The sequence below is a fragment of the Lepus europaeus genome, chromosome 11 (genome assembly GCF_033115175.1).
Source record: "Lepus europaeus isolate LE1 chromosome 11, mLepTim1.pri, whole genome shotgun sequence".
Classification (NCBI taxonomy): Eukaryota; Metazoa; Chordata; class Mammalia; order Lagomorpha; family Leporidae; genus Lepus; species Lepus europaeus.
This window is the reverse complement of record NC_084837.1, coordinates 77,489,615-77,777,972: the sequence shown is the minus strand read 5'-3', so window position 1 is coordinate 77,777,972 and position 288,358 is coordinate 77,489,615. Positions and strand designations below refer to the sequence as shown.

At 40.2% G+C, this 288,358-nt stretch overlaps 1 protein-coding gene and 1 pseudogene across 1 annotated transcript; both read left to right on the top strand.

Moving 5' to 3' along the window:
- Positions 1–58,297: 58,297 nt before the first annotated feature.
- Positions 58,298–219,891, top strand: RFX7 (regulatory factor X7). The gene is made up of 9 exons (XM_062205970.1): positions 58,298–58,946; positions 140,919–140,952; positions 171,827–171,909; positions 173,373–173,495; positions 204,112–204,232; positions 205,551–205,631; positions 206,212–206,419; positions 210,819–211,114; positions 213,740–219,891. Exons 1-9 carry the CDS (start codon positions 58,786–58,788, stop codon positions 217,016–217,018), a joined length of 4,386 nt encoding a protein of 1,461 aa, XP_062061954.1. The 5' UTR covers positions 58,298–58,785; the 3' UTR covers positions 217,019–219,891.
- On the top strand, positions 87,527–88,713 carry LOC133769731 (nucleolysin TIAR-like; annotated as a pseudogene).
- Positions 219,892–288,358: the final 68,467 nt, after the last annotated feature.

Genomic DNA, 288,358 nt, shown 5'->3' with positions numbered 1-288,358 from the left:
GCTTTCCCCCATTTTACCTGGATCCCCATAGCCTACAATATGCAGAGGTATATTCTAAGCTAACATAATGCTTGGCCAGTTGTCCCTCAATGTTCCTTTTACAAATTTTCTACAGTATTTTTACATGATATAACCTACCTGTTCATTTCTTTCCTGAATTTCTTCGGTGGTTGTTATTTGATAGCTTATCCACACAACCCAATACAGATCTAAGAATCCTTATTTCAACAAGTTCTAAAATCTGCTATTTTTCCCAGACTCAGGATTTAACATCTTGGTTCAATACTTTAATATACCAAAGAGGTATGAATTTCAACTTCATTTGCTCCCTTCAACCTAGGAGAACAACTCAAAGCAAAAACAAAAAGAACAACAAAAACAAAAAAGAAAAAGTAACACAAATAGGAAGAAGAAACAGAATAATGGAACTCACTAGCTCCCTGATTTGAGATCTTTATAATATGGCTTCATTATTTTGACATGAATTCCCTTGATCTCAGACTCACTCATATTCAAACTCAAAGGCAAAAGCATCCCAAAGACAAGTATAAATTACTTTTGAATTACTTAATCTGTACTTCTTCCAATACCGACAATAGCACTGACATCACACTTTACACAGTGGAAAGTGATACCTTCAGCTAGCAATTAACTTTTTATAGAACTTTGAGGTACTGTAGCCCAAAGAGATAAAATACAGACATATTAATAATTCTTTTTTAATGTTACATTTAAAAATAACTTTAAAATTAGGTCATAATGAGTGATTCTTGAAAAATCCCAGCTAATTTTAAGGCTCTAGTTTGAAATAATGCTGATATACAATGGCTTCATCTTTAAAATTTGACAACCAAATTGATACTAATTAAAGCAACTTGAGCAATTTCCTAGGGCTCTAAAATAAAATGGAATTTGAAACTCTGTAACAAACTAGAATGATTGTCACAAAATTAGATAATTAGAAGATTTTAAAAGAAGCACATACATAATACAGTAGGAAGCAAGTAGTTCCATAGGGTATTATATGGAATATAATTTATGTGAATTTTTAAAGAGCTATAATACCTGGGTGAATTTAGTAGTGCTGATGCTTGTATGACCTTGGTCTTAGGATATACTGGGACCTGAATCCAGGTGGGATGGGAGGAGGAATGGATCCAGTTACAGAGTTGGGTCATGGGGTAATAAACTAGTGTTCAAATGAAAAATTCACTACTGATTCAGACTGGCATTGAAATTTGGCCAATTCAAGTGAGGAGGGGTACGGAGGTAGAAAATACAAAATCAGAAGAGGTAGCAGCTTGGGATTTCAGCAGTGGAAGTGGAACAAACTCTTGGGATTGGAGAGCATAGGATCCAGCCCCCACCTTAGCCTCCTCCAACCCTCACCAGAACAGGCTGTTAAAATCCTATTCACAGAGATTTGGTTAAATGCCACTGCCCAATGTGGAACTTGAATTCTGAAGAGTTAACTGGGGCAGAAACTCACTCAAATATTTAATGATAACCCAGAAGAACAAGAAGGCCACCTTAGCTTTATGATGCATGAGAAGCTAGGACTCTACCCCAGGCACATAAAACCCTGTTTAAAGCAGTAGAATTAATCCCATACAAATGGCTCTGGTTTGAATCTGGTGCAAAGGTAAAAGCAATGGCTGAAAGATGGAGAGGAACCCAGTGATGCTAAGGGTCAGGTTGAGGGTGCTGGTGCCAGTAGAGGGGCAGGACCAGTGAAAGCAGAAACCAGTAGGCAGCCCAATTCTCAAGAATGTACTAACAACACAGAAACAATGGACTCAAAATAGAATGATTTCTACTTGGACACCAGGGAAACTAAGATCAGAGAAGTACATTAAATGGTCCCCAGGCACTCGGTTAACAAAGTACAGAATAGTGTCCAGGCACTGTATTTGTTCCACCAAAGCAGAGATGAAAGAGGTACAACTTATGACTGGAATAAAATATATACAATTTTTTTACCAGTTAAGCAAAAAAAAAAAAAAAAGAAAGAAAGAAACAATGTGTATTTACACAGATAGTTAAGCCCACTTTAATATACAGCAAGATGAAGTGAAAGTACATGCTCACTACTACACTATTCTAATGGTAACTTGCCCTTTCTCACTCAGCTATTATTGAAATCTTTAGATAACATCCACCCTTGTCAATCTCTGCCTTAGTCCCTTACTCCCCCAAGAGGAGCATGTATTGCCCAGTTCCTAAAGTAATCCTCAGTGAAACAGAATTTGTGTTTGCTATCAGCCTGTATTCAATTTCCCACTTACATTTCCTTTGAATGTTTGGGTCACCCCCAAACATTTCCCTGGGTTCGTTCCCTCTAAGCTACTCTCAACACCTGGCATCAACCAACACCTGATGGCAGGGAAAGCTACAGAATCAGTTAATATTATTAGCTAGGATAATGAAAAGCTAGATGAAAATCACCAAAGACTCCTTTAGATAGTAAAGAAGTTGCTATGGATGCCAAACTTCTTCTATTAACAAAGACTCTTTGAAAAGGAGCATGTTAACATGAAAAGCCCAGTGGCCAGAGATAAAAATAGTGCAGAAGATGTAAATATGCGCACCAGTTAAGAAGCATGAAGTACTAATACATCACCAACTTCCGAGTAAAATAATATCAGTTGTGAAAATAAACAAAAATGCATGCACTGGGCATTGGAAGGAAGGGGGATCAAGTTTAGGCGTGCTCCTCCTTAATGACAGAAAAGAGGAAAAGAAGCAGACTTCTCTAAAATTTGTATTGTGTTTATTTTCATTGTATTTGAAAAGCACAGAGACAGAGAGATCTTCCATCTGATATTTCACTTCCCAAACACTGGAAGTAGCCAGAGCGTTCTAGGTTGAAGCCAGGAGCCTGAAACTCTGTCCAGGTCTCCCATGTGGGTAGTGGGAATCCAAGTATTTGAGCATCATCTGATGTCTCCCTGGATGTAGATTAGGTGGGGGCTGGATCAGAAGCAGAGGAGCCAGGACTTGAACAGGGACTCCAAGTTAGAATATGGGTGTCCCAAGGGATGGCTTAACTGTTGTGCCAAATCCCAGACTTGAAATCTCTTATATATTTTGAGCCATATTCCTTTGTAGATAGGCGGGCTCTCATACCATAACTCATTTCTCTGTGTTTAAAAGAAAACATATCTCTGATTTGGACAATCACATTTAGGATTCCAAAGCCAGACCAATCAAGATCCTGGTCTCTCTATTCAGAGAATCCAATCTCACATTATCTCTCAGGCCTTTGTTAGTCAAATTTAAGTGTGACGTAGTAGTACTTGCATTTGCTATTATTGTATTGCCTACCTTAACAGAAAAAATTTTCTTAGAGTTGGCATGTATATTCAGAAATCTATTTCTTTTCAAAGATTCTGCAAAAAATGTCAGAACTTAAGTTATCTGAACCTCTAACATTAATTTAAGATTGTGGTTGTCTTTATGTTTTTCACATGGAATCATGCAATCCCTAGAAATCTCATCTCCTTTAAAGCTATATACTCTTTTTCAAAGAAGAGTTTCTTTTTACCAGAAGTTTCACAACATTCTGTAATCAAACAATGGAAAATTCCAACCTGATCTTAATAATGTAGAAGGTCAGAGGTAGGACAAACAAGAAAGAACATGGCTTTGTAGTGAATGATTAAATCATGTTTAGGTTATAACTTCGCCATGATTGAGGATAGAAAGAAGAAACATTTCAAGAAAATAGCAGGGACTAGTGTAACACAGAATGTGTGCACAGCACAAGAGAACTCATTTGTTTTGGTGGGCTTGGAGGATGAGATGTAAGAGTTAAGTCTAGAATGAGATGTGGAGGGTTTACGGGCCAAGATAAACATTAGAATATTACTCTGGAATTAAAGGGAAGGCCTAGATGGTGTTTAGAGAGTGAACCAATATAAGCTTTATTTTAAGAAGATGTGTGGTGACAATAAGTAGAACTATTGGAAGGAGGACTGGAGGCAGTGAGGACATTTCAAAGTCATCCTTGCATGACAGCATCAACAGGAAGCCCTTTTCAAAACATGGAGCATGTTTGGCAGTTCTCCAAAAAGTTAAACAGAGCAACACTATGACTCAGCAATTCCATTCCTAGGTATATACTCAAAAGAATGGAAAGCAGGTGTTCAAACCAAAACTTGTACAACCATGTTCATAACATCACTATCATGACAGCCAAAAGACGGAAATAATCCAAATGCCCACCTTATGAATAGATGAACAAAATGTTATAAATCTATACAATGGAATGTCATTCCTCCATTAAAAGGAAAGGAGTGATACACCAAGTGAAATAGGTCAGCTACCAAAGGACAAACACTTGTGTTGTATGATTCCATTTATTTGAAATATCCAGGGGCCAGCACTGTGATGTAGTGTGTAAAGCCGCTGCCTACAGTGCTGGCATCCCATATGGGCACCAGTTTGTGTCTCGGCTGCTCCACTTCTGACCACTTCTCTGCTATGGCCTGGGAATGGGCCCATGCACACGCATGGGGTCACGGAAGAAGCTTCTGGCTCCTGGCTTTGGATTGGCACAGCTCCGGCCATTGTGGCCAGTTAGGGGAGTGAACCAGTAGATGAAAGACCTCTCTCTCTCTCTCTCTTTGTCTCTCTCTCTCTCTCTCTGTCTCTGACTCTCCTTCTCTCTGTGTGTATAACTCTGACTTTCAAATAAATAAATAAATCTTAAAAAAAAAAGAAATGTCCATACTAAGCAAATTCATAGGGACAGAAAGCAGATTACTGGTTGCCAAAGACTAGGGGAAGTGGATGATGGGGAGAAATGACTTAAGGGTTAGGAAGTTTTTTAAAAAAATGTGAAACTAGATAGTGGTAATATTGTCACACCGTGTGTGTATACTTAAAGCTACTGAATTAAACACTTTTAAATGGTTAAAATAGTCAGTTTTATGTTACTTGTATGCTATGGCCTAAATGTGTCCCCTCCCCTAAACTTTATACACTGAAACCTAATCTGCATTGTGATGCTATTTTTATACTGAGCCTTTGGGAGGTGATTAGGCCACGAGGTCTCCACACTTATAAATGGGATCAGTGCCCATATGAGGCCTGAGGGATCTTGTTCATCTCTTCCACCATACAAGAATCCGAAGAAAGCACCACCCATGAAGCCGGGAGTCCACACCCATCACTGAATCTGCTGGTGCCTTGATCTTAAACTTGACAGACTCCTGAACTGTGAGCAACACATTTCTACTGTTTATAAATCACCCAGTCTAAGATAATTTATTTTGGCAGCCTGAATAGACCGATATAGTGTATTTTACCCTAAAACAAAACAAGAATTGCAAGGCTAACTGCCAAGTGCTAATTGATTAGAAATGTTCAGGAGAAGATTATGATCAAGTGTGGTTAATCATGATACTAACAGTATCACTAATAGAAAGAAAGAAATTAATTAAATAACTTATTTAAGGGGAACCTATAAGGCAGTTGCTTCCTTTTGGCAAAGGGGAGGACACAGCAACCAATATTAGGTTTACGTTAGCTGCTTGTTTAATGTGGGTGGTTTAATTTGAAACCAAATAGCACATGATAAAGTAGAGCTAATGCCTATTGATAATCACGAGGAGGTGACATCTGCTAAATGTTTTGAGTACTGCCTTGCCCGCTGTGAGGACGCACTACACAGACCCCTTAGCAGAAGGACTTTTGCCCCAGCTGCTAGAAGTGCTGTCTATAGGTAGCTGTCAGCTGTGAGACCTTGTGGGTTCTGCTTCAGCTATAGAGAATGCTTATACCACGGTCATGCCCTTTCCAAAGCATCCCATAGCCAATGATTTGTTAACATCGGGTATAAATGCCCTGCCATTTGGGCTCAACATGGGAAAACTAGGACTGGCTATTTTCCTCTTTATGTGAGTTTTTCAGTGCTTTGATTAACATGTAATATTTGTACTCTAAAATGGAGCAGAGTGCAATGTTTCAACATATACCTACAATGTAAACTGATCAAATCAGACCATCAGCAACTGAACCTTTCCACCTTTCGCCCACGTTTGGTGCCTACCAGCTCCTTTGCTCTGGAATATATGCTACATGACTGTGAACTAGAATCATCCCACGGTGCTATGTAGCACTAGAACCCACTAATTCTAGATAACTGTGTTTTACTACATGTTATCCTGTCTGCCTTCCCCCTGCCCTTGCCAGCTTCCAGGAATCATTACTCTAATTTCAGATCAACATTTTATTTTAGTTTCTACATATGAGAGATAATATATGGTATTTCTCTTCTTGTGTCTGACTAATTTAACTTAACACAGTGATCTCCAGTTCTGTCCACTTTGCCGCAAACGTCAGGATTTTATTCTTTTCTGAAAATTATACTTTATTTTATTTTTTAAAAGATTTTATTTATTTATTTGAGAGGTAGAGTTACAGGCAGATGCAAGGAGAGAGAGGGAGAGAGAGAGAGGGAGGGAGGGAGGCAGGGAGAGAGAGAAAGGTCTTCCATCTGCTGGTTCACTCCCCAAATGGCCACAACAGCTGGAACCTGGAGCTTCTTCTGGGTCTCCTATGCAGGTGCATGGGCCCAGGCACTTGGGCCATCTTCTACAGCTTTCCCAGACCATAGCAGAGAGTTGGATCAGAAGAGCAGCAGCGGGACATGAACAGGCACCCATGTGGAATGTCGGTGCTGCAGGTAGAGGCTTAGCCTACTACACCACAGTACTGGCCCCAGGATTTCATTCTTTTTAATGAATAAATAATATTCTACTGTGTATATAAAACATCACTGTTTATTAATCTATCAATGGACATCTATGCTGATTTCATATTTCAGCTTTGTGAATAGTGCTGCAATGAACGTGGGAGTACAGTTGACTCTTTGATAACAGATTTCACTTCCTTTGGATAAATAACCAGACGCAGATAACAGGGTGATATGGTAGACCTAGTTCTAGTTTTTTGAAAAATCTCCATTTCACTGTCAGTAATGGCTATAATAATTTACATTCCCACCAACAGTATGCAAGTGTTCCCTTTTCTCCACCTTCTCATAAGCATTTATTTTTGTGTCCTTTTTATAATGTCTATTCTACCTGGAATGAGAATTTCCTATTATAGCTTTGGTTTGCATTTCCTTGATGTGTAGGAATACTGAACATTTTTTCATATATTTGATAGAATTTGTATTTCTTCTTTTGAGAAATGTCTATGCAGGTCCTTTGTCCATTTTTTAACTGAATTTTTTGTTTCTTGTTGTTAAGGATTTTGAGTCCCCCAAGTATTCTGGATGCTAATCATTTGTCAGACTTCAAAATTTACAAATATTTTCTTCCATGCGTCCAGTTGTCTCCTCACTCTGTTGACTGTTTGCTTCCTTTGCGGTGCGGAAGCTTCTTACTTTGATGTAATCCCATTCCTCTAGTTTTACTCATTTTGCATGTGATTTTGCAGTCATATCTAAAAAAATCATTGCTTATACTCATATCTTGTAGAGTTTCCCCTGTTTTCTTCTAGTAGTTTCATATCTTACATTTAGGCATTTGATTCATTTTTAGTTGACGTTTGCGGAGAGTGAAAGAATTCAATATCCATCTTTTGCATATGGGTATCCTAACCCTATTTATTGAAGATACTGTCATTTATCCAGTATACATTTTTATCATTTTTATTGAGGATCAATTGGGTGTATATGCTTGAATTAATTTCTGGGGTCTCTATTCTGTTCTATTGGTCTGTGTGCCTGTTTTTTTGTCACTACCGTGCTTTTTTGGTTGACATAGCTCTATAGTGTGTCTTAAAATCAGGTATTGTGATGCCTCCAGTTTTGTTCTTTGGCTCAAGATTGCTGTGGCTATTCACAGACTCCTGTGCTTCCATACAAATTTTAGAACTGTTCATTTACTCTAGTTCTGTGAAAAATGTCATTGGTATTTGGATTTGCCCTGAACCTATAAAACACGTTGGGTAGGATGGACATTTTAAAAATATTATTTCTTCTAAATCGTGAACATGGCCTGTCTTTCCATTGTGTGTGTGTGTGTTCTTCAATTTTTTCATCACTATTTTGTAATTTCACTCCAGAGTACTTTCACATCCTTGGCTAAATTTAGCCCTTAGTTTTTGTGCACATTGTTAATGGGATTGCTTTTCAATTTCTTTTACAACAAGTTTGTTATCAGGGTATAAAAATGTTATTCAGATTTTTATGTTGATTTTTGTATCCTGCAACATTGACAAATTCATTTATCAACTCTAATAGTCTTGGGGCCAGCGCTGTGGTGTAGTGAGTGAGGCTGCTGCCTGAGGTGCCTGCATCCCATATGGGTGCCGGTTCAGATCCTGGCTGCTCTACTTCCAATCAAGCTCTCTGCTATGGCCTGGGAAGGCAGTGGAGGATGACTCACATCCTTGGGCCCCTGCACCCACATGGGAGACCTGGAAGAGGCTCATGGCTCCTGGCTTCAAACCCGCCCAGCTGTAGCCATTGAAACCATTTGGGGAGTGAACCAGTGGATGGAAGAGTGCTCTCTCTCTCTCTCTCTCTAACTCTGCCTTTCAAATAATAAATAAATAAATCTTTTTAAAAATCTAATAGTCTTTTGGGGGTAATCACTAGGTATTTTTTGAAAGAATTATTTATTCATTTGAAAGAGACAGAGAGAAAGGGAGAGAGAGCACGTGCACGTGAGAAAGATCTTCCATCCACTGGTTCACTTCCCAAATGGTTGCAATGGCTGGGACTGGACCAGAATGAAGCCAGGAGCCAGGAGCTTTCTCTGGGTCCCCCACATGGGTGCAGGGGCCCAAGCACTTGGGCCATCTTCTGCTTCTTTCCCAGATGCAATAGCACGGAGCTAGATTGGGTGTGGAGCAGTTGGGACTCGAACCAGCACCCATATGGGATGCTGGTACTGCAGATGGTGGCATAACCCACTGTGCTACAGCACTGGCCCCTAGTCTCTACACATAGAATCATGTCATTTGAAAACAGGTAATTTGACTTCCTTCTTTTTTATTTGTTATATACCTTTTCTTTCTCCTGTCCAATTGTTCTGGCTAAGATTTTCAATACAGTATTAAGTACTGTATTGAATACAATATTGAATTAAAATATGTGAATACACACCCTTGTCTATTTCCAGATCTTTGAGGAAAAGTTTTCAGTCTTTATCCACTCAGTATAGCATCTGCAGTGGGTTGTTACAAATAGCTTGTATTATGTTGATTTATGAACCTTCTCTATGTAATTTAATTAGCACTTAAGACATGAATGAACATTGAATCTTATAAAATGCTATGTATGCATTTATTGAGATGATATAATTTTTACTTCATTTTGTTGATATGCTGTATTAAATTTATTGATTTGCTGATGTTGAACCCTGCACCCTTTGAACAAATCCAAGGATGATCTTTTCAGGTGGGTTTTTTTTTTTTTTACTCAGTTTGGTAGTATTTTGTTGAGAATGGCTGCTTCTATGTTAATCAAGAAGATTGGTCTATACTTTTCTTTCTTTTTCTTTTTTTTTTTTTTTTTTTTTGATTGTGGTTTTGTCTGTTTTTGGTACCAGGTTAATCCTAGCCTCATAAAATGAGTTTGGAAGGGTTCCCTCTTTTCAACTTTTTGGAATAGTTAGACTTCTGAGATAACATCAGAAGAGCAAATATTTGACTCATCTGGGAGTCAAAGAAGGAAAATAGACAAAGGACTATAAAGATTGTTTAAATAAATAGTAACAGATATCTTTCTAAATCTGGAGAAAGACAGAAATATCTAAGTTACAAGGAGTCAATAGTCTCCAAATAAAATTCAACCCAAAAAGAAATATCATAATCAAATGATCAAAAATCAAAGTCAGGGACTAAATGGCTTTTAAGATACTCACATCCCAACTGGAGTATACTGGGTTCAATTCCCAGCTCTGACTCCTGAATCTAGCTTCCTGCCAAAGCAAATCCTGGGAGGCAACACTGATGGCTCAAGAAATTGGGTTACCTACTTGAGAGACCTGTATTGCAGTCCTGGCTCCTTGTCCAGCCCTGGCTATTATGGACATTTGGAGGGTAAGACAGGGAATGGGAGCTCCTTTTTCTCTCTCCCTCTCTCTCTTCGCTGTCTTGCAATTAAGTAAGTAAAAAAATTTTAGGAAACCACAGACAAAGGGAAGATCCTGACAACATTGAAAAGAAAAGAAGGGAGTTGCAATAAGGTTAGCAAATTCCTCAGCAGAAACATTATAGGCCAGGAAAGTGGAACACAAAAACATGTCAAAGTTAAAAGCTCATAGATAAAAGTAAGCATTCAATGAAGTTCAGAATACTTTAATGGTGATGTGTAAATCACGAGTTAAAACATGTACGTATAAAAAAAAAGCTACAATAAAATTTTCAGGCACATGCAATATAAAAATGTAAATTGAGACATCAAAACATAAAATGAGGGATATGAAGCAAAAGTGAAGGGTTATTTTATGAAAAGTTAACTTGTTATCAGCTTTAAATAACCTGTTACAACTATAAGATGTTTTGTATAGGCCTCATGATAATCACAAAGCAGAAACCTATAGTAGATACGCAAAAGATCAAAGTAAGGAATCAAAGCATGTAATTAGATAAAATCATCTAATAAAATCATCTAATAAAAAAATGAAGAGATGATCAAGAGGGAAAGGAAGGAACAAAGGGTTTGTAAAACTACCAGAAGATGATTAACAAAATGCTACTAACAAGTCCTTGCCTATTAATAATTATCTTGCGGGGCCAGCGCTGTGGCGTGGCAGGTAAAACCACTGCCTACAGTGCCAACATCCCATGTGGATGCCAGTTCAAGACCCAGCTGTTCCATTTCCGATCCAGCTCTCTCCTAATGGCCTGGAAAAGCAGTAGAAGATGGCCAAGGTTGTTGGGCCCCTGCACCTATGTGGGAGACCTGGAGGAAGCTCCTGGCTCCTGGCTTCAGATAAGCACAGCTCCAGCCATTGCAGCTATTTGGGGAGTGAACAAGCAGATGGAAGACCTCTCTCTCTCTGTCTCTCCCTCTCTCTCGCTCTCTGTATCTACCCCTCTGTAAATCTGCCTTTCAAATAAATAAATGAATCTTGAAAAAAGTAATTACCTTGAATGTAAGTGGATGGAATCGTCCATTCAAAAGAGAGCAGCTGAATAGATTTTAAAAGCAAAGCAAAACAGGAGCCAAATATATTCTGCTACAAGAGACTCAACTGACCCCTAAGGACCCACACAGATTGAAAGTGAACATGTTAATATATTAGAGTTCTCCAGAAACACAGAACCAAAGAGAGAGAGAGAGAGAGAGAGAGAGAGAGAGAGAGAGAGAGAGAAAGGGAGGAGGAGGAGGACAAGGAGAGCGAGAGCGAGAGATAGAGTGAGAGAAAGAAGAGTAAGAGAGAGAGAGAGAGAAAGCGAGAAGGAGGAGGAGGACAGAGTATTTATTAGAATTGGCTCACATTATTCTGGAAGCTGAGACGTCCTGCAGTAAGGCTGTCTGCAAAATGAAGACTGCAAAATGCTGGTGCTGTGGCTCAATCCAAGCCCCAAAGCTCCAGGGAAGATGATGGTCTCATTTCTCAATTTGAGATGAAAAATCTGAGTACCTGAGGACTATTGGTGCAAGTCCTAGAGTCAGTCCAAAGGCCTCAGAGTCTGGAGTACTAACACCCAAAGGCAAGCTAATGAAGGTGACTTTAGACACCTTTAGAAAAGAGAGCATATGAATTTGCTGGGCCCCCAGCCACCTGGATGATGTCCGCCACATTAAGGGCAGACCTTCCCCACTCAATATACTCACATACGTACCAATATGCTCGGGAAACACCTCACAGACATGTCCAGAAATAATGTTTTACCAGCCATATAAATATCCCTTAATCCAATCGAGTTAACATCTAAAATTAATCATTACAGATGGAAAAAAAATTCCACACAAATAGGAATGAAAGGTGAAAAGGGAGAGCTATATTTATATTGGATAAAACAGACCTTTTCAAAACCTGTAGAACAAAAAATATCTTTAGATAATGGTAAGGAAACCAATTCATCAAGAAGATATAATGAAACAATTAATTTCTTAAATATATGACGCAAATATTAATAGTTGCGAAAAAGAGATAGGTAGAAATACAAAAAATAGTAGAGAATCACAATATGCCACTCTCAACAATAGATAGATCACTCGGACAGGAAATTAACAAGGAATGATTGGACTTGAAATATGTGTTTATATGCAATGGACCTAAAAGCCATGTACAGAACATTCCATGCAAAAGCTACAGAATGCACATTCTTCTTAAATAAACATACATTTTCTAGGATAAATCATATGTTGTACCATACAAAAGTCTTAATAAGTTTAAGAAAATTAAAATCATATAGAATATTTTTTCTGGCAAAATAGTGTGAAAACAAAAGTCAATAATAGGAAAAATTTTGGAAAACTCAAATATATGGAAATTAAGCAATTTGCTCCTAAACAACTAATGAATTAAAGAATAAATTAAAATGAAAATTTAAAAATACTTTAAGACAAAATATATTGGAAACACAACATGTCAAAACATATGAGATGGAACAAAAGAAGTTTCAAGAGTAAAATTTATAGCAATAAATACCTACATCAAAAAACAAGAAAAATGCCAGGGTTGTGATACAGTGGGTTAAACTGCCACCTCTAACACAGGTGAGCATCAGTTCAAATCCTGGCTGCTCCAATTCCAATCTAGCTCCCTGCTAATGTGCCTAAAAAAAGAAGCAAAATGCCTTAAAACAAGAAATATTATAGATACTCTAATGTTATACCTAAAGTAACCAGAAATTAAGAACAAACTAAGACCGGCGCCGCGGCTCACTAGGCTAATCCTCCGCCTGTGGCGCCAGCACACCGGGTTCTAGTCCCAGTCGGGGCACCGGATTCTGTCCCGGTTGCCCCTCTTCCAGGCCAGCTCTCTGCTGTGGCCAGGGAGTGCAGTGGAGGATGGCCCAAGTCCTTGGGCCCTGCACCCCATGGGAGACCAGGAGAAGCACCTGGCTCCTGGCTTCGGATCAGCGCAGTGCGCTGTAGCCAGGGAGTGCAGTGGAGGATGGCCCAAGTCCTTGGGCCCTGCACCCCATGGGAGACCAGGAGAAGCACCTGGCTCCTGGCTTCGGATCAGCGCAGTGCGCTGGTCGCAGCGCGCCAGCCACGGCAGCCACTGGAGGGTGAGCCAATGGCAAAAGGAAGACCTTTCTCTCTGTCTCTCTCTCTCACTGTCCACTCTGCCCGTCAATATATATATATATATATATATATATATATATATATATATATAATAAAACATCCATCTAGTGTGAAGTTTAATTTTCTTTAACACAATCCTTCTATACAAAAGATTTCTATTCCACAATTTGATAAAGTTTTTACTGATTGCCAAATGAGGCATTGTGTTAAATGGACACAGAGCATCCTCTTTGATCTGGACTGAATTACAAAGCATTCTGACATTAAGTAACAATAAAGGTCACTCTTCTTGAATTTATTTTCCTTATTACTGGCTTTCTCAGGTGCCATAGGAAGGATAATATAGAGGTAATTGTCTTTGCTGGCTCCGCTCAGCAAGATGTTAGCAGAATAGTCATAAATACACCAAATTTGAGGTTCCAGTAGTTATGTAACTAGAACTTTCTAGGAAGCACTTGGAAGGAACTTGGACAAGAAAGGAATGTTAGAACTAGAGATGAAGATGTGGTAATTTGAACATCACTCACAAGCTTGGATAAGATATATCACTTATTTTATTTCTCTATATTTCAAATTACTTTCTGACCAGGCCGATAGGAAATTGACCTTAGCCATTCTTGGGGATTCTTTCCTCCCTGGATTTTGCTGTAATTTCAGAGTCACCCAGTGTCAGAACCACGGGAGTCTATTTTTCTGCCCTTCAAACTGTCTGCTGATTTTATACCTCCATAGCACATGGAAATCTTTTTTAGACCACCTAGGTGCTATCTGCCTACTTGCTCCACAAGCCGTTTTTCTCTGGCCATTCTCCTTTAGCCTGCTGTCTTCCTGCTGGAACCAGCTGATGTGCCAATGTCTCAGCTCTGAACACCACAGAGCTCCTTTTCAGCTCCTACCCTGAGTCCAAGAGAATATCTTTTAATATCGCAGTAAGTCTTCCACCTCAATTTCTTTTGAAATCTGTCATTTATGCCTGGGAATTTTCTTTGCATTTTTAATTTAAACTTCACTATCAAGTGTTCCTAAGGGCTTATACTTCTGGAATGCAAAAGCCAAGAATTAGGGGTATTTCTCCTTTTCATACCGCTGCTTACCTCCTCTGAGATGGTGACCACAGAACTACATGCTTGTGTAGGAAGGCAGGACTGGGACGTGCAGTCACAAAGACCCCATGAATTTGTATCTCAAAATAGTTTCAGACTATTCAAGAGATAAATCCCAAACTGAATAACGGTAAAATCATGAAAATTAATGAAGCTTTTTTGCTCTAATACACCAAAATCCGTCGATCTATCTAACATTTTACTTTTCACATTTTAAGTTGATCCATAAAAATTTAACCTATTTATGGATTTCCATGTGATGTTTGGATACACATATACATTATATAAGCTCAAAGCAGGGGAAGCACATCCGTCTCCTTACATGTTTATCTTTTGTTTCTGTTGAAAACATTCAAAATCCTTTCTTCTAGCTTTTTTGACTTATGTATTATTTACAGTCACCCTACTGCACAATGAAAGAACAGAAGTTATTTCTCCTGTCTGGACATTAAATGGCACTCTACTTTTCAAACTGTTTCAACTCATGGTGATTTCATTTTATTCTCAACTCACAAGCACTAATTATCCCATTTTCTTTTTTAGTAATAATCATATGCCACTGCTGTGCTTTGAATATGATCTGGCCCCTGAACTCATGCAGGAGGTGAGTCCCCCAACTGTTAGGTTAATGGTACTGAGAGGTGGAAACTTATTTTAGTAAATGTGCTGCCGAAGTGAGCATGAAAGGTGGAAACTTAACGCAGTTATGGTGTTTCGAGGTGGGGCCTTTGCAAAGTGATTATATTGGATTAGATGACAGAAGTGGAGCCCATGACTGAATCCTGGTGTTTTTATAAGGAGAGAGAGAAGGAAACCAGATACATAAATACAGACAGACATGTGTGCTCCCCATCTCTTGCCCTGTGATGCTCTGTGCCAATGCAAGACTCTGCTGTCAGGAAAATAATCACCATAAAAGGCCCTTAGACCATGCATCTCTAGAACCATGAGCCAAAATAAACCCTTTTCTTTAGAAAGAAGCCTGCCTAAGGTACAGGAATGTAGTAGTAAAAAACTGATTAATATAAATTCCTTATATTCCTCATACAAATTATTTATGATGAGTACATAATAGTTTCATAATTTGTTAAGGGATTTAATTTTGTGTCATGGTAGGCAATTTATTTGAACTGAAAACACCGAAAAATACCGAATAAAATATATGTTTCATTTCCTTGAGGGCATCGAAGAATTGTCAAGATTGGAAGGAACTACCAAACCAAAATACAAGGAACAGCTGAAACCCTAGAAAAAAGCCACGACACCAAAGCCTGCGTTAGCCTGAAAGTTTTTGTCATTCCTGAAATTATTAAATTAATTAAATCCAAATTCCTGGATTTGCTTTTGACAAACCAGAAATTTGAGCCTGAAGTCAAATCCCAAGTGAAAAGTGGATAGGGTATGAAAAAATGTTCCCAAATTTAATTGAAGCCCTAAATGTTACCCCCTTTGGGTACAGATAAAACAAGAAAATCTACTTAAAGAGACTACAAAGAACATTGCTTTGGTGTTGAAAAGAAAAAAAAAAAGGAGGAACTAAAATTTTCTGGAATAATTTGTGATCACACACTGTATCCTTACATGGATACACAGCAGATAGCATTTTGTGTGGTGTTCCAGAGAACCTCAAGCTAGGAACTTGTTTTGACGTGGTCCTAACTGAAGCCTGAGAGAAGCCAACACAAGGTCTCTCTGGAGAAGGTACTGTGATGGGCTGAGTAATATCCTACCACCAAAAATGTGCTCATGTCCTAATCCCTAGCACCTGCAAATAAGCTACCTTATCTGGCAAAAGGGACATTGCAAGTGTGTTCAAATTACGAATATTGAGATGCGGTGATTATCCTGTATTATTCAGGTGGACCAAAGTATCCACAGGAGGCCTTCTATGGAAGCGGCAGGAGAACCAGAAACAGAAGGAGACGTGATGACGGAAGCACAGGTGGAGTGATACAAGTAGGGACTGTGAGCCAAAGAAAGCTGGCAGCCTCCAGACACTGAAAAAGGCAGAGGAACAGATTCCCCCTTCAACTTCCAGAAGGCACACAGTCCTGCCAACACCTTGACTGTAGACTTCAGAACAGTGACAGAATAAATTTGTATGATTTATGCTACTAAAATCATGACTTGTTATAGCAGCAATAGGCCTCAAAGAATCCACCCATTATAGGCCTCAAAGAATCCCCAGAAATATCTTTCACAATGAGCCATACATAGTTAAAATAGCAGGCACAGAAATACTCAAGGCACAAACTTAAAAGTCCTCTATACCTGGTATGTTTAAAGAAATGAGAGATAAATTAAAATTTCCTGTTGAGAACAGGTATAAAATAGACCTGAAATAACCAATGAAAAACCTATAGAGACAAAAATGCATAATAACCATAATTTAAGATACAACAGGATACATTTAGCAGCAGATTAGAACTAGCTGAAACCATAAATTAACTTAAAAAACTAGTTAGGAGAAATTACCCAGAAAGCAGATAGTTAGACAAAAAGACATAAAACATGAAAGAGAAGTTTAAAAAGCACAAAGATAGACAAGATCTAATAGACACACACACATATACACACATACAAATATCGTAATTCTAGGATAGTAAGAAGAGAATGGACAGACACAATATTTAAAGAAATGATAGTTAAGGATTATCCAGAACTAATAAAAAACACCAATTAACAGATTCAAACAGAATGAGGTAGTATTTTTTTAAAAAAAGCAAATCACATGGACAAGTGTTTAGCTTAGTAGTTAAGAGGCCATTTAGAACATTGCACATGGGAGTGCCTTGATTCAATTCCTGACTCCAGCTTACAACTAATGTAGTCCCTGGGAGGCAGCAAGACGGTACAAGCACTTGGGTCCTTACCAGACACATGGGAGGCTAATGTAGTTCTAGGCTCCTGACTTGAGTCTGGCCCAGTTCTGGCCTTTGTGGGTATTTAGGGAGTGAACCAGTGGATAGGAGTTCTCTCTGTCTCTCAAATTAAAAAAAAAAAAAAAATTTAGGCATATCACTGTAAAAATACAAAACATCAAAGATAAAGTTTTGAAAGCAGCCAATTGTGCCTTGGCAACTCATGACGACAGCCTAGGATGGTTACTGGCGCCATAAACTAGAGTGTCAATTTGTTGGGTCAACAACAGGAGCCACTGTGCACTTGCTCCTCATGTAGGATCTCTGTCCTTAATGTGCTGTACATTGTGACTTAATGCTATAACTAGTACTCAAACAGTATGTTTCACTTTGTGTTTCTATGTGGGTGCAAACTGTTGAAATCTTTATACTAAATTGATCTTCTGTATATAAAGAGAATTGAAAATGAATCTTGATGCAAATGGAAGGGGAGAGGGAGCGGGAGAGGGGAGGGTTGTGGGTGGGAGGAAAGTTATGGGAGGGGGAAGCCATTGTAATCCATAAGCTGTACACTGGAAATTTATATTCATTAAATAAAAGTTTAAAAAAATATAAAAAAAAAAGAAAGCAGCCAATTGTAAAATATCTTCAAAAGAACAACTGATAAACTTATAACTGATTTTTCAATAGTAACCATGGAAGCCAGAAGACAGTAAAATATCTTCAATTGTTCCTAAAGGAAATAATTGCCAACTCTGTACCAAGAGAAAACAATTTTGAGACTGAAGCAAAGCAAAAACTTTCAGAAACACAAAAACCAAGAGAGTGCAACAAGCAGTTCCACTCTAATGAAAATTCTAAAGAACATTTTTCAGGCAAAAGGAATAAAGAATAAGAAAGGTGCATTTAAAAGGGTGAATCTAGATGAACAATGACTTACAAGAGAAATAAGTTCTCGTGAGAAAAAGAAAATCACAACACAGAATGAAAATACTGAATATGACAGGGCTTCAAAAGTTTCGTGGCTGCTCCTCTTCCAATCCAGCTCTTTGCTGTGGTCTGGGAAAGCAGTAGAAGAAGGTCCAAGTGCTTGGGCCCCTGCACCCACATGGGAGACCAGGAAGAAGCACCTGGCTCCTGGCTTCACTTCAGAGCAGCTCCGGCTGTTTCGGCCATTTGGGGATGAACCAACGGAGGGAATTTTCTCTCTCTCTCTCCCTCTCACTGTAACTCTGCCTCTCAAGTAAATAAATCAAATCTTTAAAGAAAAGGGTTTTTTTTTTTTAATCTTTAAAAACTTTTTTTAAAGAAAAGATTTGATTTATTTATTTGAGAGGCAGAGTTACAAAGAGACACAGAGAGAGATCTTCCATCTTCTGGTTCACTCTCCAAATGGCTACAATGGCAAGGGCTGGGCCAGGCTGAATCAAGGAGCCTAGAACTCCATCCAGGTCTCCTACATGGGTGGCAGGCCCAAGCACCTGGGCCATCTTCCACTGCTTTCCCAGGCACGTCAACAGGGAGCTGGATAGGAACTGGAGCAGCCAGGACTCAAAACTGTTATTCATATGAGATGGTGGTGTCACAGGTACCAGCTTAATCCCGTTTGCCACACACAGACCCTAACTCCATTTCTCCATGAATTTTTTTTTTAAAGATTTATTTATTTACTTGAAAGTCAGAGTTACACAGAGAGAGAAGGAGAAAGAGAGAGAGACAGGTCCTCCATCCACTGGCTCATTCCCCAATTGGCTGCAATTGCTGGAGCCGCGTTAATCTGAAGCCAGCAGCCAGGAGCTTCTTCCGGGTCCCCCACGAAGGGGCAGGGGCCCAAGGACTTGCACCATCTTTTACTGCTTTCCCAGGCCATAGCAAAGAGCTGGATCAGAAGTGGAGCAGCTGGGACTTGAACCGGCACCCATATGGGATGCCGGCACTGCAGGCGGCAGCTTTACCTGCTATGCCAGTTTGGCCCTTCTGCATGAATATCTGAAGCCACCCAATGTAAGTAAAAGTGAGGGAAGTGATCTTAATGGGTTGTAGGAAATTTGTATTATGCTGGAGGACAGTAAAGGTAGTAATTAACTTTACACTTTGATAAATTAGATGTAAATGCTTAAATACCTAGTGTCACCACTAAGAAAGGAGAAATTACAAAGAAGTTTGTTCCAAACTACAAAAGAAGTACATAAGATAATAAAAAGAATATAAAAATATTCTTTAGGAGTTGATGTTTGGACTCATAGTTAAGACACCCACAGCCAATACTGTAGTGTCTGGGTTTGAGGTCTAGTTCTGGCTTCTGACTCCAGCTTCTTGCTAATACTGAACCTGGGACACAGTGGTGATGACTCAAGTAATTGAATTTCTGCAATCCACATAGGAGGCCAAATTGATTTCCTGGCTCCCATCTCTGGCTGGCCGTTGTGGGCATTTGAGGAGTGAATAAGCAGATGGAAGGTCTCTGTTTTTCAAGCCAGAAAAAAAAATTTTCAATAAAATTAAGAATAAAAATGTCAAAAAGAAAGCAAGCTTGAATTAAAAGGAAGAAAGAGAAAAGTGAATTACAAAAATTCAATTTTTGTAATTTTTACACTTTTTTGTGAATTTTACAAAAAAAAATTTACAAAAAAGTGAAATTACTTTCACTTTTTTGTAGATTTGTAATTTCTATAGAAATTACAAAATGAAATAATAGATTTAAACACCTGTATAAGTGTAATTACATTAATCTGGATTTAATGCTATAGAGAAAAGACATAGATTCAAGCTGGGAAAAATAACAAAATTCTCAGGGCCAGTGTTGTGGCATCTTGGGTAAAGTCACTGCCTCCCACACCAGTATCCCACATGGACACTGGTTTGAGTCCTGGCTGCTCCACTTGAGATCCAGCTTCCTGCTGATGGCCTGGGAACTCTTCGGAGAATGAGCCAAGTGCTTTGGCTCCTGCTACTCCTGTGGGAGACCTGGAAGAAGCTCCTGGCTCCTGGCTTTGGACCAGCCCAATGCCAACCATTGCTGCCATGTGTGGAGTGAAACAGCGGATGGAAGATCTCTCTCTCTCTCTCTCTCTCTCTCTAACTCTTTCAAATAAATAAATAAATCTTTTAAAAAAACCTCCTATAACTATGTAATGTTTACAGGAAACACACCTAAAATAATGAGAATAAAATAAAAGAATGGAAAAAGGTATAAGTGTCAGTAGTAACCTAACCCCCTAAAAAGCTAGTGTGGCTGCAATATTACTATCAAACAAATACAAAGACAGAAGCATTATTAGAGACAAAGAGGATGATTTCTTCATGAAAAAGCCAGGAAGACATAAGCACTTTAAATGTATATAACTCTAAGAAGTCTTTTTTTTTTTTTTTATTTCACAGGTAGAGTTACAGACAGTGAGAGAGACAGAGAGAAAGGCCTTCCTTCCATTGATTCACTCCCCAAATGGCCACTACGGCCAGAGCTACGCCAATCCGAAGCCAGGAGCCAGGAGCTTCCTCTGGATCTCCCATGCGGGTGCAGGGGCCCAAGGACTTGGGCCATCTTCTACTGCCCTCCCGAGCCATAGCAGAGAGCTGGACTGGAAGAGGAACAGCCGGGACTAGAACCTGGTGCCCATATGGGATGCCGGTGCCGCAGGCGGAGGATTAACCTAGTGCACCACCACACGGGCCCCTAAGAACAGTCTTAAAAATGTGTAAAACAAATTTTGCTAAATCTACAAACATAGTGGGATGTTTCTAATATACTTTTCAAAAATTTATAACAGACCAAAATAAAAAAAAAAAGAGCAATGAATATAAAAAAAAGACTTGAATAAAACTAACAAGCTTGACCTAAATAAAGGAATACTGCAGAACACACGTATTTTTTAGAGCACACATGGAACATTGCAGAAAATTGGGCTATAAAGAAATCTTGACAAATGTAACATGATTATAATCAGATAGAAAATGTTCTCTTGCCAGAGAAAAAATTAAGCTGGGAAATGAGCAACAACAACCAAAAAGTGTGAAAACAGGGAGAGCAAGTGGGGTTGTCGCTTAACTTCCTGTGAGAGATTAGAACTTGTAAAACAAAAAGTCAAGCCAGCAGCAGTGAGGATAAGCAGAAAATAAGAAAGTTCTATTTAGAAAGTGAAATAGGTACCAGAATGTTCATTCCTGATGCACACAGCAGTCAGAGTAGCCTTCAAATGAAACTGGATATATCAGTAACAGGCACCTATGGGGAGAAAATGGGTGTGGCTTGGCTGCAGGACCAGTCAAAATTCATATTTTTTCCATTTATTTCTTTATTGGAAACAATAATAATAATTATATAACTTTATATAAATATAGTTTATATTCCTTTTGACTTAGTATTTTATAACATGAGTACTTTTACATCTATCACATACTCCTGATAAAATGATAATGTAACTAATTCCATACAGATGATACCATATTTTACTTGGCCAGCCTTATATTGCTGGATATTTTTTTAAAAAGTATGATATTTTGATGGGTAAAGCTTTCTTCATACGTAGGACTACTTTCTCAGTATAGGTTCAAGAAGAGTAATTACTAGATATAATAATAATATAATATAATATAATATAAATATTATCAATGCATAATATTTTAGGGGACTTGACACATTAATAAAATGTCTTTTAAAATGTTTGTACTGATTTACATTTCTACTACCATTGAATGCAGGCACCTTAATACTATCCATTTTTAAAAATCTGTTAAATTTATAAGTTAAAAATGGAAAGATGTTTTAATTTATGTTTTTCTGATTGTGAATAAGATTAGACATTCCTCAGGTATGTCAAAGACATGTGTTTTCTCTGTGTTCATTTCCTTTGCATATGAATTTAATTGTGATACCTTTCTACTAGTTTATGTTTATCTCTTGATTTTAATTGTGGTTTCTCTTTTAAAAATTTTACGTATTTATTAGAAAAGCAGAGGGACAGGGAGAGAGAATTTTCCATCTAGTGGTTCACGCCCAAAATGCCTACAACAGTTGGAGTTGGGACAGACCAAACACTCCCTCTGGATCTCCCACATGGATAGCACAGATCCAAGAAGTTGGGCCAGCATCCACTGCCTTCCCAGGTGCATTAGCAGGGAGCTGGATTGGAAGTGGAACAGCAAGGACTCGAGCTGGCACTCAATATAGGACATCAACATTGCAAGTGGTGACTTAACCCACTGCACCACAATGCTGGCCCCAATTGTGGTTTGTCTTCTGGAATGAGCAGTTTTGAAAGTTTACACAGGTGAATATTTCCCTATTTGTTTTATTGCTTTTAAGCTATCTTCTTCCAAAATTTTGGTAAATATTCACTTTAGATTTCCTATGTTTTGACTTTTTTTATATACTTAACTTCAACCATCTAAAATTTGTTTTGATGTTTGATGAGAGGTGAGAATCTACAGAATTTTTTTTCAAACTGCTAAACAATCACTCCAACACAACTTATCAAATAATTCCCTTTCCCCATTGATTATGACATATCTTTGTTTACATTATTTAGATTCACGTAATTTATTTTTATGTAATGTAATTATTTATTATGTAATGTATTCATTTATTTCTGCATTCTCTTGTATCACTGATAGTCTCTCCCTGCCCATTTGAGAAAGATTAATATTAAAAGCCATAATATGCTTTTGTATCTAGCACTACCATTACTCACTAGATGATATTCAAAAATATTTGGTGGAGGGGTGGGGCTGGCATTGTGGTGCAGTGAGTTAAGCTGCTACTTGCAACACTAGCATCCATATCAGAGTGCTGATTCAAGTCCCAGCTGCCGTGCTTCTGACCCAGCTTCCTGTGAATGCACCTGTAAGGCAGTTGATGATGGCACCAGAGCTTGGGACCCTGCCACACATGTGGGAGACCCAAATGGAGTTCCTGTCTCCTCACTTCAGCCAGGCCCAATTCTGGCTGTTGCAACCATCTGGGGAATAAACCAGCAGGTGGAAGATCTCTCTCTCTTCTTCTTACTTTTATGCTAACAAAATATTTCAAATAAGTAAACCCCCTTTTAAAAAAAAGAAAATATCTTTGCTGTTTTTCTTCTAGAAATATCTCTAGTGAGGATTATTTGATGATTGCCTGTATTTTACAATACCAATACAAAGAACCTTAAATACTTATGACAATATAAGGTGGTCATGGAAATTATTCAAATGGTATTGAAGGATATAAAGTAAGAAGAACTATGTACCTTCAAACTCTCAATTCTTTCCCTTGGGGCCTAATGTTAACATTTTTATTGTATTCTTCCAGACACTGTTTCTCTCTCTCTCTCTCTCTCTCTCTATATATATATATATATATATATACACACACACATATATATACACACACACATATATATATACACACATATACATACACACACACACATATATATACATAGATAATGTCTATTTCCACCCCCATTTATTTTAAACAATAATCATAATACACATTCAATTCTCAGGGTTGTTTATTCCTTTCACTTTTCATAACAGTAGTTGGTTCCTTATCCAGAAAGAATTTTTAAATAACTTGTGAAGTCCCAAAATATCCCACTGAATTCTTCTCATCATATCCTTCACAAACTAACAGCCATACGGAACAACCTTCACTCTTCATAATCAACTCCTTCCTCTTGCTCCTAGGTCTTCCTTAAGGAATTTCCCACATCTACTTCAGTGCCCATTCCTCCCTTCTATCTCACTGATATTTAACCAGCTTAGAATTCCAGAAACATTTTTCTTGTATCTAGTGACTAAATAAAATCCAATTCTAGTAGTTTTTGTAAATGCTAATAAAATTTCTTGATCTCTAAGAATGTTATTTGCCAGTATTGTAATTTTGCAAATATTTGTGAGAGTTTATTTATGGTTCATATTTATTGCACTAACAGGAACTTTCTACACCATATTAAGTAATAATGGTGATAGTGGACTCTCTAGTATTGAATCTATTTTTAATGAACATGGCTTTTGGGTTTTACTTTAAAGTATTATGTCTACTGGTGGTTTGAAATATTTACTCTTGGTGCTGGTGCTGTGGTGAAGTGGGTGAAGCTGCTGCCTGCAGTGCCAGCATCCCATATGGGCACTGGTTCAAATCCTAGCTGCTCCACTTCCCTGCTGATGTGTCTGGGAAAGCAGCAGAACATGGATCAAGTCCTTGGGTCCCTGTACCCATATGGGAGACCTGGAAGAAGTTCCAGGCTCCTGGCTTTGAATGGGCCCATATCTAGCCCTTGTGGCCATTTAGGGAGTGAACCGGCAGATGGAAGACCTATTTTTCTCTCTGCCTCTCTGTAACTCTGCCTTTCAAATAAATAAACCTTAGAAAAAGAAATATACACTCTCCATATAAAGGAAGTAACTGTTTACTAATATTCTTTCAGAGAATATAATTAGGAATTATTTGATTTTAAGCAAATGCACTTTTAAAAGCTGTTGAGATGATTATGATATTTTATGTGACTTACATTTATTATATATCACAGAAAATAGTTCCTAACATTGAATTATTGATTAGTTCCTGGAATACAATCCCTTTGGTTATGATGAATCAAAAAATACACACTGTTTCTTTCTCACATTTTGTTTAAAAGGTTTACATGAATATTAATAAGAAGTGTTGCAAATATCTTCATTTTTATTTGAGATAAGTATAAGGAAAAATATCAACATTTTTTAAGGGTACACATTGTCTGCTAAGGCCAGAAACAGCTAATATTGTAAATGAAAACCAATTGACATTGTGGTTAATGAAAATAGTATCTTGTGAATTTGATTTGCATGAACCCATATATCTCATCATTCCTGGGTGAATCAAGTTCTTCACCATTTGTATCTTTGGTGTGGATTACTACAGTAGGGTAGAGATGTAAAGTACAAAAGCCATGAAAACTGACTGGAAATACTCACCCAAACCAATTTTCACTACAAATCCTGCATAATCTAGCCTTTATTTGTAGCAGCCACATTCATGTCATTTGGCTCATGTGATTTATTCTTGTGCACAGATATTATATCTATGATTACCCCCCTCTAATCTTTGCCTTTGGGCAGTAGGTTCAAAAGATAGGAGGAGGGTTATCCCTCTGCTAAAATCATTTCTGCATATTTTTCAAGGCTTGCACAATGGGAGGGTTTAACAACAAAATAAGTAACATCCTTGTTTCCCTAACACTAAAGGCCCTTCTCACAAGACAGTTTAAATGGTCATCACGGAGCATGGAGAGGCAGCAGTGAGTCTGCCAATTGGCTCTCAGTCCTCATAGTCTTCACATATTTCTTAATTTTCTGTATATAAATAATATTTTTGAGTAGTTTGCCTTACTGGGGTATAATTCTGCTAAGAGAAATTTCTGTATTTTGGAATAAAGCCAAAGTGTGCACCCGCAAATGATTGTTTAGCAAACCCTGCCCAAAAACTGTTTAATTATTTTGATGGTTTTGCTTCAAAAATTCAAGCAATATCCCCATCAAGATATTTTATAGGGAGCAGATGTTTAAAAAGGTAATCTCAAATTCTTTTAAGGAAAAAACGAATGCTCCATAGTCCTTAGGCTGAGGAGACAATCTCTTAGTCCAAACCATGGGATTATGCCGCTGTGGCCTTTTGGAGAGTGAACCAGCAGATTGAAGACTTCTCTCTGTCTCTCTCTGTCTGCAACTCTGTCTCTCAAATAAATTTTTAAAAAAAGAGCCATAGACATAATATGAACTTTTACTCATTCATGAGCTCTTCTCCCTGGGGCTCACCAGGTATTCTCTAAAGGAGTGGAAATAAAGCAAGAGACAGAGGAAACATCCATTGAAGATTACGGGCTTAGAAAGTGGTTGTGGTTAAGGTGTGGGAAAGCCACTATGATGGGCTTGATCCCATGCTCCACGAAGAACAAAACACTTGGGGTAGGCATTTGGTGCAGAAGATAAGATGCTGTTTGGGATATCTGCATCCCATAGTGTAGTGTTTGGGTTAGAACCCTGGCTCTACTTCCAATTACAGGTTTCTACTACTGTGCACGGTGAGAAACAGACTCAAGTGCTTTAGTCCCTGCCACCCATGTTCAAGATCTGGATTGAGTTCTGGGCTCCTGGTTTCAGTTTGGCCCATCCCTGTCTACTGGGGGAATTTGGGCAGTGAACCAGTGAATAAAAGATCTCTCTCTCTCTCTCTGTCATGTGTGTGTGTGTCTCTGTGTCTGTGTGTTTGTGTGTGTGTGTGTCTATCTGTCTGTCTTTCAAATAAATAAATTTTTTTAAAAGACGAAAGACTTAACCAGCCAGGGAGAAAACAGCAAATCATGTTATCCCTAGGATACAAGTAAACTGGGAGTAAGGGAGAGTGAGGGAGGAAAAAATTCTCAACCTCTGGAGGAGGAGCCAAAAACTCATCCTGGATCTATACCATTAGAGGTATTTTCACTGCTGGTGGAGAGAAGGGATGACTGAGAAAACACAACCCTTACACACAGGGGCATGGGATCTACTGAAGAATGGGCTAAACTAAAACAACAGAGAATTCCCCTGGCCCACGGACAGGGAACTCAAACACTAACTGCTTGCTGCTGATGCCGTGGAGGGTGATCTTCTCTAAGGCTCAGAAAAATAGTGAAGGCTTGAAACCTGAGGGTGGGCAGGAATGTTTAGAAAAACTTTCTGGAAAACTGACCCTCAACTTAAAGACAGGATAAACCAGAAGAATTTGAAAGCAGTGGTGCACTGAAGTCAAACATTGCAACAAGAAGTTAAGAAAATATGCTCCATTCTGGGGCCAGCACTGTGGCATAGTGGGTAAAGCTGCCACCTGCAGTGCCAGCACCCCATATGGGTGCCAGTTCTAGTCCCGGCTGCTCTACTTCCAATCCAGCTCTCTGCTATGGCCTGGAAAAGCAGTAGAAGATGGCCCAAGTCCTTGGGCCCCTGCACACATGTGGAATACCCGGAAGAAGCTCCTGGCTCCTAGCTTCAGATCAGCACAGCTCCGGCCATTGCAGCCAATTGGGGAGTGAACCAGCAGATGGAGGACCTCTTTCTCTCTCTCTGTCTGCCTCTCCTCTAGCTGTGTAACTCTGACTTTCAAATGAATAATAAAATCTTAAAAGAAAAAAAAGGAAACATGCTGTATCCTGACTCAACCCCTCTCACAGAGAAACTAACAGTAGAATAAACAATAGGCCTGTCCAGTGTCAGACGTAAATACCATTTTCCCAAGTCTTACTCTTGTTCACATTGTCTGGAAATTAACAGAACATCAGGAGAGACAGGGAGCTTAAAATATTACAGTTAACACGGTTCTAGTGGGAAAAAATGGGCAGTATGGATGAAAAAAGATATTTCAGCAGAGATAGAAATTATAAAAATTTGGGGGCCGATACCATGGCGCACTAGGTTAATCCTCTGCTTGCGGCGCTGGCATCCCATATGGGCACCCGGTTCCAGTCCCGGTTGCTCCTCTCTCAGTCCAGTTCTCTGCTGTGACCTGGGACAGCAGTGGAGGATGGCCCAAGTGCTTAGGCCCCTGCACCTGCATGGGAGACAGGGAAGAAACACCTGGCTCCTGACTTCAGATTGGTGTGGTTCCAGCCATTGCAGCCATTTGGAGAGCAAACCAACGGAAGGAAGACCTTTCTCTCTGTCTCTTTCACTGTCTGTAAACTCTACCTGTCAAATAAATAAATAAATCTAAAAAAAAAAAAAAGGAAAGTATAAGAATTTAATGGAAATACTAGAAATAAGAAAGTGATAAGAAAGGTAAAGATTACTTTCAATGGACTTCAAACAGCAAAGGAAAGAAATTACATGTAAGACAACGGGGGCCACTGTTGTGCTACAGCTGGTTAAGCTGCCACTTGGAGTCCCGGATCTTCGGCTTATGGTCTAACTCGTTGTTAATGCACCTGGAAGATGGTCCAAGGACATGGGCCCCTGCCATCCATGTGGGAGACCATCCTTGAGCTCCTGTCTTCTGGCTTCAGTCTGGCCCAGTCCAGTTTTTGTAGCCATTTGAAGAGTGAACCAGAAGATGGAAGACATATTTCTCTCTCTTCCTCTCCCTCTCTACCATTCTGCCTTTTAAATAAATAAAATAAATCTTTTTTAAAAGAATGTAGGACAACAGAAGCTATTCAAATTGAAAGACAAGAAGGAAAAACAATGAGGAAATGAAAACATCCAAGACCTGTAGGAAAATGTCAATTGGTTTACCAGATGTGTAATAGTAGTTCCAGAAGGAGAAGGGTAGGGATAAAGAGAGGACAAGGAAATCAAGAGGGAGTAAGACTGCAGAGATACTTGGAGAGCTAGTGGCTAATATTTTTCTAAAATAATGTAAGACATCAAACCACAGATCTGAGAAACTCAGAGAAGCCTAAGCAGGATAAAAAGAATAGCAAAAATAAAACGACCTGTACACATTATATTTTAATTGTTATAAAAGACAATCAACTGTTTAAAACAAAAAATATAAACATTGTACTTAGGGTTCATAGCACATGTAAATATGAAATATGCAAAAACAACAGAACAATAGATTGGAGGGAGGAACTGGGAGCATACTATCAAAAAGTTTGAATATTACAAATGAGGTGATATATTATTTTTTTAAGTGGGAGTTTTCTTTTCTTTTTTAATTTTTTTAAAAGATTTATTTTATTTATTTGAAAGATAGAGTTACAGAAAGAGGTAGAGCCAGAGAGAGAGGTCTTCCATCCACTGGTTCACTCCCAGATGGTTACAACGGCCGGAACTGCACCAATCTGAAGCCAGGAGCCAGGAACTTCTTCCAGGTCTCCCACATGGTGCAGGGGCCCAAGGACTTGGGCATCTTCTACTGATTTCCCAGGCCATAGCAGAAAGCTGGATCAAAAATGGAGCAACCAGGACTAGAACTGGCACCCATATGGAATGTGAGTGCAGCAGGCTGGGGCTTTAATCCACTGTGCCAGAGCATTGGCCATAAAAAAAAGTATAAATAAACCATAGCAGATATAAAATAGAATAACAAGAACTATTTGTTTAAATCAGAGAGCAAGCAGAAAAAAGAGGAAAAGGGAAATTAAACAAATAGCCAAACAACTAGCAAGATGGTAAATTCAAATATGATAATTTTTGTAATTTCATTTAATGTAAATGGTATAAACACACTAAACAAAAGATAAATATACTGTTATATATTTTGTTAACATCAAGACCCACTGAGAATGTAAAGTGGTATAGCCAATATGAAAAAACGTTTAGAAGTTCCTCACAAAGTTAAAAATAGAGTTACCACATGATCCAGTTCTTCTGCCCCAAGCTATGTACCCAAGACAAGTAAAAACATATGTTCATAGAAAAAGTTGTACATGAACACTCATTGCAATGCTACTCATAATAGCGAGAAAGTGAAAACAACCCAAATGCTTATCAACTGATTAACACAGTATGTCCATACAATAGAAGGTTACTTGGCCATAAAAAGGAATGACGTGGAAGTGCTGAAACATACTACAACATGAGTGACACCTCAGAACATGCTAAGTGAAAGAGCACAGGCACTGTATGCTATTTATTGCATATTTCATTTATTTGAACTATCCAGAATAGGCAAATCCATAAGCAAAGAGTAGGTTTAGTGGCTTCCGGGGGTGTTGGAGGGAAGGGAAAACTGGGACTGACTGTTAGCAGATATGGCTTTTCTTTGTGGAGTGATGGAAATGACCTGGGATTAATAGTTTTGATGCCTGCACAACACTATGAATAATCTAAAAACCACTAAATTATACATTTTAAAACATTTAAAATGGTGAGTTTTATTTTAAATGAATTTTTATCAATTTCAATAAAAAGATCTTACTACATTCTGTGTACAGGTAATTTACTGTAAATGAAAGACATAAAAAATATAAAGTAAATGGTAGAAAATCATATCCCATATAAAAACTAATAAAATGAAAGCTGGACTGTGAATATTAGTATCAGAAAATTGTGCTTCAGAACAAGAATATTTCCTGAGATAAAGAGGACAAGTATATAATGATAAAGGGATTGATTCACCAAGAACACTCAAAAAATCCTAAATATACATGTACCTAACAAAAAGTTTTCAGAATACAGGAAGCAAAACATGATAGAATTTAGAAAGACACGGATCAATAAAATTACAGTTGGAGATATCAACACTTATCTCTTTGTAATTAACAAAGCAAGTAGAATAAAACTCAATAAGAAATTAGAATACCTGGCTTATATAAAAATTTTTCAGTTAATTGATATTCAGAAAACACTCCAAATACACAGCTGAATACTCATTCTTTTCAAGAAAAAAAAAATGAAAATTCACCAAGATAGTTAATATTCCGTGCCATAAAATAAAAATAACATATTTAAAAACACTAAAATAATTCAAATTATCTTTTCAGGTCATAGAAAAATTAAAGTACAAACCAATATTTCTGGGAAATTTTGTAAATTTAAAATTTTTCCTCAGTGAGTCAAATAATCAATGAGTCAAAGAAGAAAATAAAAGAAACCCAGAAATATTCAAAATTAAATGAAAGTGAGATACAGATAAAGCTGTACATAGTGGGAAATTTTTAGCATTAATGTTCATATTAGAAAAGTAAATAAATGATTTCAGGTTTTCTTTTTTTTTAAAGGATTTATTTATTAACTTGAAAGCCAGAGTTACCAAGTGAGAGAGGCAGAGAGGGAGGGAGAGAGAACTTCCATTCGTTGGTTCACTCCTCAGATGGCCACAACAGCCAGGGCTAGGCCAGGCTGAAGCCAGGACCCAGGAGCTTCATCAGTGTCTCCCACATGGGTGCAGGGGTCCAAGCACTTGGGCCATCTTCTACTGCTTTCCCAGGCCATTAGCAAGGAGCTGGATCAGAAGTGAAGCAACCGGGACAAGAACCAGCACCCATATGGGACGCTAGTGTCACAAGTGGCTGCATAACCCACTACAACACCATGCTCACCCCTCAAGTTTTCTTAAGACAGTTTAAAATTTATATGTAGGGGTCAGAGCTGTGACAAAGTAGGTAAAGCCACCACCTGCAGTTCCGGCATTCCATATGGGTGTCATTTCAACTCCTGGCTGCTCCACTTCCAATCCAGCTCTCTGCTATGGCCTGGGAAAGCAGTAGAAGATGGCCCAAATCCTTGGGCCCCTGCCCCCGTGTGGGAGACCCTCCTGGCTTCAGATTGGCGCCTCTCTAGCCATTGCAGTGAACTGGGGAATGAACCATCAGATGGAGGACCTCTCTACCTCCCTCCCTCCCCCCCCATCTCTGTCTTTCAAATAAATAAACAATTTTTTTTAATGTCAATAGGAAGAAAACAAACAACACAGGTGTAGGAGGAACACTGTGTGTGGAAGATCCAAATAGGTACTTCATAAAAAAAAATATGGATTGGAACTGGCATTGTGGTGGAGTGGGTTATGAGTTCAAGTTTGAGTCCTGATTGCTCCACTTGTGATCCAGCTCCCTGCTAACACACCTGGGAAAACAGGTGGAAGATGGTTCATGTGCTTGGGCCCCTACCACCAAAACCTGCATGAAGTTCCAGGATCTTGGCTTCAGTCTGCCCAGCCTCAGCCACCACAGCCATTTGGGGCATGAACAAGAGGATAGAGATTCTCTCTCTCTCTTTCCCTCCCCTCCTCTCTCTCTCTCTCTCTCTCTCTCTCTCTCTCTCTCTCTGCTATCAAACAAATAGAAGTAAATTTTTACTATATATATATATATATATATATATATATATATATAATGATAGGTACATCAAAAGATGTTCTACATCTTGCATCTTGTATCCTTTGGTCTGCTTTAACAAAAACCAGGAGGAAGAGAAAGCTAGGCATCAGAAGCAATGTAAAGATAGGTGGCAGGCCAATTAATGGCTGCTTTACATAGTGACCTGCCATCAAAGAGACCCAACAGGCCAGTTGACTGCAGGGGCTTTCAAGGTGGTAAGCCTGGGCTTCAGCAGAGTCAGCTTATAAAGAGCCCTGGCAGCTCTGCCAGCCAAGTGTTGGGTCACTGGAAATGGACCTGCCCTGGAGTCGAAGGATGCCCAGGTCAGAGCCACAGATCTTATTGGCTCTAAGCTGAAAAGCCCTTCACTCAGCCCAGCTTCCAAAGTGACCACAGCTGCTGAGGGGACGGCTAAGTAGGATCAGCATCATTGCAGGCAGAACTGTAAATTTCCCGTTAGAGTTGCCACCTGCCTTTACCTGGCCAGCTCTCCTCCCAGGCCAGCTAGGTGATGAAAGTCAACAGGGTGCCTTCCCAAGGAGGTTCACATCTCCCTTAGGATGTACCCCATGTGGAGAGATAAATAGGTCTGGGTCTCGTAAGTGACAAGGCCTTAAAGCCCACCAGATTAGTATCAAGCCCCTTCTGTCAGTTTCTACTTGCCTCTCAGTCAGAAAACTTAGTTGTGGCTTAGCACCTTTCTTAGGTGCTAGTAATGACCCTGTCCTTTGTTCTAGATGCTGTTTAGCCCACTTGGGGCCTCATACCTTTGTAATCATAGCCTCTACTCTTACACCAATGGTTCTACTCCTGACCTATGTGTATTGATGGTCCTCTCCCCCACTTAATATTGTATGATTATTCAGGATTTTCTCCATAGACAAACTCCTCTACCTGCAAAAGATGAGTGGCTTTTCTCCTGGTCTTGGCTGGGATCAGCTTTAAATCACGTCCGTCAAACAGTCTTCACAAGGGTCCAGAGACCCCCACCCCCCATTTCCTCTCCTCTATGAAATCCTCTCATTACCTGGTCAATGCCACTCTTGGGATCATTGGTTGCTATTCTCACCCTGTCTTTTATACTACCGTGTATCTTTAAAGTGTTTACAGGAGTTGATAATGGAACGAACCAAGGCCTTCAGCAACCAAGTGTTCAACCAAATGCTGCTACAGGGATATACTCAGCTCTGCACCCAGGAGACAGCAGCGAGTACCTTGTTGCCCCATGTCAACAGGAAGTAGCTCTAAGGATAGATCATTGTCCCTCTACCCCTCCTAGACTTTTGGGACTAAGGTAATCCCATACAACTCCTGCTTTATAAAAAACAAAAGGGGAGAATGTTAGTAAAATGGGAGCAGTCTTATCTATGGCGCAATCTACACCCTGATACTATCCTAGGCTCAAGCCCCTGCCGCCATTGCTGGAAGCCAGGTAACCCATGGCTCAACCATCAGTGTCAGCTCCACCCCCATCCTAATGGGATTCGCTGCTCCTACTTCCCTGCCCGCCCCGGGGCAAACTTTTAAAAGGACCTGTTCCTGAACACGTGGCTCTCTCTTTCTCTCCATCTCCTGACCTCTCTCTCTCTCTTTCTAATGCTCTCCTTCCCCCTCTTTTCCTTCTTCACCCCTTCCCTCCAGTCTGTCAGGTTTACCCCAATAAACTCTTTCCCTTAAAAAATAAAAATAAATCAAATCTCAATGAAATTCTATTCACAATTATTAGAATGATAAAAAAATCTGACAACATCAAGAACTGATTAAGATGTGAAAGAAACTGGAATCCTTATACATTATTGGTGAGAATTCAAAATGGTGATTATTTTGAAAACAAGTTTTCAGTTTTTTAATTTAAATACCTACTTACCAGGGGCGGGTATTGTGGTTTAGGGTGCCTACATCCATATCCGAATGCTGGTTTGACTCCTCGCTCCTCCTCTTCCCATCCAGCTTCCTGCTAATGTGCCTAGGAAGCTGCTTATGATGGCCCAAGAACTTGGATTTCTGCAATCCATGTGAGAGTCCTAGATGGTGTTTGTGGTTTCTGGCTTTGGCCTGGCCCAGCCCTGGCTGTTACAGGCATCTGGGGAGTGAATCAGCTAATGGAAGATCAATATCTCTCTTTCTCTCTCTCTCTCTCTCTCTCTCTCTCTCACTCTCTCTCTCTCTCCTACTCTCTGTCACTCTTTCAAATAAATAATATTAAAAATATATATGTATATATGTTTATCATATGACACAGTCATCCAACTTCTGGGTATCTACCACGAAAAATGAAAATGTATAGTCATACAAAAACCTGCACTTGAATACTTAGATCAAATCTATTCAAAATCATCAAAAACTAGTAACAAACTAATTGTAGTAACTAACTAGTTGAAAAATGGCAAAGGTCTTTCAATTGGTAAATGGGTAAACAGATTGGTTCATGTAATGATACATGACTCGATAATAAAAAAGAACAAATGATTAATACAACAACATGAATGAACTAAAATGCACAGTGCAAAAAAAAAAGCCTACCCAAAATGCTATGTACTATATGATTCCACTTATATGACAATTTTTAAAAAGCTAAAACTAGAGAGACAGGAAACATATTGATGAATGTGAACATCCAGGTACACAGAGCAGCACAAGCAGATTTGGGGGGAATGAGGGAACTGTTCTATACCTTAACTCTGGTGGTGGTAGTGGTGGTGGTGGTGGTGGTGGTGGTGGTGGTGGTTAAATAATTATGAATTTGTCAAAACTCTTAGAACTTTGAGGTAAAAATACTATAAGAAAATTATTCTTCAATGAGCCTGAATTTAAGGAAATCTAATAAAGGAAGTAACATGGAATAATAAACTAATCCCAAGAAAGTTTGGAAAGAAGGAAAAAAAGAAAAAAATTTTTAAAAAATTAAAAAGATGAAAAACTTAAATTACATGAATAATTACATAAGTGCAAACGGACTCATCATTCCAATTAAAAGGCAAAGGTTTTCAGACTGGATCCCTTCTGGAGAGCCCACATTCCTTATTGGAGTGCCTGATTGGAGTTTTGGCTCTTCTTAAGTCCTGACTCCTCTGCTTCTGATACAGCTTCCTACAAATGCTCACCACGGGACACAGCAGATGATGGCTCAGGTACTTGGTTCCCTGTCACCCCTGTCAGAGACCTGGACTGAGTTTTGAACTGGGTTTGGCCTGGTCCAACCCCAGTTGTGTGGGCATTTAGGGGAGTTGTCCAGCAGATAGCGTATCTCTCTCTTTGTTTCTTTCTAAAAAAGGAAAAACTAACTTTCTCTCTCTTTATTTCTTTCATTCTTTCTTCCTTTCTCTCTCTCTCTCTTTCTTTCTTTCTTTGAAATAAAATAAGAATTAAATAAAAAGTCATAAAAGCATATCAAGGCTTACTGCGCCCTTCTTTAAAAAAAAGTTCATGGAAAAATGCATATTATGAAAAAATTATACACAAACTTCAAAATTTTTTGCACCAAAATAAATTTAGCCTTTAATTCCAATTTCCATAAAAATTCCTTTAAAATGTTTGTTTGTTTTATGTGAAAGGCAGAAAGATAAACAGAGATCTCTCCTCCACTAATTCACTCTCCAAATGCCCTCATCTACCAGGGCTGTGCCAGACCAAAACCAGGAGCCAGGAACTCAATCTGAGTCTCCCAGTTACTTGAGCCATCACCTTCTGCTTCTTAGTGCACATTTAGTAGGACACTGGACTCAAAAGTGAAGTTAGGACTGGAACCCAGGCACTCTGATAACGGGATGCTGGCATTCCAAGTGGCGTCTTAACCATTAAGCCAAATGTCTGCCTTCACAAACGTTTTGAGGCATCTGCATATTATCATATAAATGGTAACCTAAAGTATGTGTGTGTGATTATTTATGTCACACAAAGCAAAGTTCGAAAGAAGTATGAGAGATAAAGGATAGCATTTCATAAAGGTAAAAGGATCAATTCAATAGGAAGCTACAACCTTAAATTTCTATATCCAAAATAATATAGTTTCAAATTATATCAGCAAATATCAGTAGAAATAAAATGAGAATTAAAATACAATCATTGTTCCTCTTATTTGCCTGCTAACACACACAAGTAGATAACAAAAATCAAAATTATATAGGATATTTGAACAAAATTATTAACCAAATTTTCCCTATTTAATACATATACAGAACACTATACCTAACCACTGCAGTACAATTCTTTACAAGTATACATAACTTGTTTATCAAAACAGACTATATGCCAAGCATAAAACAAGACTAAACAAACTTCAAAAACCTGAAATCATCTAAGATGCATTTTCAGATCACAGGAGAATCACAGTAGAAATCAACTGATAGATGACTAGCAAAATCTGAAAATGTTTGGGAATGAAGCAAAGCTTTTTTTTTTTTTTTTTTTTTTTTTTTTTTTTTGACATGCAGGGTGGACAGTGAGAGAGAGAGACAGAGAAAGGTCTTCCTTTTGCCGTTGGTTCACCCTCCAATGGCCGCCGCAGTAGACGCGCTGCGGCCCGCGCACCGCGCTGTTCCTATGGCAGGAGCCAGGTGCTTATCCTGGTCTCCCATGGGGTTCAGGGCCCAAGCACTTGGGCCATCCTCCACTGCACTCCCTGGCCACAGCAGAGAGCTGGCCTGGAAGAGGGGCAACCGGGACAGGATTGGTGCCCCGACCGGGACTAGAACCCGGTGTGCCGGCACCGCAAGGCGGAGGATTAGCCTAGTGAGCCGCGGCGCCGGCCAAAGCAAAGCTTTTCTAAGTAACATCATCATCAGGAAATCACAACAGAAATTAGATAACGAAATGCAATGCATCAAAATGTATAGGATGTGGCTAAAGCACTATGTACTGGTTACTGACTTATTGGCTCTCCGTTCCAAATTCTTCTTGGTTCCTGCTCCATGAAAATAGGTTTTGGCCCTTTAAATATTTTTCCTTGCCAACTGGAAATTTGTCATTAGAGGGTACTGGAATTACTAGGCAGGAGGAAAAGGTTTTCGCTTCCTGGTTTCGGCGCGCTTGCTGGGCAAGCTCTCCAGGAAGCATGATTTCCCCCAGCACCAGGTTCCAGCCATGCCTGGTGGCCAGCAGCACCCAGCAGCCAGTAGCTTTCCCTGGCACCAACCCCAGGCAGTTCTGCAACAAAGTGCCTCCAGTGAGGCATCTCTTCATGAATACCATTGCTGGCAGCCCAGAGGGTAGATTTCCAGCACATTCCACCAGAATGTCTCCAATAGCAACGTCTCTGCCAATCCCTGAGCCAGAGCAGAGCCCTCTGCATGGTCTGGTCCTAGGCAAAGGCAGTCTCTCTCCTGGAGACTTTTGCTCTAGAGGGAATGGCTATTTCCTGTATCTACAAATCCTATATTCTTTAGAATTCTCTTTCCTTCTTGCTACATAATCCCTCATTACTCCGACATGCTGGTATAGTTAACAGTTCTTTATATTAAAAAAAAATTAAGGTCAAATTACTGTGTGGGTTCTCTCTCCTAATTAGATGTATTGACTCACAGTGCTTTATTCACATATACCTGTATTAGAAAAAAACTAAAAATCAATTTATAAGTTATTATCTCAAAAAGTTAGAAAAAAAACAGAGAAAAGAAGGAAATGTATAAAAATGGGGGAGGGAAGGCAATGCATGGAATACAAAGCTGACACAAAATAGATAACAGCGATGTCAAAAGCCTATTCTTTCAGGAGATCAGGAAATTTGATATACTCCTAGCAAGAATGATTAAATGTAAAAATATAAATTACTAATATTAGAATGAAAGAGAGATATTACTACAGAACCTACAGAGAGAAAGAATACAATGATATTATGAATAGTTTTAAATAAATAAATTTGATACCCTGCATAAAATGGGTGACTTTCTTTAAAATAAGTGTCTCAATTGATACAAGAAAATCAAGGTTTCAATAGTTGTTAAATATTTTCATGCTATAATTTAAAATTTTCCCTCAAAGAAAATTTCAAACCTAGATGTCTTTATTGGTGAATTCTCTGGAATATTAAAAGAAAACGTGGCTGGCAATGTGGTGTACAGGTTAAGCTGCTGCCTGTGATACCATAATCCCATACAGGCATCAATTTGAGTCCCAGCCACTTCACTTCCAATCCAGCTCCCTGTTAATGTGTCTGGGAAAGCAGTGGAAGATGATCCAGGTGCTTAGGCCAGTGGCAAACATGTGGAGGAAGTCCCAGGCTCCTGGCTTTGGCCTGGTACAGCCCCAGCTGTGGGGCCATTTGGGGAATAGAAGATTTTTTTTTTAAGATTTATTTATTTATTCGAAAGGCAGAGTCACCAAGAGGCAAAGGCAGAGAGAGAGAGAGAGAAAGGTCTTCCATCTGCTGGCTCAGTTCCCAAATGGCCACAATGGCCAGAGCTGAGCCTGGAGCTTCTTCCAGGTCTCCCAGATGGTTGCAGGGGACCAAGGACTTGGGCCATCTTCTACTGCTTTTCCAGGCTATAGCAGAGAGCTGGATCAGAAGTGGAGCAACCGGTACTTGAACCAGTGCCCATATGGAATGCCAGCAATACAGACAGTGGCTTTACCTGCTACACCACAGTGCCAGCCCCGGAAGATCTTTTTATCTCTCCCTCTAGCTCTGTAACTCTGCCTTTCAAATAAATAAAATAAAATCCTGAACAAAACAGTACCAATGCTACACAAACTCTTTTAAGGAATAAGACAGGACACTTCCTTCTAATTATTGTATGAGGCCAGCACAACCCTGGTACACAAATATGACAAGGATATTACAAGAAGAGCAAATTGCAGGCCAATACTTCTTATAAGTAGGCATAAAATATAATAAAGTATTAGGTACTCAAATCTAGAAATTAATTAAAAGGACAACATAGTAATAAATTGGGTTATTCCAAGAATTTTAAAGGTTGAATTAAATTCAGAAAGTTGGGGCAGGGATTGTGGTATAGCATATTAAAGTCACTGCTTGTGATGCCCACTTGCATATCAAAGTGCCAGTTTGAATACCAGTTGTTCCACTTAAAATCCAGCTTCTGGCTAAGGCATCGTGGGAGGCAGCAGATGATGGAGCAACTGCTTGGGCCCGTCACCATGTAGGAGACCTGGATGGAGTTCCAGGCTTCTGGCTTTAGCCTGGTGTTCGAGGAATGAACCAGAAAATAGAAAATAACCTGCCCCCACTTGCTCCCACACCGTCATTCTGTCTTTCAAGTACATTGAAAGTTAACATTTCCCCTCACTAACATAATACAAGTGAATAACATATCACCTCAACAAATACCAAAATACTTCCAACTAAATTAATCATTAATTCATGCTTTAAAAACTCCTTTAAATAATAGCATTTGTATATGAGTTTCTACTGCTAATATATTTCATGGTTAAACGTCAAGTGCTTTCTCCCTGTGTTCATAAAACACTCAAGTACATCTGTTTTTATTATTTCTATTAGGCCATCTTCAAAATGTTCATGAAAAAAAATGTTAAAGAAACTAGGCGTGGATTTCAATTTTTATTTACCAAAGTAAATTCAAACTAACTTGTTAGAGCGTGTTTGAACAGGATATAGTTTGAGGTACTAAGAAGGGTAAGAACCTTCTAACAGACCACCATAAATCCTGCTGAAATTGAAGCAAGCACAATCAGCATCAATGTAGCATAATTAGGGGTGAGTGTTGTGGCACAGAGGGTTAAGCCAACAGTTGGGATGTTAGCACCCTGTAACCAGAGTACCAATTTCAGACTCAGCTACTCTGCTTCTGATCCAACTTCCTGCTAATGTATTTGTGAAGGCAGCAGAGGATGGCTCAAGTACTTGGGTCCCTGCCACCCACATGGGAGACCTGGATGGAGGTCCTGGATCCTGGCTGTAGACTGACTCAGCCCTGCCTGCTACTGCTTTCAGGTCTCTCATGTGGGTGGCAGAGCCTAAGCACTTGGGCCATCTTCTGCTGTTTTCCCAGGCACATTAGCAGGCAGCCAGATAGGAAGTGGAGCAGCCAGGACTCAAATAGGGAACCATGTGGCTACACCACTGTACTGGCCCTCAATAAAATATATTTTAAATAGATGTTGAAAATATTTTCTCCTGATTTGCCAACTTTAACTTTTCTTTTCTTACAACATGGCTTTTGGCTAGGATTCTCAAAGTCAAACTTCAGTGGGAAAGCTTCTAATACTTACCATTTGTTATTATGCTTACATAAGGATCCGACTTTCATGAAAATAAGGAAGTTTATTTCTATTTCTATTTGAAAACAGGTATCAAAATGTATCTTTTTGGAAAAATCTTCCCTGCTCATGGATTGGAAGAATCAATATCATCAAAATGTCCATTCTCCCAAAAGCAATTTATAGATTCAATGCAATACCAATCAAAATACCGAAGGAACTCTTCTCAGATCTGGAAAAAATGATGCTGAAATTCATATGGAGACACAGGAGACCTCAAATAGCTAAAGCAATCTTGTACAACAAAAACAAAGCCGGAGGCATCACAATACCAGATTTCAGGACATACTACAGGGCAGTTGTTATCAAAACAGCATGGTACTGGTACAGAAACAGATGGATAGACCAATGGAACAGAATAGAAACACCAGATATCAATCCAAACATCTACAGCCAACTTATATTTGATCAAGGATATAAAACCAATCCCTGGAGTAAGGACAGTCTATTCAATAAATGGTGCTGGGAAAATTGGATTTCCACGTGCAGAATCATGAAGCAAGACCCCTACCTTTCACCTTAAACAAAAATTCACTCAACATGGATTAAAGACTTAAATCTACGACCCGACACTATCAAATTATTAGAGAGCATTGGAGAAACCCTGCAAAATATAGGTACTGGCAAAGACTTCTTGGAAAAGACCCCAGAAGCTCAGGCAGTCAAAGCAAAAATTAACATTTGGGATTGCATCAAATTGAGAAGTTTCTGTACTGCAAAAGAAACAGTCAGGAGAGTGAAGAGGCAACTGACAGAATGGGAAAAAAATATTTTCAAACTACATAACAGATAAAGGGTTGATAACCAGAATCTACAAAGAGATCGAGAAACTCCACAACATCAAAACAAACAACCCACTTAAGAGAGGGGCCAAGGACCTCAATAGACATTTTTCAAAAGAGGAAATCCAAATGGCCAACAGACACATGAAAAAATGTTCAAGATCACTAGCAATCAGGGAAATGCAAATCAAAACCACAATGAGGTTTCACCTCACCCCAGTGAGAATGGCTCACATTCAGAAATCTACCAACAGCAGATGCTGGAGAGGATGTGGGGAAAAAGGGACACTAACCCACTGTTGGTGGGAATGCAAACTGGCTAAGCCACTATGGAAGTCAGTCTGGAGATTCCTCAGAAACCTGAATATAACCTTACCATACAACCCAGCCATACCACTCCTTGGAATTTACCCAAAGGAAATTAAATTGGCAAACACAAAAGCTGTCTGCACATTAATGTTTATTGCAGCTCAATTCACAAAAGCTAAGACCTGGAACCAACCCAAATGCCCATCAACAGTAGACTGGATAAAGAAATTATGGGACATGTACTCTATAGAATACTATACAGCAGTCAAAAACAATGAAATCCAGAAATTTGCAACAAGATGGAGGAATCTGGAAAACACTGGCCTGGGAGTGCAGTGGAGGATGGCCCAGGTCCTTGGGCCCTGCACCCCATGGGAGACCAGGAGAAGCACCTGGCTCCTGGCTTCGGATCAGCGCAGTGCGCCAGCCGCAATGCGCTGCCTGCAGCGGCTTTTGGAGGGTGAACCAAAGGAAAAGGAAGACCTTTCTCTGTCTCTCTCTCTCACTGTCTAACTCTGCCTGTGCAAAAAAAAAAAAAAAATAGTATATGGATCATTTGTTACTTACTTGTAGAGCCATTTGTGTTTGGTGACTCCTATGGTCTGTTTGTGTCCCCCTACAATTCATACTTTGAAACTTAATTCCCAATATAACAGCATTAAGCAGCAGGGCCCTTGGGGAGGTGATTAAGTAATGTGAATGGAGCTCTCATCAACGTGATCAGCACCCTTACAGAAGAGGCCGAAGGCAGCTTGTTCATCCCTTCCACCCTGAGGATGCAGCTAACAGGTGCCAACTATGAAGCAGAGAGTTCTCACTAGACACAGAATATGCTGGAAATTTGATCTTGGAGTTCCTAGGCTCCAGAATGTGAGCAATAAAATTGGTGTTGTTCATAAATTTCCCAGTCTAAGGCATTTTGTTAGAGCTGCTCAGCTGAGGGCTCTAATGACATTTTCAGAGTCAGTGTGTTTTGTTTCTATCTTTTTATAAGGTTGATATTTCCTCTTTGATCACTTGTAGAAATACTAATTATTCAAATCTCAATTTTTTTTATTTTTTATTTTTATTTTTGACAGGCAGAGTGGACAGTGAGAGAGAGACAGAGAGAAAGGTCTTCCTTTTTGCCGTTGGTTCACCCTCCAATGGCCGCCGTGGTAGCGCGCTGTAGCGCGCTGCAGCCGGCGCACCGCGCTGTTCTGATGGCAGGAGCCAGGTGCTTATCCTGGTCTCCCATGGGTGCAGAGCCCAAGGACTTGGGCCATCCGCCACTGCACTTCCTGGCCACAGCAGAGAGCTGGCCTGGAAGAGGGGCATCCGGGACAGCATCGGTGCCCTGACCGGGACTAGAACCCGGTGTGCCGGCGCCGCAAGGCGGAGGATTAGCCTGTTGAGCCACGGCGCCGGCCTCAAATCTCAAATTTAAAAAATTATCTTAAATTTAGCATTCACTTTGGACTATCTGGTATCTACTCCCACATTTATATTTCCTTCTCATTTCTTTCTTTTAATTATAAATTTTCTTTTTTCCTTTATTATACTTATTTATTCTTATTTGACAGGCAGAAAGAAAACCAGGGATAGAGAATAAGACAGATCTTTCATCTGCTGGTTCATTCCCCACGTGCTTGGAACAGTCCGGACTTGGCCAGTTCAAAGCCAGGAGCCCAGAACTCCATTCAGGGATCTAAGTACTAGCGCCATCACCTGCTGCCTCATAGCATATGTGTCAGTAGGAAATGGAAATCAGGAGCAGAACTAGGTACCCCAACAAGGGATGCAGGTTTTCCTAGAAGCATCTTTATCACTGCACCAAACCCCTCCCCTCCTTTCTCACTTTATTGTTTTTTAAGATTTTATTTGAGAGGTAGAGTTAGAGACAGCAATATATGGCTGCAACAGCTGGAGCTGGGCCAATCTGAAGCCAGGAGCCAGAAGATTCTTCCAGGTCTCCCACATGGGTTCAGGGGCCCAAGCACTTGGGTCATCTTCCACTTCTTTCTCAGGCCATAACAGAGAGCTGGATTAGAAGAAGAGAAGCCAGGAGAGGAAGCGGTGCCCATGTAGGATGCTAGTAGTGCAGGTGGAGGCCTAGCCCACTGCACCACAGCGCTGGCTGGCCCCACCTTCTCATTTCTAACACTCATAACATTATCTATCTATCTATCTATCTATCTATCTATATCTATCGATCGATTGATGGATCGATCTATTTTTACTTTAGACTTTCCAGACTTAATGACATTGTTTTTGTTCTCTTCAAGGAACCAGCTTTTAAAATTGATCCCCTTCTCCCATTTCATTCATTTTCCTTTTTCTTTAGTAATTTCCTTCCTTCTACTTTCCTTATATATATATTTTTTCATTCTCCCACTTGCTTCTTGATCTATACATGATTTATTTCTTTTTTTTAAAGACTTATTTTATTTGAAAGTCAGAGTTACACAGAGAGAGGAGAGGCAGAGAGAGAGAAGTCTTCCATCCGATGGCTCATTCCCCAGATGGCCACAACAGCCAGAGCTGCGCCGATCCAAAGCCAGGAGCCAGGAGCTTCTTCTGGGTCTCCCACACAGGTGCAGGGGCCCAAGGACTTGAGCCATCTTTTACTGCTTTCCCAGGCCATAGCAGAGAGCTGGATTGGAAAAGGAGCAGCTGGGACTAGAACCAGCGCCCATATGGGATGCCAGTGCTTCAGGCCAGGGCATTAACCCACTGCGCCACATCGCCGGCCCCCGATTTATTTCTACTCTGTATTTTCTTGTTTTCTAATACATATGTTCCCAGTTACGCATTTTCTCTGAATACATGTAGATTTTTGTATTTGTTTCATGTTATTCTTGCTGTAATGGTTAAATATACTGCCTCTGGATTCCACTATCTATGTTCAAATCCCAACTCTGTGCCCTTGGGCAGGTTATTTAACAAGCTTTGTGTTTCAGTTCCTCATCTGTGAAATGAGATGATAATAAAATCAGCCTTTTAAGATTATTGTGAAAATAAAAAGACAATTCAAGTAGATCCCTTAGCACATGGCTGGTTGTATAGTAATGTTCAATCATTTTTAGGTGATGCCATTTCTAAACAATTGGTAACTTCATTTCAAATTTCTTTTTACCCATTACTTAAAGGAGTGGTTCTTATTTACAAGTATTTAAAAATTTTATCTATTTGCTTTTTAATCCCAAATTTTATTGTAGCATGATCAAAGAATATGACCTGAAGGATTTCTTATCTAGAAATTTATTAACATTTTCTTTGTGTTTTAGCAGCTGGTTAATGTTTTATGTGTGTTTGAAGAAATTGTGCACTCACTCTTTATTGCGTACAAAGTCCTTTATTCAATCAAGCTTCTTTATTGTTTTATTCAAATCTCTGTTCCCTTCCTTTTTTCTGCTTGTCAATTTCTGAGCTAGCTGTTAAGTATTCCAAAAATAGCTCTTTAGTCTTCATTCCTATTTTTCCTTCTATCAGTTGTTACTTTATATTATAAATACGACTTTTGGTATTGTCATATTTTTAAAAAGTTCATTATTAGTAGAGTTATGGATTGCATCTTTCAGCAGTATGAATATTCTTCATCTTGTCAAGTCCTTTTCACATTAAATTATTTTTTGTCTAACATTAATGCTACCACATTTATTATGTTTTCACTAGTACTTACCTGATGTATCTCTTTACATTCATTTTCAACCTTTTAGATGCATTTCTTCCAAATATCTTGTAGCTAGATATGTTGTTTTACCAGGTCTGAGATTTTCTTTATTGAACACATTTTACCCATTTGTCATGTATTATAGTTATTGATGGATTGATTTGCTTTCCCCATGCTATCTGGCTGTATGTGTGCATGTAAGTGTGGTATACATTTAGAACTTCCCTCCTCTCTAACCACCATTCCTTATCCTAGGTGTATTTATTTTGCAATCATCTTGAACAAGGGTTGGCCTACTCCCTCCTTTTGTAAATAAAGTTTTATTGGAACATAGTCGTGCCCATTCATTTATGTTTTACCTATGGCTGCTTTCATACTTCAAAAGCAGAGCTGAATAGGTGTGGAAGAGACTGCATGGACGCCCAGACTGAAAGTATTTACCATATGGCCTTTTACTGAAAAGGTTTGCCAACATCTAAGCGAGATTTTAATTTTGTTGTTAATTTTCAATATGTGTAATAGTTAAAAAACCACAAGTTAAACTAGTTTCCTAACTCTCCTCTGATTCTTGAATCCTATATTTTCATCTTCCTTGGATTATCTACATTGTTAACCTTTACCAGTAGTTAACATTTCAAAAAGATTCCATTAGTGAAGCACAACTACTGAGGCTTGTACCTCAAAAACCATGTTTTTAATGTCAAAGATCATTGCTTCATCTTCATAGGTAGACCAACATCCTGACTCTCACTGAGGATAACTTTTATATTCATAATACCTATACGTATACATTTTACTTATAATCATTACATTTTTCTTAATTATAACATTTATAAAATAAATGTATACTTACCCTTTTATTTGTTAAGTCTGCTTTATTATATATCATTTCTTCAGTTTACTGAGCTTGGTGCCTCCATAAACTTGTGTTACTCTTATATTTGATTATTCTTGAAGCCCTGTTAGCTCTCTGCTTGGGCCTCACATGTGCTGACAGGTGACAACACAAGAAGGGCAGGGCATACTGCTGGGCAGAATGGATTTTCAGAGGAGCCTCTCTGTCCTCCCTGGAGTCCATCGTTACCATCTGGGACCTGGGGGCTCACTACTTTAATGTGTGGACACTGGAAGCAGGAAAAGGGTTGGGGACCAGCAGTCCAGCCACTCCAAACATAACATCTCAGTAATCACTCTAGGCGTTATCCTAGCAGCCTCTCTCCACTGAGCATGCTATCCACGGATCTGGAGCCTCCCTGACATTCCCACTAGCTCCTCAGAGTCTGGAGTCTGGTTTCCTCTGGTGTGGTTGCTCTTGTATGTGTTTCCAGGTCTGATACCATCTCCTAAAAATTCCTGATACGTTGATGGCACTTTCTGTCCCTGGTTCTGTTACTAATCAGCCCTCACACATGCACATTTCTCTATTCCTCAGTTTCTTTTCTTCATTTCATAAGATTTGGTAGAGGTACATTTCTTTCTTTTTTTAAAAATGTAATTTATTTTTAACTTAATTTAAAATTTTGATTTATTTGAAGGTCAGAGAGACAAACAGAAAGAGGGGGGGAAAGATGTGCAGAGGTGTTCTATTTCCTAAATGCCCTACAACAGCCAAGGCTGGGCTAGGCTAGGAGTCTGGAACTCAATCCAGGTCCCCCATGTGGGTGGTAATATCCCAAGTACTTAAGCTATCTCCTGCTGTCTCCCAAAGGGCACAATTAACAGGAAGATGGAATTGGAAGTAGAGCCAAGACTAGAACCCTGGCAGTCTGATATGGGATTCAGTAGTCTCAAGAGACGTTTCAGGGGCCGGCACTGTGGCATAGCAGGTTGAACTGTCTCTTGCTGTACCAGCATCCCACACAGATGCTGGTTCAAGTCCTGCTTGCTTCACTTCCAATCCAGCTTCCTGTTAACGCACCTGGGAAAGCAGCGAAAGATGGTCCAAGTATGGGGGCCCCTGTAACCATGTGGAAGGCCCAGAAGAAGCTCCTGGTTTCTGGATTCAGCCTGTCCCAGCCCTGGCCCTTGCAGCTATTTGGGAAGTGAACCAGTGGATAGAAGATACCTCTCTGTCTCCCCACTCCCTCTCTTTGTAGCTCTGCCTTTCAAATAAATAAATCTTTAAAGAGAAACGTTTTAACCACTGAGCCAAATGCCTGCCCTATGGTATTTTCTGCAGTCTGACATCTTGATTTAATTTTCATGCTCAGGATTTTCCAATTACCTCTTTCAAAACACCATTAAATATAATTTATGGGTGGTAGCCTATGATCTTGCCATTTTTATTTCAAAACATTTAAATAGATATTCAGAGTCTTTGATAGAGAAAGCGAATTGAAGACCTACTCCAACAATACCTCTGAGGGGATTTGAAATAATAAAAATGACTATCATCAACTATGGTGGAAAGGGGCATAGAGTCTTGAGTCACTTGGATTTCAAAATAGGTTGGGTAGTCTATTCGATTTTGTTTAAAGTGTTCATAGGGGCAGCAGGCGTGGGTTGCAGAAGAGCTGTGAATTTTAACCACTTTTTCCATGTAATAACACTGGACAGGAGTCATGACATCTGTGACATTTTCAGTAAGAAAAATTTGGCTTCCATGCGCCTCCTGCTTTGGAAATCCACCCCATCCTGCCATACATTGAAGCCTGCCTGCTGAGTAGTCTGTTCAGAGCACAACCAGAGCTCACTTATAGCACTGGGGAAGGGAACTCTTCCTAGAGCAGCTAGAAACCATAGGCCCTGCCCCCTCCCTTCCTCGCATTATCTGGGCTTTGAAATCTCTGACAGGAGTACCTGGTCTCCTTTAGCTTTCCTTAGGGGCTTCAGGAAGGCTCTGTATTTGAAATTGTTTGAGTACTCTTTGAGATTTCCCAGCTGATTATGAACACCCTCCCTCTTTTCTCCTTTTCAGTGCTGGGTTGACTTTCGGAGAGGTTTGCTGTCAGGCTCCTCTGTACACCCCCAGAATTCTCTGAGACAGCTGTGGTTGAATCACTCAATTTTCTTTGCTTGCTTTGGCAAAACTTCTTTTTATTTGCTATCCAATGGAATCTATCTCATTATCTGCTGTGACAAAATTTTAAATTAACAGTATTTTTTGCTAGGTTGTTGGTTTTCATTATTGATTTAATTTACTTGGAAGCCAGAAAGACAAACAGAGAGATCTTCCATCTCTTGGTTCCCTCCCCAAGATGCCTGCAACACCCAAGGTTGGGCCAGGCCAAAGCCAGGAGCGGGGAATTCAATCTGGGTCTCCCATACGGATGGCAGGGACCTCCATCACCACTGCTTCCAGGGTGCACATTAGCAGGAAGCTGAACTGAGAGTGGAATCCAGACTTGAACGCAGCCACCCAGCATGGATTTCAGGCATCCCAAGCAGCATCTTAACCCTTCACCACACACTTGCAGTGTTTTAATGTTCTTCCACGCTCTGATCTGTGCACCTTTCAGTGCCCATGATCTGTGCTGTATCCTATTTTAAAGTGGTTGTCCCTAATAACTGGGCTGCTATCACTTTTAAGATTTTCAGCACTCTGGTCATTGTTAGAGCCCTAACCCTCTACTTAGTCCTCTAGCGTCAACCTCCACAGAAATAGAAAAGAAGGGAAAGCCATGTGCACGTGGCTCTATGTACAGAGCATTGTGCTTGGTATTTTCACCAACATTTTTCATTAAACCCTAAGTACCACTGTTTGAGAGAGGTATTATTATCCCCATGTTTTCTTTTCTTTTCTTTTCTTTCTTTCTTTTTTTTTTTTTTTTGACAGGCAGAGTGGATAGTGAGAGAGAGAGAGAGACAGAGAGAAAGGTCTTCCTTTTTGCCGTTGGTTCACCCTCCAATGGCTGCTGCGGCCGGCGCATTGCGCTGATCCGAAGCCAGGAGCCAGGTGCTTCTCCTGGTCTCCCATGCGGGTGCAGGCCCATGTTTTCCAAATAGAAAACTGAGTCTCAGAAAGGTGAAGAACTTGCCTTAGATCCTCAGCGTGGCAAGTTGTAGAGTTGGGGTTTGGATCATGGACCCTAAGCTCTGAGGCCCAGGGAATCTCCCTGAGACTGCACCTCAAGCCTGAGCTGCCCAAGAGTGCAAGTCTGAATTCAGATGAGAAACTAGAGGCATAAGGCAGAGTGCAGCCGACTCTTCTCCTTAAAAGGAACAGGGCTGGCGGAGTACCTTGAAAACTGGAAAATCATAGCACCAGATGTCAAGCTGAACGGACAAAATTGGCTGCTTGCAAAATCTTTATAGACATGAAGACATGAATTTTAAGTATGAATTAAATAAGTTCTCAGTCCCGTACTATTATTGTGGATAAGTTCTCAAGCCTTCTTCTTAGCCCACTCTGTTTTTTTCTGGCAAGCTGTGTTTTATTCCTTGGCGGGGACAAAAGGAGTTTTTTCTACCTCAATAACTCAATTCAACAAGCATATATTGTTTGGCTACTTTATGGTAGGGGCCACTTCATTTGTTGGAGATATAGAGAAGAATAAAATCCTACTTCTCAACCTTATATGTGGTATACAGAACTAGGAGTCTAGGATAGGGAGGGTAGACAATTACTACACAATAGGATAGTGTCTATCACATAAGGTTGTGCAAACTATTACAGAATCACAGAAAAAAGGCAGCTATAGTAAAAAGGGGGAAGTGCAGGGCATGCATAAGGAAAGACTTACTTCTTTCAATCTGCAATTTTTGATAGGTGAGTGAGCCAGACCGTCAGGTGATCAGGATTGTAACTTCATATACAAGACTCTTTGAGAGGAAGACAGATCCACTCAAAACTAAGTAAGAGAAGCCTGTTCCTAGGGTGCAAGAAGATAAATCAATCATTAGAACTGCTTTGGAACCTCGATGAGCTTTTTGTTCACCACTTTTCTTCAAGTTTATATGATGTCCCTGTAAGTCTGTTCTTGGGTTTCTCCTGGTGGTTATTCTGGGTTTCCCCAGTGTGTGGCCAATAATCTGTTCTTCTTCATTTGTGCTCCTTGGTCTAGTGCTCCATCAGGAAAAATCTATTCAATTCCATGCTCCATCAGAAAAATCTATTCAAGTACTGGCAATCCTAGGGACTACTGCTCCCACTACTACTAAGCAACTGTCTTATCTTCCATATGCTTCTTAGCTTTCCTCAAATTTCTGTTTACTTGGTGCTTCTGCTGGTTGCTCTAGTATAATAGTTTCTGAGGTCTACTTTCTCTTGTGTGTCTTTTAGCTACTGTCTTTATTGCCAAATGACCCTCTCTCTGTATCAAGTACATAATCTCCAAGAAATAAATCAATTTTTTAACTAATACTAACCTCTCTCTTGGGTAAAGCTCTTAATATTCAGCCACTGTCAAGGCAGGAGCCTGGTTGTCTCAGTGTCAGATGCCAAGCCCTGTTCCAGCCAGGTGGCCAGGGTTACAGGAGATGAGCAAGGAGGCTCACATTAGTAGGGCCAGCCTTAGTTATATCCATATCTCTGGATATGGCAGACAACCTGAGGCCTGTCTGTTTCAGAAGCATTATTCCACAGACACAACTGGAGGCACTGTAAGTGGAAAAAAACAAACAAAACATATTAACATCAAACACAGTACTACCCTGCTATAGCTTCAAGCCATGCTAAGGGATAAAACAATGAAGAAAAGTAGAAAGTTTCTGCGAATAAACACATTTATGTTCAACAAAGCACACAGAAAATGCATCTATCATAAGAAAGAAGATAGGTTGGCCAATGACATTGGATATGGCCTCTCCTGAGGTTCATATGAACAGATCTTCCCCTTCTAAAATACACTAACAGTGACATAAAGAGTGTGCTGAGGGTGCTGGCTATTTTTGTCAAACTGCCTTTATGTTGACACATATCCAGTTATTCAATTAAATACTAATCTAGAAGTCACCGTGGAGATATTATACAGATGTGGTTAACATCTACAGTTAACTTCAAGCAAAGGAGATAATCCTGAATATCTGGATGGGTCTCATCCAATCAGGCGAAAAGCCTTAAGAGCTAAACTGAGATTTTTCCTAGGCAACAAGAAATCCACCTGTGGACTACATCATCTACTCCTACCAAGAGTTTCTGGCCTTCTAGCTTGCCCTACAGATTTCAGATTTACAAGCCCCACATGCCAATTCATATAAGTACACACACATACAACATACATATATACATAAGTGCTATACAAAAAGTTCATGGGAAAATGGAACCAAAGGATAAGTTTACTTTGGTGCAAAAAAATCTTTGCATTCCATGCATAAGATTTTCATAATATGCATTTTCCATGACCTTTGTGAAGACCCCTCAAAAATCTCCTACAGGTTGTCCCCTGTAGAGCCCTGCCTTGTATAGCAAGTATAGAAGCACAAGCTCTTCAGACTAGCTCCAGGAAACTTGGAATTTGGCATCCCATTTAACCTATATCATCAGCCATTCATTGATGTCAGGCTGGTCCCCTGTGTGTCTCTCCGTATGCATGCTCATTTTCCTGCTTCTGTTCACACTGCTTTTCCCTCTGACTTATCTCTATTCATTCTTCTATCTTCCTAAGTTCCTTCCCTTTATTCACACTCTAGCTCTAGCCCATGAAGTCACCTTTCATGACTTTAGCTCCTGCTGCTCCAATCTTTGTCTGAAGTTCCTCAGCAGTTATAAACTCTTTTATGTTTTTAATCTTACATAGCTCACCTAACACTGTTTTGCATATAATATCCACCATTAGTAAGTATACATTTCCAAGTAGTAAATTTGGGTATACAAAGAAATCTCACATTAATTTATTTAAATCAAATTAAATTCACTCCAGACTTAAGGGACCCCAGGCTTCGTCCTGCTGGAGTGGTAGGAAATACAATCTCAGTTATTATTGGGCTTTCCATTCTTCATGGGATTGCATTGCAGTCTGGTAGACTCAACACTGAACCTGGAAAATGGGGGTAGATGGACTTGGATATCCTCACTGTACAAGGCCATGTAGCCCTTAGAAGCCAGGCCACTCCTCTGCTTATAGGCCAAGATGGGTAAGGGGGTCCAGCTCTCTATGGACACCACTTGAGGTATTATCTACCTGGGGCTTCTATGAAGCAAAGCTGATCTACCCACTGCTAGAATCTTTGTCTTTTCTCCAGCTGAGCAGTTTCACTTGCTCACAATCCCTTCTTCCTTCTTTCTCTTTCCTTCTCCCCCTAAATGTGCCCCCCTATTCAAAGCAAAATTTCTTCAAGAAGCAAGGAACTTGGAAGGTATAGCTGAACAGAACTCCAGAGATAACACTAGCACTGCATTCTAAGGGGTCCTGTTCCAAAAGGCTTCATTTACAATGAGAATGATGCCCCCTGGAGTTGTCTAAGGGGGAGTTCCAATCAGACAACTTTGCCTAGTAACATAAACTCTCTTGAAGTCTGACTGGAATGGGCGGGCAAGGAAAACATACGTACAAAAGCCAAATTAATAGGTTAATAAATTACCCTGTCACATGTTAATTTTTTTAGTTTCTTGCATTTTTATTTCACTTAAAAATATGTATGGGTTGGTATGTCTGGTGTTCAAATTAGACTATGAACTTCTTTTTGTATTTTTAAAGATTCATTTATTGAAAATCAGAGTTATAGAGAGATAGAGAGAGAGGGAGTGACAGAGGGAGAGAGAAAGATCTTCTATCAGTTGGCTCACTCCCAACATGGCCAAAACCGCCAGGGCTGGGCCAGACCAAAGCTAGGAGCCAGGAACTTCATCTGGGTCTCCCACATGGGTACAGAGGCTCAAGCACTTGTGCCACTCTCCGCTGCTTTCCCACGTACATTAGCAGGGAGCTGGATTGGAAGTGGGGTAGCCCAACTCCAACCAAAACCTATATGGGATGCCAGAACCCCAGAAGGCAGATTAATCTGCTATGCCACAGCACTAGCCCCTGAAAGTTTTTAAAATGAGAACAATATAATATTTATCACTTAATTTTAAATCTTTCTGGGGTTCTAAAATAATAATTTGTACATAGTAGGTACTTAAATGAGCCTTGAAATGAATGGAGGAATGAGAGAGCTTGTGAATTATTGGTTAAACCGCACCAATTCAGATCACACTGGCGCCGACTTCCTCATTGTAAGATTGGCTCTGGTGTCTTTTCATTGTCACTTATAGGGTTAGGTAAATATGCTTTTCCTTTACCTGCTTCTGTTCACAGCTGCTGCTGACCTAAATTTCTGAGATATCCAATTTCTACTTGGGATCTTTATGGCACCAAACTTCCTTTAAAATAAGACAGATTGTATTAACTTGAAAGTTCTTTAATTTAAGGGAATTACAGCTCACAATATATGTAGAAAGAATGGAAGATTTTTAAGGAAATCAAAGCAGGATCTGGCATTCATTGTCATCATAGGTTTCACTTGAACAGCCAAGTACATTATGTGAACTTTATCCCATTAATCCCTAGAGATAAGTAAAGGGACCTGGAAGAATGGCTTGTATAGATAGGGTCACATAGCCAGGTGGTGATAGCGTTGTTAACAGCCTGCTGCCTTGCCCAGTAATTGAACAGTCAGGCTATTTTGCCTTAACAGACCATTGTTTTAATGACATAATGGAATATTTGTGCTCTAACAGAACTCACATTTTCACATCATACTTTCATTAAGTACTCCTGGTATTGAGAACATTTAGCCAAATTTGCCTATATTCCCTTAGTTTGGAACATTCCCCGCCTCCAACTTCTCTCTTCTGTAATCTTGCTACTTCTTTTACTTCCCCTCTCCTCACTTCTTCCATATCCCTCTCTCTAATGCTATTAAAAGTAAGATTGGGGGCCAGTGCTGTGGCGTAGTGGGTAAAACCACCGCATGCAGTGCCAGCATCCCATATGGGCACCAGTTTGAGTTCCAGCTGCTCCACTACCAATCCAGCTCTCTGCTATGGCCTGGGAAAGCAGTAGAGGATGGTCCAAGTGCTTGGGATCCTGCATCTGTGTGGGAGACCTGGAAAAAGCTCCAGGCTCCTGGTTTTGGATCAGTGCAGTTCCAGCTGTTGTGGCCCTCTGAGGAGTGAACCAGGGGATGGAAACCTCTCTCTTTTTCTGCCTCTGCCTCTCTGTCACTCTGCCTTTCAAATAAATAAATCTTAAAAAAGTAAGATTGAAAACTCAATCATATTACAGCATCAGTACACCTAGGATTATGTGCATTTTGAAAGACAACAGCTTAATTCAAAGAAATTAGCCATCACTTTGTGATATCAAGTAGGAGTATTTCAGGGGGAATATTAGAAAAGCCTTCTTTTTTTCTTAAATAACAACATACGAGTGATTACATATTCTACTTTCATCTCCTAGAGGGAACAGTTTGCCAAGGAAGAAGGTAGAGGACGAGGGGAATACTTTGCTTTTAGGGGGGGAAGGGAGGAAAAGGTGGAACTTCATCTTTTCCATCTCAAGAAACCACCATAACTTGTGGTAATGAAATGTATTTGTGCACTTTCAGCACTTAACCAGCATTTACAAATGTTGAAACTTATGAGTATTCTAGGTTTCATTTTCTTTTGACAGAACAATCACAATTAAAAGCAGAGGGACATTTTGCAAATGTCTCCTATATTTCATTAAGAATCTGATCACAGAGCTAACACGTAGGGCTATGCACTCTTCTCTCCTGAAACACTGCCCGTTTGTGGCTTCTCATCATACTGCTCCCTTAACCTGAAGTCGTCTTCCTTCAGGGCTCTGCCTGTTGAACTCCTATTCCTTCCAGAAGACTCAGTTCAAATGTTAGTCAACAGGCCCCTCTCCAAACAGCTTCTTCATCCTGGGCAAATATTTCCTTCCATATGTCTCCACAGGTCCAGTGGACACACATTTTAGAACTTACAATCTTGCATAATTCATATAAGGCAACCAAAAAGTTCATGGAAAATGTGTATTGTGAAAAAAAAAAAACAATGCTTGGACTTTAACTTCTTTTGCAGTTAAATAAACATCTTTTAATTTCATTTTTCCATTTCCATGAGCCCATTGAAGACAGTATAACATACTGGGTTAAGAAAATTAAGGTTAGGTAACTACCGAATTCAACAAGTATCTACCAACCGTGGAGGAAACAGGAACTGCCTTCTGGGACTATGAGGTAAAGAGAACACAGTTCCTACTTTTCAGGTGCTCACACCCTGTCTTGGAGATTCTCTTTACATGTATACCAAACTTCTTCACTTACATGCTGTTTCTTATCATAACCCTCTGAGGTAGGTCATTATTTTCATTTTTATAGAGATGGAAACAGAAGATTTTAATTCCCAGGACTTCTGATTCTGAGATGAGAGTGTTTCTTTCCCAACCACACTAGTGTTCCTTAAAATTTTCCACTGGGGAAATTAACTTATACTCCCCAGGGCTGAGAAATACAAGCTCCAAATCTGGCCAGTTATCTTAAAAATACATGCTTCCTATAATGATTTACACTACCTCCCAGTGAGTCAAACTGAAGCTCTGAGAAAACAAGCCACGTTGATTTTGGGTGATTCTGGGTCCTCAGGGTTCCTTAGCACAGTGTTTACTGAGAGACGTTTACACACAATTTGAGGAGCACATGGCTACCCTCTTGCCCTTACAGAGGGTCTCTGGGTATGGCCTGAGGCCCTACCCAAAATTCTGGGTAACTTCATCCGGTTTTTGTTTGTTTGTTTTTTTTCTTCAGTTTTCTCAGTGGCATAATTTTATTCACAGTCTTCTCTGAAGACAGTAATAAAACATATATTTCACAAGTGGGCAGTGGGGGCTGACCTCCCCCTACCCCCAGGACAGGCAATAAGGTCTCTTCAGCCTGATACTATCTGCTACTCTCTCATTACTGGGTGACCCGGGAATTCTCATGTCTTCTTCAGGGGCACGTTAGGCCCTAAAGGCCCAAAGGCCTCCACACCCCTCTCATCAGCACCGTCGGTAGAGGGCGGCTTGGGGTTGCAGTTCTGCTGAGCCCTCTAGTGGTTGCTGGGGGAAACGTGGTTCTTTTATGCTAAAAAACTCAAAAAGTTGCACTCAGGAAGCCAGCCCATGTAATACCAGGTAGGGGACTGTAGAGTCTTGGTTGTCAGCTTCGTTTTTCTCAGGACCTAAGCAGATCTCAGTCAGCTTCCTTCCATGAGTTTCCCACTCCCTATCGGCCCTTCCTAGGATGTGGCCACATAGGGCCACCATTCTCTCTTGGCAAGTTAAGAAAGTAGAACCTAGGAAGTTGGCAACTTTTTACTTCCTCCATCTTCCCCATGGATACAGAGCTCATACATAAACATCCAAGGGTTTTCAATATAACCCCAGTTGTAGCATGGTTTGCAGGTTCTGAAATTAAACTTTCAGGATCAAATCCTGGCCCCTTGCACTAACTGAGTAACTTCAGAATATTATCTAGCCTCTGATCTTGTTTCATCTGTAAAACAGGGGGAATAATAATCTGTACATACAATTTTGGGGAGGAATTACCATGATAATGTATGGCAAGTGCTAGATGGACACACTGAATATGTTCAATGAATGGCAGTTACCTCTATGCTTCTTCAAAGCTTCTATACAGTGCACACCATTTCTGTCAGTTTGGTCCAGAAAAATCCTGTCTTTACAGAGGGCACCTAAGTGAAATGAATCCCCTTAATAACCTATAGTTTACTAAAGTGGTTAAGCTAATAGTGACCTCAGGTTATGGAAAAGGGGGTTCATTTGTGTGATGCAATCAGTGCAATGGGTATTTAGAGTACAAAAGAATCCCAGAGCCCTGGATCCTCACAGAGGAGCTGTGTGTGGTACACAGGTGTCCCTCTCCCACCCCACCCCCCACCATGTGCAAGTATTCAGGGTAAGTCTGGGCTTGAAGTCTGTGAACCAGGCCCGAGGGCACCGTGCACAAAAGCAAGAGGGTTTCAGGCCAAGCCAGGGAACTGAGCACTCAAAGGCCAAGCCACTCATGCCAATCAGATTCACCATCCACTGGGAATCTAAAGGGTGACAGGGCCTCACAGCCCAAAGTCCATGCACAACAGGAAAGTGGCCAGGAAATCTTACAGGTAGAAACCTGATAGAAACTCTTCAAGCTGAAGGGCTCCTAACACCCACAGGCCCAGGGAAAGGTCAGTGTGAGCTGAGCAGCTGTTGCATCTGGTGCCAGGGCCTTGGCTGTTGTCTTCTGCACCCAGGCGGCTTAGGCCTCCCAGACCAGCCCTACCTAGAACAGCCAATCCTTGTGCTCTTAAAGGGGACTGGCTCGTTTGTGGCAGAGGGCAAAGCTGTTCAGTATGAATGGAAAAGGGGGAGTGGTGCAGAGCCTGTGTGTGTGTGAGTGTGTGTCGGCGGGGAGGGAGGGGGTTTAACTGGCTCCAAAGGAAGGAGCTGCTGGCTGAAGCCTAAGCCTCCATGTTGTTGTGAGTATTGCACGCGTTTCTCTCAGAGCCAGGCAGGGGCCTTGGCTGCCAGGGACCCTGACAAGCCGCGACTTGAGCCTATGCCTGCCTTGGAGCCTGGGTTGAATTGGGAGCGGTATAAAGGAGGAGGGAGGGCATTCCTGGAAGGGGGGTGGGGTGGGGAGGTGCAGGGGAGCCGCATGAGCAAAGGCACGAAGGAAGAACGCATCTGCTGCCGCTGAGGATGGCATGGAGACTGGCCTGATTGGAGCCCGGAGTTCTTGCAGGGGGATGAAGGGAGCTATGATTGGATAGCTAAAGTGGGGCCAGATTTGGAGGGCTTTGAATGCCCGACCGAGGAGCACTCAGCCCAGCTCCTGTCTGGCGACTTCCGTTCAAGACCGAGTTACCTCAAGGGTGGTGGATTCCAACGGGCCCTCAGCGCTGGGGGCTTCTGCAAAGCCAGCTTGGCCCCTTACCTGCCTTCATTGGCGGAGGCAGGAAGTTATCCTCTCGGTCGAGGGGAGGGGGGCTCACGTTGATGAATGTCACTCGACCCGCTTCGAAGACACGTTCTCCCCCCACCCCACCCCTCAGAAAAAAATCCCATGTCCACGCCAAATATTATTAAACGTGGTTTCTCCACCTCCTCTTCCTCCTCGCGCAAGTTCTCTTTCTCTCGCCGGCGCCTCCCCCACGCTGTCCCGGCCTCCGCCACCAGCTGGGCCGGTCCCCTCTCTGCCCCCGGCGGCAGCGGCGCGCGCCCGCCCTCCGCACCCGTGTGCCCCCCTCCCAGCCCCCCGCGCCCGTACCCCGCACACCCGCGTCCACGCCCCCCCCACCCCCTCCCCGGGCGGAGCGGTAGGTGTTGTGCCGTCTGCGCCGGGCCGCAGTGCGGCTGCGCGCACTGGGCTGCCTCCGGGGCTGGCAGGGCAGCGGCGGCCGCGGCGGCGGCGGCGGCGGCGGCGGGGCCGGGAGCGAGCGGCGGCGGCGGCGGCGGCGGCGGCGTGGGGAGTGGCGTGGAGCAGAGCCTGGGGCTGCAGCGGCGCGGGGAACCCGGAGTAGAAAGCCCCGGGGCAAGGAAGGAAGGAAGGCTGGGCCGTGGAGTCCCTGATCAGCCGTTCTCGTTGGATTTTGGGGGCACACACACCTCGTCTTCAGACGCCCCCTCCTCAACGCCCCCCCTCAGCCCCGGCCGCTGACGGGAGAAGGCGGCGGCGGCGGGGGGCTGAGGGGCGCCGCCATGCCTCTCCCGCGGTGAAGCGCCCGGCCGCTCGCTCTCCCCGGTGATGTCCCCCGGGCGGCAGGCGAAAGCGACTCACTCGAGCTCTGGGGTATAGGCCTAGCTTATCCAGCTTCCTTCCTCCTCCTCCTCCTCCTCCTCCTCCTCCCCTCCCCCCCTCCTCTCCCCCCTTCGTCCTCCCCTCCCCTTCTCTTCCCTCACCCTTCCCCGCGCCCCCATCTTCCCTCCCTCCCTCCCACCCCTCCGGCAGCGATGGCAGAGGAACAACAACAGCCGCCACCACAGCAGCCTGATGCCCATCAGCAGCTTCCCCCCAGCGCCCCCAACTCGGGGGTGGCTCTGCCAGCCCTTGTGCCCGGGCTGCCAGGGACAGAGGCCAGCGCGCTGCAACACAAGATCAAGAACTCCATCTGGTAAGAGGATCCTCCATCGCCCAGGCACATTGCTGCTGCAAAGGGGGTGGGGGGCGGCGGGCGGGCAGCGCAGCCCGAAGCTGATGCCTTCATTCAAAGTGGGTTTCCAGAGTCGAGTGCGTATTTGCAGGACCTCGGGAGGCGTGGGGACTTTGCAGCAGCCTCTGGTCTCCGTAGCGCCAAAATGCTTTAACCCCCCTCCTCAAGTGGGAGTGCAGATACCCAAGTTATTTGTGTTTTTTCGCATGGTGTAACAGGAATATTAAGGCGTAGGGCATGATGGCAGCATGGATTTGGAACTGGGCATGTGAAATGTGTTTCCTCCTTTTGCAGTCATAGCGGGAGGAAGAAGTGTATTGTGAATTCTCACCAAACAGACATTGTGCGTAAGAATATTAATATGCAGCACAAAACCCAATGGGTCTCTTCCTTTCAGTTGGGTCGAGGCTGTTTCTGGATGTTTTTGCCTCCTTTATTCTGCTGCTTTGCATCGGTTGTGAGGAAAGTGCTTCTTTAGTATAAAATATTTGAAGGTGGTGCTTTACACCATAGAGTGATTTTTTTTTTTAATTTAAATGGGACGTGGGGGTCATAAATGTTTTGCCATTTCCTGTATTTTAAAAGAAGCAATATGTGAAATATTCTGTACTATTCTTGTACTTTCTTGTATGAGAATTTCCAGTATTTCAGAGTCAGATTTGAACTCTTCAAGACTGGTGGCAATCCTTTAATAATTAAATGCAGCGAGTTAAGTCATCTTCTGTTAGAGCTGTGGCAAATATGCTTTGAACATGAACTTGTATTGTTTTGTAGGATTCTCCATTAGCTGATATTTTTAATAAATGTAGCACTATTTTTAAAATGGAAAGCAGTATCTGGGATTTGGTCTAAGAGCATGCTTTTAATAGAAGCTTAAAAATAGAATTAAATGTGAGTAAGAAAAAAAAAAGCCTTGAATTTAAAAATGCAATCTTGCAGGTCTATCAGATATGACTATCAGAATATCAAAACGCCTTACATTTATATTGAAATATAACAGCATGTATCATAAAGCAACTGACCTGGCATGTATAGTATTTACACATTTAAAAACAGTGACGGTTTTTAAATACAAAATTAAGATTTGTTAGACAGTAATTTTCATTATTTTCCTGGCATGCATCCATGTTGTCATGATGCTAATATGAAGTAGGTCAGTGCAGGCTTTAATAATTTCATTCCACATAGTAGTTGGTAGTTAGATATTTTGCTTTCAATTTTAATTTTAAAATGATGTTTAAATATTTTAAAGGAGAATTTTTTTTTTGACGTTGACAATAGTCATGTGGCAATTTGAATAGATCAGATGTGTGTGTGTGTGTGTAAGAGAGAAAGCAGTCTTTATTCTTGAATGGATACCCTTACCCCCTTTTATAGCTATAATTTAAAAAAAGAAACAATGCGTTTCCTGCTCACCATCAAGGTTCCCACACACCTAGAGTGTTTTTCCCCCTGTTAACCTGATGTAAGTTAGTGTCTCTGAAATAATCATTAAATTGAACTGAGCACCTTGGTTTTACATTTATATGAGAGACATTCAAGTTAAAGGACTGAAATCTTTACAGAAAGGCAAATTTTAAAAGTTGAATTAGTATGATAAGTTGTATTTTAATATATTAAGGGTAAAAGAGAAAGGAATTTTCACCTCATACTTTTAAAGTAAGAGTGAGATGGACAGCCACCTGAGAGAAGTGTTTGAATAATGATGATGTGGAGTGCTTTCTTTAGTAAATCATATGATTTAATTATTCTTTCATTAATAATTGACATTTACACATCCATTACAACTTAACTGCGCTAATATTTGACTTGAGGAAAAACTTCTGATGAGAGTACACTTCAGTTTTTTATACTTGTTCTGAAAAGCTAATGGGCAACAAGCAATCCCAAAATGTGCAATTTTATGTCTTTGTTTTAAAATTGTGGTGGCCTACTTCCTAAGATTTTATTTTCAACTCTGGAAAACCTGTTTGCAAAAATGCTTTCTTTATATTATGTTCGAAACTTCAGAATAAATATAAGTAAATCATATACATTAGTGGCTGTATTTATTATAGTCTCATACTCCTCCACAGACTGGTTTTACATTATACGTCTTGACTATAAAAATATATTCAAAAATGGATACTACTTAACTACCATTTTCTCAGAAATAGTATACATGCATTAAATTTAAAACACTTTTAAGAGGTAAGATGCAATTCCTTACATACCTCACTTCCCATTTTTTAGGCAGTAATATCTTCTGGCCATTATTTTATCACCTGTTAATGTTCTGAGAGTACAGTTTTTGTACTACTTGCTGTATCATCTTTTGGTACTATTGTTAATAAAAATTTTAAAATTAATTCAAAATGAATATGGCAATTAAAATTTTATCAAATGGGTTTTACATTTAGGTTAATCATAGTTTCTAAATTACTGGGCTTGTAGATCACAACAAGTCTGTACTTGTCCTCCCACTCTACAGATATAAATATAGTATGTGATGTAGGCCTTTAGCTGGACAATGAGTTATTTATTATTGCAGTTCATAATTAATTTATTCTGTTTATTAAATGAAAATGCTGTTTGATAAAAGTATTCCATTGTAATTTCAAGTATTAAATGAGTCTTTGAAAAAAAGATTAACTATTCAAAGTTGAAACCATGGGCCTTAATGAGATTAGAAACTATATTTCTTTCTTTTTTTTTTTTTTTTAAGATTGATTTATTTACTTGAAAGGCAGAGTATCAGAGAAGCAGAGGTAGAGAGAATGAGAGAGAGAGAGGGAGAAAGAGAGAGGTCTTCCATCTACTGGTTCACTCCCCAGGTGGCCACAATGGCCGGAACTGTGCCAATCCGAATCCAGGAGCTAGGAGCTTCTTCCAGGTCCCCCACGTGGGTGCAGGAGTCCAAGGACTTGGGCCATTTTGTATTGCTTTCCCAGGCCATAGCAGAGAGCTCGATTGGAAGTGGAGTAGCCGGGGCCGAGCTGGTGCCCATGTGGGATGCCGATACTGCAAGTGGCTGCTTTACCCGCCATGCCACAGCACCAGCCCCAAAACTACTAACTAAGAGTTAGAAATGTAATGTATGTAAAAGGCAATTCTAGAAAAAAAAAGATACTGCTAACTGGATAGTGTTTTTGTAATGTTTGCATAATATGTGTATGAATGCCTTCAAGTGAAGTTCAGGTCAACAGACATGTGTATTTCTTGACCTTCCTCATCCCACTCCATAAACAAAAGGTCCACGTCACTGAAACTTGAAAAGAGATTTATTTGTAGAGGTCTTTTTTATATTATTTTTATTTATTTAATATATTTATATGAGAGCGTGCGCTCTCATCCGCTGGTTCATTGCCCAAATGCTGACAATAGCTGGGATTGGTGTGAGCTGAAGAGACTAGCTGGGAATTCAGTCCAGTTCTCCAATGTGGGAGGCAGAAATCCATTTACTTGGGCCGGCTTCACTGCCTTCATGATCTGCATCAGTGGGAGTCATAGGCCAGAGTCAGGTATCTCACCCAGGTACTCTGATAGAGGAGGTAGGCATCTTAACTGCTAGCCTGAACATCTGCCTCTGAGGTGTGTTTTATTACTAAATATGCTGTCAGAATGTTATTTGTGTCTTCTAAACAGTAGAGTTCTAAGACTTTTTTTTTTTTTTTTCATTTAAAAAAAAAGGAAAGCTAGTAACCCGTGTCTCTTTTTCTAAACAAAGTCTTGTACTGGTGACCTAAAACAAGGCTATGACCCAACCTAACTGTATACTTCTTCAACTTACGTTGTACCCCTTTTTGATTGCTTAAAAAAGAATGCCAAAGCAAATTTTTCTGTTTCTCTTGTCTCCCAGTGTCTTCATAATTGAAAAAAGAAAATTTATATTTAAACAGAAAAAATTTGCCAAATGCTTTGCTTTTTCTATTTAAAGAAACTCTGATAGAATAAAATTGCTATGGAAAAAATAGAGTGGAAAAAAATACATTTGGGATCTTTTCTACCTATTTGTGATTGTTTTAAGAATAGATCATACTTACATGGGTGGGAATGATTACTGTATTTTCAGTTAGCTTATAACATCGATAATAACTCTTCCTAAAAATTTAAAAGAAGCCCTGATGTTTTATTGAAGAAAATATTCTAATACTGTATTTACTTGAAAAATTTAGGGATTTTAGGTTTTTGAAATGTTTGCAGGTAAGATCTTATAAAAACCAGTCCTTATGAGAAGCATCACTGTTGCACCCATTTTATGGAAATAATAAACTGAATGACAGGGAAGCTATAGAATTCCTCTAATTCCAGACCCTGGAAGGCAGTGTTTGGGTCAGAGTTCCTTATCTTTATTCGGTCTTGCAGGGTATACAAAATTCTGAATCTGGTACATTTGAGAGAATTATAACCAAAGCAGAATTTATATGGTTCATTTTTGTATTTTCTAAATTCAAATGTAAACCCAAGTTGAGTGGTGTTGTTTTACTTTCTAATTAAGATGACGGTAAACAGCTACATATTAAGTGATCAGTCTCTTGTTTCCAGTGGTGTTACTGTGAGCAAAATATGTTGAGCTATAAGGTTTACATAGTAATGCCATATTAGTCCCGATTTCTGTCTCCTGTCCAGTAACTCAGTAGTCTAGTTTTGTTCTTGGTTCTGGGTCAGGCATTTTATTAGCACTGTTTGAGGAATAGTTATTGTTCCTTCAACTGCAGTGAAATGCATTTACTATAAAGCTTATAACTTTAGAGTTTACTTTAGCCATAATTCCATGATCTTCCTTTTGGCTTTCAAAATAAAGACTGACCAGTGCATCAGCTGACCTTCATATGTGTTTGACTAGTTGGTTGACATGCCACCAACCCAGCATTCCACCTGTCTTTTATACTAAGTAAGTGAAAGACTTGTATGTAACAAGGCCAGCTGTGATGGCTGTGTCTCAGCCCTAAGTGGTTCTGATTCCATAAAGAAGGCACCTCTTTGCTCTCTCATGATTTGAAAATGCTGAAATATCCTTCCATATTGTCCAGATAGGCAAGTTAAGCAATTCCAAGCCTGTTGATTTTCTGGTCTTATTTGGTTTAGGTAATGGATATATATGCACAAAAATAATTGATCAATTTGCTCCCTCTCTTGGATGGTGTCTTGAATGTTGGGTATGCACAGAACTAATTTGGTTTTCATCTCACTATTAGTTTTTGTGTTATTGAGGAAAATGAGCTTCCCAGTGGTAGAAAATACAGAAGTATTTTACTTCTTATGAGAGCTCTTGAAAAAAATATGCTTTGAATAAAAACTCACATGAATTTACTTTGTTTATATTACAAAAATAATGTTGCACACTAATATTGTACAAGTGAATAGTAAAATAAGCACTGTCATTTATTGAAATTTGAACATGTTAAGTAAGAGCAGTTTGTAAGCACCCATCTGAATATCTGCTGTATACTTGTACAAAGTACTGTGTACTAGAGACTGGCATTTAAGGAATGCTCATTCACTTGTTAATAATATTAACCTGGCAAAATTAACCTAAGCAAAAATGTGCAATAAAAGTTCTCTCTTACTCAGTTAGGGCACCAGAGAAGGAAATGACACATATGAATGTCAAAATAGGAATTCTGGGAAAAGTAGGCCTTAATTTTCTCATGTACAAAATGAGAGGGTTATACTAGATGACCTTGCAGATTTCTTTAGCTTAAATTTATGTGGTCCTATTACTGAATATTAAGAACAATAATAAAATATAAGCACAGTGAAATACTAACATAATTAACTTGTCACAAGCATTTGGAGCATTTTCACTTGTCAGCTTACTAGGATTTATCAGTGTTTCGTTGGGTGTTAGCCCAGGAGGACTATCTGAAGGTGTTACTTATTGTTTCCTTGTGCAAGGGTTCTGTTATGTGAGAGTAAGCCTACAAATATTTATTGACCTTGTATTACATTTAAAGTGTTCTGGGAGCTGATGTTTATTATGCAAAAATATGCAAGATTGCAGTAATCCAGGCTTTTGGGGAGTTTACTGGCTGCTAGTTGAGAGAGTGCAGCAAGAGGGTTATCTGTGTGCTGCTTATTTTCTGTTTTCCTTATAAAGAGATGGTAATACTTTTTAAAAATTATTTATATACTTGAGATAGAGGATATGAATGAGACAGGTAGATGGAGAGAGCTCCTGTCCTTTTTCCAAATGCCTGCAGTGGCAGGGGCTGGCCCAGATTGAAGCCAGGGACTGGAAACACACTCCAGGTTTCCCATAGGTGTCAAGAACCCAGTTACTTGAGTCCTCACCTCTGCCTCCCAAGGTCTGCTTTAGCAGGAAATGAGTCAGGAGCTGGAGCTGGATTTTGGGTGCAAGCACTGCTAAATGGAATATGGGCATCTTAACTGCTAGGCTCAGTGCCCTCCCTAAGGTGGTAATATTTATACCCACTTCACATAGGAACCTTTTCCTATACTAATAATGTAGTATTTTAAGGCAGTAATGAATGTCCTACCATAAATGTGATTATGTAAATAAGAAAGGTTTATTCATTTCGCAATAATGTTTAGTTTAGAGTTTCAGGACTATTTCTCTTCTTCTAGGGTAGACATTTTAATGAATAATTGTGACAGAATGTCTTTGTTAGTTACAAAGAACCGAGACAGAAAGATGGCTACCCCACAGCTCTGACCAAAATAGACCATTCTTGTCCTCTGTGTCCATTTCCACCACTCTGTATGTTAGTCTTTTAGTTGTTTTTCTTCTGCTTTCTGGAGGATTCTAACAGTTGAGGTTAAAGGTGAACAGCATGGGCCAGTAGGAACAAGATTTCTACTGTTGTTGGCTGGATATTAAAATAAGGCCTTAATGTACTTGGTTGCTGAATGTGAGATTAAGATAGCCCTCAACCTTAATCCACATGAATTAAAACTTTAAAGCATGATTTAATTTTCCTTTTTTTGAGACCATAAATGGGCATTTTCTATCTCTTATTTATAAAAATAAATAGAAACATAATGAGATTTGGTTAATTATGTATAATACCTCTATCAGGCATCTATTACAGTAGCTCCTATCTTTATTACAGAGAGTTGTGTGGGAGGCAAGGTTTTTTATTTCCTCATGTCTGAGAACAAACTGAAAACATGCAGATATTCCTTGCTATTGAAATCTATTTTGGTTCTTAAGTTCAGAAAGTGAGAGGTCAGAGAATGACAGATTCCAATCTGTTGTATCTTGGGGTTTTGGAAGAAGAGTCCATATGGTGTGAAATATAATCTCCAAATAGCCCTACCATGAAGAAAAATTATTTCAATCTATTTGTTGTCTGTATTTGTATAGCAAGAGTTCAGAAAGCAAAGGATAGTAAGCTCATTCCAATACAAGATTAGCAAATTTATTTGAACTTGCATGCTAAGTCTCATTGATTAGTTGTGGCTGCCAAAGACATGGGAATAGGAAGTGGCAATGTGCACGCCCTGTGATTGCCTCCCTTTTCCTTTCTGAAACCAGTGATTTTTAGAATTTGATCTCTGTTATTCACAAAGTAGTAGAACAGTTGGTGCTCTTGGAAGGTAAGAGTTACTAGGGCTATTGTGTTGCCATTGTTATAATGCCCAGTTTTAAGACACAAGTTAAGCATGGAGTCACTTGGGCTTGGGCTTGCCTTTCTGTTTTTCTGTGGCTTTCCAATTTTGAGCATTAGTACTGTCAGGTGGCTACAAGATGAGACTAGGTTTGCAGCTTCCATTATCCCTTTTTTCTCCTTCCACATCTTATTTCTCTGCCTATGCCTTTGCTACTACCTTACCAATCTTTCTTATTTTTCTGCTGATAAAGTGTTTGATTTTAATAGCACTAAGTATTATCTAATGGACCTTTCTTCAACTCCCTGGGAACAATGATCTGAGTGGTGTAATTTAATTTTTATATTAATTTAGATTGGCCTTATCTGAGATTAGTCCATATTAGTTTTTATTGGATTTAAGTGAATATATTCTCATTTTCTAGTTTGTAAATTTCATAGGATTTCAGAAACAGAATATCCCTGAACAAATTGCTGCTTAATCAATAATTTATAGTATGATAGCAAATTATGTTATTTGCATATTGGGAAACTAAAAAGTGGCCATTAGTTTTTGAGATCTATTTGAAATTTTAAAATTTAATTGGTGGGGGCCAGCACTGTGTCACAGTAGGTTACTCCTTCACCTGCCACCTGCAGCGCCGACAGTCCATATGGATGTCAGTTCTAGTCCCGTCTGCTCCTCTTCCAATCCAGCTCTCTGCTGTGGCCTGGGAAAGCAGTAGAAGTGGCCCAAGTCCTTGGGCCCCTACACCTGTAGGGGATACCTGGAAGAAGCTCCTGGCTCCTGGCTCCTGGCTCTGGATCAGCTCTGCTCGGGCCATTGCAGCCATCTGGAGAGTGAACCAGTGGATGGAAGACCTTTCTCTCTGGCTCTCCCTCTCACTGTCTGTAACTCTACCTCTCAAATAAATAAAATCTTTTAAAAAATGTAATTGGTGATGGAGTTGGGTTAAGCCTGTTGGTGAAGATGCTGGTTAGGATGCCCACATCCCACATCAGCACCTGGGTTTGACTCTTGACTCTTGCTCCAAATTCTAACTTCCTGCTAATGCAGACCCTTGGAGGCAGCATGATGGCATAAGTAGTTGGATCTCTGCCAGTCCTGTGGGAGACCTAGATTGGCCTCCAGGATGCCAGCTTTAGCCACCCATTCTGACTGCTGTGGGCATTTGAGAAATGAAACAGTGGATGGGATATGTTTCTTGCCCTCTCCCTCTCTCACATGAACAAGTACAAATTTTAAATAAATTTAATTGGATAGGACTTAGAGTAAAGTTGGTGCTTCTGGGAACCTGGGAAATGTATTCCAACAAGTTGCTTCAATTAATGAACATGAATCACTTTCCAATTTGACTGCAGTCATTAGATCTATTAATAGCAATTTTGTATAAGTAATCTAACCTAAAATTTAATAGTTTATTTAATGCATAATCCTCTTTCTGAAGCAGGAGCTTTTGTTAAGTAGCATGTAGGCAGATTCGACACACACAAATTTCCAGAAAGTAAGAAGGTCAAAGATAAATCCTGAATTTCTAGAATCAAATGATCAGGGAAAACTGAATTCAACACACATTTATTTTAATATCTATTTCATGAAAGATAGTTAGCCAAACACTATCCCAACCTTTTTTTTTTTTTTTTTTTTTTTTTTTTTGGACAGGCAGAGTTGACAGTGAAAGAGAGAGAGAAAGGTCTTCGTTTGCCATTGGTTTACCCTCCAATGGCCGTCGCAGCCAATGCGCTGTGGCCGGCACACCGCACTGATCCGAAGCCAGGAGCCAGGTGTTTATCCTGGTCTCCCATGGGGTGCAGGGCCCAAGCACTTGGGCCATCCTCCACTGCATTCCCTGGCCACAGCAGAGAGCTGGCCTGGAAGAGGGGCAACTGGGACAGAATCCGGTGTCCCGACCGGGACTAGAACCCGGTGTGCCGGCGCCGCAAGGCGGAGGATTAGCCTAATGAGCCGCGGCACCGGCCCAGGATAGTCATCTTAAGGAAAAATCAAAGGATAGGCTATGAATCCAAACAAACCTAACAGTACACTTACCTGGGACATCTTCAGAGTTTTTGTAGGAAATATGTTCAGAGTTCTTGATGACAATGAGGCTAGCCAATAATGTCTATAATTAGAGGAAAATAACTTGGGAAAAAAAAATTTGTTTGACCAAAGCGTGATGTTTCCAAAACCAATCACAGTCCTCTCTAAATTTTTATTTATAAATACAGAAGAAAGAATATGAAATACCATGGAGAGAAAAAGATAGGAGGGGACGGAAACTGCATAGAGGACTAGAGTACAGGTATCCCACACTATAACCTTTAGCAGAATTTTTACAATAACTTCTCCTGTGTATTGATACCTCATCTATCTCAATTTGCTTCCAAATTTCTAGTTATTATATTTATTTTGATAGTAGATATAACTATTCTATCAGTCTGGTGATATTGGTTTCAACTTTGATTTTTCTCTCTTGTGTCCCTGCCCATTGTTTTAACAAGTTGCTTAGTTTGCAGTGTATCTTAAATCTCTTCAATTTCTTCCTGTTCCATTGCCAGAATCCTAGTTAAGTGCTTCACCATTTTATTCCTGTTACAGCAAGAATGTAACTGCTCTTTGCCATTGATCTTTCCCCACAACTGTGCTATGTATTGCTGTCCAAATAAGTCTTCTAAATCATCCTTTTCTTTTTTAATGTAGTTCCCTTCTAAAAACCTACAGTAATTTCTTCCTGCACACTATGTTTCTAAAGTTTTCTTTTAGGTTTCAAAGGCCTTTATAATCTAGCCTCATAAGGTCAATCCTAGTCTATTTCTTACTGTTTATCAGCATTCAACATCTCCCGCAGTCTAGCAGGTGCCTCCCTGTTTGCCTTATCCAAGTGTTGTGTGGTCCTACTTATGTTCATGTTTTGTTCTGCTTTGTATCTTTCTGAAATCCCCACTTCCCTGTCTCCAAATCCCATGTAATTATGTCTTAAACATTTCTGAAGTCTTAGCTCAAGTCGTTGTACTCTGAAATAGTCTTTATTTACTCTTGTTCTTATTGGCCGTTTCTTAACCTGCTGTTATTTAGGGAATCGTGTACTATAAGCACTTAATCATTCTAAATTTTTTCCTGTGCTGTTCTAATCAATTCTTTGAAGCTAGGTACACCTTTTGTATTTTTTTTTACTTCTCTTTTAGTAGTAAGTACTAGTGCAGATCTTCTTTTGCTTACTACATGTTTAGAGGCACTTTTTTCCCTACATATTAGAGTATTTCAAAACCTTCACAGAAAATAAATTTATTCTGGTGCAAAAATTTTTCAAAACTCATACATAGGGTAGTTGGTAAAGTCGCCGTCTGTGATGTTGTGGTATAGTAGGTAAAGCTGCCATATGCAGCACCTGCATCCCACAAGGGCACCAAGGAGTTTGAGTTCCAGCTGTTCTACTTGCGGATTCGTCTTCCTGCTACTGTGCCTGGGAAAGCAGCGGAAGATGGCTGAGTGCTTGGGCCCCTGTACCCACATGGGACACTCGGATGAAGTTCCTGACTCCTGGCTTCAGCCTGACCCAGCCCTGGCCTTGCAACCGTTTTGGGAGTGAACCAGTGGATAGAAGAGATCTCTGTCTCTCTCTGTCTCACCCTCACCCTCACCTTCTCTCTGTCTCGCCCTCACCCTCCGCCCCCGTAACTCTGCCTTTCAATTAAATAAATCTTAAAAAAAAAAAAAAAAAAAAACTCACAGTTTTTTTGTAACATGTTTTCCATGAATGTTTTGAAATACCTTTGTGTTAATATTTCTGTATTTGATTTATTTAATGTGGTAATTTTCTCCACAAGCAAGCTTTTAACTTATGGTACACTTTACAGAATAGAGGACTAAACTGATTTTATAATGCAAACTGGGCAACTTGTTAAACATGAGCATGGACACAAGAGAGAAAAATCAAAGATGAAACTAATATTACTAGACTGATGGAAAGAAGGAATAGTGATATCTACTATCGAAATAAGTAGAATAATTGGAAATAGAATCATATCAGTGATTTTTAAAATTACATTGGTAAAGCCAAATTAATCATTTAGTAAGAGTTTCAGTTCTACTAATCTTGTATCTTTCTCTCTCTCTCTCTCTATATATATATATATAATATATAAATACATATACATATATATATAAATAATATGTGGCCGGCACTGTGGCTCACTTGGCTAATCCTCTGCCTGCAGCGCCAGCACCCCAGGTTCTAGTCCCGGTTGGGGCACTGGATTTTGTCCTGGTTGCTCCTTTTCCAGTCCAGCTCTCTGCTGTGGCCCGGGAGGGCAGTGGAGGATGGCCCAAGTGCTTGGGCCCTGCACCCGCATGGGAGACCAGGAGGAAGCACCTGGCTCCTGGCTTCAGATAGGCGCAGCGCACCGGCCGCGGTGGCCATTTTGGGGATGAACCAACGGAAGGAAGACCTTTCTCTCTGTCTCTCTCTCTCACTGTCTAACTCTGCCTGTCAAAAAAATATTAATAATAATTTGTGCCCTAGTGAGAGGCTTTGTGTCCCTCATTTGAAAAATGATGAAGCAGGCAACTCTTACAGAGTTCAGCTACTTCTCTTCACTCATTATTCAACAGTATTTTGTTAGTTTTGTTGGCTGAATAGTTATTCTGTGGAATTTTAAAGATCCATTAACATTGAATTGGAGATAATTTTCTTACAGTTTGGTCCTGGTGAGAGGTGTGAGCTAATTTTTTGGAAAACAAGATCCAAAGCTAAGGTAATTTGTTGAACTATGACCAAAGTCTGAAGATAGCAGAGAAAAATCTGTGAGTGAGGATAGTTGATGAAAGTGGGAGATTTACCGGGGAGGTTAGGAGGGAATGACTAAAATAAGAAAACAACTCTGTGGGCCTGACCTGTTTCAATTTCAAAATCTTACTACCTAGTGTGCTAAACCTTCCTATTTGTCTGAAGGAATACTTTTTTTCTATAGGGGAAGGTGAATGTTTAATAATGTTTATGTTAAAAGATGCTTTCCATTTAAAATGGTATTTTATATTATGCCACTTGGTTTGTGAGAGTATTGGTTCTCAAATTATTGTTATATTAATATCACCTAGGAACTTGTTAGAAATGTAAATTTTGAGGCTTAACCTCAGATTTATTATAGCAGAAATTCTGGGAATATAGTCAACAGTGTTTAGTTTAACTGTACTACAGGTGATTCTAATTCTCAAAATGACGATTGAAACCCCCTGGATTAGAGGATTCATCTTCTCATAAAAAATGTTAAACAGAAGTCCTATGTGACAAAATTTTAGTATTCTCAGTCATTCTTGACTACCCCAGGTTGAGTTAATAATTTCTTTATTTTAACTTACATGCTATTTGAATATCATTCTGCTGTATCTTCATTTACACTGTAGTATAAATAAGTAACTTTTTTACTAAACAAATCTTTACAATCTGTGTATTCAGTGGACTGATGAATAAAACAGAAGCACATAGTTCATAGTCATCATTATACTTAGTCCTAACCAACAATTAAAGACACACAGTTTGGTTAATCCTACACCTTGCGGCGCCGGCATCCCATATGGGCACCGGGTTCTAGTCCTGGTTGCTCCTCTTCCAGTCCAGCTCTCTGCTGTGGCCCGGGAGAGCAGTGCAGAATGGCCCAAGAGCTTGGGCCCCTGCACCCGCATGGGAGACCAGGAGGAAGCACCTGGCTCCTGGCTTTGGATCAGTGCAGCGCCGGACATGGAGGCCATTAGGGGAGTGAACCAACGGAGGGAAGACCTTTCTCTCTGTCTCTCTCACTGTCTATAACTCTACCTGTCAAATAAAAAAAAGACACACACTAACAAAATACCAGTGATGCATGTGAAAGAAAATATGAGATGTATAACCCAAGAACCAGTATAGTAACTATTTTTGACTTTATAGGGCGTGGAGTCTGTGTTACAACTACTTTATTTACTATGCCACTGTATCAGGAAAGTAGCCATATAAATGAATGGATATGACTGGATTTGACACTTGGTAACCTATTGCCATGCTAGGCAAATAAAGAATAAAGAGTTCTCAATCTTCTCTCTCTTTTATTGACAAACAGTGGATGATGGTCATTCACCTGCTTGGTATTAATCATTCTGTAATTCTCCCATATGCAAATGCAAGATGATATGCATTGTTTATTAGAATGAAAATGTGAGATGGTTATATTTCAGGGATAATCCCTAATTATCTTCCACTATTTTATAATAATTCCATTTTATAATAGTAATAGTCTATTGACTTTGGTTTTGATCCAAGGCATCAAGCACTCAGAAGTTCTCATTCCTGTCTTCAAAGCAAAAAAGAAACTGAACAAACTGAAAATCACCAATTCTTATAGATTCCTTAGAAAATTGAAGTCACAGGGCAAAGTGCTACCCTAAAAAACAGAGAGATGGGCAATACAGACAATCCTAGTTTACCCAGAGGATGATCCCAAGAGTTGAAGCCAACTGCTGAAGCAAATACGGTTCAGAGCACTTTAAACTGGAAGCTAAGTACAAACTACCTTGAGAGTTAAAACTAAGTGAGGCCAGCCTTCATGGGGAGGGAGGTGTAGTTTTCTGAATTATGCCTCAGGGATCCGAATCAGGTTCTTTGTGTGAAAATCAGAGGAAAAATACCCTTGTGCTTCCTGAGGAAGGAGGAAAAAAAGTTGCCATTTTGAAATACATTCCCAGCTCTGTTTTCTCTTTCACAAGGCTTGCCCGCAAAGGAAACTGTTTTACTAGAGTCTAATCTATGGGAGCTTTACCAAAGCCTTACTCTCCTGGAAATGGAAAATGGCCAATTCCAGTCCCTTCAGCCTTTGATGTAGGGGAAAGGAAATACTCATCTCAGGCTCTCTAAAAGGCTGAGACTTCATCAAACACTGTAGAATGTTTCCCCTCCCACTATACTTTTCTACCACATGAGATGGGATCCTGTATAATCATAAGGGATTGGGTGTAAAAGAATTGTAAGCCTCAGACCCTATTTAAGGAGTCTCAAAGGATACTCAAATGCAACAGGGAGACAAAAACAGGGATACCTGGAAAAAATTCTTAGCCTCTGACACAATGGCTGTAACACAGTAAACACAACCCAACACCTTACTAGATAAACAAAACCTCACAGGAGGTTATACCTGAGGTTATACTGGAGTTTATACCTCAGTTCCTTATCATACCAGGCTTTCAACAGGAAATTACAAGGCATGCTAAAAGGCAAAAAAAAGAGACCCCCCCCCCCAAAAAAAACCAGCCCAACTCCTACAATACAAAGAGGCAAATCAGGCATCAGAATCAGATATCACAGATTTTTGGAAATAACAGACTGAGAATTTTAACTGGTGAATACCCTAGAGCTCTAAAGGAAAAGATGTATATTATGCAAAAACAGATGAGTAAGATAAACAGAAAAGTGGAGAGTTTAAGGAAAAATCCAGAGAAAAGGCTAGAAATGAAAAACAGTAACAGAAATGAAGAATGTTTTTGATGGGACTTAGCAGTATTCTAGGCATGAGTGAGGACGGAACCAGTGAATATGGAGATGTCATTGGAAACTTTCAATACTGACATGAAAAGAATGGGAAAGCTGGAATAGAGTATTTGAGATGTACAGGACAGTTAAACAGGTGCATACATAATAGGAATATCAGAAAAAGAAAAAAAGGAATGGAAGGAGTATTTGTAGTAATAGTTTGAGAATTTTTCAAAATTAATAACCAACAACAAATGACAAATTAAGTTCACTGAACACTAAGTGGTATAAATACAGAAAAGAAAGATCTACACTATCACATTTTGTTTATAGAAACTCGAAGAGAAAAATCTTGAAGGAAGCCAGTGGAAAGATGACTTTTCCTATAGAGGAATAAGGTAAGAAGTACATCAGACCCTCAGATACCAACAAGCAAGAAAAGAGTGGGTTGAAAGTACACACAAATCTAGACTGCTGTGTGCAGCAAAAAATATTCTTCAGACAAATAAGAATTGAGGGAATTTGTCCTGCCTTTCATGAAATATGAAAAGTTCTTCAGATTGAAGAAAATAGTGTTGGATCAAAAATTCACAATAGAAGAAATAAATGAAGGTAAAACAAAATTTTATTTTTCTTATGTAATTTACCTAATAGGTAACTTCGTTCAAATAATAATTGCAGTGTATTGTTAGCATAGCTCTTGAGTAACTGAAGTGAATGAGAGCAGTGTTAGAATAAGTAGGTTAGAAGAATTGGGATTACTCTTAAGACACTTGCACTAACTGAAGCTGTGTATGTGTTATTTGAAATTGGACTTGGATTAGTCATATATGCACATTGCAGACTTTAGGAAACCACTGCAAAAATTAAAAGGGAATGTAATTGATAGGCTTTAAGAGAGCAGAGAAATAGAATCATCTAAAATACTCAAAATCAGAGACGCAGAAATAGAGTAGAAGAGAAAAAAAAAGGTGAAACAAAGAAAAAGGACAACAAATACTAACATGTTACAAATATGGTACATATTAATCCAACTATATCAATAATCACTTTAAATGTGAATGTTTTAGATAACATCAATTAAAAGATTATCTATGTAGATTTAAAAAACAGGACCCATTATAGGTATCTACAAGTATATCTTTTACAGACTTTGGTACTTGATTATTTAGTAACCAATTTCTTTTAACAAATTTCATGAATGTGTTTTAACTGAGAATTTGAGAACATTTGCTATACAAGTTGCAAGCAAATGGCAGGGTGCTTAAATTGGAAAGTTCAAGGAAAATGGCCATACTTTTGTGCTCAGTTTTGTGCATGAGACCATTTCCTCCACTTATAATTAATTTTAAAATTATTGAGCACCTCTTATGTGGATTATGATTTTTTATTAAATAGTTTTGATGAGATAATTTATATCCCATTAAATTCACCTGTTTTAAGCATATGGTTAAAATGATGTTTAGCATTTTCATTTTTTTTACATCACTGTGCACATAATTATCCTGATCTGATTTTAAAACATTTTGATTTTTGAAGCAGTTGAAAAGTGAATTATATTGACTGACTTATAGTGATCTAGTTAATAAATCTAGAGAGTCAGCGACATGGGAGCACTTGAGGTCCTGTTGTTTTGCACATCTGTGAGACTCAACAGTAGGGCATGGATTTCTAGTAACTCGAAAGATGAAGTTGCACTTGGCTCTGTTTCTCAGTGACCTTTCCTTTCTCCTCTATATATTACTTTTTTAAAATTACACACTCAGATAAGAGTAATACACTCTAGTGTTAGGGCAGTGGGAGTGACTGTACTTCTCAATAATGTGTTATACGCCATATAAAGAACTGGAACAGAGGAGCCAGACATAAAGATAAGGAAATGGAATGGCCATTTGCTTAGTTTGATGAATTTATGCTTTCTATATGTGTTGAAATATTAACAGAATACCCCATAAATATACACATGTATTACATGTTAATCAAACATTTTTAAAATAATTATTTTAAAATAGGAAATTTCTTCCAAGTATAAAGTGTATAAAATAGAGAAACTTTTATATATTAAAAAGGTTTAGGAGAGGGGGAGGGCCCCGCCCCCGCCCTGTGGCATAGCGATAAACAGTTGCCTGCAGTGCCGGCATCCCCTGTGGGTGCCTTTTCAACTCCCAGCTGCTCGACTTCTGATCCAGCTCTCTACTATGGTCTGGGAAAGAAGTAGATCACCCAGATCCTTGGGCCACTTGCTCCCACATGGGAGACCTGGAAGAAGCTCCAGGCTCCTGGCTTTGGCTCTGCCCAGCTCCAACCATTGGCAGCCATGTGGAGAGTGAACCAGGGGATGGAAGACCTCTCTGTCTCTGCCTCTCTCTCTCTCTTTTTCTCTGTCTCTGCCTCTGTAGCTTTGCCCTTCAAATAAATAAATGAATCTTTAAAAAAAAAAAAAAAAGGTTGAGGGGGCGCCGGCGCTGTGGCACAGTGGGTAAAGCTGCCACCTACAGTAGGATTTGCAGGTCTTGTAAGTGCTAGGATGTGTGTTCTCATTGTGAGGGAAAGGCTGAGCAGAGGAGTGACAAGACCAACTGATGCTTTAAAAGGCTTGCTGGCCTGCTGTGCTGAGGAGGCTGTGTGGACTACAGAGCAAGAGCATAAACAGGGAGACCAGACTGGACTGAGTGACTGACACTGTACTGGGTGCATGTAGAAGATAATGGCGGTATATCAGAATATTCAGTGGTAGTCTCAAGGTTTTGCAGTTAACTTTGAATAATCTTATTTGTACTTCTCTCTACCTTCTAAGTATTATGTGACATATTAGGCTCTAATTGGAGGGATGTGTTTACATATTAGGTACAGTTTTATAGAGACTATTGCCAAAATTTGAAAGATAGGGCTGCAGAGAGACTAAATGTTTATAATCCATCTACTGGAGTATTTTGAAGCATTAACAATTTGGAATAAACGAGTTAAGTAATTTAGTGAAAAGTGATAATTAGGAAATAAAAAATTTTACAAATCAGTCAATGATTTTAAATAACTAGCATAACACTAAACTAAAACATTTTAACAGGAGAGGTACTATTTTAAAGAAGGTGCAAGCTAGCAACTTTACTACTCTTGGTTTCCTCTTGCAGTGGAATATTGTAAATCACTTTTGAAACCTCAAACCCTATTTAAAGAATGACATTTAGTTATTGATCTTAATAGAGCACTGTAATTAACCTTGTTCCTTTTTTTATCATCTACTGTCCTTTTGCCTGATCCAGTGAATTTCTCCTGTTCTTCAGAGCTCAGATCAACTAACTACAAATAGAGACCTTCATGAGCCCCTTTAATTAAATCCTGCTTATTCCCTCCATCTCTGTTCTAATTTTTTTTTTTACTTTGAAGATTTATGTATTTATTAGAAGAGTTAGAGAGAGGCCAGGAGAGACAGAAAGACATCTTCCATTGCTGATTTCACTCTCCACATGGCCACAATGGCCAGAGCTGGATCAGGCCAAAGACAGGAGCCAGGAACTCCATCTGGGTCTCCCTTGTGGATAGCAGGGGCCCAAGCACTTGGGCCATCTTCCACTGCTTTTCCAGACACATAAGCAGGGAGCTGGATCAGAAGTGTAGCAGGGTGGCATGTGTTGTGGTCTAGCAGGTTAAGCTGCCAACTGCGACATTGGCATCCCATATGAGTGCTGGTTTGAATCCCAGCTGCTCTGCTTACATCCAGCTCCCTGCTAAAGGCCTGGAAAAAAGAAAATGGCCCAAGTGTTTCGGCCCCCTGCCACCCACATGGCAGACCCGGATGAAGCTCCTGGCCCCTGGTTTCAGCCTGGCCCAGCGCTGGCCATTGTGGCCATCTGGGAAGTGAAGCAGCAGATGGAAGATTCTCTATTTCTCTCTCTCTCTCCCTCTCTCTCTCTCTCTCTAACTCTGGTTTTCAAAATAAATAAACTTTTAAAAAGAGAAAAAAAAGGAAGACCTTTTCTCTCTGTCTCTCTCTCTCACTGTCCACTCTGCCTGTAAAAAAAAAAAAAAGAGAGAGAGAGAGAGAGAGAAAGAGAGACTGGCGCCGTGACTCAACAGGCTAATCCTCCGCCTTGCGGCGCCTGCACACCGGGTTCTAGACCCGGTCCAGGCACCGGATTCTGTCCCGGTTGCCCCTCTTCCAGGCCAGCTCTCTGCTATGGCCAAGGAGTGCAGTGGAGGATGGCCCAAGTCCTTGGGCCCTGCACCCCATGGGAGACCAGGAGAAGCACCTGGCTCCTGCCATCGGATCAGCGCGGTACGCCGGCTGCAGCGCACCTACCACAGCGGCCATTGGAGGGTGAACCAAAGGCAAAAGGAAGACCTTTCTCTCTGTCTCTCTCTCTCACTGTCCACTCTGCCTGTCAAAAATAAATAAATAAATAAATAAATAAAAAGAGAAAGAAAGAGAAGTGGAGCAGCTGGGACTTGAACCATCGTTCATATAGGATGTCGACATCACAGTTAGTGGCTCACCCTGCTGCACCACAACACCAACCCACCAGTTCTGATCTTGTTACTGTGCATTACAACTGTACTAAAATAATAGTGTAATAGTATAGTTTCCTTTATTAGAGTGTCAGTACAGTAAGGTGAGTTGTCTCTCTCTTACATATAGCCATTCCCAGTACAGAATGAATGCATGAGCTAACAGTGTAAATGCTTGACTGAGTTGGGGATCTGGTGTAATTTTCCTGCCATTCCTCTTCCCCCTCCCCGTTCATATGCTGTTTTGAATTCTTGAGTAAGTATGATTGAAGCTTTAAGCCAAAACAGCAAATTTTGGTGTTTTTACCAGTACAAATGTGACATTTTCTGACTAAGTTGTATGCATTTTCAACAGCATGAAAGCATAGCTTATTGTATTTTTCTGTTTACAGATGATCCTTTTGAATGTATAATTTAGTGTTAATACAGGTAGCATTACCAAACTAAATTATTTTATAATAATATGTCACCTGACGATGGAATATGTTCTGAGAAACATGTCAGCAGATGATGTTCATTGTATGAACAACATAAATGTGTACTTTGAAACTTTGACATCTAGAGCATCACTAGGCAATCCAATTTTATGGGATCACCTTCATGTGTTGACCAAAATCTAATGGAGCACATGACTGTATTAGAATTATACTAAGTATGTGTAATCTCACATGTGGGGTTCTTTTGGGCTTAAAGTTTGAAACATTTTTCTAAAACTCCTCTGTTTATACTCCCTTTCTTAGAAAGGTGGATTTTACTGGTATATATTGTTTACTTATATTGCTTTATTATAGGTATTTAAGTGCTGTTAATAAAATTCTGTTTTTTTTTTTTTAATGATTTCTCATTGGAGATATAGGGAAAGAGATAAATTCAACTCTGGTAGCACTGCCACACTTAAACATTTTTTATTCATTAGAAATTATGACATATTAATATAGTGTGTTGAAAATAAACTATGCAGGAAATCTGGCATAGTGACAGAACATTTAGCTATGATCCTTAAGGCTTTACTTCAAGAAGCGGGCAAAGCAGAATTTTTTTTCTTGAAGGTCATTTTCAAAAAAGTTCAAGACTAACTGAGCACTTATTTTGTAAATTTACTTTTATGTTTAAATAATAATGGAATATATTTATGGGATAAATATAAAATAATATTTTATAATGTATATAAATAAAATATATAATAAATTAAAATGTGATATATATGCATTGTGGAATGAACAGATCAGACGAATGAACATACCCCTCACTTCACATACTTATTTCCTTATGATTAGAACATTTTAAAACCCACTTACAATTTTGAAATATAAAATACATCATTATTAGCTGTAGACACCTTGCAGAACTTATTCCTACTAACTGAAACTTTATCTTTCTGATCACATTTTTACTTACAGAATAACTCGGGTTTTTTTTTTTTTTTTTTTTTTTTGACAGGCAGAGTGGACAGTGAGAGAGAGAGACAGAGAGAAAGGGTCTTCCTTTGCCGTTGGTTCACCCTCCAATGGCCGCTGTGGCTGGCGTGCTGCGGCCAGCATACTGCGCTGATCCGTTGGCAGGAGCCAGGTGCTTATCCTGGTCTCCCATGGGGTGCAGGGCCCAAGGACTTGGGCCATCCTCCACTGCACTCCCTGGCCACAGCAGAGAGCTGGCCTGGAAGAGGGGCAACCGGGACAGGATTGGTGCCCCGACCGGGACTAGAACCCGGTGTGCCGGCACCGCAAGGCGGAGGATTAGCCTAGTGAGCCACAGCGCCGGCTGAGAATAACTGTTTTTATTTATTATTTCTTGCTCCCAAAGATAATTTAGGGTTTTTAGAAGCAAAATAAAGAGAACTCCAAAGACTATTTCCTATATAAAACAGATCTGAAGAACCACCAAACAGACAGAAGGCTCCCTTTTGTCCTTGAGTGTCAGCCTCACCCCAGTGTTGGGTGCCACTTTTTCTGGTGCTGCAGTCTTGCTTTTATGCCCTTCCTCTGTGGAGGTTTCATGCAGCATATGCACAGCTGTTTACACCTCTCATCCTGTTCATGATGATAGGGAAATTTCTGAGTTACAGACTTGAGTACTGGGGGGGATTCTACATCAGGAGCAAAGTTCTGTTTTGTTAAGTAGCAGGCCTTCACATAATGCTTCAGTGTGTACATTTTTCTTTCTGTGTTACTTTCTTGCTCCACTTTGGTTTCCAGCCCTTTTAAGCTTTGGTTTTCTTTTTCAGTTTCTTTCATCATTTTCTTTTCCTTTTTTTCCTGCAGTTCTGCCTCTGAAATTGGGTTTCAGTCTTTGGCTCTTTGAAAATAGTGATGAGGGTTTCTCACCCAGCTGTTTCTGAGCTCCTGCATAGGAAGTGTAATATCTCCCTTCCCAAAGCGATTCCTGGTTTTAATCCTTCTCCAGTAGACATCCCTCTGGATAGCTAACGTACTGCTGTTGGGTATCTACACACACACTTCCTTTATAATTGATCACTATTTACGCACCTCTTCTGTTCACTACCTAGGTAGAATCTGTGGCCTCCCAAATACATGCATTGGTCTCTTAGTACATATACTTCTTACAACTTGTATTTTAAATAGGGAATCACGTTTTCATCTAGTCTGAAACAAGACATGAGATAATTTGCTGTAAATTGTGAAATAAGTATTTCTCACAGTGCTCAAATTTATATGGTGCAAGTGTTTGTAGTGGAAAACTACCGAGCCTCCTACTCGATCTCTTAACCTTTTGATGCTCTCTGAATTTTTTTCTATTCACTTTTGTCCTCGTTCTTTTCTTGTTCTTACTTATTTCTCTTCCTCTTTCACCTTTTTTTCTCTCCCACCTTCCTTTATATATAATAAAAGGAAAAATACATAGTATATAATAGCTTCACATTATCTTCTTTTTTCTTATGTTTATAAGGTTTGAGAAGTTAAGAGCTTTAGATTTCTTTACTACGTTGTTTCAAAATATAATCAGGTTGTTTAAGATTTGAGGGTCCGACACTGTGGCCCTTGTGGTGTAGTGGGTTGACAGAGGCATGCTGTATGGGCGCCAGTTTATGTCCTAGCTGCTTCACATCTGACCAGCTCCCTGCTAATGTGTCTGAGAAAGCATGGTTTTCTCCCCTTCTTCCTCTCCTCCCTCTCCATCTCCCTCTCCCTCTCTCCCTCAAAAAAAAAAAAAAAAAAAAAAAAAGATGAGGCTTTGATTAATAAAAAAAAGATTAGACAGACTCACTTATCAATGTACTGTAGAGGAGATGTGAGTCAGCTGCAGGTTTACAGAAGGTGTGTTGTGCTGGGCTGCTTGCTTGCTTGCTGTAGAACTCAGATATAAGGCTTTCAAATCCCAGCCTATTGAACATACCTGTTGAGGGCAGAGAGGAATTAAGATAGGACTGTACGGGATCCTGATTCCTAAAATGAGCTGTGAAATGTTGTGAATTCTCTGTATTTTCAGTCTGTTTGGATAGAAGTACATCTTGCTTTAAAGACTAGAATAAGTCTTTATACTTGTCTAAAATCAGTTTTCTAAGTCAGTTGGACTCTGTCATCCAGCACTGTCACTGAAGTATGAACAACTGAGAAGTTGCTCAGACAACTGTTCTCGTTGAAGACAATGACCTATAAGGAACTGTAACTGAAACCCAGCAAGAGAAATCCAGTTTTATAGGAAACTGTCTTGTGCTGTCAGTGGCCGCTGGTTTGTATAGCTGAGATTATGTATGTTTAATTTTTGCAGTGACTTAAAGAGATAAGTGGGCTCTGAAATGAATATAACTTTTGTTTTGGATTGCAGTTGTTCATCTCTTGAGTTCAAAGTATAAAACTGTTACCATTCAGTAAAATTTAGTGATGAAATATTTTTATTACTGCCATTCACATGCCTTTGTTTCTTTAGACTGATAATCTACTTATATTTCACTTGTGATACAAACAAATGATAAAAGAAGCATTACAAATTATCATCAGGATTAATTATTTAAGAAATAGTATTAGCATGATTGGTTAGCAGTTTCAAGGAGGGATGGAATAAATTTAGATCCTCAACTCATACTCATCAATTTCAGATGAATATATAGTTAAAGAGAGGGCGGAGTAGGATGATTTTTTTTAAAACTGGAACAAAACAGCAGTATTCTGATACAGTGCATGAGATTTTTAAACTGTTGGGAGTAGAAGACAGAAATAAAGCAATTTTTTACTATTTAAAATAAAAAAGTTTAGGTATTTTTTTCACTTACACCTAATCTGAACACAATAAAATAGGAGTATTATATGGCCTTTACAGTGTTTAAGGAGAATATGCTATTATATGAAAAAAGCAGTAGTAGGTTAAAAAATTCAGAACATATGTATAATTTAATAGCCATAGTTACATACATACACACACCCCTAAGCTGAGAAAAAGAGAATGGAAAGAAATCATATCAAAATCTTAATTTTCAGTAATGTCAGGGAAATAGTGAGAAGGGTGGTTTCAATTTTTTTTTTGTATTTTTAAGGCTTTCTGAAATGAGTAACTTACTTTAAAATATTTCTTTTGAAACTGCTCACAGATTCAAGTCTGTATACTTGCTTTTTACTTTCTAGCTTACCCTTCTTGACTTCCCAGCTTACCTTCCTCATCTTCCTTCCTCTTGCACAGGGTCAGAATCTTACAACAAGTGTGATGTGAGTGCCTTCCACGTGTTCCATTTTACCACATGGTCTCCCACACTTTGTGCTGGGTCCATTTTCATCATGTGTTTAACTGATTTGCAGAGCAGTGAATGATATCCTTGTGTTGCACCTTTGCCTGACAGTACTGGAGTAACTTGCAGTACTTGATGTTCTTTTAAAAGTGTCCTGTAGGCCGGCACCGCGGCTCACTAGGCTAATCCTCTGCCTGCGGCGCCGGCACAGCGGGTTCTAGTCCCAGTCGGGGCACCGGATTCTGTCCTGGTTGCTCCTCTTCCAGTCCAGCTCTCTGCTGTGGCCCGGGAGGGCAGTGGAGCATGGCCCAAGTGCTTGGGCCCTGCACCTGCGTGGGAGACCAGGAGAAGCTCCTGGCTCCTGGCTTCGGATCAGCGCAATGCGCTGGCCGCGGCAGCCATTGGAGGGTGAACCAATGGCAAAGGAAGACCTTTCTCTCTGTCTCTCTCTCTCACTGTCCACTCTGCCTGTCAAAAAAAAAAAAAAAAAAAGTGTCCTGTAGTCTTCCATCTCATTTCCTTGGCTTTGACTGTACCCGTTAGAGATAGTGCTTCTCTTTTCTCTCTATTGAGGGAGAGCTTTCAGGGCCATCATAAAGTCACCCCAGTTTACCTTCTTTTTTTTTTTTTTTTTTAAGATTTATTTATTTATTTGAAAGGCAAAGGCAAAGAGAGAGAGGTCTTCTGTCTGCTGGTTCACTCCCCAAATGGCTGCAGTGGCTGAAGCTGGGCCAAACCGAAGCCAGGAGCCAGGAGCTTCTTCTGGGCCATCTTCCACTGCTTTCCCAGGCCATAGCAGAGAGCTGGATTGGAAGTAGAGCAGTCAGGACTCAAACCAGTGCCCACATGGGTTGCTGGCACTGCAGGCAGTAGTTTTACCCGCTACGCCACAGCACCAGCCCCTACCTTCTACTTTACACTGATTTCTTCTTGTTTAATATGTAATTGCTTGTTTGTTTTTTAAGAACATTTGGGGCAGACATTGTGGCACAGTGGGTTAAGCCACCGCTTAGGACTCCTGCATCCCATATCTGGCACACCAGACCAGGTTCCAGCTCCTCCTTTAAAGATCCAGCTTCCTGCTAATGTATCCTGGGAGGCAGCAGATGATGGCTCAAGTACTTGGGTTCCTGCCACCCACCTGGGAAACATGGAAGGAGTTCCAGGCTTCTGACTTCAGTCTGTCTCAGCTCTGACTGTTGTAGGTATTTGAGGAGAGAACCAGATATCAATCTGTCTGCCTGTCTCGCTGTCTCTGCCTTTTTTTTAAAAAAAAAAAAAAAGAAAAAGATTCATTTTATTTATTTGAAAGAGTTAGAGAGAGAGGTATAGACCAGAGAGAGAGGTCTTTCATCTGTTGGTTCACTCAACAGCTGCTTTCTGAGGTGTAGTAGCAGGGAGCTGAATTGGAACTGGAGCTGCCGGGACTAGAACCGGCACCCATATGGGATGCCTAGTGTTGCAGGCTGGGACTTTAACCTTCTATGCCACAGCACTGGCCCCTCTCTCTGCCTTTTAAGAAAATAAATAGGGGCCTGTGCTGTGGCATAACAGGTAAAGCCACTGTCTGCAGTGCCGGCATCCCATAGGAGCCGGATCCAGTCTGGCTGCTCCACATCCAGTCCAGCTCCTGCTATGGCCTGGGAAAGCAGTAGAAGATGGCCTAAGTTCTTGGGCCCTTGCACTCTTGTGGGAGACTCGGAAGAAGCTCCTGGCTCCTGGCTTTGGATCTGTGCAGCTCCTGCCATTGCGGTCATCTAGGGAGTGAACCAGCAGATGGAATATTCTCTCTCTCTCTCTCTCTCTCTCTCTCTCTCTCTCTCTGTGCCTCTGCCTCTGCCTCTGCCTCTATATAACTTGCCTTTCAAATAAATAAATAAAAATCTTTTAAAAAAGTAATAAAAATTTTAAAAAATTTAGCTTTCATCTAAAAAGCAAAATTATAGAAAAACACAATTTATTTCTACCATAACACATTTTTTTTCTTTTGACTCCTTTATTTCTATAGGTAATGGGTTTTTTTTTTTTTTTGTCTTATCTAAATCATGTTGCATATCTTTACTTAATAGTAATAGTAATAGTCATTTTTTGGGGCTGGCACTGTGGCGCACTAGGTTAATCCTCTGCCTATAGCGCCGGCATTCTATATGGGTGCTGGGTTCTAGTCCCAACTGCTCCTCTTCCAGTCCAGCTCTCTGCTGTGGCCCAGGGGGGCAGTGGAGGATGGCCCAAGTGCTTGGGGCGCTGCACCAGCATGGGAGACCAGGAGGAGGCACCTGGCTCCTGGCTTTGGATCAGCATAGTTCCAGCCATAGTGACCATTTGGGGAGTGAACCAACAGAAGGAAGACCTTTCTCTCTGTCTCTCTCTCTCTCACTGTCTGTAACTCTACCTGTCAAGTAAATAAATAAAAATCTAAAAGAAAATAGTAATAGTCATTTTTCAATGCAACAAACATTAAATGCCTATCAGGAAGGTATATTTTGAGAACTCTGAAGTTATAGTAGTCAGCAAAATAGTCAAAAATGTCTTTCATAAAGTCTATATTATAAAAGAGGGATACTTAATATATATATATGTATATATGTGGCATATATATCATATATATATATATATATGATAAATTACCTGGAGAAAAAATAAAGAAGTTGAATAGAATCTGTGTATCAGTCAGAAAATTAGTATTTTAAATTGCTTGTTCAGGGAACTTTAACCAAGATAATATTTAAGTGAGAAAAGATATAAAACTGATTTAATCCTAATTTTTAAAAAGATTTCATATACATGTATGTGTACAAATATGTGAAAATAAGTGGAAGAAACCAGAAGCTAGCAGATATTCTTTGTGAAGTCTATTCTTGGTTTAAAATTTTTTCTTTTGCATTTTTATTTATCCACTTTCTTATTAAATATTTATTAATATTATCCTAATATTTATATATTTTATATATATAAATTTATATAAATATTTATAATATATCCTACATATTATCCTAAAATTTAATTTTGATGTATCATAAGACCAGGTCCTATCTTAATAGATAGATATTAAACTTACCTGTCTATAATCTATAATACTGGGTAAAATGAAGCAGCTTGATATTATTTAGCATTAGATGGCAAAGCATAGGGGTTGATTGCTTAGAGAAGGGAATCCCAAGAGATGAACTCACCCTGGCTATACAAATGGTTGTTTAGGGAAGTAAAGTCCTGACAGAAACCAGATGTCTGGTGAGATAGAGGAATCTGTGACTGGAGTGTATGCCTGCTGAAGTAGCTAGAATTTGTGAGGCTGGGTACCGGGAAGAGCTGAATTGTTTGTAGGTGTCCTCCTTGCTCTTTACCTGTAATGAAGGACGCCATATATGCAGGGCCTATTCGCCAAGAGGAAATTCTGGAGGCCGCCCATGCTGACAGAATTTTCATTCAGGCTAATTGGAGAGACTTTGCTGAGCAACTTGGGCATCAGTTGAAACCTCAAAATCTATGCCATAGAACCAGGGCTACTCTACCTATTGAGTAAGAGCAGTTCTAGACCATTTCTAGCAAAGTGAAAAGCTAATCTTCATGTGTATCATATTGAGCTACCAGTAAATTCATTTGATGCCCAAACAAAGCATGTTTTGGAGGAACTGAATATTGTTAACAACTTAGCACCTGCAGTGTCCACCTATTAAAAAAAAAATACCAGACAGGAAGCAAGAAAACGTCTATAAGAGAGAAAGCAGTAGAAGTGCAAAGATGACAAAAATATGGAATTCACAGATGATTATTTTAAATAGTCTTTGATGAATATGCCCAAGAATTTAAAGAAAAACATGGGCATGATCCATGCAGAGGAAAGAAATCACAACAGAAGCAGAAATCTAAGTAATCAGATGGAAAATGTAGAACAGAAAACGAAATATCTGAAATGAAAAGATTCACTGGATATGTTAAATGGCAGATTGGAAGCTATAAAAGTTCAGTGAGATTAATTACAGAGAGGGAAAAAAGATGAATAAGGTTCGTATGAATGAGCCCATGTTGAGTTAGAATATATGAGTGAATGAAGTCCTAGAAGGAGACAAGACATTGGAGCAGAATAATAATTTGGATATATGAGCATTGAAAGATTTGGATCCACTTCTTCCTCCTGCTCCTCCTGGTTGGAGCACAGTGTCTGCAGTAGGCTAGGATAAGCAGCCCAGGATCTGGATTCAGTGCCTTTTCCTCTGTCCCCAGCTGGTCCTTGGAGGCCCTCTCTACTCCCCCCTGTTCCCAACCCTGACCTCCTCCTTGTCCTGGGACCCCTCCATTGCACCCACCATGATGGAATATGATAGGCAGCCCTGGACTCTACACATAGGTAACCTCTGTAAAGATGTAACAGAAGTTCTTATACTTCAGCTGCTCAGTCAAATTGAACCCTGTAAAACCTATAAAATGATAACAGAGCACCCTGATAGAAGGCTCACTCTTCTGTTGCATTTTCTGTTTTGCAGCTTACAAGCAATGACCCATATTGTTTTGTGGAATTTTAAAAACAGAGATGCAGCTGCTGCATTAGCTGTTAGGAATGGGAGGAAAATTTTGGGAAAGGTCAAAGTAAGCTGGGCACCAACACCAAGTAACCAGAGAAAAGACACCTCCAATCACTTGCACGTGTTTGTTGCATTTGAGTCTATAAATTACAACAGAAGATATTAAATCAGCATTTGCCCCCTTTGGTAAAATATTAGATGTCTGGGGTTAAAGACATGGCAGTGGGAAAATCCAAACGCTGTGGTTTTGTGTCTTTTTACAATGAAGTAGATACAGAAAATGCAATTGTACATATGGGAGGTCAGTGGTTGGGCGGTAGTCAAATCAGAGCTAACTGGACCACATGTAAACCACTTGCAACTGAAAGCACACAAGAAAACAACACTAAGCAGTTGGTATTTGAAGATGTAGTAAACCAGTCAAGTCCAAAAAACGGTGCTTGTACTGTGGAGGAATTGCTTCTGGGTTAACAGATCAACTTAGAAGATAGATGTTCTCTCCATTTGGGCAAGTTATGGAAAAAAGTTTTTCCAGAGAAGGGCTATTCATTTGTCAGATTATCAGCCCATGAAAGTGCTGCCCATGCCATTGTTTCAGTGAATGGGACTATGATTGAAGGACGTGTGGTTAAATGCTATTGGGGTAAAGAATCTCCTGGTTTGACTAAAAACTTCCAACAGGTCAACTAGCAGTAGGGCCATTGGAGCCAAGGATGTGGAAACCTACAACAGTATGGACAGTATATGGCAAATAGGTGACAAGTACTGCCTTAAAGAGTACGTGGGCAACCATGGAATCAATAAGGAAGAGAAGATCAGTCACCTTCTGCTGCTTGGATGGGTGGATTCAGTGCTCAGCCTCTCCAAAGACAAGCTCCGCCCCCTGTAGTACCTCCTCTGAACCAAGCTGGATATGGTGTGGTAGGTTACCAAACAGCGAACTGGGACTCTACGCAGAGTTGTAATTTATGATAGGCTTCAGTTTCCTGCGACACTGTGAAGACATCAAAGTAGACATTGGAAAATGAAAATATTTATTTTAAGAATGGAAATGTTTGGAACCTTTAGCACAGCTTTGCTTTGGTGAAGGACACATGTCTTCTAGTTTTGCCTTTTAAGTTTTTGTTCATGATAGATATGAATATGGTTTTTCAAAAAACTGAAATAAAGGCAATAAAGACAAAAAAGGGATTTGGAAATTGAAGAAAATCCACAGACCACAGAAGTCAACAAACTCTGAGCACAATAAACAGAGTAAAAATCATACTAGCAAAGGCCGGCGCCGTGGCTTAACAGGCTAATCCTCCGCCTTGTGGCGCCGGCACACCGGGTTCTAGTCCTGGTTGGGGCGCCGGATTCTATCCTGGTTGCCCCTCTTCCAGGCCAGCTCTCTGCTATGGCGCGGGAAGGCAGTGGAGGATGGCCCAAGTGCTTGGGCCCTGCACCCCATAGGAGACCAGGAGAAGCACCTGGCTCCTGGCTTCGGATCAGCGAGATGCGCCGGCCACAGCGGCCATTGGAGGGTGAACCAATGGCAAAAAGGAAGACCTTTCTCTCTGTCTATGTCTCTCTCACTATCCACTCTGCCTGTCAAAAAAAAAAATCATACTAGCACATTACATTGCTGAAAATCAAAGAGAACATATTTTCTTCCCCCGTAATATTTGTTTATTTATTTATCTGAAAAGCAGAGAGGCAGAGATAGAGAGGTCTTTTAATTGTTGGTGTGCTTCCCAAATGTCTGCAACAGCCAGGTCTGGGCCAAGCTGATGGTGGAAGTCAGGAACTCCATCTTGATCTCCCACATAAGTAACAAGGGTCAAAGAACATAGGCCGTCTTCTTCTTTATTCCCAGGTACATTACCAGGAAGCTACATCAGAAGCAGAGTAGCCTGGACTTGAACTAGTATGCTAATATGGGATGCCAATGTCGCAAGTAGCAGCTTAACACTCTGCGCTACACCACTTGTCCTAAGAACTTTTTTTTTTTTTTTTAGATTTATTTATGTGAAAGGCAGAGAAACAGAGAGAGAAGAAGAGAAAGAGAGGGATCTTCCATCCACTGGTTCACTGCCCAAATGGCCATACGGCTGGTGCTGGGCTAGGTAGAAGCCAGGAGCCAGGAGCTTCTTTTGGGTCTCCCACATGAGTGCAGGGGCCCAAGCCCTTGGGCCATCCTCTGCTGCTTTCCGAGGTGCATTAGCAGGGAGCTGGATTGGAAGTGGAGCAGCGAGGATTTGAACCGGTGCCAATATGGGATGTTGACACTGCAGACAGAGGCTTAACCTTCTACACCACAGCACTGGCTCCAAGGGAAACATCTTCAAAACAGCTAAGGGGATGTGGGGAAGGCACATTATATTACACATCAGGGAACAATAATAGGGTTAAACACTGATTTCTCATCAGAGATAATGGAGGCTACAAGACAATGTAATTATCTCTTCTAGATTCTGAAGAAAAGGAAAATAACCAGGAATCCTAAATCCACCAAAAATGTTGGCATTATAGACATTTACAGGTGAAATACCTACCACAGAGAATTTCACCTACTCTGATTTCTGAGTCTGGGTTCATTTACATTTAAAGTCTGCTATCAGACTTTAACTATAAATGATGCTAAAAACAGTCCTTCAGGCTAAAGGAAATCTATTCCAGTCAGAAACTCAGATCAAAATGAAGGAATGACAGGGACCAGAACTGATCTTTCTGTAGATAAATATAAATGACATTAACCTCTTTTTCGTGCTTTTTTTTGGTAAAAGATAGTTTCTTGTTAAAAATGTTTACAGTGGGGAGCAGGCATTTAGCCTTGTGATTCAGACACCCATGGCCCACATCAGAGTACTTGGGTTCAATTCCTGGCTGCGGTGACCATTGGAGGGTGAACCAACGGCAAAAGAAGACCTTTCTCTCTGTCTCTCTCTCTCACTGTCCACTCTGCCTGTCAAAAAAATAAAAATAAATAAATAAAAATAAAATAAAAATTGATGAGTCAAGCTTTCAATATAAGATGAAAATGAACAACAGAATTAACCCAACGGAAATAGAAGGTAAGAGTAGAAATTTATTAAATGAAAAATTATGGTAGAATCAATAACATATGATTTGTTTTCTTTACAAATTCCTATTAAATGTTCAAGGCTCAGAAATGATAGATTAGGTAAAAAGTAGATGCAAATAATATTAAAAGTAAAAATGAGACATAAGTATGGATATAGCAGAACTTAAGGGAACAGTATAAGCAACTGGATGCTAGTAAATTCTAAAAATTGAAAGCAGTGATTTAATTATAATAATGTTTTACATTTCATTAATAGTAGAAAACCTTGTTGCCTTTTATCCATTACAGGAATGGAATTGGTCCCTTAAAAACCGTGCAGACAAGATATTGAATTCCAGTAGTTTTCTAAGTTAAATCTACCAAGCATTCAGGCAACAAATGAACCCAGACTCAGAAATCAGAGTAGGTGAAGTTCTCTGTGGTAGGTAAAAAAAAATATGTTTACAGACTCCTTTGATAATTTTCAAAATGAAGAGCCTGATTTCTACTCCCTTGAGGATGGGCTAAACCTAACAATGCAGTTCTAACAGAAAAAGCAGGAGTGATGGTATGGGACTTAGAATAGTTCATAAAAGATCTGGCTCCTTTTTTCTCATCCTCTTGAATTATTCCTTCTGGAAGAAGGTAGCTATGATACCATGAGGTCATTTAAGAAGCCTATAGAGGTTCCCGTGGTGAGCAGCTGAGGCTTCCTGCCAACAGTTAAGTGAGGAGGCCCTAATGGAAGTGGATACCACAGGCCCTGCTGACATCCTAACAAACCTCATGAGAAACCCTTAGAACCCACCCAGTTCAACTACACCTGAGTTCCTGTCACACATAAACTTAGAAAACAAATGTTTGTTAGTTTAAATCACTGTTCTTTAGGATAATTTATTACCCAGTAATAGATTACTAATGTATATACCCTCCTACTCACATTCAAATCCAATTTAATTCTGGCACACAGACAGAATATAAAAATGTGATTTTACTAACTTGCTATTAAATGCAGGAACAGAAAATCCAAAGCAAAAACTCACAGATTGAAGCGGAAAATGCGTAAAAAAGAAAAATATCTTCTCCAGCCTGAGCCTATTACAGGAGTACAAAGTTGGCTTATTAGAAACTCTGTTCATGTAATTTACTATGTTAACAGATGAGGGAAAATAAATTATTTGATTATCTGAATTGATGCAGGAAAATAATTTAGTAAAATTCAATTTCTGTTTATTATAAAGCTTTTGGCAAATCAATAGAAGGTAACTTCCTTAATTTAGTGAAGGATTAGCCATAAAGTAATATATCCTTACTAGTGAAAAAGATTTTAAGCACCTGTTTAAAAATTAGAAACAAGAAATATACAAAATTCTTAGTATATTCAGAAGTAAAGAAACAAAATAAGCAAAACTTATGAATAATTAGAAGGAACAAACAAATTTACCATGGGTTAATCTATATAATAAATTCTTTCTACTCTAAAATTGTTGACATTAAGATAGTCTAGTAAAGATAATTTGCATTTCTGCATACAAGAAAAAAATAGAAAATGTAATATACTCTTTTTCAGTAATGTAGATGTATGGAGATAAATCTAGTTTAGATGTGAAAGACTTTTTATTTTAGATTTAAAAAAGTTATTGAGAGATTTTAAATAATTCAGACCTAAATGAAGATATAGTCATAGAAATAAAGACAACAAAAAACATTTTTCCTTTCTTGCCAAACATGTCTACATAATATAATTTTAATCAAAGAAATATTTTTTAAAAGACCAGACAATCTGACTTTAAGCTTTTTATGGGCAAGAAAATGGCCTGGAACAGCCAAGATGCTCCGCAAGGACAAGTTAAGAACACACCCTATCAGATGCCAAGATCAGACAGTATTTTTGTTAGCTTAGTATTTGCACAGGGCAAAACATGAGAGGAGAGGGAAAAGAATTGAGCCTAGAAAAAGACCCATGCATATGTAGATACTAAGACAGAGGGGAACTTTGAGATAATGGGAAAAAAATGTTATTTAATAAAAGATGCTGGGAGCATTGATTATACCAAAGAAATAAATGACCTATATTTTACTCCTTGATTCTTAGTCAACTGTAGGTGAATACTGTAAGAGAACTATTATAAAATGCAGAGTTTTTAAAGGACAAAGCATCCCCAGGTAGAAGAGGACACAGATGTACATATCAGGAAGGAATTAATCAATACATTTGATTATGTTTAAATTTTTAAATTAAACTTTTATTTTGAGGTCACTCTTGATTCACATGCAGTTGTAAGAAATAACATAGAGGGAGCTTGTGTATTGTTTACCCAGTGGAACCATCTTGCAAATCTATAGTACAGTATCACAATCAAGATCTTGACCTTGATCAAAACCGAGCATTTCTATCACCACAAGGATTTCTTATGGTGTCCTTTTCAAGACACACCCTTTTCCTTCTCCTCCTTCACCCTCTCAACTCTTGGCAATAACTAATCTGTTCTCCATTTTAAAAAATTTAGCCATTTAAAGAATATCATATAGATTGGATTGTAGAATACCTAATCTTCTGGAGATGGGCTTTTTGCACCCAGCATAATTCTCTGGGTGTTTGTGTTGTTCCAGGTAGCAGTAACTTATTCTTTTCTGTTGCTGAATTATATTCTTTAATATGGACATACCACAGTTTAACCATTCATCCATTGCGAGATATCAGGCTAATTCCAGTTTTTGTTTCTTATGAATAATGCTGCTGTAAACATTCATATACAGATTTTATTTTTAAAGATTTATATATTCATCTATTTGAAAGGCAAAGCAACAGAGAGCGAGAGCGAGAGCGAGAGCGAGAGCGAGAGAGAGAGAGAGAGAGAGAGATGGAGAGAGAAAGCTGTGTGCTGGTTCAGTCCCCAAATGGCTGCAGCAGACAGGGCTGGGCCTGACTGAAGCCAGGATCCAAGAACTCCATCCAGATCCCCCACATGGGTGGCAGGGGCCCAAGCACTTGGACCATCCACTGCTTTCCCAGGGCCATCAGCAGCAATCTGGATTGGAAGCAGAGCAGCAGAGATTGGAACTGGAACTCCAATATAGGATGCCACTTCTCAAGTGGCAGCTTAATCCTCTGCACCACAACACCACCCCTTCATATATAGATTTTTCTATCAGTGTAATTTTCATTCTCTGAAATAAATTCCCAAAGTGCAGTTGCTGGGTAATAGAATAGTTTTTTGAAATTGCAAAACTTTTACAGAGTGTGTCTGCCATTTTACATTTCCACCAGAGATGTCTAAGCAATCTGTTTTTTCCATATCCTTACTAGTATTAGATGTTGACACTCTTTGATCGTAGCTGTTGCTACAGGTTTCTGCTGACATTGTGGCTTTTGCTTGCATTTCCCTAATGGCTAATGATGTTGCATATATTTTCATTTGCTGCTTGTCATTTGTAGATAGCCTCTGGTGATATGTTTCTTGAATTTTTTGCATATATTTTGGCTGTAATTATTGCTTTTTGACTCTGAGTTTTTGAGAGCTCTTTATATATTCTAAATATTAGTCCTTTTTTGAGGGGCAAAAGGTCAGGCAGACAGAGACAGACAGTTCCTATCACTGGTTTATTCTCCAGATGCCCAGAATATGCACTAAGAAGGCCTGAGCCAGGAACTCAATCCGGACCTAACAGGTAGCAGGGGCCAACTATGTGAGCCATCACCTGCTGCCTCCTAGAGTATGGGTTAGCAGGAAGCATGAATTGTGCCAGGACCCTATCCCCGGCACTCCAGTATGGGATATGGGCATCTCAACCAGCAACCTACCCACTAGACCAAATTGCCTAACCTCTAATTTTGTCAGATCTCACCCTGATTCATGTAGGTTTTTTTTTTTTAACTACTTTAATAAATTTTGTTTTTAGAGAAGTTTTAGGATCACAGCAACATTGAGGGGAAAGTACAGGGATTTCCCATATACTCCCTGCACATGTGGGGGACTTATGCACTCCCCCATTATACCATAGTAGTACATTTGTTGAAATTGATGAACCCACACTGACACATTATCATCCCTAGTCCATAGATTGCATTAGTTTTTTTCTTTTACACTGTGTAGTTTTGGATAAATGTATATGAAAATAACATGTATCCACCATTATAGCAATTACAGCAGCTCCCTCACTACTTACAGGGCATGTGTTCCAAGACCCTCAGTGCATGCCTGAACCTGTAGATAGTACCTAACTCTCTATATAAGCTTACCAATGTTTTTACCTACACATGCACATCAATGAAGTTTAATTTACTAAGTTAGACACAGTATGAGATTGACAACAATAACGATACTCATAAAATGGAACAATTATAACAGTAAGTGGTAATAAAAGTTATTTTAAAATTGTGATTTTTTTTTTGACAGGCAGAGTTAGACAGTGAGAGTGAGAGACAGAGAGAAAGGTCTTCCTTTCTGTTGGTTCACCCCCCAAATGGCTGTTATGGCCGGCGCACCGTGCCGATCCAAAGCCAGGAGCCAGGTGCTTCTCCTGGTCTCCCATGCAGGGCTCAAGCACCTAGGCTATCCTCCACTGCCCTCCAGGGCCACAGCAGAGAGCTGAACTGGAAGAGGAGCAACCGGGACAGAATCTGGCGCCCCAACCGGGACTAGAACCCCGGGTGCAGCACCGCAGGTGGAGGATTAGCCTAGTGAGCCGCGGCGCCGGCCAAAATTGTGATTCTTTAATTCTGAATTTTTCTTTTAATGTTTTCAGACTGTAATTGACCACAGGTAATTGAAATTGTGGAAAGGGAAACCGTAGATCTGGGGAGATTAAATAGATTTACTCCTGCATTCTTTAGATTAATGTTAGCATAGCACATCTTTCTTCATCTACATACTTTTAATCTGCCTGTTTTTAAAGTCTGTTTCTTGTAGATGACAGTCTGGTCTATTTTTCTTGATCTATTCTGACAAACTTTTATTTATTTTTAAAAGATTTATTTATTTATATGTAAGGCAGAGTGACAGAGACAGAGATAGGAGAGACAGAGATCCACTGGTTCACCTCCCAAATGTCCACAATAGCTGGGCCTGGGCCTGACTGAAGTCAGGAGTCTAGAACTCCATCTGTGTCTCCCATGAGGGTGGCAGGGACCCAGGTACTTGGGCTTTCATCCACTGCTTCTCCAGGCACATTAGCAGGGAGCTGGAACATAAGCTGTGGGACTCAACTGGCAGGAAGATATGGATGCTGATGTTATAAGAAGCAGCTTAGCGCTGCACCACAACGCTGGCCTCAGTGTCTTTTAACTGGTGCATTGAAACCATTGGTATTCAGCATGATTGATATAGTTAGATTATTATTTACCATATATGTTACTGTCTTCCTCTTGTTGCCCTTATTCTTTTTTCTTACATTTTTCCCCATTCTTTTTGGGTCTTATGTGATGTTAATTGAGCATTTTTTATGATTCCATTTTGTTTTCCTTATGGACATATTAGTTATACTTCTTTTTTTCCCCATTTGTGCTGGAGTTTGCAATATACACTTATAACTTATAACCTTACTTTCAAATACCTTTATACTACTGTATGGGTTATGTAAGTATTTTATAATAACAAAATAATCCTAATTGTCTTTAGTTCTTTCTGTTATTGTTCATTCATTTCACTCATATGAGGGAACTCTAAAAAGTTCATTGGAGATGGAATTAAAGATAAACTTATTTTTATTTTAAAAATGAAATTTTGGGCTGGCACCGCGGCTCAATAGGCTAATCCTCCGCCTGCGGTGCCAGCACCCCAGGTTCTAGTCCTGGTTGGGGTGCCAAATTCTATCCTGGTTGCTCATCTTCCAGTCCAGCTCTCTGCTGTGGCCCAGGAGGGCAGTGGAGGATGGCCCAAGTGCTTGGGCCCTGTACCCCATGGGAGACCAGGAGGAGGCACCTGGCTCCTGGCTTCAGATCAGCGTGGTGCACTGGCCGCAGCACGCTGGCCACAGCGGCCATTGGGGGGTGAACCAACGGAAAAGAAAGACCTTTCTCTCTGTCTCTCTCTCTCTCTCTCACTGTCCACTCTGCCTTTCAAAGAAAAAATGAAATTTTGTATAGTTTTTTCATAATATACAGTTCGTAAGAACTTTTTGAAGCCCCCTCTAATAGAAGTGTACACACACAGGAGGTTGTGTATATGTAAAGGCATGCATAATTGAATACATTGTCCTTTTCTTTTTAGTAACTATTATCTGTTGGCTCAATTAAAAATAAAGGAGGGGCCAGCATTGTGGCACAGTTGTTTAAGCCGCCCCCTGCAGTGCCAGTTTTGAGTCCTGGCTGTTCCACTTCTGATCCAACTCCCTGTTGGTTTACCTGGGAGAGGAGCAGAGGATGCCCCAAGTGCTTGGGCCCTGTACCCACATGGGAGACCTGGAGGAAGCTCCTTGTTCCTGGCTTTGGTTCAGCCCAGCCCTAGACATTGTGACCCTGTGGGGAGTCAATCAGTGGATGGAAGATCACTCTCTTGCTCTGTCTTTCCCTCTCTCCTCTCTCTCTGTAACTCTGCAACTCTGCCTTTCAAATAGATAAATCTTTAAAAACATATATAGGTGTCACAGAAATTTTAATTTTAATTTTCCATTTGCATTTTTGTCTAGTGCTCTTTATATAGATCCAATTTCTGACTTTTATACTTTTCCTTCCCTATGAAGAATTTTTCTGAACAGTTTTTTGTAAGGTAGGTCTACTGGCAACAAATTCCCTCTTTGTGTGTGTTTGTGAAAAAAAAAAAAAGTATTTCTCCTATGTTTTTGAAGGATACTTTTGCAGGTTTTTGTATTTTAGATTGATGATTTTTTTTTCTCTCAATATTTTAAATTAATTCACTCTTGTTACATGGTTTCTGAGGTGTAGCCAGATGTAATTCTTATTTTTGCTTCTGTGTAGGTAAGGTATTTTTACCCTTTGGCCTCTTTTAGGATTTGTCTTTCTTTGATTTCCTATAGTTTGAGAATATGTACCTAGGTGGTTTGCTTGTTGCTTTATTTTATTTTGGTTTGCCTTTTTATCATTTATCTTGGTGAATATTCTCTGAGCTTTCTGGGTCTGTGGTTCCAGGTCTGAAATTAATTGGGGGAAATTCTTTGTCATTGTTTAAAAAATTTTCTTTGTTGTCTTTCCAATTGTGTTGGAATTTATTTACATTACATGTATATTACATACCTTTTGTAGTTGTCCCATAGTTCTTGGATAGTCTGCTTTGATTTTTTTGATTGTTGTTTGGTTTGGTTTTTTTTTTTTTTTTTAGTCTATCTCTTTGCTCCTCAATTTTGCTCCTATTTAGATATCCTGAACCTCAGGACCTTTCCTTAGCTGTGTCCAGAGTACCAGTAAGGCCATCAGAGTCATGCTTCATTTCTATTACAGAATTTTGATCTCTGCCATTTCTTTTTAGTTATTTTTTAAAAAAGATTGATTGATTTGAAAGGCAGGATTACAGAGAGAGATCTTCCATCCTCTGATTCACTCCCCAAATGGCCACAATGACCAGAGCTGGGCCAATCCAAAGCCAGGATCCAGGAGCGTTTTCCAGGTCTCCGATGTGGGTACAGAGGCCCAAGCACTTGGGCCATCTTCTACTGCTTTCTCAGGTGCATTAGCAGGGAACTGGATTGGAAGTGGAACAGCTGGGACTCAAACCATTGCCCACATGGGATACCTTCAACACGGGCGGCAGCTTAACCCACTTTACCACAGTGCCAACTCCTCTTTTTAGTTAGTTCTTAAATTCTCATCCCTTTACTTAAATTGCCCATCTGTCTTTACAGGCTGTCTATTTTTTCATTGGACCCTTTAGCATCTTAATCATAGTCATTTTACATTTTGGTTCTGTTAATTCCAACCTCCCTGCCATATTGGAGTCTACTTTTAGTATTTGCTGTGTGCTCTTGAATCTGGACCTTGCCTTCGACTTTCTTGTAGCTTTCTATTGGCAGTCAGCCATGATGTTCTGGGTAAAAAGAACTGTTGTAAATAGACCTTTAGAAATGTTGGTGGTAAGGCATAAGGGAAATGTTCTATTATCCTATTACTAAGTTTGTCTTTTAGTGAGTCTGTTCCTCTGGACTGTAAGTGCTTCTCAGTTCCCTCAACACTGTTCCCCACCCACTTCTTTGGGATATAATGGCTAGAGTGGGGTGGGTAGAATTGGATATTTCCTTTTTCCCAGGTCTGTTAGGCTTTGGTAAAGCCTCAACAGGTTAGGCTCTGTTTAACTAGTTTCTCTTGAGAGTAGACCTTGTGAAGACCACTGTGCTTTGATGTATTGCAAAGTGGTTCCCTTTCCCCTTTACCTACCTGACACAGTGGGGAACTTTTCTAAAGTATTCACTGTGAAAACCTGGTAGAGCTACTAAAGGTAGATTTCAAAGAGGCAGGGATGCTTCCAGTTACTGGTTCCTGCTGGACTTAATGTCTCTTCCTTGTCCACACTGAGCCTGAGCCACGTCCTCAGTTGTAGTTCAAGTTTCCCTACCTTGGTAGCAGTTCTTGCAGAGGCTTGTGCTCGTGGGTTTCTGTTCTAGCAAGTGGCACTTCTCTGCACGTGACTGTCAGTCACTCCAATTTGGAGGACTGTGATTTGTCCTGTGATGTCATCACTGTGATGGATCTAAGAAGACTTGGTGATTTTTCAGTTTATTCAACTTTTCTCTTGCATGGCATTTAGTGGCAACTTTTAGTTTTCTTAAGTGGTTCGCCAGAATTCAGAAGTCATAGCTTTTTTGAAAATCCTGTTAACATTCTTTTGCAAAACAGATGTATGATTTATCAATTTTTCCTTTTATAGATAAAGCTTTTGATTTAAAGCCTAAGAAGTCTGTCTTGTCCTACATATGAAAGATTTTTTTTTTCTTTTACCTATGAGTTCTGTGGCTTTGTCTTATCTAAGCCTGTGATCCATTTTGTGTTAATTTCTGTATATAGTATGAGATTAGCTTGAAGTTTATTTTTAAAATTTGTTTTAATTTTAGTGAAGTACACAAAAAATTATCCTTTTAAAAATTTTTAAGAACATAGTTAAGTGGCATTAAGTTAATTCATACAGCTATGCAGACATCAACACTATCCATCTCCAGGATTCTCTTCATTTTGCAAAATTGAAACTGTACTCATTAAATGACACCTCATCCCCCTCCTTCCAGTCCTGTTCTATTTCCTGTCTGTGTGAATTTGACTACTGAGGGTACTTTGTATGTGGATTGTATGTGTATGTAAGTTTTAATCCATTCATTCATGGAAGACACTTGGGTTGCTTCTACCTTTTGCCTGATATGAATAATGCTGCTATGAATATGGGTATACACATACCTGTTTGAGTCCCTACTTTAATTCTTGGTAAATATCTGGAAGTGGAACAGCTGGATCATTTGGTAATTTTATTGTTAATATTTTGAGGTGTCACCCTACTGTTTTCCATAATCGCTGTAGCATTTTACATCCCTACCAGCAGCAGGGATTCCATTTTCTCTACATTCTTACCAGCACTTGTTGTTTTCTATCTTTCCATTTCATCTTGTTTTTAATTTTTTAAATTTATTTGACAGAGTTATAGACAGTGAGAGAGAAAGACAGAGAGAAAAATCTAACTTCCGTTGGTTCACTCCCCAAATGGCCGCCATGGCTGGCACTGCACCAATCTGAAGCCAGGTGCTTCTTCCTGGTCTCCCATGCAGGGGCCCAAGCTCTTGGGCCATCCTCCACTGCCCTCCCAGGCCACAGCAGAGAGCTGGACTGGAAGAAGAGCAACCAGGACTAGAACCCAGTGCCCATATGGGATGATGGTGCCGCAGGTGGAGGAATAACCAAGTGAGCCATGGTGCCGGCCCCCTTTATCTTGTTTTTAAATAGTAGTCCTACTAATAGTTATGGGGTGATATCTCTGTTTTTCACCTAAGGAAGTTTGTTAATCAAACTTGTGTCAGTAATGAGAGCAAAGGGATAAATCACAAACTGGGAGAAGATGGTTGCAGTACAACTGAAAGATTAGTATTTGAAATATATAAAGCTATCCTACAGGTTTTTTTTTTTAAGAGTTATTTATTATTTAGTTGAAAGAGTTACACAGAGAGAGAAAGAGAGGCAGAGGGAGAGAGAGAGAGTCTTCCATCCTCTGGTTCACGCCCCAGATAGCTGCAACAGCCAGAGCTGCGCCAATCCGGAGCCAGGAGCCAGGAGCTTCTTCCAGGTCTCCCGTGCAGGTGCAGGGGCCCAAGGACTTGGGCCATCTTCTATTGCTTTCCCTGGCCATATCAGAGAGCTGAATAGGAAGTGGAGCAGCCTGGACTCAAACCGGCGCCAATATGGGATGCTGGCACTGCAGGCAGTGGCTTTACCCACTATGCCACAGCGTCGGCCCCAGTCCTACAGTTTAATAAACAAGCAAGGCCATCTGGGGAGTGAACCAGTGGATGGAAGACCTCTCTCTCTCTCTCTCTCTCTCTCTCTCTCTCTGCCTCTTCCCTCTCTGTGTAACTCTGACTTTCAAATAAATAAATCTTTTTTTAAAAAAAACAAGCAAATAGAAATCCAAGTGAAAAGTGTAACTACACATTTCATAGAAAAGATATAAGGTCAAAAAACTACTAAAAACTTGCTCAGACTTGCTAGTTCTCAGGGAAAGACAAATTAAGAGAACTTTTTGCCGGCGCCTCGGCTCAATAGGCTAATCCTCCACCTCTGGCGCTGGCACACCGAGTTCTAGTCCCGGTCGGGGCGCCGGATTCTGTCCCGGTTGCCCCTCTTCCAGTCCAGCTCTCTGCTGAGGCCAGGGAGTGCAGTGGAGGGTGGCCCAAGTGCTTGGGCCCTGCACCCCATGGGAGACCAGGAGAAGCACCTGGCTCCTGGCTTCGGATCAGCGCGGTGAGCTGGCCGCAGCGCGCCGGCCGCGGCAGCCATTGGGGGATGAACCAATGGCAAAGGAAGACCTTTCTCTCTGTCTCTCTCTCTCACTGTCCACTCTGCCTGTCAAAAAAAAAAAAAAAAAGAAAAGAAAAAAGACAACTTTTCATACTGACTAGAATTGGCAAAAGTTGAAAGTCTCCTGCTGCTGGCAATTATAACTCTCTTTCCTAAAGACTGAAGTGTTACCTCTACTTGCAGCTTCATTTTGTGTTCTCTCTCCTTTGATTCTGTAGAAAGAACATCTAATCCAGACTAGGAATTTGGAGAGATCAGAGAATTTTTTTTTTTGGAGTATATATTTTGGGATACCTTCCACAAGCCATAGAAAAATCTCCCTCCTTAGAGGAAGTAACTGCTTTTTGTCTCTATCATCTTACTTGATACTATTTGAAATATTTTATGTCTCTTTTGGTTCTAGAAGATATGGTTGTTGGGTTGTTATTGGTTTTTTGTGGTTTTTTTTTTTTTTTGGTGGTGTTTTTGTGTATCTGTATATATATGTGTGTGTGTGTGTGTGTGTTTTAAGATTTGTTCCTTTATTTGAAAGGTAGAGCAAACAGAAAGGGAGAGATGTATCTTTCATCCTCTGGTTCATTCCACCAAATGCCCCATCAACCAGGTCTAGATCAGGCCTAGACCAGGCCAGAGCCAGACGTCTGGAACTCCATCCAGGTCTCCCATATGGGTGGTAAAACCCAAGTACTGCTGCCTCCCAGACACCATAGCAGGAAGCTGGATTGAAAGCCCTGTAAAGCAGATCTCAAACCAGCATTCCAGTAGGGCAGGCATCTAGAATGGCAGCTGAATCTGCTTTGCCGAAGTACAGGCTTCTGTACACCTTCTTAGGTGTTTCTATGTATGTTACTCTTCTGACTGGCTGTTTACTGCTTAAAACTTTATGTTGTGGCCGGCGCCGCGGCTCACTAGGCTAATCCTCCGCCTAGCGGCGCCGGCACACCGGGTTCTAGTCCTGGCTGGGGCGCCGGATTCTATCCCGGTTGCCCCTCTTCCAGTCCAGCTCTCTGCTGTGGCCAGGGAGTGCAGTGGAGGATGGCCCAAGTCCTTGGGCCCTGCACCCCATGGGAGACCAGGAGAAGCACCTGGCTCCTGCCATCGGATCAGCGCGGTGCGCCGGCCACAGCGCGCTACCGTGGCGGCCATTGGAGGGTGAACCAACGGCAAAGGAAGACCTTTCTCTCTGCCTCTCTCTCACACTGTCCACTCTGCCTGTCAAAAAAAAAAAAAACCAAAAAACAAAAAACTTTATGTTGTCAGATTCACAAAACTCTTTCCATGCCTTGCTTCAGTCATAGCTAGCAGCTTTAGAGTTAAACAAGTTTGTGATCATCACTCCCATTTGATATTTCGGTGTGCAGGAGCATAAGACTAAATAAATTCCCCCTATATTCCGTAGCCATTATTACTTGAATTTGAGCATGGGGATAGATAAAGCTCTATAGACAGATCATTGCCTTTTGTTCTTGATTTAGTCAAAAAGGTATTTCTAAAAATTTAGTCCTTAGAGTTTATATTAGAATATTGTTGGCAATTAGACCCTCAGAGCTTTAGTCCAACAATAACCTTTTTCTCAAAGCCCTCACTAATAAGTTAGCATTGATTCTCTCTGGAGTTGTAGGAGCAGCATCTTACCTGTTTCTGTATCAGTATATCCCAACTTGGGGTATTAGCTCCTCAAGATGATCTGTGAAATTTTTTTCATTAAATTAGTTTTGGAAATGCTGCATAGGATAGCTCTTTAACCCACTCTCAAATGAATATGGCACATGGTAAAATACAAAGGCCTCCTAGGTATCCTGTATTACAATGATAGAAGAACTTAATCCTTAAGATAATTAAAATCCCATTTTAAACAAAATTAAAGTCCTATCCAATCTTGTTTAACTCAGCAATTTCTAAATTTACTGGTACATTATCTACTTCTTACATGGGTTACCTGTGTACATTGGAACAAACAATTTTCACAAAATGCATTTCAAGAATACTGGCACTATGTCACTAAAATGTACTAAGCCTGCAGTTCTTTTTCTGTTCCATATGGTCATATGGCTAGCTTCACAACTGTCTTATGTTCTGTCATAATCCCTTACTGAGTAAGACAACTGTAAAACACTTTATTATCTTTTTCTGTGCTTCTTGATTTTGAGAAAATAGGATATTAGCTTAGTATTTGAGGGGCAGATACTGGGATAATGATCATTTTACTTGATTACTCCTAGAAAGCAATGATTCTGTGTCTGTCATGAGTAATGGTAGTCTACCTAATAGACTGGGAATGTTATATACTTTTTAGGACTAAATCCCTGTAATTTAAAAATAACACATGGTCCCTTTTTTCTCTGCATGCTCCCCTCTGAAGCAGTCATCAGACTTTTCTTACATTATCTAGTCCACCAAGCATGTTGTGCTGTAGACCTGTGCTGCCTAATACACTAGCGCTTACACATGGGTATTGAACACTTTGGTAAGTGGTCTGATTGAGACACATTGTTAAGTATAAAATACAAGATTTCAAACAAAAAAGGACTTAACTATCCCAATAATTTTTATTGACTATTAAAATATAACTTTTTTATATTTATCAATGAATTTAATACTTGTATATATAAATACTAAAAATATCTTACTGAAGGTAATATCTGTTTTTACTTCTTTTTAATAACACAATTATGTAATTTAGATTACCTGTGTGTCTTGTATTATACTTCTAATGGACAATGGGAATATAGGCACTTTTCCAGTGAACTGATAGGCCAGAGAGGGGACCCCTTTCGTTATCCAGGTTTTAATAAAGCTTTTTGGCCTGAGAACAAATAGTCCTTGATCCCATACCTCTTCCTTAAGTCTCCCAGGAAGGAATTACTCTCAGACATTCCTTCGTGTAATCACGCCTTAGACACGATTAGGGAGAAAGATGGAAAAGCTAGACCTTTCCAACTATATAACTAATAAAATATTTACATATTTCTATTCATAACTGTATATATATCTTGGTATCTTCCTAAGACATCATTTGAACACTGTGGAGATTAACTTAGAGTTCTTTGCTGTCTTTTGATGGCCTTCTAGCTAATAAATTGAAGTGTGTTTAGGTCAAACTTTTTCTTTTTTTTTTTTTTTTGACAGAGTGGACAGTGAGACAGAGACAGAGAGAAAGGTCTTCCTTTGCCGTTGGCTCACCCTCCAATGGCCGCCGCAGCGCGCTGATCCATGGCAGGAGCCAGGTGCTTCTCCTGGTCTCCCATGGGGTGCAGGGCCCAAGCACTTGGGCCACCCTCCACTGTACTCCCGGGCCACAGCAGAGAGCTGGCCTGGAAGAGGGGCAACCGGGACAGAATCCGGTGCCCCGACCGGGGCCTAGAACTTGGTGTGCTGCCGCCGCTAGGCGGAGGATTAGCCTGTTGAGCCACGGCGCCGGCAGGTCAAACTTTCCATCATTGGTTCTCTTACTGTTTTGTAGGAGACATTTCTAGTATTAACAATCAAATGGTTTTTATGTTTTTGACATTTCATAATGAGAAGAATTTTGTGATTCGTGGGTTTAAGTGGAAGATAGTAGGACATTGAACTTAGTGACTCAATTTTAGATTAGATGTTGGGGCACTGAACCCTTTACTGCCCTAATAAATTGTTGAAAAGAGTAATGTATCTTGTCTCATAAGTATACCCAAAGCAGATTTCAGCTACTATTTTTTTTTTTTTTTGACAGGCAGAGTTAGACAGTGAGAGAGAGAGACAGAGATAAAGGTCTTCCTTCCATTGGTTCACCCCCCAAATGGCCGTGAGGCTGGCGCGCTGTGCCGATCCAAAGCCAGGAGCCAGGTGCTTCTCCTGGTCTCCCATGCCGGTGCAGGGCCCAAGCACTGGGCCATCCTCCACTGCCTTCCCAGGCCACAGCAGAGAGCTGGACTGAAAGAGGAGCAACTGGGACTAGAACCTGGAGTGCTAGCGCCGCAGGCGGAAGATTAGCCTAGTGAGTGCGGTGCTGGCCAACTACTATTTTTCTGCCTGTCAAAAAAAATTTTTTTTTAAATATTTACTTATTTAAAAGGCAGAGTGACAAATAGAGAGGGAGAGACAGAGAAAAAGATCTTCTGTCTCGTAGTTCACTCCCCGAATGCCCACAACAGGCAGGGCTAGTCCAGGCCAAAACCATGAGAAAGGAACTCCATCTTGGTCTCCCATGTGGGTGGCAGAAACCCAGATATTTGGGCCATCATCTGGTGCCTTACCAGGTGTTATCAAGAAACTGGATTGGAAGTGGATCCCAGGCACTCAGAAGTAGGTACTAGACATAAGCTTCCCAAGCAGTAGCTTAATCCACTGTACCACTCCGCTCATCTCATATAACATTGTTGCTGTTCCATTTTCTTATCTGTGAATGAAAGAATTAGAGTAGATTTAATTTCACATTGAATTTATTGAGTACTTATACAAGCTTGTTACTGTAATATGGTGTATTACTCCTTAGGGGCAAAAATGTTTCATCTAAGTTACCAGCATATATATACAAGAGCACTTAGAAAGTTCATGGAAGATGAAATTAAAACACAAGTTCATTTTGATGCAAAAACAATTTTGAAATCCGTGTTATGAGGAATCTTCACAAAGTTTGTAAAAAAATTTTGAATTATAAAAAAACTGTGCATGGGTTTTAAAAAATTTTACCCAGATAAACTTATCTTTTAATTCTAATTTTCCATGAACTCTTTGAACTGTCCTAATGGTTGCAGAATCAAATTCTTCCTTTCAATGACCATATATTTTTCTTGGCTATGTACACTATGGTGTTTACTACTATATAAATTTGTTTAAAGGGTTTTTTTTTTTTTTACTACTTTAAAATATGTATTATCTGAGCAAATGCTTACTATTATGTTTGACCACACATTTGAATCCTGTTGACTCTTTAAGCTTTCATTATCATTCTGAAAATCTGTTTACATAGCATAAAAATCTAGAGAAGTGTATAGATTGGTACAAACAGCAGCAAAAAATGTTCAAAACACTGCCTCCTCAAAACACAGAATTTTTTTTTAAAGATTTATTTGGAAGTCTGAGTTACATAGAGAGAGAAGGAAAGGCAGGGAGAGAGAGAGAGAGAGAGAGAGAGAGAGAGAGTCGTCTTCCATCCGCTGATTGACTCCCCAGTTCGCTGCAACTGCTGGAGCTGCGCTGATCCAATGCCAGGAGCCAGGAGTTTCTTCTGGGTCTCTCATGAGGGTGCAGGGGCCCAAGGAGTTGGGCCATCTTCTACTGTTTTCCCAGGCCACAGCAGAGAGCTGGTCCGGAGGTGGAGCAGCTAGGACTTGAACCAGTGCCCATATGGGATGCTGGCACCACAGGCGGCAGCTTTACCCGCTATGCCATAGCACCAGCCCCAAAAACATATTTTTACAACTGTTTAGAGTTAATTATTTATAATATTCCATGGTAAAATTCAGCATTTAGAGCAACGGCAATCATAAAATGAAAAGTTGCCCATACAGAAGAAAGAAAAATAACTCAGTAGAAAGTTAAAAATGAGTTTCTATACTCTGAACTTTTGTATACTAATGTACTCTTCCAGTATCACTTCTTGTCTGCTAAATAAATATTAATTAACAATCACCCCATAGACACTGATTATGGCGGCTAAATCTGCATTTCTTAGATTTCCGTGTGATCTTTGTTAAGTTTGTTGCATCTTTTACATCAATCTCAGAAGGTTTTGAGGTCTCAACTAGCATCTGTGTGGTTGCTGTACTTTCCTTTAAGATTTTGTTAATATACTTCCCCCTTTTGAAACTTCCATTGTAAAAATTTGAAATATATTTGAAAAGAAGGAACATACAGTGAGCCTTTATATCTTTATCATTCAACTTTAATAGTTTCACAGCTAACTATATATAATCCTATTTGTATAATTTATATTGTGTATATATATATACATATATAATTCATATTAACACTAGTTATTTTGAAGAGACTCTGAGATATAATCATTTTATCGGTATATAAATATAGCTATATGATTAACATACCAAAATAATAATTGCTTAATATCAGCAAGCATACAGTGCTCGAATTTCTACAGTTTTCTCTTTTTGAAATTTTTATAATTTGTTTGAATCAATATCTTACATTTCTGTTGGTTGACATATATCTATAGGTCCCCTTCCTGAATTTTTCTTAGACTTTTTTTTTTTTTAAGAAATTGGGTCATTTGTTCTATGGAGTTTCCCACAACCTGGATTTTTGTGATTTCATCCTCATAGTGGTATTTATCATATTCCTTTACTTCCTATAAATCAATAAATATTTCTCTTTTTTTGTTTAGCATATAGAATCTTTTTTTAACTTTTATTTAATAAATATAAATTTCCAAAGTACAGCTTATGGATTACAGTGCCTTTTCCCCCCCATAACTTCCCTCCCACCTGCAACCTCCCCTCTCCCGCTCCCTCTCCCATTCCATTCACATCAAGATTTATTTTCAATTCTCTTTATATACAGAAGATCAATTTAGTATATATTAAGTAAAGATTTCAACAGTTTGCACCCACACAGAAACACAAAGTGTAAAGTACTATTTGAGTACTAGTTATAGCATTAATTCACACTGTACAACACATTAAGGACAGAGATCCTACATGAGGAGTAAGTGCACAGTGACTCCTGTTGTTGACTTATCAAATTGACACTCTTGTTTATTGTGTCAGTAATCACCGTAGGCTCTTGTCATGAGTTGCCAAGGCTATGGAAGCTGACTCTGATCTTACTTAGACAAGGTCATAGTCAAAGTGGAAGTTCTCTCCTCCCTTCAGAGAAAGGTACCTCCTTCTTTGATGGCCCGTTCTTTCCACTGGGATCTCACTCACAGAGATCTTTCATTTAGGTGGGTTTTTTATGTTTTTTTTGTTTTGTTTTTTTGCCAGAGTCTCTTGGCTTTCCATGCCTAAAATACTCTCATGGGCTCTTCAGCCAGATCCGAATGCCTTAAGGGCTGATTCTGAAGCCAGAGTGCTGTTTAGGACATCTGCCATTCTACGAGTCTGCTGTGTATCCCACTTCCCAAATTGATAAATATTTCAGCAATACTGCTTTGTAGTTTTTGGTATATACTTCCACCAGGAGGCCAGGACATTCTAATTTTTTTTTTTTTTTACAGAGTTATAGACAGTGAGAGAGAGAAAGACAGAGAGAAAGGTCTTCCTTCCATTGGTTCAATCCCCAAATGGTTGCTACAGCTGGCACGTGACATCAATCCGAAGCCAGGAGCCAGATGCTTCCTCCTGGTCTCCCATGCGGGTGCAGGGCCCAAGCACTTGGGCCATCCTCCACTGCCCTCCTGGGCCACAGCAGAGAGCTGGACTGGAAGAGGAGCAACTGGGACTAGAACCCGGCGCCCATATGGAATGCCAGCGCCACGTGGCCAAGTGAGCCACGGCGCCAGCCCCAGGACATTCTAATTCTAAAAACATACTTTGGGTATACTGAAGTATATAATGCATAGTGTTGCTTTAGGGAGCTGTTTTTCTGTCAAGGGCCATAGAGACAAAAGCCATTCTAGGTCCTATGCTTATTTTTCTTTGTTTTCAACCTATCCTCACTTGAACTTTATGCTATAAACTTTGGGGAAGAGGGGCCGGTGCTGTGGTGCAGTAGGTTAATCCTCCACCTGTGGTGCCAGCATCCCATATGGGCGCCAGTTCTAGTCCTGGCTGCTCCTCTTCCCATCCAGCTTTCTGCTATGGCCTGGGAAAGCAGTGGAAGATGGCCCAGGTCCTTGGGCCCCTGCAAAAACCTGCATGGGAGACCAGAAAGAAGCACCTGGTCCTGGCTTTGGATTGGTGCAGCTCCCGCCATTGCTGCCATTTGAGGAGTGAACCAGCAGAAGGAAGACCTTTCTCCCTCTCTCTCTCTCACTGTCTTAACTCTACCTCTCAAATAAATAAATAAAATATTTTTTAAAAATTGGGGGGAAGAGACTGTTATTATTACCTACCAATTTTTGTTCCCAGATCATTAAAAATAAGAATTTAGAAACCTAATGATGATTCTGAATAAGAGCAAGTATCTATAACTGCTTTTCCCACATCTGGGTTTTCTGTGGTATACATACACCTTCCCTGCAAAAATAAGTCCAGCTAGAGTTACTGTATCAAATTCTTGATGTTCCATTACCCTTTTGTACCTAGGCTTTCATTCTGCAAAGACTTAAAATAATAAGTGGTATTTTTAGTACATCCCAGTTTTCTGTATTTTTTTTAAGATTTATTTATTTATTTGAAAGGCAGAGTTACACAGAGAAAAGATAGGCAGCTAGAAAGAGAGAGGTCTTCCATCCTATGGTTCACTCCCCAGTTGGCCGCAATGGCTGGAGCTACACGTATCCGAAGCCAGGAGCCAGGAGCTTCCTCTAGGCCTACCATGCGGGTGCAGGAGCCAAGCACTTGGGCCATCCTCCACTGCCTTCCCGGGCCACAGCAGAGAGCTGGATCAAAAGAGGAGCAGCTGGGACTCTAACTGGCGCCCATATGGGACGCCAGCGCTCCAGGCCAGGGCATTAACCCACTGCACCACAGCGCTGGCCCCATTTTCTGTGTTTTGAACCAGTTCAGCACCAGCTTGGCCATATTCACGGCCTGAGTAAGAGAAAACAGAATTAGTGACCAGTTGCACATCAATCGTATTTTACCTCCAGCACTCTAGAATTCTGGAAAGCCCGTCTTTCTGCAGGCTCTACTCCATGAATCTGTTTTAATGCTCTTTGACTTGTATGGTTTTGATACTTAGTTTGCACCCAGGACAATATTCTAAATACTCTCGTCCACAGTCTCATTCCTACTTTGCCTCTTTTTCTCTCCCTTCTCTTCTGTCCATCCCTCCTCTTGTTAAATACATATATATAATTGCCCAATGTGTATCATACAAAGTGCTAGCTCAGCATACAAGTTAACAAGACTCAGGGCTTATCTGTAAGACAAAGGGTAGAGTACTGGTACCTTTAGCTATTTACATGGAAAAAAAAACACAAAAATGCCACGTTATATACAGAATTCAGGAAAATGCAACCTCTAGATGTGAATAGAAAACTTTGAGAAAAAAGTGTATTTATGACAATAAGGAAGATAAACAAGATACTGGGGGCGGGTAAAGCTGCTGCCTGCAGTGCTGGCATTCCAGTTGGACGCCGGTGCAAGTCCTAACTGCTCCACTTCCAATCTAGTTCTCTGCTGTGGCCTGAGAAAGCTTTAGAAGATGACCCAACTCCTTGGGCCCCTGCACCCACATGGGAGACTCGGAGGAAGCTCCTGGCTCCTGGCTTCCAATCAATGCAGCTCCGACCACTGCGGCCAATTGGGGAGTGAACCAGTAGATGGAAGAGCTCTTTCTCTCTCTCCTTCCTTGCCTCTCCTCTCTCTCTGTGTAGCTAACTTTCAAATAAATAAATCTTTTTAAAAAAGATATTAAAAGTATTTCTTGTGAGGAAAAAAATTGTCATTCACTGCATAACAACATTTTAGCCAGTGATGGACTGCATAAGATGGTCTCACAAGATGATAATGGAGCTGAAAAATTCCTCTCACCTAAGTGATATAACCATGCTAATATCTTACCATAATGCATTATTCACATGTTTGGGATGATGCTGGTCTAAACCTATTCCACTGCCAGTGTGCACATGCAATTATGTATAGCAATACATTTATGTATGATATGTAGAACTTTACAATAAATGCCTTGGCTACTGGTTTATGTGTTTCCCATTCTTGTTACTGTCACTTTAGAGTGTACCCTTCTGCTTATATAAAAAGGTATATAGTACTCCATGTTACTCCAACAGCCGCCTCATACATCTTGTTTTGATTGAGTCTCTTGATTTTATTAAGAGGCCATGGAAATGATTAGCCTGTAACATCTATGTTTGTGTTGATTACATTCTTTGATGTTCACACAATGATGAAATCACCGAATGACACATTTGTTGAGAAACACTTTCATTAAGCAGTCCATGGCTATATTAATAAATTGGATTAAATTAAAATAAAAGCTTTTTGTGCAATAATAAACACCATGAAAAAGAACAAACTGCAGATAAGGAGAAGTTATTTGTAACTCAAATAATTGCCAACAGTTTAATAACTAAAGTATGAAAAGGACCCCTGTAAGTAAATAAAATCATGATAAACAAGGCAAACACCAAAATAAATAAATAAATAAAGGGGAAAGGATATGGGTAAGCCATTCATAGTATACATGTAAAGATTCTCAACCTTGCTAAATGAATATTAAAACAACAAAATATTTTACACCTATCAGATTGTCAGAAAGTCTGTAACTGGCAGATTTTGCAGAGGGTGGAAAGAATCATTCTCATACAAAATTGGTGGACTGTAAATTGACTAAAGCTACCTTGGAGGACAATATGACAATAATTAGAATGTTGAAGGTCAGCATACTCTGGCATATGTCTGTGTTTCTGTCTCTGTGTCTGAGAAAAATTTCTATGTATGTGTCAGTTGTTTCTTGAAGTATTATGTAGAGGTGGAAATACTATAAGAGTCCATCAGTCAATGAGTAAGTAAAAGTACTGTGTTCAAACAGTGGAGTATGTTAGTTTGCTAGGGCTACTATAGTATCTGTGTCCAAATTTCCCCTTTTTATAAGGAAACAAGTCATACTGGATTAGAGCCTACCATAATGATTACATGTTAGGATGTTTTATACTTCAATAAAGATGCTATCACCAAATAAGATCACAATCTCAGGTACTGAGAGTTAAGAATTCAACATAAGAATTGGGAAGATAAGGGAAGGGATACATAATTCAGTTCATAATACTAAAAACATTAAATTTAAACAATATGAAATATTAAAAAATATTAAAAAGGATGAGCTAAAGGGGCTGGCATTAACAGCATTGGCATCCCATGTCAGTGTGAAGGTTCAAGTTATAGTTAGTCAGCTTCTGATCTAGCTTCCTGCTGATGCACCTGGGAAGGTAACAGAAGATGGCCCAAATATTTGGGCTTCTGCTGCCCATTTGGGAGAACAGGGTGGAATTCTTGGCGCCTGGCTTCGTCCTTGCCCAGCCCTGGTTGTTGCAGCCATTTTGGAAGTCAACCTGTGGATGGAAAATGTCTCTCTCAGTCTCTCCGCCCTCCTACCTCCCTTCCCTTTCATTCTCCATCTCTCTCTCCCTGTCACTCTTCTTCCTTTACTTCTTTTTTTTTTTTTTTTTTTTTGACAGGCAGAGTGAACAGTGAGAGAGAGAGACAGAGAGAAAGGTCTTCCCTTACTGTTGGCTCACCCACAATGGCTGCTGCAGCCAGCGCACCGCGCTGATCCGAAGCCAGGAACTAGGTGCTTCTTCCTGGTCTCCCATGGGGTGCAGGGCCCAGGGACCTGGGCCATCCTCCACTGCACTCCCGGGCTACAGCAGAGAGCTGGACTGGAAGAGGGGCAACAAGGACAGAATCCGGCACCCCAACCGGGACTAGAACCTGGGGTGCCGGTGCCACAGGCGGAGGATTAGCCTAGTGAGCTGCGTCGCCAGCCTCCCTTTACTTCTTATAGCTCTTTCTTTTTTTTTTTCCTCCTCATTTTATTTTATTTTTTTCATTTATTAAACTTTTATTTAATGAATACAAATTTCCAAAGTACAGCTTATGAGTTACAATGGCTTCCCCCCTCCCATAACTTCCCTCCCGCCCGCAACCCTCCCCTTTCCCGCTCCCTCTCCCCTTCCATTCACATCAAGATTCATTTTCAATTCTCTTTATATACAGAAGATCAGTTTAGTATATATTAGGTAAAGATTTCAACAGTTTGCCCCATATAGCAACACAAAGTGAAAAAACTACCGTTGGAGTACTAGTTATAGCATTAAATAACAGTGTACAGCACATTAAAGACAGAGATCCTACATAATATTTTTTTAAAATTAATTAATTTTCTATGCCATTTCCAATTTTACACCAGGTTGATTTTTTTTCATTTCCAATTATCTTTATATACAGAAGATTGATTCAGTATATAATTAGTAAAGATCTCATCAGTTTGTACCCACACAGAAACACAAAGTGTAAAAATACTGTTTCAGTACTAGTTATAGCATCACTTCACATTAGACAACACATTAAGGACAGATCCCACATGGGGTGTAAGTACACAGTGACTCCTGTTGCTGACTTAACAATTTGACACTCTTGTTTATGGTGTCAGTAATCTCCCTAGGCTCTAGTCATGGCTATGGAAGCCTTTAGAGTTCGCTGACTTTGATGTTATTCCGATAGGGTCATGGTCAAAGTGGAAGTTCTCTCCTCCCTTCAGAGAAAGGTACCTCCTTCTTTGATGGCCCCGTTCTTTCCACTGGGATCTCACAGAGATCTTTCATTTAGGTCTTTTTTTTTCCATGGTATCTTGGCTTTCCATGCCTACAATACTCTCATGGGCTCTTCCGCCAGATCCGAATGCCTTAAGGGCTGATTCTGAGGCCAGAGTGTTGTTTAGGGCATCTGCCATTCTATGAGTCTGCTGTGTATCCCGCTTCCCATGTTGGATCCTTCTCTCCCTTTTTGATTCTATCAGTTAATATTAGCAGACACTTGTCTTGTTTGTGGATCCCTTTGACTCTTAGACCTATCAGAGCCATCAATTGTGAGCTGAAATTGATCACTTGGACTAGTGAGATGGCATTGGTACATGCCACCTTGATGGGATTGTATTGGAATCCCCTGGCACATTTCTAACTCCACCATTTGGGGCAAGTCCGATTGAGCATGTCCCAAATTGTACATCTCCTCCCTCTCTTTTTCCACTCTTAAATTTAACAGGGATCACTTTTCAGTTAAAATTTAAACACCTAAGAATAATTGTGTGTTAATTACAGAGTTCAACCACTAGTACTAGAACAACAACAACAACAACAAATACTAAAAAGGATAAAGTATTACACTGTACATCTAGAGTCAGGACAAGAGCTGATCAGGTCATTGTTTTTTTTTTTTTTTTTTTTAAACTTTTATTTAATGAATATAAATTTCCAGTGTACAGCTTATGGATTACAGTGGCTTTCCCCTCCCATAACTTCCCTCCCACCCGCAACCCTCCCCTCTCCCGCTCCCTCTCCCCTTCCATTTGCATCAAGATTCATTTTCAATTCTCTTTATATACAGAAGATCAATTTAGTATAAAGGTTTCAACAGTTTGCACCCACATAGACACACAAAGTGAAACATACTGTTTGAGTACTAGTTATAGCATCAAATCCAAATGTACAGCACATTAAGGACAGAGATCCCACATGAGGAGCAAGTGCACAGTGGCTCCTGTTGTTGACCCAACAAATTGACACTCTAGTTTATGGCACCAGTAACCACCCTAGGCTGTCGTCATGAGTTGCCAAGGCTATGGAAGCCTTCCAAGTTTGCCGACTCTGATCATATTTAGACAAGGTCATAAAAGACAGAGTGAGAATAGTAACCAATGATCCTAAGAGTGGCATTAACCAGGTTTGAACAATTATACAGCATTAAGTGGGGAAGAGGACCATCAGTACACACATGTTGGGAGTAGAGCCATTGGTGGTAGAGTAGAGGTTATGATTACAAAGGAATGAGGCCCAAGTACGCTAGACAGGGTCTAGAACAAAGGACAGAGTCATTCTTAGAGGAGCTAAGAAAGGTGCTGTCTAAGCTACAATTAAGTTTTCTGATTGAGAGGCAAATAGAACCTGATAGAAGGGGCTTGATAATAATCTGGTGGGCTTTAGGCCTTGTAAGTTAAGAGGCCCAGACCTATCTATCTCTTCACATGGGGTATATCCTAAGGGAGGTGTGAACCTCCTAGGGGAAGGCACTCTGTTGACTTTCATTACTTGGCTGGCCTGGGAGGAGAGCTGGCCAGGTAAAGGCAGGGGGCATCTCTAACAAGAAATTTACAGTTCTGCCTGCAATGTTGCTGACCCTACTTGACCTCACCCTCAGCTGCAGTGGTCACTTTGGAAGTTGGGCTGAGTGAAGGGCTTTTCAGCTTAGAGCCAATAAGATCTGTGGCTCTGACCTGGGCATCCTTCGACTCCAGGGCAGGTCCATTTCCAGTGATCCAACTCTTGGCAGAGCTGCCAGGGCTCTTCACAAGCTGACTTCTGCTGAAGCCCAGGCTTACCTCATTGAAAGCCACTGCAGTGGACTGGCCTGTTGGGTCTCCTTGAGGGCAGATCACTGTATAGATCAGCCATTAATAGGCCTGCCACCCATTGCTTCTGATGCCTAGCTTTCTTTTCCTCCTGGTTTGTGTTAAAGCAGACCAGAGGATGCAAGTCAAGGGAGTGCCCGTGTCCCATCTCTAATCTTCGGTGGCCTGAACTACAAGTCTATAGTCACAGGCATGTTCTGTAGTAGTTTTTCTAAGGTAGACAATGCCCATGAGGAAAATTATATTCTCACTTTAAAACTTTCTTTCCCTTTGGTCTGAAAGGGAGGTTTTTTCTACTTACTGTATACTTTGCTGATGGCGAAGTGAATCTAGCTATGAGATTATTATTTAAGTTCTTATTTTGGCTATGCTATTACAGAAAAATGTTAGCCATCTCTTTTATAAGGTCTAAAGATTAAATTGTGCGTCCTACAGATTCCTTCATAATAGATTTAGTTTCCTATCTTGAAGAGAATAGAGAAATGAAAGAACAAGTTGGGCTTAGAATAGAGAAATGAGGGAGCAAGTCCTAGATCGCTTGCTGACAATAGCAATATCACATGAATACTTAGCAAACAGTTTCAACCATTAGATAACAACTTAAGAAAACATTTACCAGAAGGTCCAATGCCTTCTATAAATTTTAAGAATCATGTATTTGAAAATACCTCTTAAATATCTAACATGGTGTAGTTTGTTTAACCAGCAAACTTAAGCACAACCATATAAAATGTTTTTAGTTTCTTTCTACCTACAAGTTTAAAACATATGATACATAGATTCAGGTCACTCAAATTAAAATGTATCTTTGATTGATTTTAGCAGCTTAAATTTATGGACAATCTTATCTATAAGCCATTTAAAATAAGACTCTTAATAAAATTTCCCCATGTGGACATACAATATGTACACACATTTAACATAGCATAATAGACCAATATAGCGTTTTTAATAATAGCTTTTAAAATCTTTAACTCTTTTTGTAGATTGCCAATTGATTTGAATTGCTTTTTTAGTAACCTCAGTTAACCATACTTTCTCTCAGTTGGTACTGTTAATACATTATTGGCTTCATCTGTTTACAGAGCCATCCCAAAGTACTGAATACAATGGAAGTGGCTGGAAAAAGTCCATAGGAACCCATAGGAGGACAGCTACACACAGAACCAACAACGCTTTAGTTTTATGAGCAGCAAATCATATATAACTGTGGATGACAAAAGACTTTAAGTCGCCATGTTTAAAATTATAAACTCATAGACCAAATTTGATCTTGTTACAAGGTGATTATTCAAATCTTTGAAAATAAGCACATATTTACATAACCCATAGATCTTAATAAAAATTCAGCTGTTTTTGAACAATTAGAATTTAACAGACATCAAGAGAACACAATAGATTACTTTAACACATTGCTTTAACAGAGCATTAGAGTTTAATTCTATGTCAAAGATAAATTGAGCTTCCTGTGATCTTTTGCTGTGAGGTTTCCTTCCTTTACCTTCTTTCATATTGGTGACCATGTTTCTGTGTTTCTGTGTGTAACACATCTTTAAGCATCTTTTGCAGGGCAGGATGAGTGGCAACAAATTCTTTCAGTTTCTGTTTGCTATGAAAAGTCTTAATTTCACCTTCATTCACAAATGAGAGCTTTGCAGGATATAGTATTCTGGGCTGGCAGTTGTTCTCTCTTAGTACCTGGGCTATGTCTCGCCATTCCCTTCTAGCTTGTAGGGTTTCTGATGAGAAGTCTGCTGTGAGTCTAATTGGAGATCCTCTGAGAGTAATCTGACGTTTCTCTCTTGCATCTTTTAGGATCTTTTCTTTGTGTTTCACTGTGGTGAGTTTGATTACAACATGTCGTGGTGAGGATCTCTTTTGGTCATGTTTATTAGGGGTTCTATAAGCTTCCTGTACTAAGATGCCTCTGTCCTTCTCCAAACCTGGGAAATTTTCTGCTAGTATCTCACTGAAAATGCCTTCTAATCCTTTCTCCCTCTCCATGCCTTCAGGAACTCCTAGAACTCGAATGTTGGGTTTTTTAATAGTATCCTGTAGATTCCCGACAATATTTTTTAGATTTCTGATTTCTTCTTCTTTTCTTTGGTTTGCCTGTTTCCTTTCCTGTTCTCTGTCTTCTAAGTCCGATATTCTCTCTTCTGCTTCGCCCATTCTGTTTTTAAGGCTCTCTAATGTGTTTGTCATTTGATCTATTGAATTCTTCATTTCATTATGATTTCTCGTCACTATCAGAGTTTCTTGTTCCACTAGTTGTTTCATTTCATTTTGATTCCTCCTTAATATTTCATTTTCACGAGAGAGATTTTCTATCTTGTCCATGAAGGATTTCTGTAGTTCAAGAATTTGTTTTTGAGAAGTTCTTAATGTTCTTAGCAATTTTTTGAGATCCGCTTCTTGCATTTCTTCGATCTCATCATCTTCATAATCTTGAATTGGGGTGTCTTTTTCATTTGGGGGCGTCATAGTGTCTTCCTTGTTCTTGTTAGCTTGGTTTTTGCGTTTGTTGTTTGGCATGTTGGAGATATTTGGTTTCTTCACTGTGGTGTTTTTTCTTGTTACACTATGGCTCCTTATTAAGTGGACTGTCTGCTTTCGGTGGAGCCTTAGAGGCTTGAGATGAGTGTGGACTGAGAGCTGTGTTTGGTTCCTCAGGGCTGAGGGTGTGTCAAAGATGACACTCCCAGGTTAGGCGTGGTAAATCTCTCTTTCTTTTTTTGATTCAAAAGGGAAGTAATTCCGCACAGCTGAACGTAATTGGAGGTAGTAATTAGCAGGCAAATGATATACCCACAGGAGCCAGAGATCGGAAGCTCTTTCCCAAGGACCATACAGGGAATCTCTGCTGCCCTCAGTGTGGGCTCCAATTCTCCTGCAGTCTCCCACTGGGTTGCCAAGTTAGATGCTAATCTCCAGTTATTTCACCCCTCCCCCCAGAGTCAGGTTTTTCTGCTAGGCTCAGGGCCGGTGCAGACCTGAGGTCGCCCTGCTTATGACGTTTGTCTAAAATGGCGCCTGCTCTTTGTCTTGCTCGCCTTTGAGAGGTGAGCGGAGAGAGAGAGACTCGTGTCCGTATCGGTCACTTTTTTTTTTCCTCTCTCTCTTCTAGTTAGCCTGGTGAACTTTTCCCCACGGAGTTTCAAGCCTCGTTCCCTCTGGCCTCCTCTTTCCTTTTGCCCGCTGGTGTCTCGGGCTATTGAGGTTCGGCTCACCTCGCGTTCCAGCGCTGGTGCATTGAGTCTGCCGCTGCTGTCCCGAACTTGGGCTCCCACGCTCTCCACGCAGGTCCACTGTGAATCACTAGTTCCGGAAGAGTTTCCTCTGCTGTTTCTTCCCCTACTTTTCCTTGACCCTGCAGTATCTCCACTTATATTAACGTGTGTCTTGACGAACTATCAATGTGCTTCCTTCCTATTCCGCCATCTTGCCGCTCTCCCCAGGTCATTGTTTCTTATAGTGTCCATTTCACTTTACAGGTTTCCCCTTTGGTGCTCAGTTGTCACCGATCAGGGAAATCAAATGATATTTGTCTCTTTGGGACTGGCTTAATTCACTCAGCATGATGTTTTCCAGATTGCTCCATCTTGTTGCAAATGACCGGGTTTCGTTGTTTCTTACTGCTGTATAGTATTCTATGGAGTACATGTCCCATAATTTCTTTATCCAGTCTACTGTTGATGGGCATTTGGGTTGGTTCCAGGTCTTAGCTATTGTGAATTGAGCTGCAATAAACATTAATGTGCAGATGGCTTTTTTATTTGCCAAATTAATTTCCTTTGGGTAAATTCCAAGGAGTGGGATGGCTGGGTTGTATGGTAGGGTTATGATCAGGTTTTTGAGGAATCTCCAGACAGACTTCCATAGTGGCTTAACCAGTTTGCATTCCCACCAACAGTGGGTTAGTGTCCCTTTTTCCCCACATCCTCTCCAGCATCTATTGTTGGTAGATTTCTGAATGTGAGCCATTCTCACCAGGGTGAGATGGAACCTCATTGTGGTTTTGATTTGCATTTCTCTGATTGCTAGTGATCTTGAACATTTTTTCATGTGTCTGTTGGCCATTTGGATTTCCTCTTTTGAAAAATGTCGATTGAGGTCCTTGGCCCCTCTCTTAAGTGGGTTGTTTGTTTTGTTGTTGTGGATTTTCTTGATTTCTTTGTAGATTCTGGTTATCAACCCTTTATCTGTAGTATAGTTTGCAAATATTTTTTCCCATTCTGTTGGTTGCTTCTTCACTCTCCTGACTGTTTCTTTTGCAGTACAGAAACTTCTCAATTTGATGCAATCCCAAATGTTAATTTTGGTTTTGACTGCCTGTGCTGCTGGAGTATTTTCCAAGAAGTCTTTGCCTGTGCCTATATGTTGCAGGGTTTCTCCAATGCTCTCTAATACTTTGATGGTTTCAGGTCCTAGATTTAAGTCTTTAATCCATGTTGAGTGAATTTTTGTGTAAGGTGAAAGGTATGGGTCTTGCTTCAAGCTTCTGCACGTGGAAATCCAATTTTCCCAGCACCATTTATTGAATAGACTGTCCTTATTCCAGGGATTAGATTTGGATCTTTGGTCAAATATAAGTTGGCTGTAGATGTTTGGATTGATTTCTGGTGTTTCTATTCTGTTCCATTGGTCTATCCATCTGTTTCTGTACCAGTACCATGCTGTTTTGATAATAAGTGCCCTGTAGTATGTCCTGAAATCTGGTATTGTGATGCCTCCGGCTTTGTTTTTGTTGTACAAGATTGCTTTGGCTGTTCGAGGTCTTCTGTGTCTCCATATGAATTTCAGCATCATTTTTTCCAGATCTAAGAAGAAGGTCTTCGGGATCTTGATGGGTATTGCATTGAATGTATAAATTGCTTTTGGGAGAATAGACATTTTGATGATATTGATTCTTCCAATCCATGAGCATGGAAGATTTCTCCATTTTTTGGTATCCTCTTCTATGTCTTTCTTTAAGGTTTTGTAGTTTTCATCGTAGAGATCTTTAACGTCTTTGGTTAAGTTTATTCCAAGGTATTTGATTGTTTTTGTAGCCATTGTGAATGGGATTGATCTTAGAAGTTCTTCCTCAGCGGTGGCATTGCCTGTGTATACAAAGGCTGTTGATTTTTGTGCATTGATTTTATATCCTGCTACTTTGCCAAACTCTTCAATGAGTTCCAGCAGTCTCTTAGTAGAGTTCTTTGGGTCCCCTAAATAAAGAATCATATCATCTGCAAAGAGGGATAGTTTGAGTTCTTCCTTCCCGATTTGTATCCCTTTAATTTCTTTTTCTTGCCTAATACCTCTGGCCAAAACTTCCAGAACTATATTGAATAGCAGTGGTGAGAGTGGGCATCCCTGTCTGGTACCAGATCTCAGCGGAAATGCTTCCAACTTTTCCCCATTTAATAGGATGTTGGCTGTGGGTTTTTCATATATTGCTTTGATTGTATTGAGGAATGTTCCTTCCATACCCAGCTTGCTTAGAGTTTTCATCATGAAAGGGTGTTGTTTTTTATCAAATGCTTTCTCTGCATCTATTGAGAGAATCATACGATTTTTCTTCTGCAGTCTGTTAATGTAGTGTATTACATTGATTGTTTTGCGAATGTTGAACCATCCCTGCATACCAGGGATAAATCCCACTTGGTCTGGGTGGATGATCTTTCTGATGTGTTGTTGCATTCTATTGGCCAGAATTTTATTGAGTATTTTTGCATCTATGTTCATCAGGGATATTGGTCTGTAATTCTCTTTCAATGTTGCATCTTTTTCTGGCTTAGGAATTAAGGTTATGGTGGCTTCATAGAAAGAATTTGGGTGGATTCCTCTTTTTCGATTGTTTTGAATAGTTTGAGAAGAATTGGAGTTAGTTCTTCTCTAAATGTCTGGTAGAACTCAGCAGTGAATCCATCTGGTCCTGGGCTTTTCTTTGTTGGGAGGGCCTTTATTACTGTTTCAATTTCTGTGTCAGTTATGGGTATGTTTAGGTTTTCTATGTCTTCCTGGCTCAATTTAGGTAGGTTATATGTGTCCAAGAATCTGTCCATTTCTGATAGATTTCCCTGTTTGCTGGCATACAAGTCCTTGTAGTAATTTCTGATGATTCTTTTTATTTCTGTGGTGTCTGTTGTTATGTTTCCCTTTTCATCTCTGATCCTATTGATTTGGGTCTTTTCTCTTCCTTTTTAGTGAGTTGGGCCAATGGGGTGTCAATTTTGTTTATTTTTTCAAAAAACCAGCTCCTCGTTTGGCTGATTTTTTGTAATGTTTTTTTGGATTCAATCCTGTTGATTTCTTCTTTGATTTTAATTATTTCTCTTCTACTGGGTTTGGGTTTGGTTTGCTGCAGATTTTCTAGATCCTTGAGATGACTTGAAAGCTCATCTATTTGGTGCCTTTCCAATTTCTTGATGTAGGCCCCTATTGATATAAACTTTCCTCTTAACACTGCTTTTGTTGTATCCCATAGGTTTTGGTATGTTGTGCTGTTATCCTCATTTACTTCCAGAAAATTTTTGATTTCTCTTTTAATTTCTTCTATGACCCATTGTTCATTCAGGAGCATGTTGTTCAATCTCCATGTGTTTGCACGTGCTCTAGGGATTCCCGAGTTGCTAATATCCAATTTCATTTCTTTGTGGTCTGAGAAGCTGCATGGTATGATTCTAATTCTTTTGAATTTGCTGAGACTTGCTTTATGGCCTAGTATGTGGTCAATCCTAGAGAAGCTTCCATGTACTGCTGAGAAGAATGTAAAGTCTTTAGATGTAGGATGAAATGTTTTGTAGATACCTGTTAGATCCATTTGGGCTATAGTGTCATTTAAATCTACTGTCTCCTTGTTGATCTTCTGTCCTGTTGATCTGTCTATCTCTGAGAGTGGAGTATTGAATTCCCCCAGTACTATTGTATTGGTGTCTAAGTCTCCCTTTAAGTCCCTTAACAAGTCTTTTAAATAGCTGGTGCCCTGTAATTAGGTGCATATACATTGATAATCATTATATCTTCCTGTTGAATGGATCCCTTAATCATTAAATAGTGCCCCTCTTTGTCTCTCCTAACAGTTTTTGTGGTAAAGTTTATGTTGTCCGATATTAAGATGGCTACGCCCACTCTTTTTTCATTTCTGTTGGCATGGTATATATTTTTCCAGCCTTTCACTTTCAGCCTGTATGCATCATTGTTGGAAAGATGAGTTTCTTGTAAGCAGCAAAAAGATGGGTTTTGTTCCTTAACCCAATCAGCCAATCGGTGTCTTTTAACTGGACAGTTCAAGCCATTAACATTCAATGTGACTATTGAGAAGGAGTAACTTTGCCCTGCCATTTGCCAAAGATATTTTCTAATATATGGTTTGAGATTCTTGTGATTTTTTGCTGTGAGGTTTCCTTCCTTTACCTTCTTTCATATTGGTGACCGTGTTTCTGTGTTTCTGTATATAACACATCTTTAAGCATCTTTTGCAGGGCTGGACGAGTGGCGACAAATTCTTTCAATTTCTGTTTGCTGTGAAAGGTCTTTATTTCACCTTCATTCATAAATGAGAGCTTTGCAGGATATAATATTCTGGGCTGGCAGTTTTTCTCTCTTAGCACCTGGGCTATGTCTCGCCATTCTCTTCTAGCTTGTAGGGTTTCTGAAGAGAAGTCAGCTGTGAGTCTAATTGGAGATCCTCTGAGAGTAATCTGGCGTTTCTCTCTTGCACATTTTAGGATCTTTGTGTTTCACTGTGGTGAGTTTGATTACAACATGTCGTGGTGAGGATCTCTTTGGTCATGTTTATTAGGGGTTCTGTGAGCTTCCTGTACTAGAGTGTCTCTGTCCTTCTCCAAACCTGGGAAATTTTCTGCTAGTATCTCACTAAAAAGGCCTTCTAATCCTTTCTCCCTCTCCATGCCTCCAGGAACTCCTAGAACCCGAATGTTGGGTTTTTTAATAGCATCCTGTAGATTCCTGAAAGTATTTTTTAGATTTCTGATTTCTTCTTCTTTTCTTTGATTTGACTGTTTCCTTTCCTGTTCTCTGTCTTCTAATTCCGATATTCTCTCTTCTGCTTCACCCATTCTGTTTTTAAGGCTCTCTAATGCGTTTGTCATTTGATCTATTGAGTTCTTCATTTCATTATGGTTTCTTGTCACTATCACAGTTTCATGTTCTACTAGTTGTTTCATTTCATTTTGATTCCTCCTTAATATTTCATTTTCACGAGAGAGATTTTCTATCTTGTCCATGAAGGATTTCTGTAGTTCAAGAATTTGTTTTTGAGAACTTCTTAATGTTCTTATCAGTTTTTTGAGATCCGCTTCTTGCATTTCCTCTATCTCTTCATCTTCATAATCTTGGATTGGGGTGTCTTGTTCATTTGGGGGCATCATAGTGTCTTCCTTGCTCTTGTTACCTCGGCTTCTATGTTTGTTGTTTGGCATGTTGGAGATCATTTATGTTTTTTTTGTTTTTTTTTGTTTTTTTTTTGCTGTGGTGTTTTTTTCTCGTTATACTATGCCTCTAAGTGGGCTGTCTGCTTTGATGGATCCTTAGAGGCTGTGATGGTTGTGGCCAGAGAGCTCTGCTTGATTCTTCAGGTTTAAGGCTGTGCAAAAAGTGACTCACCTTGCTCCTTGCTGGATCTCTCTCTCTCTCTCTCTCTTTTTTTTTTTTTTTTTTTTTTTTGACTCAGTTGGGAAGTAATTCCGAATGGCTGAGTGGAATTGAGGGTAGTTGAAATCTGGCCTCTGTGAGTATTTGTTTGATCTACCCCTGGGACCACACAAAGAGTTTATGCAGCCCTCAATGTGTTCTAAAGTTTCACCATAGACCCAAAGTTACTGAGTTTGTGTACTCATTGCCGCTTTACATATGTAAAATGGTGCCTGCTCTTTGTTTTGCTGAAGTGGAGGGAGGGGCCTCTGCCTTTCCCCACTAATGTCTCGCATTTCTGAGGCTTTTGTCTTACCTCCCGTTCATTCCAGCACTGGGGAGATTCTGTGGCTCGGCTCCCGCGGTTGGGTTTCCACGCGGTGGGCTCCTTGTAGGTCCTCTGTGTCACATCCACTAGATCCGGAAGCGTTTCCTCTGCAGTTTTTTTCTTGAATCTTTTCCTGAGGCTACAGTAATTCCACTTTTATGAAACTTTATTTTCCAGACTATCGGCGCACGTCCTCACTATCCGCCATCTTGGCTCCGCCCACCTCTTATAGCTCTTTCAAATGAATAAAATTTTTAATAAACATTATTAAATTTTATTAACAAAACTCTGTACATTTTCTCTTAATACACATGAAATACAATTAGGTAAAATAACATAGTCAAAGTTTACCATTTATACAAGTTTTTACAGAATAACAACCATTGGGTTAAATAAGCAAAATAAACCACATGGTTTTTAAAATTATTTACAAAAGATTTGACTTTCTTTAAAATTCCCCAGAACATATAAAAATAAACTAGAATACATTAAAATAGATAAATCTAATGCCTGTCAGTAAAAAACACTTAATAGAGGGAGTTACACCATAACTCCATGCCTATAAAGTAAATTAAACTGCAGTATATTGTTTATGGATATATATGACATTTGTAATGAAAATATACACTTACATGGGAATGATAAACAAGTTCTGCATGTGACCACCACTGAGAAAGAACTGATGGAATCACAGTGGGTGGTGTCCAGCAAGGGACCTTTTAGTTTTATCTGTAAAGTTTTTTTCTTAAAGGACAAAAGAAAAGGGAAAACAATAAGATGTTTTCAAATGGTTGACAAGTCTATGAGTGTTACATTATTCCATTATTCTTTGTAATTTTCCTATGTATTTGGAACTTGGTAATATAAAAAAAAACAAAGAAAATATTAAATCAGTGAATAAAATTATGCCATTAAGAAACCGAAACTTCAGTTTTATTAATGTCATTAATTAAATTGTAGGCAACAGTTACCTGGCGATTAAATAAAGTTCATTCTTCTGATTGCAATTAGTTTTTTTGTTGTTGTTGTTCAGTACAATAAAATAGAGGTTACAATTAAATTAAACTTTTATAACATTGTGTCAGAAGCAAGGAGTGCACTTTCTGTGCCTAAAGAAGTTTGGGCTTTTACAAGTAACTCATTTATAGAACTATGTGTTGTATCTGTTAAGGAACTTAAATCTGACTCAGTAAGCAGCATGTGAGCTGATTTTGTTTCCTGCAGTCCAGAGCAGTGGCTCCCAACTAGCAGCACAGGAAATATGCAGAGGCAGTTTTGGTTGCCAGTGTCTAGGAAGCACTACTGGCATTTGGTGAACACCATCAAGTGATGCCAAACATCCTGGAATGCATAGGACAAACCTGTAAAGAAAACAAAAGTACTGGCTAAAGTGTTGGTGCCTTGTTGAGAAACACTGGTAGGTTAATTTGCGTTCAAAGTACAGTCATGCATCACTTAATAACCAGGACATGTTTTGGGAAATGTGTCAGGTGATTTAGTCATTGTAGGAATCTCAATACAGTGTCCTTAGACAAAACAAGTGATATAATTTTACAGGACCACCCCTGTACATGCAGTCTGCTGTTGACCAAACTGTCATTATGTGGTATATAGTTGTAGATTCCCCAAAAGTTCATAAATATAGCCAAGAATTGTGAACAGTAAGTATTCTAAAAGCATTTGGGTTATAAAAAGAAACAGATTTGGTACTTTGGATTTTTTTGTTGTTGTTCTTTTTGGGCAGTAGCAGTATCCAAATGGGATCTTCCTTAGTTTTATGATCCTAATGATTCCAGTTTTTTTTTTTTTTAACTGAAGTAGGATTTATGTAAGATAGTAAATTAACTACTGAAAGTGTACTGTTTGGTGGCATTTGATATATTTAGTGTTGTGGAACCATCGCCTGTGTCTAGTTCTAAAACATTTTTATCATCTTAGAAGGAAAACACACATGCATTAAGCAGGCATTCCCCATTTTTCCTTCCCCCCAAGTCCCTGCTTTATATATAATCTGCTTTATATCTAGGTTGTAGCTATTTTGTATATTTCGTAAGTATGGAATCATGTATGTGACTTTTCATTTCTGTCTGCTTAGCATATTTTTGAAATAAATACATTATTGTGAATAATGCTGCTATGAACATTTATATGCAAGTTTTTGTGCATATATGCCTAAGAGTAGAATTGTTGAATGTAATGCTGTTTCTACCATTTTGAGGAAATGCCAAACTTTCTTCCAGAGCAGCTATGCAGGTTGAACATCCCTAGCCCACAAATATGAAACTCAAAATGCCCTAGAATCTAATTTTTTTTTTAATGACGATACTCAGAGTGTTTCAGATTTCAGAGCTTCTAAGGTTTCAGATTTTAAGATTATGCATTAACAACTGGTAAAGTCAATACAAATTTTGCAGCATCCAACAAAACTACAAAATCTGAAACACTTCTGTTTTCATGTGCTTCAGATACAGTATACTCAACTGGTACTTCACGTTCCTAGTGAGCAAGTATAAAAACATGTTTTACTATAATGGGCTGTGAGCTCAGTCACAGATCCCTACAAAAGGGACCTAAAGTCAGTGTATGTTTAAGGAATTGATTACTTTATAGGAGTGAAGGCTAAGCATTTGTTTTATTTGTCCTGGCAAGGCTACATTGTAAGAGCTTCTTACAGTTGGTATACTTCAGACTTTGCTTGGGTGAGATCTAACAGAAGAACTTTTAATCAAATATATAGGAAGTCACTCTGACTTCAGACTTGAGTACTCCAAATAAATGTAAAAATACTATTGAATTTCAGGATGGAGGCCATGCTTGGTGTTGGAAGGGACAGTGGGAACCTCTTACAATGATATAATCTGCGATAAAAAATAGATTATAAACAATTTGTTGAAACTGGGGAAATAGATTCTGAAATGTTTCTAGCAAGCAAGGTATCAAAATGCTCTTTCAGACATTCTTTTTTTTTTTCTTTTTTTTTTTTTTAATTTTTTGACAGGCAGAGTGGACAGTGAGAGAGAGAGATAGAGAGAAAGGTCTTCCTTTTTGCCGTTGGTTCACCCTCCAATGGCCGCCGCGGTAGGCGCGCTGCGGCCCCGGCGCACCACGCTGATCCGAAGCCAGGAGCCAGGTTCTTCTCCTGGTCTCCCATGGGGTGCAGGGCCCAAGGACTTGGGCCATCCTCCACTGCACTCCCGGGCCACAGCAGAGAGCTGGCCTGGAAGAGGGGCAACCGGGACAGGATCGGTGCCCCGACCGGGACTAGAACCCGGTGTGCTGGCGCCGCAAGGCGGAGGATTAGCCTAGTGAGCCGCGGCGCCGGCCTTCAGACATTATTAATAATGTATTATATTCTTTGTATGTTTGGTTCATGACTGATTTATATATGGTGTCATAGTAAAGTGTAAAGAAAAGGGAGAAATGTGATTTTAAGTATTTGCATGAAATAAAGTAGGCTTAGACTAAGTTTTTTATCTTGAAACACATGCTTCTTAAAATTTACCGTCTCTTCTGTGCTGCCCTGCTAAGTAAGAAAGCTTTACCCAGTTTCACTCTTTGGTTTCAGTTAGACAGAGCAAAATTTGTTTCTCAAGTATCTTTCTTGCTTAACTTTTTATGCGCTCTACTTGCTGGTGTTTACCTTCCTCCCACTTTGCTTTCCCGTTGCTCTAAGATTAAGATTTACTTCGTGAAATTCTGGTAATCTGACTTGCCATGCAAAATTTAACTTGAAAGATTGAGGAGATGAGTAGTTTGCATGCTCCATGAACACAGCAAACACCACAGCAAAATTATGGTGCTTAATGATTTGTTGTTGATTGTGTCTTATATCAGAATGCCAGTTTGATACTGTTAACATTTTTATAAACTTTTTAAAAATCAATAAAACTGGGGCAGGCGTTGTAGCACAATGTGTTAAGCCGTCACCTGGGATGCCACGTCCCATATTGGAGTGTCAGTTCCCATTCAGGCTTCTCTGCTTCCAATTCAGCTTCCTGTTAATGCATCCTGGGAGGCGGAACATGATAGCTCAAGAACTTGAGTCCTTGTCACCCGTGCGGGAGACAAGGTGGAATTCTTGCAGGCATTTTGGAGTGAACCAGTGGATGGGAGATCTCCCTTTCTATATGTCTGCTTGCCTGTCAAATAAATAAATAAATAAATAAATAAATAAACATTTTTATAACAAATCAGTAAAACCAAAATTTTAATGCATTTCCACTATAATCAATTATGAACAATTTAGAAAGCATAAAATAATTAGAAATATATTAACTTATCATTTGGACAGTAATTATTTGCAGATACAATTAGTAAAGTTGTAGTCAAAAATAATAATGAAGAACATTTAAATTATGAAATATTAAAAAGCCAAATGGCTATCTTTTAAATTGCAGGCTCAAATATACATCATTGAATCATTATTGAATGGTAAACTACTTTTGTGCATATTTTGATAACTGCTAGAAAATTTTTCTTAACCTTAACTAGTTGCAGAAATGATTTAAAAAAAAAAGAGGTAAGCCAACTATATTCCTCTGAGTTCAGTTCCACTTCTTGCTTGATAATTTATTTTTTTTTAAGATTTTTTTTTTCTTTATTTATTTGAAAGTCAGAGTTACACAGAGAGAGAAGGAGAGGCAAAGAGAGAGATCCTCCATCCGCTGATTCACTCCCCAGTTGGCCGCAATGGCAGGAGCTGTGCCAATCCGAAGCCAGGAGCAGGAGCTTCTTCCGGGTCTCCCACACAGGCACAGGAGCCCAAGGACTTGGGCCATCTTCTACTGCTTTCCCAAGACATAGCAGAGAGCTGGATTGGAAGTGGAGCAGCTGGGACTTGAACTAGTGCCCATATGTGATGTGGCACTGCAGGCGGTGGTTTTACCCACTATGCCACAGCGCTGGCCTCCTTGTTTGGTAATTTAGTGTATTTTAAAAATTAATTTATTTAAATTTTCATGTGTTTCATTTTTTATTTATAATCAAAGTTTTCATTTTTTAAAATTAATTAGTGAAAAGGTTTTATAGTTCTTGCTGAGAAAAAACACAGTTGTTCAACCACTACCTCATTGCCTGCCAAATAGAGCCAGGTGGAATAAATACCTCCTGCTTTTGCTCCTTCATCTCCTTGCAGTGGCACCTATTGGCCTGCTGGCAAAGAAAGGAAGGGAACCCTACTCATGCATGCAGAAGGCCAGCTTCCTGGGGAGAGGGGCGTGGGTTTGGAAGGACAAACAGAAAATGTCCAGCCCAATCATTTCGATTTTTCTAAAATCTCTCTTTCTGACTCTGAATGTTCTTTTAAATACATAGGTATATGGTATTTAGTTTTTATTTCTTAAATGCATTGTCTTCTCCTTGTGAAGATTACAAGATTGTTGTTTTTTTTTTCTCTTCTTGAATGGTCTTACTTCTTGCTACTAGGGTTTTCGCCCTCTTTTTTAAAGGGAGTTCATTCTTTCATTTTAGAGATTCTTCCCTATTAAGAACCACTATAAAAAAAATCACATGTATGGAAAGGAGTGGGCAGGAAGGAAACCGTTTGGGTAGAGGGAAAGTTGAACTGCAATTCTGGAGAGTTCTGAAGCTGGAAGCATCCATCAGAGTTGTCCCAAGTTGGGGCCAGGGCCTGACCTTTATACCTCTGTGTTGACCAGTCTCTGGATAGGTCTGTCCCCTAGGACAAAGTGTGCCCTAGAGGACTGAAATTTTCTTTGCTGTAGGCAATCACCATATTGATAGGAGTCAGACACTGAGAGCTTTCTGCTACAAACACTCACAGCATCTGGGACAGAGTCTTAGTTCTTGCAAGAGAAATGGGACAGCACATTACAATATCCGTGCATGCTCCTTCCCAGTCAGCCAGTTTCTGTCCTGTTGAGAAACAACTACTTCTATTAATTTTCTTTCACTATATAAATTGATTTTGCCTTTTGTAGAACTTCATAAAAATGGAGTCCCACAAAACTTTTCTGAGTGGTTTATCTCAGTGTAATATCCATTAGATTTATCCATGCTCTTCTATATGTCAGAAGTTTGTACCTTTTCATGCTGAGTACTATTTCTTTGTGTGACTGTGCCACCAAGTGTTTATCCATTTTTATGTTGATGCTAGTTGGATTGTTAGCAGTTTTGACCTATTATGAATAAAGATGCTTTGAACATTGTTATTCCTGTGTGTTTGCTTTGTGGAAATACAGTTTTGTTTTTCTTGGATAGATTTATGTTTAGCTAAGCTTTTCCATGGTGGTTTTACCTTTCACACTGCTACAAATCCTTGTCAACATTTGGTGTTTTCAGTGTTTTTAATGTTAGCCATTTTATTGATATACTGAATAGTATATCACTAGGATTTCATTTTGCATTTCTTTGGTGACTGATAATGTTGAATATGATTTCATGTATTTATTGGACTTTTGTGTATCCTTTCTTTGTGAAGTATCTTTATTTTATTTACTGAATTATCTATCTTTACTGTTGAGTTGTAAGAGTCCTTTATCTTGGGATAAGCCTCTTGTTAGATATGTTTTACAAAGATTTTCTTTCAGTTAGTGGCTTGTTTATTTTCTTCACTTGATGTCTTTAAGCAGATAGGAGATGCTTTTCATTTTGATGAAATCTGATTTAATTTTAAAGATTTATTGATTTAATTGTTAGTTGCAAGATAGAGAGAGGAAGAGAGAGAAATCTTCTGTCTGCTGATTCCCTCCCCATATGGCCACAACAACTGGGACTAGGCCAGACTGAAGCCAGGAGCCAGGAATCCATCTGGGTCTCCCACATAGGTAGCAGGGACTCAAGTATTTGAGCCATCATCTGCCACTTCCAGGCACATTACCAGGGAGCTGGGTTGAAAGCAGAATAGCTGAGACTTGAACCAGCAGCACTCTGTTATGAGTAGCAGACATCACAAGCAGCAGATTAACATACTGTGCCACAATGCCTGCTCGTAACTTCCTGCCCCTAGTTTATTTTTAAAAAATGACTATTGCTTCTCTATCCTTAGAAATCTTTGATGGCTCTCAAATCATATATTCCTGTATAATTTCCTACAGATAACTTGATAGTTTAAAGTTTTACAGTTATGATCCAGCTCAAATTCTTCTACAGGATAAGGTATGTTTATTTGTTTACAGATTTATCCACTTAGTCCATCAGCTTCTGTTGAAAGAATTTTCCTTTCTCCTTTGAATTGCTTTGGCTCCTCTGTTGCAAATCACTTGACAGTTGTCATTCATATCACTTCGTCAGTGTATGTAATATTACTTTCCTCTGGCTGCTTTCATAATGTGCTCAATGTGTGTTCATCCTTTTGACTGTGGTGTGTTTGTGTGTGTTTTCTTTTTATAACTGTCCTTCTTGGAGTTTGCTGAGCTTCACTGATCTCTGCATTTCATAAAAATTGGGGAACTTAGACCATTTATTAAATATTTTTCTGTCTCATTTTTTCTCTTTTGCTCATAATTAGACTACTTCGTATTGTACTACACATTTCTGAGGCATTGTTTATTTTAAAAAGGCTTTTTTCCTTTTAGACTCAATAAAATTTATTCATTTTCTAGTTCAGCGGCCCCTTTCCTCCATATTTTCTCCTGTTTTAAGGTCATCCAATGAATTTCTCAGTTCAGATATCTTTTAAATTCTATATTTTACATTTGGTTCTTTTCCACAGGTTCCATTTACCAGCTAAGATTCCCTCATGTGTACATTTATTATGATCATTCTACCTTTTCTACCAATGCTCACATCTCCATCATTCAGGGTTTGGTTTCTGTGATCTAACTTTTCTCATGATTCTAGGCCTGTTTTTAATCCTGTTTCTTTACTCTAGTAAATTTTATTTGTATAATAGGTGTTGTGGGTAATACGTTGTAGACTTTGGATTCGGTTGTCTTTCTGTGGTGAGTGTTGAATTTTTTACCTTACTAGATGTCTAATTCAATGTGGCTGGATTCAAACTCCAGCTTTTATCTCATCTGCGACAGGTAGCAGCAGAAATCTTGGCTGAGAGCTTTCCCCCTTCTAGCTTTTATTATTATTATTATTTTTTTTTTTTTTTTTTTTTTTTTTTTTTTTTTTTTGCTGGGAACCATGGAGGCATTCCCCAACAAGGATCATCCAAATATATGGGCGTAGTTTATACAGAAATTTTGCAGTACCTTCTTTTCTGGGATTTCATTATTTCCTTTCCAGCTGCCCTGACAACCCAAAACTTTGTTCTCCTTCAGCTGGCAAGACAATAGTTCTAGTTGATTGTTGCCATTTAGTTTGGTAAGTAGCACTTCCAGGTGTCAGCCTTATAAAAATTTTGCTCAGTGCAGTTCCTTCACTTAACAGTGATTTCCCTCCAGTTATTACCTGCTTTTGGTCAATCTCTTTTGCCTTCATGTTTGTTTTTATTTTTTGTCTAGAGTACATAATTGTTATGTGTGGCAGGGCCACTGTAATATAAATTACCTCAACATCTGCATCAAAATATCGAAGTAGAGTTTTATTCAAAAAAATCAAAACATTCGGGGAATATTTTAGGGAATACCATCAAATGTAATTTTATAAATGTACTTTTGCAACAAAATGGATGCAATTGGAGACCATGATGTTTAGTGAAATAAACCAGTCCCAAAAAGACAAATGTGTTTTCCCTGTACAAAAATATGTAATATATATGAATGAAATTGGCATTTTGAGATTTGATTATTGTTTATAGCCCTTATATATACACTTGAAAAACAGGTGTTTTTCTCTTACTATTTCTATATTTAGTGGAGCATTAAGCTTGTGAATATAAAGTAAATTCAAAGTATGTCACTGTAACAATTAAAAGGAAAATAAGAAAGAAAGTATAAGGAAGGGGGTGGGATGCTAGGGTGAGAAGTATAATTATGCTCTTAACTTGTATATTTTAAATACATGAAATTTGTTACCTTTATATAAAGTTTTAAAAAGAAAATAAATAAAAATTTGAAGACTCATTAAAATGCTTTTATGGCAATAAAAAAGGTGGTTTAGTGATATTAATATGAGACAAAATAGAGTTTAAGGCAAATGACATTATTGAAGATAAAGGACTGTAGATCATGATTTTTAAAAAAACCACTCTAGAAGAAAATATAAAACTCATAGCCCTACATAAACCCAGCAACATAATCTTGACATGAAAGCAATAATTAACAATGCAAAAAGAAATTAATAAATGCCTAGTTATAGTTGAATATTTAACATAGCTCATAAAGTGGTAGACAAAGCAGAAAAACAGGCAGTGGAAGATTTGAACACTAATTAATACACTTGCTTATAGAAAGTATTATAGCAAATAAACTTGAAAGATGAACATAAAGAATTCATGGATTCTGTCTTGCATTTTTTTTTTTTTTTTACAGGCAGAGTTAGACAGTGAGAGAGAGAGACAGAGAGAAAGGTCTTCCTTCTGTTGGTTCACCCCTCAAGTCGTCTCTACGGCAGGCATGCTGTGCCAATCCGAGGCCAGGAGCCAGGTGCCTCCTCCTGGTTGCCCATGCAGGTGCAGGGCCCAAGCACTTAGGCCATCCTCCACTGCCCCCCCGGCCACAGCAGAGAGCTGGACTGGAAGAGGAGCAACCAGGACAGAATTCAGCACCACAACCGGGACTAGAACCCAGAGTGCCAGCGCCACAGGCGGAGGATGATGAGCCGCGGTGCCGGCCTCTGTCTTGCATTTTTAAGATTTATTTTTAACATTTCACCATATTCTTTTCATATGTACTTATTATATATAAGTATATATATATATATGTACTTTTTAATTAAAAATGGACTGTTTTAAAAAGTAAGCTAGTGGCTTTTGTCTCAAAGGAAGTTTTATCATGAAAACCATATTCCTTGGTTGAAATGGAAAAAATGATTGATTAGTAGTTTGTAGTTTGAAAAATAGAAAATATACCTATATGAATACATGGGTACTTCAAAAACATTCTGGGTAATGGAATTAAAATATAAGTTTATTTCACTGCCAATGAATTTGAAATCTATGCATCACAAGGGGTCTTCAAAAAGTTCATGGGAAATACATACTATGAAAAACCTATGCATAGATTTAAACATTTTTGTACACCAAGACAAACACTTAATTCCATTTTTCATGAAGTTTTTCAGTCACCATTGTATGGAACACTAAATTACAAATTATTTGCCATTAATTGATAAAAGACAATAAATAGCAATATTTGTAGAGTGAAGTTAATAGAAGGAAAATTTTCAGTAATAGGAAGTTATAAACTTATTAAAAATGAAAGCTTGGGGCCGGCACTGCAGCTCACTAGGCAAATCCTCTGCCTGCGGCGCCGGCACCCCAGGGTGCTAGTCCCTGTCGGGGCGCTGGATTCTGTCCCGGCTGCCCTTCTTCCAGGCCAGCTCTCTGCTGTGGCCCAGGAGTGCAGTGGAGGATGGCCCAAGTCCTTGGGCCCTGCACCCACATGGGAGACCAGGATAAGCACCTGGCTCCTGGCTTCGGATCAGCGTGGTGCGCCAGCTGCAAGCACCGGCCGCAGCAGCCATTGGAGGGTGAACCAACGGTAAAGGAAGACCTTTCTCTCTGTCTCTCTCTCTCTCACTGTCCACTCTGCCTGTCAAAAAAAAAAAAAAAAAAATGAAGGCTTAGGAAAATGTGTTTTGTATTCAACCTTAAAGTAATAACATAAATACAAATAACATAGAAGAAAAAATAAATGAGATGCAAAGCAGAAGCAAAAAGAAACCCTGGAGCTAGTTTTTGTTTGTTTGTTCATTTGTTTTTGCAAAGATAGGCCTCTGCCTAGTAGTGTTCTGAGTGCTGGGAATATGGCATTAAGCAAACTCTACCAACTTCTTGATCTATAAGGCTCACATGTGGATGGGGGAGACAAACAGCTAAATACAAGTGGCACTAATTGCAATAAAGATAAATGAAGCAGCAGAGATAAGAACAACAAGAAGTGTTATTTTAGATATGGTCAAGAAACGTCTCTGAGCAGATAGCATTTGAACCACAAACATACAAAGTGAGGGAGCAAGCCAGGCAGATGTCATTTTGGAATGTTGCTCCTGGCAGAGAGAACAGAAGAGCAAAAACTCTATCATACCAAACTTGGATTAAAAGAGAAGTGCCTTAAAATGATACAACTCATTTACCAAAAAACCTGTCACCAGCATTATTCTTGATTGCAAAATGTATACACATAAACACTTTAACATGGAAACTAAACAAGGATGTCTGCTGCCCATGCTACTCTTCATCATGCTGGAGTTTTTAACCAACATCATTAGAAGAGGAGAAAAGAGGTATAAAGATTGGAAAGGAGGAAAAACATTATCGTTAATCATAAATGAAGTGATTATCTGCAGAAGAATCTATATACTCTTAAAAAATTAGTAAGAGTTGAGGAAGGTTGCTGGAGATAGGTTAGCATATAAAAATAGTTTGCCTGTACATCAGCAGAAATCAATCAGAAAACATGATAGCCAAAAAAAGATACAGATTACTACAGAATCTATTTGAACTCTGCTCATTCAATTCCCTGCTGCTCTACTTCTGATCCAGCTCTCTGCTTTGGCCTGGTAAAGCAATGGAAGATGGCCCAAGTGCTTGGGCCCCTGCACCCACATGGGAGCCCCGGAAGAAGCTCCTGGCTCCTGGCGCAGCTCCAGCCGTTGCAGCCAATTGGGGAGTGAACCAGCAGATGGAGGACTTTCTCTCTCTCTCTCTCTCTCTCTCTCTCTCTCTCTCTCTTTCTGCCTCTCCTTCTCTCTCTGTGTAACTCTGATTTTCAAATAAATAAATAAGTCATTTAAAAAAAATTCTAGAACTTGTAATTTTAATGAGACAAAAGACATTTAAAATGTTAAATACATATAATGAGGAATACTCTCCAGGATATATAACAAACTGCTATAATAAGAAATAGTCAACTCCGCTTAAGAATAGGCTAAAGATACATGAATCAGCAACTTAAAAGGAGAAAACCCTGGTTTGTCCAATAAGCAGGGAGAAAGGTATACAACATTGTTAGTAATTGGGAAAATGACAGGTTTTTTTAAAAAAGAAATAAAATTTCATATCCATTGGAATGGTAATTTTTTAATATGTTATATATATGTCATATATAAATGACATATATTGAAAGGTAATAGAAAAGTAAACTATCATCCTGCTGATGGAAGTATAAACGGACATAAGTACTGTAGACAAGATATTGGTAATACATAGTAAAGTTGAAAACATGCATTCACACACCCCTGAAAATCAACTTACAGATTTCTACCTGAGAAATGTTTGCATATGTATACCAGGAAACATGTATGGCAGCATTGTTTATAGAATCATTTGGAACTACATAAGTACCTTTCAGTAGAGGAATAGATGAGTACACTTGATAGTAAAATGAATGAACTTCATCTAAGTGGACCAAAATGGATGGAGAGCAAATGCTGCACATTACAGTGTAATGGCATTCATATAAACATTATAAAATTTCACAGAACTGTATATGTTGCTTAGACCTATTTATATGGCTAGTGCAAATGTTGAAATAACTAGTAAAAGTACACATCAGATTAATGATGGTTACCTTTCAATAGGTAAGTAATCGTATCAAACTGGACAGAAGAGCAAAGGGGACTTAAACTTCACCTAAATCGTTCTATTGTGTTTGTGTTACTTATGAAGTAAAATAGTCAAGAGGCTAGATTAACCTATTTCCAAGGTACTTATCTAGTTCAGAACTGTTTATTTCACTTTATAATTATATGCTTTAGAAAAGGCTGTTATTGACATGTATGTTTTACAGATTTACCAAACTGTTTGTGAAAGGTAGACATAGCCATCCTCTTTAGATAATCCAATAGAGTAGTTACTAACAGAATGAGAATATATTGAGATCCCGGGTTAATAAAATAATTGCATTGGGGTGGATATGTGCCACAGGGTCAGATCACCACTTGGGATGCCTACAACCTATGTCAGAGTGCCTTGTTTAAGCCCCAGCTCTACTTCCAGTTCGGCTTCCAGCTGGTACACACCCTGGGATGCAGCCGTTGCTTGGATCCCTCCCACACATGTGGGAGACCCAAATTGAGTTCTGTGTCCTGGCTACAGCTTGGCTGCAGCCTGGCCCAGCCCCGGCTATCACAGGCATTTGGGGAATCAGGCAGCATAGGAGGGTCTTTGTTTTTCTGTTTCACCCCGTCTCTCTGCCTTTCAAAGAAAATAAAATAATTTAAGAAAAAAAGCTTATGAGAGTATACATTTGCGAACTGCTTAAAAACAACAATAAAAATACATTTTCAGTTTCACTTTAATTTCTCATAAATGGTCCCAGTATTTTCAAAGATTTTTATTCATATGGGAACTGGACTTGGACTTTGCCATTTATTTATTCAACAGATTTTATTGAACACAACTAACAAAACAGACAGAGGCTGCTCTCAGGGAGTTTGATAATCAAGGAAGATAGCCACTAAACAGATAAATTAATTAGAAATGTGTTATATCTGGTGATACATGCAGTGATGCAAAACAAAGTAGAGTAAGTGCAATAGAGAATGATTGGAAGTTTCTATATGAGGAAGAAAAGGAAGAACTGTCTGTAAAAGATAACATAAAGCAAAGTCCCAAAGATGGTTAGGGGCGAGTTATTTGGGGGAGGAGTCTTAGAAGCTGACAGAAAAAGCCAGGGCAGGTCCCTGCTCCTAGCCTTAAGAGCTAGCGTGGACTTCCTGGCCCACATGCTCCTCCATATGGCTGGCTCCTGAGGTTCAGTATGAATCCAGGTTTCCCTCTCTCTTAGATAGGGCCCTCACTCTCCTATGCATTTCTTCCACTGAATAAAAAGCTTAAAACTTTAAAAAAAAAAAAAAACTAACATGGAGGCCCATCTGGCTGGATCAGAATGAACTGAGTGTGAACCAGTAGGAGATGAGATCAGAAGGACATCAGAGGGCTGGATTATCCAGGGCCCTTGGCCTTGATAAAGACTTTGGAGCAAAGCACTAATGTGTCTTGTACAAAGAATCTACCTAGCTACTTTGTTGAGACTAGCCCATAGGGTGTGGTGGTTGGTGGAAGCATAAAGATAAAAGCAGAGAAACTATTTATAAGCTTGTTAACTCTGCAGACAAGACAGGATGGTGGTTTAGGCCACGGGGGTGGGAGATGATTGGATTCTGAAAATATTACTTTTTGGCAATAATTCTTAATATATAGATTACAATATCTGATCTCAGGAAAGAACTCTTGGTCTAATTGAGAAGAGAGAAATATAGTACATGTTAATTGCCAACAAATGATACTGTACAAGCATAGCTGTACAAGCGACCCCAAAAGAGTATTTTTAAAACCTTTAAAAATCTTTTGTAGGATTATGGGAATAGGATTTCAGTCTCCTTTACCTAGAGGTATCTTTTACACTACTTAACTCTTTTTGGAAGTTGTTCTGAACTTTGCGCTATGTTTAATCCAGCCATACTTTGTTGGTTAAAAAGTGAAAATTGAGGAATATGAGTACTGAATGTAAGATTTTGCTGTTAATGACTGCATTAGTTGAAAAGAGATCTTAATGCTGATTTTTACTTTGTAGCTTAGATACATAACTGTATATAAAGGCAAATAACCAGTTTTTGTCTACATTCATTTGGCTCTAGAACCTTTTATGGAAGATGACTTCGTAAAGATTATATATAAATTTATGTGAACACTTTGCATGATTTCTTTGCATTTGCACTTTAGGTGTTTTATATCAAAATGCACATGACAGTTAAATTATTTTATAAGGCTTCTATCGGGTTATACATTAACCCAGATATTAACAGTGAACATATTCAGTAGTTCAGTTAAATTGCTGTTTGGTGGCTTTATTTGTACTGTTGATTTATTTTTGTATTAATTAATTTTTAGTGTTACTTTTGTGTCTAGGGATTCCTGTTACTGGGAGTATGTGTAGGTGTCTATCTGTGTATATGGTGGTAGAGAAGAGAGAGGGAGAATCTGCTTCATAAATATTTCATATTTAGAGCTACAGATCATTCTACATCATTATGTCTCTTAGATGCTGAACAAATCATTGTCAAGAGTGGCAGGCATGGGCTAGCATTGTGGCACAGCAGGTTAAGCTGCAGCATGTAACACAGGCATCCCATATCAAAGCACTGATTCAAGTACCAACTGCAGTGCTTTCAATCCAACTCCCTGCTAATGCTCCTGAGAAGGCATCAAAAGATGGCCCAAGTACTTGGGTCCCTGCCACCCATGTGGGAGACCCAGATGGAGTTCCAGGCTCCTGGCTTTGGCCTGGCTCAGCCCTGTCCATTGAGTCCATTTGGGAGGATCTTCCTCTCCATGTGTCTCCCTCTCTTTGTTTCACTCTGCTTTTAAAATAAATAAAATAAATCTTTTAAAAATTTTAAAAGAGTAGCAAGCAAACAGTAAAAATAATAATTTATAATGAACTCTGCTTGTTTGTTTGGAAGGCAGAATGAGAGAAAGAAATCCTCCAATTGCTGATTTACTCCCCAAGTAGGTACAACAGCCAGGTCTGAGTCAAGCCAAAGCCAGGAGCCAAGTTACTCCATCCTGTTCTCCCACATGGGTGGCAGGACCCCAAGTACTTCAGCTGCCTTCCCAAACACAGTAGCAGGAAGCTGTATCAGCAGAGCATCGCTCCGATATGGGATATTGATATTACAAGTGGCAGCCTAAATCACTTTATTTTTTAAGTATAGTATTATGTATGTACTTATGTACCATTAAAAACTGTTTATTCAGAGCATCTATAACAACAATAGGCTAATTGTCTCAGTAAACTGAGAAAATATTTGGTTTATGTTTCAGGATTGAATTTATTAGTGACTGGAAAATAGATTTTTGTGTTGCTTTGTGAAGGATGCAGTTTGAGATTGCAGTGCCTTAATACAAGGAGCTGTAATTTCTTTCAAAATAGGTAATACTAATTATAATAACAGTTTAAGGATATTTCAAACATTTAACAAGCTTTCTTTCTAACTAAACTTTCTTTTTCTTTTAGCAAAACTGTACAATCTAAAGTGGACTGCATTTTGGTAAGTAAACTAATCTTAAAGTTCTTTTGCAATAAGGCATTAACACTATATAAAATAAACATATCATTCTTAAGTAAATACTCATTTTTAAATGTAGCTCAACTTTAGTGAATAAAATTTCACATTTAATTATAACCCTATGCATGAATTCATTATAAGGTATCTAGGTACTTCTATTTCATTAATACTGAAATCACAATCTGAGGTAATTACATTTTTTAATTTTGTTGGACTTTACTCAAAATTGCTTAAACACACATTCAATTAAAGTGCATATTTACTTTTCTGTTCTAATAGACCTGTGTGAATTTGTTTAAGTAAAAATTTTTGAGAAATTTGATGGATTTGTTGTGTTGTGATAGTGGCTGCCAGTCTTTAAGAATTAAGACATGATAGTTTAAATTAGGTTGTACTCATAGAACTCTAAGAAAATTGTTTAAAGAAAAGCTTTTAACATGCTTGATGGGTTAGTTTTTGTTACCATAATATACTTTTCATGTTTGGGTTGCTAGCTTTTAAGATTGAAATACACAATAGCTTAAATTTAGATTGCATTTGTAGTTCTTTAGTGCTTAACTTCAACATGTGAGGGAAGAAGTATGCAGCCACTGGGAGAGCTAGAATACTACTGACTTCTTTAATAACATTTCTGTGATGGGATACCCCTCAGCTCTAGAACATTCAGTAGCTCTGATCTGTTAGATTCCTCAAAGTATCAGTCTGTGACTTCAGAACTTTCTTATCCAATTTGGGGTCCTTATAAGATGCACTAACTGTGGGGAGACGAGGATCTGCTTTAATGTCTGGTTCCGAAATAGATCTTATTGGCTTGTTATGTTATTATTAGCTTTTTAGTCTCAAGTTAGGTGAATAGCTAGAAGTCATTCATAGAAGAGGTAATTTGTTGAGTTCTCTTGTACTTTTCTAAGCTAATAGCTGAAAGAAGACTTTTTACAGGGCATTTTTTCTTGGTTTCTTGTTTCTGTTTTGTTTTTTAGCTCACAGTAACCCTCTGAAGTAGGTAATGTTGTTAGCTCTCTTTCACAACAAAGAAACTAGTATCCTTATATTTTCTTAATTTTTCTTGAGTACAAAATACAAAAAGACATACTCCCTGCCTTCAAGAAATGCAGTCTGTTGTTTGATGTCTTCAAGAGTATTCTTAAGATTTAGGGAAGTGGTGATTGGGGGTGAAGGGCATGACATTGTCCCTAATCCCAAAAGCATTTCTAATCTCTCCCCACTCTTAAGGCATCTCATTGCTTATATGTCACTCAATTATTGTTCATATTTACTCAGTGCTGAACCCAGTTCTTGGCTCCCGCATTCAATGGTAAAGAAGGCAGATAGTTTTTCTATCTATCTAAGGTTATGTTTTCTTAGAAGGACTTGAGGAGGTAACTTTAGAGAATTATTCCTTTTTTCTCATCCTTGAGAAGACAGAAGCAGAAGACTGGTATTAAATATAAAATATTTATTAAATATTAATAAAATATGACACTTGTAAATACTAAATAAGATCGAAAGGAACTTTAAAATCTTTGAAAAATTTTGAACTGTTTATATTTTAGTGTAAGGTTTTAAATAAATAAATATATATGTTAAAAAGTTTTAGTCCATTTTTTAAATACTGGTTTAGACCTTGCATGTACAATGACAAATAAGATATTAAGATCGCTACACCTCATGATCCATATATTTTATTGGGTGAGAGACAATAAACAAGCAAATGAGTAAGAATAGTAACTTCAGATGATGATAAATGCCATTATAAAATTTTTTTTTTTTAATTTTATTTTTGACATGCAGAGTGGACAGTGAGAGAGAGACAGAGAGAAAGGTCTTCCTTTTGCCGTTGGTTCACCCTCCAATGGCCGCCGCGGTAGCGCGCTGCGGCCGGTGCACCGCACTGTTCCGATGGCAGGAGCCAGGTGCTTATCCTGGTCTCCCATGGGGTGCAGAGCCCAAACACTTGGGCCATCCTCCACTGCACTCCCTGGCCACAGCAGAGAGCTGGCCTGGAAGAGGGGCAACCGGGACAGGATCGGTGCCCCGACCGGGACTAGAACCCGGTGTGCCGGCGCCGCAAGGCGGAGGATTAGCCTGTTGAGCCACGGCGCCGGCCTGCCATTATAAAATTTTTAAAATCAAAAGGAGGCAAGTGATGGTGGCTGGGGTAATCTTAAAGGGGTAATCAGAAAAAGTCTGCTTGAGATGATGGCATTAAAGCAGAGACCTGAATACTAAGGAGCCAGTCTGTGTGTTCATCTGCCACTGATGTGTACTAGGCAGAGGGAACGGTGAGAACAAAACGCCAAAGTAGGAATGAGTTTGGAATATTTGAAGGCTACAAGGCAGGGCTGGGGGCCGTGGGAGCAAGATGGCAGCTGAGTAAGATGCTGCAGTGGCGCCACGGCTCAATAGGCTAATCCTCCACCTGTGGCGCCGGCACCCCGGTTCTAGTCCCGTTCGGGGCACCGGAATCTATCCCGGTTGCCCCTGTTCCAGTCCAGCTCTCTGCTGTGGCCTGGGAGTGCAGTGGAGGATGGCCCAGGTCCTTGGGCCTTACACCCGAATGGGAGACCAGCAGAAGCAAAAAAACTGGCTCCTGCCTTCAGATCAGCGCGGTGCGCCAGCCATAGCGTGCCGGCCGCAGTGGCCATTGGAGGGTGAACCAACGATAAAGGAAGCAGACATGGGACAAACTCTGCTTAGAGTTTTATCTAGTACTGAAATACCAGAAGTGTCCATAGGCTCAGAGAAAATTAACAAACTGCTTAGAACTTCTAGCACAGCCACAGCAAGATTACTGTAGGTAATCCTTCAGTGCACAGATGAAGGCATAAACCAATAAGTATCAAAAACTTTTAAAGACCCATAACTTCACCTAAAGAGCAATAAGGTGCCATAAATTATCCATCTAGGAATTTAAATTTTCAAATGCTCAAAAGATTTCTGAATAGCTGTGCGAAATGCAATGAACCTCAAGAAAATACAGAGAAATATTTTATATTCTAACAATTGATAGAGATGGAAGTAATTCAACAAAATCACACAAATTTTTCAACTGAAAAGTACACTTAGTGAAATTTAAAATGCATTAGAATACATCAGTAACAGAATAGAGCAAGCAAAAGAAAGATTCAGTGAGCTTGAAGACAAACTATTTGAAAAGACACAATTAGAGATGGTAAAAGGACCAAAAAGAGTGGCGTAGCAGGTAAAGCCACTGCCTGCAGTGCCAGCATCCCATATGTGTGCTGGTTCAAGTCCCAGCTGCTCCACTTCTGATCCAGCTTTCTGCTATTGCGTGGGAAAGCAGTAGAAGATGGCCCATGTCCTTGGGCCCCTGCACCCATGTGGGTGACCTAGAAAAAGCTCCTGGATCCTGGCTTCAGATCGGTACTGCTCCAGCCATTGCAGCCGATTGGGGAGTGAACCAGAGGATGGAAGACTTCTCTCTCTCTGCCTCTCCTTCTCTCTTTGTTTTAACTCTTCCAAATAAATAAATAAATCTTTTTAAAAAAGAGCAAGTATCTGAGTTGTTGGGATTCAAGGGGGACTTGAGAGTGCCAAAGGGGTAGAAAGCATATTCAAGTAGATAATAACAATAAACTTTCTAAACCCAGAGAATGATAGCCATCCAGGTGTGAGAATGTGAAAGGTCAGCAGTCAAATCAACCCAAGACATATTGGAGTCAAACTCTCCAAGGTAAAAGATAAAGAGGATTCTCAAAGCTGCAAGAGCAAAGGAGCAAATAACACACAACTGGGTTCCAATTCTCATGACTCTGCAGACTTCCCAGCAGAAACCTTACAGGCCAGGAGGGAGTGGGAATAGACCTTTTTAGTATTGAAAGAAAAAAATTTACCTGCCAGGATTGTCATACCTCAACAACTCTATCCTGCAGATACTAGAAGAGATAAAGACATTCCCAAATACCAGCTGAGGGGGTTTATTACCACCAAACCTGTGTTACAAGAATTGTTAAAGGGAGTTTTTCAAACTGCAAGAAAGAGATGCTAACGAGCAAGAAGAAAATTTCAGAATTAGAAATTTCACCACTGCAGAATACAACAGCACATAAATCTTTGTCCTGGATAGATCACACATTAGGTCACAAAACAAGTCTCAACAAATTCAAAAGAATGCAAATCATATAAGTGTCTTTTCTGACCACAATGCTCATTAACTGGGATTTGTTAACAAGGAAAACTTTGTAAACCCCCTAGGTAAATGGAAATTAAATAACTTAGTCCTGAATAACCACTGAATTGAGGAGGAAATAAATTTCCTGAAATGAATGAATATGGGAATACAACATAGGAGATACAGCCAAAGCAATACTAAGAGAAAAGATTATAGCAATAAATGCCTATATCAAAAAAACAAAAAACAAAAAAAAAAGAGGCAGAAAAATCTCAAATATACAACTTACTGTGGCACCTCAAGGAACTAGAAAAACTTGAACAAATCAAATCCAAAATTATAGAAGGAAAAATAATAAAACTGAGAAAGTAACAGATCTTTAAAAATACAAAAAACATGACTGAAACAAAAAGGTAGTTCTTTGACAAGATAAACAAAATTGAGAAACCCTTAGCTAGACTAAGAAAGAAAGGTGATTCAAATATGTAAAATCAGGAAAAATAGAGACATTATGAGTGACACCACAGACATATAAAGGATTGTTAGAGGTTGCTATAAATGTGACAACAAATTTGATAGCTTAAAAGAAATGGACAAATTCCTAGACACATACACCTTACCAAGATGGAATCATAAAGAAATTGAATACTGAACAAACCAACAAAGAGAATGAGATTGAATCAGTAATAACAAGTGTCCATCAGAGATTCTGTCCGGGTTGCTTCTCTTCCAGTCCAGCTCTCTGCTGTGGCCCGGGAGGGCAGTGGAGGATGGCCCAAGTGCTTGGGTCCTGCACCCGCATGGGAGACCAGGAGAAGCACCTGGCTCCTGGCTTTGGATCAGCGTGGTGTGCCGGCCGCAGCGGCCACTGAGGGGTGAACCAATGGAAGGAAGACCTTTCTCTCTGTCTCTCTCTCTCTCTCTCTCTCTCACTGTCTACTCTGCCTGTCAAAAAAATACCAAAACCAGATAAGGACACAAGCATACAGACACACAAGCTTACGCACACACACACACACACAAGCTACTGACCAACACAAATGCAAAGGTACTTAACAGAATACTAGTAAATAGAATCCAAAAGCACATTAAAAAGATTATTTACCTTGATCAAAGGGATTCATCACAGGGATGCAAAGTTCAACATACACAAATCAATAAACGTGACATACCACATCAACAGAATGAAGGACAAAAATCATATGATCATCTCAATAATTGCAGAAAAGACACTTGATAAAATTCAGTATCCCTTCACAATAAAAATTGAACAGATTAGGTCGATTAGCAATGTACCTCCACATAATAAAGGCCATGTATAAAAGTCAATAACTAACACTGGCTGGGGAAAGGCTGAAGGATTTTTTCTAAGATCTGGAATAAGGAACAGATGTCTTCTTTCATTAGTGAGAGCAATTAGGCAGGAGAAGGAAATAAAGGATATCTAAATTGGAAAGAAGGAAATCAAACTGTCTGTGTTTGTAGATGACAAAATCTTATGTATAGAAAACCTCAAAGACCCCACCAGTAAGCTGTAAGAATTAGTAAACAAATTCAGCAGAGTTGCAGGATATAAAGTTAGTATGCAAAAGCCAGTAGTGTTGCTATACACAAATAGCAAGTCATCTGGAAGAGAAATCAAGTAAGTAATCCCACTTCCAGTAGCTACAGAAAAAAATAAAATACCAGGGATAAATTCACCAAAGAGGTGAAATGTTCCTACAGTGAAAACTACAGATCATTGATGAAAGAAATTGAAGAGGACACAAAGAAATGAAAAGGCAGCTGATGTTCATAGTTGGAAGAGTCAATATTGTTAAAATTTGCATATGACCCAGAGTGATTTACAGATTCAATGCAATCCCTATCAAAACACCAATGACATTTTTTTCAGAATTAGAAAAATCACTAATAAAATTTGTATAGAAATCACAAAAGGTATGAAATACCAAAGCAAATTTGAGCAAAAAGGAGTAAAAAGCACGAGACATTACACTGACTTAAAATATATTACAAAGCTATGGTATTGTATTGGCAAAAAAAAGACCCATACTCCAATAGTGCAGGAAACCTTTCCATAAAGATTTTATCACATATTTTCTTGTAGATCTTTTGAAGACTTAGCTTTTTTCATTTAAAATTTTTAAATTATGGGCCATTTCTATTTAAATTTGACTTAAGTTGAGCTTCAAGGGGTTTTTATTTGTTTTGTTTCCATATAGATAGATATCCAGTTGTTCCAGCACTGTAAATTCTTTACTTCCACATTCACTTCCTGTGCCAAAAAGCTTTATGTACAGTCTTTTGTGGACTCTTTTTTTTCCCATCAAGTACGATGTCTATCCTTTTTGATACCACCACATTGTCTAATCTGTTGTAGCTTTATGCATAGTTTCAACATTACCTAATGTAATTGGTTCAAATTATTTTTTACATTTATCTACAAATTTCATAATTATCTTGTTAATTTCAAATCTTAAAAAAGCAGTTCTAACATTTTGTTTATGACTACGTGGAATATACAGACCAACTTGGGGTTAACTGACATTTTACTAATTAGGTCTTAATCTATGAGATTTATATATCTACATGTAGTTGAATATTCTATAATTTCGGTCAGTAATGTTTTCTAGTTTTCTGTGTATATGTTTTGTACATACTTTGTTAAAATTATGCCTATGCATTTAACTTAAAATATTTTTTTGGATGCTATTATGAATAGCATGTAAAAGGCTTGCTTAAACTGTTGTTAAAACCAATGTTTGACCATTAATACTTTTCTTGACTTTGTACTTGCAAACTTACACATTCAAAAAGCAAATTTAGTAGATTTATGTAAAGTACTTGAGATTTTCAATTATGTTATCTATGAATAAAGAAAATTTTAATTTTCTTTCAATTTATATGTCTATTTTTTTCTTAACTTATTCTAGGTGGAACCTATAGGAAAGGTTAAATAGAAATGGTGAAAATGAATTTCCTTGTGTTGTTCACACTCTTAGGAGAAAAATCATTCACTCACCATATAATAGGATATTAACTTTAGCACTGTAATGGATGCACTCAGGGTGAACGTGTTCTCTTCTGTTACTGTTTTCCTAAGAGGTTTTTCTTTTATATTTAATAGTATTTACATATTAGTGGTTTTTAAAATTATTTATTTTACTTGAAAGTCAGAGTCACAGAGAGAGAGGAGAGGAGAAGTGAGAGATTGGTCTTCCATCCGCTGGTTCACTCCCCAGTTGGCCGCAACTGCCGGAGCTGCACCAATCCAAAGCCAAGAGCCAGGAGCTTTTTCCGGGTCTCCCATGCAGGTGCAGGGGCCCAGGGACTTGGGCCACCTTCTATTACTTTCCCAGGTCATAGCAGAGAGCTGGATAGGAAGTGGAGCAGCCTAGACTTGAACCAGTGCCCATATGGGATGCTGGCACTGCAGGCAGTGGCTTTACCTGCTACACCACAACACCAACCCACATACTAGTTTTTGTCAAATTATTTTAGAACATTTATTGATAGCTTTTATTTCTGTATTACCACATCCACAGATCTGTATCTTTTCCACTGATCAACAGGTGTTAATCTATTCTGCTATAAATGTCATTTTCTGTTTTAGACCTTCTTTTTTTGTTCCAGAAACTCTACCTTTTACAGACTTTTTTTAAAAAAATCAGTTTTTATATACATATCTTACTTTAAATTCCTTAGGATATTTATAATGCCCTGTTTTAAAATCCGTGTTTCTTAATTACATTATCTCTGTCATGTCTGAGTCTTTTGTTTTCTGATTTCCATTGCAATCATAGGTCACGCTTTTTTCTTTACATATTAGGAATTGTTGATTCAGTTTTAGACATGGTTCTTGGTTTTGATTTTGAGCATCTAAATTTGTTCTCTTCCATTAAATTGTATTCATATGTGTTGTGGTGGACAGCTAAATTTCTTGTAGATTAGTTTAATCCTTTTGAAACTTGTGTAAAAGCTTTGATAAGGCAAGTGACATCTACAATAGAGCTAGTTTAACTCTTACTAAGATGTTACCCCTCTAGTTTCAATACAGTCATGTTTGTCTTAATGATTGGGATACATTCTGAGAAATGTGTGATTAGTAAGTTTCATTGTTGTGCAACGTCACAGATCGTACTTATACAGTATCACTCAGCCATATAATTTTGTAGAACAGTGTCATACATGCAGATACCTCTGATTGAAATGTCATCATGTAGCTCATTACTGTATTGTTTTTCTCAGGTATTCACTGAGATCTCTGAGCTGTGTGGTCAAAAATGGAGCATGTGTTAGCTATTTCTACAGTCCTGATAGTTTTTGCCCAGCATCTATACATTCATAGTTTAGTTTACAGCAATAGATTCCAGATCTTCATAGAGATCTGTGCAGATTTTGAAGAGCTTTTTTTTCTTCTTTCCATGTGGAACATTGCCTCCTCAAGCACCAATCTCTATCCCTTTAGCTCAGCAGTACTGTCTGGCTCTGCTGGATTGCTCCTCTAAGCACCACAGTCTAGAAGTCATCTTCAGATGGCATCATCTCATTTTTTTTTCTCTCAGGTCTAACAGTTCTATACTTTTTGTTGTCTAATTTCTAAAAACATTTGTTCTTTTTGTTTGATTTTTGTTTTTCATGTTTTGAGTTGGTAGAAGTGGAAGAGTTGCTCCTGGTATCCAATACTGCAACACGACCACATGCAGAACAATGATTAACAACTGCTTTAAGATATTGATAAAATATATATGCCCTATCCTATACTCTTTTTTTCTAAGTCATATATTTTCCACTCTTCTCCACTAAAGCTATTTCAACTCTCTTTTCCTCAGACTACAAAACCCATCTCCTCTTCCCTCACGTCAGCAAATGATCTCGCCTTCTACTTGTTTGAGAAAAATAGGAAGTTACAGTGTCGGTCCTCCACCAAATTAACACTATTTCTTGTCTCTAAGTTGGTAATTGCTCAATTCTAAACTGTTTTTGTCTTCATTCTGTTTCCTCCGAACAGAAGAGGTGTCCTGCCTGTCTGTGTAAAAGCTGTTCTCTCTCTGCCTAGACTATGGATCCGATCCATTTCCTCTCTCAGAATTCACTATGGGTCCGATCCATTTCCTCTCTCAGAATTCACTTCTTAGTTTATTCTCTTTCGCCTTTTTCTTTATTCTCTCATTTTCTACTGGTCTTTTACCATACATGGTTAAATGCTTAATTTTTTTCCATCTTTAAAAAAAATCCTTTCTAATATCCATCACCCTTGTCTATCTGGGACCTTAAGTTTGGTGAAAGTGTTGATTGAACTGCCTCATACCTCATCTTCAATTCAGTTTTCAACCCTAGTAACAAGTCTTCTACTACTAACACTCCTGTGAAACTTGTATTTATCAAGGATACCTTGACTTCTTATTGTAATATAGTAGATAACCTCAATCTTAATAAGCATCCCTCCAGTTTGATGCATTCTCATTTTTTAATTCTTTACATAGTAAAGTATCCTGGTTTTCCAGTTATATCTTGTTCCTTCTCACTTTCCTTCAGGGCCTGTATTCCTCAGCATTCTGTCTGTATTTGCCACTAATGATCTATTTGAGGGTTTCAAACAACCCCAATATATTGACAACTCCTAGTTGCAGGTTCCCAGCCTAAGCTCCAAATTCTTAAATCCAGCTATTTGTCAGTGACTCAGTTTAACTTGCATGTTCCATAGGCACTTTGCCAGAGCCAAACTCCTTGTGTCATACCCCAAACTCTGCACCTATTTGTATTAGTTTATTCTTGCTGCTTTAATAAACTACAGTAAATTTAGTGGCTTAAACAATACAAATTTATTATTTTTGAGTTCTTTAGGTTAACAGTCTGACCTGGATCTCACTAGAATAACAAAACGATCAGCCGTCATATATTCCTTTTGGAGACTTAAAAGAGAATTTGTTTCCTTGCCTTGTCTACCTTCTAATAGCCACATCTTCAAAACCAGCTGCTTGAGTCCTTCTTACCCTGCATCACTCTGACACTTTTTTTTAATAGTAAAATCTCCCTCACTCAGAACACTTGAGTGTCCATTGGGCCTGTCCATGTAATTCAGTGTCATCCCACACATTGCAGGCCCTTAATTTAACCATTTGTGCAAACTCCCTTTTATTACATAAGGCAACACATTTACAGGTTCCAGAGAACTGGGACATGAACATTTAGGGAGAGCCATTATTTTACATATGAGTGAATGGTAATCATTCATCTAACCTAAAAATCCACAAGTCAGTCTTGACTCTTCTTCATCCTGTCTTACAACTAGTCGTTCACCAAGTCTCATGAATTTGGAACCTTGGTTGCCCTCTGTTTCTTTATCCCTACAGCTACCAAACTGATCCAGATGATTATACTTGATTGAATTACTACAACTATTTTACTGCTTCTAGTTTCTTCATGGTCATTCTGTCTCCACAATACCATCATAGTCATCTTTATACATTTCTGTTTTACACCCTTGTTTAAAATTTTTCATGGTCACTCCATTGCTCTATCTCTATCATTTTTTTTTTCTTTTTTTGACGGGCAGAGTGGACAGTGAGAGAAAGAGACAGAGAGAAAGGTCTTTCTTTGCCGTTGGTTCACCCTACCCTCCAATGGCCGCCGCGGCGGGCGTGCTGCAGCCAGCGCACCGCACTGATCCGAAGGCAGGAGCCAGGTGCTTCTCCTGGTCTCCCATGGGGTGCAGGGCCCAAGCACTTGGGCCATCCTCCACTGCATTCCCTGGCCACAGCAGAGAGCTTGCCTGGAAGAGGAGCAACCGGGACAGAATCCGGTGCCCCGACTGGGACTAGAACCCGGTGTGCCGGCGCCGCTAGGCGGAGGATTAGCCTGTGGAGCCACGGCGCCAGCCATTGCTCTATCTTAAACCATGGAACACTACCCGCCACCACGCTCATATGCCACCACCATCAAGGTCATCTCTCCATTCTGTCCATAGGCTATCAGTAAGCTGTAGTGGAATAGTGGTGGGGTAAAAGATTTACTCCGTTAATCTATAATTGCATGGTCCATCAGAACTTTCTATAGTAATAGAAATGTTCAATGCATGTGGTTTTTGAGCACTCCAAATGTGACTAGGGGACTAAATTTAATTTTATGTAATTTTAGTTAATTTAAAGGTAAATAGCCATTTCTGGCTAGTGGAAACCATATTGAACAGCACAGGTATAGAACTTGGTTCTCAACTAGAGAAGATTTTTGCCTGTCTTCCCCCGCCTCCCGCCTAGGGGACTTTAATCGTATCTGGTGATGTTTTTGGTTTTCATACTTAGAAAGTACTACCAGCATCGAGTGGGTAGAGGCAAAACACTGTAAAACACAGGATGGCCCTCCATAACAGCTGTCCATATCTAAAATGTCAGAGTGTGAATATTGACAAGCTCTGGGCTAGACTGTCCCTTCACTTTTTAATGTATTTACTTATATTTTAGGATTCACTCTAGATATTACCCCTTCTAGGAAACCTGTGATTCCTCAGGTCTGCATTTAATACATCTTCTGTGCTTACCTTTATATCTATAATGTAGTCACCTCTGTCATTATTATAATTAACACTTTATTTGTTCTTGGCTTCTTAAGTGTAGGAGTATGTTTGTTGGAATGTACCCAGAGGCACATGAACATAATCAATAATTGCTGAATGTATGAATGAGAATAAGTTAATCAGTTATTAACATGTTATAATTTAAAATATAAGGAAGTATTGACAGCTCCAGTTTACACATTTTAGAGAATATGAACTTACTAAAATATTTGGAAGTATTTTGGGGGATTACTGATAGCTTTCCGGTAAGAAAAGAAAACTTGATTCATTCCTTTAGAAGGGATGTGACTTTTCTGTCATTCTCCCGTTTATTCCTGCCCCACTAAGGTTAGATAGGCCCCTTTCTTCCAGACTCTCTTGGTAAGAGAGAACCAGCCTGGACTACAGCCACTGTCATCCTCAGAATCTTGATGGGAAACAAACTGGCATGCAGTTTTAAGCAGGTAAAGTGTGACAAACAGGCCACAGTCTACAGGGAGCTGGAGAGCAATATACAGGGTCTCAGAGCTGAGGCTACAGAATGAAACAATCCTGAATTTGAGTTGTTGCCATTGTTGTTTGACTTCACATAGCTTTAACGTAACTTAGCTTTGTAAAAAAGGAGGTGGTGGTAGTAACGCACTCTACCAAGTTGTCATGAATGTTATTGAAATAATTAGTGTAAATACAGTGAGTGCCTAGCGTGTGGCAAGCACACACAGCAGCTGTAAGTGAAGGTGTAATATGTGTAAACTGATAATGTGGAACTAATTGATTGCATTTTCATAAAATGTATATTTCTGGGCTACTCAACATTACCAAGGGTTTCATTTTTATATTCATTATCACAGAATTTAATTGTTGAAGAATGAATGTTCACCATATGGAACCACTGTGGGCAGAATATTTAATTCTTCAAACATAGGAAGAAGATGGAAAAGGTTGGGAATAACCTGGGCTAAAGCCATAGGAAGAAGATGGAAAAGATTGGGAATAACCTGGGCTAAAGCCATCCAAGAAGCTGAATGGTACATATTGTAGAGCAGATACCATTCTGAACACTCCATGCTCTTTCCCCTCTGGTCTTTGTTTATTTTCCTGACAACTGTGCCTTTTTTGGGTTTCTTCCCTTAAATAAGCCTTACTCCTTTTGGGCTCAGCTCAAAAGATACCTTTTTTCATAAAACTTTATCTATTAGGAATACATCAAGCAACAGATAACAGAAAATGATTGGTGGCTTAAAGGAAAATCCGTGTCACCAAATAAGAAGTCCAGAGTTACTCATGTAAGAGTTTTACAGTAACTAAGCAATGCCACCAGAGTCCTACCCTCTCTCTTACTTCTGCCATATCATCTTTTTTCTGTCTTGTCACACCCTTTTAGTCCAAATGAAAAGCAGGAAGAAGGGGGGAAGGACAAGAGCTTACTTATAGGGAAGTTGTCTTCTTATTCATGACTCCTACTTGCTTTTGGGAAACCTATTTCAAGTACTTTAACCTCCAGAATCATATCATTTGGCTATTCCTAGCTGCAAGAGAATCAAGAATATGCAGTATTTTGGTTTCAGCCTCTATGTCAGAAAAGGACAAAGAAGTTGATTATCAGTATACACTTACATACCATGAACCCATTGAGCAATAATTTTATTTTCATGGAAAAGAGTTCAGAATCCATGCAGTTTTTCCATCATATGCGTTTTCCATGAACTTTGCAAAGACCCTTCATATTAGTCATTTTGTTCCATGTTAAGGGTCCCTGCTTTTCATGCAGCCTTTGTATACTATCAAGGCTCTTGCCATATATGCTGTGCTAATCAGTAGCTTTATTTTCTTCTCCAGATATAAACTTTTTTGAAGTAAGGACTGTTTCAAAAGTATGTGTAATTTGCGTATAACATCACCTGAACAGAGAGTTTCTTTGTACTTTGGTTGTTGCTGGTGGTATTTACTAAGTACTTAACATGTGCCAGGCTAAGTTTTTCATACATGTTTTATCATTCATACCTCATAATTTGCCCATGTGGCTAATGTTTTCATCCTCATTTTACAGAGGAAGAAACTGGCTCAGAGAAGCTAAGAAACTTACCCAAGATGTTAACACTTACTTATTGATAGAATTGGGCTTTTAATACAAGTAGTCTGGCTTCAGAGTCCAGACTTTAAAAACTGTGATATACTATATCGTTCTTTATAAATTTCTCATATAAGCTTTACATGGAATTTTTTGAAATTCTACTGAATCTGAAATAAAAATTTTGAAGCTGGATTCATTGTTTTACTGAATCAGTAATTCTAAATGCAATCTGTTTTTTGCATGCAAATTGGTTGATTGCCATTTTTAAAATATAATAAGCTCACTAAAACAGAGTAGCTAAAATGTTATTTAATTGGTTATAATTTGAAAACTGTGGCAATACGGAATTAAGCTATAAAATTATACTTTTTATTTTCAAAATTATAAAGAAATTATACCTGCTTCTTAGTAAAGAAATGAAAATATTTATAATAGCATAATTATGAATAAATTTTTGTTAATGTTTTAATGCTTTTGCAATAAAAATATAATTGATTTTTACTTTAGTAAAAACACATATCTTTTTTTTAGTTTTTTTGTTTTGTTTTTTTTTTTTGACAGGCAGAGTGGATAGTGAGAGAGAGAGAGACAGAGAGAAAGGTCTTCCTTTTTGCCGTTGGTTCACCCTCCAATGGCTGCTGCGGCCGGCGCATCTCGCTGATCCTAAGCCAGGAACCAGGTGCTTCTCCTGGTCTCCCTTGCGGGTGCAGGGCCCAAGGACTTGGGCCATCCTCCACTGCCTTCCCGGGCCATAGCAGAGAGCTGGCCTGGAAGAGGGGCAACCGGGATAGAATCTGGTGCCCCAATCGGGACTAGAACCTGGTGTGCCGGTGCCGCAAGGCGGAGGATTAGCCTGTTAAGCCACGGCACCGGCCTTTTTTTTTAGTTTTTAGAATATCTAAAATGCTCTAATTTATTTTTTCTTTTCTTTACCAGTTTGTTTTTTAGTTTTCCCCTTTTACAGTTTTTTAAATTTTTTTATTTAATGAATCCATTTTTTCATTGATAAACTTTAGGAATACACTGGTTCTTTCCCCCATACTCACCTTCCCCACCCCCAGCTCCCATCCCGCCTCCCTCTCCCTCTCCCATTTCCTTCTTCATTATGGTTCATTTTTAGTTTGACTTTATATACAGAGGACCAACTCCATGCTTAGCATAGACTTCGACAATTTGCACCAATGCACACACAACTTATAGAGTACAGTTTGGGACCAAAATTTACAGTTGATTCTCAAAGTACAACTCATTAGGAACAGAGGTCCTATATGGGGAGTAAGTGCACAGTGACTTCTGTTGTTCCTTATTTTTTTTTAAGATTTATTTATTTTATTTGAAAGTCAGAGTTACAGAGAGAGAGGAGAGGCAGAGAGAGAGAGAGAGAGAGAGAGAGGTCCTCCATCCAGTGGTTCACTCTCCAGATGACCTCAATGGCCGGAGCTGCATCGATCCGAAGCCAGGAACCAGGAGCGTCTTCTGGGTCTCCCATGTGGGTGCAGGGGCTCAAGGACTTGGGCCATCCTCCACTGCCCTCCCGGGCCATAGCAGAGAGCTGGACTGGAAGTGGGGCAGCCAGGTCTCAAACCAACGCCCACATGGGATGCCGGCGCTTCAGGCCATGGCGTTAACCCACTGCGCCACAGTGCCAGCCCCTAACCCTCTTATTTGTGATGTCAGTGATCACCCAAGGCTCTTGCCATGGGCTGCCAAGGCTATGGAAGCCTTTTTTGACCATAGACTCCATCGGTATTTGGACAGGGCCATGAGCAAAGTGGATGTTCTCTCCTCCCCTCAGAAAAGAGTGTATCCTTCTTTGACCCTTTCTTTCCACTGAGGTCTCACAGGGATCTTCCGTGTAGGATATTTTTTGCCACAGAGTCTTGGCTTTCCATGCCTGAAATGCTCTCACAGGCCTTTCAGCCAGACCAGGAAGCCTCAAGGGTTGATTCTGAGGTCAGAGTGTTATTTACAGCAAATGTCATTCTAGGAGTCTGCTGTGTGGACTGCTTCCCATACTGGACTTTCCTTCCTTTTTAATTCCATTATTATTACCAGGCACTTGATGTTATTTATATGATCACTTTTACACTTAAACCATCTATATGTTGATTTTGACATTTAATATGATCACTTTAACAGTTAAGGTGGCATTTAAACCACCAATTTTTATGGGTTTGGAGACCAATGACATGTTTTTAGGCTGTACCCTTAGAAGTAAGTCTGTATGGCGTGTATGCAGAACTGTACGGCTTTACCGTTATAGACTACGCCCTTCATCTCTTATTCCCCCTCTTATTTTTAACTGGGATCTTTTTCCAATTGACTTAAAATATATATGGTTAACTCTGTTACATGAGAAGTTCAGCGTATAGTATGAAGAAGAGAAAAGAAAAGGAAGAAAAGAAAAGAGCCAAAAAATAAAACAAAGCAAAAAGAATATACTAAATAAAAAGTAACAATGATAAACTGTCCCTCGACAGTCAGGTCAAGGACTATTCCAGTCATTGATTCTAGAAGTCAATTTTGCTTCTATAACTTTCATTTTAGGAGCACTATTAATTCTCCCAAATCAGGGAGAACATATGGTATTTGTCTTTTTGAGACTGGGTTATTTCACTAAGTATGAAGTTTTCCAGCTTGCTGCATTTTATTGCAAATGACCAGATTTCATTCTTTTTTTACTGCCGTGTTGTATTCCATAGTGTACATATCCCACAATTTCTTTTTCCAGTCTTCAGCTAACGGGCATTTAAGTTGATTCCATGTCTTAGCTATTGTGAATTGAGCTACAATAAACATGGAGGTGCAAATAGCTCTTTTGTTTACTGAGTTCATTTCCCTTGGGTAAATTCCCAGGAGTGGGGTGGCTGGATCATATCGTAGGTCTATGTTCAGATTTTTGAGGTATCTCCAAACTATTATCCATAGTGGCTTTACCAGTTTACATTCCCACCAACAGTGGGTTAGGGTGCCCTTTTCCCCACATCCTCTCCAGCATTTGTTGTTTGTTGATTTCTGTATTAGGGCCACTTTAACTGGGGTGAGGTGAAATCTCATTGTGATTTTGATTTCATTTACCTGATGGCTAGAGATCCTGAGCGTTTTTTCCTGTGTCTGTTGGCCATTTGAAAAATGCCTATTAAAGCCCTTACAACCCATATATCTGAAACTGAATTTCTTATTTGAGTTGTAACACTTTAAGATCTTTAATGTTATTGTATACTGATCAAATTATGTTTTCGGAATCAGTTCAAAGTCAAGGCAAAATCTTACCCTGGATAAATGCAGCACCCAAGTGCTAGCTAGACACAGCAGGGTTTTGAAAGCTTCTTAATCCATATTACTTAGTCCCCTTACCTTATTTCAGTTAGCGGTAGACAGGCCTAAAATGCAGGGGAAATAATTAATATTTGTTGTACAGAAGGTTTAGTCTGCTAATCATCAACCACAGGAGTATAGGAGATAACATTTAGTGTTCCCCAAAATATGGACTTGAAATAGTAATTCCATAAAATGATAAATGAGAGTAGAGTACTTCAAAAAGTTCATGGCAAATGAAATTAGAAGATGTTTATTTTGGGGCAAATAATTTTGAAAGCTGTGTATAACTTTTTCTTTTTCTTTTTTTTTAAACTTTTATTTAATGAATGTAAATTTCCAAAGTACAGCTTATGGATTACAATGGCTCCCCCAGCCCATAACTTCCCTCCCATCTCCAACCCTCCCCTTTCCCGCTCCTTCTCCCCTTCCATTCACATCAAGATTCATTTTCAATTCTCTTTATATACAGAAGATCAGTTTAGTATATATTAAGTGAAGATTTCAACAGTTTGCCCCCATATAGCAACACAAAATGAAAAAAATACTGTTGGAGTACTAGTTATAGCATTAAATCACAATGTACAGCACATTAAGGACAGAGATCCCACGTGATATTTTTTTTTAATTGATTAATTTTCTATGCAATGTCCAATTTAAAACAAAGTTTTTTCATAGTATGCATTTTCCATGAACTTTTTCAAATCTCCATATATGTTGTATGAAAAAAAGGTTCTGTTTTTAAATATTCATGTTTAATGAGCTCTGGATTGAGAGTTGCCTTAGAAGCTGTATTGGCTGCTGTATATCATGATTCTTAAGTATTCATTGTGTTCCAAAGTTGTTTCCCTCTGAAGTCCTCTTCCATTTCTTGCTCATGAAAGTAGCACTCTGGGACATACTCCCTGGGTAAAGGTTGGTGAAGCCTGTAGGGCAAGTTTCTAGAATAGAAAGAGGAATTTTTTTCTCATAGGTTACCTTTGAGACCTGTCCATATTAACTGCCTTCTAGATGTGTGTGCCACCAGGAAGCAGTCTTTCCTCTAGTTTTAATGTCTGGTCCCCTAAATTGCCTAGTTGTGTTTTGGAGCTACTAGAATAAATAAAAGTTATATTTTGGTTCCCTTTAGCAAAGTCTGTTGTAAATATTAAAACAAATAACATTCAGCTTGCCCGGAACTCAGTTTAAAGCAAGAGAAAAAGATTTCTCTCTTGTGGATTACGTAATTCAACAGTAGCCCTAGTAAAAATGTAGACATAAAAATAAACAACCTTTGTTTATTTTTTGCCTATCTATTGTACAGATAAATGGCTTAAAGCCAGGAATAAGAATGGCTGAGCATTTTAAGTCTATCTAAGTCTATATTTTATACTGTTCAGGAAGAATATACTGTTTTACTTCTAGGGCTGTCTAACTGGCCAGTGTTAAGAGAAGACGAAGTATTAGAACTTTATATTGTGTTGTACTGTGTTATACCTTAGCACATGTAACTAGCCTTTCTGGTGACTTAGCATAGCTTACTCAAGCATCTGCTTTAGAGCATGCCATGTTCAGCACCTAGAAGGTGAAGTACACCATCTGGTCTCTGACTGAACAGGTTTAATGAATTCCCTGCCACATGAGTCTACAGACTTTTTGATTTAAGTCAGCTCTTCTTGGGTAGGGTTTAGTCCTGAGAGTTGACCAAGGGTGGATCTTTAGGTCATTAGGAGAGAGAACTGAAAACGATGTGGGGTTGCCAGAATCTCTGTTCCTTCTGGAAGGCTATAGAATGTCTCACTCCTAAAACTCTGACAGATGCCATCATTTACATAACTGACTAGTGAGGCCAGTTCCCTCTAGGGGAGAACCCTCACTGAGGTTCTATTTAAGGGAGTATAAGAAAACTTGACACTGTGTTATTGTACCTTAGACTCTGAATACTGACTAAGTAATCCTTTAGGGACTCTGCTCTTTACCTTCCACCCCCACTGGCATGGTATTTGTCCTCCCTAGAAAAATGAAAAAAAATTAACAGACTAAGTATGTTCCCCCAAATCTGTTCTACTTTAGTGGGCACCAAAGCCCCATAATATAAACCTTAAGGAACAACTTTCTGAGCACACATGAGTTGTCCATTACAAAATCTAAACCTAATAAGAGAATAACAGCAGAGATACTAACTACACTCATAAACACGCCATTTACTGAAGCATAAGTTCATTAGAAACAGGTAAGATAAGGCAGTTCAGGCGTAAGAATTCTGTTCGTTTGTCATGGTTATCAGTGTGGAATTCAGTACTACCTGAGTTCTCACCAGGGTCATATTTGCAACATTGTGATAGAGAATATTTCCCTGCATATAACATGCCTTGTATAATTTCATCTTGTCTTGTAGCATCTTATTGTTATGAATTGCTCCATATCTAAGTACTGTACATTCTAGAGATCCTGGATTTTAAAATATGTGACTGCTCAGAGATGGACTGTATGGTAATAACAAAACAAAGCTAATCCAGCAAAGCAAGCACCTTGGTACTTACGGCCCTGGAAGGAATCAGCTCTTTAAAAAAAAAATGTATTTATATGAAAGAGTTACACAGAGAAAGAAGGAGAGGCAGAAAGAGAGAGAGAGAGAGGTCCTCCATCCGCTGGTTCACTCCCCAATTGACCGCAGTGGCTGGAGCTGCACAGATCCGAAGCCAAGAGCCAGAAACTTCCCTGGTCTTCCACGCGGGTGCAGGGGCCCAAGAACTTGAGCCATCTTCTACTGCTTTCCCATACCATAGTACAGAGCTGGATGGGAAGTGGAACAGCCAGGACACAAACTGGCACCCATATGGGATGCCAGCACTGCAGGCAGCAGCTTTACCTGCTACGCCACAGTGCCGGCCCCAGGAATCAGCTCTTGACTGTGAAGATAGTTCAGCGTAGTTAATCTGGAAGTTCACAGGCTAGGTCTTTGCCACAAAGCTGTTTTCTTTGGCTCGGGGTGACGTTTTAAAGTTTTGAATTGGTTCCCATACTTCATAACTGAGAGTACACACACACACACAGAAACAATTAGGAGTATCTGGGTTCTCTTGAAAACAAAACATTGAACCCTATTTCTACATGACAGGTGGACCCTAAGTGAACTTCCCACTTTCAGATATAACATGCACTCTCCAGTCGCAGTCCACATCATAGATTTACTATTTTTTTTTTTTTTTAATGTTCTGTACTCCTTTGCATTACCTGTCTGGTATTTGAGGTTGTAACCTCTGTGTTGTATGGCTTGAGGGTCAGGTTTTTCCAAGAGCCATTTTTTAAATAGGGTTGGTAGAGCTGTAATAGTATATATGAGTTACATATAAGGATAGATAGTAAGAAGAAAGCCTCCATTTTTTTCTATAGTAATAAAGACTCTTTATTGTCTATTCTTATCCTGGCTAGCCATTACAGCAGCCAGTTAATAGAAAGCAAAAGTAGAATGTAACAAAGAATGATTGCTCTTTTGTGAGTCTATTATAGGTCAGCCACTGTGCAAAATATTTTGCCTTCTCACTTTCCAATGAGATATTCCCTGGCCATTCTATTTTAAATTGTGCCCCCTCCCAACACTTTTTCTTCATAGCATTTATTCTCATCATGTAAAATCTTGTACTTCTAAATTTTGTTTATTGTGTGTGTCCCTATTCCAAACATATAAAGCAGTGTCCACAGCATAGTAAACACTCATCCTGGATGTATCAAGAATAATCTTTCTTAATTTTTAAAATTTTTCCATTCTCTCCCATGTTAATTTTTTTTTTTTTTTTTTTTTTTTTGACAGGCAGAGTGGACAGTGAGAGAGAGACAGAGAGAAAGGTCTTCCTTTTGCCGTTGGTTCACCCTCCAATGCCCGCCGCGATAGCGCGCTGCGGCCGGCGCACCGCGCTGTTCCGATGGCAGGAGCCAGGTGCTTATCCTGGTCTCCCATGGGGTGCAGAGCCCAAACACTTGGGCCATCCTCCACTGCACTCCCTGGCCACAGCAGAGAGCTGGCCTGGAAGAGGGGCAACCGGGACAGGATCGGTGCCCCGACCGGGACTAGAACCCGGTGTGCCGGCGCCGCAAGGCGGAGGATTAGCCTGTTGAGCCACGGCGCCGGCCTGTTAATGTTTTAAAATCAGAAGCCTATTCTCTTAATGTGCTTACTGCTGAAGTGATTGAACGGGAACTAAAATCTGCCTGGGACATTAAGATTTGGGGTATCTGCTTCCTGAAATCCAAACTGATATTAGAATGGGGCCTTCTGAGAAAGATGACATACTCCTAGCAATTAATCACTCAAGAAGTAATTCTTAACCAGAGGCACACCTTGTCTCCTGCCTCCAGAGATAGATACTGTATCATTTAGGGAATAGGTGTGAGGTGTGTGGAATTGGAAAAGACTCCCCCTCTTCCTTTTGTTCCTTTACAGGAGAAAGTATGCTTTCTTACCTCACAGACTGGCCATAATGGATGCTGATGGCCAACATACTGACCCACACTTGAGTAAAACTAAAAATTCTCTCAATTAAAATATATCATGGCTTGAAAAAGATTCATGGTTAGAAAAATCAGGTTTTTCTTGTGATATGGCCTTGGGGATAACTGTTAGTAAAGACTTAACAGAGAATCTGACTTTTTCATCTGAATCATCTGCTGAAGAAGAAATGGAGAATTTCTAAAATCAGGAGCATGTTTGTAGAGAATTTATTTGGGTGGGGAAAACTTGGCCAAAGGTCCAAATTTAAGTAGCAGGTTTTGTTTTGTTTTTGAATAGCACAAAATGAACTAATCTATGCAAGGCTGTGTCATTCAAAGGTTTTTGAGCCTTTTACTCTTGACCTCTTATATTAAGCACTTCAGTTATTTTATTCTCCCATACTATGGGAGGAAAGTACAGTTATTAATGTTTTGTTTTTCTCCTGTTAGGGACTCAAATGAACAAATTGCCACTATGGCCCAAATCATGAGTTGTGGTAACTTTTCTCTTTTGTATGCATAAGGAATGTCCTAACCATTATCAGCTTGCTTTCAAATCTGCTTTATTGTCTCAAAAAGGAATAGGAAAAAATAAAGTGGTTATCTCTTATTATTGCCTGAAAGAAACTTGGTTTTCATCAGTATGTGTATATGCAAAAATGGCATAACACACAAAAGTGTACTGTGATTCACAAATGAACTCACACAGTATTCTGAACATTCTTTCATTTCAAGTTGTTTTGAATATAGAGAAAAGTAAACTGTAGGGAAGAAGGAAAGATTACCAGATGCAGAAAGGAATTAAAGAACTTTTCATTCTCCCTGGGCTACATCTTACATGTTAAAGCTGTGGCTTTATAATCTAGAAGAATCAGGTAGAAATCCAGTTTGGAGAAGTATAATGGCAACTGGGTTGTCAGGTACCATCGTTTCTTTCCATGCTGGAAAACTTAAAAACACAGTGACTAGAAACAACTAAATCTTATTTATCCTTCTTAATACCTTCATCCCCAGCCCCCAAAACTATGTGGTCTTGTCACATATCACACAGAAACATCAGTAAGAACCTTTGCCGCACCTGAATGATCCAGAGAGACATTACCTGATGGTCCCTTTTTGTAGAATTTAATTAGGGAAGAAGTGTTCTCCCTAGAGAAGGCTCTTATGTGGATCCAATTTCAGATGGACTCACATCTTTGGCTTGTGTACTCTTTACCTGTTTCAACCCTAGTACCTACTATATGAGTGTTTTGGCAATACGCCACTGTCTTAGCAATTATTTGATCTTTAGTGACAGGCACTTACATAGCTATGATACTTCCTTCCTTGTCATTCATTATTTCAGTTTCAGTGATTCAGCTTAATTTTTTTATCATTAAGTCCTAAAAATTCCTTGTACTTTGAATTTATTTAATGGATTTATTCTTTGATTTATTCTCATGAACTTATGACTCAATTTTTTAATCAGGCAAATAAAATACATTTTAGAGCACGTCTCAAAAAATCTCTTTAACTTCTCTCATAATTACATGTTTCCTTAATTTCATGTATAGAACCTACCCAGTATTTTCACAATCTGCTCAGAATTATCTTACATATCTATTTTTCAAGTGTGAATTTGTGAGTGTTAATAATATGGTACGTCCCCTAAGGCTTCTTTAATATCAGAATTGCTCCAGGCCTGATTATACTTTAGGCAAGTTCAAAGGGATTTTTTGTTTGTTTGTTTTAAGAAAGCCATCAATTCTCTTTAGGTTGTCCAGAAAGAATTAGAAAGAAAAAAGTGAGAAGCAAATCTGGAGTTTTCCTGAGGTCTGCTTTTCAGCCTTGATTTGCCTTTCCTTCAGTGTCCCCTGGTAACTGATGGGTTTCAGGTCAACTTGGATCACATTGCTCATCTCAGAGCAGAGTATTCTGAACAGAAAATTAGACTGTTTTCGTTTTATACCTAATTCAACAGGGTTATAAATAGAAAAGGAAATCCTCACAATAATACAGTCAAAATTACTCTCTTCATTTGACATATGTTGTCTAGAAGTAGAAATAGAAAAACAGTTTCCTCTCCTGTTGTTGGTGGAAGATAGCCCTCCAACAACATGCCCGAGTCAGCCCCTGTGGTTCTCATAACAAGTCAGAAAGCTAAAAGTTAAGATTCTAAGCAAAAAGCATGGAAAACAAAGTCCTCATACCTTGACCTTTTTCTCTATCTTCCTTATTCAACCCTGTGGAACTGCTGAGGCCTAAGAGAATATAATATCAGGTATGTTGATTGTTTCTGTAAATTCAAAATGGCTACAGATTGAAGTTTCTACTTTCTCTTTTGGTGCTTTTGTCAATGATGCTGGTGAAGAGAAGAGTCCTTCCAGTAACTGTGCTAACTCAGTCAGTGTCACCTGAGGGCAAAAAATGAGAATTTTCTCGAGTTTTGTTTTGCAAGTTTACCAAATAGAGGGCAGACAGATTCAAACATGATTGTACTATTTTCACTCCACACATGATAAATTAACTGAACAAACAGTTAAACTGGGAAATTTAGACTTCTGGATTTTAAGCCAACTATTCTAAATAGAAAAGTAAGTTAAAACATACCCCTTCCATCAGAACGCAATCATTGTCAACCTGGCCAGTACTTTGAAAGGTGTTCATAAGTCTCACCATGAGTTTCTGCTGTTCTGGGAATACAGATAATGATCCTCAGATGTAATTTCATCATCAAGATTTTCATAAAAGATACTGAGTTATGGCTTTGTTATGGTCTTTATAATCATCAGCTCTTCCCTACTTTGTGACCTTGGTTGCAGGGGTCAGGACGTGAATAAAACTTGAGAGAAAAGAGTCTCAGAACAAGAAGCATGTCAATACAGAGAAATTTTGCAAACAGCATAAGTCACTTTTTACTATTAACATTTAAGAAGTCGTAGCTTAAGCCTGAGGCTTCTCTTTTTCAAGATAGCCCCCCAGGGGCCGGTGCCGTGGTGCAGAGGGTTAATCCTCTGCCTGTGGTGTCAACATCCCATATGGGCTCCGGTTCTAGTCCCTGCTGCTCCTCTTCCAATCCTGCTCTCTGCTATCGCCTGGGAAAGCAGTAAAGGATGACCGGCCCAGGTGCTTGGGCCCGTGCACCTACGTGGGAGACCAGGAAGAAGCACCTGGCTCCTGGCTTCCAATCGACAGACACAGCTCCGGCCGTTGCAGCCATTTGCAGAGTGAACCAACAAAAGAAAGACCTTTCTCTCTGTCTCTCCCTCTCACTGTCTTAACTCTACCTCTCAAATAAATAAATATCTAATCTTAAAAAAAAGATAGCCCCCCCCCCAAAGCAGATCTTTCTGTTTAGACATTTTCAACTGTATTCTGTGCCAGTAAATGGGAACATACTTCCTTACCATCTGCTTGAAGGTCTTTTAAGTTCTAGTGATAAGACATCCAGAATTCTACCTGTTCTCTACAGTCCATCTGGTCTGTATTGACAGTTCAGAAGCAGATGTTCTGAGCAGGCAATTAACTCAGTGTTTGAAAAGTAAAGTGTTGCTTCTGGTATTTCTTTATGACAGTTGGAATATTAAGTTTTTAATTTCTGACCTATTCTGCTCAGATTAATTTCTTTCTCTCTACTAGCATAACTGCTGTCAGAAATGTTTTCTAACCTCAATTGTATATTGATGGCTTGGAGAAGATTCTAGCACCTTTTGTAACCACTAGCGGATTTAATATACAAACAGCACAGTAAATATCCCTAATTTCAAATGCACAACAGATAAGCACAAGTAGTTGGCTCTTCAAGTGTGATCTTTCTGACTAGCAGCCACAGAGTCATCTGGGAACTTGTCAGAAATCTAGGTTCCCAGGCTCCCGCCCAGTTCTATGCAATGAGAAACTCTGCAGGTGAAGCCAGTTAAGGAGACCATGTGATTCCAAAGTAACCTGGAATTTGGAGGCACTATATTAAACTCAGATGGTAATATGAAAATATACTCAGTGACATCATCAGTCAGAGAAATAAAACAATGTGACTTTTTTCACAATAATACAATTAGCTAGAATTTGATACTTTTAACAAAGATAGGGAGAAATTGTTGCTGTTGGGAATATAAATTGGCATAACAGTTTTAGCTAGCAGCTTAAAATATGCAAATGAGGCTAAACGTGAGGTTTTATGACCAAATGTTTCCACTTTTCATTACATACCTTAATTTTTTTTTTCACACAAGATTAACAAATAAGGATTTTCATTGCATCACTATTTTTAGTAGTGAAGCTTTGCAATAACTGTCAGGGAAATGAACAAACTGCTTTTGTTCTATCTAATATTGTCTATGCTGTTAAAGAAATAAAGAGTGAGAAAAATATGACAAAAAGTTAGCCTCTATTTTGAAATGGTTTATAGTTTTAAATTTTAAAAAATGAAGTAGGGTATTAAATATATTTAAAAGGTTTCCCATCTGGCCCTATTGTAGCTTTGAAGGGGGATTGAGATTGAGGATCTTCAGTGCAGTTGAAGGAGAGATATAACTCCAGTTAGGCACTGGAGAACACCTTTGTATACAATTAATATATACAAATTAATTATAAGCTGAACACTTTCCTGAGGAAATACTGTGGCTCGTCATAGAGGAACAAATAGTTATATAGTAGAATTATCTGTATAAAGGTTATCAGTGTTGAGATTTTACCCAGTATTTTTTAGTGGAAGAGAACATGAAGGCTATTATTTGTTGTTGTTGTTGTTATTATTATTATTATTATTTCACTTGATCTTAGCCAAAAGGCCGAGAAGCGATTATTATTATTATTTATTAGAAAGCTTCCATCCCGTGGTTCAGTACCAGTTACTAACCAGGTCCTGGATCTGGGAATGTAATGTAGGTCTCCCATGTAGGTGGCAGGGACTCAATTACTTGAGCCAGAAGGCTGAATATTCTAAATGGTGCTTCTCAACCTCTTTGCAGCATATGTCACATGTTGATAAATGTAAATATACTCTTAGTTAATATTATTTGAAATTTTAAAGTAACTTAAATACTATATTCTCAACCGAATCAAAAATTTTGTGTTCTCAGGGAGGAGCCCTTTTCCTGTTTCCACATTCTTGTCTGCTTATATAAAAGGGATCTTCAGTTTGTACTAGAGGAAAGAGGTCTAGATTTCTGCATTAATCAAGATGGGCCAGGCTATGCTGCTGTAACATAGTAAGCCTGAAATAACTAGAATCATTTATTCTCATTGTATAAGTTCCATTATATATATAGCAGAAATCATTGGAGGCTACTGTGCAGGTTCCCACATCAACAGGGACACTGACCTGTAGCCTAACACATGCTTCCAAGGTGCCATAAACGGGAACAGTCGGAATATTTTATGAGCACTGTCTCTGTCTCATCTCTTCTTCTCCACTTGACCTGGACCTCATAGAACAAAGATGGTTCCTTGCTGCTACTAGTGCCTTGTGTCAGGATTTTTATTGTTTGTTTTGTTTTGTTTTGTTGTTGGTTTTGTTTTGTTTTGGTCAACCAAAGCTTCAGAAAGGAAGGAGATTGAATAATAAGATTCAAACACCAAAGTCCACCTTGAGCCTCCAAAAGAAATCTCTTGCTGCCTGTCTTGCATTATATCTTTAGTTGTCCCTCAGTCACATCACGTCAGTGTGATTGTTTGCTATAAGATTTTCTGTCCAGAATGTGAAAGATCAAAGCACCTCTTAGGTTATTTGCAACATTAAATCTGTAGCATTGCATTGTTTTTTATAAGCTAAGGCATAAATGTATTGGTAATTTATTTTCATAAAAATGGTATAATAGCAAAGTCTGCTCACTAATTTGGGAATCAACAATGAGATTTTACCAAAAATTCTCCAAAATTGTTTCCTAGAATATCTTTAACATTGAAAAAAATCAGATTACTTTTTAGTATCTTCATGAAAAGATTGAAATGATAAAGAGGTTCACATGAGTTTTCAGGCAAGATCTTCAACAGTGATAGCATGACATTTTCACCTAGTTCATTCAACAGACTGGGTAATATTCAAGCTTCTCCCTAAAGTTCGAAGTACTTTTATAAGTTTGCATTTAGAACTTCTTCAATCAAGAAAATGAAGTCTTTTAAGCCCTGGGCATAGGGATACTGGTGTTTGTCCTTGGAACTATTGAGCCAGATCTTCAGAGATGTCAGCTAAATAGGCAAGATCTGTTAAAACTGTTTTTTTTTAATTATAATAAATATACATAATATAAAATTTACCATTAGTGGTAATTTGTACACATAGTATTGTGCAACTACCACCTCAGTCTAGTTCTAAAGCATTTTCTTCACTCCAGAAAGAAATTGTGTACATTAAGCAAACAGCGGATCATATTCACCTCCCTTAAAACCTCTGGCATCCAGTGATCTGCTTTCTCTCTCTGTAGATTTGCCTGTTTTGGATATTCCAAATAAATAGAATCAGACAATATGTGACTTTTTGAGTCTGGCTTCTTCTACTTGGTGTAATGTTTTCAGGATTCATCCATGTTGTAGCCTGTATTAAAAATTATTGTTTTTAAAAGTCTATATAGTTGGTCTTTCTCTGGTGCTATAAAAACAGAGCACTACTGTCCTTCATTTCATAAGTCTAGCCAAATATATTTATTTTTGACCACCAATGAATGTCAACATGGGGCAGAAAATTTTATTCTTGACACTTAAATATTCACAAAGCATATTCAGTAATCTAGTGATTAACATACTTACCACATGACACGAGGGTTTTCACTTAGACTAGTGAGTTTTGTCTTGGAAACCTGTGATTCATGGTGAATGAATGACAAATATATAAAAAACCAGAAATCTTCATGATGAACTCAGCATTGCTGGACTAGAATGCCATCATACACTCAGGTCATTTTGTTTGCATTTTCGTCTTAGAATTTTAATGTTAGTTTCAGTGATAGTCTCTGAATTATTTCTTGTATGTTAAAACCCATGTAGCAATATCACCTTTATAAATTTTAATTTAAGTGGTAAGAAATAAATATGGTGCTGAGTTTGATCTTTTTCAAACTAATTTTTTATATCCTCTCTTCAGTCAGTCATTGCTTTCATACTTTATCCTAATTTGGAATTTCTTCTGAAATGTCTTCCCTATTCTGGAATTTCTTCTGCATTCCTTTCCTTAGTGTATATGAAATTTGAAAACTATAGATGCCAAGCTTTCTCCAGTATTATGAGTTTTTTTTTATTCTTAGACATTTAGACATTGAAAATGTTCTTTATTACACTTCCTCAAACTTTGCCATAATAATACATATGCGTGATTATATAAAAAACGTTCCTGGATTTAGTATGATAGGCATTGTTGGGATTAACAGGATGATGTGAATATTTGACAAAGAGCATTTTAGGAGCCATATTGAAACAGTTTACAGTGGAGGAGAGGTTGGATCAGGGAAACCAGCTCCAGCTACTTAGGCATTCTAGTAATTTAAGAATTATTATGAGTTCTTAAGAGCAAGTGATGTATTGTTGTGTTGTGTTATGTTATTCAACCTTATATATTTGTGATATGATCATAGTCAGCATATATCATTCATTTGTGGGACATGAGAGAAAACAAACTGAATAAGCAAATAAGTAAGTGAATTCTTTATTGTTGAAAAAAACACAGCTTAGACTAATGTGTGGCAGTGAAAATAAAGAGACTAGAAGAATATGAGGCAGAGAGTTACAGGGCTAACTAAGGATTAATGTGGAATGCACCACAAAGAGCAGAATTAAGCAGAATGCAAAACTATAGGTTCTGGAAACTAGAGCACAGAAGATGATGATAAGTGACAGTTGAGAAGGGAATGTCTCTGGTGTGTTTGTTTTTACTCTTTGAGAGGACTCTATAAAGGATGTAATTGGTAAATCTATTGGAGCAAGACCTAATTGGAAAATACACATTGACAATGGAATTTTTAAAGTAGATGTGTGAGCTATTTGCGTGTAACTGATAGGTTAAGTCATTCTGTGGATGAGTTCTAATATTAAACTTTTGTGAATGAATTCCAGCAAAAATAAGAATAGGCTGAATTGTATCCTTTTAAACATTTTCAAAAATTGAACCTAACTTTCACCTGAGCTTTTTGAAGAATAAATTCTGCCACCAGGAATTCCAGTAATCTGTCCATGTTTTCCACTGCAGTGGAGTTTTGCTTGAATTAGACTACCAAAATTTTACTACAGATATTTTTATTATAATAGGATTTATGACACATTAGAAGCTGTTATGTGGTAACCTCCGCAGGAAAAAAAAAATAGCTACAAAGAGGAATGCAGAAATTATTTTAAAGGTTTTGTTTGTAGAAAAAAAGATATAGTTGCAAACAATAACAATAGAGAGTATTACAGATAGGTTCTCTAAATAACAGTCACTGTTCCAAGTCAAAAGTTATTATATTTGCGTAGTCCAGAAAGGGCTGTTGGTTTTATTTCAGTATTTTTAACCTAAGTTCCATCCATAAGTAAAAGTTACATCATCAGTCGTATATCCTAGGTATCTGAGAACCAGAACAGGATCCTAGAAATCCTAGAAATCATCTCATCCATTTTATAGCTGTAAGGAAATTTTGCCAGTGCTATAGTAAGTTAAGTTAATGATCAGGCTAATACTAATAAATGTTTCTTGACTCTTGGTACAGTGCTTGTCCTATAATCCTTTATGACCTTCCTTTGTTGGCCAGCGCCACGGCTCACTTGGCTAATCCTCCGCCTGTGGCGCCGGCACCCCAGGTTCTAGTCCCAGTTGGGGTGCCGGATTCTGGAAGAGGTTGCTCCTTTTCCAGTCCAGCTCTCTGCTGTGGCCCGGGAAGGCAGTGGAAGATGGCCCAAGTCCTTGGGCCCTGCACCTGCATGGGAGACCAGGAGGAAGCACCTGGCTACTGGCTTCCAAACGGCACAGAGTGCCATTGTGGGGGGGGGGGGTGAACCAACAGAAAGGAAGACCTTTCTCTCTGTCTCTCTCTCACTAACTCTGCCTGTCAAAAAAAAAAATTTTTTTTTAAAAAAAGACCTTCCTTTGTGTTAGCATTCTCTGATTTCATTTCTCTCCATTGGAATTAAAAGGGAAGTACCATTTTCTGGTAACTTGCTTTGTGCATGCACTGAATGTAGCAAACTACTTAATCATATTATTTTAGTGGTTAAAAACTACATTTCTTTATTTGACAGGTGGTTTATTTCATCTGGTTTAAATGATACAATCAATTTCTTTTAGGGAGATGCTAGTAAATTTTGTTGGGAAGAAAACAAGTGTTTTTAAAAATGATCTTCTCTTTTAATCCTTTGTAAACAGCAAGAAGTTGAGAAGTTTACAGACCTAGAGAAACTCTACCTCTACCTTCAGCTGCCTTCTGGTCTCAGCAATGGAGAGAAAAGGTATCTGTCTTGTCATTGCTGCATTTGTATTGTTTATAGGACATCCGTAGGATGTTTGTGTGTATGTGTTGTGGTTCTTACTGTTCTCTAATATTATTAAGTTGTTACCATTTTATAATATTCCTAGAATCATTAGAAAACAAAATAGCTAAACAATAGATCATTTTAGTTTTTAATGATATTTATTTAGGTAAGCACTTACCTGCAGTTTTTGCTAATTGATTGGTGTATTTGGGTAAATGCTGTACAATGCAATTTGGGTTATGTTTTATAGACATATGGATATGTGTATACATAATAACAGGTTGGAAAACTGAACAGAAAACCAAAGAATAGACAGTTAAGTATGTGAAGATTAAAGTACAAGAGTTTTATGATGCTATCAGGTAAGCGTATCACAGAATATATACCGGGAAAAAGTGAAATTACTGAAATATAGAACATAACTTCATGATAAAACTTGTTTTAAATATTTAGGGAATTACCTCATTTCATCATTATTTAAAGCTCATCAAGAAAATGTAGAAAGAAGTTGTTCATTTAGTCATTCCATTCTTAAGAGTTTCCTTACTCTTTTAAGTATTTCTCAAGATTCATTTCATTCAAGTAAGTTATCCTTAACATTCTATTGTTTTAAAATTGTGCATAAAAAGAAGTGGAATTAAAATTCTATTGTTTTACCATTCTTCTGTTACCCTTGATCAGATTTTATCTCTATTTTTAATTATTTTATATCCTCAAAACTTTCTCAATATCTTCCTTAGAATTAAATAAATAGGTAGCTAAGATGTATGTTAAAGTCAGTAGTGCAGCATCCTTCATGCTCTCTGGAGATCAGTTTATAAATGACACATGTATGTAATGAAATGTTAGGATGTTTAGTGGACATGTTAGCTTGGGGCAAGGGTCTTGATTGCAAGAAGCATTTTAATGGGAGGAGTTATACCTTCAAAATCTCTATGATGTGAACTCTGTTCTGGAGATAGAATGCTTCATTGATATTTCAGGATAGTTAATTCTGGGTAATATATTCTTTTTCTCAGAAGATTGGAATCAAATGGTTTTTTTATGATTTTTGTTCCAAATATATGATAATTTCCCAAGTGTAAACAAATGAATAGGCAAGTAATAAATAGATATCCGTGTAGAAGTTATTTTGGCCAAAACCATTACCTTTTGTGGTTAATGCACCATCATCTATGCCACTTAAGAAGTCCTGGGGAGAGATGGAAGAGGGCAGTAACTTCAGATGGACACTAGCTGTAGAAAATGGCTCCTAACCATAGGTGGACAATTTGTATATAGATTTCTGGGCATCTACTATTGTATGTCCTAAGTTTAATCTGCTCATTTATACTGTGTTTGCATACAGGTTTTTTTAGTGGAATATTTAAGCTTGGCTCGAAAATTATCAATGAGTTTCTGTCTACTTTAGCTAAGACATGTTTTTATTTTATGATTAGTGATCAGAATGCCATGTCATCTAGTCGGGCACAGCAAATGCATGCCTTTTCCTGGATTCGGAATACCCTAGAGGAACATCCTGAGACTTCACTGCCCAAACAGGAAGTCTATGATGAGTACAAGTAAGTATTATTTGTATAAGACATGCTTATATATCAAAGAGGTTAAGTACCATCCTTGGCCACAATTATATGTTTTATCATTGGTGGGTGTCAAGCTGTTATGTGGGAGCTGCATTTAGAAATCCTAAGATTCCTTCCAGTTTTAAGTTCTATGGTAGCATATGTAAAACAAGAGCAGAATTATTGAATAAAAGAAGTTTTCTTGAAGGGGCCATCAAAGAAGGATGTACTTTGCTCTGAAGGAAGGAGAGAACTTCCGCTTTGCCTATGGCCTTGCCTAAATACTGATGGAGAGTATGGACTCAGAAGGCTTCTATAGCCTTGGCAGCTTAAGGCAAGAGCCTCAGGTGATCACTGATGTCATACATAAGTGTTAATTGTTAAATTAACAATAGGAGTCACTGTGCACTTACTCCCCATGCAGTCCCTCTGTCCTAAATGAATTGTACTATGAGATTTAACTGTAAAACTTGTTCTTAAACAATTTTTTATATTTTTGTGTGTGTATGTGCAAATAGTTGCAAGCTTTACTTACTATAGAGTTGGTCTTCTGTGTGTAAAGTTAACTGAAAATAAATCTTAATGGAGGAGAATGGGACTGGGAAGGAGAGAGGGAGAATGAAATGAGGAGGGAGTAAGCATGGTTGGGTAGGTATGGGAAGAAGAAACACTGTATTCCTAAAGATGTACTTATGAAATTTATACTCATTAAATAAAAGGTTTCTTTAAAAAAAAAAAAAGTATTCTTAGCTCAATATATACCAAGCTCAGAAGCTTCTGCACTGCAAATGAAGCACTCAACAAAGTGAAGAGGCAACTGACAGAATGGGAGAAAATATGTGCAAACTATACATCTGGTAAAGGACTAATATCCAGAATATATAAGGAGCTCAAGGAACTCAACAACAACAAAACAAACAAGCCAGTTAAGAAATGGGCTGAGGATATGAAAAGGTATTTTTCAAAGTATGAAATACAAATGGCCAACAGACAGATGAAAAGATGCTCAGGATCACTAACCATCAAGGAAATGCAACCAAAAACTACAATGAGATTTTACCTCATCCCAGTTAGAATGGCTGTCATCCAAAAATCAAAAATTAATAAATGCTGGTGATGATGCAGAGAAAAAGATACCCTAATGCACTGTTGGTGGAAATGTCAATTAGTACAATCATTAGGGAAGACATTATGGGGATTCCTCAAGAATCTGAAAATAGGTCTATCATATGACCCAGCAATTAAACTTCTGGGAATTTACCCAAAAGAAATGAAATCAGCATATGAAAACAGTCATCTATATCCCCATATTTATAGCAGCTCAATTCACAACAGCTAAGATATGGAATCAACCCAGATGTCCTTCAACTGATAGCTGGATAAAGAAAATGTGGTATATATAACATGATGGAATACTACTCTGCCATTAAAAAGAGTGAAATCTTGTCTTTTGCAATCCAGTGTAGGCAAGTGGATACCATTACGCTTAGTGAAATAAATCAGTCTCAAAAAGACAAATATATGTTTTCTTTGATTTGTTATAACTACTGTGTAGAGTACAAAAAAAAATATATATGAGTAAAATTGACATCTTGAAATTTATAGTCTTTGAGTTTATAACCTTTGTCCATACTCGTGAGGAACAGTGGTCTTTCTACTTACTACTTTGTTGAATTCTTTATTTAGTGGATGATTAAGAAAGTAAATTGATAGTATGTCATCAGAAAAATTAAAAGTAAAATAAAGGAGGAAGGAGGATAGAAGAGTGGGAAGTTATTGTGTTCTTAAAATTGTATGTATAAAATATTTGAAATCTGTTCCCTTTATATAAATCAATAAATAATTTTTCTAGAGTCCATCATCATGACAAAAGGGATGTCTGAGAATAGAAGGACAATTATCTAGGATTTCACAATAAAAGGATTTTGGTAAAATTATTAAGGATTATAGGAAAGATATGTATGGAGTGAGAGGGACAGTGAAGGACTATAAGTCAATGCATGTGGAAAATCTAAAACATGCTTTTTATTTGAGCTTTTGCAAGTGTCTTTTCATGAATCCCAAACCTAATCCTCTATACCAACCAAAAATAAAGGAGTTCAATGGCTTGTACATATTAGACACTCAAATAAGTTTGATTATATAGATAATTTATTCCTATGTAAGAAATGAAATTATGGAAGCTAATGGACTGTCCTGGATAGAGTAAGAAAGAGTAATAGGTACTAAATCTAGTCTCATTTAACATTTTTATAATTTTTGTGGAAGGGAAAATTTATTGTGTAAGAATAAATAAAATCAAGAATTTCTGATTATTTAAATCCCAGTCCAACAGCATTCATATTATACTTACACAATTTAGGAGAAAACTATTGAATAAATGTTGTTGTTAGCCAATGTAAGATAATGCAAAAGAATTACACTTATGAAAAGATTTTGCTATTTAAAAGGAAAACTTCCTAACCTCATTCGAAACTCTTACTACCTTATCGAAAGAACTATAATGGAGTTGGAGAGAAACCTAAAGAAAAATATCTGAAATAATTAAGTGAATAAAGTTAAAGTAAAGGACTTAGGTTTTATTATCTTTAGAAAGTTACAAACTGGCCGGCGCCGCGGCTCACTAGGCTAATCCTCCGCCTGTGGCACCGGCACTCCATGTTCTAGTCCCGGTCGGGGTGCCGGTTCTGTCCCGGTTGCTCCTCTTCCAGGCCAGCTCTCTGCTGTGGCCTGGGAAGGCAGTGGAGGATGGCCTAAGTGCTTGGGCCCTGCACCCCCAATGGGAGACCATGAGGAAGCACCTGGCTCCTGGCTTCGGATCAGCGCAGGGCACCGGCCGTAGCAGCCATTGAGGGGGTGAACCAACGGAAGGAAGACCTTTCTCTCTGTCTCTCTCTCTCTCGCTGTCTAACTCTGCCTGTCAAAAAAAAAAAAAGGAAAAAGGAAAAAAAAAGAAAGTTACAAACAAAGAATGCTATGGTCCATATCATTCATTCATCCTAGAACAGTCTACTGAGTATCTTCTGTGTGCTAGACTCTGATAAGTTCTGATGATAGAATGAATAAGGCAAACACAATCCCTGTACTCATCAAGAATGTGTATATTTATAGTAAGCATGAATTCTTCTTTAAATTCATATTAATTAAGATAGAGTTTGCCCTCTGAAATTTCAAAGAAACAAATTAGAATTCAGTAAATATCAGGCAAATGTGTAATATGTTGAGAATACATTGAGAAGAGAATAGATAATGTCATTAAACTTGTGTGACCTACGTGTTATAGCCACTCTTTGTCAGTTGGCTTACTCACAAAATGAGTCAACTGAAGATCTATGAAGTTTGATTTAGCTCTCAAATTCTAAGTTTGTCTGAAGTATAAAATGTTGAGAACCTAAGTTTGTCTGAAGTAGAAAAAGTTGAGTTACCTAACTAGTTTCCCAAAAGGTAAATTGGGCAAATAAATGTATGACATTTCCATTATGGAAATGTAAGGGGACCCAGCATATTTGTGTTTTTTGAAGTGGTGTTCTTCCATTACACAACCATTTGTATCATGTTGGTGACAGCAGTCTATTTGCAGAGTGTGACGCTGGCCCAAGAAAAGAATCCTTTCTGAACATTTCGTGCCTTGACCAAGGCATGGTTATATTTTTCTACAACATTTTTCTTAAGTTTTCCTTGAAATCTTTTCCTAAGGTTCCCATAAATCCTCATAATTTTTTTCCTTTGAAAAATAAAAGGCTTCCCCTAAACAAGAGACTGAAAATACCACTTTGGAGGAAGTAGTAAGAGCTCTTATTTTGAACAATTAATTTATAAATCAGTATAGGTAACACAGATTTTAAAAAGGGAGTGATTTAGAGATACTGGAGTTTAGAAAGGAATTAGTAGATAGGAAAATTATTGGTAATAGAATATCAGGAAAGCAATAACAGTTTTGTTGATGGAATTGAAAAGAGGCTAACTTCTAATCAGTGTAATCCTATCCACAAAGTATCTGAATCTGGATATTTTAGTTCATAAAAATATTTCACTGGCCAGTGCCACAGCTCACTAGGCTAATCCTCCGCCTGCGGCACCGGCACACTGGGTTCTAGTCCCTCGGGGCGCTGGATTCTGTCCCGGTTGCCCCTCTTCCAGGCCAGCTCTCTGCTGTGGCCTGGGAGTGCAGTGGAGGATGGCCCATGTGCTTGGGCCCTGCACCCCATGGGAGACCAGGATAAGCACCTGGCTCCTGCCATCGGATCAGTGTGGTGCGCTGGCCGCGCGGCCATTGAAGGTTGAACCAATGGCAAAGGAAGACCTTTCTCTCTGTCTCTCTCACTGTCCACTCTGCCTGTCAAAAAAAAAAAATATTTCACTAACAGTATGCCTTATTTACTGTTTTATTCCCTACAGTGCCTACACATGGTAGATACTAATTTAAAACTATGAATGGTTAGAACAGAATCAGATCCCTGACATTGATAATAAAATTTGAGTATTATAGAAGACTCCAGAAGTCTTCTGGTATGCTCCTCATTTTATAGATAAGAACATTGAAACCAAGAGAAGTTAATTGACTCTCCCATTGTCACAAAACCAGTTAAAGGCAAATCCACCTTGCGGCGCCGGCACACCGGGTTCTAGTCCCGGTCGGGGCACCGATCCTGTCCCGGTTGCCCCTCTTCCAGGCCAGCTCTCTGCTGTGGCCAGGGAGTGCAGTGGAGGATGGCCCAAGTGCTTGGGCCCTGCACCCCATGGGAGACCAGGAGAAGCACCTGGCTCCTGCCATCGGATCAGCGCGGTGCGCCGGCCGCAGCGTGCTACCGCAGCGGCCATTGGAGGGTGAACCAACGGCAAAAGGAAGACCTTTCTCTCTGTCTCTCTTTCACTGTCCACTCTGCCTGTCAAAAATAAATAAATAAAAAATAAATAAATAAATAAATAAAGGCAAATCCAAGACTGAAACTCAGATTTCTTGAGTAATTCATAAAAGATGAAGAAGCAAACATATTCAGTTTGAGTGATGTCAGATTGAGTTAGTAGAAAACAATGGGCCAGTAATTAGAAATATTAATTATATTATTTGGTTAGAACTTGTACTTAGTGAGGATGAATTAGGTACTCAAAGTATGAATTGGTTTACGTACAATTAGTATATACATGCACACAAATAATATGGATAGTTTAAGAGATATGTCTTAGTAACAGAACAAAGAAATTATGTTGGTATTTCCACAGAATGGTAGGATATGGAAGCTTCAAGTTATTTTCTCATTTTAATGCAGATTTCCTAAAACCATAATTTGCTGCATACGTTTAAATAATTTGAGAGATGAAAAATGTAAAAAGAGTATAGAAAGACAAAAAGTAGATCAAAGTACTAGGAAATAGATGGTTAAAGATTATAAGTTATATTGTCTAAAGGGGACAAAATGGAACATAGCAATATTTTTTTAAAAAATTATAATTAACAGAAGAGATTTCCTTTTGACACAATATAACACTTGCTGTCAATAAAGATTCTTAGAGCAGTTTTTAGAGAATCATGTCTTTTCCTGGAGGCCATTTTAGACAGCTCATTTTTTAATGTAGAATAGTTTCCTGAATAAACTCTTTAAATGGCTAATTTTAAATTGATTTTCTAAATAGTCACAGAAAAGATGTTATTAATATTAAATATACCTGTATTTTAAGCTAGTCCTATTGTATACAGACCTTTTTATAATGCCTTGCAGTAATGTTGAAATGTACTTATATGAAAATCAATCCCTTTAATGGTCATTAAAATCAAAATCCCTCTGGGGGCAAATCATGAAGATGCAATCTAGTAATGACTAGCTTTTTTTTAACTCTCTTTTCATGCTACATTAAGATATCAATAGAACTAAAAAGGCTTTAAGGGGCTTTGTATGCAATGAAAGCTTACTTTACAAACCATTATGAGTTTTTATTTATTTATTAAATCCTTAATTCTGATATGCACATATATTTATGAAAATGGTTATTAATATGTTCGCATTTATCAGATTACAGAAGTAGTGTGTATTCATCATGAAAGTTTTGGCAGATAGCTATAAATGTATAAGGAAGAAAAGTAGTATTAATGATTTTATTACCTAAAAACAACCACTTTGGTTTATTTCCTTTTAGGTACTCTAATGTCTTTTCTTCTTGCATATATTTTTAGTATTGCTTAACCAAATTTGGCCCATTGTTCATACAGTTCTTAGGGTGGCAGGTGGCAATTGCAAATAACAATGCAGTGAAAATCTTTTGACTATATATAATTTAGTGTAGGCTATCAGAATTGGAATCATTGGCTAAACATTATATAATTATTTCTTCCTTATCCACTAAATACGTGTCTTACCATATCCATTCTTTGTTTGGGAGGTTAAGAGTTACAGATGGAGAGAGAGACAGAGAGAAAGGTCTTCCATCTGCTGATTCACTCCCCAAATGGCCGCAATGGCCACAGCTGGGCAAACCTGAAGCCAGGAGCTGGGAGCTTCTTCTGGGTCTTCAAGTGGGTACAGGGGCCCAAGTACTTGGGCCAACTTCCACTGCCTTTCCCAGCCCATAGCAGAGAGCTGGATCGGAACAGGAGCAGCTGGACACGGGCCAGCGCCCATATGGGATGCTGGTGCTGCTGGCAGAGGGTTAGCCCACTATGCTGCTGCGCCAGCCCCCATTCTTGTCTTATATATCTGTTTCTTAATGATTATGAACTTTTATGTACTAAGAATATTAATGTTAAAATATAAATGGTTTTCTAAGACTGCTGTTGATTTTGGTTCATTTTTCATTAGTCTAATCTGTCCATTTTCTTTATAGCTTGTGACATTGCTATTATGTTTAGAAAGAACTTTCCCATGCCACTAACTGAACATTCACCTGTATTTTTCCTAGGTATTTTTATTCCATTTTTCATATATAACCCTCTAGTCCATATGCTATTTATTTTGGTAAATACCATTAAAGAGTCACTAACTTTAGTTTTTTCTGAGTGTTAACTAATTATCTCAGCCATTTTATTGAGTACTTTTTCTCTCCTAACATTAATCTGTAAGGTATTAACATTACCTTACATATTAATAATTAACATCTCTTAATATTAATCTGTAAGTCTTCTGAACTCAATTTTCTTCTTTTATATTCTCTGTCCTTATGCCAGTGACATACCATACAAATATTTTTTCTGTTGAATGTTGTAAGTCTTTGGTAGAAGCAGTCTTTCTTTTTTTAATCCCTCTTTTTCACATTTTTCCATGTTTTTATTTTCTCACCAGTTAATTTTTTCATATAAAGTTGTGAATCACTTTTCTAATTTTAAAAGAAACCCTAAAAGGAATTTGATTCAAAGTGTGTTAACTGTGAAAATTTATTTTAGAAAAGTTTACTTTAGGCTAAAAGCATGCTTCTTAATTTAGAAGTTTTACTTTTTTCCTTCAATTAAGTCCACTTATTTTTCTTGCTAAGTTTATTTGGTAATCATTTATTGTGTTATTTATTTTAAGAAAAATGTATTTTCCAATCGCTTCATTTTGGTTTATAGGAATCCCATAGATTTCTATTGTATATTTTACATTTAATGAATTTTATTTAGTCCCTCATTTCCATGTGTTACCTTTAATTTTTCTGGATTGTTTATCCTGGTATCTTCCTCATTTTCTTTATTTCTTATTCTATTTAGTAGACTTTGCTTCCAATTTCACATGTAGCAATTATAGTCATCATTTCCTGTTACAGTAAACCCCCTAATATTAGGAACACACCATTTATCCTTGACCAAGACTTTATTTTCCTTTTTATGAGAAATAAGTATTGAACTTAATTAATAGCTTTTTTGCATCTGTTGAGATTATTTTGTGGTGCTCCTTCTTTGTACTGTGGATTTGTTATATTTTACCTAATGTACATTCTTTTACTCCTAGAATGAATGTCCTCCTCCCCATGTCAAGATGTGTAATCTTGTAGTGTACCACATTCAGTTCTGTTTTCAAGTATATTATTTAGGATCTTTGCATCTCTATTCCTAAGTGAATTTGGTCTATAATTTTCTTTTCTGTGCTATGTTTGTCAGGTTTTGATATCATAGGCCCGCTACATAAAATGAATTGGAACTCTTTCCCTAATTTATCTGTGCTCTGGAACACTTTATGTAGCATGGGACTTAGCAGGTGCTCTTGAAAGTTTTAAAAAACAACTGTAAAACCATCTAGGCCTAGAGCCTTTTTTGGAGGTAATTGACAGTTTTTTGTGCATTATTGGTTTTTTCTTATGTCATTTGGGATAATTTGCTTTTCCTAGACTTCATTCATATTTTCATATGTGTTAACATTGGATTACATATACTATTTTTTTGGACATTTGTATTGTCATCCCTTTTTTTAAAAAACATTTCACTTAGCAATAGCTTACTTTTATTGATTTGTAAGGAACAAACAGATTGATACCAGTTTTATTCTTTTTTCATTTATTAGGTATATTATTTTTGTTCCTTCTGATATCCTTGTTTTTTCTTTCCACTCTTGTTGGAATGCTTTCTTTTCATTTATTCATCTTTAATACATGAACATCCATATCTATGAATTTGATATAGTTTTTACTATCCCAGCATGAACTGTTACAATTTCCATTTTGAAATTGTATGAAATTACAGTTTTTATTTCTTTTTTGACTCAAGCTAGTTAGAATTGGTTTGAATTTTTATTTTTATTATTTTTTTTTTAACTTTTCATCTGCTTGAGAGTTTCTTTCACTTTGGTTTGTTTTGTTTTACACTTTCTTAACAATCTATGGTTAGAGAATGTGACTTAATTATTGATTTTTTTGTATTGAAGTTTTTTTTTTCTTTTTTTTTTCCATTTATTAAACTTTTATTTAATGAATACAAATTTCCAAAATACAGCTTATGGGTTACAGTGGCTTCCGCCCTCCCATAACTTCTCTCCCACCCGCAACCCTCCCCTTTCCCGCTCCCTCTCCCCTTCCATTCACATCAAGATTCATTTTCAGTTCTCTTTATATACAGAAGATCAGTTTAGTATATATTAGGTAAAGATTTCAACAGTTTGCCCCCATATAGCAACACAAAATGAAAAAAATACTGTTGGAGTACTAGTTATAGCATTAAATAACAGTGTACAGCACATTAAAGACAGAGATACTACATAATATTTTTTTAAAAATTAATTAATTTTCTATGCTGTTTCCAATTTAACACCAGGTTTTTTTTTTCATTTTCAATTCTCTTTATATACAGAAGATTGATTCAGTATATAATTAGTAAAGATCTCATCAGTTTGTACCCACACAGAAACACAAAGTGTAAAAATACTGTTTCAGTACTAGTTATAGCATCACTGCACATTAGACAACACATTAAGGACAGATCCCACATGGGATGTAAGTACACAGTGACTCCTGTTGCTGACTTAACAATTTGACACTTCTGTTCATGGCGTCAGTAATCTCCCTAGGCTCTAGTCATGAGTTGCCAGGGCTATGGAAGCCTTTAGAGTTCGTTGACTTTGGTCTTATTCCGATAGGGTCATAGTCAAAGTGGAAGTTCTCTCCTCCCTTCGGAGAAAGGTACCTCCTTCCTTGATGGCCCCGTTCTTTCCACTAGGATCTCACTCACAGAGATCTTTCATTTAGGTCTTCTTTTTTTTCTTTTCCATGGTATCTTGGCTTTCCATGCCTACAATACTCTCATGAGCTCTTCAACCAGATCCGAATGCCTTAAGGGCTGATTCTGAGGCCAGAGTGTTATTTAGGACATCTGCCATTCTATGAGTCTGCTGTGTATCCCGCTTCCCATGTTGGATCATTCTCTCCCTTTTTGATTCTATCAGTTAGTATTAGCAGACACTTGTCTTGTTTGTGTGATCCCTTTGACTCTTAGACCTATCAGAGCCATCAATTGTGAACTGAAATTGATCACTTGGACTAGTGAGATGGCATTGGTACATGCCACCTTGATGGGATTGTATTGGAATCCCCTGGCACATTTCTAACTCCACCATTTGCAGCAAGTCCGATTGAGCATGTCCCAAATTGTACATCTCCTCCCTCTCTTTTTCCACTCTTAAATTTAACAGGGATCACTTTTCAGTTAAAATTTAAACACCTAAGAATAATTGTGTGTTAATTACAGAGTTAAGCCACTAGTACTAGAACAACAACTACAACAACAACAAAAAATAGTAAAAAGGATATCCTTTTTACTAGAACAACAACTACAACAACAAAGGATATCCTTTTTAGTAATTGTTGTTGTTGTAGTTGTTGTTCTAGTACTAGTGAAGTTTTTTTTTGTTTTTTGTTTGTTTTTTTAAAGATTTATCTATTTACCTGAAAGTCAGAATTACACAGAGTAGGAGAAGCAGAGAGAGAGAGAGGTCTTCCATCCTCTGGTTCACTCCCCAGTTGGTCGTAATGGACGGAGCTGTGCCAATCTGAAACCAGGAGCCAGGAGCCTCCCCTGGATCTCCCAGGTGGGTGTTGGGACCCAAGGACTTAGGCCATCCTCCACTGCTTTCTCAGGCCACAACAGAGAGCTGGATTGGAAGTGGAGCAGCCAGGACTCAAACCGGCGCCCACATGGGATGCTGGCACTGCAGGCAATGGCTTTACCTGCTATGCCACTGTGCTGGCCCCATGTATTGAAATTTTAATCCAACTGATTATCAGTTTTTATAAATATTTCTTAACATTTTCTGTATATCACATAGGTATTCCATTAATACCTACTAATTCTGCTGTCTTAGGTTTTTCAAATCCTCTGAGCTCTACAAAAAAATTAAAAATTGAGTTTTGCTTTGTAGATTTCAGGGCTTCTTGATTCTTAAAAAGCTTCATGATTTTATATCCTTATTATAGTTTTTGCCTATTTTCATAAAAATGCTTGTGCCATATTTAAGGTATTTTGTCTTGAATTCTATTTTGATATCATTATTTGTGAGCCATGCTAAATTTCTTTCTGGTAAATACTCATCCATGTCAGTCCCTTTCTTTTTATCATCTCTGTGACACTGGGTTTCGGCGGTATGTCTGAAGTTTTCATCTAAAATTGTCTCTGGTCTTGGAATCTGACCAATGAAAGAAAGTGGTGGAATGATCCAGTGCAGAAACTCAGGTGTTTAGAGACATATAGGAAGAGACAGCAACAACCACAGCTCCTGCTGCCTTTCCCCGTGTATGATAGAGAAACCAGGTGTTAATTTCAAATGGGTGTGTTAGTAAATAACACGCGGCCTATTTTGGCAGTCTTCAAGATCTCTTTGCTTTTATTTTGGTAGACTCATCAGCATTCAGATTATAAACCTGACAACTTTGGCTGCAGCATTTACCGGTACACAAGTAGTTTCTCCGAGTCCTTTTATTTAAAGGAATATGAATGTTTTCATTCTTATAGTTTATTTTTAATTATTATGTGTTTGTGATACTTTCATGCCTACTACCAAAATTTTTGATTTCTGATTTTTTTTTTTTTTTTTTGGACAGGCAGAGTGGACAGTGAGAGAGAGAGACAGAGAGAAAGGTCTTCCTTTTGCCGTTGGTTCACCCTCCAATGGCCGCCACTGCTGGCGCGCTGCAGCCGGCGCACCGCGCTGATCTGAAGGCAGGAGCCAGGTGCTTCTCCTGGTCTCCTATGGGGTGCAGGGCCCAAAGACTTGGGCCATCCTCCACTGCCTTCCCGGGCCATAGCAGAGAGCTGGCTTGGAAGAGGGGCAACCGGGACAGAATCTGGCGCCCCGACCGGGACTAGAACCTGGTGTGCCAGTGCCGCAAGGCAGAGGATTAGCCTGTTGAGCTGCGGCGCCGGCCGATTTCTGTTGTATTAATCAGTGTAAGGTAAACCCTTAGGAGAACCTTGAAGGTAGAAATAGATATTCAAGTGATTTTGCTTTATATTTATTATGAGCTTTAACTAGTAAACATATCATGAGTAAAATAACATAAAAAAATATATTATACCGATATAAAATCTAGCACATGTGCGTAAATTACAAATTTCTTATATGTAAAATATATTGTTTCATGTTCTAACACCTCTGTAACAGGTGGATACAGAGATTATCACTGCTTTAAATTTATGTGTGAAGTCTTTATGGCTTAGGGAAGCCAGTAGCCTCAGTCAAATATGATATGTTTTTCTGATTTCAAGGCTGGGCTTCTTGTGTGTTAATCTATCACCTCCAGAAACTTATTCCAAGTGCCATCTTTTTTAAAATTAAATTTTTTTAAGATTTTTAATTTTAAAATTAAAAGTTTTAGAGTAGCATTTGCCAAGCTTTAATTATAATTTAAATATATTAAACTGAGAAGAAGTAAATTAGAGAATAAAAGTGATAGGTTCAGTATTAACTAATTTTTTGTTCATTTTTGACAAGAAAAAGTGGATATTAAATATTTTGTAAGATATAAGTTGGTTTGGGGCTGGCGTTGTAATGTAGTGGGTAAATCTGCCACCTGTGACACCAGTATCCCGTATGGGCACCAGTTCAAGTCCCAGCTGCTCCACTTCTGATCCAGCTCCCTGCTAATGGCCTGGGAAAAGCAGCAGAGGATGGCTCATGTGCTTGGGGCCCCCACACCAATGTGAGATACCGGAAGAAGCTCCTGGCTCCTGGCTCCTGGCTTCAGGCTGGTCCAGCCTCACCTGTTGTGGCCATCTGGAGAGTGAACAAGCAGATAGAAAAATCTCTCACTCTCTCTCTTTCTCTCTTTCCCCCACTCCCTCTCTCTGTAACTTTGACTTTCAAATAACGAAATCCTTAAAAAAAGATGTAAGTTGGTTTAAGATATTACCACTTAAATTTACATTAATATTAGTAATGTCTGAGTTGTTGCTCTAAATAAACTACCATTTACTACTTTTCAGGTAAGAACTTGTTTTCTAACTTCGTTGGTCTGGTCTATCATAGAATTCCTTATCTCCATTTTCTTCCTTCTCTATGTTTACAGTGACTTTACTTTCTAGGGTGTAGTTGATAATCTTTTTTTTTTTTCCAAAACACCTGTACTTCAACATGAACCTAAATTTGTGACTTCTCGTTTATTTATCAGTGAAAATTTTGTTCCTCTTCTCTATGTTTCTGACCATTTCCATTTTCCACAGATTTCTCATTTATCTTCCCCTTCTTAGATCTTTAAAGAGCAACAGTAGAGCAATGGCTGCATAGAGCTGAAGGAGTGAATATTATAACAGGAGACGAACTGGTCCTTCAACTTGACAGATTTGTAGAGAAGGTTGACTGACTTGTCTGAAGTTACTTTATTGTCCTATACATACATTGCAGTAATAACTGGAACTAGAAACCATGTCTCCTCCTATAAAGTCAGAGTCTTCTCCAATGCATTAACCCATTAAAACTTCAGATCCTGGAAACCAGGTATTTCCTTATTTTGAGACATTGAGTTATCAATTCAACACTGCTCTCAGTGCTTTTTTTAGTATTTATTTATTTATTTATTTGAAAGTCAGAGTTACACAGAGAGAGAAGGAGAGGCAGAGAGAGAAAGAGGTCTTCCATCTGCTGGTTCACTCTCCAACAGACAGCTACGCTGATCTGAAGCCAGGAGCCAGGAGCTTCCTCCAGGTCTCCCACACAGGTGCAGAGGCCCAAGGACTTGGGCCATCTTCTACTGCTTTCCCAGGCCGCAGCAGAGAGCTGGGTCAGAAGTGGAGCAGCCGGGACTCAAACTGGCGCCCATATAGGATGCCAGCACAGCGGACGGTGGCTTTACCTGCTATGCCACAGCGCCGGCCCCTGTCAGTGCTTTTTTTTTCTAATCTAACATGATACATGGCAATCTATAGACACTCAACACTTTTGTTTTAACTAAAACAGTTAAGATTTTTCTAATGCCATTCCTAAGGACAAAAAGATCATGGCAGAAATTAGTAGTGCTTTGTTGGTTGAGTAATAAAATGAGTTTCTGAGGACAGGCATTCATTTGGCACAGATATTAAAATGCCACTTTGGACTCCTGCATCTCCAATGGAATGCCTGGCATTGAGTTCCAGCTCCCTCTCCTATCCAGCTTCCTTCTAATGCACACACTCTGGCAGGCAGCAAGTAATGGCTCAGTAGTTGTGTTTGCCACCGTATCGGGGAGACCCAGATTATGTTCCAGGATACTGCTCTGGCCTGGCTCAGCCTGTGCCAGATGAAAGATACTTCCTCCTATCCCTCTCCCTCCCTTATCCTCTCTCCCTCTTCTCTCTCTGCATTGCTCCTTCCCTCCCTCTCATTCCCCCCCTTTCTAATAATTTTTTAAATTAAATGTGCCATTAGCTTCCCAAGTATTACCATAACATATCACAGTCCTTACTCTCAAGTAGAACAGTTAATAAATATGGCGCAAAGAGTTTCCAGCTCATCTTGGTAGAGTGAGGGCAGCCCTAACAGAAGAACTGATTCAACTTAAATATGAAAACACAGGGAGGCTGGTGTCGTGCAGCAGGTTAAGCCACTGCTTGCAACACTGTCATCCCATATGGGAGTGCCAATTCATGTCCTGATTTCTCCGCTTTTGATCCAGATTCCTGCTGATGCACCTGCGAAGGCAGGAGATGATGGCCTGAGTAATTGGGCCTCTGACTTCCATGGGAGACCCAGATGGAATTCTGGCTTCATCCCTATCCCAGCCATGGTTGTTGGGGCCAACTGGGGACTGAAGCAATATGGAAGACCTCTAATGTGTCTGTCTCTCCCTCTTCCTCTCTCTCACTCTTTCAGATAAAAAGTGGTGTTTTTTTTGTTTTTTTGTTTTTTTGTTTGTTTGTTTGTTTGTTGACAGGCAGAGTGGACAGTGAGAGAGAGAGACAAAGAGAAAGGTCTTCCTTTTGCCGTTGGTTCACCCTCCAATGGCCGCCGCGGCTGGCGCGCTGCGGCCGGCGCACCGCGCTGATCTGATGGCAGGAGCCAGGTACTTCTCCTGGTCTCCCATGGGGTGCAGGGCCCAAAGACTTGGGCCATCCTCCACTGCCTTCCCAGGCCACAGCAGAGAGCTGGCCTGGAAGAGGGGCAGCCGGGACAGAACCGGCGCCCCGACCAGGACTAGAACCCGGTGTGCCAGCGCTGCAAGGCGGAGGATTAGCCTAGTGAGCTGTGGCGCCGGCCAAAAGTTTTTTTTTTAAATACGAAGTAGATGTTTACCAAATAGACTAGGGATTCAGACAGGCTTGCAGATGGAGGATCTATTACAAGTGCATGGAAACTTGTGATCACAGAGTTTGGGGAAAACATCAGAGACTAGGCCAAGAAAATGAGACTTCATCCTGTGTAGGCCACAGAGAGTCTCTGAAAACCGATGCAATCAAAAAGTGAGAATTGCTAAGATAAAGAGGAGAGCGCTGGTATTTAGGAGTTAGGAAAAGGAACAGAAATCTCCAAAAATGAGGAATTTAAAAAAAGAGAAACCAAAAAGTATGATAAATTATGATCTGAGAAGAGAGTTCACTTCAGTCTCTCGTGCCTCAGACAGCTGAAGTAAAGGAAGATAAGAAAAAGTCTGTCTGTTGTCAGTTTGTGGGCCCTTGGGATCTATTGTCAGAACAGTTTCCCTGTTGTGCTGGGGGATGAAGCCTGACTGCAGAGTGCCAAAGACAAATAGGTGGTAAGTGAAGACCTGGAGTACACTAGATTTTAAAGGGGTGGATGAAGAGAAATTGGTAAAATGTAGAGGGCTAAGGTAGTGAACTTAGATTCTTTTAAGCCTCATACATTGGGATTGATTTTAACAAAAAGAATTTTTCTTTCAGCACCTCTATGATACCATCAGCAACCAAGACCCCTTCTAAATCCTCACTCCACTACCCATAATTCTTAGCCTGTTTTCCTCGTTTGCATCTGGCATGAGCTACTGTGGCCTTTGGAAGAAAGGTGGCTATGAGAGTTTATGTGCATTAAGAGGTGGATTAAAAAATCAAAAATCATTGGCTTATGCTAGTTATTTGGAATTAATTATACTGACTTATTTTTGTAAACCACAATTTAAATGTAGCATTTGTTTCCTCTTCCCACTCAGATAATTTTAACTTTGCAATAAGCATTGCTTATAACAAAACCACAATAATTTTTTTACTAATTTCAACTGTAGTAAAATGCATACAATTCACCATTTTTAAGTATACAGTTCTGTAACATATTTTAGCATCATTACCTCCATATATCCATAGAACTCTTTTTATCTTATAAAACAAAACTGTACTAATTGAACAGTAACTCCCACAGCCACTGGCAGCCACCAGTCTACCTTCTGTGTCAATTAATTTTTAGCCCAGGAACCTCATGTAAGCAGAATCATACAGTGTATGTTCTTTGGTGACTAATTTATTTTACTCAACATAGTGTCTTCAGTGTTCATCCATGTATCAGAATTTCCTTTCATTTTAAGGTTAAATAGTATGTAGTCACCGCATTTTGTTCATGTCTTCCATTGACTTGAGTTGCTTTTACCTTTTGGCTATTGCAATAATAATGCTGCTATGAATATGGGTATACCCGTATCTGTTTGTGTCCCTGCATTCAATTCCTTTAGATAAATAACAAAGAGGAATTGCTGGCTCATGTGGTAATTTTGTTTTCAATTTTTGCAGAAAGTGCCATACTGTTTCTCATAGTGGCTTCACCATTTTACATTCCCAAAAAATTGTGTACAATGATTCTAATTTCTCCACATCCTGGCTTATTATTTTTGTGTTTTGAATGGTAGCCATCCTGTTGTATGAGTTGGTATTCATTGTAGTTTTGGTGTGCATTATGGTTTGTTTTGTATTGAGTATCTTTTCATGTGCTTATTAGTCATATATGTGTACCATCTTTGGAGAAACGTCTCTTCAGTAAATGTATGATCCATAACCTTTCTAGTTATTATCCTACTTCTTGCCTTCTCTTCATTGCTAACTTTTATGAAAACGGTATATATTTACTGATTGAATTCAGTTTGCATTCAGGCAGGCATTGTAGCATAATGGATTAAGCCACTGCCTGCAGCACTAGATCCCTATGGGCACTGGTTCATGTCCTGGCTGCTCTGCTTCTGATCCAGCTCCCTGCTAATTTGCCTGGGAAAGTAGAAGATCACCCAAATCCTTGGGCCCCTGCACCCATGTGGGAGACCTTGATGAAGCTCCTGGATCCTGGCTTTGGCGTGGTCTAGCCTCGGCTGTTAAGGCCATTTATGGAGTGAGCCAGCAGGTGCAAGATTCTTCTCTCTCCCTGTAACACCACCTTTCAAATAAATATAAATACTTTTTTAAAAGTTTGCATTCATTTCAACAATACTTATTGAATTCAATATTTATTGAATAAATAACTAAATATTTCCAAGGGATCAAACTATAACTACAAAGCAGTGTCTGGCTAGGGAAGTTTTCAGTCTAGTTGGTTTTTCTTGTCTGAACTACCCATTTCCTTTTTAAGTTGCCCAGTTACTTGTCAGAAGCTAGTGTTTTTGAGTGTTGTGTTTTTTAAGATCTATTCCTTTATTTGAAAGGCAGAGTGACAGACAGATCCTATACCGGTCCACTTCCCAAATGGCTCCAACAGCCTAGACTGGGCCAGGCCAAATCTAGGAACCAAGAACTCCAACCAGTACTCCCAAATGGGTGGTAGGGACCCAAGCAGCTGAGCAGTCATCACCTCCTCCCAGCAGGGAGCTGGGTAGAAAATGGTGCTGCTGAGACTCATACTGGCACTCCAATATAGAATGTGAGCAAGTAGTGACCCAACTCACTGTACCACAGCACCCACCCTGGAAGCTGTTTTTCTTCAGGTTCCACCTAAGGTGTCTTCCACAAACTGTTTTCCACCAGTTCTGTCTTGTATCTGTGTCTCTGTTCTGGTCAGCAATTAATGTGAATCTTTTTTTAAAAATCACTTTTTTAACTTGAATTTGTCCTCCCACCCTCCAAAAAATAATATATCCACATTGTTAAAAATGTCAATAGCAAAGCAAAGTTTCCATAAGACAAAAACTGCTCCCCATTTGCCAGTCTCCGTGTCTAGAGGTTACTTTTAATTATTTGTCCTGGTGAGCATTAACATGTTTCCAACAAATGGTGTGTGTTTATTTGAAAGGCAGAGAGCATCAGAAAGGAGCGGCGGGGAGATGGGTCTTCCAACAGCTTGTTCATTTCCCAAATGGCTGCCACAGCCAGATCTGGGCCAGGCCAAAGCCCGGAGCCTGGAACTCCATCCAAGTCTCCCATGTGAGTGGCAGGGGCCCAAGCACTTGGCCCATCATCCCTTGACTTCCCAGGCGCATTAGCAGGGAGCTGGATCAGAAGCAGAAGCAGAAAAACCAGGACTCAAACTGGCACTGTGAAAGAGGACACTGGAGTCACAGGCAGCTGCTTAACCTGCTATGCCACAACGCTGACTCCTGCATAGTATCTCATAATCTAAATTTGCCTTGGTGGTTTTCTTTTGTAAGTCTGCTATTCATGGACAGTTGAGTAGTTCATGATTTTTCTACCATTAAAATAATACTGCATTGGGATGGGCATTTGGAGCAGCAGTTAAGACCCCCACTCCCAACTCCAGAGTTTTATCAAGTTTTAATATAATTTCTAAATGCTTAATACATTTATATGATTATAAATCAAAAATTATTAAAGACACAGGGAAGAAATTCAGGGTTTTCAGCCACCCATTTTCAGTCCTCACAGGTGACTACCACTCTCTGTTTATATCATTCCAGCAATATTTTCCAATACTGAATACAGAAGCACTGTTATATATTCTTATTTTCTCTTTCTTCACACAAATGGTAAAACATTATCTATGTAGTTTTGTACTTTGTTCATCCAGCAATGTAACCTGAGGTCATTTCATCACAGAATCTAAATTACTGTTTATTATAAATGGCTGCATCTTAATTTATTATATGAATCATTCATATATACATATATATGGTAGTTGATGCACACATAGGTTGTTTTAGCCTTTTGATAATGCAAGCAATGATGCTGTGAGTAAACACACACACACATGTCATTGTCTTAGTAAGGTAAGTTTCAGTATAGTAATATGTGCAGAACTTCTGCATCTGCTATTTGGATTGAAGTTGACTAAAATGAATTCTTCATTTGTTTTTTCTTTCATTTCTCACATTCTCACTTCTCCAAAGTTTTTATTGTTATAATTGGTTTCTTGTGTTTTGATTTTTTTAAAGATTGATTTATTTATTTGAAAGTCAGAGTTATACATATACACAGAGAGAGAGGTCTTCCATCCGCTGGTTCACTCCCCAGTTAGCTGCAATGGACAGAGCTGCGCAGATCCGAAGCTGGGAGCCAGGAGGTTCTTGTGGGTCTCCCACATGGGTGCAGGGGCCCAAGGACTTTGGCCATTTTCTACTGCTTTCCCAGGCCATAGCAGAGAGCTGGATCAGAAGTGGAGCAGCCGGGACTGGAACCAGTGCCCATATGGGGTGCCAGCAATGCAGGTGGCAGCTTTACCCACTATGCCACAGCGCCGGCCCCTTGATTTTTTAAAAAACAGAGAATTCCCACTTACTGGTTCACTCTGCAAATGCCCACAATGGCTGGGGTTTGAGCAGGACCAGAGCCAGGAATTGGAAATTTAATCCAGGTTTCACATGTGGGTTACTTGAGCAGGGAATTACTTGAGCCATCATGGCTGCCTCCCATGATACACAATGGCAGAAAACTAAAATCAGTAACCAGAGCCAGGAATTGAACTCAAGCACTCCAATGTGGCATGTGGGTGCCTTAACCACTAGGTTCCACACTATTCTCTGGTTTATATTTTTTAATCTTTATGTTGGAGATTTTCTTCATGTTTGTGATCATCTTTTTTGCTCTGTTCATATTTAAATGTGACAAACAAAAAAATCTTGGAATCTCCAAGTTATCCAGAACTTACCTACTCTTGTGCTTTACTTTTACATGATCACACTTTACATTGGGAGATTTCTAAATACCAGTGTGTTTTCCAGCAGTCAGAACATCATCTGAATATCTGCTGAGAGATATACACCAGCTGCTGTAGTAGTTCTGAACCCTGGGCAGGGTTTGTTAAGAGACTTCTAACAAATCTGCATTCTAGTTTTGTTGCTTCTTCCCAACCAACTACTACCTAATCTGGCTTTTTTCACTAGACTGTTGCAGTCTGCTGCTGCCCACCCCCTTTTAAATCACTCTAGAGGGTTAAGGCTAGTTCTCTTTGTGGAAGAATCATACCTAACTGCTGTTACTGTGCACCTTGGGTTATTCCTTACATTGATTGACTTTCTTAAAAAAATTAGGGCCAGTGCTATGGTTTAGCAGGTTAAGCTGCCACCTACAACACTGGCATCTCATATGGGTGCCCATAGTAGACCACGCTTCCAATCCATCTCCCTGCTAATATGCCTAGGAAAGCAGAGAAACATAGCCCAAGTGCCCCTGCACTCATATGGGAGATCTGGATGAAGCTCTAGGCTCTGGCTTCAACATGGCACAGCCTTGGCTGTTACAGCCATTTGGGGGGTGAACCTGCAGGTGGAATATCTCTGTGTGTGTGTCTCTTCCTCTCTCTTTCTAACTCTGCCTTTCAAATAAATAAAAAATAAGTCTTAAAAAGAAACAAAAAAAATTAAATATATGGTATGTTTGTCACATTCTGCCAAAATCCTTCTTTATTGGCTTTTGGCTTTGAACTCAACATGCGATCATATGTAGAACTATCTCTATAATTTTCATTATAACTATGACTATAGTTTCTTTTTAACTGTCTCTATAGTTTTCATCTTCCAGGCTAATCTTAAAATCCCTGTAAGAATCTAATATCTGATACACACTTAAATCATTTAAATTAATTCACTGACAGCCTAAGTCAGAGTAACTTTTAAATCTCTGAGACAATTGTCTATAGGGGCAACATAGTAAAGTTGTCAACTTCCTCACCTCTTATTCTCTTGCAAATTCTCCATAGTCTCTCATCACTAAAATTATTTAAGCAGAGATCAATACATTTTTAATAAGTCAGTGATTTGGGGGGAGACAATATGGTAAAACAAAAATGTACTTAATAAGATATTAAAAACAAAATATATGCTTGAGAATAATCTTGTTAACTTTATTAGTGATTTTGTTTCTATGCATTACATTCTCTCCTATATCCCTTTGGAAGAAATTAGGTAACCAAAAAATCTAGATATAGGGGCTGGTACTGTGGCCTAGAGGGTAAAGCTACCGCCTGCAGTGCCAGTATACCATATGGACACCAGTTTGAGTCCCAGCTGCTCCACTTTCAATCCAGCTCCCTGCTAATACACCTGGGAAAGCAGCAGAGGATGGCCCAAATATTTGGGCCCCTGCACACACATGGAAGACCTGGATGAAGCTCCTGTCTCCTGGCTTCAGACCTACCCAGCTCTAACCGTTGTGGCCATTTGGGGAGTGAACCAGCAGATGGAAGATTCATTCATTCTCTTTCTCTCTCTCTCTAACTCTCCCTTTCAAATAAATAATTTTTTTTAATTATATATAAAACTTCTGCATAACCTCGCATCTGAAAATCTTTGAATTACCTCCTTTATTTTCGTTCTTCTTTTCCCCCTTTTGCTGTCTACTATCTATTAGCAGTAGTGCTATTGAATTTCTAAATACTTGGTTGAAATTTGAGTTTTGTGTCTTGGTTTAATACTGCAATTAAATGAGTTTATAACAAGTCTGTTCATACCCAGCTCTTAGAAGCTCTTTTGGCATGTTAGTAGCCAGGATAGAGATGAAGAGGGTTTATCTATTAATGCACCCGTCCTCTCTTTCCAGGGGTTGATATATAGGAGTGGGCATTCTGGCACAGTGGGTTAAGCTGTTGCTTGATAAGCCTGCCTCCCATATCAGAGAACCTGGGATTAGGACTCACCTCCACTTCTGATCCAGCTTCCTGCTAATGTTGCTGGAAGGCAGCAGATGATGGCCCAAGTACTTGGGTTTCTGCTACCCAAGTGGGAGACCTGGATAAAGTTCCAGGCTCTTAGCTTCAGCCTGGGCTGGCCCTGACTGATACAGCCTTTGGGAGAGTGAACTGGTGGATGGAAGAGGTCGCTCTCCCCACCCCCAACCCTCTATCTCTTCCCCTTCTCACTGTCATGTTGCCTTTCAAATAAATGGACATTTGATTTGGGGGAAAAAAAAAAAAACAGCTCATAGATATCCTGGAAAGGAGAGAGAAATTTTATAAATGTCACTTAAAAGTAGTTTCTCCTAGCTTTGACTAAAACTTAGAATTACCCTAGAAGCTTTCACACACACACACACACACACAACACAAATCATTGTCTCCTACCATCAGAATATTCTGATTTAATTCATGTGCAAGCATATAAGCATTGGAAATTTTAAAAGCTCACCAAGTATTCCTGATGTAGAGCCAAATTTGATACCAACTGCTTTAGAGTACAGCCATTCAGTTGAGGGTGGCTTTTTTACCCCCCAGAGGACATTTGGCTGTGCCTGAAGACATAACCGTGGTATGTGCTATAGGTGTCTAATGTGTGGAAGCTGCTTAACATCCTACAAAATTCAGGGCAGCCCTATACAATAAAAAATTGCCCAGCCCAAAGTATCAGTTGTGTTGCTATGGAGAAACCCTGCCTTACAGAACGTGTAGCTGGTTTAACATTACAATGAACTTCTTATTTCTGAGGTTTGAGCTATGTTGTTTAACATAGAAAAATTCAAACAGATGTTCTGTATCCTCAAGTAAATCTAGGACTTTTTACGATGGAAGAAATGTACATCTAGACTAGAAGAAAATAGACCTATTCTGTCACTTACATTTGGTAATAATGGTAACACTGATATTTTAAATCCCTAAAACTGTGAATGTCCTTCTTTGTTTTTTTTCTTATTGTTTTTTTGTGTGTAACTGGTGTACTAGCAGTAAAGAAGTACTTGTATAGTAATGTACTAGATCCTCTTTTATAAAGCTGGTTAATGAAATTAGCTATTTAGTTGTCACAAAATGATAATTAAGAATCTTTATTTTTATCACTATATGTGTTAGATGGTCCCTTTTATCAGGTAACTGTTTTGATGGCTGGACATCAATTAGTTTGATTACTCAACATTTAATTAATATATTAGTGTCTGAATTTTTCTCTTTTGATGCCTGGCTTTAGACAATTTAATGATAAGAAATGCTGTGGTACATTACAACAGTTTGTGAATATGCAGTTGTTTTTTGTGTGTGTTTAAATGACTTTATTCTTGTGAAAAGAAAGAAAGGTACTTACATGGTCAAACTCACTATTATTTTGATGGCTCACCCTTATTGGACTGTCTGACTTGAAGGCTGTCCTCCTTGCCCCATTGTATGCTATATCCCTAGTGTGGTTTTACAGTTAAGATAAAACTAATCTAAGCAACTAGCTAGCATTTTAATTTGACTGTCATATTTGCCTTTTAGACTGTATATATTATTATGTTCAGAATGAAGAGTAAACCTTTTTCTAACTTTTCAGAAGGCTTTAACAAGGCAATGCGCCTCTTTGTGTTTTCATTTTTTACTGAATCATTTTGCTAAAGCATGAGGAAATTAAAATGAAGATAAATAAATACATATTTAAAGAAGTTCAGGGGGACCAGCGCTGTGGCATAGTAGGTTAATCCTCCATCTGCGGCACTGGCTTCCCATATGGGCGCCGGTTCTAGTCCTGGCTGCTCCTCTTTCCAGCTCTCTGCTATGGCCTGGGACAGCAGTAGAAGATGGCCCAAGTCCTTGGGCCCCTGCTCCCACATGGCAGACCGGGAAGAAGCTCCTGGCTCCTGGCATCAGATCGGTCCAGCTCCGGCCGTTGCGGCCATTCGGGGAGTGAACCAGAGGAAGGAAGACCTTTCTCTCTGTCTCTCCCTCTCACTGTCTGTAACTCTACTTCTCAAATAAGTAAATAAAATCTTTAAAAAAAAGAAGAAGAAGTTCAGGGTCTGGTGTTGTGGCATGGTAGAGGACGCCTCTGCATGTAGCACCAGCATCCCATATGGACACCAGTTTGAATCCCTGCTGCTCCTCTTCCGATCCAGTGCTCTCCTATGGTCTGGGAAAGCAGTAGAGGATGGCCCAAGTGCTTGGACCCCTGCACCTCTGTCAATGATCTGGAAGAAGCCCTGGCTCCTGGCTTCCGATTGGCGCAGCTCCGCCGTTGTGGCCATTTAGGGAGTGAACCAACAGATGGAAGACACCTCTCTCTCTCCCTCTCTCTCTCCCTCTGTCTCTCTCTCTCTCTCCCTCTCTTTGTCTGTAATTCTGCCTCTCAAATAAATAAAAATCTTCAATTAAAAAAAAAATTCAAACAGCAGGGTAGTGCCATGAATCATGTAAGAGAAGAGACAGTTTACAGGAGCTGTATCACAAAGTGAAGCATGCCAGCAGTAAATAATCTATAGAACAAAATCCTAATGCTTCTAAATTGACAGAAAAACCATATAAACATTTTTAATCAGGAAACTTCATTGTGGACAAATATAAGTGTATTTAAGAAAATAAGCTATATTACAGGATAAAGAATTTTTAGCTACCATTTACAATAAACAGCTTATGGAATTCTTTGTAAATTATATCCTGAGAAGGGAGGCAATATGATGTGTCATAGCCAAAATGATAAACTACAATGAACATCTCAAAAACAACAGAACTAAAAATGTCTCAATTTTGTACAAAAGCGTGATGCTGCCAGGTAGCACAGCCTGAACTTTGGCAAGCAGACTTTGAAAGGCTTTCCTGAGTTCCTAGTTTTAGAAATATCATCGCTTTTTTTACATCTTTTCACTTTCTATTCATTGTCATTATCATCAACCCTGAAGGATCAGTTTGGCAATTTCCCCTCCAACTTCCTATTATAAAAATAAAATTCAAACACAACAGACATCTTGAAAGAATAATATTCGCAGCATTTGAGGAATGAACGAGTTGATAAGACCGCTCTCTCTCTCTCTCTGTCTGTAACTCTCTCAAGTAAATAAATAAATATTAAAAAACAATTTAAGAACATATATGCAGGGTTGGCACAGTAGCGTAGTGTGTAAAGCTTCTGCTTGCAGTGCCAGCGTCCCATATGGGTGCCGGTTTGAATCCCAGCTGTTCTTCTTCCGATCCAGATCTCTGGTATGGCCTGGGAAAGCAGTAGAAGATGGCCCAAGGTCTTGGGCTCCTGCATCTGCATGGGGGACCTAGATGAGGTTCCTGGCTCCTGGCTTCAGTTTGGTCCAGCTCCGGCCGTTGTGGCCATTTGAGGAGTAAACCAGTAGATGGAAGACTTCTCTTTCTCTCTATCTCTCTCTCTCTCTCTCTGTAATTCTGCCTTTCAGATAAATAAATAAACCTTTAAAAAAAAAAAAAAAAGACCATATATGCTTCACCTAGGTTCACCAGTATTTTTCCTGTGCTTTTTGAGAAAAAGTTTATGTGTATCATAATAACTCTAAGAATAAGAACAATCGTTTTTGTAACCATAAAACCTTGATCACGCCTAACAAAATTAACAAATTTTCAGATTCATATACTAGCTGATTTGGAGCTGTGTTTAACATAGAAAAAAACTGTTATCATTTTTAGAGACTGCATAGGTGTTAATAATTTGAGGACAGAGAAGCATTACTAGGGTGCAAACACTGGTTCCAGCCACATCCCAGCAAGTGAGTCACTTCTTGTCCCCAGTCTTGAAACCTGAGATCCAGATCCATGCAGTAGGAAGAATAACCATTTACTACATCCCATTGGTTAATACAGTTATTAACAGTTAGTCAAAACCATAATATTCTATTGTGTTTCTTTTATTCATGAGATATGTCACATGTTATAAAATTTACAGTTTTATAGTTGTGTATTTTTTAATATATTTACAAAACTGCACCAGTCACTGCCTACTCCAGAATATTTACATTACCTCCTCAAAATCCCATATCCATGGCCGGCGCCGTGGCTTAACAGGCTAATCCTCCGCCTTGCGGCGCCGGCACACTGGGTTCTAGTCCCGGTCGGGGCGCCGGATTCTATCCCGGTTGCCCCTCTTCCAGGCCAGCTCTCTGCTATGGCCCGGGAAGGCAGTGGAGGATGGCCCAAGTCCTTGGGCCCTGCACCCGCATGGGAGACCAGGAGAAGCACCTGGCTCCTGGCTTCGGATCAGCACGATGCGCCGGCCGCAGCAGCCATTGGAGGGTGAACCAACGGCAAAAAGGAAGACCTTCCTCTCTCTCTCTCTCTCTCTCACTGCCCACTCTGCCTTGTCAAAAAAAATCCCATATCCACTAGCAGTCACTATCTGCTATCAGGGAACAATATGAAAAAGACAAATTTCTTTATGGTTAAGTTCAGAAACTTGCAAAGTGCTTTCTTTCCAGAGTGTCAGGATCTGATTACTCTCTTTTAAAAAAAAAAAAATTACTTATTTGAGAGGTAGAGTTACGGACAGTGAGAGGGGGAGACTGGTCATCCATCCGCTGGCTCACTCCCCAGGCTGTAGCAGAGTAGGATTGGGAGTGGAGCAGCCGGGATTCAAACCGCCACCCATATGGGATGCTGGCACTGCAGGCGGCGGCTTTACCCACTATGCCACAGCACCAGCCCACTGCTCCACTACCGATCCAGCTCTCTGCTATGGCTTGGGAAAGCAGTAAAAGATGGCCCAAGTGCTTGGGCCCTTGCACCCATGTGGGAGATCCGGAATAAGCTCCTGGCTCCTGGCTTCAAATCGGCCAAGCTGTGGCCATTGTAGCCATTTGGGAAGTGAACCAGAGGATAAAAGTCTCTCTCTCTCTCTCTCTCTCTCTCTCTCTCTCTTTCTCTCTCCTCCCCCATCCTCCCTCCCTCCCTGTAACTCTGCCTTTCAAATAAATAAAAATTATTTAAACAGAAAAATAAAAATATGTTTTAAATAAAGTGCAAGAGGCGAAAACAAATTATCTCATTTTAAAAATGACATTAGAGTGTTATCCTGTGAACAGTCTCTCTGCTTCACTCTCTTCTGAATCTCACATAAATATAATCTGACACTGAGTTAGGTGTTAACTGATACTATATCTTACTCAGTCAACCTGCAGTTAATGTTATGAGGCAGGAAAATGAGATGTAAACTAACCAAGATTTTCACTTGGCCTGGAATGTCCTATGATTGGTTATACACAGATATTTTACAAAGTTTGTGGGAAAATGGAGTTTAAAGGATAAATTTATTTTTGGTGCAAAAAAAAAATGTTTGAAATTCATACATACTTGTTTTCATACAACCATTTTCCATGAACTTTTTTTTTTATTTGAAAGGTAGAGTTATGAGGGGATGGAGAGATACTTTCATCCACTGTTTCACTCCCCAAATGGCCACAACAGCCAGGGCTGAGCCAGGCTGAAGCCAGCAGTCAGCAGCCAGGAACTTCATGTGGGTCTCCCTTGTGAATGCAGGGGCACAGGGACTTGGGCATCTTGCGCTGCTTTCCCAGGCACATTAATAGGGAGCTGGATTGGAAGTGTAGCAGCTGGGACTCCAACTGGCACCTATAAGGGTTGCCAGCATGGCAGGCAACAACTTAACTTACCCACTACACCACCCTAGCCCTTCCATGAACTTTGCAAAGATCTGTTGTATAGCACCAGTTTCAAAATTTTGAATGAATACCCCATAAGTACCTAGAATCATTGCCTATCTAGATCTTCTCTGTTTGGAAAGGGCGTTAATAATAGAATTCTTTGAAAATAAGAACTGCTAAAAATTGGATCAGCCGCCTCATAATGAAGGGCTTTTCCCATCAAGGAAATTGACCACTTTGTGGTAACCTCTCATGCAGGAATATTACTGTTGCTACATCTGGCGGGAAATCCAACTACACAACTTCTAAAGTTATTTCCTTTATTAAGATTTCACAAAATTCAAGAAACTAAGACTGACTCTGGGTATTGGTATTGTTTCAGTGGAAGCTTTCTGTATTTTCTCTTTGACGTATGAGGTGTCAAAGTATTAAATGTTGAATCATAAGCAGCCTTCTCTTCTTCCAACATTGCCTACCATGTAGGAGGAATAATTTGAGCTACTTCTATGTCCACAAAAGTTTTAATATTTACCCACTAAAGAGTATTCTGAAGGTTATGTTGTAGAAAAATCTTCATCTTTCAGAGGCTAGAATAAGTATGAATCAAACGCCAGACGGAATTGGATGATCATTTTGGGTAGTCACCATTTGCGCTCACTTCGGCAGCACGTACACTAAAATGTGTAGTCACCATTCGAGATAAACTATTTGAAATCAGATCTTGTGTTGTTCATATTGCTGCTGAATGTTGTTATTAATTTTCATGGCAAATCTTCCCCCCACCCGTAAGAAAATGTTAGTGGAATAATACATTGAAAACAACATCAGAATCTAAATCATGGAGGGCAAATGCCCTGCTTCTCATTTGAGTTCAATTTTAGGCACATATGCCAGTGCTGTTATAGGAGGCAGCAGATAATGTTTCTGTTTTGCTTTTTGTTAGTCTTTTGATGTGTTTCTTTAAACCTTCTCTTTGTTTTAAATATGGCATATAAGTAGGCTTAATGTGACTGTTAAGCCTTTTTCCTGATGCTGACAATATAGTGGTGAACCAGATAGCTAAGGTCACAATTGAACTTACTGTGAAATGGAAGATACAAAAAAGTAAATCATTACATAATTATGAATCAGGAGAGGAAGAGGACAGAGTACACTGATAGAAAAATAGAGTGAGGGTGACAAGAGGGCACTGCTTTAGATAGGGTAGAGACCCTTTCAAAGTCATAATTTAAGCTGAGCCTTGAAGGCTAAGTAATGTTCCAAGTAGAGAAACCAACATGTGTCAAGTCGTAAGGTGCCAATAAGTCTAATTTCGTTCACTTTTCTTTATTTACTGGAATAAACCATAAAGATGACTAGTTTCACTTGCTACTGAAATTATATATTTATTGCAGTTTATTTCCATTGTCAGCACCAAAAAATAGTCCACCCTTAACCTTTATACCTTCAGTCGACTACTGAACCACTCAAAGTATTGCATTTAATCTCCATTTAAATACAAGGCTGCCTAGGCATCCCATATAGGAAATTTTCAATGCATGTTTATTTCACTTTCCTTCTCCCTACCCTCTAGTGTTGTTGAACGTTTGCTGACAACTCCTCCCACCCCAAACCCCAGGGATATGTAGGATTTGTTGTAGGGATAGGGAGGAGACATCCAATACATTGTCTCTATTCCCATTCTCTCTGTTTTAAGGCTCCCAGGAGTCTCCACTCCTCCTCACTCTGTCTCAGTTTGACTACTTGAGCTCAGGTCACTTCAAGAATGTTGCCAGGATATTCAGCAGTCTAGGAGAAACCAAGTCTTTGGTACCATTTCACCCTGCCCACCATGCCTCCCACTCATTTTTGTTTCTTTCTGGGTCCCAAGCCCCTCTGTTAGGCTCTCTACTACATGATTTCTTTATCAAGACGCTGCCCTCATTGATGCTGAATGGGAGGTGAAGTAGGGAAATATAGAATTCCTTTGACTTCCTCTTCTTTGGCATTTCCTGGGTAGTGGTTCTCCCAACAGTTTTAAAGAAATGCCTTGACAGCCAGAGCAAGGTGTGGTTTTGGTCGGCTGCTTAACTGGTAGAGGATTGGCATTCTGCCCATCACTGGCAGCTCCAGAGAAAACAGAACACCTGATTTCAATAGTAGCGAAGACTGACTTATGTCCCTGATCCCATATGAAGTTACCTGCCTTACAAAGCAACTCATTTCCCAGGACGGTGCCGTGGCTCACTAGGCTAATCCTCCGCCTGCGGCACTGGCACCCCAAGTTCTAGTCCCGGTTGGGGCACCAAATTCTGTCCCGGTTGCTCCTCTTCCAGCCCGGGAGTGCAGTGGGGGGTGGCCCAATTCCTTGGGCCCTGCACCCGCATGGGAAACCAGGAGGAAGCACCTGGCTCTTGGTTTCAGATCGGCGCAGTGCGCCGCCAGAGCAGCCATTGCAGGGTGAACCAACAGAAAAGGAAGACCTTTCTCTCTCTTTCTCACTGTCCACTCCACCTGTCAAAAAAAAAAAAAAAAAAGCAACTCATTTCCTGGCAGGAACAGGGGTAATGGTGTGAGCGGGGAGGGCATCGGGCCTTCAAAGCCTCTCTTTGCCTTTGTTTTTTCCATCCTTAGTGAAACTTGAGCGTGTTGGTATAGATGAGCCCCAAAGTCTTAGTTCCAACATACCATGTTTCTAATTTTCAGTCATCTTAGCAGTGTTGTCTCTAATGCCAACATGCATGATGTTTATATTGGAAATCATCTCAGTATGTGAGCCTGATACATACATGGAAACAGACCCTACTAGTCAAGCTGGATGGGTACATTCAGCTCAAAGTACAGGTTGGATTGTAGTTGAAAACTTTGTACCAACGTTATATCTTACTGCAAGTTTCTTAAAAGCAATTCTATATACTATGAAGGTGAAACCAGCTAAACCTAAGTTAATGTATGTCTCCAAAGAGTGATAGTTATATAAATTGTGGTGAAAGACTTAAGATTTGCTGCTTTACTTTGTCAGAGGGATCAAATCACACTGAAGTAGCACATTGCTATGTAATTTTGAATTCTGTTACTCTAAATTGCTCCCTCCTTCTTTTTCAGGAGCTATTGTGACAATCTTGGTTACCATCCATTAAGTGCTGCTGACTTTGGAAAGATCATGAAAAACGTCTTTCCAAACATGAAGGCACGTCGTTTGGGCACAAGAGGCAAATCTAAATATCCTTTACCGAAATGGTTTTAATAGTCTCTTTGGGTTCTCACTTATTGTAGAACCATCTGTTGTTGTAGTTCAACTGGCAGCTATATTTAGAAATAAATTTAGATCAACAGATATAAACAACTCAAATGTTACTTAGTAGAATGATTACAGATATTATTTTCCCAGCTATTTATCCAACTGTAAAAGAAAGCAAATAATGATTCATTTCTATATTAGGGTTGTGATTGATTCTTACCTGGTTCTGTAACTGTGAAATATTAATGGTCTGATCTCCATTGCTTTAACAATAAGAATTATTAAACCATACTAAAATTTCACCAATTAAAAGTTATATCAAAGTAGAGAAAAATGGTAGCTTATTCTGTTCTCTTACCTTTAATTTAGAAACATGGGGATCATTTTGGCAAAAAAAAAAAAAAAGATATATACATCATTCAGAAGTATTTCCTAAACGTTTCTTATGAAGCTTGCATTGAAAGATTAATGTTCACCTTGAAGTATTTTTCAGCCAGCTATTTAAAGTGTGTATTAAAATTAAAGCAAGGGCATAGAAAATGTCCTTCATGTGATGAGGAAATGCTTAATGAGCAAACAAAGTAAAGAAGTGAAAATTAAAGTTCTTCCTACTCTTGGAAGAAGATTGTGAAATAGAGGGTCTCTGTTAGTAGAAGCACATTTGCTTTCTCCCTGCTCAGCTCTTGGCCTTTTCCAAAGCATAAAATTGGCTACTGTGGAGGAGATGAGAGAAAGGGGAAAGGGGGGAGGCAGCTTTTCTAAAATGGTTCCAGGTGTGTTCTACCCAGTTGTTGCATGACATGTCCTTGATTCCTGAATACAAACAGAAATGTCGTGATGTGTCTTTGGCATGTTGTAGGCGATAATCCTGTGTGTTTCAGTGGAAAAAAAAGAAATGAAAAGGTTAAAGCCCTTGTGACACTCTTAAGGGTTGTTTTTGTCCCAGTGCCCTGGGCTAAAGTTTCCCTTCCCTGTGCCAGGTTTCCATCTGGCTATTCCTTTCCTTCTGACCTGTTTGTTACTGGCACAGCATATTAGGAACATTTATTCATAAAATTTATAACAGATGAGAATCATTGCATTTAAGACAGTAATATTTAACATTCCACAAGGACTATTCCAGTTTAAAAAGAGTGAAAGTGTCCAGAGCTCCTAATATTAAGGTTTTTCTTACTGAAGAATTCAGAGAGTAGATGTTATGCTGGTTTTATTCTCATTTCATATATGGTTATTTCTCAGGTGCTATCTACATAATCAGTTCATTTAACTTCAAGTACTTTGACCTTAACTATTTATTACATATTGCTACAGTGGACTGAGAAAAAAAGCTTTTGTTCACATGCCAACACTGCCCAACCTTGACTTTCACAAAACTGGAGATGGGGTAAGAAGTACACCTTTTACTTTTAACAAGTAGAATAGTACCTTTATATCAGCATTGAAATTCATCCTGCAAAGTATCATTTAGATAAAACCAGGAACAAAAAACTGTGCCTTTACAAAGTAAATGAGAAAAAAAAAAAAAAAAAACCCACAGTGCCTGAAAAGTATTAGCATGTGTCACCACATTAACATGAAATTTACTGATTTGTAGATATGTCCATGGTGTATAAGGAAAAAGTCATAGGAGAATATATATTTTTCAGAAGAAAAAGAGTGACAACTGGCATAGTTTGTTTTATTGCTATTAGAAAAGGCTTTTAGATTCAAAACATCTATTAATCTTCACCTGTGGTTAATACTCATTTTAAAAGTTTTTCATAGTGCTGCTGATTGCTATATACTGGAGGGTAGGAGTTTCTTACTTGCAAAGGAGTTGTTGTCTGCCAACAGGTTACCTCATTGTGTTTTCATATAACAGATTTAGATTTTATCTCCTAATTAAGAATGCATATCTTGCATATGCTTCGATTTAATGTCTCTGAATTGTCTTTAAAAGTTCCCTTGTCTTTTTCCTTGTCTAGTTGGAAGGAGCTGAGCCTTCTGGGCAGCTTCAGAACATCGACGAGGAAGTCCTGTCTTCCGCTTGCCGCCTTGTGTGTGAGTGGGCCCAGAAAGTGTTAAGCCAGCCATTTGACACAGTCTTGGAATTAGCCCGCTTCCTTGTCAAAAGTCACTATATAGGCACCAAGTCAATGGCAGCTCTAACTGTGATGGCAGCAGCACCAGCAGGTATGAAATTATTGCTTACGTGCTAAAACTGAGGTATTACTCTGTTTACCATTGGTCACAAAAGAAGTATTTGACCAAAGAGCCTCATCCTTTTAGTATTTGTGTAAGTTCACTCTTATTCCACTGCACACTAAATTTTTTTTAAGATTTATTTATTTATTTGAAAGTCAGAGTTACACAGAGAGAAGGAGAGGCAGAGACAGGAAGAGGTCTTTCATCCACTGGTTCACTCCCCAGTTGGCCGCAATGGCCAGATCTGTGCCAATCCGAAGCCAGGAGCCAGGAGCTTCTTCAGGGTCTCCCACATGGGTGCAGGGGCCCAAGGACTTGGACCATCTTCTACTGCTTTCCCAGGCCATGGCAGAGAGCTGGATCAAAAGAGAAGAGCCGGGACTCAAACTGGTACCCATATGGGATGCCGGCACTGCAGGCAGCAGCTTTACCTGCTATACCACAGCGCCAGCCCCAACATACTAAATTTTAATGAGTTTGTTGAAGCAACAAAATAAAAATAATCCTTTGATTATAAAGTCTAATATTATATTTTTATAGATTGGTCCGTTGGAATATAAAACTATTTAGATGTAGGCATTTGGCACAGTAATTAAGACATTACTTGGGACTACCTCATCCCATGTCAGAGTGCCTGGGTTCAAGTTTACCTCCACTTCCAGTTCCAGCTTCCCACTAATGCACACCCTGGGAGCAGCAATAATGGCTCAAGTACTTGGGTCACTGCCACCCATGTGGGACACATAAATTGAGTTCCAGGGTCCTGACTCCCACCTGGCCTGGCCCTGGCTGTTGCAGGCATTTGGGAAGTGAACCAGTGGATGGAACATCCCTCTCTGTTTCTCTGTCGGTGTGTCTCTCTACCTTTCAAATAAATAAAAAATTTAAAAAACCAAAACTTTAAAAAAATTAGAAATTAAACGATTTGAATTCTCCCGCTGATGTGTTATTAGTTTTCCCATTACTATTTTTTAAATTTAAAGCATATATGTATCTAAATTAACTACTAGAATTAAGATCATGCTAAATTTGAAATTCAATGCTACTCTTTCTCTACCTCTCCAATAGCTGAAACTAAATTTAAAGCCAGGGAGGGGGAGCGGGGAAGGTGCAGGCATAGCAGTTGAGATGCCCACATCTCATCTCAGAACACCTGAATTCAAGTCCTGAGCTCCACTGCCAAGTCCAGCTTCCTGCTGATACACACCCTGGGAGGCAGCAGGTGATGGTTCAAGTAATTAGGTCCCTGCCACCCACCTAAGAGACTTGGATTGAGTTCCCAGCTCCCAGGATTTGGGGAGTTAGCCAGTGAATGGTAATATTTTCTTGATTAGATACAGTTATAGATATAGATATACAGATCTCTGTGTCTCAAATAAATAAAATTTACATTCGACTCCTATTCCAGAAACTAATGCTCATAAACACAATGATCATTGTGCACCATGATAGATAACTTTGTCTCACAAACTTCCTTTGAGACATTACTGTAAAATAAGGAGGAATATTAACATGAAATAATATTGATGGAATAAATGTACCCTCCTAAGTGAATAGCTGTGTGTGTCAGTTCTGATGAAATTTTTAGTGTCTCTTTTAGTCATACTTCATAAACCTAAAGAGCGAAGAAATTGCTTTCTAACTCTAGAAAGTTAACATCTCTATGAAAGAACACATCCTACCATGAAACTTGTTTTCCAAGGCCTTTTTGTTAAATATTTTTAAATATACAATAGATGTATCCTAGCCAGAATTGTAGTGTCTTAATTCACTTCCTTTTTTAGTATCGTAACGTGTACATGTTAATATTAGTTTTCTTTGGCTTTACGTTTATCAGAAGCTTTCAGCATCTCTATGTGTGTATGTGACCCATCCTCTCACTTTATGGTCAGTAGAAAATCCATTTTAACATAGTCTCCACAAGAGCTAGTCATAATTTTTTCTGGGCACATGTAAGCTGTGTGACCTAAATCTGTTCATTTCTACTTACCAATAAGCAGGCAAATGCTTGGCCTGCAGTAGCTAGCTAGGTGACTCACATATGTTACTTATCTGATTCCCCCAGCAGGCCAAAAAGATAGGTGATACTTATCCCCAGTTTGCAGCTCAAGAAACAGGGAGGGTAAGGAACTTTTCCATGAGTAAATAAGTACCAGAGGGGCCGGCGCCGTGGCACAGCAGGTTAATCCTCCGTCTGCAGCGCCGGCATCCCATATGGGCGCTGGGTTCTAGTCCTGGCTGCTCCTCTTCCAGTCCAGCTCTCTGCTGTGGCTTGGGAAAGCAGTAGAAGATGGCCCAAGTGCTTGTGCCCCTGCACCCGCATGGGAGACTGGGAGGAAGCACCTGGCTCCTGGCTTCGGATTGGCGCAGCCATCTGGGGAATGAACCAACGGAAAGAAGACCTTTCTCTCTGTCTCTCCCTCTCACTATCTATAACTCTACCTCTCAAATAAATAAATAAAATCTTAAAATAAGTACCAGAGCTAGGGTTTGAATACTGATTTCCCTGTTGACTGCAAAGCACAGGTTGAGTGAGTTATACCGTACTGTCTTACCTTCTGGCAAAATGAGGCATTAGAAGACGTGGACCCTTCGACTTTCTGTTTCCTCTGCCCATACTGAGAGTGAGCGAAGTTCTTGGATGCAAGGTTGAAGACCCAGGAGGAGGCGTCACAGGGAAAAGAAACATGACTCTCTCTGTAATGTCTCCTACATTGTTCACAAGTCTGACTGAAAAAAATCTTGAATGAATAATGAATCAATTATTAAAGGGTAAAAAAAGGTGTGGGGTTTTTTAAAGTATTAAAAATTACATAAACAGATACTTCAAAAAGTTTGTGAGAAATGAAGTAAAAGATGAGTTTATTTTGATGCAAAAAAAAAATTTGAAATCCAGGCAGATTTTTTGTACTGTGCATTTTTCATGAACTTATGTAAAACCCCTCATATGTAAATAGGTGTTTTTCCCTGTTTTTAAAGCAACCAGCCTGGGAGGCTAAATGCTTTACCAGTTGTAAGATGACTCAAAGCAATTTTTTTAATCGCTCCTTAAATTTTGTTCTCAGCCATTAATATTATTTTTTAAAATATCCTTGGTAGTAGATTAATTTTCATCCTTTGAAGGTGAATTTTATTTTTTTATAAATACAGTGTCCATATTAAGAACAGGTTGTGTTACAAATGCCCTTTTGTAAGTCAGCTGCTTGGAACTCGTTCCTGTCTAGAAGTCCTGGCAGGAGGGATAAGACAGCCAAGCTGTGAGCCGCGGGCAGAGGCTCTCCAGGGTGCAGGTGCTGAGAAGCTGAGCTGAGGGTGGCGGCTAAGACAGAAGAGTACAATTTGAGCTGGATTTCCAAAGAAAAAGTGGTACCTAAGTGATCGAGAAGGGGTCAGAAAGGTGAAGGATTATTAAGGAGAGAGTGTGTGGGAGAGACTTATGAATCTTCTTGTTCTCTCCCTGCCCGCCCCCGTCCCCAGTTTGTGGCTATTGAATGGTGGAAAGCAGCAGGGGCGAGGAAGAGCAGGGCTTACCAGCAAGATTGTGTTGTCCTCCGCTTTCTTCTCTCTCCTGCTTTTGCTGACCACAGCTCGCTCTCTCAAGCTCTCAATGCCGCAACCTAAGTGTGAAAAGAACTTTTTAAAAAGATGAATTTTTATTACTTAATCAGATTTTTTCCAATTTATGTCTTGCTCATTTTATCATTTTTGCCCACTGGCTTTGTTTTTATTTATTTATTATTATGACAAAAGAAAACTTGATGTAGTAATACAATAAATTCCCACTACTGTTTTAGTTTTCTTAATTGCACTTTTTCAGAAGATGTTGACCTTAAGAATTTCTGCTTCTTAATTTCTCCTATGTCACACTGGAACAACCAGCAATTAACATAGTAGTGCCTATTTTTATGAATTACTAGTAGGATCCAAAACAATTTCCCCATATAAATTTTCTTCTAAGATATGGAGTGGTGTCAGCAGATATTTATTAAATATCTCTGTGGACTGAATATTGAAATCATGAAAATGCTTAAGTTTCAGATTAGAGAAGAGGGCAAAAAAAATACTGATGTGATAAATATTGTCTTGGTGTTTATCTTAGCTCTTGCACATTCATGTTGTGGCTTACTCTCTTCAGAATTATCTGTTAGTGTTACTGTAACTGAAATTCTCCTGAGTTAAACCATATTTTACAGTGTCGAAACCATATTGATAAAGGTTTATAAATTGGAAGTCAAATCCTTGTTTTTATCAAAGAAATCACAAATTATAATTTTCTGGTTTGGTTGCACTGCCCAGTAGATGGCCACATAGTCAAAGCAATTGAATTTGCACTACCTTCTATAAAAGGAGAGTGCTTACTTTAGCATTCCTTTCTGTCTATTTGCAGGAATTAAAGGAATTCCCCAGCCTTCTGCATTTATACCTACAGCTGAAAGTAATTCCTTTCAGCCTCAAGTGAAGACTTTGCCATCTCCTATTGATGCTAAACAGCAACTGCAACGGAAAATCCAGAAGAAGCAGCAAGAACAGAAATTACAGTCCCCTTTGCCAGGAGAATCCGCAGCAAAAAAATCGGAAGGCTCTACAGCCAATGGCGTGGCTAACCTTCCCAATGGAAATCCTGCAATCCTGTCTCCCCAGCCTATTGGTATCGTTGTGGCAGCTGTCCCTAGTCCCATTCCGGTAATATCATTAAATAACATTTGGCCATACTGGGTGGGTGGGAAATCAGTAGTTTAGTTAAGACACGGATGAGGGGTGGGTGTTTGGCCTAGCAGTTAAGATGTGAATTGAGATTCCCACATCTGCCATGGGAATGCCTGGGTTCAAGTCCTGGGTCTGCTGTCTACTCCAGATTCTTGTTAATGTGCACTCAGAGAGACAGCAGGTGGTGGCTGAGTTACTTGGACCCCTATCATCCATGTGGGAGACCCAGACTGGGTTCTCAGCTTCCAGCATTGACCTGTCCAGCCCTGGCCACTGCAGGCACTTGGATAGTGAACTAGCTCCCTGTGTGTGTGTGTGTGTGTGTCACTTTCTCTGCATCTCAAATATACAAAGCAGTTAATTAATTTTAAAAAGTGGAAGGTAAGAAGGAGACAAGTTTAAGTTGTAGATATATTCATAACCTGGGACCAGCATGTAGCACTATAAGCTAGGCTGCTGCCTGGGATTCTGGCATGCCATATCAGAGTGCCAGTTGAAGTCCCAGCTGCTCTGCTTCCAATCCAGCTCCCTTGTGATGCACTTGAGAAAACAGCAGGCGATGGCCCAAGTATTTGGGTCCCTGCAACTCCCACAGGAGACCCAGACTGAGCTACGGGCTCCAGACTTCAGCCTGGACCAGCCCCAGCCATTGCAGCCATTTGAGGAGTGAACCAGTAAATGGAAGATCTCTCCCTCCCTCCCTCCCCCCATCTCTCTCCCACCTCCCTCCCTCCCTCTCTCTCTCTCTTTCCTTTCTATCTCTCCCTTCCTCCCTCCCACCCTGCCTTTCAAATAAAATAAATCTTAAAAAAAAAACACTCATAAACTGACACTTGTCTTTGCTACCCTTCAGTCATTTATTTTTCACTCCAGATAGATATTGTTAATCACAAAGTGAGCCATAAGATTAACATAATGAAAAAGTAAAGATCTAAGACCTACAAAGTATGTATATGATCAGTCAGAGCTTTATGTAACAATGAGTATATTCAGAGTTGTTTGTCCCTGGCCAAGTGACATTATGCAAACTTTCTGTAGTTTAAACATTTTTCCTTTTAACATTCAGATGGGACAAAATTGCAATATGTATTTATAATACTTTAACATAGGCCGGCGCCGCGGCTCACTAGGCTAATCCTCCGCCTAGCGGCGCCGGCACACCGGGTTCTAGTCCCGGTCGGGGCACCGATCCTGTCCCGGTTGTCCCTCTTCCAGGCCAGCTCTCTGCTGTGGTCCGGGAGTGCAGTGGAGGATGGCCCAAGTGCTTGGGCCCTGCACCCCATGGGAGACCAGGAGAAGCACCTGGCTCCTGCCATCGGATCAGCACGATGCGCCGGCAGCAGCGCGCCTACCGCTGAGGCCATTGGAGGGTGAACCAACAGCAAAAGGAAGACCTTTCTCTCTGTCTCTCTCTCACTGTCCACTCTGCCTGTCCAAAAAAAAAAAAAAAAAAAAAAAAATTCTAGGAAAAGCTCTTAAAAATACTTTAAAAAAAAAAATACTTTAACATAGGCTCTCTCTGTAACATGCTAGATATAGGAATAGGAACTTGGACAAGTCCCTTTGTGACTCCAAGTTTATTTCCTTATCTGTAATAGTTTCCTATCTCACAGCTGAGGATATAATGAAGGACTTTTAAATGAGAGTACATCATGCTGAAATAAAGTACTGTATGGTAATATTGAGAATATTATTAAGGAGATATTTCATCTTGTGTTTCTTGTTCTTATCATCATTCTCACATCAAATCATTAAAACATGAATACTAGGAACCACTCTGTTCACTGTAGAGCAAACTTGGGTAGACAGTTCAGGACCTTTTTCAAAGTTGTTTAGTTACTAAAGTCCGAGGTAGAAGAATTTTGGTTTTTTTTTTTTAAAGATTGATTGATTTGAAAGACAAAGTTACAGAGAGAGAAAGACACACAGAGAAAGAGATCTTCATCTGCTAATGCACTCCCAAAAGACTGCAGTGGCTGGGGCTGGGCCGGGCCAAAGCCAAAAACCAGGAGCTCCATTCAGGTCTCTCATGGGGGGTGGCAGGGGCCCAGGGACTTGAGCCATCTGCTGCTGCTTTCCCAGGCACATTAGCAGAGAGCTGGAGTGGAAGTGGAACAGCCAGAACTTGAACTGGACCTCGTATGTGATGCCAGCACTGCAGGCAGTGGATTAACCTGCTGCACCACAGCACCAGCCCCCAAGGAGGGGGGAGCTGATATGATAGTATCTGATATGACAGTATCTCCTTCGAGCCATCTTCTTGACATAACTTCTTTAAGACCTTTTCCTATAATTTCCTTAAATCATTTCAGTAAGTATTCATCCCAGGTATAAAGTTTTTAGTCTCATTTACCAAAAAGAATCTAAGGATGTTCTCATGTGTTACTGTATTTTGTACTGCATTGTATCATGGTTGCCTTTATTAAAATATCTATCTGGTTGTATAGAACCTCCTCTAGAATAACTCTTCCAACGTAGGAATCGTCTTTATTTTTCTCTTTAACAGTAACATTTAATAAATGCCTTACTACCACAGAGACAAGCTACTGTGTATGCCCTACACTTGTTTAGTCTGGTGTTTTTTGTTTTCTCTTTTGACAGGTCCAGCGGACCAGGCAATTGGTAACTTCACCAAGTCCAGTGAGTTCATCTGATGGCAAAGTTCTTCCCCTCAACGTGCAGGTGGTCACTCAGCACATGCAGTCTGTGAAGCAGGCACCAAAGACTCCTCAGAACGTTCCAGCCAGTCCTGGGGGGGATCGTTCTGCCCGGCACCGCTATCCTCAGATTTTACCCAAACCAGCCAACACCAGTGCGCTCACCATCCGCTCTCCAACCACTGTCCTCTTTACCAGTAGCCCCATCAAGACTGCTGTTGTGCCCGCTTCACACATGAGTTCTCTGAATGTGGTGAAAATGACAACAATATCCCTCACGCCCAGCAACAGTAATGCCCCTCTTAAACATTCTGCCTCAGTCAACAGTGCTACAGGAACGACGGAAGACTCCAGGAGTATCCCACAGATCAAGAACGGTTCTGTTGTTTCTCTTCAGTCTCCGGGCTCTAGGACCAGCAGCACTGGGGGAACTTCCACTGTGGAAGTGAAAATGGAACCTGAAACATCAGCAGATGAGCATCCTGTGCAGTGCCAAGAGAACTCTGACGGGGCTAGAGCTCCCCAAGCAACACCTAGTGCCCTTACAGGGCTGAAAAGTAATACAGAGGGAGCAGCGCAAAAAGCTTCCAGTGAAGGCCTCGTTGACATCAAAGCAACTAAGGTCTGTGACCAGAGGACCAAATGTAAAAGTCGCTGTAGTGAGATTCTGCCAGGCACTTCAACAGGCAATAATCAAAGCACTGTCACTCTCCCAGTTACCACTCAGAACTTAACTTTCACCAGCACCAGCTCACCATCTAATGGTGACTCAATAAGTAAAGACCCTAAATTATGCACTAAAAGTCCACGGAAACGACTGTCTTCTACATTACAAGAGTCCCAGGTGCCTCCTGTAAAGAAACCAATTGTGGAACAGCTTTCTGCAGTTGTCATAGAAGGTCAGAAACCAGGCAGTGTTAAGAAGGACCAAAAGGTTCCACATTCAGGGAAAACAGAAAGTTCAACAGCAGGTGCTCAGATTCCTAGCAAAGTATCAATAACTGTCAATTCACACATAGTGGAAAATCAACCCTTGAATTCTTCTGCCCTTATTATCAGTGATTCAGCTTTGGAACAGCAGACAACACCATCATCATCTCCAGACATAAAAGTAAAACTTGAAAGGAGTGTCTTTCTCTTGGACACTGATTCTAAATCAGACGGCAGCTTTAATCCAAATGAGTGGCAACAGGTCACTAAGGATTCTGAGTTTATATCTGCCAGCTGTGACCAACAGCAAGCTATAAGTGTTATGACAATTCCTGAGCACTCTGATATCAGTGACTTAGAGAAGTCTGTTTGGGAATTGGAAGGAATTCCACAGGACACATACAGCCAGCAGCTACATACCCAGATACAAGAATCTTCTTTGAATCAAATACAAGCACAGTCTGCAGATCAGTTACCTCTTCAGTCCGAACTGAAGGAGTTTGAGCCTTCTGTTTCCCAGACAAATGAGAGCTACTTTCCTTTTGATGATGAACTTACACAAGATAGTATTGTGGAAGAGCTGGTGCTTATGGAGCAGCAAATGTCAATGAACAATTCGCATTCTTATGGTAACTGTCTGGGAATGACCCTTCAGAACCAGTCAGTAACTCCAGGAGCTCCCATGTCATCTCATACCTCTAGCACCCACTTCTATCATTCAATCCATAGCAATGGCACACCAATCCACACACCCACACCGACTCCTACACCAACCCCAACCCCAACCCCAACCCCAACTCCAACATCCGAAATGATTGCTGGGTCTCAGAGTCTGTCTCGGGAGAGCCCTTGCTCCAGGCTAGCCCAGACGACACCTGTGGATAGTGCTTTAGGAAGTAGCCGACACACACCCATTGGTACTCCACATTCTAACTGCAGCAGTAGCGTCCCTCCCAGCCCTGTTGAATGCAGGAATCCATTTGCATTCACCCCAATAAGCTCCAGTATGGCCTATCATGATGCCAGCATTGTCTCAAGTAGTCCTGTGAAACCAATGCAAAGACCCATGGCCACACACCCTGACAAAACCAAGCTTGAATGGATGAATAATGGGTATAGTGGGGTTGGTAATTCATCAGTTTCTGGCCATGGCATTCTCCCAAGCTATCAGGAACTAGTGGAAGACCGTTTCAGGAAACCTCATGCTTTTGCTGTGCCTGGGCAGTCTTACCAGTCTCAGTCCCGACACCATGACACTCATTTTGGTCGTTTGACTCCTGTCTCTCCTGTGCAGCATCAAGGTGCCACTGTAAATAACACCAACAAACAGGAGGGTTTTGCAGTCCCTGCCCCTCTTGATAATAAAGGAACTAATTCGTCCGCCAGCAGCAACTTCAGGTGCCGGAGTGTGAGCCCCGCTGTCCATCGCCAACGTAATCTTAGTGGAAGCACCCTCTACCCAGTGTCTAATATCCCACGGTCTAATGTGACCCCCTTTGGAAGTCCGGTAACCCCAGAAGTTAATGTTTTCACAAATGTTCACACAGACACATGTGCCAACAGCATAGCTCAAAGAAGTCAGTCAGTTCCATTAACAGTCATGATGCAGACAGCTTTCCCAAATGCTCTTCAGAAGCAAACAAACAGTAAAAAAATAACCAATGTTTTGTTGAGTAAACTTGATTCTGACAATGATGATGCAGTGAGAGGTTTGGGAATGAACAATCTGCCCTCCAATTACACGGCGAGGATGAATCTCACTCAGATCCTGGAAACTTCCACTGTTTTCCCTAGTGCCAATCCACAGAATATGATCGACTCCAGCACTTCTGTTTATGAATTTCAAACACCATCTTACCTCACCAAAAGTGATAGCACCGATCAGATCAGTTTTTCTCCTGGAGATAATCAAGCACAATCTGAAACTGGAGAGCAACAATTAGATTTCACTAGCACTGTTAAAGACCTGCTGAGTGGAGACAGCTTGCAAAGCAACCAGCAGCTGGTAGGTCAGGTAGCATCTGATCTCACTAATGCTGCCTCTGATTTCTCTAGTGATATTAGGTTGTCTTCTGAGCTCTCAGGCAGCATCAATGATTTGAACACTTTAGACCCAAATCTACTGTTTGATCCAGGTCGTCAGCAGGGACAAGATGATGAAGCTACACTGGAAGAATTAAAGAATGACCCATTATTTCAACAAATCTGCAGTGAATCCATGAACTCCATGACTTCATCAGGTTTTGAGTGGATAGAAAGCAAGGACCATCCTACTGTTGAAATGTTGGGTTAAATTGTGTTTTATAATATGTAGCACACTGTATCTAAAGACATATGTATTGTATTTGTCTTAATGGAAGTGCCTCCCGCAGCAGAAACACTTACTATTAATTGTGACATTTTAAAAGCGTTTGCTGCAGAAGTGGTTTCTTCTTCAGTAGGAAATGGTTAGACTTGCCTCAGTTCTTAACAAGTTTCTGAAGACAGTAGGCTGTAGAAGAGCAAGTATTAGGTTTTTAAATTTTATAATGTTCCCCATTTAATCACATTGTTTGCTAGTAAAGAATTGACTAGCCAGCTTTTACAAGAGCAGTCTAGATCTTTATTTCGTATAAGTTCATTTTAATTCATCAGTTAATCTACACAGAATTCTGAAGAAACCATCGGTTTTAGGTATAGCTATTTTGTTGTTGGCATTATCTTTTAGATAAGAAATCATAGCGAAGATGAACTGTAGACGAGAAGGTCTTCCTTGACACAGGGATAATATTCAGGTTATTATAAATATTTAGGCTTGAAGCATAGAGCTACTGTAGGATGGAGAATCTCTGTAGGACTTTCTGGGGCTTCAGTACCATTTATATCCACAATGAAGGGCTTAACTAGGAGAGAAAATGGAAAATTAGGTATTAAGGAAAGCAAAAGCTGCACTAAAATTTTTAAGAGGAAAAACGAGTAGCCATTTATACTTGTGACCTTGCATTAGTCTTATTTTAAAATGTTGATTTTAGTATGGAGCTAGCACACAGAGATGCACAGGCACACACATACACACACACGCACACACACAAGTCGTTATTAACTCTAGAATGTAATTTAATGGAGTAAATACAAGTATGTTAGAAAAATGTTTCATATTTTATTATTTACTAGTTGAGATAGGGGTATTAGAAGGAAAAACATTTTAATTTCAACAAAATGGTTGAATGTACATATTAAAATTCTATTTAAAATTTATTTTGAGGTTTTTCATTATAAATATTCTTTAGTAATCAGTTTTTTCCTCCTCCATTTAGTGACTGACTCCTTCACTCCTGCTGAATATAGGAAAGCAGTTTGATCATGGGATCCCTTTGAAAAACAGATAAACAAGGAGATAACAAACTGAATGAAAAACATTTTACCACCTAAGGTCTGAAGCCACATATCTTTATATCTCTGATAAAACAAAGGGGATATCAGTAGTACTTGAAGAAGAGGAGCATTTTATTACATGCTTAATTTATTTATTGTGATAACCACAATTGCAAAAGAAGCAAAGCACTCAGGATTTGTTTTAAAATGTTTCTCTCTATGGCTCCCATTTTGTTTTATGGATAATATTTATGAATTTCACATTGACACAAATCTGCTCACTAGTTGACAGCTCCATTTAAGTGTGTTTCAAGATAACTTTCAAGGAGGTTTTTTAATTGCCATTAAGTTTTTAAAGCTAACATTAACCCGTTTGCTTTGCTACCTTGAACCTAGCTAGGCTTTTTATTTTTGACCTTCATTAGAAAGCCAATCAGAAAACTACAATCAATGAATATTTAACAAATGTGAAGAAAGGTTTAATTTAATAAGGTTTCATTGTTCAATAAATTTGCAAGCTAGGGTATTAACATATTTTGATAAATAACTGGTGCTAGCATTGGCTCAGAGGTTTATATATTGGTATGTCCTAGTTATTGGCATTTGTGTGTGTTTGCTGTTATCTTGATTTAATGATCTGTTAGATTTTTTTTCCTTGATGCTAGTATTTCTTCACTGTACATTGAGACACAGCACTACTGCACACCAAAGTATGCAATACCCAAAGGAAACTGTGTGATTTCTTTTAACAAATGATGGGAGCCTTTCTATATGAGATACTCTGAAAAGGAGATTTTGAGGCCATTCTAATCCCTTGTTTACATTATTAGCTTCCTACTAATATAAAAATAATGGAAATCTTTTTTGATAAAAATACAAAGACTGGAGGATTTTTAACCCCCTGTACAGTATCGCAGCAAACTCTTTAAATTTGATTGAATTCGTCCAGCAAACTTTCTGGGGTTCTATATTGCACTAAATTTGTTGAACCTGTGGTAGGCACATCTCTTAGGATAAATGCAACCAATACAGTCCACAGATTAAACTTTTTAAATGTGTTTCATTATGAAAAGACAAAATGTCATCAAAGTGACAGATAAAATTGTCTTATGTAGCAATGTGCATTGATCTCAATGAGATATTTCTATTTCTTATTCTCTTACATGAGAATATTACAGCAGGAAGAATTAAGTTTAGTTTGCTTCACCATGTTAATACATGATCACAAAATGTGCATGAGTGTTATTGACTTATCTTGTACAGTACTAGGTATTCCTGTAACCACTTTTTTTTTTCTTGGCTGTATTGAAACTGGTTCACTGTTAACCAGGCAAGCATAGTTATTCACAAGTTATTTACTTTTTTATGTTTACTAATTCTGCTTAGTTATTGTTGAATATGTTCTTTTCTGAGATTTTCTTTGTTTTGATGTTTAAAACATTTTGCATACTGTTTATCATGATGAGACTTCATGAAGTAAATAATTTTGCATATAATTGCAATAAGCACTGACTTTTGAACTGAAAAGAAGGAAAGTGTTTTTTGTGCAGTGCATCTGAGGTTCAAATAATAGTCTTGTACTACAATGTGCTTTACTACATCATAAATGACAAAAACAAGCCCTGTTTCATGTTTTCATTTAGTGCAAAAAAAGTCAGACTTCCCCCGTGTTCTGTTGTCTGTTGTACCTGCTGAAACTACAGTAGTTGAATATCGCGGAAGCATTTCAGTTCTCTTTTTTTATTGAAAGTGCTCAAAAATTGTTTTTTAAATGTTTTCAAAAACAATTAAAAACATTTTATATTAAACTGACTGGATCTTAAGGTGATTTGTGGGATGTATTTTATTTAGACAATGTGTTATTTTCTAGATAGACCCAATGCTGTTTTGTGATCTCATAACATTTGAGGAAGTGGATAAAAATCAGCACAAGGCAGAATGGTGCTCTGCCAGTGATCCCAACAAATACACAAATATTTCATGCATTGGAACACTGCTTTTCACTTTATATCTGTTGCCAATGAATGGTACATGGCACAGAGCTTTATGTTGTCTTTAAAAAAAAAAAAAAAAGAGTACCTTCTCTTTTGTTCTTTCACATAAGGTGAGCTTTAAAATGTTAGCCTATGGGGTGCCTACATAGAGGTATCCCTGGACTTTGAACAGAAAAATAATAGGAAGGGGGACAATGTGAAAGCACAGCTTTGCTCAAAACCAATATAAATATTTCCATTAACTAGAAATACAGAATGCTAACTATATTGAACTGAAGCCAGAACCTGGGATGCAAGTCCAGGAAGCAGGCAGAAACAGCCAGAAATATCAGCTCTTGCGAAGGAATGAAACCAGTGTCTGGGATAGAGTTTCCTCACTCTTGATACTGAGAAACAGCAGCAAATAGTGCCTGGCATTATAATTTATGTTGTGGGCATGTCCTGAGTCAAACGGCCTGCTCATCTGTGTGTTCAGATAGTTTTTGATCTGTGATAGCCCTACCATCACCACAGGACTAGAGCCCTGATTTTGGACAATTTTGGACAATTGGCAGTTACAAAAGCAAAGAAAGAAGAGAGTGCAGACTGGGAAGGAAAAAGTCAAAGAGGAGGAAGACTCACACAGGCTGAGCCTGCAAACCAAAATTCCAGAGCACTTACGTAAAATGAAACCAAGAAATACTATCAGTGACCACTCAAGATAAACTACCTGGTTGTTACTTTGATGGTTCCTCATGCAAGGGGGTGGGGGGGTGGGGGGGGTGGGGGGACGTACTGTAGAACGCCTGAAATGTTTTTGGTTACAAGTAGTGGAAAACCTGACACTGACTTAAACCATAAGAATGCTTAATTTTATCTTTTTTTTTTTTTTAATTTTTTTTGACAGGCAGATTTAGACAGAGAGAGAGAGAGAAAGGTCTTCCTTCTGTTGGTTCACCCCCCAAATGGCCGCTACGGCTGGCGCAGTGCGCCAATCAGGAGCCAGGTGCTTCCTCCTGGTCTCTCATGCGGGTGCAGGGCCCAAGCACTTGGGCCACCCTCCACTGCACTCCCGGGCCACAGCAGAGAGCTGGACTGGAAGAGGAGCAACCAGGACAGGATCCAGTGCCCCAACTGGGACTAGAACCCAGGGTGCCGGCGCCACAGGCAGAGGATTAGCCTAATGAGCCGCGGCGCCGACCTTTAATTTTATCTTGATAGGGATTTTGGATATAGGAGGTTCAAGGGCTCATTCCGAAGCTTATTATTCATAAGGACCAGTTTAAGGTTTCTTTGTTTCTGTTCCACCATTGTCAGCCTTGCTTTTGTGGGTCTGTTACCTCAAGGTCACGATATGGCTTCCACAGTTCAAACAGACACTTAGACATCACAAGCAGGATAGTAAAGGCAGTCCTTATTGCTTTTTATCACACACACACACACACACACAAATCTCTCCTAGTGTCTGCTACTAGACACTCCACATAAAGACTCTCAGTCTCATTGGTCAAAGTCAAAGGCCCAGCCTAATGCAAACTGCTTAGATTGTTAGATACGTACTTCATGCCTAGGGAAGAGACCCATTTCTTAATGCATGTGATTATCCATCTACAAAGAGTTCTGTAACCGAGGGAAGATACCACAGGCTTCCTGGTGCAGATCACTGCAGGAACTCCACAGCTGGGTAAGATGAATAATTCACCTTCAAGTGTCTTACAGTCTTAGGAAAACCTAGTTACATGTTGGATGTTGTCAGAGGTAATACATTATAGACTAACTACATGGAAGAAAAGAGGTAAGGATTTGTACTTGGAGGAGCCAAGAACAGGACAAAACAGGTCTTAGGATGACACTCAGAAGTGTAAGTTTATTGGGATAGACTGTTAACTGGTATTCTCTTTCTAACCTGAAAAATGAGTATTATTGAATATTGGATATCATAAATGCCAATTGCCTCAGCTCTTATTTCTATAATAGCTTGTTTTTTTTTTAATTTTTGTTTGTGAAGTAGATTGATTTTGACATGAAGTGCTATAAATGAATTTTTAGATAATAAAATTACAAATGTGTGGGTAGGATAGCTTATCAATATTATATAAGTTGAAATTTTTTAAATCTGTGATTGGCAGAGCCAAGATGGCAGCAGAATGAGAAGCACTGGTGACCACCTCCACACAGAGGCACCAGCGTGAGCAGCTGCACTCAGACCAAGTCACCATCACAAGAGCTATGGATACCAGGTGAGAGACAACTGCCTCATCGTGTAATAAGTAGTTACATTGAAGAAATCAGGAAAGAAAGAGTGTCCTGTGTCACCCTCCTGTGCTCCAAGGATGTAGAATGGGAGACACCTCTTGCTTAGGAGAGGGAGAACAAACTAAATCCCAGTGCCAGGCCCTCTGGGGGAAAATTCAATCAGAACCAGCCCCTTACCTGTGAAGTGAATATTTGGAGCTTCCACAGTCAAACTTCCACCTCCCCAAACCACTGTTAGAAAAATATGCTCCAGCCACATGAGGGGACCGGGAGTTGGAGCTCAGGACCATGCCTCAGAGCTCAGAGCCAGGCCTGATGCACAAATACCCAACACCTGATAAAGCCCAAAGGACTCCACCACCCAGCCGGTGCTCACAGACTGAGTCTCTAGATTTGCCCAGCATCCAGAAGGCACCTGCACTCCAGTGGATCAGACTCATTTTGACCTGTGCCATTACCAGCCTCAGGTGGAGCTGATGGGCAACCCCAAAGCCTTGTGGGTCCCAAGGACTGTGGCAGCCAGGTGTGACCAGCCCAGGGCTAATCTGAGTGGCCAAGTGGCTGTCTTTACTACCCTCCTCCAGCCTTTTTTTTTTTTTTTTTTTTTTTTTGACAGGCAGAGTGGATAGTGAGAGAGAGAGAGAAAGGTCTTCCTTTATGCCGTTGGTTCACCCTCCAATGGCCACTGCGGCCGGCGCATCTCGCTGATCCAAAGGCAGGAGCCAGGTGCTTCTCCTGGTCTCCCATGCAGGTGCAGGGCCCAAGCACTTGGGCCATCCTCCACTGCCTTCCCGGGCCATAGCAGAGAGCTGGCCTGGAAGAGGGGCAACCGGGATAGAACCCGGTGTGCCGGCACCACAAGGTGGAGGATTAGCCTGTTAAGCCACAGCGCTGGCCTATGTACCTCCTCCAACCTTGAATGGACAGCAAGAGACCAAGGGACTGTCCTGGAAATCAGTGCCAAACTGGTGAAGCCCAACACTGGGCACATCCTAACCGTTTCCATCTATAAGCCAGTACCAGTGCACCAGCTCTAGACTTGTCCCAATATCAGGCAGAGATCTGTGCCCTAGATGACAGACTTGTAGTATGTAACACCATCAGCCTCTCACAGATGTGTTGTGCAACCTCAAGATTGCACAGGACCTGATAACTGAGACCCAGGGATCACCCAACTAGGGCCTTTCTGAGTAGCTGCATTTTCACCTCACCTACTACCTTGGGCAGACAGCAAGGAGTCACAGGACTATTTTGGAACTCAGTGCCAGGCTGATAAAACTCACCATGAAGTATATTCTAATGACCCTTGTCCCCAGGCCAGTACCTGCAGGCAGAGCCTCTGGCCCTGCTTCAATGCCCGGTGAAGTTTTGCAGTCCTGGCTGAGCATGTTTGTACCCAAGCCAGTATCACCAGTGGCTGATAGGAGCATCTTGGAGTAGTGAGTCCACCCCTGCAGCAGAACATGGCTCACGTCAGCAGCAGACTGCGTGGACTTCCATGGACAGCCACAAACGAGGTTGTACTGTGACAACCATTAGAAACTCCCAGGGAACCATGACCTCGCCTAAAGATCAAAATAAGGTGCCAGAAACCAACCTTCTAGGAACTGAAATTTCCAAATGCTTGGATAAAGACTTCCAAATAGCTCTTTTGAAGAAGCTCAACAAAATTCAATAGAAATCAGAGAAATGATTCAATATTCTAAGAGACTTGATCGAGAAATCCTTCAACTGAAAAATATACTAGGTAAAATTTAAAACGCAGTAGAGAGCATCTGTAGCAGAATAAATCAAACAGAAGAATCAATGAGCTGGAAGACAGGCTATTTGAAAACACGCAGTTGGAGGAGCAAAAAGAATCAAGAGGAATGCAGAAGGTTTACAGGAATTATGGGATAGCATGAAAAGAGCAAATATTTGAGTTATGGGGATCCAAGAGCTTGAGAATTTCAAAGAGGTAGAAAACATATTCATAGGTATACTGACAGAAAACTTCTCAAACCTAGGGAAAAATACAACTGTTCATGTCCAGGAAGGTCAAATGTCTCCAGTCAGATTCAACCCAACCAATTCTACTGCAAGACATGTTACAATGAAGCTCTCCGAAGTTAATAGAGGATTTTCAAAACTGCAAGAGAAAAGATGTAAGTAACCTAGAAAGGTTCCTATACTATATAAACCTATAAAAGTTCCCTATACTGCAGACTTCTCAGCAGAAACCTTACAGACCAGAAGGGGGTGAGATGAGACTTAGAAGAAAACATCTCCAGCCAAGAATACCATATCCAGCAGAGCTATCTTTCACATAGAGAGAGATAAGCACATTCCCAAACAACAGCTGAGAACATTCATCACCACCAGACCTGTGTTAGAAGATGTGTTAAAGGAAGTTCTTCAAACTGAAATTAAGAAGACTCACTGGTAAGAATGAGTATGTAAATAAATTCAGTATGCTGGAATATTGTAAACATGGTGTGTGCAAATCATGTGTATCTTTACTGTGAAGGCTAAAAAATAATACACTAAAGTGTTCAGAAACAGACAATATGGAACTGGGTCAAATGTAATAACAAAAATTGAAAATGTAGAGAAGAATGGAGCACAAATGTGAAGTACTTTATTAAGGTTTCTTATATATTTGGTTTTTGTCATAACATTTTTATAATTCATATTAAGCTGTCATTTCAAGGTTGCTTGTTAGAGACAAAAGAATGGGCTGGCATTGTGGTGCAGGGGATTAAGCCACTGCTTGCAATGCCAGAATCCCATATCAGAGTGCCAGTTTGAGTCCCTGTTCCTCTTCCTATTCAGCTTCCTGATAATGTGCATGGGAAGGCAGCAGAAGATGGCCCAAGTACTTGAGCACCTGCCACCCATGTGGGAGACCAGGATGAAGTTTCCAGCTGTTGGCTTCAGCAGTCACTGGGGGAATGAGCCAACAGATGGAAGATCTCTCTCTAACTCTATGTCTCTTTTTCTGTTCCTCTTTCCCTCTGCTTTTCAAATAACTAAATAAATAATTAATAAGTCAAAAAGAGCCATTAGACATGTTATGTAAGCTTCAAGTTAACCACTAAACAAAACCTAAACACAGTTACCAAGAATAATCAAAGAATCAAAGTACATCACTACAGAGGGCTGGCATTATGGTGCAGTGGGTTAAGCTGCTGCCTGTGGTGCCATCCTCCCATATAGGTGCCAGTTCGAGTTTCAGCTGCTCTGCTTCTGATCCAGCTCCCTGCAAATGTGCCTGCGAAAGCAGTGGAAGATGGCCCAATTACTTGGGCCCCTGCACCCACTTGAGAGACCCAAATGAAGCTCCTGGTTCCTGGCTTTAGCCTACCTCAGCCCTGGCCATTGGAGCCATTCGGAAAGTGGGCCAGCAAATGGAGGATCTGTCTCTCCCTCTCTCTCTGTAATTCTGCCTTTCAAAGAAATAAATCTTCTGTTAAAAAAAATCATACCACTATAGAGAGTAACTTAAATGAAGATTGTAACTTAGAAATAAAGGGATTATAATTAAAACACAAAACAAGTATCAGAATGGCAGTAATAAGACCTTATCAACGATTACCTTAAATGTCAATGGACTAAATTCTCCAGTTAAAATACATGAGTGGATGAACGGATTTAAAAACAGGACTCAACTATGTGCTGCTTCAAGAAACTCACTTCACCTCTAAAGACACACTTAGACTGAAAGTGAAAGGATATAACAAGATATTCCATGCAAATAAAACCCAAAAGAAAACAGGAGTGGCCATAGTTCTAGCAGATAAACTATATTTTAAATCAAAAGCAGTAAAAGGAGATCAGGAAAGGCACTGTGTAATAAAGGGTACAATCCAGGAAGAAGCACTAACAGTCGTAAATATATAGACACCCAATATTGATGCACCCAAGTACATAAAGCAAATGTTAATAGACCTAAAGAGGGAGATAGACTCCAATACAATAATAGTAGGGAAATTTAACACCCCACTTTTAGAATTGGGCAGATCATCCAGACATAAAATCAGCAAAGAAACAGTAGAGTTAAAAAAAGTTTTTAAAGATTTATTTATTTGAGAGGCAGAGTTACAGATAGAGGGAGAGACAGAGAGAGATCTTCCATCTGCTGGTTCACTCCCCAAATGGCCACAACAGCTAGAGCTGGCCAATCCAAAGCCAGGAGCTGGGAACTTCTGGGCATCCCACGTGGGTGCAGGGGCCCAAGCACTTGGACCATCTTCCACTGCTTTCACAGGCCATTAGCAGGGAGTTGGTCAGAACTGGAGCAGCCAGGACTTGAACCAGTGCTGATATGGGATGCCAGCACCGCTGGTGGAAGCTTAACCTTCTATGCCACAGCACTGGCCCCACAGAGTTAAACTGTGCCCTCTATCAGTTGGATCCAATAGACATCTGCAGAAACATCTGTCCAGCAGCTGCATAATACGGATAGTTCTCAATAGCACATGAAACATGTTCCAGGATAATTTATATGGTAAGTCACAAAATGAGTCTCAACGAATTTAAAAGAATATAAATCATACCAACTATCTTTTCTGACTACAATGCAGTAAAACTAGAAATAAGTGAGAAAAATATAAACAATGCAAATACATAGAAATTAAATAACTTCCTTCTGAACAACCACTGAATCAAGAAAAAATCAAGGAGGAAACTTAACAATTTTCTTGAAACTGGAAACAACATACCAAAATCTATGGGATACAGCAAAAGCACTAGTAACAGGAAATTATATTACAATCAATGGCTGCACACACACACACACAAAAAAAAAAAACTCAAATAAACAACTTATGACTGACCATCAAGGAACAAGAAAAACAAGAACAAATAAAATCCAAAATTGGTAGAAGGAAAGAATGAATAAAACTCAGAACATAAATAAAAGACATAGAGACTCAAAAAAATAAATGAAACGGGCGACTTGTTCTTTGAAATGATAAACAAAATTTATAAGCCTTTAGTTAAACTAACCAAGAAAAAAGAAGTTTCAAATACATAGAATTAGAGATGAAAATGGAGACATTTCCACAGATACTGCAGAAATATTGTTAGAGATAACTATGAACAATATGGCAAAAAATTGACAACCTAGAAGAAATGAACAAATTCTTAGACACATACACCTTATCTGGAATAAATCATGAGGAAATAGAATACCTAAACAGACTAATAACTAGTAGCACCATTGAATTAGTAATTAAAAAAAAAAAAACAGCTGTCATCAAAGAAAAGCCCAGGACCAGATGGTATCACTGTTGAATTCTACCAAATATTTACAGAAAAATTAGCAGAATTCCTCCCTTTATTTAATGACTCATTTATCTATTTCAAAGAGTTACAGAGAGAGAGGGCGGGAGAGACAGAGAAAGAGATCCTCCAGCCACTGGTTCACTACCCAAGTAGCTGCAACAACTGGGACTGGGTCAGTCAGGAGCCAGGAGCTTCTTCCAGGTCTCCCACTGGGTACAGGGGCCCAAGCACTTGAGCCATCCTCTGCTGCTTTCCCAGGCACATTAGCAGGGAGCTGGATCAGAAGTGGAAAAGCCAGGACTCAAACTGGTATCCATATAGGATGCCAGCATCTCAGGCAGTGGCTCTACTACGCCACAACACTGGCTCCAGCAGCAATTATTCTTCAATTGTTTTTAAAATTAGAATTCTTCCTCATTCTATGAGTCCTGCTCTACCTTGATACCAAAACCATCCAAGGACACAATAAAAGACGAAAGCTATAGGCCAATATCCTTGATGAACATAGATGCAAGAATCCTCAAAATAATCTCGTAAATCTAATCCAGCAGTACATTAAAAAGATCATTTACCATGCAAGAATCCAAGCTTCTGGGAACACTAAATATGCAAGGTGAATTCATCACAGAGGTGCAAGGATGATTCAACATATGCAAATCAGTAAGTGTGATACACCACATCAACAAAATGAAAGATAAAAATCATATTTTCAGGGCCGGCACCGCGGCTCAACAGGCTAATCCTCCGCCTAGCGGCACCGGCACACCGGGTTCTAGTCCCGGTCGGGGCACCGGATTCTGTCCCAGTTGCCCCTCTTCCAGGCCAGCTCTCTGCTATGGCCCAGGAAGGCAGTGGAGGATGGCCCAAGTGCTTGGGCCCTGCACCCGCATGGGAGACCAGGAGAAGCACCTGGCTCTTGGCTTCGGATCAGTGCGGTGCGCTGGCTGCAGCGGCCATTGGAGGGTGAACCAATGGTAAAGGAAGACCTTTCTCTCTGTCTCTCTCTCTCTCACTGTCCACTCTGCCTGTCAAAAAGAAAAAAAAATCAAATTTTCAAATCAGTAGATGCAGAAATGGTATTTGATAATATTAAGTATATTTATGATAAAATCTCTTCCCAAATTAGATACAGAGGGAATATATCTCAACGTAATAAAGGCAAAGTTACAGGCTACAAAAGTCATTGAACAAAAATCAATAGCATTGTTATCTATCAGTGATGAATCAGCGAACCATCTGAAAAAGAAATCAAGAGGGGCTGGCACTGTGGCACAGCGAGTTAAGCTGCCACCTGTGATGCTGGCATCCCATCTGGGTGTTGGTTTGACTACCAGCTTCTCTACTTCTGATCCAGCTACCTGTTAATGCTCCTGGGAAAGCAGCAGAGGGTAGCCCAGGTTTCTTGGCACCTGTCACCTCTGTGGGAGACCTAGAAGAAGCACCTGGCCCCTGGCTTTGGCCTGCCCCAGCCCCAGCCATTGTGGCCATTTGGGGAGTGAACCAGTGGATGGAGGACCTCTCTGTTTCCTTCCTCTCCCCTGTAACTCTGCATTTAAAATAAATAAAATAAATCTTTAATAAAATAAGGAACTCAATAAGGCAATCCCATTCCAATATCTACAAAAAATAAAATAAAATACCTGGGAAAAAATGTAGCCAAGGGGTGAATGATTCCTGTGATTAAAACTATAAATCATTGATGAAAAAATTGATGAGAACACAGACACACACAAGGGCAAGACTTCCCATATTACCATGTTCATGAATCAGAAAAATTAGTATCATTAAAATGAATATAGTACCCAAATAATTTATAGATTCAGTGTAATCCCTATCAAAATCCCAATGCCATTTTCCCCAGAATTAGAAAAAAAATCACTAAAATTTGTATGGAACCACAAAAGACCCTAAATAGCCAAAGCAATCTTGAGCAAATAGAACAAACCAGTAACAGTATGCTTCCTGATTTTAAAATACATTACAAAGCTACAATAATTAAAAAGCACTGTTTTGGCATAAAAGCATATCTATCAATCAATGGAACAAAATAGATACTCAATAGAAATAAATCCACACATCCACAGCCAACTTATCTTTGACAAAGTTTCCAAGAACATGCTTTAGAAAAAGGATAGTCATTTAAATAAATGGTTCTGGGAAAATGGGATATACTCATGCAAAAGAGTGACACTAGATCCCTATCTCTCATAATGAAGAAAAATGGGTTAAAGACCTAATATGAGGCCTGAAACTGCTTCAAGACATTGGAATGGAAAGGATTTTCTGGATCAGACCCCAAAAGCACAGGACATAAAATGTGGACAAATGTGATTTCATCAAACTAAAGAGCTTTTGCACAACAAAAAATACAATCAACAGAGCAGAAAGAAGAGATAACCAACAGAATGGAAGAAAATATTTGCAAGCTGTGCATCTGACAAGGAGTTGACATCCAGAATATATAAAGAATTCAAACAACACAATAGCAAAATATATACCCAACTTACAAATGGACAATAGGGGCCAGCATTGTTGCAAAGTAGGTTAGTCCTAAGCCTCTCTCTGAAATGCAGCATCCCCTATGAACTCAGGTTCAAATTTTGGCTGCTCCACTTTCCATACAGCTTTCTGCTAATGTACCTGGGGAAGCAGCAGAAGATGGTCTGAGTGTTTGGATCCCTGCCACCCTGTGGGAGGCCAGGATGAAGTGTCTGGATCCTGGCTTCAGCCTGGCCCAGCCTCAATAACCGTGGACATTTGGGAGTGTGGCAGGTGGAAGATAGCTCTCTCCTCTCTTTCTCTCTCTCTCTCTCTCTCTCTCTCTCTCTCTCTGTGTGTGTGTGTGTGTGTGTGTCTCTCTCTATCTCTTCCTGTTGCTCTGCCTTTCGAATAAACAAATCTTTTTGAGAAAACAAAGGACTCAAAGGCATTCAAATGGCCAACAGGCACATGAAAAAAATTACTAAACGTGGTATCACCTAGTTCCAGAAAGATTGACTATTATCAAAAAGACAAAAGGTACAAGTGTCTGTGAGGATGAGAAGGAAGGGGAACCTTTGCACACAGCCATTATGGAAAACAGTATGGAGGTTCCTCGAAAAGCTAAAATAGAACTATATGATTCAACAGTCCCACATCTGCATACATATCCAAGGGAAATTAAATTCATCTGTTAAAGAGACATCTGCACTCCAAAATTTACTGCAGCAATCTCGATGAAATGGAAACAGCACAAGTGTACATAAACTGATGGATGGATAAAGAAAATGTGGTACATTTACACAATGGAATATCGGTCAGCCAAGAATGAAGTCTTGTCATTTGCAACAATGTGGAACTGGAAATCATGTTATGTGAAATATACCAAACACAGAAAGAAAATTATCACAAGACCTCCCTCGTGTAGAGTCTTAAAAAAAATTGGTGATAATGTAGAAGTTAAAAATATAATTTTTGTTACCAGAGGCTAGGGAGGTAAGTGGAGAAGGAGGGATTGAAACTGTTGATTGACAAGGACTAGGTTATAAGTAAGAAGTTCCATGGTTCTATTGAACAATACAACGAAGATAGAAAGAAGATAGAAAATGTACTGTGTATTTCCGAATTTAAAAACCTAGAAGATAGGATGTTTTCACCATATAGAAATGTTAAATATTTGAAAGGATTAATATATTTATCCTGATTGGACATTATACAATGTACTCATGTAATGAAACATCACATAGTATCCCATAAATATTTACAGTTTTTATATGTCTTAAATTTATTTAACAAAAATATGTGTGCCAACCCTTGAGCTATAATTTTCTTATAGGGGAAGATGTGAAAAAAACAGAGACCACACTTTTCAAGAGATTTTATCTCTGAAGTGGGTAATTCTTAGATAAAGGAATTTTAAAATATGAGAACAGTATTATTACTATATATGGAATTTTTTTTTTTGCAGTAGATCCTATGTTAAGTAGTTTGTAGGTATACACATACATTATTTCCTGATTGTAACAATTCTGAAAGAATTTTATTTTTCAGGTGAGAAAATTTTTGTTCAAAGATTATCTGGTAGAAGTAATAGCTTGTAGGGACCGGCGCTGTGGCACAGCGGGTTAAAGCCCTGGCCTGAAGCACCGGCATCCTATATGGGCACCAGTTCTACTCCCGGCTGCTCCACTTCTGATCCAGCTATCTGCTATGGCCTGGAAAAGCAGTAGAAGATGGCCCAAGTCCTTGGGCTCCTGCACCCATGTGGGAGATCCGGAGGAAGCTCCTGGCTCCTGGCTTCAGATTGGCGCAGCTCTGCTATTGTGGCCATCTGGGGAGTGAACCAGCGGATGGAAGACCTCTCTCTCTGTCTCTACCTCTCTCTGTAACTCTGTCTTTCAAATAAATAAAATAAATCTTTAAAAAGAAGAAGAAGAAGAAGAAGAAGAAGAAGAAGAAGAAGAAGAAGAAGAAGAAGAAGAAGAAGAAGAAGTAACAGCTTGTAACAGAAAGAGCCAGCATTCTCTTAATTCCAAAGCCCATTTCTTAACTATCAGGCTATATTTAAGATGACTATTCACACAATACTTACTTCAGTAGCTTGATCTGGTGGCTTCTTTGACATTTTTATTCTGGTTTAAAATTTAGAATTAAGTTTGATTTTAGTGGCGGAGAGGGGAGTCTTTTTAGCCTCCAATCCTTACGAGGGATCATCAGAGGGCCAGCACTTTGGCGGAGTAGGCTAAGCCTCCGTCTGCAGTGGAAAGAAGGCCAGTGCAGTTAGATCACAAAAATCAAGGAAAAGAATAGTACAACCATTTGAGTACCATAGAAAATATCTATAGTGGATATTCTTGGTGCCTGTCCACAGTCCAACCACAATCCATTTCCAGAACCTCTCTTCTCATAGATTTCTATTTTGTTCTGGTAACTGTCCTTATCCTGTCCAGCCTTTGGGACTAAAGGAAAGCTCACAAAGTAAAGACTAGGTAAATTAAGCCAAGCAGGTCACCCCAACCCTGCCCAGCAATTGGTTCAGGAATAGGAATGTACCTCAGTTTTTGGATTACTGAAAGATTTTAGGAAAGTCCTTTCTTGTATGTGAGTAATGCTAGCATAAAGTCAAGCTCACCCATCCAAATGAAATATAGGAAACTTGTCTCATTTTTGCTGGCAGCCATTTTGTGACAGAGAGGGAAGATAGCCTCATGGGTGGCAGGGGCCCAAGTACTTCACCCATCTTCTGCTGTTTTCCCAGGCCCATTAGCAAGGTGCCGGATCAGAAGCAGAGCAGCCTGAACTCAAACCAGCCCTCCAGTATGGGTTTCCAGCATCGTGGGTGGTAGCTTAATTCATTATGCCCCAGTACTGTCCCCGAAGTCACTTTTTAAATGTCATTACAATATAAAACCTAGGGACCATGCAGAGGTTTAAGCCACCACCTGAGATGCTGGAATACCAAGTAAACAGCGGTTGGAGTTCTGGCAGCTCCATTCCGATCCAGCTCCCTGTTAATGCACCTGGGGAGGCAGCAGAAGATGAGCCAAATGCTTGGACCCCTGCCACCCACATAGGAGACCCAGCTGGAGTTCCAGGCTGCTGGCTTGGCCTGACCCAGTCCTTGCCATTGTGGCCATTTTGGGAGTGAGTCAGTAGATAGATATCTCTCTGTCTGTCTCTGTCTCTCTCTTTCTCTCTCTCCTCTGACTTTCAAATAAAGGAATAAATCTTTAAAAAAAAAAAAAAAAGAAGAAGAAGAAGAAGAAGAAGAAGAAGAAGAAGAAGAAAAGAAAGCCCAGTATCTTCTTGAGCAAACAATAAAGTACCTAAAATATGTCAATCTCCTTGGCAGGTGCTAGAGAAGACACCTGCTATTGGAATCCTTGCAATGAAAGGGGGGAGATGCAGAACGGACAGAGTGCAGGATGTGACGTCACTGTAGGAGGGCTGTTTCCCACTAGTAGAGGGATCTTCAAAATGTTCATGGAAAAGGTATGTTATGGGAAGAACAATGTGTGAATTTCAATATGTTTTGGCCCAAAAATAGGCTTATCACCTAATTCCATCTTGCTATGAATTTTTTGAAGTACCCTCTCATGTATTCTCCTCTTTTTCCTTACTGTGAAAGTCCTCCATTTGTATCTGGGCACACAGCCATCTGAATCAAGGGCTACATACACCAGCTCGTCTTGTACTTACATGGAGCCACATACCACGTACTTAACCAAAAGAATGTAATTGAAAAGGTGTGTGTGCTACTTCTTTGAAGTGTTCCTGTTTTTCTTCCGTGCTGACAGAATGCAAATGTGATGGCTAGACCTCAAGCAGCTCCCTTGGACTGTGTGGTAAAGCCCCATGTGGAAGATAATGGAATACCAAGACAGAAGGAGTCTGTACCCTGTTTTACATGAGAGAATCATAAGTTTCTTTATGATTCAATCATAGTTACTTTGATTTTTCTGTGACTTAACATGAATCCAAACCCTAACCAAAGTAACCATCAGAAGGTGATAAGCAGGGATGGAGAATGTTGGGTTGGCATGGGGGTCATTAAACCATCATGGATCCCTCCAGGAACGGCAAAATGCATCTGTTTATCATTGGAATTAGTGAATCAGGAGAGGACTTTAGAACATGTTGATTGGAGCACAGCTTTTGAATATTCTTTCACAGCTGTGAAGGACGGAAAAAAAGATTAGGTAGGGTCTAAGCTGCCCAAACCACTAAAAAGACTCTGGATCAAATTGAAAGTCAAGAGAGTAGTCCAGTCTTTGGTCTCCGACCTGGGTTTACGTCTCCACTCTGCTAATTATAGCCATGACCCTGGGAAAGAGACTTTTCTAGTGGTGTGCCACATGGTTCTGGCCAGCTGCTTATTTCTGCCAGCAGCTTGAAGAAGGGGACAAAGAGTCTCCTGTGGCAAATGTGCAGTGGCTTGCTGTCGCGCTCCAGCCTCTTCCCAGCGAGCAGAAGCTGGAAAGCCAAACATTATCTTGACTTCCTCACAGCGTGCATGCTGGATACGAGTTACAGTCCACCAGCTTCATTCTTAGAAGCTCTGGAGGATGACAACGAAGCAGAGCCATTTTCCCCTCCCTTGAGAGTGACCTTTGCTTGCCAGCAGGCTTGCAGAGTCCTTTCAGCAGCAGGATTCGAGTCCATTCTTGTGATTCTTAGGCATCAAGGGTCCATGTTCCAGCGCCAAGTCATTATTTTTGTGACTATCAAGAGGCAGTCCAGTGGTGCGACTGATGGCAGGAGCAGCATCCGCGACTTCCCAACCTGCTTCGTGAGCTCTAGAGTGGCTGCAGGGATGAATACGTGGGTGATTTCTCCTGATGGCCAGCTTTATCATGTCTTTCCAGGAGTGAGTTCCAAAGGTACAGTCTCAAACCTGGTCTTTCGCTTCTTTTTCAGCACCTGATTCCCTTTTCTGCTTAAAACTACCTAGAGTTAAACATTTCCCACACTTCACTCTGACTCATAACAGGTAACCTGTAGGCCAGGGCTTGAGCACATCTGAGACGTAGACCACATTCTGTCATGCTTTCTGCCTTCTTGCACTTTAAGAAACTGTGGTCCCTAACCCAGTTACCTCCCACAGTCTTGTGTGAAATTCAGTGAGAACTGACAAGGCTTTGTAAACCCTAAGTTTAAGCTGTAATGGTTATTAAATGTCTAGCTAAAAGAATATTTATCTAAGAGGGAAGAAAATTTGGGGTTTTTTTAATTTAAATGTTGTGGGTTTTTTGTTTTTTTGTTTGTTTGTTTGTTTTTTGACAGGCAGAGTTAGACAGTGAGAGAGAGAGAGACAGACAGAGAGAAAGGTCTTCCTTTTTCTGTTGGTTCACCCCCCAGATGGCCGCTATGGACAGCACACTGCACCGATCCAAAGCCAGGAGCCAGGTGCTTCCTCCTGGTCTCCAATGCGGGTGCAGGGCCCAAGGACTTGGGCCATCCTCCACTACCCTCCCGGGCCACAGCAGACAGCTGGACTGGAAGAGGGCAACCGGGACAGAATCCATCGCCCCAACCAGACTAGAACCCCAGGGTGCCGGCGCCACAGGCGGAGGATTAGCCTAGTGAGCCACGGGGCGCCAGCCTTAAATGTTGTGTTTTATTTAAAGTCCCCTTCCACACACACCTGTCAGAAGATAAAATATAACTGAGTTTTCCGGCAAAGAGCTGACCTCTAAGATAATGGACATCAACAATAAATAATCCTTAGTAAAAATGAACTGCTAGTTAATTTAGACCAAGCTCTAAGCATGTTTGCTTAACTGATCTCAGCATAGATAACCTGAATCTTGAGACCTCTTATGTTTGGATTTCCCGTGTTTGAAAGGCACACAGGTGAAGTTTTCTAAGACAAATCCACCCATAGTCAATATGATCTCTTGAACTATTTAATGCTTCACAATCTGATCTCTCGATCATAACAAGTCTGAACTTGCTAATTCAAAACTGGTAAATGCGGTTCCTGTTCCTTTGGTTTCTATGGAGTTTTATTCTGCTCATTTCCTACCTCTCAGATCCCTCATTCTAACACTGTTTCCGGGATACCTGCCTCTGCCTATTATTTAATACAGAAGTCCTTTGACATTCTGTCATTGCCTTTTCTCTTCTGATCCTACTTTCTCCTGCATCATATCAAAAGCTGCTATACTTAATGGCTCTACTTGATGGCTTCCAAATGCAAATTTTTTTAAAGGTTTATTTTATTTAATTGAAAGACCAGTTACAGAGAAATGTAGAGCCAGAGAGAGAGAGATAGAGAGGTCTTCCATCTACTAGTTCACTCCTCAAATGGCTGCAACAGCCAAAGCTGAGCTGATCCGAAGCCAGGAGCTAGGAGCTTTATCTGGGTCTCCCACATGGATGCAGGGGCCCAAGAACTTGAGCCATTTTCTACCGCTTTCCCAGGCCATAGCAGAGAGCTGGTTTTGAAATGGAGCAGCCAGGACTTGAACCAATGCCCATATGGGATGCCGGCACTGCAGATCAGGGCTTTAATCCACTGTGCCACAGCGCCAACCCCTCAAATGTAAATTTTAAGATTTGGCATCTGTATGATATCCAGTCTCAAATCTATATGCTCTAAACTTAAATTAATCCACCTTTCCTCCAACCTTTTTCTCTTCCCATTAACCGTTAATGTTATCACTGTAGTCCTCAAGAAGGATGTTGGACACAGAATGCACGTGATGCTGGACCCCTCAAGGATTTAACTATTGAAAAGTAAATAATTAAAAATGGATTTGTCCTCTTGTTAAAAGAAAAAAAAAGGAAGAAGGAGGAGGATGAGGGGGAGAGGGAGTAGAGGACGAGGAGGAGGAGAAAGTTCTCCTGCCCTTCACCCTCACCCCAACATCACATTGGCTTCCAAGTCCTAAACCTTTGAGATCTGCATCTATGTGTTCTTTCTTTTCACTCCTGACCTTGCCTTGGTTTGCGGACTCATTTCTCATTTGAACGACCTATCACTTCTCTAATAATTTCTATAGAATGTCACTAGAGCAATCCTTAATTCAAAAGCCTTTGATATTCAGATGTCAATAGTCTTCTTATATTTAAGCAACAGCTAGTTGGAATATATAATGCAGGAGATCATTTTTATGCTAATAACATAAAAGATCAAATATCCAAACATGAACCTAATGAAAAACACAAAACTTATAAAGAAAACATTTTAAAACTCTTTTTCTGAAAGGCCCAATGTAGACCAGAGTGAATAAAACAAGAAAACATGTACTTAGATGGTGCTTTGGTTTTGATGTTAGTTTAATTCCATATATTAAAGGGTCCCTAGTATCATATTAATGGCTAATGGACTAACGTTAATAGTGAATTAAGTGTGGAGACTTAATCCAGTTATAATATATAGGAGGTGGCCTAGTGGGAAGCACTTAGATCACTGGGGATGTGCCCTTGAACATAGTTCTCACCAGAGGATTGATTATAAAAGCCAAAGACAAGCCTAGACGCTCTCTGCTTCCTGGCTCACCATGGAACCTGCCTCACCTTACATTCTGCAGTCTACTGCCCTATTCAGATGCCAGACCAATCTTGGACTGTGAACCTCCAAAACTCTGAGCCAAAATAAATTTCCTTCTTCTCTAAGTAACTTATTTTAAGTATTTAACTGTAGTAACAAAAAGATGACAAATACATATGAGAAGACTTGACATCATAAAGATATCAATCTTTTCTAAATGAATTGATAAACAACATGATCCCAACAAAAATTTCAGTGATTTTCTTTTTTCTAGGGTTAGACAAGTTGTGTATACATTTAAAATGACAACACAATTAAAGCCAAAAAATCATCAGAAAAAAAGAAGCAGGCTATAAGGGCTAGCCCAACAAGATATTAAACATAGTGTAGAATCACATACCAAAAATACCCTATTAGTAATGTCAGACAACACAAAAAAAAAAATCAGGGAAGAAATATGGCAGCCAAAATCACATAGAAAGGTAGACCAGAGCAACTGAACAAGAAAATGTATACCTACGTGGATATTAGCTTGAGTGTCCCTCCAAGTCTCATGTTTTAAAGGAGTGATAGCACTGATGGAAAGTGTGGGCAGCAGGGAGATGCCAAAACCCAGCAGGAAAATGATCTGGACAGACAGCTCACAGAAGAAATGGTCCTTACACTCAAAAAAACTGTTTAACTCTGTTGTGGGTTCAGCAGGTTAAGACACTGCTTGGGATGTCCACTTCCCATATTGGAGTGCCTGGTTTGAGTCCCAGCTACTCTCCACTTCCAATCCATCTTCCTGTGAATACACCTGGCAGGCAGCAAATGATACCCAAATGCTTGGGTTCCTGATCCCACATGGGAAACCCAGATGGAGTTGCTGGCTCCTGGTTCAGTCTAACTACTGTTTCGGGCATTTGGTGAATAAACCAACAAATAGAAGATCTCTGTGTGTGTGTGTGTGTGTGTTCCTTTCTCTGTCACTCTGCCTTTCAAATTTTTTAAAAAACTGCTCAGCTTCACTCATAATAATAAGAGAAATACAAATTAAAACTACTGCAAGATACTACTTCTCACCTGGTTGGCAACAATCTAAGCTTACCAATTTCTTAGATGTTGTGGATCACAGGCATTCAAAATTGTTTCCTTGCACATTTCCTAAGGAATCTACTAGAAACAAACATTGGGTATTCAAATAATTAGAAAGACAGCCTGATGACTGGCAATTAGTGTTAAATTCCTATTGTAAAATCTAAGAATGTGTGAGGTTTAAAAAAGAGTACACTATGTATTGGATTTGTGCTCTGAAAAGGTAGGTCAAATACAACTATAGGAGAAGAACAGAATACATGCAAACAATTTAAAGTTTTTCAGTAACATTCAGTATTAGTAGAATGGGTGATTTTGCTGAGTCTATTGTGTGTGTAATATTCAACAATGCAAACTTCTTGTGTGATATTCTAGTTCTATCATTCTTAGGTTTCTGAGGACCTTGATCCTCAGAATAAAGGAGATACCAGTTTAAGACAGAAGATGTTAAGTTAAAAACCCTACAGTGCTGACTTTGAATTGGAAGTATGAGTATGAGCTCATGAAAATCGTGTCATATGATACAAAGAAAGCTTTCGAACACTACCAAGACCATGTCAAAATGGTTCAAGAACCAACCTGAAGAAGCTGCCACTTGCCAAAGTTAGGACAATCTAAACTCTAAAAAGATAATAACTTTGATAAATTGAAACAATTAACACATGTTTAAATACATGGGCATTATTGAACCTAAATAAATTAGTCAATCACCTTTAAAGAAGGAAGGTCACCAACTCATTATTTCTAAAACTGGTAAATATGGGGAAAAAAATCTAATATTGAGCTGGCTTGCCCTTTATGACCTGTACCACTGGATAACCAAATAATAGATGCAGGGGAACTGCTCTATATTCCAGCTAACAAATGAGGAAGGGGTGATAAAACTGGAACATCATCATTTTGCAGCCCCTAATGAGTTGACTTGAACTTGTTAAGAGGCATTGGCCGGCGCTGTGGCTCAACAGGCTAATCCTCCGCCTTGCAGCGCCGGCACACCGGGTTCTAGTCCCGGTCCGGGCACCGGATTCTGTCCCGGTTGCCCCTCTTCCAGGCCAGCTCTCTGCTATGGCCCGGGAAGGCAGTGGAGGATGGCCCATAGTGCTTGGGCCCTGCACTTCATTGGAGACCAGGAGGAAGCACCTGGCTCCTGGCTTCGGATCAGCGCGGTGCCAGCTGCAGTGGCCATTGGAGGATGAACCAACAGCAAAGGAAGACCTTTCTCTCTGTCTCTCTCACTGTCCACTCTGCTTGTCAAAAAAAAAAAAAAAAAAAAAGGCATTAACAGCTACTAATCTTACAAAAAGAAAGACAAGTTGACATTATGTGCCTCCTGACAACAGAACACAACCCATAATGAAGAGGTTTTACCAAAATCAAACTCAATCCAATCAACTCTTTATACCCAATTACCAATTTACATAAAATACATAGACCAATCAATGTAAACTGTGTCAATATAGGCCATCAATTAAAGCAAGAACCTAGGAAACTCTACAGAATAAACAATCCAGTTTCTTTAACAAATAAATTTCAAGGGAGTAAAAAAAGCAATAGAAGGGAAACCTGCAGAATAAAATAACCTTTTTACAAAGTCATATTAATGTTCATATGAACTAAGCAGATGAAACCAAACTATAGTGTTTGTGGATGCACACTTGGGTGATAAAATCATGAAGAAATGCAAGAAATAGGAATAAAAGAAGGCCGGCGCCGCGGCTCACTTGGCTAATCCTTCGCCTGCGGCACCCGCGCCCCAGGTTCTAGTCTGGTTGGGGCGCCGGATTCTGTCCTGGTTGTTCCTCTTCCAGTCCAGCTCTCTGCTGTGGCCCGGGAGTGCAGTGGAGGATGGCCCAGGTCCTTGGGCCCTGCACCTGCATGGGAGACCAGGAGGAAGTGCCTTGCTCCTGGCTTCAGATCGGTGCAGCACACCGGCCGTGGCGGCCATTGGAGGGTGAACCAATGGAAAAGGAAGACCTTTCTCTCTGTCTCTCTCTCACTGTCTAACTCTGCCTGTCAAAAAGAAAAAAGGAATAAAAGAATAGACAGGCATACAGAGGATTTCTAGGATGGCTGCCTAAGTTCTGTTTCCTCATCTGGGTGGTAGTTACAAAGATATTTGCTTACAATAATTTAGTAAGGTATTAGCTATTTGATGTGGCTTTCTGTATCTATTTTTGCAGTTTTAAAAAATTATTTTTAAAAAAAGTGGTAACCTGAAAATTGGCAATTATAAGGAAATTTGCCTTACCAAATCAATTTAGGACAGCTGAATAGTTTATTTGACATGGAGAAATTTTTCTATAATGAGAAATTCCAAATAAGTGTGGAGAAAATGATAAAATTAGAAAATCACCACTTTGTCATCCCCAATGGAATAGATGGTCAAAGCAAAGATCATCAATGCATGAAAACAACAGATAGTAAGTTGGTTGAAAATTTTATACTAGAAGGAAGGGGCCATCACCATTTGAACCTACTGATTAATCTTAGTATTACTATTAATTAATTTGGGGCAAGTAGACATTAAGTAATTTTTATTTAAAAAATACAGGAGATAAAGAGAAAATTTAAATAACACCATAGGGAGGCAACCAAATCAGTCGAGATTTGGAAGCATTCTAAAGGACAACTGACATAGCTCCCTCAACAACTCAATGGCATAAAGGGAAAAAGCAGGGTGAAGAGGACTGTCGGGATTAAAATAGATTTAAGAGTTATAAAAGCCACATGCCATGGAAGACCTAATTGAGAACATGATTTAAACAATTCAACTTAAAAAGACAATTTTTAAGTAATTAGGAAAATTCTAAAATAGGCTAGCTATCAATCAATATCAAGGAATCTTAAGGTATGATGGCATTTGATATTTTGTTTATGTGAAAAAATGTCCATAATTTTAAGAGATGCATACTGAAATATATAGATGTGAATATACAAGATATCCAACATTTACCCTTTTTTAAGTTTTATTTATTTCTTTATTTATCTGAAAGACAGAGTTGCAGGGTGGGGAGAAGAGAAAGAGAGAGAGAGAGATCTTCCATCCGCTGGTTCACTCCCCAGATGGCTGCAATGGCCAAAGCCAGGAGCTAAGAGCTTCTTCCGGATCTCCTGCACGGATTCAGGGACCCAAGCACTTGGGCCATCCTCCACTGCTTTCCCAGGCACCCCAGCAGGGAGCTGGATCAGAAATGGAGCAGCTGGGTCTCAAACCAGCGCCCATATTGAATGCTTGTGCCACAGGCTGGGGTTTTAACCTGCTGTGCCACAGGACAGGCCCCCAACATTTATTCTTAAATACTTTAGCAAAGAGGGAAAAATAAAGAGGAAGAAATGTCTACTAAAATCTTGATAATTGTTTAATCTGATTATGGGTTTATAGGATTCATTGGGGTTTTGCTTTTTGTTTTGTTGCCTTAGTATGTATTGAACATTGCTCATTAAAAATAGTGTTTTTTTATGATTTTTTTCCTTCTTTACCATAAGAATTTAAAAGGCATAACTCAAAACTCAGGCTTCTTTGGAAAGTATCCCTGGTATAGCATGGGCACCTTCTTCAAGTCATGAGCGGAGACGAGGACAGGCGTGATTTCTCTAGAGGAAAGCCAAGATGCTATTCCCAAAAGAAGGGGTGTCAAAACCAGGCAAACAAACAAACAAACAAGAAAATAAAAATTACTTAGTTGGGGCCGGTGTTGTGGTGCACTAGGTTAATCCTCCTACTCCTCTGCCTGCAGTGCCAGCACCCCATATGGGCACCGGTTCTAGACCCAGCTGCTCCACTTCCGACCCAGCTCTCTGCTATGGCCTGGGAAAGCAGTAGAAGATGGCCCAAGTGCTTGGGCCCATGCACCCGTGTGGGAGACCCGGAGGAAGCTCCTGGCTCCTGGCTTCAGATCAGTGCAGCTCCAGCAGTTGCAGCCATTTGGGGAATGAACCAGCGAATGGAAGACTTTCTCTCTGTCTCTCCCTCTCACTGTCTGTAACTCTCTCTCTTTCTCAAATAAATAAATAAAATCTTTAAAAAAAAAAAAAAAGAAAAATTAGATAACTACCACAGTTCCCACACACCACTTGTTGAACCTCTTGCAGAATGTTCCTAGCCAAACAAAACCACTTACTCTTTCTAGAACAGGCACTCATTCTCATGCCTCTAAGTCTTTCTCAGACTTGCCTTGTGTGTGAGTGTCCGAATCTCCTGCTCAGTTAAAAGCTTGTTAAAGGTCCCTTTCACTGTATGTATCAAAACACAAAGCCCCATGTGTTGGTTACAGCACATGGTTTGCTAAATGGAATGAGTGCTAATGACTTTCAGAGAGATTTTCTCAAGAAGGCACAAAGCATTAAGCCAAGAAATTGTCATCCTTCAAATAACATCTATTATTCTCTCTCTCTCTCTCTCTCTCTTTCTCTCTCTCACCTATTTAAAGAAATTGAGTATCAGTTTTGTTTGAGGACTAGATATGAGATCCAAATTGTCTATAGCAAAGATGCTTAGCAATCTGTAGGGTGAGACTGGGATGTGCTTGCGTCTTGGAATACGTTCTTTTCTTTGCCAACCACAGCAGATGGCCACCCTTACTGCTTGTAAAGGAAATTTCACTGATTTGACAATAGCCTTATGGTCTTTCTGTTAGGATGCCAAATATTTGTGTTAAAGTAATCTTTGATTAAGCTAATATTTTGTTGTGTGTGATTCTATAAATGGGAATATCCTCAACTTGGACTGAATTTGTAGTATTTTATGTTTTTATTTTTAGTTTGGCAACTGGAGCTTACTGTAGTCTTTGTGAAATTATGCTGTGCAAATGTATTTTTAAATGTTTTAATGAGCTCTTGTTAAAAGGAAGTCTTGAGGTCAGGCTGTGTTTGCATTCACTAATCCAAAGTGCTTCTCTCTTGTCTGGATGAAATGGTCTTACCTGGGGGATGTGGGCTTCCCCTCAAGAAAGAGCAGGGGACTAACAAGCACACAGTCCCTTGACTGATCACAGAATTCAAGATGGGCCTGAGGCACTGGATGTAACTGCACAGTGAGGAACTACCTCCTCCCACTTGCTGATGATCTCTTCCCACCCACAGGCCCAGGACCAGGCTCTCAAGGCTTTCACTACAAGCCCTCCCTTTATTTGCCCCTCTGCAACAGTCTACAAGTTTTTATCTCAACACTTACTGACTCCTGGACCTGCAGGGAAGTGTGAACATCCCCTGTGTCTTCACCTGGGAAGTGGGGCTTGGAAAGGTGAAGAAAGTAAGAAGCCAAGATCAGGGCTCAGGCTGCGTGGCTTGTGGCGCAGTGCTTTTTCCACTGTTCAGAGCCTCCCTGAGAACTGCAGCGCAGCGGGAAGAAGGTTAGACAGGATCAGTTAGACTGGATCAGTTAGACAGGATCAGTTAGACAGGATCAGTTAGACTGGATCAGTTAGACTAGATCAGTTAGAGTAGATCAGTTAGACAGGATCAGTTAGACAGGATCAGTTAGACTGGATCAGTTAGACTAGATCAGTTAGAGTAGATCAGTTAGACAGGATCAGTTAGACAGGATCAGTTAGACTGGATCAATTAGACAGGATCAGTTAGACAGGATCAGTTAGACTGGATCAGTTAGACTGGATCAGTTAGAGGTCACGGCAGGCCCTCGGAAGCACCCTAAAGTGATGGCACCTTTCTTTCCTGGGATCTCTTCCCTCCACACACCTCTATTTCTCCTTCTTTTCTTTCTTTTAAGGATTTAGTTTTTGTTTACTTTTTCCTCCTTTAATTTGATTTTCTTTAAAGACTCTATGTTTTTTGGAGCAGTTTTAAGTTCACAGCAAAATCAGAAAATATGGAGATTTTTCTTAGCCTCCCAAACCCCACACATGCACAGACTTCCCCATTATCAATATCACTTCCAGAGCAGCACACTTGTTATAACTGATTACTCACACCTGCATATCACAAGCACCCACGGTCCTCAGTTTGCACTAGGGTCTCTCTTGGTGCTGTACATTCTAGGGGTTTAGACAGATGTATAATGACCTATATCCACCATCACAGTACATACAATGTTCACACCGCCTTAAAAATTCTCTGTGCTCTGCCCATTCATCTCTCCCTTAACTCCCCACCAGTCCCTGGCATCTTTCTGTCTCCACAGTTTTGCCTTTTCCAGAATGTCATATGGTTGGAAACATACAGTATGCAGCCTTTTCAGACTGGTTTATTTCACTTAATGATAGGCATTGAGGGTTCCTCCATGTCTTCTCATGACTTGGCAGCTGATTCATTTTAGCACTAATTAATGTTCCATTCTGTGGAAGTACCAAAGTTCATCCATTCACCTACTGACAGACATCTTGGTGGCTTCCAAGTTCTGGCAATTGTGGTTAAAACTGCTATGAATATTTATGTACAGGTTTTTGTGTGGACATAATTTTTTTAGCTCCTTTGAGTGAATACCAAGAATTCTGGTTGCTGGGTCATATGCTAAGAGCATGTTTAGTTTTGTAAGAAAAAGCCACAGTGGCTTCCAAAGTGGCTGTACCATTTTGCATTCCCACCAGTGATGAATAAGAATTCTTGTTGCTTCACAACCTCACAAGCATTTGGTGTTGTTGGTGTTCTAGATTTGGCCATTCTGATAGGTACATAAAGATACCCCATTGTTCTTGAGATTTGCATTTCTCTGATGCATGTTGTTTAGAGTACCCTTTCATATGCTTATTTGTGATCTGTGGATAAAGGTGTTTGGCTCATATTTTAATCAGGTTGTTTGTGTTCTTATTGGTTTTAAGAGTTTGGGGTATATTTTATGTAACAGGCCTTTATCAGGTTTATCTTTTGCAAATATTTTCTCCTAGTCTGTGGCTAATCTTTTCATTCCCTTGAAAGTGTCTTTTGCAGAACCAAAAGTTTTTATTTTAATGGAGTACATCTTGCTAGTTCTTTAATGTATCACGCCTTTGGTATTACATCTAAAACATTATCACCAAACCTAGAGTATGTAAACTTTCTCCTATGCTATAATCTAGGGTTTTTGCATTTCACATAGAGGTCTGTGATGCACTTTGAATTATTATTTTTGAAGAGGGTAGGGTCTGTATTTAGATCCTTATTATTATTATTATTATTATTATTTGACAGGTAGAGTTACAGACAGTGAGAGAGAGACAGAGAGAAAGGTCTTCCTTCCATTGGTTTACTCCCCAAATGGCCGCAATGGCCGGAGCTACGCCAATCTGAAGTCAGGAGCCAGGTGCTTCCTCCTGGTCTCCCATGCGTGTGCAGGGGCCCAAGTACTTGGGCCATCCTCCACTGCTTTCCCAGGCCATAGCAGAGAGCTGGGCTGGAAGAGGAGCAGCTGGGACTAGAACTGGCGCCCATATGGAATGACAGCACTACAGGAGGAGGATTAACCTAGTGTGCCATGGTGCCGGCCCCTAGAGCCATCTTTTTTAATATGGTTGTCCAGTTGTTCCAGCACCATTTGTTGGAGAAACTATCATTTCTCCATTGCATTGCCTTTGTTCATATGTCAAAGACCCATTGACTATCTCTGTAAGTCTCTTTCTGGGATCTCTGTCTTGTTCCATTGATGTGCTTGATCTGTCCCCAATACCACGTTATCTTGAGATAGTACAGTGTCAGTCTTCCAACTTTGTCTTTCTTCCTCAGTTTTGTGTTGGTTTTACAATCTTTTGCCTCTGCATACATATAAATTTTAGTTTATCACTTTGTCAATATCCACAAAATAACTTGTTGAGATTCTGTTTGTTATTGCAATGAGTCTATGAATCAAGTTGGAAATATTTGACATCTTGACAATACTGAGTCATGGCCGGCGCCACGGCTCACTAGGCTAATCCTCCGCCTTGCGGCGCCGGCACACTAGGTTCTAGTCCTGGTCGGGGCACCGGTTCTGTCCTGGCTGCCCCTCTTCCAGGCCAGCTCTCTGCTGTGGCCAGGGAGTGCAGTGGAGGATGGCCCAAGTGCTTGGGCCCTGCACCCCATGGGAGACCAGGATGGGCACCTGGCTCCTGCCATCGGATCAACGCAGTGTGCCGGCCGCAGCGCGCCAGCCGCGGCGGCCATTGGAGGGTGAACCAACAGCAAAGGAAGACCTTTCTCTCTGTCTCTCTCTCTCTCACTGTCCACTCTGCCTGTCAAAAAATAAAAAAAAAATAAAAATAAAAAAAAGACAATACTGAGTCTTCCTAACTATGAACATGGAATATCTCTTCATTTATTTAGTTATTTGATTTCTATCAGAGTTTTTTTTTTAAGATTTATTTATTTACTTATTTATTTGAAAGGCAGTGTTACAGAGAAGCAGAGGCAGAGAGAGCACGAAAGGTCTTCCATCCACTGGTTCACTCTCCAAATGGCCACAACCGTGGGAGCTGGGCAGATCCAAAGCAAGGAGCCTAGAGCTTCTTATTGGTCTCCCACATGAGTGCAGGGATCCAAGGACTTGGGCCATCTTCTACTGCTTTCCCAGGCCATAGTAGAAAGCTGGATCAGAAGTGGAGCAGCCGGGGCATAAACCAGTGCCCATATGGGTTGCTGGCACTGTAGGCAGTGGCCTTACCTGCTACACCACAATATTGGCTTCTATCATCAGAGTTTTATAGTTTTCTTCTTATGGATCTTGTGTATATTTTGTTAGATTAATATTTAAGCATTTAAATTTTGGAGAGTGCTAATACTTTCATTGTTGTGTTATGTTTACAATTTCAAATTCCATTTGTTCATTGTTGCCATATAGGAAAGAAGCTGATTTTTGTATATTAATGTTAAATTCTGCAGCTTTATTATTATTGGTTATTAGTTCCAGGAGATTGTCCACTTAACTGATTATATCATCTGTCAACAAAGAGTTTATTTCTTCCCTCCCAATCTATATATATTTTATTTACTTTCCTAGTCTTATTGCATTTGCTAGGACTTATAATGTTGAAAAGGAATGGTAAAAGGGGACAGTTTGGGCTTCTTCCTGATCTTAGGGGGAAAGATTCAAGATTCTCACTGTCAAATATGTTTGTTATACAATGCCTTGCATATCTTAGATAAATTCTACTTGGTATGTAATTTGTTTTATACATTGTTGGATTCAATGTGCCAATATTTTCTTGAGGATTTTTGCATGTATGTTCACAAGCAGTATTGGTCTTTAGTTTTTTAATAATGTTTTTTCTGCTTTGGGTATTATTATAATGTTCATTTCATTGATTGATTGTTGATGCTCTCTGCTTCATTCTTCTGAAAGAGATTGTAAAGAATTCGTATGCTTTCATACTTAAATGTTTGGTGCAGCTCACCAATAAGCTCATCTAGGCCTGTTGCTTTCTATTTTGGAAGGTTGCTAATTATTAAGTAACTCAAAATTACTTTTTTTAACAGCTATGAGCTATTCAGATTGACTATGTCCTCAAGTGTGGGTCTTGGCAGATCGCATCCTTTAAAGAACTGTCCCTGAATTATCAAGTTTGTGAACACAGAGCTGTTCATAATACTTGTTTGTTATCTTTTTAATGGCTGTGAACTCTACAGTAATGTCCTTGTTCTCCTTTATGGTAATAGCAATTGTACCTTCTCTTTGTTTTCCTTAGTTAGCCTGGTAGAGGCTTGCCAACTTTACTGATTTTTTCAAAGAATCAATTTTTGGGTTTGCTGATTTTCCCTATTGATTTCCTGTATCCAATTTAATTGATTTCTACTCTAATATTTATTATTTTTTTCTTATGCTCACTTTGCATTTAATTTGCTCTTCTTTTTCTAGTTTTCTAAGATGGAAACTTAAATGATTAATTTTAAACCTTTCTTTTTCTCTAACAGTTGCATTCAATGCTGTAAATTTCCCTCTAAGAACTGCTTTTGCTGAGTCTCACAAATTTCAATGAGTTCTGCTTTCATTTTCACATTTAGCTCAAAGTACTGTTTAACATCTCATTTTCTCTTTTGGCCCATGTGTTATTTAGAAGTACGTTATTTATCTCTGTGCATTTTGAGATTTTCTGGCTATCTTTATGATTTTGATTGCTAGTTTAATTCTATTGAGATCTGAGAGCGGATAACATATGATTATCTTAAATTATTTTGAATATGTGAAATGTGTTTGATGGCTCAGAATGTAGTCTTCCTTGATTTATGATTGTATGAGCTTGAGGAGAATGTTTGCTCTGCTATTAATAGCAGAACTCTAGGTATCTATTATAACCAGCTGAGTGATGATATTGAGTTCAACTGTTCCTTACTGATTCTTTGTTTGCTATCTATCTACTTTTGATAGAAGTATGTTGAAGAATCCAAATATAATAATGGTTCACTTATTTCTTCCTGAAGTTCTATCAGTTTTTGCCTCATATAATTTAATGCTCTGTTATTAGGACATACACCTTAAAATTACTGTGTCTTCTTGGTTCATAGTGTAGATTAGCTCTGTTGTTTCTTTGTTGATTTTTTTGTCTAGTTGATCTGTTCACTGATGAAAGTGGGTTGTTGAAGTTTCCTGTTACTTTTGTATTTGAGTGTATGTCTCCCTTTAGCTCCATTAACATTTGTTTTAAATAGCCACTTGCCCTGGCATTGAGTGCATATACATTTACTATAGTCGAATCTTCCTGTTGAATTGATCCCTTAATCATTACATAGGGACCTTCTTTGTCTTATTTTTAAGAGTTTTTGTGGTAAAGTCTATTATGTCTAATATTAGCATGGCTGCACCTGCTCATTTTTGCTTTCTGATAGCATGGAATATTGTTTTTCATCCTTTCATGTCAGTCAGTATGTATCTTTGTTGGTGAGGTTTGCTTCTTGTAAGTAGCAAATAGATGGGTCTTATTTTTTAATCCATTCCACCAGTCTGAATCTTTTAATTTGAGAATTTAGGCCATTCACATTCAAGGTTATTACTAATAAGTAACAACTTGGTCCTACCATTGTTCCATAAATATTCTTATTGTTTGGTTTGAATTTCCTTTGAACTTTTACAAGGAGATTTTCTGCTTTTCAAGAACTTATTTAATTTAATTTAATTTAAATATTCCAGGAATATTTTAAGTGAGATCTATTATAGATTAGATGCAAAAATAAACTTCATTTTATCCAGCCAATGTAGATAATGCAAAAGAAGTTTCTAAGTGAGCTTTAAAAATGCCTACCTTCCACCACATGAAGATAGAAATATCTTCCTAAGAGTAGTAGGGAAAGTGATATTAATAAATTAGTTCATCATTGTAAAAAATTTCACAATCTTGCTATGCTTTTCAGTTACTTCATAATGTACATGTTACTTTTAAATTTTGTATTAAAAAAACTTTTAAAGCTTTATTTATTTTCATTTATTTGAAAAGCAAAAAGGTACAGTGAGAGAAACAGATACAGAGACAGACAGACAGACAGACAGATTCCATGTACTGGTTCACTTCCCAAGTGACTGCACCAGCCAGGGCTGGGTCAGGCTGAAGCCAGGAGCATAGAAATCAATCCTGGTCATCCATGTGGTTGGCAGGAACCCAAGTACCATCATCTACTGCCTGCCAGGGTGCACATTAGCAGGAAGCTGGAACTAAAAGCAGAGCTGGGACTTGAACCCAGGCCCTCTGGTAAAGGATGCCAGCCTAACCACTGCACCAGATGCTCACCCCTATGTTTTTGAACTCCTTATTATGGTAATTTCAAGCAAATATAAAAGTGAAGAAAACAGTGCAATGAACCTTAACTCTATTTAAATAACTATAAATTCAAAGCAATGTAATTTCTTCTGTATTGCGAACCATTTTTCCCTGTTCTTCACACTATTTTAGAGCAAATCCCAAGCATATAATTTCTTTTCATTATCTCAACAAACTGTATCAATGTTAAGACCAGATTGTTAGAAAAATTTCTTTAATCACTTCTTTTTTTTTTTTTTTGACAGAAAGAGTTAGACAGTGAGAGAAAGAGAGACAGAGAGAAAGGTCTTCCTTCTGTTGGTTCACTCCCCAAATGGCCGCTGCAGCTGGTGCGCTGCACTGATCCGAAGCCAGGAGTCAGGTGCTTCCTCCTGGTCTCCCATGCGGGTGCAGAGCCCAAGCACTTGGGCCATCCTCCACTGCCTTCCCGGGCCACAGCAGAGAGCTGGACTGGAAGAGGAGCAACTGGGACAGAACCGGTGCCCCAACCGGGGCTAGAACATGGAGTACTGGCGCCACAGGTGGAGGATTAGCCTAGTGAGCCGTGGCGTCAGCCAATCACTTCTGGTTTTAGCACTCAGTAGTTGTTAAAAACTTTGAGATAGTTTCTGTAAAAATAAGCAAAATTACTTAGACATTCCTTTCCTTGAGATTTAGTTAAATTTATTCATCTATTTGTTCACTCATGTTATATTCAAAAATATTTATTAAGTGCTTACTGTATGCAGGACCTATTTGGGCTCTTGAGAATAAGCCTGTTAGTAAACAGACAGAACCTCTTGATATTATATTTAAGTAGGAAGAAGAAAAATTAAGTTAGAGGGTTGGGTATTGTGTCACAGTGAGTTAAACCATAGCTTGGAAACCCACATCCCCAATCAGAGTGCTGGTTCAAGTTTCCCTGGCTGTTCACTTCAGCTCCAGCTCCCTGCTAATGGGCCTAAGAGGCAGCAGATGATGATGGCTCAAGTACTTGGACTCCTGCTACCCACATCAGAGTTTGGGACTCCTGGCTATGACAGACCCAGTCCAGCCATGGCTCTTACAGGCGTTTAGGGAATGAACCAGAGGATGAAAGAGCTCTCTGTTCTCTAACACTCTCTGTCTCTCTGTCTCTGTGTGTGTGTGTGTGTGTGATTCTGCCTTCTATGTAAATAAATCTCATTATTAAAAAAAATTCATGATCAAGACAATTTCAAATGGCAAGAAACAAAGTAATGTGATAGGAATGGGAGAGGAGGGCACTGTGATATTTCAGCTGGTAACTGAAGATTATACAAGAAACAGTGACTGAAGACTAAGGCTCAAGGGATCCAGGTAGAGAAAATCAAAATCAAAGAGTCTAAGGCAAGGAAGAGGTTTCTGTGTCATAACACTACAATATAAATTCAGCACAGTGAACAAGGGAGACATTGATGAGACATAATTTTGGAAGAGTGGGATGATCCTGAATAAAATATGCCTTCCAGAATTTGTGTCCTTGGGGTCCCCTCTCACACTGATCTGGACTTCATCCCAGGACTTGCTTTGGGCAATACAACATTAGCGAGCATAGAAGGAGATTCAATAAGCACTTATGCATTGGGGTATGTCCTGTTAGAAACTAGCCACCCTGCAGAAGAGTGAGTCAGGTTGGGCCATTGAAGGAAAAGAGGCCACATGGAGACAAATCCCAGAGAAAGAAAGTCCGTCTTGAACAGTGCAGCCCCAGCCCGGCTCCTACATGAATGTAGGCACATTGTTGCCATCAGTGCACAAAATCATGAGAACTGATAACTCACTGCTGGGTTTAGCCCCTACAGTTCATCTTTTTTTCCTAACTGAAACAGAAATTAGTGTCTGGAATTGGGGGGCTGCTGTGACATAAAAGCTAAAACAGGTGATTAGAAAAAAAGATTGATTTATTTATTTGAGAGTCAGCGTTACAGAGAGAGGGAGAGATCTAGAGCAAAAGGTCCTCCATCCACTGGTTCACTTCCCAAATGGCTGCAATGGTCAGATCTGGGCTGATCTAAAGCCAGGAGCCAGGAGCTTCTTCCTGGTCTCATGTGGGTGCAGGGGTCCAAGCATTTGGGCCATCTTCCACTGCTTACCTAGGCCATTAGCAGGAAGCTCGATTGAAAGCGGAGCAGCCAGGACTGGAACCAGTACTCATATAGGATGCCGGCACCATAGGCAGAGGCTTAACCTACCACACCACAGTGCCAGCCCCGTAAAATAGGAGATTTGAGACTGAACCATGGGGAAGGCTTGGACAAATGGCAAGACAGTGAGGAAATTGTGGGAACCTGGTCATCTGTGTTTTCAGCTAGTGGAACAATTAGTGAAGCTGATGACTACAGTAACAGAAGATAAAGAATGCACATAATAAACCTGTGGATCTGGCCATAGGATATTCCAACTAGGATGCCAAGTGGGACTAATATCCTCCTTTAATTTTAGCTACCTGTGATAAAATGTAGGAAGGAGAGAAGAACTAAAAAACAAGTGAATTCAGTTTCTAGCAGAATTTAGAGTAAATATTTCCAACCTAGGGCTTGCTGGGCTGGAAAATAAAACTCTCTGTCTCAGACTCTCCTACCCTAGGTGTTCGCAAAATAAGAAATGGTCTCAGGAAGCTGCCAGCAAAATGTCACCTTAGCCTACAAGACCACATTGAGGCTGCAGCCACCAGATCTGTCTTCAGAACCTCACAGCCGGAGCAGAGGGTCCTGTTAGAAGAGATACATGGATACGGGTGTAACTTTCAGCTAATGCAGTCGATTAGAATATAATCAGCAGAAAACCTTTCAACAGAGTTGTGCACAATTACGCTAAAGGAACAAAGACAATTCATAATGAAGAGACACCTCTGGCACCCCCAAATTCCCATGAGTAGGACGCAAATGGAGAAATTACCCAGCAGCAAAGCTGAACCATTTCTCATGGAAAAGGAAAACATTTTCGGAGGACAGCACCAACAGCCATGAACCGTGGATAGCAGAAACAGACCCTAACGGTGGGATCAGGGGACAGGATACATGTGCCCAGCTGCATTTCAGAATTGTTGAGGAGGTGTGCCTACTGTGTTCCTGGCTTTTCCTGCCCTCAGCAATGGGACTGTCTCGAACAGTTACCTCATCCTGATGTCACCATTGTGTTGGGGTAGGAGGAGGGCAGTTGTGGCAGCAGCTAAGTTGGATTCTAGTTCACAGGCATCCACATTTAAGAAAAGCTGCACTCAAGCAGCCTCATTCACATCCAGAACTGACACACATGAAATTCTCAACACTGGGGGCAGGCATTTGGCCAAGCACTTCAGTTGCTGGTCAAGATATCCATGTGCCACATCCAATGTGGCACATCTATGCCCGCCTCCAGCTCCCAATTCCAGGTTCTTGCTCCTGGAGACCCAGGGAGGCAGTGATAATGGCTCAGTGTAGTTAAGTTCCTGCCTCCCAAATGGGGGACCCTGGTTGAGTTCCTAGCTGCCAACTGCAGCCTGTCCCAGCCCCAGGTCACTGCAGGCATTTGGGGGAATGAAGGGCTTGCTCCCTCCCTCCCTCTCTCCGTCTACCTCAGTCTCTCTCTGTCCCTCTGCCTCTCAAATAAATAAATAAATAAATATATTTTTAAAAATTTCCTGAACCCTGAACGGCTGTCATATTGGATGAGACAGTGGAGGTTCTTGGGAGGGGCTGAGTATGATTTCCATAGGAGAGCAATACAAATAGTTGATGGTCAGAGGATGGATTCTAGTGGATTAAAGAAGAACGCAAAACCTTTCCTGTTCCCCTCACCAAGACATGAAGTCCCTGTCCACTCCCATTGAATCTGGGCTGGCTTCATGACTTGTTTTGACAGAGAAGGCAGCAGAACTGACACTGCCAATTCTGGGTCCACATTAAAAAAAAAAAAAAATAGCGGGCAGCTTCCACGTTTGCCCTCTTGGAGCCCTGTGTCACCATGGAAAGAGGCCCAGATGGACAGATAACATAGAAAAAGATGCCAAGCCCCAGATATTCCAGCTACCACAGTGAGAAAACAGACATGTGTATAAATCTTAAATTCTCAGCTGCAGGTACTGAAATCCAACTTAGTCTAGCAAATATAATATTAAATCTGGCAAACATAAATTACAGAACTGCGAATAAATATGTCTGTTGTTTTTAAACCATTGAATGTTGAGATAGCTAGTTACAAAGTGACAAAGAAATAGAACAAAAATGTGATGGATTAAAGACAGCTGCAAATTCTTGGGAGTTCTATGTAGCAAAAGGTAGAAGCTATCTCTCCTTGCGACGAATCTGGGCTGGCCTCATGACTTGATTTTGGCTGCTCTATTACTTGTCAGGCTGTGAGCAATAGCTGAACAGTTCCTGTCTTGGGTTTGCCTGGGCTTCTCCTGTGGCTGTTTCAGCTGGAGGGTTGGCTGGGCTGGAAGGCCCAAATGGCTTCAGTCACAGGTCTGGCAGTTGGCACAGCTGTCAGCTGAAGCATCTTGTTTCTCTTCCACATGTCCTCTTGTCTCTGGTAGCCTGGAACAGTTTCCTTACATGGTGGTCTTAGGGCAGCGATCCCAGATACAAAAGTCGAGATTTGCAAGGCTCCATAAAACTGAGCCTTAAAAACTTACACAGTGTCACTGCTACCACCATCAAAGCAAGTCAGTCAACCAGCCCAGATTCAAGATATTGAGAACTACAGAAAAAAATCGAGTGGTTTCTCCATTTGGGTAGAGCTATAAAATATTGTGGCTATGTTTTTCAATCTATTAGCGGTAGGCACAGTGTATCACAAGAATTGTAATTGAATGCCAGGCAATTTTTATTCAAGAATGTACATGCTAAATAAAGCAAAACTGAGATGATCATCTATGTAATCAAACATATGACATTTAAAGGTTAGTCTCAGGGGCTAGCGCTGTGGCATAGCTGATAAAGCTTGCTGTGCCAGCATCCTATATGGGCGCTGGTTCAAGTCCCGGCTGTTCCACTTCCAATCCATTTCTCTGCCATGGCCCATGAAAGCAGTGGGAGATTGCCCAGGTCCTTGGGCCCCTGCATCCTCGTGGGAGACCTGGAAGAAGCTCCTGGCTCCTGGCTCCTGGCTCCTGACTTCGGATCAGCCCAGCTCCAGCAGTTGTGGCTGTCTGAGGAGTGAAGCAGCAGATGGAGATCTCTCTCTTTCTGCCTCTGTCTCTCTGTAAGTCTGCCTTTCAAATAAATAAATCTTAAAAAAAAAAAAAAAAAGATTAATCTCATTTGAGCATTATATTATTGCATTCTAGCCATAATGTTAAAACTACTTTAATTTTCATTTTTTGGGTTTTATTGGCTTTTTTTGGAAGCCAATTTTATAAGAAAGAATCAAATGCTAAAGCAATGTTGCATAGTGTTTGATGAGTTACCAAATATTTCCTGTATTTCAAAGCAGAACGTATGTTTCATCCCACATGTTTCTCTCACTAGAGTGGACGTCATTGCTGGTAAGAGCTGTTGGCCTCTGAAATGCTGTTAAACCTAAGGGATGGGGCCAGCGCCATGGCACACTAGGTTAATCTCCACCTGCAGCGCCAGCATCCCATATGGGCGCCGGTTCTAGTCCCGGCTGCTCCTCTTCCAGTCCAGCTCTCTGCTATGGCCTGGGAAAGCAGTGGAGGATGGCCCAAGTGCTTGGGCCCCTGCACACGCATGGGAGACCAGGAGGAGACTCCTGGCTCCTGGCTCCTGGCTTTGGATCAGGGCAGTTCGGGCTGTTGCAGCCATTTGGGGAGTGAACCAATGGAAGAAAGACCTTTCTCTGTGTCTCTCTCTCTCTCTGTAACTCTACCAGTCAAATAAATAAATATATATATATATATTTTTTTTAGGCCACGGCTTGAGAGAGGCCCACGGTCAGGACAACAGGCCTGGCTGCGCTGGGCTTGGTCTGCCTCTCGCCCACCCCAGGGCACGCAAGAACCAGCCCGGCACTCCAAACGGGCCCCAAGTCCTACCTAGAGGCTGAGGCCGGCCTCTGGAGGCCTCAGGAACACCAAAAAATATTTTTTTAAAAATAAAAAAATAAATAAACCTAAGGGATGGAAGGTTAGGAGAAAGTGGAGCAAGAAAGGAACAAATGCTTAAATTTCTCTTAAATGAGTCCCCTAATTAGTGAGTGGATAGTTCCAGAGTTAGCAGCCATCTTGCTGTAAAACTTCTGCAAAAGCCTATAATTCATAGTGATAACCTTAACTTTTCTGTTGTTGTCCTTGAGAGAGTATTAGTTAGAATTACACCATGCTATTGTTAAATAAGATATTTCTCCCAAACCCATGCCTATTATTGAACCCCAAAGTTGTAAGTTGATGGTATTGAGGGGCAGGAACTAAATCCAATTATGGGGTCTTGGAGCCAGTTCTCAGGTTATGGACACATACCAGCAGATGCTATGAGAGGATTGATTGTATAAGGTGAGCTGGGTCTAGCCACTCTCTCTGCTTCCTGCTTTGCCACATGATCCTTCCTCCATACATACCCTGCCGGTGCCAGCCTCCAGCCTCATCAGGTGGCCAAACCAGTAGGGCCTATGACATCTTGGACTCTGGACTTCCCAATCTGTGAGTCAAATGAACCTCCTTCCTTTCATAAGTAGCTTCTTCAAAGTGTTTGCTACAGAGATGAAAGAGTGACTAATCCACACTGAGAACCAGATATCCTCAAGAATCTTTTAGTTCTTAAATTCCACAAATACAGCCGGCGCCGTGGCTCACTAGGCTAATCCTCCGCCTTGCGGCGCCGGCACACCGGGTTCTAGTCCCAGTCGGGGCACCGGATTCTGTCCCGGTTGCTCCTCTTCCAGGCCAGCTCTCTGCTGTGGCCAGGGAGTGCAGTGGAGAATGGCCCAAGTGCTTGGGCCCTGCACCCTCATGGGAGACCAGGAGAAGCACCTGGCTCCTGCCATCGGATCAGCGCGGTGCACCGGCCACAGCGAGCTGGCCGCGGCGGCCATTGGAGGGTGAACCAACGGCAAAAGGAAGACCTTTCTCTCTGTCTCTCTCTCTCTCACTGTCCACTCTGCCTGTCAAAAAAATATAAATAAATAAATAAATAAAAATAAAATTCCACAAATACAGATTTGCTGAACTAGAAGAGCCTGAGAGTATCTGTATGCCTCTACAGATCACAAGTCAATAGCAAGAAACACTTGTTTAAGTTTAATATAAAAGTAATCTTAAAACAAATCTTAAAGATTCTGTTGTCATGTAGTGAAATTTCTTGGACAAAAGTGCTTGCTAAAAAATGCTCTAAGAACAATTTATGGCTGTTTGAAGTAATACAGTGAATTCATAAATAAACTAACAGTGTAGCTGTCTGTGTTTCAATGAGGCACCTTTTTTTTTTTTTAAGTTTTGGCATCATTTCCAGTTTTACATCACAGTTAGGCAAGGTGAAAGTTGCATGCAGTTTTTCAGTTTTACCACTAGATGGAGAATGCATCTTCTCCACAATGCAAGACAGCACTCAATGAAGAGTGACTACTTTATTATGCATCTGCCGGTAATCAAATATGGGATGCGGATAGCTCTGAATGTCCTTAAGGTCTTGTGGGGATAGGTCAAAAGTCAAGAATCTGTATTTCAAGGCAGAACATCAGTGTCAAAATATAGACAAGACGGTCCATGGAAACTCAAAAGAAAGAGTGACTCCAAAAAGCCAGTAGACCTTTGGAAGGAGTGGTGTTTGCATTTTGAAGTTCATGTGATATTTCGACAGGTGGAGGTTACTGCACAAACACAACAGAGGCAGAAAAGCGTGCGGGCACAGTTTGACTGGAACAGATAAGACTTCATACATAGCACAGGGCTGTGTTTTTAAGTTCATTATAGTTATAGTTAACTAGACATTAACAGGGCTACATTTTTAAGTTCATCATACTTATAGCCAACTATAGATGATAGTTAAATCTAACTAATGATGAGACAGCCCCTGGAGGTTTCTTTGAGGCACCAGTTAATGAACCAGGCCCTCCTCTTCCGTGTTCTCTCTTTTAGGCAGGGTTGGACTCTGTCCTCTCCACAGCCACAGCCCTCTTACCTAGGGGAATGACCAGACAGGAATTTCTTGAGGGCAGAGGTTTTTGCTTTGTTCAAGTGTTTGTTTTTGAGTGTTAGCTGCTCCGAAGTAAGTTGCCTATAAGATAGCTTGGGAGCCCAGAGAAAGGGGAAGATGATAGAACAGTTTGATGCAGGAGATGAGTTAAGAATGCTTGAAGTTGGTGGTGGCAATGGTATTTTCAAGGGCTTGAAGATGTGACAAAATAAATGGGTATAGGCATCGGCATTGTGACGTAGTGGGTAAAGCTTCCACCTGCAGTGCTGGCATCGCATATGGGCACCAGTTCAAATCCTGGCTGCTCCACTTCTGATCTAGCTCCCTGCTAATGTACCTGGGAAAGCAGCAGAAGATGACCCAAGTGCTGGGGAACCTGCAACCACGTGGGAGACCTGGAAGAAATTCCTGGTTCCTGGCTTCAGCTTGGCCTAGTCCTGGCCATTCCAGTCACTTGAGGAGTGAAAATGGAAGACCTCTCTTTTCTGTCTCTCCCTCTCTCTCTCTCTATAACTCTGTCTTTCAAATAAATAAAAATAAATATTTAAATAAATGGGTATGAGGTAGTATAAGTAAAAGATATAAAATAAACCCAAATTAATTTTCCTTATTCATTCTTTGGTTATAAGATATGTTAATGTTATTATTGTTTTGGCTATTTTTTTAAATTGGCCTGCCATTTGTGATTTGAATGAGATATGGTTTCCAAACTCATGCATATAGTGAAGTCCCAAAGTCATAAGTTGATGGTACTGAGTATGGACTCCATACAATATTTAAAAGGCAATACTTCATTATAAAGATAACTCTAAAACATCCATCTGCAAATTTTACTGAATTGAGGCAGCATTATTGGAGCATATAATGTAGATTTCTCCAGTGTAAAATGTCCAATCAGGACAGAGATTACACACTGGTGACTTGGATGCCTATACAGATCCAGACATTTTTTTTTTAATTCGTATGGTTTTAAACATGAATGGATATTACTTTACAAGTCATGAGATTTTCACATGCAATCTAGATTTCTGTGAATAATCACCCAATAAAGAGCTGCCATTGCCATGCACCACCAGCGGGGACTGGCAGAGAAGGCCCCATGAGAAAACGCACATGCTCTCCGACTCCCACAATGCTGCTGCCCCCATTGTGCCATGCAAGAGGTGCATTTTCATGTATGTTTCCTGTCTGGCCCCACAGATGTTTGATCTGTACGACCTCCATGTCCACGTGATTGGATTTTTTAACTAGTCATTACCAGTCAAAACCATTCGTGTCTCTGTTCTACAACTCTTGACTGCATCCACATGTTGATCTATGTGTGCACTGTGTTACCGTTGAATACATGCCTATCTACCATCACTTTTAAGCCAAGAGGGCTGTGTGACTTGCTACTGAGTGGAGTGCAAGCTACTACAAATAAGAAGAGACAGAGTGGAGAACAGAAGAAAGATTATGTGATGATCGGAACATCTGCAAACTCTGGCCCATGCATGTATTGGGAGCATGGTCAGGACAGCAGAAATTTCTGTTCCAGAAGCACTACAGTGAATGCTATGCTGTGATGCCTTGGTAGTGAGACTTTTAAAAATTATCTATTTTATGGGGCCGGCGCTGTGGGCAGTGGGTTAAAGTCCTGGCGTAAAGCGCTGGCATCCCATATGGACACCGGTTCTAGTCCGGGCTGCTCCTCTTCCAATCCAGCTCTCTGTTATGACCTGGGAAAGCAGTGGAGCATGGCCCAAGTCCTTGGGCCCCTGCACCCACATGGGAAACCCGTAAGAAGCTCCTAGCTCCTTCGAATCGGCATAGCTCTGGCCGTTTCGACCATCTGGGGAGTGAACCAGCAGATGGAAGATCTTTCTCTCTCTGTCTCTACCTCTCTCTGTAACTCTGTCTTTCAAATAAATAAAAATAAATCTTTTAAAAACTTATCTATTTTCTTTATCTGAAAGGCAGAATTAGAGGAAGAGATAGAGAAAGAAGGAGACTTTATATCCACTGATTTATTCCTCAAATGGCCACAACAGCCAGGGCTGGGCTAAGCTGAAGCCAGGAGTCTGGAACTCCATCCAGGTCTCCCACGTGGATGGAAAAGGCCGAAGCACTTGGGCCACCAACTGCCACTTTCCCAGAAGCAATTACAGAGAGCTGATCAGAAGTGGAGCAGCTGGGACTAGAACCAGGGCTCATATGGGATGGCAGTATCGCAGGCAGGGGTTTAACCTGCTGCACCAAAATGCTGGCCCCAATAGTGAGATTTTTTTTGAAATATGTGAATGTGCTTTTTATTTTTGTACCTCTTTGATCATGACATTCCCCCTAATTTGGCCTCCATTGCCTTAAGAAGTTTGGATTCTTATAGCAAAAATGCAGAGTCACTGTCTGTCTCTTGAAGCCCATTTCGGGAGCAAGAGTCTTAAGGGTCAGACACATCATCAGTCAGGGCTCATTATGGATTGAACAGGCCCTCCACACTCAGGGACACATTTAAACCTCAAAGTCTTACCTTGACAGACGATGGATTAACATTAATGTCTGATGGATCAGGGTGGAAAGTTTATCTAACTGGCCCTTGGAAGGCGGTTCTCCTGAGCTGGTTACTTAAACCAAGTTCGGCCTCTCCTCCACCTCTCCTCCCTGCACACCAGGCGCTTATCCCTCCACGCCCGGTCCACTGTTGCCAGGCTCTGCCAGGGGAACGAGGCTGCCTGATCTTGAACTTTTTGAACCTCCAAAATGTACAATAAAATAAACCTTTTCCTCCCCCAGAAAAGCTCCTTGCAGCTTTTCTAGTTAGGGTAACCGAACGCTGATGATACAGGGACTAACCAGGAAAAGGGAGGCCTTGAAGAGCTGAGCAAGATGGGAAAATTAAGTAATTGCATACACAGGAAATGGAGGAGGTGAGAAACCTAAGAATGGAGGAAGTCGCCCAGAGATTGAAGTCCATCGGCCAGACTGGAAAAACAGGGGAGGAAAAGCTGGATCCACAGCAGGATGGAGTTGTGCCTGCCAGAGGCACCACCAGAGTGGAGGCAAGTACCCTTCCCAGTCCTGCCCCTTTCTTGCGAGGTCTCCCAGGGGCGGAACCCAGCCCGAGCCAGCTGCCCCAGGCCTGAGAGCAGAGCAAGGATGGGACGGTTCCGAACGGGTCGGAGAACCCTCAGGCTCAGGACGTGCACGCCGAAGACAAGGGCCAGAAGTAGGGCTTTGTTTCTCTACACATCCCGATCCAAAGCATAGAAGGCTAAGTTTAGTGTTTTTAATATAAACCTTGGGGCTTAGGACATGAGCTCATGGCAATTTCCTGTCACACAAAAAAGCAATAAAACCCCTTCCTGGTTTGGGCGGAGGGGCGTGGAGCTGAGGGGAGGGACTCCCAGCTCCCGGAAGGGGGTCTCCTGGGGTGAGCGCCTCAGGCGCGAGGGCCCGGCGTTTGGAGGATGCCCTGTGAAGAGCGGCCCACGCCAGCAGGGGATGGCAGTGTCGCAGCAGTGGGTGGCGGGCGGTGGCAAAGCAGAGAAGCAGGTTGGACTGTGTTCGCCGTGGGGTTTCCAGACTTGTCTGGATCTCCTGGGGCAGATCCAGAGGCCACCTGCCTGGGTGTGGGATGCACAGCCGCAGAGAAACCCCGGACCACAGAGGGCTGGGCTCCAGTCGAGGAAGGTGCACGCCTGCCGTGGGAGCCGTCCACAGGAGGGGACGGCAGGACCTGGGGCCAGCGGCAGAGCTGCTGTGTATACCACCTGCTACCAGCGCTCTTTGTGTCTGACTTTAACCATAAAGAACTTCATCTTTTTTATATCGTTGATCCTATATGGGCGAGAGTGCATGGGTTTTGGTCCCAGCTCTGCTCCCTGTTAACACACACCCTGGGAGGCAGCAGGGACGGCTCAGGTGCTTGGGTCCTTGCCACCCACTGGGGAGACCCAGGCTGAGTCTTGGCTCCTGACTTCAGCCTAGCTTAGTCCAAGCTATTGCAACAATTTGGAAAGTGAATCAACAGATGAAAGCTTTCACTCTGTATCTCTGCTTCTTAAATTAATTCATTAAAAGTCAAATTTTGGCTCAAAGTTTCTAAGTATCATCCAAAGTTCAAAATGTGTTTCTTCTTCTAAACTACTTGGGGTCCCCATTTGCACTAATGTAGATGTCCCCCTTTCCAAGGCCTGTGTTGAATCCTGTCACTCCTTAAGCAAGCCGCCTACATGTACCCAGGCGGACTTGTTCTGTAAATAAAACTGTCACCCCTTCATCGGTCGCTCTCCTTCCTTCTCCTGCCGACTCCACACCTTAGGAAGCCTCAACTACAATACAGACAGAGCCACCTTTGATGAGAGACGAGCTCCAAGCAGGCTGTAGGCAGGGCCCCCAAGCCGAGTCGTGGGGTACTATCACACGGCCCATATCCTAGCCTGTGTGTATAACACTCCCTCATAATGTTTGTGCACAGTGTACTGGTGGCCTTCAGTCATAAGTTTAAGCCTCCATCTTTTCTTAAAAACTCAGAAAGTGGCCGGCGCTAGGCTAATCCTCTGCCTGTGGTGCCGGCACCCTGGGTTCTAGTCCCAGTCGGGGTGCCGGATTCTGTCCTGGTTGCCCCTCTTCCAGGCCAGCTCTCTGCTGTGGCCCGGGAGGGCAGTGGAGGATGGCCCAAGTGTTTGGGCTCTGCACCCCATGGGAGACCAGGAGAAGCACCTGGCTCCCGGCTTCGGATCAGCGCGGTGCACCGGCCGCATCGCACCGGCCGTGGCGGCCATTGGAGGGTGAACCAACGGCAAAGGAAGACCTTTCTCTCTCTCTCTCTCTCTCTCTCACCGTCCACTCTGCCTGTAAAACAAACAAACAAACAACAAAAAAAAACCTCAGAGAGTAGGGATAACCCAAGTCTCCTGCTCTGGCTGTTATGTACGGACTCCTTGGCAGGCCGAGAAAGGACTGTAGGCACCTCCTGAGCCAAGGTCCTCCCAGGCCAACATGGTCCTCCCTTTTTTCCCCTTTCTGCTCTCCTCTCCAAAGTCAGCCTCTATTTCTGCATCACCACCAATGGCTTCTCTTTCCAATCTAGCTATAAAATAGTCTTTCACCAAACCCAGGCTTCCCAAATATTCCTTTAGCCTCCACCCTGATGGCCTGAGTTGCTTTTTTTTTTTTAAGATTTATTTATTTATTTATTTATTTGAAAGTCAGAGTTACACAGAGAGAGGAGAGGCAGTGAAAGAGAGAGAGGTCTTCCATCCGCTGGTTCACTCCCCAGTTGGCCACATGGGCTGGAGCTGTGCTGATCCGAAGCCAGGAGCCAGGAGCTTCTTCTGAGTCTCCCACATGGGTGCAGGGGCCCAAGCACTTGGGCCATCTTCCACTGATTTCCCAGGGCATAGCAGAGAGCTGGATCAGGAGTGGAGCAGCCGGGACTTGAACCAGCGCCCATATAGGATGTCAGCACTGCAGGCGGCAGCTTTACCCGCTACACCACAGCGCCGGTCCCCTGAGTTGAGTTGCTTTATGATTTTGCTATATTCCTGTCTTTATCTCTCTGAAAAAACGTGGAGTTTCTTAAACCAGAGTCCAAGAGAGAAGCTCTCCGTAGAGCCCTCCACGCTATCTTCCCTTCTGCTGCCAGCTTTCCTGTGTCCACCTGCAGCTGACACAGCCGCTACCTGTGCACCCTGTGCTCTCCCAACCTGAGGCTTACTCTCCAGTCTTTCAGACCTCACCCAAGAATCAGGAGATCAACAGGGCTCCTTCATCTGCCAAAAATATCACAGCACCATTTCTGCTCCGCCCAGGCTACCCAGGCAGAGGGCAGCGTGGGAAGGCGATATGGCTCCTTCTGCTCCAATTAGTGAGTCAGGCTCCATCCGCCTCCCCTCACTGCCAGTTTGACCAGCAGGGACCTGGCAGCAGCTCCAACCCAGTCACTGCAGCTCTTCTGCTCTCTCTTCCCATCTCTGATCTCTCCCTCCCAGCCCAGTTTCTTAGGTTTTTCTGCCCAAAAAGGAGACTGGGCACTCACTGGCCGTGAGTCATAGTCCATATTGTTCCCTGCTATTTGGTTACTTTTTATAAAGCCTAAACTCTGATCCTCCAATTTGGTTTAAGCTTTGGAACCAAGCCCTCTTTGAATTAAAAACAAAACCACTTTTCTGTCAAAGGCTTAATTCATGCAAATCTAAAATGCCGTGATTTCAGACTGTTTTGCCAGGTGTGAATTTTAAAAATCCATTCCACCTTGCAGCTAAATGATTTCTTTGTAGGCAGCATCAGCCCTCACCCAGTAGTGAATGCTGTTACCCAGTGGCTGGAGAACTGCAGAAGAGTCCAAGGTTAAAAATCTACAGATGGCCGGCGCCGTGGCTCAACAGGCTAATTTTCCGCCTTGCGGTGCCAGCACACCGGGTTCTAGTCCCAGTTGGGGCGCCAGATTCTATCCCGGTTGCCCCTCTTCCAGGCCAACTCTCTGCTGTGGCCCGGGAAGGCAGTGGAGGATGGCCCAAGTGCTTGGGCCCTGCACCCGCATGGGAGACCGGGAGAAGCACCTGGCTCCTGGCTTCAGATCAGCATGATGCGCCGGCCGCGGCAGCCATTGGAGGGTGAGCCAACGGCAAAAAGGAAGACCTTTCTCTCTGTCTCTCTCTCTCTCTCACTATCCACTCTGCCTGTAAAAAAAAAAAAAAAAAAAAAATCTACAGATGCTATCCTAGCACACTTCTAAAAAATGAGACATTGTTTTACTTTGAAATTATTGTTGATGGCTTGGTTTTGTTTGTATCCTTTATGCTGTTTCAAGAAGGCTGTCACAGGGCAGGTATTGTGGCACAGTGGGTTAAGCCACCACATGGGGTGCACCCACATCCCATGTCGTAGTACCTGATTGGAGCAAGTCCACACTTCTGATCCAGCTTCCTGATAATGCATCCTGGGAGGCAGTAGATGATGGTTCCAGTGCTTGGGGCCTTGTCACCCATGAAGGAGACCTGGATGGATCTCCTGGCACCTGGCTTCAGTAGGGCCCAGCCTTGGCTGTTGTGGGCATTTGAGGAGTGAACCACCAAACGAAAATGCTCGCTCTCTCTCTCTCTCTTGCTCTGCCCTTCAAGTAGATGAAAAGAATACTGTCATAATTTTACTACAAATATGTGATGAACCACTTAGGTACTGTCATGTTTTGTAAAACCACTGTGGAAAGTTGGATTTTAAAAGAGACATTGTTTAGGGGTTTTATCAAAATTTTTGGACTTAGAGATTTCCTCATGGCATCTGGTATTTCTTGTGATTTATAGTCTGGTTCTCAATAGAAAGAATCCCTACTTAAACTGGAAGATCATTTCTACAAGAAAGGAAAGGAATGGATTAGTCATGGAATTCAAACTTTTTTGGGTAAATTTACAAAGAAGAGGAATGAAATTTAAGACATTTCTTAGATAGCTTCTTGTTTCTTTGGATCCCCACTTTGGTTATAATATTGAGTTCCTTCTTGAGAAAGAGATTCTAGGAAGAAGTGTCAGTTTTTTACTCAAAGGAATCATTAAATACAGTCATTTCCCCTTATCCACCATTTGGATTTCTGAAGTTTTACTTACTTACCTGTGGGTTAACTATGATCCAAAAATATTGAATGGAAAATTCCCAAGATAAATGATTCATGAGCTTTGACTGCATGAGTAGTGTGATGAAGTCTGGTGCTGACCACCCTGCCGTGCCCAGGAAGTGAATCATGCCCTTGTCCAGCGTAGCCACCATGTAGGCACTACCCACCCGTCAGTCACTCTTTAACAGTTGTGTCAGTTAGACTGGCTCTCCCTGAACTGCAGGGCTTGTGTTCAAGCAACCCTTATCCTACTTAGTAATGGCTCTGAGGCACAAGAGTTAGCGATGCTGGTAATTTATTAAAGTATGTTGTAATTATTCTATTTCATTATAATTGTTAATCTCTTGCAATGTATAAATTAAACTTATATTGGATTCAGAGCTATCTGTGGTTTCAGGAACCCAGTGGAGACCTTAGAACAGAGCCTCCATGGAGAAGGAGGATTACTGTAATCTCTATGACTCTGTGTACTGAATAACCAGGTTAGTAAGCCCTGATCCATGCCTTTGAGGCTACAGATTTTTTTTCCACTTGTCTTGATTTCTGCTTGGAGTGTGACCTAATATTGATGAAAAGGTAATGTGTTTTTTAAATACTCTTTAAAGATTCTTTTGACCCTGTACAGTTATTGAGGAAATGCTGTATTTATTAAAGGCTTACAAAGATTTTTTTGTTTGCAGTGCATCCCACAGTTTTCACGTTATCTCCTCAGACTACAGCTCTACAGCATGCTTCAGTCATGACACATTTGCTTTTGAATTTCCAGGTAGGTAACAGCATTTACAGCAAAGATATCCAGGCTAATTCAGAGAGTGACGCATCTACAGAAAGATGGCCCTCCCACTTCCCTTCTCTGGAATCCAGTGTCTTCATGCGATTTCCTTCCTGGAAATCTCTGTTTTCGTTACAGAGTTAGCTCCTGTGTGGGAAGTATCCTCACAGAGGGCGAGCTAGTGTGCTTGTCCTTTGCTTGTCTTCAGTCTGGACCAGGAGACCAGCTGGTTTTTTCTTAAGAAACTTCCAAAGCCAGTGTCCAGAGGCATTGTTTTCTGTCATCTCTTGCCTGTGATTAGAAGCCTGGTTATTGCTCTAAAACACATAGGGGAAGGGGTGGGGGTTTTACCTTTCAGAGCACAGCAATTCCCTTGTTTTTAATCTGTCATCTCATTCTGGCTCTCCCCAGTCCCCCCAAAGCATCCTCTCTGCTGTTAGTGTTAGGGACAGATGGGGCCTGGCCAATGGGAGTATATCTGGCTGGCAACCTGGAAGTCTAGTTGTTCACATAGACTTTCAAGCAGTTCCCCGACCTTTGCCCACCCCAACCCCTACACACACACACCTCATTCCTGCCGTCTGAGATTCCTGGCACTTCCAATTTCTCAACACTCCCAGAGCTCTGCGAAGCAAATCAGTTCAATTTCCATTAATATCCCCCTTTACTTGTCTTGTCAATCCAAAAACTGAAAGTCTACTTGATGATGCTTGCCATGTATAGGGTGGGGAGAGGTAGGAAGGATATGAATTTATCTTCAAACAACCCATAATCAAAGCATCAACTGTATTGGGTTCCTTGGGTGTATGTGATCATAATTTGTACTTCTCATTTAATTAGAACACAGAGTTCTGCCTATCCTCAATTAGGTAGGCATGATGTGTTTTGTTTAAACAGAAGTTAACTCTGAAGCCAGGAGCCAAGAATTCCATCCAGATCTCCCATGTAGGTGGCAGGAGCTCAAGGTCTTGGGCCATCTTCTGCTCATTAGCAGGAGGCACATTAGCAGAAGCTGGGTCAGAAGTGGAGCAGCTGAGACTCGAACTGGTGCTCTGGTAAAGGATGCCAGTGTTGCAAGCGGCAGATTGCCCTACCATAACAGGGGCCTTACCTGAAAAAGAGAGAGCCTACCTCCTAGTATTGTGTGAAGACTAACATATTAAAATCCTTACATGAGGTCCTAGTACAATGTAGCTGTTAGCAATTCTGTTTATCACCTCACTTCTAAGAAAAGGAGCTAGAGGACAGGGGTTGGGTGGTTGTCAAATGAGCTGAAGCTGATGCCCTAAGTCAGACAGCCCAGGGTCTCTCCCTTCTGGTTCTCAATTGTGCTGTGTTTCAGTTCAGGAAATTCCAGCATTGCATCAGCTGAATGAGATAACTAGCCCATTGTCTAACACTGTGCTAGCATGTGATACTCTCACTGGCCCACTGTTCCAACATGAGTGACACGTGTGAGCCATAGCCACTCTGCAGAGGGAACAAAGTATTTCATCAAGGTACAGGAAGTGCCCTCTTCTCACGTTGAACTTGAAAATCATGTGGTTTTATTTTCTAAGTGTTAGCTCAACAGTGGACTCCAAGTTGCCCATGCTGGTGGAGGGCAGGTCACCCATGGCCACGAGGAATGATTCCTGGAGAAATCCCTTAGACTTTGTGACTTCTGTGATGAGGGGTTTTGTCTCTGAGACTTGGTGTTTAAACGTTCTGGAAATAAAACCCCAAGCAAAACAAGCCTTGCTAGAAGGCTGACCTCAGAGATGTCAGAAAGTGTATGGCATTCTCTGAGCTGGGACGCACACAGCCTCTGAGTGGGGAACCTCCAGCCTCATGTGCTGTTTCACACCTTCCAGGGGATAAGGAAGACAGATAACCTCTCCTGATGGCTGGGCCTGTGAAGAGGGCCTCTACTTCTTTCTCATTCTGAAGACTAAATGACAAAACTGACACAGAAATGATTTTATCACATGGAGTTTAAATTGTTTTTTCAAATGCACAAATAGTATAGTTTCTGCAGTATGCAGAAATCAGCTCTTTGGTAAATTGTCCTTGTGTGAACCAGTTGATGAGATTGATTAGCAAAACAAAGCAGTGCTGAGAAAGGAGGAATAGGAAGGAAGGCAGGGAAAGAGAGAAAGAAGACTTTTTTTTAATGGAGTGAATATGGGGCTGGCACAGTGGCACAGTGGGTTAAAGCCCCAGCCTGCAGTGCTGGCATCGCATATGGGTGCTGGTTCGAGTCCCGGCTGCTCCACTTCTGATCCAGCTCTCTGCTGAAGCCTGGGAAAGCAGTAGAAGATGACCCAAAGTCCTTGGGTCCCTGTATCCGCATGGGAGACCAACAAGAAGCTTCTGGCTCCTGGCTTTGGATCAGCTCAGCTCTGGCTGCCCAGAAAGCTATGAGAACCGAAAATTGCCCACACTGGAGAACTCGGACGAAACAGTAGTGAGCTCCGGCAGAGAAACTGGTAAAGGTAAGGAAATGTAGATTGGGTAAGAAGGAAGATGAGAACCAAGTAGACGGCAGACCTCAGAGAATGGAGGAAACGTGAGTACTGCCTCTGGGTAGCTATGGTGAGTCTGAACTAGAAGGGAAGTGAACCAGGTTGGTAGGGACAGTGGCAAGGGCATGGATGGGAGAATGGGAGACCATCCAGCTTCCCTGGGTCAAGGGACATAGACTCTGCTGCCAGCAACAAAAGGGCTGGAAGCTGTTTCTCAACATACAGAACAGTGGTATTGTCTTAAAAGTAATCCAAGAAAGTGTGTCCGCTCGTAGAGACTGAGGGCTCATGTTCTCAACTTGGGCAGGCACAAGACAACAGCTCACAGTAACTTTTACTTACTTATGTTTTAAGATTTCTTTATTTATTTTGAAGCTCAGAGTAACAGAGCGAGCAAGCGAGCGAGCGAGAGAGAGGTCTTCCATCCTCTGGTTCATTTCCCAAATGGCCACAAGAACTAGGACTGGGCCTATCCGAAGCCAGGAGCCAGGAGCTGCTTCTGGGTCTCCCATTTGGGTGCAGGGGCCCAAGCACTTGGGCCATCTTCCTCTGCTTTCCCAGGCCATTAGCAGAGAGCTGGATTGGAAGAGGAGTGGCCGGGACATGAAGGGTCCCTGAAGGCAGCAGAGTCTATGTCCCTTGACCCAGGGAAGCTGGATGGTCTCCCATTCTCTCATCCATGCCCCTTGCCACTGTCCCTACCAACCTGGTTCACCTCCCACATATGATACCAGCACCGCAGGCAGAGGCTTAACCTACCATGTCACAGTGCTGGCCCCAGATAACATTTTTTCAAAAATTACTGTAGGAAGCTGGCATTGTGGCATAGCGGGTTAAGCCACAACACCCCATATGTGTGCTGGTTCGTGTCCTGGCTGCTCATTTTCCAATCTAGCTCTCTGCTAGTGGCCTGGGAAAGCACCAGAAGATGGCCCAAATGCTTGGGCCCCTGCACCCATGTGGTAGAAGCTCCTGGCTCCTGGTTTTGGCCTGGCCTACTGGTTCTTGTGGCCATTTGGGGAGTGAACCAGCGGATGGAAGACCTATCTCTCTGTCTCTCTTTCTCTTTGTAACTCTGTCTCTCAAATAAATAAATATTTTTTAAATTTTTTAAATGGAATCTGACCAGTATTGCTAGGTATAGGCTCACACATTTTGGTAAGTATATGGTTGGGGCAGAGAGAGGAGTTCACCTCAAAGGTAGGATAGGATAGTCAGAGCTGCTTCCCAGGAAGACCTGGCATAGTAAGACTTTTTTTTTTTTGGAGACTACCTTTTCTATACAGTAAAAGTTCTGGACTTTGGTGAATGTTTGAAGCTGAACAGGGACTCTTGCCACCTAAACTTTTTTTATTTTAAAAGATTTATTTATTTATTTGAACAGCAGATTTTCAGAGAGGCAGAGGCAGAGAGAGAAGTCTTCCATTTGCGGGTTCATTCCCCAAATGGCCACAAAACAACCAGGACTGGGCCAGGCCAAAGCCAGGAGCTTCTTCTGGGTCTCCCACATGGGTGCAAGGGCCCATAGACTTGGGCCATCTTCTACTACTTTCCCAGGCCATAGCAGAGAGCTGGATCGCAAGTAGAGCAGCCAGGACTCGAACTGGTGCCCATATGGGATGTCAGTTCTGCAGGCAGTGGCTTTACCTGCTACGACACAGCTCTGGCCCCCACCTGAACTTCTGTAACACTGCTGCCCCTGTACCCAGTGGATTGGATGCCAAGACTAATACTCTTTCATTACTGACAGTTGAGTAATTACATACAGAAAGGCAAAGAATGTTGGATGTCCCCTTGCAAGCTTAGTTCTTCCAGATTTATTTGCCTCACCCAATGATAGTGAAATTGGCAGCATGGAGAGTCGGGGTAAGGCCCAGTAGCCAAGTGGCCCTGGCTCAAAGATTTGATGGTGATAGATTCTTCTGTGCTGACCTCTGAGTGTTGGGAACACCACAGCTATGCCTCAAAGCCCAACTAAAGACTTCTTTTGAGGCAAGAGCCACATCTGTCAATACTGGTAGTTAACACAACACAGCTACGGCTTCCCAGAATGCCTGTCTCTTTGGCTCGGCCCTCAGAATGGCCGTGAAGATGACTGACACTGAATCATGGGTCGCCCTTCTGCCAAAGACCACCAGAAACGCCCTCGCAGTTGAACAGCTGGGTTTGTTTCTCCTAGCAATAGGAGATGCTACAGACCATGGTCTGTGGGTCGGTAGCCACGGGTGTTTGAAAACTTGACTGTAGGAATGCGGCTCTTGTTAGGTGATTTTGGAAGAGTTTAAGGAAGTGGGGCTTGGCTCTGGGTGGGAGGCTCTCAGAAAGCAGGGTTGATTCTACACCCAGGTGTTGATTTAATCCGTTTACTGCTACTAAAACAAAACACCTGAGGCTGAATACATTCTAAAGAGGCTTACATTAGGGGGCTCAGCCTTATGACAACCTGCTGTGCTCTTGCAAAAACCAGCTCACCCCACGAGTTCTGCTTTAATCCCTTCTTCAAGTGGAGCCCCCATGACCTAGCCACCTCACAGCAGGTCCCACCTTTTGTGGGTTCCACCATCTCAACACCCACACACTGAGGACTGAGCTTCCTGCACATGAACCATTGGGGGACCCACCCAAACCATAGCCAAACCAGAACAGGTGCGTTAATGGCTCTTAGTTGGAATGAGGGGAGGTTAGAATGAAGCTGAAATTGGTGTGGAAGCAGCTGTTGGTCATATTAGTGGGATAGGGTGAATGGTTGTTTTTGCGGTTATAGCAATGTTGACATCTGGTGTGTGTTCAGATGTGATTGTAGAGTGGCTGCATTTTGATCCTGGCCTTGTCTGATGTCGTTCTGTGAAAGGACTGATGTTCAACCAGGAGGACGCCAAAGCCTGGCCGTGAGTTCGAGGGCAGACCCCTTTCTGGTGCTTCCATCTGCGGGGAGGTGCGACATTCTGAAAGGGCACTCGAGGCAGTATGAGGGCAGGATTGGAGCTGGGGCGAATGGGAGAGGACTGTGCTGAGGGAAGGGATGGCAGGAGGCCACGGGCGGGCTGCTTGGGAATATGCTGGGAGCCCATTTCCACAAGCAAAGTCAGTCAGTATCTGAGATCGCAAACGAAGCGGGTGATGAAGAGATGATGGGAGAAATGGGGAAGGAATGAATGCCGAGGCAGGTGTCCTGGAAACCAGGCCTCTTTGTGTAGCTGAATGGAAGCCATCAGTTCAACAGGTTTGTCCCTTTGATGTGGAGACAGGGACTTGTGCTTTGTGTCCCGATTTTGACATCCCGAAAGTGTGGACTGAAAGCCACTGAATACTCCTAAAATGCAATTTCTATTCACCGATGGCAAATGTTCATCTTTACTAATGAGCACATTTATTGCAAACTAGTTGTATCCCTCAGACTGCAAGGTGAAACTGATAGGTAGTGTCTAGGGTAGGATTGTCGTATTTAGAGAAAACATGTTAGCAATATCTCTATCTAGAGAGACACACATAGAAATAGATGTAGACAGATGTACCATAAATTTGAATTTTAGATAAACATTGAAATGCAATATGAGAGTGTGGAAAATAGTTCATAAAGAAAAATCAAATTAAAAGATAGATTCAGGGGTGGGAGTTTGGCCTAGCAGTTAACATGCCCACGTCCCATATCAGAGGGCTTGCGTTTTATTTCCAGCTCTGGTTCCTGACTTGCTGCTAATGTGGATGCTGGGAAGCAGCAGTGAAAACTCGAGAAATTGGGTTCCTGCCACCCTATATGGGAGACCTGGATTGAGTCCCTGGCTCCTGACTTCATCTTAGTCATGGAAGGCAACTGGGTAGAGAACCAGAAGATAAGAGCATCGCTTGCTTGCTTTCTCTCGCTCCCTCCATCTCTCTGTCTCTGCCTCCCAAATATGTTTAAAAAATAAGTTTATTTTGGTGTTAAAAAATGGAAATCCATGCAAAATTTTTCATAATAATCATTTTCTGTGAACTTCTTGAATACCTCTCATACTTGGGAATATTTATGTTAAGATAAAATATGTGGTTTATCTGAAACACAAATTTGACTGTCCTATATTGTGTCTGGCAGCCCTAACCTAGGGAGGTTTAAACCAAAAAATACTTTACCCTGGAGGAGAGGTGGTGTTAGGCTGTGAACTGAGAGTCTTGTCCAGGCAGCAGGAGTCTCCCTGGAGCCAGGGACATGCCAGTCGCTCTCCTGACAGGGCAATGCTACCTTGGGAAATAGGAATTTTTAAGTTCAGTAAAGCTCATTAAGGAAAAAAGAATTTGGCCTAATGGTTAAGAGCCTGTCCATGTCACCCACATCCATTTTCAGATGGAGGGCCTGGGTAGGAGTCCCAGATCCAACACCAATTCTAGCTTCCTGCCAATGTGCACTTTGGGAGGCAGCAAATGATTGCTCAAGTAGTTGGGTCCCTGCCACCAGCTTGGGAAACCTGGACTGAGTTTCTGGCTTCCAGCTCTGACCTGGCCCAGCCCAGGCTATTGCAGACATTTGAGAAGTGAGCTAGTGGATGGGAGACTTTGTCTTTCTCTCTCTCTCTCCCCCTCTCTCAAATACATAAATACATTTTTAAAGCTAGCTAAGATTTTCGGCATTATTATTTACATTGTTGTGATATATTCAGAAATTCCCATTAAGATATCATTCTGATTTTTTTCTTAGTTTAGCTTCAAGTATCTTTTGAAGAATTTAAATGTTTGCAGTGCTAAGGCATTAACTTAACACAGTCCCAACTAGATCTAATAAAACATTACAGTAAAGGTAGAATTGAGTAGAAGAAGCAATGTATCGCATTCTGGGTGGAAAATAATTAACACCTTGTGGCACAGTGGGTTAAGCCACTGTTTGTGACACAGTATCCCATGTTGGAGTGCCAATTTAAGCCCCCCTACTCCGCTTCTGCTCCAGCTTCCTGCTAAAGCAGCTGGGAAAGCAGCAGATGATGGTCCAAGTACTTGGATTCTTGCCACATGGGAGACCTTGATGGAGTACTAGACTTCTGGGTTCAGCCTGGGCAAGCCCTGGCCTTTGTGGCTATTTGGGGAGTGAATTAGTGGATGGAAGATCTCCCTCTCTCTTTTACTCTGCCTTTCAGATAAATGAAAATAAAATAATTAACATGGTAAATAACACATTGCAGAGATATTTTTAAAAGTTCATAGCAAAATGATAGCAAAACGATTTAAGGAGCTAGCTCTGTGGTGTAGTAGGCTAAGCCTCCACCTGCGATGCAGGCATCCCATAGGGGTGCTGGTTCAAGTCCCAGCTGCTCCTCTTCTGATCTAGCTCTCTGCTATGGCCTGGAAAAGCAGTAAAAGATGACCCAAATGCTTGGGCCCCTGCACCCACATGGGAGACCTAGAAAAAGCTCCTGGCTACTGGCTTTGGATTGGCCCAGCTGGGGAATGAACCAGCAGATAGAAGACCTCTCTCTCTCTCTCTCTCTCTCTCTCTCTCTGCCTCTCTATTAAAAAAAAGGAAGAAAATTGTAAACCACTTAAATAAAAATAGGAGTAGGTATTTGGTGTAGCTATTAAAGATGTTGTGTGGGACACCTGAAACCCATTTCGTGGATTAGGTTCCCTACTCTGCTGTGAACAACAGCTTCTTGCTAACACACACCCTGGGAGGAGGAGTTAATGCAGAAGTAATGGGCCCCTGCCCACCTACATGGGAGACCTAGATTAAATTCCCAGCTCCTGGTTTTGGCCTGGCTCACCACTGGCTATAATGGGCATTTGGGGAGTGAACCAATGGTTGGGAGCTTGTCTTTTCTCTCTCTGAAATAATTTTTAAAAAGAAAAAATAAATAAATAATAAGAGTTTCAGAAACTACTTGTAGTATAAAATAGTAGCCTTTTAAATGATGAAATAGTGCTATATCCTTTTAGGAACAGAAATATAGATTTAATGATAAAGAATATAAAGACCATGCCCCACATTTCAAAGTTTGGTGTGACTCTGTTCCCCCTTCAGTCCTCTCTTCTTTATGTCTCCACTCCCTCTACATCACCACTGCCCTTCAGGAGGACAAAGGTCCGTGTTAGGGCCTTGCACCATGGGTGGACGTTCGGCATAGTTGCTAAGACACTGCTTGGGACAGCTGCATCCCATATCTGAATGCTCACATTTGAGTCCCACCACTCTTGATTCGTTGTCTTTAGTTCCAGGCTTTGTCCCCATCCGAAGTCCTTCATGCCTCTCCTAAGAGAGTTGTGATCCATCAGGTCTGGCGGCGTGAGGCTTCCAAGGGATGAAACATTCCTTTGCAGATAGTGACCACTTCAATCTTTGGTGTCAAGTTGTTTTTGTTCTTTTTAAAATTTTTTATTTATTTGAAAGGCAGAGAGACAGATCACTCATTGACTGGCCTACACTGCAAATACCTTCAAGATCTGGAAGCCCAAAGCCAGGAGCCAGGACTCAACCTGTGTCTCCCACACAGGCAGCACAATGCCAAGTACTTTAGGCATCATCCCTGCCTCCCAAAGATGACATTCGTAGCAAGCTGGAGTCAGGAGCCTGAAGTAGGAATCAAACTCAGGCACATCCAGTATGGAACATTGGTGTCTTTAACTGCCATGCTAAGTACCTACCCCTGATCAGTATTCTTATTAATCTTATTTCTGTCTTCCATCACATATTTTTGGAAAAAAATTCTACTTAAAATTATTTTGTTCCATAGACTATTTACTATTTAAAACACAATTACTTAAAAATTTTTAAAATTTATTTGAGAGATAGAGATGGGGGGAAGAGAGAGAGAGAGCGAGAGAGGTAGACAGAGAATCCCATCCACAGGTTCCTTGACCAGTTGCCTGCAACAGCTGGGGAGCTGAAGCAGAAAGCAGGGAACTTGGCTCTCCCATGTTGACTGCTCCTGCCCAGGGTCCACATCAGCAGCATGCTGGAATAAGAACTCTGATGTAACACACGGGTGTCCTGACGTCCTAACCACTAGGCCAGAGGCAGAGTGGAGGGAGATGAGAAGAAAGCATTTGGAGACACCTGTAGATGGTGTTTTAGTTTGACTGTAAAGAGGAAGTGATAACCCAGGAGACGAAGGGAGAACAAAACTTTTTTAATGCATTTTTAATTATTTTTTTCCTTCTTCTTCCTTCTTTATTTTTTCTTTTAATTTTTAATGTTTTTTTTTTGTGTGTGTGTGTGTGTGTGTGTGACAGGCAGACTGGACAGTGAGAGAGAGAGAGACAGGGAGAAAGGTCTTCCTTTACTGCTGGTTCACCCTCCAATGGCCGCTGTGGCCGGCACACCACACTGATCCGAAGCCAGGAGCCAGGTGCTTCCTCCTGGTCTCCCACGCGGGTGCAGGGCCCAAGAACTTGGGCCATCCTCCACTGCCTTCCCAGGCTGCAGCAGAGAGCTGGACTGGAAGAGGAGCAGCCAGGACTAGAACCGGCACTCCAACTGGGACTAGAACCCAGAGTACCAGCACCGCAGGCAGAGGATTAGCCTAGTGAGCTGTGGCGCCGGCCTTTTCTTTTAATTTTTACAATGACATACTTTCAGTTTATTTCACAATCACAAGCTTATCCCTCCACTAAATAAAGAATTCAACAAGTAGAAAGAAGAAAAACCACTGTTCAAGAGTATAGACAAAAGCTATAAACAATCATCGAATCTCAAAATATCAATTTCACTCATATACATTACACTTTTTTGTTCTTTGTACATTAATTAACCACATATCAGGGAAAATATATTATTCATGTTTTTAGGACTGGCTTATTTCACTAAGCATAATGGTTTCCAGTTGCATCAATTCTTTTGTAAAAGACAGGATTTCATTCTTTTTTACAGTTTAGTAGTATTCCACAGTGTATACATACCACATTTTTTTATCCAGTCATCAGCTGATGGACATCTAGGTTGATTCCATATCTTAGTTATTATGAATTGAGCTGCATAAACATGGGTATATAGATAACTCTTTCATATGCTGATTTCATTTCTTTTAGGTAAATATCCAAGAGTGGGGTGGTTGGGTCATAAGGTATATCTATTTTCAGATTTCTGAGGAATCTCCATACTGTCTTGCATAATAATTGTACTAGTGTATATTCCCACCAACAGTAGATTAGGGTAGCTTTTCCCCCACATCCTTGCCAGCATTGCTTTTTGGTTTTTGGATGATAGCCATGCTAACCAGGATGAAGTAAAACCTCATTGTGATTTTCACTTGCATATCCCTGATGTCTAGTGATCCTGAGAATTTTTTCATGTATCTGTTAGCCATTTGAACAGGCAGCAACTTAACTCGCCATGTCACAACACTGGCCCCAAATGGTAGTGACCTCAGCCATGGCATTGTCTATGTATACAAAGGATGCTAATTTTTGTGTGTTGATTTTATATCCTGCAACTTTACCAAAAATTTCTATGAGTTCCAATAGTCAGTCTCTTTGTGGAGTCGTTTGATACCTCTATATATAGAATCACATCCTCTGCAAACAGGGATACTTTGATTTCCTCCTTTCCTTTGATTTCTTTTTCTTGCCTAATGGCTCTGGCTAAAACTTACAGAACTATAATTGAACAGCAGTGGTGGGGCTGGCACTGTAGCACAGCAGGTTAAAGCCCTGACCTAAAGCGCCAGCATCCCATATGGATGCTGGTTCTAGTCCCGGCTGCTCCTCTTCTGATCCAGCTCTCTGCTATGGCTTGGGATAGCAGTGGAGGATGGCCCAAGTCCTTGGGCCCCTGCACGCGCATGGGAGACCAGGAGGAGACTCCTGGATCCTGGCTCCTGGCTCCTGGCTCCTGGCTTTGGATCAGCGCAGTTCCGGCTGTTGCGGCCATTTGGGGAGTGAACCAATGGAAGGAAGACCTTTCTCTCTGTCTCTCTCTCCTGGCTTCAGTGCAGCTCCGGCCATTGCATCTATCCGGAGAGTGAACCAGTGGATGGAAGACCTCTCTCTCTGTCTCTACCTCTCTCTGTAAATCTGACTTTCAAATAAATAAAATAAATATTAAAAAAAAAAGAATAGCAATGGTGAGAGTGGGCAACCTTGGCTGGTTCTAGATCTTAGTGGAAATGCTTCCAAATTTTCTCTATGCGATATGACCATAGGTTTGTCATATATTGCCTTGATTGTGTTGAGGAATATTCCTTCTATACCTAGTGTGCTTAAGGCTTTTATCATGAAAGGGGGATGCTGTATTTTATCAAATGCTTTATCTGCATCTATTGATATAATCATATGGTTTTTATTCTTTAATTTGTTATTATGATGTATCATATTTACTGATTTGCATATGTTGAATCATCCCTGCATGCCAAAGATAAATCCTTGATCCAGGTGAATGATCTTTTGGATGTGTTGTTGGATTTGATTAGCTAGTATTTTGTTGAGGATTTTTGCATCTATGTTCATCAGGGATATTAGTCTATAGTTCTCTTTCTTTGTTGTATCATTTTCTGGTTCTGGATTTAAGGTGATACTGGCCACATAGGAGTTTGGGAGGATGTCCTCCCTTTCAGTAGTTTTGAAGAGTTTGATAAGAATTGAATCAGTTCTTTAAAAGTTTGGTAGGGGTCCAGTGCTGTGGTGTAGTAGGTTAAGCCTCCACCTGCAGCACTGGCATCCCATATGGATGCGGGGTCATGTTCTAGCTGCTCCTCTTCCAATCCAAATTTCTGCTTTGGCCTAGGAAAGCAGTGGAGGATGGCCAAAGTGCTTAGGCCCCTGCACCCACATGGGAGACCCAGAGAAATCTCCTGGTTCCTGGCTTCCAATCGGCCCAGCTCTGGCCATTGTGACCATTTGGGAAATGAATCAGTGGAGGGAAGACCTTTCTCTCTCTCACTCTCTCTCTCTGTCTCACTCTCTGTAACTCTACCTCTCTAATAAATAAATAAAATCTTTTTAAAAAAAAAAAAAAGTTTGGTACAATTCAGCAGTGAAGGCATCCAGTCCTGGGCTGTTCTTTATTGGGAGAATGTTTATTACTGATTCAATCTCTATCTTGGTTATTGGTATATTCAAGTATTTTTATGTCTTCATGACTCAATTTTGGGAGATTGTATGTGTTCTGAAATCTATCAGTTTCTTCAGGGTTTTCTAATTTGTTGGCATACAGCCCTTTGTAGTAATTCTTGATGATTCTTTTTATTTCTCTGGTATATGTTGTTACATCTCCTCTTTCATCTCTGACTTTATTAATTTGGGTCTTGGGTCTTTTACCTTTTTTTTTTTTTTTTTTTTTGGTTAGTTGGGCCAATGGTGTTTAATTTTGTTTATTTTTTCAAGAAACAAGCTCTTCACTTCCCTGATATTTTATATCTTTCCTTGGTTTCAATTTTGCTTATTTCTTCTCTAATTTTAATTATTTCTTTCCTCCTACTAATTTGGGGTTTGGTTTGTTCTTGTTTTTCTAGGTCCTTGAGATACATTGTTAGATAATTTACTTGATGCCTTTCCAATTTCTTGATTTAGGTACTAATTTCTATAAACTTCTCTCTTAACACTTGTTTTTGTTGTATCCCATAAGTTTTGATATGTTGTGTTGTCATCTTCATTCATTCCCAGGAATTTTTTGGTTTCTAATGTGGCCCATTGCTCATTCAGGAGCATGTTGGTCAGTCTCCATATGTGTGTGTATTTTCTAGAGTTTCTTTAGTTAGTTTCCAACCTCATTCCATGTGGTCAGAAAAGATGCATGGTATGATTTCAATTTTTTGTATTTGTTGAGACTTGCATTATGGCCTAACATATGTTCTATCCTAGAGAAAGTTCGATGCACTGATGAAAAGAATGTGTATTCTCTAGCTGGCAGATCAAATGTTCTGTAACTATCAATTAAGCCCATTTGGTTCATAGTGTAGATAAGCTCTGTTGTTGCTTTGTTGATTTTTTTGTCTAGTTATCTGCTCATTGATGAAAATTGGGTGTTGATGTCCCCCATTATTATTGTATTGTAGTCTATATCTCCTTTTAGCTCCATTAACATTTGTTTTAAATAGCCACTTGCCCTATCATTGGGTATATATAAATTTACTATAGACATGTCTTCCTGTTGAGTTTATCCCTTAATCATTACATAATGCCCTTCTTTGTCTCTTTTATCAGTTTCTGTGTTAAAGTCTATTTTGTCTGGTATTAGGATGGCTGTGCCTGCTCAGTTTTGCTTTCTGTTATCATGGAATACCTTTTTTCATCCTTTCACTTTCAGTCTGTGTATATCTTTGTTGGTGGGGTGTGTTTCTTATAGGTAGCAAATAAATGGGTCTTGTTTTTAATCCATTCAGGTAGTCTATTTTTATATTTTTTTTTATTTTTATTTTTTTGACAGGCAGAGTGGACAGTGAGAGAGAGAGAGACAGAGAGAAAGGTCTTCCTTTGCCGTTGGTTCACCCTCCAATGGCCGCCATGGCCAGGCACTGCCGCCAGCGCACCACGCTGATCCGAAGGCAGGAGCCAGGTGCTTATCCTGGTCTCCCATGGGGTGCAGGGCCTAAGCACTTGGGCCATCCTCCACTGCACTCCTGGGCCACAGCAGAGAGCTGGCCTGGAAGAGGGGCAACCGGGACAGAATCCGGCGCCCCGACTGGGACTAGAACCCAGTGTGCCAGCACCGCAAGGCGGAGGATTAGCCTATTGAGCCACGGCGCCAGCCCCCATTCAGGTAGTCTATATCTTTCAATTGGAGAATGTAGGCCATTTACATTCAAGGTTATTATTGATAAGTAACGACTTGGTCCTGCTATTTTTCATATGCATTCGTATTGATCTCTTTGGATTTGCTTTTTACTTTTACAGGAGATTTTCTGCCTTCACATTTCATAATGATGACTGCTGTTTTCTATTTCTGTGTGTAGCACATCCTTAAGTATCATTTCTAAGGCTGGACAACTGGTGACAAATTCTTTCAATTCTGTGTTTTGGAAGGTCTTTATTTTACCTTCATTTATAAATGAGAGCTTTGCATGGTACAGTATTCTGGATTAACAGTTTTTTTCTTTTACTATTTGAACTGTCTCTCTATTCTCTCCTAGCCAATAGGGTTTCTGATGAGAAGTCAGCTGTCAGTCTAATTGGAGATCTTCTCAAGATAATTTGGCATTTCTCTCATGCATATTTTATAATCTTTTATTTATATTTTAGTGTTGAAAGCTTGACTATAATGAAGATCTTTTCTGGTCATGCTGATTAGGAATTCTATGTGCTTCCTGAATTGGATGTCCTCTTCTTCCTTCAAATTAGGGAAGCTTTCTATTGTTTCCCTGAATATCCCTTCTAATCCATTTTCTTTCCACCCCTTCAGGAAATCCTAAGACATGTGTGTTAGATAGTATCTCATAAATCTTGAACACTATTTTCAGTTTTTCTAAATTTTTCTTCTTTTTTTTTTTTTGTTTTGATTAAGATATTTCCAAAGATTTGTCTTCTATCTTGGATATTCTTTCTTCTGCCTCACCAAGTCTGTTGTTAAGGCTTTCCATTGTGTTTTTTATGTGACATATTGAATTCTTCATTTCTAATATTTCAGATTAATTTCTCTTTAATATCTTTGTCTCTCAGCAAAATTTTTCATCTTTGTCATGTATGGATTTCTTTAACTCATGAATTTTCTTCTTTTTTTGTGTAATCATATGATTATTTCTTTTGAATTCTTTTACAGGCTTTTCATCAATCTCTTTGTCTTCACATTATAATAGTAAAGTGTTATATTCCTTTGGGGGAATTATACTGTCTTCCTTGTTCATGTTTCTTTATTTCTACATTTATTTTTAGGCATTTATGGAACCACTTTTTGGTTTTCCCCTCTGATGGCTTTTATCTTTGAAATATGCCTTTGTGGCTTGGTGGAGTATCTGCCTCTTCAGTGAATATTCAAAGATGTGTGCTGAGTGGGGCCAGAGAGCTCCAGTCTGTGCACAGGAGTGGCGCAGAGTCCAGGGTGACACCCAAGTTGGGCATGGTAGATCTCTGTTGTCAGCAGGGTGGAGGGTGTGATCATATCAGTTGGTGTGATCACTGCCTCACCTGCTTTCTGCCAAGGTTATCTGTGCCCAAGGCAACCCAACAGTGACTACACACCCCACCCACACAGGGGCATGAACCGTACCAAGCATCTGCTCCCCTAGTCACAGGGAGTAGGGGGGTCCACTCTGAGCCCCGTTTGAGCCTGTTCCATCCACAGAGAGAGTCAAGGCATTCCCAGAGCCTGCTGGCTGTCAGTGTTACACCTAGACGATGTGAGTGTGGTGGCTCATGATGGAGTTAGAGGAGGGAAGCACCTCACACGTTGAAGTGGGCACCCCGCCCCTACCAACCTTCCACGCCAGACTCAAAGTCAGTAGGGACCATGGACTTACCTCTCAGAAATAATCCTCTATTTGTCGTGCAGGAGCCAAGGCTGCCTGCTCTTGCCTTATCATGATGGCACCTTCTCCCTGCTTGTTGCCAGGAGCCCTTGTTGGAGGAGTATGGGAAGCAGGCAATGTGCTCTCTCTTCACAGGGTTAGGTGAGCACCACGCCTCGCAGCCCCGCTATGGCTCCAGGCCAGACGCAAAGTCAGCATGGTCAAGGTTCTACCTGAGGCAATATCAGCAATGACACAGTTGCTGCAGACTCCTCTCACTTCTCTCTAAGAAGCTTGCATCTCCTTCTGACTGCATGAGTCCTAGCTGTGGTTTGATGCTCTGCGGGCATTAGGGAGGGGAAGCAAGGCGGCTTCCCTCCTCCAAGCCCAGCAGTTGCTCAGACCCCAGTCAGCTCCCCCGGCTGAAGTAAAAGTCAGGGTGTGGCCGTGAAATTCCCTCTCAGCTAAAACTCGGAGCAGCAGGGTGCGCAACAGTTTCTTCCCACCTTGATGTGGTAAGATGGCGGCTCGCAGCTGGCAGCCGGCTGCACCGTGTAGCTGGCTGCAGCCCTGTCTCGGTCCTCTTTCCACTTGCCCCACAGAGTCTTTGTTGTTTTTCCACTTCTTCACCGAAAAATTTCTATCACACAGACCCCTGGAAACGTGCTGCTTCTTTTGTTGTTTTCATATCCCAGCGCAGCTGAAGTTACTGTGACCATCTTGGACGTCCTTAATACATTTTTTTTAAAGATTTATTGTCTTTATTTGAAAGAATTAGAGAGAGAGAGAGAGAAATAGAGTTCTTCCATCGCTGATTCACTCCCCAGATGATCGCAGTGGCCAGAGCTGATCCAAAGCCAGGAGCCAGGAGCTTCTTCTCGGTCTCCCATGCAGGTGCAGGGGCCCAAGGACTTGGGCCATCTTCTACTGCTTTCCCAGGTCATGGCAGAGAGCAGGATCCAAAGTAGAGCAGCCAGGGCTTGAACCAGCGCTCATATGGGATGCCAGCGCAACAGGCTGAAGCTTTAACTCACTGAGCCACAGTGCCAGCCCCTACATTTTTTAAAGGTAGGAGATATTAGTGGTATTTTTGTATGATGATGGGAAAAAACACAATACAGATGGAAATGTCATAATTCAAGAGCGGAAGGTGGGGTTTTCTGAAAAACATTCCAAGGAAGTGAGAAGGGATGGAACCTGGAGCATTGGTGGAAGGGCTGCCCTTGGCTAGGAGTAAGGATGGTGCTCTCAGTCACAGGTGAAAAGGGGCACAGGTGTGTTGGCTTGCAGGGCCTCAGAGAATAGCTCTTGAGCGTCTGCTTCCTATTTTTTGGTGTCAGGCTTAGCCGTTTGTCACTTCCGGTGAAACAGAATATGTCATCAAGCCTCATTACTCCTGGATTCCATGTTTAAGAACTGGTCCCCTGGCTAAAGTTCATTTCTAACCCCAAACCAGTACCTTCAGGATTTTAGCCATCATCTGCAGACACGTGCACACGCAGAGTGGCCAAAATTGAAGAAGTGCTCTGTGTCCTTTCCCAGGCGGCACTCGGCCACCTGTTTCAGCTCTAACGCTGTTAGCGCATGTCCTTTGCATGGTGTGGTTTAGCGCCAATTTTCATGTGCTTCTGCTTTTTATTGCTGGCTCACATAGGTGCTGAAGTGCTGTCTGGTGCTCCCAAGTGCGAGAAGGCTGTGATGTGTCGTGTGGAGAAAATCCCACGTGTGAGAGAAGCTTCAATCAGCTGTGAGTCATACGACTGTTGGCTGTGAGTCCAGTGTTAATGAATCAGCAGTACATACTAAATGCCGTGTCTACCAACAGCCACACACAGAAACCAGAATTGTGTACTGATCACTTCACAAAAGAGTCGTGACCAGAGACCTGCTGGATCCTAATCTGTATTTCCTCTGAGAGGAATAGTTCAACATTTGCTAGTTCAGTCCTTGGGGAGTATTGTGGGTTGAACTTTGTCTCCCCCCACCCCCCCTAGCCAAATTCACATGTTGAAATCCTAACTGCCAGTACCTCGGAATATGGATGGCAATGGAGATGGGGGGGTGGGAGGTCTCTAGAGAGGTATTGAAGTTAACGTGAGGTCATCTTGATGCGTGCTAGTGCTAATCAAATACAGCTGGTGTCACAGGAAAAGGGGATGAGGGCGCAGACGGACCCGGGAGACAGTGACCTAGGAGAGAGGCTTCCTAAGGAGGTGGCCCTGCCAGCCCCTGGCCATCAAGCTTCAGTTTCTAACACTGGACAGTGATGTGTTTGTGTGGTTGAAGCCACCCAGTCTGTGCTGTTTTGTTAATGGCATCCAGGTAACCTGGTAGAGGGCCCTTGATAGGATCTGACCACCATGAACAGTTGATAGTTTGCCAATCCACAACATAAAGTGCTTCACACACATCTCTTTGCTGAAGGAGCCTCTTTAGGTCCAGAGATAATGATGACAATTATCTTTTTTCCCCTTTTTAAATATATTTATTAAAATATATATTTATTATCCAGGTCCACCACATGGGTGGCAGGGGAGCAAGCATTTGAGCTATCATCTTCTGCCCACTAGGATGTATCAGCAAGAAGCTGCGTCAGAAATGGAGAAGATGAGGCCGACATTGTGGCATAGTGGGTAAGGCTGCCACCTGCAGTACCAATATCACACACATGGACACTGGTTCCAGTCCCAGCTGCTCCACTTTTGATCCAGCTCTCTGCTGTGGCCTGGGAAAGCAGTAGAAGGTGGTCCAAAACCTTGGGCCTCTGCACCCACGGGGGAGACCCAGAAGAAGCTCCTGGCTTCATTTCAGCAGAGCTCCAGCTGTTGAGACAGATTGGAGAGTGAACCAGCATATGGAAGACCTCTCTTCTCTCTCTCTCTGTTTCTCCTTCTCTCTCTCTGTAACTCTGACTTTCAAATAAATAAATAAATCTTTTTTTGACAGACAGAGTTAGACAGTGAGAGAGAGAGACAGAGAGAAAGGTCTTCCTTCCGTTGGTTCACCCCCCAAATGGCCACTACGGCAGGCGTGCTACACTGATCCGAAGCCGGGAGCCAGGCGCCTCCTCCTGGTCTCCCATGCAGGTGCAAGGTCCAAGGACCTGGGCCATCCTCCACTCCCCTCCCGGGCCACAGTAGAGAGCTGGACTTGAAGAGGAGCAACCAGGACAGAATCTGGTGCCCCAACCGGGACTAGAACCCAGTGTGCCGGCGCCACAGGCGGAGGACTAGCCCAGTGAGCCACGGCGCCAGCATAAATAAATCTTTAAAAAAAAAAGGAAAAGAAAAGAAAAGAAGTGGAGAAGCTGGGACTCAAAGCAGCACTCCAACAGAGGATGCAGATATCCCAAGCAGCCACTTACCCTGCTGTGCCCTAACTCTCACCCCAATGGCAAATTAGTTTCACAAAAGAAGAACAAGTGTATTATTCAGCTTTTCATCTCTAACAAATACCCAAGAGAAACTACTCATGAAGGAAAGAAGGTGATTTGGGCTCACAGTGTTGAGGGTCCATGGTGGCCCCGTCAGTGTGGCACAAGGGTGGTGGTTGGCAGAACGTGCGTGGAGGAAGGACATGTAACGTCACTGCAGCAAATACCACCATGACTCCAACCAGTCCCCTCTGTCTTCCAGAGGACCACGTGCAACTGTCCCTGTCTTTTGTTCCCTTTATCCCTGTCTTCTTTTTCTTGTAGCCTCCTTACACATCTCAAAGAAGGGGCCAGCATTATGACACATTGGGTTAAGCTGCCACTTGCAAGGTCACTGGCATACAACATTGGACTGACAGTTCAAGTCCCAACTGCTCTGCTTCCAATCCAGCTCCCTGGTAATGTTCCTGGGAAATCTGTGCATGATGGCCCAAGTGGCTTCAGCCAGGACCAGCCCCAGCTGTTGTAGCAATCTGAGAAATGAACCAGTGGATGGAAGCTCTCTGCCCCCCCATCACTCGCCTTCAAATAAATAAAATAAATCTTCTTTAAAAAAAATCCCAAAGCACCCTCATTCTGCAGGACAGTAGTTTTGGAGGTGAGTGTGCTACCTCCCATCTACTGATAGATTAAGCTTTTTCTTTCTTTCTTCCTCAAATCTTGTCCATGTTAGTTTGATTTGGCACAACTAAGGACCAAGCATTCTATACCAAAATAATCCACTGTACTTAATGAGACGGCTATCGCTTATATCAGAAATAAAATGTTTTCTTCTACTTTGCATTTAAGGTATTTGCCTTTTAATAAATTACTATCTATCATGTGAGACCTGAGCCTGGATCAAGGTATAACTATTTTTAATTAGACCTCCATCTTGTAACTTGGGCCTGACCAGGCCCTGAACTCTGAGCCAGAAGCTCCTAAAAGTAAATAAATGAACTCCCCTTGCAATAAACTCTCCTAGCAACAGCCGATTAACAAATAACAGAGAAATACCTAGAGTTCCTGGTGTCTTTTCAGGGCAGATAAGGTCACTAATAGCTTCCTGAGACCCTGCAGTTCGGCACGTACACCCCATCAGCTCGGACCCTATGCTTCGGCCAATCAATTCAAAAGGCATCAACCCCAAAGCCATCCAACCACCTTTAGCAGGTCCGTTCCCACCACTGGATGCACTAATCAATTCTAAGAGATGTCCTTTGAATTTCCCGCGGGATGAGGTGATTTGCTAAATGGTACCATGATGTATAGAATGTCTCTGAAAACCCTATAAAAACCCTGTTAACTGAAGGGTCGGGGCTCTCAATTCAAACCCGCTGTGTCGGTGTTGATTGAGAGTCCAGGCCCGGACCTGCAATAAAACTCTCTTTACAGTGGTATTGGCTCCTTGGTGGTCTTTGGGGACAACTGAACTGGGCATAACAATCACAAAAATAATATAGACATTTTCCTTCAGCTCACATTAGGTTTTAGTAAAATACCAACTGCTACTGTGTTGGGGAGTTTTTATTGCGAGGATCCAGAGAATGAAACAGAGAACTTAGGAACCAGTTCTTTGGATGGAGAGAAATTAGACTATTTCTGAGGCTCTGGGAATCTCAGAAGTGGGAACTCATGCACAATCTCTTTTAGGGACCACCCTTGAAATAATTTGACACAAACTGCCTTTTCTGTGTGTGTGTGTGTCTGTTAGGGATTTTATTTTATGAACCCTTTAAATTTTTTTTAATTTATCTGACAGGTAGAGTTATAGACAATGAGAGGGAGAAAGACAGAGAGAAAGGTCTTCCCCCTGCTGGTTCACTCCCCAAATGGTGGCAACTGCTGGAGCTGGGCGGATCCAGAGCCAGGAGCTTCCTCCAGGTCTCCCATACAAGTCCTTGGGCCATCTTCTACTGCTTTCCCAGGCCATCAGCAGAGAGCTGGGTTGGAAGTAGGGCAGGCGGGACTAGAACCAGCACCCATATGGGATGCTGGCTCCGCAGGCAGAGGATTGACCTCCTGTGCCACAGCGCTGGCCCCTAAACCTTTTAAATTGAAGTATAACACATACACTGCACAGATGTTAAGTGTACAGCTCCATGTATTTTTACCAACTGAACACACCCATGTTACTTGCTCTCAGGTCAAGTCACAGAACATTATCCATGCCCTGGAAATCATTATACCCCCTCTCATAACATATCCATATTAAAACATATCTACTATTCTGATTTCTAACACTTAAATCTGTTTTACTTATTTTCAAACTTAATATAATCATATAACACGCTTTAATTCCTGGGAGATGATCCTATTGTTGCATATAATAAGTAGCTTTTTTCTGATTATTATATTCTAGGCTATGCACACTACACCTTTGATGG

Coding starts and splice junctions, on each gene's coding strand:
- RFX7 (XM_062205970.1), top strand. CDS start 58,786: ATGGCAGAGGAACAACAACAGCCGCCACCACAGCAGCCTGATGCCCAT. Junction 58,947..140,918: donor AAGATCAAGAACTCCATCTG/GTAAGAGGATCC, acceptor TTTTTCTTTTAG/CAAAACTGTACAATCTAAAG. Junction 211,115..213,739: donor CTGTCCCTAGTCCCATTCCG/GTAATATCATTA, acceptor CTCTTTTGACAG/GTCCAGCGGACCAGGCAATT.